At 43.7% G+C, this 288,358-nt stretch overlaps 3 long non-coding RNA genes across 3 annotated transcripts; 2 read left to right on the plus strand and 1 right to left on the minus strand.

The window, feature by feature from the left end:
• Positions 1 to 1,964: 1,964 nt before the first annotated feature.
• Positions 1,965 to 8,836, plus strand: LOC123575167 (uncharacterized). The gene is made up of 3 exons (XR_006700308.3): positions 1,965 to 2,150; positions 6,045 to 6,210; positions 8,680 to 8,836. It is a non-coding gene; the product is annotated as an uncharacterized lncRNA (long non-coding RNA).
• LOC135964688 (uncharacterized) lies at positions 6,624 to 132,007 on the minus strand. Its single transcript, XR_010577213.2, has 3 exons — positions 131,810 to 132,007; positions 115,389 to 115,454; positions 6,624 to 8,818 (listed from the first exon to the last, which is right to left on the minus strand). It is a non-coding gene; the product is annotated as an uncharacterized lncRNA (long non-coding RNA).
• LOC135964687 (uncharacterized) lies at positions 43,673 to 50,706 on the plus strand. The gene is made up of 2 exons (XR_010577212.1): positions 43,673 to 45,843; positions 50,524 to 50,706. It is a non-coding gene; the product is annotated as an uncharacterized lncRNA (long non-coding RNA).
• Positions 132,008 to 288,358: the final 156,351 nt, after the last annotated feature.

The raw sequence follows: 288,358 nt of genomic DNA on the forward strand, positions 1-288,358 counted from the left end.
GTGAGCTGTGTGTCATGCAGAGCTAGCAACACCTGACATGTCCAGGAGAAAAGCCACCCGGCCTCACCCAAGGGGACTCCGGGAGGAATGTCTGCCTGTGGATCCCAGCATCTCTGCAGCGGTGCATCATGAATCTGGTTTAAGCCCAGGAGACCCTGGGCTCCCCTTCTGATGTGCACATGCTCCTGGGAAAAGTAATGCATGGAATCGCTGTGTCTTCTTTAAGGGAGGTTGTTCAGATCTGAGAGTTCCTTGATTGGAAAAAGGGGGCCAAAGAGGAGAAAGAGAAGGCAGCACTAAGAGAAAGAGGAGGGGAGGGAGCTGGAGGCTGCTCCTCCACCCAGCCTGAGGGAAGCAGACACCAAACCTCACCCCAGAACTCCTTAGCCTGCTCAGGGGCCTGAAGCTTGCTCCAGAAGAGGCCCAAGGAAGAGAGGAAAGAGGATAAGGAGCTGGGGACAGAGAATAGAACTCCTGAGAGCTGACACCAAGAACTTGTTTGCTTTTTTCTCCCCAAGGGGTCTTCAGGCAAGTCTAATCTGGGTCACTGTCCTGGTTCTAGGGAGTAGACCTAAATGAGACGCTCATTCTCCTCCAACACCCCTCCCGTCTTCGTCAGGTGGTTTTCCTGTGTGACCTCATCCACTTGGTGTCATTCCTACAAAGGGCCTATGAAAAATAAATGTCTGGTCCATGGAATCTTCATCTGGAGGAGTCCTGGAGGGGGAAGGAATCCTAGGTGGGCCCCTTGTATGGGAGAGAAAAATCCTTAAAGTGAATGTGTCCAGCTTGGCTGCTACCCCAAATCTCCCAGGTCTAATTCAGCCAGCCCTTCCCAGACAGTAGGCTGAGTCTCATCCCCATGCAAGAATCATGAGTTACCCTGACTCCAGGCTTGTGGGAAATTCCCCATGACAACCAGGTGGAAACCTAGCCTCTCTATCGCAGCCTGAGAAAGAGGCCTCACACCCAGCACCACATCCCACAGTTCTGCACAAAGCCAGCCCAGTTTGAAGACAAAGAGAAGGAACTCTCCTTTCTTCATGTGGAAGACACATGCACACACAAGTCTAGCTGAGGACATGATAAGGAAAAGCTCATGAACGTTCCAAGATGGGCTTGGCCATGTACAGCTGTGTCATGCTGAGTCCCTGGGCACTGAGGAGGGTGGTCGGTGGGAGAGGACTCTGGTAGCTGGGAAGACCTGGGTGAAATCTGAGTTGGCGACGGGCATTGTCCCCGTCTTTCCACACTCTGTGCAGCGTCGTCCCCAGTGAGGCCCAGGATGGAGTTCCCCCATAGCAGATGGGCAGAAGAAAAGTGCGGAGGAAGCACACAGAGCCAGGGGACTCAGGAAGGAGGGCGCCTATCACTGCCTCACCCATTCCTTTCTATGTGGTTCTAGTCCAGGCTGTTGATGCTGTCCTTTGTGTTTCTGGCTGAGAGGAGGGGGTCTGTCTCCTGGTCCCGCCTTTGCTTTCTGCACCTAACTTTCCCCCAGCCTCAGCTTCCTCCTTACCTCTGCCAGCTTATTTATTCCAGGTAGTGACTGAAAGCTACAGATGTTTATTTCCTTTTTATTTTTTTGAGAAGGATCTCACTCTGTCACCCAGGCTAGAGTGCAGCGGCGTGATGTAGCTCACTGTAGCCTCTGCCTCCCGGGTTCAAGCTGTCCCTCCCGCCTCAGCCTCCCCAGTAGCTGGGATTACAGGCACGCACCACCACCCTTGGCTAAGATGTTCATTTCCTTTGGAAAGATAAGGAAACAGGCGCGGGGTTGTGGAAGACCACTCTGCCTGGGAAGTGCAGAGCCTGGATGTGCACGCAGTTTCCTGACAGGGCAGCCCCCGTTGTTCTGCTGTTACGCACACTGCACTTGTTGGTACACTCTGGAAGATCCTGCCATTGCGCCTCATCTAAATTTGTCCTTCCACCACTGCTGCCCAGGTCTCAGACTCATAATTTCACTTTCCCTTAAAGGTAAGGCTGGCGTTTAGAGTAAGAAGCAAAGTGGTCCGGATGGGCAAGTTCCACTACCCTATCTGGGAGAGGAGGATCCTTTTGTGTGTGATGTGCCCAGGAGTACTGCAGAATCAATAACCATGGACTCCTCCAGACCTCCAAGACATAAGCCATTCCTGTTGTTTGAGGTACCATGGGCCATAAGGATGGGCAGAAGGGCAACCTCTTTAAAACCATTAAGAGCAACTACGTATCATTCTAAGACTGAAAGAGCAGTATGCCTAGGATGTAAACCCTCTCAAATTCATCTGTGGATTCCACACAATCACAATCACAATCACAATCAAAATTCAAGCAGAATTTTTTTAAAAATAGAATTTGACAAGCTGGTACTAAAATGTGTATAGCAATGCAAAACATCTAAAATAGCCCAAATGATTTTGAAAAAGAACTGGGTTGGAGAACCCACCCTCGCTGATTTTAAGACCTACTGAAGAGCTATTTTACTCACGACTGCATAGCGCTGGCATAGGGTGGACTTATATATCAATGAGGCAGAATAGAGAGTCAAGAAATAGACCCATACATGTATGTCTAATTTATTCTCAGAAGAGGAGGCAAGACAGTTTGTTGAATGAAAGGAAAATCTTTTCAACAAACTGTTCTGGAACAACTAAAAGTCCATACAGAAAGGAAAAGAAAAAAAAAAAAAAAAAACATGAACCTTTATCCTTACTTTATTCTCACCATACCGAAAACGTGACTTGAAGTGGATTTTAACCTAAATATGAAAGCCAACTGTAGACTTTTAGAAAAAGCTGTAGGAGAAAACCTTCACAATCTTGAGTTAGGCAGATATTTCTTAGGACACAAAAAGCATAAACCATTAACAAAAAACAGTGATAAATTGAACTTTATCAAAATTTAGAACTTCTGCTCTTTGAAAACTACCATTAGGAAAAGACAAGCCGCAGATCAGAAGAAAATATTTATAATAAGTATATCTGACAAAGAACTTACATCTGAAATATGTACAGAACTCTTACAACTTAAGAGTTCACAGACACCTTCCAAAAGAGAATATAGAAATGCAAAATAAGCCCATGAAAAAATGCTCAGCATCATTAGTTCATCAGAAGAAGTGTCAATTAAAACTGTGGATATTATTACACACTCCCTGGAATAGTTATAAAGACTAATAATCCTTAGTATTACTTAGTATCTGGAGCAATAAGCACACAAATGATGCTGCTATGGATGTAAAATGGTACAACTACTTTTGAAAACAGTTTGGTAGTTTCTAACAAGGTTAAACATAAATTTACCATATGAGATGCCAACTGGACACTGAAGTATTTAGCAAAGTAAAAGGAAAACAAATGTCCCCACAAAGACTTACACAGGGAGTACAAAACACACAGTAGCTCCAAACTGCTGTGTCGTAATAGCTTCAAACACATGTCAATCAACAGGTGAATGAATAAAAAACCTGTAAGCTTCACAGCTTGACTTAAATACAGCCATGTCACGAATCATCTTTTTTAAATTACAAACATAGGTTTGTAATGTCATACTAGCAGTTTAAAAAGATGAGCTCATGATGCATTCAGCAATATGGATTACTCACACCACATTCTGCTGTGTGAAATAAGCCAGGCATAAAACAGTACACATCATAAGATTCTGTTCATATCAGTCTCTAGAAAAGACTGATCAACTGTTACAGCAATTATAAATAATGCTGCAATGAACATACATGTGCATGTATCTTTGTAATAGAATGATTTCTATTTCTTTGGGTATATACCCAGGAATGGGATTCCTGGATCAAATGTTATTACTGGTTTAGATGTTTGAGGAATCGCCATACTGTCTTCCACAATGGCTGAACTAATTTACATTCCCACCAATAGTGTAAAAGTGTTCTTATTTCTCTGCAGCCTCACCAGCATCTGTTGTTTCTTGACTTTTTAGTAATGGCCATTGTGTCTGGTGTGAGATGGTATCTCATTGTGGTTTTGATTTGCATTTCTCTAATGATCAGTGATGTTGAGCTTTTTTTCATGTTTGTTGGCTGCATGAATGTCTTCTTTTGAGAAATATCTGTTCATGTCTTTTGCCCGCTTTTTGATGGGACTGTTTTTTTTCTTGTAAATTTGTTTAACTTCCTTGTAGACTCTGGATATTAGACCTTTGTCTGATAGATAGATTGCAAAAATTTTCTCCCACTCTGTGGCATACATACACATGGAATACTATGCAGCCATGAAAAGGAATGAGATCATACTCTTTGCAGGGATGTGGATGGAGCTGGAAGCCATTATCCTCAGCAAACTAAACACAGGAACAGAAAACCAAACACCACATGTTCTCACTTATAAGTGGGAGCTGAACAATGAGAACACATGGACACAGGGAGGGGAACAACATACACTGAGGTCTGTTGGGGGGCAGGGTGAGGGAAGGGAGAGCATTAGGAAAAAACAGCTAATGTATGCTGGGCTTGATACCTAGGTGATGTGTCGATAAGTGCAGCAAACCACTGTGGCACACGTTTACCTGTGTAACAAACCTGCACATATACCCTGGAACTTAAAAATAAAGTCACAGCAAATAGATCAGGGTTGTCTAGAGCCAGGAGTGGAAACTGATTGTGTAAAGGCACAAGAAAACATTTTGATATGATAAAAATATCCTACACTTTTTTAAAATGTATTTTTATTTTTCACAGAGACAGAGTCTCACTGTATTGCTCAGGCTGGCCTCAAACTCCTAGGATCAGGCAATCCTCCCACCTCAACCTCCCAAAGTGTTAGGATTACAGACATGAGCCACTGTACCCAGCCCTGATATTTTATGTATCTTGATTGTAGTGGTGGCTATAAAGACATATACATTTGTGTGAGTGTATCCATGTATACATATATCTGAATATATATTTGTATTATGTACTCATCAAAATGAACATTTAAAGTGAGGGCATTTTATTGTATGTAAGCTATAACTCACTAAAGTTGCTGTAAAAAGACAACATATATCAGGTCTTTCTGACCTGCTTACTTCTAACCATTACAGTTCCCACTGCACTTAAAGCCCTGACTCCTCACCGCATTCTACAGGGCCCTGCATGCTCTGGTGCCATCTCTCACCACTGTTTCCAAGGTCATTGTCTTCTAGGCACACTGGCCTACTATTATTCCCTTCTGTGGCCCTCCGCACAGGTAGCCCCACTGCTCTACGCTCAGCTCTGTGTCCTGTGCCTATAGGGTCTCCACCCCAATAGTTCTCTACTTAGCCTTTACTGCGAGTCATCATCATTAGCTCCCCAATTTAAATGTTGTCCCTCGACTATATTTGTCTATGACACTCTCTTCCTACCTAGGCCTTATCACAATTTATACGTACATGTGAATTAATGAGGTGTCCTCTTTTTAAACGTTTTTCCTACCCTAGACTGTAAGATCAAAACAGGATCAAGTTTGCTTTGTCCCCTACTGCATCCCTAGCATCTAGCAATGTCCCTGCAGATAGTCGAGTCTCCATAAATATTTGGTAGATAAAAGGATGGGCAAATTGATAAATCAACGAATCAATATTTTTCTTTAGGAAGTTGTTAGGAATCAGTGGATCACCATGGTGAGGGCTACATGTGGTGGAATAAAGGACTCAGCCTTGGGTGTGAGGCCCTGGCTCTCTCACTAATGCACAGACCAGACTGGATTCACTAGGTCAGGGTTGGGGCCCAGGAATTCTAACATTTAACAAGGGTCCCAGGGTAATTATGATGTAAGAATGTATGATAATAACTAGGTAAGCATATATATCTATAGCATATATATACACATATATTCCTATAAACACTTGCAAATCCATATGTAGAGATTTTTGAGCCATTGTTTCAAAAAATGCAATTCCTTACTCATTTAGCTGTATCTGTATTTTCTCATTCAACAATTCCTGGTAGAATCCCTCTAAGTTGCTTGACATGTTATTATTCTTTCCTCTTTATTAATAGATAAAGATACAGTGCAGGGTATGTGGTGGTTGTTAGTGCTATTCACCAATATTGTCTTCTTTTCCAGACACATGTACATAGAATTGTACTTCCTGGCTCATCTTTGGCTGAATAGGGCCATGTGACTAGTCATAGCCAAGGAATTATGACTTCTGCATTGAAGCATTTAATCATCTGGTTCAAGGCCCTCCAGAACTCATTTCCCTGTGGCACAGCAACTGGAAATATTTAAGGTAATGTTCGTTCCATCAGCCTGGGTCCCTGAATGACCCCGGGGAACAGAGTCCTTTACTGGCTTGACTTGGACATATAGTATGAGCAATCAATCCATTGTTATTGTTTTAAGTTATTGAGCTTTTGGAGTTACTCCATATCAACACGCAGCCTAGCCTAACTGAAATATATTGTTGTACCAGAATTCATTCAATCATTCTTTGCCACTAACAACAGTACTCCAAGAACATCCTTTCACATATATCGTTAGACGCTGGTGTGAGTCTAGACAAATAGAGAAAAATATGGAAGGATACATAAAAGGCTGACATAGGTTCCATGGTTTTGTGGAGGATTTGTGGCTGAGAATTATTAGTATGGAGGAGGTTGGAGAGAGGAAGAAGACACAAAGAAAAGAAAGAAAGCAAAAAGCTATGTACAATGTAATCACATTTATGTAATTCTGTAAAAGTATAAATCTTTATGCAGTCCTACATAAACATATCTATATCTATGTTTGAATTTTTAAAAAATAAATACTTAAATTACTAATTTTTAAAAAGAAAGCCACCAGAGCATTTAAGACCCTAATGAAAATGCAAATGTTATTTTGGATGCTCAAATACTAGGGGATTATGGAGCAGTTATTTAGGCTTCTGCTCCGGTCACATTAAGGGATTAGTAACTGCGTGCTGATGGAGAAGTGAAAGCACAGCATTCAGGGCAGCCTGGTGTTGATGCTGGGGAAGAGGATGGGTGGCGTGGGGGAGGGAAAGGGCTGTGATGCCTTTCGATATTAGGTCAAAAAGGGTGCTTCAGAGGGAGAAGGAATAGCAAAAGGGCTTTGGGAAAGCAGGTGAGGATACTGATTTGAAGGAGGGAGGTGCATAAGCAGAGCTAGCAAGAAGAACCTAGTCATCAATATATACCTGTGAGATCACCTGGTCTGTCATCATTTGATAAGAAGGAGCTATTTTCTTTTCAGATTATCTCCTGTAACTAGCACAGTGCCTGACTTGTCAGAGTAAGAACCCACAAGCATTTGATGAGAGAGTGTGTGTGTGTGAGAAATAAAGAAGCAAGGAAGGGACTTGATTACATAGCTTATCGGTTGCAGAGCCAGGAGTAAAATTCAGATGCAGGCTCATTTTAGCTCCAGATTCTTCTAGGAGTACTTGAAAGAGATCCACAGAGAGATAAGAGGAAGGGAAAGAGAGAAGGGAGGGAGATAGTGCTCTCTTTCTCTCTCTCCCTCCCTCCGTCTCTGTTTTTCCCCCTTCCCCTCTCTCAGAAGTGGAGGTGCATTGTATTGAGGGGAACACCAGTAGGCCCTTCTCCAGTAATTCAGGTTGTGTAACAGAAGGACACCCCTCCCTCTGTATGTGCTCCCCAGTGTTAGGAGCCTCTTAACTCATCCATGAGCATTCGCCCCCTTTGGTTTTAACAGCCCACCAGCCATCTCTGCCTTAGTTTGTCACTTCCAATAGGCCCTGGAATCTGACCTCGTCAAGTACCCCGTGGGGTCAGGCAGTCTCCCAGTCCTCTCTGGACTCAACTATCTGAAAAGGATTGGCCTGTAATTCGAACAAAATAGACTGTGAATATGTTAATGAGGGAGTGCTTTTATTTTCTGTAGCCTTTCTGTAGCATGTGCATTTTCCTGAGAAAGAGGATCTTTGGAGCAATCCACATGTCTTTTCCCTGGAAAGAGATCCTCAGAGCTATCTTTTCTACAACTGACCACATCCTGAAGATAATATCTGCTGGTCTGGTTATGCTAACTCTTCATGAAATGTAGAGAACTGGCCAAGGATTCGAAAGTGGTTAAACAGAGGATCTGATAAACTCATCTATATCAAGGTGTTAGGGTCTGATAACCCCTTAATGTGTTATCTTTCCAAGCAGACTTGCATTATTATAGAGCACAGAAAAAGTAAATTGTTATGCATTAGCTGATAAGGCAGTAGACGCTGGCTCAATTTTCCAAACATGAATATGTTTGATGTAAGTGGATCATAGAAACTAGGTGGTTGAGTATTAGATGATTCGGGATGTGGTAAGATACGGTGGATACAGGTTATTAAGAATTGGGTTTGGATTGTGTATCAAATGGTATGCTTTTAACCAGAAATAATAGATTACTGAACTAAATGTGGCTGAAAGATTGAGGAAATTTTACTATATTATATAACAACCCCAGTTTGGTTAATTCAACAGCAGGAAATGTTTCCTCTTTCTGTTGAACCCCATATGACTGAAAGGTGCTGTAGTTGTTCTATGTACTATGTGAATATGACAATCTTAATTATAGAAAATATCTCTCCCTTCACTCCTTGGGCAACTTTTTTCAATAGAGAGAAGAGCCTTTTTCAATAGAGAGAAGAGCCTTTACAGAATCCCTTTGTATTAATCAACATAGACTTACAGCCATAACAAATATCACCAAAATTCTAATGGTCAAATACAATTAAGGCTTATTTCTTGCTCAGGTCATTCTGGTTCAAGCAGACCAGAGTGAGGAGAACGTTCTGCTCCATGAAGACATTCAGGGATCCAGCCTCCTTCTATTTAGCAGCTTCAGCATCTTCTGGGATTTCAGAATAACATGCTGGATCCTCTGCACCTGCCCTGTGGATGGAAGGAAATGTAAGACATCCTCTTAGTTCTCATTGGTGATGTATGAGTTACTGTCAAGAAAATGAAAATCATCAGACTGGTTTATGTTGTGCACAAACCCTAAGGTGGCCCCCAATATTCCCTGCCTTCTGGTATCCGTGCCCTTGTATAATCCCTTCTGCCTTGAATGTGAGTGAGATACGAGACTTTTTCCAACCAATGGAAGATGGCAAAGGTGTGTGAGTGAAAACATCCTTGAGTATGTTTTGTTAGAATGTCACGTTTGTGATTACATTATGTCACTTTATATAAGGCTCTGTCTCCCTGAGATTTCTGCTTGCTGGCTTGATGAATTAAGCCAGGTGGAAAGGTTTTAAGTGGGCAGCCTCAAGCCAACAGCCAGCAAGGAACAAAAACTCTATATTCCACAATCACCCTGTATTCCACAACCCCGAGAAAATAAGTAAGCTTGGAAGCAGATTCTTCTCCAGTCAAGCTCCCAGAAGAGAACACAGCCAGGCTGACTCTTGAGTCCAGCCTTGTGATGGCCCAGGTAAGCCATGGCCAGGCTCCTGACTGATAGAAACTGTGACATTACATGTGTTATTTTAAGCTACTAAGTTTGTGATAATTCGTTGTGCAATAATAGCTTAGTTAAATCATGATTAACCACTGGAAGAAGAAGGAAGCCAACATATCTGATGCACTGGAGAATGAACATCCATTCAAAATCAGGCTCTTCCAGAAAAGACAAGGGACACTTGGCTATAGGTAGACCACAGACAGTGTTTGGCATAGTGTCTGCATTCAAATATATATATATATATTTACATATATAAATGGAGGATCTTATATACATTATTTTGTTTTAACAGAAGTACAGAGAAGTTTTCTGTAAAATGGAAATGAGTATCATGAAGTTTTCAATGAACAGTGTGAAACAGAAAAAAACATCAGCATTCATTAGGTCCCAGACCTCTTTGAGAATCTGATGAAATTCTGGACAACCTCTCCTCCCACAAGCAAGATGTACTTGAATACCTACACATAAAATGTTGCATTCAATTTTAGAATGTGAAGAGATCACTTGAGTCCTATCCAGAGGGCTCTAAGGTAGGTACGTACTACACAGGGCTTGGAGACCTGGACTGCTCTGGTCACGTAGATGTGAGAGGGTGATATCAGCGGAGAGTTGTAGTGAGTAAGAAAATGTTCTCAGGAAACCTCAGCTTGTCGTTATATGGCAGAAACATGTTCAGATGTGTGACTCAGGGATTACTTAAAATAGTTGGGGCTGAAGACAATGAAGAGAGTATCCCAGGCGTCAGGGCTGATGGGTAAGGATGTGAGTTAAGGAAGGCACTGACACACTGCAAGGAGGGGAAGGTGAGAAAGCAGAGGAATGAGGGTGGAAGGAGCAAGAACTGCACCTTCCAGGTGCACTAGGGTATTACCACCTCCGCTTTCCCTGTGCTGGGGTGAGGAGGAGGAAAAAGAAAGGACTAGTAGAAGCTGTTTCTAACAGATCTCTGGCTTCTCCATGAGAATTGCTGAACTTTGTTTCCGATTCAATGGCAATCCAAAAAAATTAATATAAGCATTTTTCCGGACCATATAGATAACCACCTTAAAACCAGCCACTGATTTCATTGTCCCCATTTGCCTTGGCATTGTGGTCCTGTCTGTAACAATTAGCACTACAGTAATTGACGCAGTCTAGATAGAAAAGAACAGAGGGGAAATTGCAATGTAAATGGCACACTCCTGCCAAGTGAAAACCAAATGACTTCATGGATGCTGATGTGTTCGTGGGAGAACTGAGTTGTCACAAGGCACGTGGAAGCAGAGGCAAGCCAAACTCAGAGGACCTGTTGGATGTGCTCATGTCCTGGGTGGTTGACTGAGTTTTAGCAAAGCAATACTGACTGTAATAGTTTGGATTCTGTCATCTTCTTTGTATTTAATCTGTAAATTTGTTTTGGGTTTGTGGCTGCCACAGACAGCCTGTTCTTCTCTTTCTGGACATGTGGTAAAATGGCACGGTGAGCAGGACACATGATTAGTTCTGGCCGGTGAGTTATGAGTGCGAAGTGACGCTCCACAGTATTTAGCTGCAGTGTGAGTCTCTCCAGCACTGCCTTTGCCTCTCGCAGTATCTCCCTGTGTGCTGCTCCAGGTGCGTCCCAACTCCTCTGTGCCTCCTCTGGAAGCGGGTCTGTAGAAACTGGGTCCATGGTCTCCCTTCTATTCTAACTTCCAGTTGGATTTGCCCCATGGAGTGTTCTGGCAGGAGACTGCAGGGCAGGAGGTGAATGGGGTCCAAAGAGTAGGAATAAGTCCCTTGGCTCCGTGTGCCAGGTCAGTCTGGGTTGGCTGCATCCCTCTGCCAGTCACTCTCCAGGTGCTGGTAACTGCTTCCCCATCTTGTGTCTTCATGGAAAGGCTGGCTAAGCATTTCTAGCCTTCTGGTAGTAAACTGTAACTTAACCGCTTTCCCTAACGCCTCCTTTGCCTTGTAAATAGTGCAAATAAATAACAGATAAACTGCTCCTCAAAGACTTCAGTTTAGGTGTCCTTTTTGTCTCTTGCCAGGACTTGACTGGTGCAGTATTGGTGGCTGCTGGGTCAGATGAGCTCCCTGCTACTCAGAGAAACAATCAATGTTTGCAACCACTAAGAGGGACTTTTGTTATTACTGCCTATCCTGACAGATTCAGGCTATGACTATTTAAGGGGGTAAGTATAATAAATTAATAACTAGTTTTATGTTTTCAGATGTCTTAAAACTATTTAAGGGGATCCATGCAAAATGTTGTTCCCTTAAAAGAGGGCACATTTCTCTCACATGGAGAAACACTGGTAAGAGGTAAAGACTTTGAAGTCAGCCAACTTGTTGTGGTGTGCAGGTGCTGCAATTTACTTCAGACAATGCATCTATAAAAGGAAGATAAGAGCTCAGCAGGCGATGACCAAATAGGAACAGCTCCCAGTGAGATCGCTGCAGAAGGCAGGTGATTTCTGCATTTCCAACTGAGGTACCTCAGTTCATCCCACTGGGACTGGTTAGACACTGGGTGCAGCCCACAGAGGGCGAGCCAAAGCAGGGTGGGACATTGAGCATCAGGAACCATGCACTCCAGCCCAGATACTGTACTTTTCCCATGGTGTTTGCAACCGACAGACCAGGAGACCCCCTCCGGTGCCTACCCTACCAGGGCCCTGGGTTTCAAGCACAAAACTGGGAGGCCATCTGGGCAGAAAATGAACTAGTTGCAAGAGCTATTTTTTTGTTCATACACCAGTGGCGTCTGGAACACCAGCATGGCAGAACTGTTCACTCCCCTGGAAAGGGGTGCTGAAGCCAGGGAGCCAAGTGGTCTGGCTAGGCAGGTTCTACCCCCGTGGAGCCAGCAAACTAAGATCCACTGGCTTGAAATTCTCACTGCCAGCACAGCAGCAGCCTGAGATCAACCTGGGACACTCCAGCTTGGTGGAGGGAGGGGTATCTGCCATTGCTAAGGCTTGAGTAGGTGGTTTTACCTCAACAGTGTAAACAAAGCCACCGGGAAGTTCAAACTGGGCAGAGCCCACTGCAGCTCAGCAAGGCTGCTGTGGCCAGACTGCCAGATTTCTCCTCTCTGGGTAGGGCATCTTTGAAAAAAAAAAAAGGCAGCAGCCCCAGGCAACTTACAGATAAAACCCCCATTTCCCTGGGACAGAACACCTGCAGGAAGGGACAGCTGTGAGCACAGCTTCAGCAAACTTAAACCTCCCTGTCTGATGGCTCTGAAGAGAGCAGTGGACCTCCCGGCACAGCATTCGAGCTGTGCTAAGGGTCAGAATGCCTCCTCAAGTTGGGTACCTGACTGGGAGCCACCTCCCATTAGGGGCTGACAGACACCTCATACAGGAAAGCTGTGGCTGGCATCTGGCAGGTGCCCCTCTGGGATGAAGCTTCCAGAGGAAAGAAAAGGCAGCAATCTTTGCTGTTCTGCAGCCTCTGCTGGTGATCCCCAGGCAAACCGAATCTGGAGTGGACCTCCAGGAAACTCCAGCAGACCTGCAGCAGAGTGGCCTGATTATTAGAAGGAAAACTAACAAACAGAAAGGAATAGCACATCCACTCAAAGACCCCATCTGAAGGTCACCAACATCAAAGACCAAAGGTAGATAAATCCACAAAGGAGGGGAGAAACCAGAATACCTCTTCTCTGCCAAAGGATCACAACTCCTTGCCAGCAAGAGAACAAAACTGGATGGAGAATGAGTTTGATAAACTGACAGAAGTAGGCTTCAGAAGGTGGGTAATAACAAACTCCTCTGAGCTAAAGGAGCGTGTTCTAACCCAGTGCAAGGAAGCTAAGAACCTTGAAAAAACGTTAGACAAATTGCTAACTAGAATAACCAGTTTAGAGAAGAACATAATGGAGCTGAAAAAAATAACACGTGGACTTCATGAAGCATACACAAGTATCAACAGCCAAATTGATACTTGCCAATCTTCTACTTGAAGAAGTAGAAGATTGGATATCAGAAGTAGAAGAAAGGATATCAGAGATTGAAGATCAAGTTAATGAAATAAAGCAAGAAGACAAGATTAGAGAAAAAAAGAATAAAAAGGAACTAACAAAACCTCCAAGAAATATGGGACTATGTGAAAAGACCAAATCTACATTTTATTGGTGTAGCTGAATGTGACAGGGAGAATGGAACCAAGTTGGAAAACACTGAGGAGAATGTCCCCAACCTAGCAAGGCAGGCCAACATTCAAATTCAGGAAATATGCAGAACACTACAAACATATTCCTCAAGGAAAGCAACCCCAGAACACATAATCACCAAATTCACCAAGGTTGAAATGAAAAAATGTTAAGGGCAGCCAGAAAGAAACGTCAAGTTACCCACAAAGGGAAGCCTGTCAGGCTAACAGTGGATCTCTCTGAAACCCTACCAACAAGAAGACAGTGGGGGCCAATATTCAACATTCTTAAAGAAAAGAATTTTCAATCCAGAATTTCATATCCAGGCAAACTAAGCTTCAGAAGTGAAGGAGAAATAAAATCCTTTATAGACAAGCAAATGCTGAGAGATTTTTGTCACCACCAGGCCTACCTTACAAGAGCTCCTGAAGGAAGCACTAAACATGGAAAGGAACAACTGGTAACAGCTACTGCAAAAACATACCAAATTGTAGAAACCATTGACACTATGAAGAAACTGCATCAACTAACAGGCAAAATAAGCAGCTAGTATCATAATGACAGGATCAAATTCACACATAAAAATATTAACCTTAAATGTAAATGGGCTAAATGCCCCAGTGAAAAGACACAGGCTGGCAAACTGGATAAAGAGTCATGACCCATTGGTGTGCTGTATTCAGGAGACCCATCTTACATGCAAAGACACACATATAGGCTCATTTACCAAGCAAATGGAAAGCAAAAAAAAAAGCGGGAGTTGTAATCCTAATCTCTGATAAAACAGACTTTAAACCAACAAAGATCAAAAGAGACAAAGAAGGCCATTACATAATGGTAAAGTGATCTATGCACCAAGAAGAGCAAACTATCCTAAATATATATGTACCCAAAATAGGAGCACCCAGATTCACAAAGCAAGTCCTTAGAGACCTACAAAGAGACTTAGACTCTAACACCCCACTGTCAACATTAGACAGATCAATGAGACAGAAAATTAACAGGGATATTCAGGACTTGAACTTAGCTCTGGACCAAGCAGACCTAATAGACATCTACAGAACTCTCCACCCCAAATCAACAGAATATACATTCTTCTCAGCACCACATCACACTTATTCTAAAATTGGTCACTTAATTGGAAGTAAAACACTCCTGGGCAAATGTGAATGAATGGAAATCACAACAAACAGTCTCTCAGACCACAGTGCAATCAAATTAGAACTAGGATTAAGAAACTCAAAACCACACAACTACATGGAAACTGAACAACCTGCTCCTGAATGACTACTGGGTACATAACAGAATGAAGGCAGAAATAAAGATGTTCTTTGAAACCAATGAGAACAAAGACACAATGTACCAGAATCTCTGGGACACATTTAAAGCAGTGTGTAGAGGGAAATTTATAGCACTAAATGCCCACTAGAGAAAGTAGGAAAGATCTAAAATTGACACCCGAACATCACAATTAAAAGAACTAGAGAAGCAAGAGCAAACATTCAAAAGCTAGCAGAAGGCAAGAAATAAACTAAGATCAGAGCAGAACTGAAGGACATAGAGACATGAAAAACCCTTCAAAAAATCAATGAATCCAGGAGCTGGTTTTTGGAAAAGAGCAACAAAACTGATAGACCACTAGACAGACTGAAAAAGAAGACGAGAGAAGAATCAAATAGATGCAATAAAAAATGATATAGGGGATATCACTGCTGACTGATCCCCCAGAAATACATACTACCATCAGAAAATACTATAAACACCTCTACACAAATAAATTAGAAAATCTAGAAGAACTGGATAAATTCCTGGACACATATACCCTCCCAAGACTAAACCAGGAAGAAGTCAAATCCCTGAATAGACCAAAAACAAGTTCTGAAATTGAGGCAGTAATTTAATAGCCTACCAACCAAAAAAAGTCCAGGACCAGATGGATTCACAGCTGAATTCTACCAGAGGTACAAGGAGAAGCTGGTACCATTCCTTCTGAAACATTCCAATCAATAGAAAAATGAGGCCAGAGTCATCCGGATACCAAAACCTGGCAGAGAAGCAACAAAAAGAAAATTTCAGGCCAATATCCCTGATGAACATCAATGCCAAAATCCTTAATAAAATACAGGCAAACGGAATCCAGCAGCACATCAAAAAGCTTATCCACGACGATCAAGTTGGCTTCATACCTGTGATGCAAGGCTGGTTCAACATACACAAATCAATAAATGTAATCCATCACATAAACAGAACCAATGACAAAAACCACATGATTATCTCAATAGATGCAGAAAGGCCTTCAACAAAATTCAACACCCCTTCATGCTAAAAACTCTCAATAAACTAGGTATCAATGGAACATATCTCAAAATAATAAGAGCTATTTATGACAAACCCACAGCCAGTATCATACTGAATGGGCAAAAACTGGAAGCATTCCCTTTGAAAACCAGCACGAGACAAGGATACCCTCTCTTACCACTCCTGTTCAACATAGTATTGGAAGTTCTGGCCAGGGCAATCAGGCAAGAGAAAGAAATAAAGGGTATTCAAATAGGAAGAGAGGAAGTCAAATTGTATCTGTGTGCAGATGACATGATTATATATTTAGAAAACCCCATTGTCTCAGGTCAAAATCTCCTTAGGCTGATAAGCAACTTCAGCAAAGTCTCAGGATACAAAATCAATGTGCAGAAATCACAAGCATTCCCATACACGAGTAACAGACAAACAGCCAAACCATGAGTGAACTCCCATTCACAATTGCTACAAAGAGAATAAAATACCTAGGAATCAAACTTACAAGGGATGTGAAGGACTTCTTCAAGGAGAACTACAAACTACTGCTTAAGGAAATAAGAGCAGACACAAACAAACGGAAAAATTTGGTACAAAGATAATAAAATACCTAGGACTCTAACTTACAGGGGATGTGAAGGACCTCTTCAAGGAGAACTACAAACCACTGCTCAACGAAATAAAAGAGGACACAAACAAATGGAAGAACATTCCATGCTCATGGATAGGAAGAATCAATATCGTGAAAATGGCCATACTGCCCAAGGTAATTTATAGATTCAATGCTATCCTCATTACACTACCATTGACTTTATTCACAGAATTGGAAAAAAGTACTTTAAAGTTCGTATGTAACCAAAAAAGAGCCTGCATAGCCAACACAATCCTAAGCAAAAAGAACAAAGCTGGACCCATCACTCTACCTGACTTCAAACTATACTACAAGGCTACAGTAACCAAAACAGCATGGTACTGGTATCAAAACAGAGATATAGACCAATGCAACAGGACAGATGCCTCAGAAATAACACCACACATCTACAACCATCTGATCTTTGACAAACCTGAGAAAAACAAGCAATGGGGAAAAGATTCCCTATTTAATAAATGGTGTAGCAAAACTGGCTAGCCATATGAAGAAGACTGAAATTGGACCCATTCCTTACACCTTATACAAAAATCTACTCAAGATGGATTAAAGACTTAAACGTAAGACCTAAAATAATAAAAATCCTAGGAAAAAACCTAGGCAACACCCTTCAGGACATAGGCATGGGCAAAGACTTCAGGTCTAAAACACCAAAAGCAATGGCAACAAAAGCCAAAATTGACAAATGGGATCTAATCAAACTAAAGAACTTCTGCACAGCAAAAGAAACTATCAGAGTGAACAGGCAACCTACAGAATGGGAGAAAAGTTTTGCAATCTATCCATCTGACAAAGGGCTAATATCTAAAATCTACAAAGAACTTAAACAAATTTAGAAGAACAAAACAACCCCATCAAAAAGTGGGCAAAGGATACGGACAGACACTTTTCAAAAGAAGACATTTATGCAGCCCAGAAACATATGAAAAAATGCTCATTATCACTAGTCATTAGAGAAATGCAAATCAAAACCACAATGAGATACCATCTCTTGCCAGTTAGAATGGCAATATTAAGTCAGGAAAGAACAGATGCTGGAAAGGATGTGGAGAAATAGGAATGCTTTTACACTGTTGGTGGGAGTGTAAAGTAGTCCAATCATTGTGGAAGACAGTGTGGCACTTCCTTAAAATACCATTTGACCCTGCAATCCCATTACTGGGTCAAAGGATTGTAAATTATTCTACTATAAAGACACATGCACGTGTATGTTTATTGTGGCGCTATTCACAATAGCAAAAACTTGGAACCAACCCAAATGTCCATCAATGATAGACTGGATAAAGAAAATGTGGCACATATACACCATGGAAAACTACGCAGTCATAAAAAAGAATGAGTTCATGTCCTTCGCAGGGACATGGATGACTCTAGAAACCATCATTCTCAGCAAACTAACACAAGAACAGAAAACCAAACATGACATGTTCTCACTCATAAGTGGGAGTTGAACAATGAGAAGACATGGATACAGGGAGGGGAACATCACACACTGGGGCCTGGTGGGGGATGGCTAGGGGAGGGATAGCATTAGAAGAAATACTTAATGTGGGGGACAGGTTGATGGGTGCAGCAAACCACCATGACACATGTATACCTATGTAACAAACCTGCACATTCTGCACATGTACCCCAGAACTTAAAGTATAATTTAAAAATCCAACTCTTAGGAATGTTGTAAAGTTTAGATAATGCATCTAAGATGCTCAGTGGATGACGTGGCATCTAGCATTTGCTCTATAAATGATGGCTAATATTAACTCATCAGTGATAGCTACAATTAAATTGTTACTAACAATAACCTAAAGGATTATTGCCTAGAAAGTAATGTATAGAGTAATCAGGCAAGGGATGAGGAAAAAGAAAGAGTTAGCCAGCAAGGAAGGGGTTGACTATGGAGCAAGTGATCAGGAGGCAGGAAGACCTTTGGAGAAACAGGAGGAGGGACTGTGATTAGGCCAGCAATGGCAGAGTGGAGTCAGGCCAGGCCCAGAGCTGATGGCTAAGGCACTCTAGAAGCTGCTAGAGTATCTGTGGGAAAGCCTGGGATATAGAGGTGAGGTAAGACTCCCAATTTTAAAAAATGTTTTTTAGTGACAGGATCTCACTCGGGCACCCAGACTGGAGTGCAGTGGCATGAACTCCTAGACTCAGATGTCCTCCCACCTCAACCTCCTGAGTAGCTGGAATTACAAGAATGAGTCATGATGCCCAGCTAATTTTTTTTTCTTTTGTAAAGACAAGGTCTCACTATGTTGCCCCGGCTAGTCTTAAACTCATGGCCTCAAGCAATTCTCCTCCTTCAGCTTCCCAAAATGCTGGAATTACAGGCATTAGCTGCCACACCCAGCCCACGGCTCCCCATTTTTGACCTTCATCCCCGTATCTTTGATGTAAGACACCCAAAAAAAGCAGCATGGCAATTATCCCAAAAATAGGCCACCCAGGACCAGTGCACAGCCCCTGCCTTTGTTAAGATCTGATAGAAAGAGCTCAAAGGCAGGCCTCCCTGGGCACTGCCAGCTACTGGGTCCTTCTAAGCTTTGGAATCCTCACACCTGCCAAATGCAGTGTGGAGCAGCTTAAGGGCCACCTATAGGTGAACTAGCCATGCATCATGGGCCTTAGTCTTTCTCTTTGACATCTCCATTGTTCCCAGGTAAGGCATGCTCAGAGCTGGCATTTCCTCTAATAAAGCTGCATCCACTGTCATATGGTGAAAAGAATTCTGGCACCCCACAGCCACTTTTCTTATTGATGATGATGGTAATAATAATAATTTTATGGTACTTTTATACAACATAAGCTACAAACAGAAAATAGTGCCTTCGATCAGGAAATGTGTCACACTTTTTTTCTGTCAGAGCCCCACACTTGCATATATACAATACACATATAGAGCTCACATTTAGTGTTCTCAATAATGCTGTAAGATAGTTGTCATTTTCCTCATTCTCAGGCAAGGCACCTGAGCCTCGGGGTGATGAAAGAGATTACTTAGATGATCAGAGACTGAGAAAGTGCTCATGTTGGGACACCCAGGGAGGTCTTATTGGAGCAGGGCTAGGCTCGAATCAGGGAAGGAAGCTGAGAACCTGGAATCCCAGGCTGAGCCTGGCCAAGTGTCCACCTACAGGGAGTTCCAGAGGTTAGGGCACTAAGTCCAAAAAGCTGTAAGCAGGAAACCAGAGTGAGAAGAGCTGGCCAAAATTGGTGAGGTGGGGAGAATACATGAAGGCCTGATTAGAGATAAAGCTGAATTTGAAAAGCTAAGGCAAAGAGAAAGTGAGATAACCAGAGACTGAGGAGACCCAGGACTTTCAGAGACGAGTTTCAGGCAGACTTCTCCCCGAATGCCACTGGTAAGACACTCTCATTAGGATGGGTTTGGTCCCTAAAGCAGATTGACATCACTGGACACTTTGACTCTAATTCCAGGCCAGTGCTATATCCCAAGATCCTTATCCTGAGGTTCATGTGTGTACAGAATTTTGTGTCTGTGTGTTTGCAGATGTGTGTGCCCTTGGGAAGATGGTTCATAGCTTTTATTATATAGTCAATGGGATCTTTGTGCTCTCCCACATAAGCAACTCAGCTGCCTTTACCACATATGCTTGCTGCCAGCCCCTGAACAACTTTGTTCTGAAATTTAATGTCCTGCCCAATTGTTTCTATGAGCCACTCTTCTAACTCACCTTCAATGAATTGATTAATTGATTGATAAGAACTTCTTTGGTGTCTAAACCAGGACTAGACACCACAATAAATATAGCAATTACTTAAGGCACAGTCCCACTCCCAAGATTCCCCTTAAGATCTGGGCTTGGAGACAAGAGACAGCATGAGGAGCTGACTAAAAGACAGCATAAAAGTCAGACATAGAGACATTACCAGTCAGAAGAGGAGAGATGAGTGAGAGGTGGGTTACCAGATGGCCACACGTGTTGGCTGTGGTCAGGTGGGAGAAAATTGTGACCTTGGACCCAGACCATCTGGGTTTTAGTTCTCACTACCACCTGCTGCACTGTTGGGTGAAGGATTAATGTCTCTCATTTGCAAAAATAGGGATCAGAGCATTCATGCTGTAGGTGTTGTTACGAACACAATGGAGGTTTATTTAAGTTCACGTGGGTGCAAATGCCACATGGGTGCAAGTGCCTAGGTCAGGCAAATAGTCCACGATGCTCCAAGCTCATCATGAGCACCACAGGTATTTATTTTAAAAGTATATATTGTTGGATTTTCCTATCTATGAATGTCTTATACATTGAATCACATTTTGCAATCTTTTTCCATCCCAAGTATATTGTAATGGTCACCTATGTTAATAGAGGGAGTTCTGGTTAATTCTTTTGCACTTACTATACATTGCAACACTGTATTTATACCTTATGTTGGTAGATTTTCCCCCAAAATATTTATTATTATAAATATTTCTGTTATAATCATACTTGCAGATGTGCAAGAGTTTCTCCTGAAGTGGATTTGCTGGCTGGTAGAGTATTTGCATTTTATGCTTTGTCAGAAAACCACATTATTTTCCAAGTACTTGTACTAATTTACACTGTCATCTCTGGTGTATGAAAATTCCATTGCCTTGCTGATATTTGATATTGTCAGACTCACGAAATTCTGCATCTGATTTTGATGGCACTAAATAGTAGATGGTTTTCATTTCCATTCCTCTAATAACTATTGTGAATAAGTATCTTTATTATAATTGTCTTGGCTGTACCAGGGTTGTTATGTTAAATGCCTCGTGATATCTTTGTCCTGATTTCTTATTGACTCATAAAAGTTCTTTATATATTCTGAATACTAACCCTTTCTGTTTGTGTAGCAAACATCTTCTCACAGTTTTGGCTTGTTGTTTGAATTTCTTTATGGTCTCTTGATGAACACCTGTAATTCTTGAAATGAATTACTATTTAAGGCAAGGCTATGAAGACTCAACTTGTTGGTTACTTAATAGACTTTGATAATAAATGAGAACATCAAGGATGGTAGGGTGGGCTGAATACATATGACTTAGAGAAAGAAAATGACAAGCTCAGTCCTTTAAATTCTCATTCAAGGTAACGTCAAGAAACCAGATGTTTCTGTAATTGCACTAAAATATTATCTCATCGACCATAGCTATATAACCAAGGTACCTAAAAACTCATTGCAAAATTTGATCTTGTAGCTTGAGAATTGCTACACAAATTGAATTTATGACTGTCCTAAATTTCTTAAGTAAAAGTGAGGGCACTGATTAAGGAAGAATGGGATGTGAGCATTGGCAGGTGGATATTTTGGTAAATTTGGATGAACTTAAGCCAAGATGCTCACTCCTTAAAAATTTCCACTTACCAGCAGAAGCAGCCCATCTTCCTCTACCCAAAACATCAGCCTATCCTTGCTTAAAGGTCAGCTAAAAACCCCGACTGAAGCAGTAACCTTGCATAGGTGGACTGATGTCTTTTAACACCCACCTTCACCACTCCCAATTGCCTACAGGGCTCAGGGAAATGGGTATTTTACATAATGAAAGAATTGCAAGGTCTAGCTAATTCAAACGATAAAAAAAATAAAATAAAAGAGGAGTATGTGTGGCAATAGATTTCAGGAGTGCCAGATCAGAGCAAAAGAAACACTGTGTAGAATCGGGTCAAATGTATTGATATGAGTGCACTTAATGAAGATTATAGATTTGGTGTGTTAGTTAGAACAGCTGAGAAGTGCCCTTACAGTGTGCTTGGAAGGTTGATTGCAGCTTGAAATCAGTGAACTACAGTGAATGATGAAGCCACATTTCTTTGGTATAATGCAGAGGAAGAAATCCAACCTCTGCAAAGACGTGGGCAAACTGGAGTGGATGTGTTGTATGTGAGACCCACTCATTCTCACTCTAATATCTTCCTGGAGGGCTCAGAGGACACTTTCTTCACCAAAAAGCAAACAAATAAATAAAAACCAAATACCAACAATAAAACAAAACAAAACAAACACACTGGGAAATAGATTGGTGAAGGGGAAGCCAGCCTCCTTGAAAAGCTCTATAGGGCTTGTTCTCTGTAGGAAGGATGGGTCATGGTAGATGGTTCTGTAATTTTGATGGAGATGATGGTACCCAGCAGTGGTAGAAGCCAAGGGGCAGCCCTTAACCAACAAAACCACAATGGGCACTTTTGCCAGAAAAAAAAAAAATGCAATAGGGCCTAATGAGCAGCTAATATCAATGAATATTTATTAAGCATTTATAATACACTAGGCATTGTAAAAAATGCTTTCTGTGCATCTTCATTGCATTGTCACAGTGACAATGAGAGGGAAGCGCTACAGTATTTTCCCATTTTACAGATGAAGCTCTTGGGGCTCAGAGACGTTAAATAACTTGCCCTCTCTCACCAAAGAAGGTGGGAGAGGATATTTAACATCTCTAAGGTTGACTTATGGTAATCACAATGGGTAGACTTCAAAGGAGTCTTTGGTAGAACCTAATTCATTTGTGGAATGCTTAGTAATGAAATTAGTTTGTTACTAACTCAGTCTCTAGGGCTGAAAGTGATGTTTTACTTGATATAAATAATTGAAAAAGTTCCAAGACTGATGACCCAAATCTTGGCACCAAAAGATGTGGCCCTTCGCCTAATTCTAAGAACTGAGGCAGTTCACCAACCCAGAGGCTCTTGATTAAAGGAGAGACTAGGTGACTCGAAAGAAGGACTCTACATCCCCAATGCGAGTTTATGCTGCATATTTGTTTTCCTAAACTTCACCCACAGAGACCTATAGCCATTTATCATGATTCGTATGCCTGGAAGAAAGGGAATTAACCAGTCTTTGGTGAGGTAGATTACTAAATATTCGCTGAGACCTGACACTAATCCCTAATCCCCAAAGATCACAGACATTACTATGGTCTACCGATTAGAGCAAGGCCTGATGGAGATCAGAGGCCACCCCACACAGCATGGGTGTGGCCCATCTTACATTGAGGGAGAGATCACTCAATGTCTTGGCTCTGTGTGGAGGTCTCTAACTCAATTCCCCCAGCCCCTTGCATGGATCCAGATTTTGTCTCTTGCCTCTGTACAACTATGGAAATAGAGGTTCCAATCACTGGGGATTGGCAGAAGCCCAAGACTTGAGCATAGCTTCACAACTGCTGTAGGTGAGGTCTTTAGCTGGTCTTTAAGCAAGGATAAGTTGGTGTTTGGGATAGAGGAGAATGGGCTGCCTCTGCTGGCAAGTGGAATTTTTTAGGGAGGGAGCATCATTGTATTTACATTCATCCATATTGACCAAAGCGTCCTCCTTCCAATTCTCAGATTTGTGTTTTTACTTCATTTTTTACTTCTAGGGATTTCTCTTTTTCTCTTGTCAATTTAGCACATGTATTAAAAAATATGGTTACTTTTCTCAATTTTATCAGCACTTCTAGATGCTTACAAAGAGGAGGAATTATATTACCTACTCTGGGAGATTTTTTTTTAATCATAGTACCAACAGCACTTAGCACTTTTGATTTGTGCCGTAAGTAGATACATACATATGTTTTCCATTCTACCAGATGCTAAGTTCCTGGTGCAGGTCAGGGACTGACTGTCTCCTTTATTATTATTGTTATTTTATGAGCTCAGTTCAACAAACACGTAAGGAATGCTTACTCTGTGTTAGGCACCATGCTGGGTGCTGAGGAAGCAAGTTTGGGGTTCTTGTATTTAATGTTTTCTCTAAGAACAACTCTCTAGCCAGCACCCTCCATTTACTGGGATCTCTCTATGATAAGTGCTGAAACATCCCATGCGCATTCTGTGTTTTTGCCTATGCTGCTTTTTCACACCTGAAATACCTTCTTCTCCACCCTTTTCCTAGCCTACTGCTACCTGCTTTTGAAGGATACTAAGCCCCACCGTTTTCATGAATCTTACTCGATCTTGAATATTAGAGAGGCTCTGTCTCTTCTCTTTCTTTGAATATAATATTGCCATTTGTGCTGATCGATGTAAAATGTGAGTACTTATTTCTTCATGTAATTTAATATTGTCAACCTCCCCACTCCAATCCCCTGCTAGATTTCAAGCTCCCTGAAGATGAAGGCTGAATCCTACACCTCACTTGTATCCTCCATGGCTCATTGAACAAGTGCTAGCTACATGGAGACTGCTCAATAAATATTGAATAATTCACGAGGGACTCAATAAATAACGATTGCTTAATTGATTAGCTCCGTCAATAAATCTTGCTTTGAACAGAGGTACAGCCATTGAAGATACTCAAAAGGCAATCTGGGTCACTGTGCCTCCGGATAGGGGAAAGCTCCGTGAATATAAGGTCTGGTGGGAGAAGGCAAGTTATTTAACCTCTCTAAGCCCCAGGAGCTTCATCTGTGAAATGGGAAAATATTGTAGTGCTTCCCTCTCATTGTCACTGTGACACTGCAATGAGGATGATGCACAGAAGGCATTTATCACATTGCCTAGTCCATTATAAATGCTTAAAAATATTGATATTAGCTACTCATTGATCTTAAGAACTGGATTGAAAGAAACACCATGAGAAAAATTTCTTTCTGTGGCCATAGTACCCAACAGCTTCATGTTTTAGAAACATTGTACCACTTTACTCCCCTAATATTCTTGTGAGGTCACCAAGAGTGTAAGTAGTCTGTACAAGTGAGTGGGTCGTAGGGTCATTTGGAGACTGTCGTTGACTCCTGATACATGGTCCCTTCTGTGATCCTGACTGTGATGGGAAGGGTCAGGGAAGGAGTGGTAGATGCATTTACACATCTCATTGTTCCACACGCATGCCCTAAGAACTTACTAGGTACCAGGCACTGTGCTGGACACCAGGATTTCAGCTGTAAAAGTACAGTCAAAGTCCTTACAAACCATGGAAAGGGGCCATCAGGAGCAATGGATGCTCATGACCAGAGCCCGTTACTCAGTCTGTTGGAGGAGAGGCTGTCAGGAAAGACTTCCTAGAGGAAGTGACACTTGGGATGAGACCAAATAGATGAGATGGGAGTGATGTGGGACCCCCCACAGCAGCTGCCGTAGGGGTGTAAGATGGAGAAGACAGTGTGTCCATGGCTGTATTAGACCCAGCCCGGGGACTAAGCTACAGTCATGGATGTTCTGGCTGTGCCTCCTGTGCAATGGAATCAGGAGGTCAGCAGCTCAAAGAAATGCCTCCACTCAGGATCTCTGCATCCCCTCTCTCTCCTTCCTGGGCCACTCAGCCACCTCCTGGGAGAGAGAATACAGAAAGCTGATTTCTCCCCACCTGATGCTTGAAACGGGAGGAGGGAAGAAGAGAAGGTGACTGCCTGGATCTCTTACTTGGGATGGAGTGTTGTCATGGAAACAACTTTTCACCCTAGGATTTTTGGGGGCTGTCAAGAAGTGACAACCAGATCTGGGACACTGGCTGGAGAGGCCACGAAAGGCCATGAGAGGTGATTTCCCACCTGCCTTCTTCCTCCAGAGCTTACCACTTGCAGCAGTCTCTTCTACCCCACCCTCAACCCACATACATCCTCTTGTCACATAAACATCTCCTTCAGTGGTACCTACTGACTTTTAGCCTTCTAAACCAGAAAGAAAAACAGTGATGAGTTACCAGTCTACAGCATTTCACCCACATTTATCTCATTTAATACTCTTAACGACCTTGAAATTCATTCATTCATTCCTATAACAAATATGTATCAAGGACCAACTCTATACCAGGTGTAAGCTTTATTATGCTATTGTCATCTTATGAATGAGGGTATGCAGCCTCCGAAAGGTTAAGTGACCTACCTTGGGTCACACACTGAGTAAATAATAAAGTCAATGAACAGATTATAGAGATCAAGTCAGCTGAGCTAACTTCAAATACTTTTTCCGCTATAGTGGAAAACACTTTTCTAATTAATTGGTCTTTGGATTATTCCATATGGAGTTTTATGGAAAAAAAAATAAATTCTGGGCATGCCAAGCAAACAATGGCTAAGTGCTTTCATCAAAGAGTTCATTGGCAAATTACATTCATTACCTATCTACCCTATTGGGAACCAAACAAAACAAAAACGTGAAGTCAAGTCCTTTGTCTTTCCTCAATGCCTACTCCCATCACTCTTTCCAAGAAAGGCTCTGATACTTACACAGAGGTATAAGCAACAAAAATACCTTGATCAAGACCAGCCTGGCCAACATGGTGAAACTCCATCTTTACTAAAAATACAAAAATCAGCTGGGTGTGGTGACAGGTGCCTATAATCCCAGCTACTCAGGAGGCTGAGGCAGGAGAATCGCTTGAACCTGAAGGGCAGAGGTGCAGTGAGCCGAGATCACACCACTGCATTCCAGCCTGGGCGAGAGAGTGAGGCTCCATCTCAAAAAAAGAAAAAGCTTGAAATGCTACCCCATCGTGGATGAGAATTGTGAGTATTATGTCCTGCAAGGGTGAGGCTAGAACACTTGCTGCCGTTCCCACAGTGGAGGTCTGCTTTTGCAAACTCAGCAATAATGGAAAGCACCTGTTCAGTCTTAGGCATGGTAGAAATTTGTGGGGGAGGGAGAAATGCAGAACCCACAAGCCATGTTGTGTTGGAAGAGAGAGAAAGTAAAAAGTTTGAAACACTGTGGTGTCATAAAACCAGCCAGAAGAACTGATTTTGGGGATTAAGAGAGACTAAATTGTTGGCCAGACACGGTGGCTCATGCTTGTAATCCCAGCACTTTGGGAGGCTGAGGTGGGTGGATCATGAGGTCAGGAGTTCAAGACCAGCCTGACCAACATGGTGAAACCCCGTCTCTCCTAAAAATACAAAAATTAGCCGACTGTGGTGGCACATGCCTGTAGTCCCAGCTACTCAAGAGACTGAGGCAAGAGAATTGCTTGAGCCCAGGAGGCAGAGGCTGCAGTGAGCTGAGATCATGCCACTGCACTCCATCCTGGGCGACAGAGCGAGACTTTGTCTCCAAAAAAAGAGTGACTACACTGTCACATTCGCTTTTTCATTTTCTAACCCCCTCTGTGCATGTGCAAACCCATTAGAAAAGCAACAAGCAGGGCTGGTGAAGGAATCGGGGGAAGGCTTCTCTCATACTCTGTCTCCCACATAGGAGCATGGTCCCCAAGTTTTAAGTCTTACTGCTGCCACTTTCTGATTGAGTGTCTTTTAGCAATTTATACTCTGAGTCACAATTTTCTCATCTGCAGAATGAGTGTAATAATAGCAGCCTTGCAGAGTCATCATGAGGACCCAGTGTAACCATCTGCACATGAGACAGGAGCAGCCAGCACCATGGAACAAGGTAAGGTTTGGAGGGAAAGAGCCCCTGCTCAGGACATGCCTGTACACACTGAGCTATGTGACCATCAGAAACTCACCACACCTCCAGCCTCATCCACCTCACTTTTCACATGAGAAAAGTAACAAACTTATGCTTTGTTGGAATCAAAGGCGATAACAAGTAAATGTAATAATGCTGTTAAACTGTCAAGTCCTATTCAGATGAAAAGATACACCAACACCTTTCTCCTAAGCAGGGCATTGTTCCTCCGTGAATACCTACAATCAAAGTTTTCCCAGGCCCCATGTATGCACTGCCAGTGCCAGTGCTGGGGTATTACAAAGGAGCAGAAGTTGTGGGCCCCTCCTGGCTGGAGAATAACATCAAGGTAACCCTAAGCAGGAAGTGAGGACGGTTTAGACTGCACTGTCTCAGTGACATGCTGGGGTAAGGAGGAGGCACAGGATGTCAGAAAGGCCTGTAGATGAGGCCATGGAGGATCTGAGGCTGCGACGGGTCCAGGAGGATGAGCATCCTGGGTGTCCCAGCCTGAATGCCTCCAGAGGCAGACAAAGGCTGGGCAAAAGGAGTTCGCATGAGAGATGTGCAGATGTTCTTATCAAGCCCAAGGGAGAGTAAGAATGTGAGTCAGGACAGGCAGCAAGGCCCAGAAAGCGTCCATTGTTGTGCAAGCCACCCCTGTTTGCAACTGGGCTCAACCCTGCCGAGGGGCCAGGAAGCTGCGGTGTATATCTGCCCATTCCAGTGCCGCAAAGAATTGACAGTGCTTCCTGCCAGGAGCTTTCTGACATTCCCTTGGCCAGAGAATGTCCTCAGGCCAAGAGACACAGAGAGCTGAGGACTGCGGGCTGGTAGGCCGAGGGGATACGAATGGGGCACCGGTAGCATCTGCTAGCTTTGGCAGATGGGAGCTAGGGCCACTCCATGCTAAGGGACAGCATGAACAAAAGGAAGAAGATGGGTTCAGTGAGGAGCTCGCCATGCTTGGCTCCAGAGGGAGAGAGTATTTGAAATTGGGACTATCCACAGAAATCACCAAATATATGAGGGGCAGCAAGGAAACTCTAAGAGGGTAAAGTGGGCAGCAGTGTGGAACTGCTGGGCACCACTGATGGTGGGAGGTGTTACAGAGGGAAATGCCTCTTGTTCTGGGGTGATGAGCTTCTTGCAGCACTGGCTGGGGCCTGCAGTTGGACAGTGGTGACCGGATGAGTGGCCAGGCATGGTTCCACTCAATGCTGGTGAATGAGCTCTCCCCTGGCAGTTTGCAAAGCTCAGGCCCACAGCTCACTGTGGAACTGGAAGTGCCACAGCACCCACCCCTGCCGCCAAGCCATGCCCCACTTCTGCTGCTAAATGGAGAAAGGACGGAGCCTACATTAGAAACCAGAGACCTGACAAAGTGGGCGGGACAGGAGGTTCCTGGCAAGCAGACAGACAGAACTACAGAATGCCACAAGAGAAAGGAAGGTGGCTGGTCTTTCGGTCAGAAGTGCCGGCTGGACGTGGAGCACTGCTACAGTGACCGGCGCTGCCACCACTCTGAGCAGCAACTCTCCCAGACCCTCCTTCACCTGCAACTCATCCCAGTGGCTGCTCCTCTTGAATGGCCGGGGCGAGAGGGATACTGCATGCGATGGGACTGATAAACCGATTCAAATAGCAATAGACTCACTCACCGATACTGTCTCATTGAAACACATTGCTCATTTATTCCCCTTCATCAGCCTTTGAGACACAGTCATTATTTTCCAGATGAGCTAAGGGAAGCCCAGAGAGATCAAGTGACCTGCTCAAGGGTATTTGGCTGCTGGGGGCTGAACCCTCTCATTGCAACCAGGTTCATTTGGCTCCAAGTCCTGTGTGCACTTTATGAAGTCATAGCAAGGCCTGGACTAGGGTGAGAAAGGACAGGTGTCTAAGAGGCGGGACTTAAGGAGGCGCTGGCCCTCAGGGGCATGCGAGGGTAGGGTGAGCACCTGAGAGTGAGGGCCTCCTTAAAGTCTGCGGTCCAGGGTCCTTTAGTCCCCTAATCCCAGAGCAGAACAGAAAACCTTCAAAGCCAGCTGCTGCCTGAAGAGCCTCAGACTTACTCCCCTGGGGCGGCAAAGCGGTTTTCTTTACCCACAGGGCCCTGGAGTGCTGACTGGGAGATGGGGCTGTCAGGGACTCATGGGGAAGAATAGCACATTTGCTACAAACTCATTCAGCTTAGTTTTACCCTGTGGCTGCCTCTGTAGTGTCATTTGTGACACCAGGAATGTGTTCCATACACACTGAATAGCTTCTCTTCCCATTCGTGCCTGTGCCTGGAACTATACAATCATTCATTCATTAATTCATTCATTTATTTGTAGCCTTCCTCTTTATATAGCCTTAGAGAGCCACAACTCGAAGTCAAGCCTTATGTCAGGCAGCAGAGATACTGAGGTGAGGTTGAAGAAAACACACGTGTTTCTCCTCTCATGGACTCCAATGACACGGTAATTAGAAGTCATTAGCAGATTGCTCCCAGCAAGTGGAAAGCAGTGAGAATTCTGAACCAAGCCTTCTCTGGACTTCAGGGAAGTCCCTCTAAGGAAGTGGCGTCTAAACTGGAACTCCACTGCCTCTTGTATGTCTACCCTGCAGTTCCTACATTTAAGGGTTTCTGGGAACATCAAAATATCTAGTGTGAGTGGATTTGGCCCTCTCTGAGCCTGAGAGAGTAGGTGTGCAGTAAAAGTTAAGGCTTGCTAGTTTGGAGTCTTATGGCTCCTTATAGGACTGAGACTTGACCCTGTGACTCCAGCCTAGGGTTATGTAAGGATGTGGCTGACCTCAGAGGAGTCCACGGGAACTGTAGCTGTGCATCTGGAACCCATTTATTTGCTGACACTTCTCATTTCCTTTCAGAACAAACCTACATTCCTAGGCCTATACTTTTCTTGAGAAAATGGGTTTATTATAAGTCACTCGATAAAACACCCTACCATGGCTTCCCAGTACAAACCCTAGTTTCAATTAAGTCTTATTTTCTTGTTTCCTGAACTGATGATCCCCAAATCTATCTATCTGTTCATTAGGATCACCTGAAGACCTATGAAAATGTCCAACATGCAGGCCACACCCCAGACCAGTTAAATCAATCACTGAGGCTAAGATCAATATGTTTTTAAGCTTCCCAGTCGGAATTGGAATTTCAACCGCTGGTCAGTTTCTCCTACGCACACAGGTTGATATGGGCGCGATTGTGGGGCTGGTGTTGCCATCTCTCCCTCCCTATAAAACTTCTCCTACTAGAGCTACAATACTTTTAGGCCCTCGGATAGCTGTGCTTTTCGAATTCTTATCCTTCCACTGTTCTACCTCTTTTATTCAAGGCAGCCTTTCATACATGCATTTATTCTTTCATTCACTTACAAGAATATACTGAATATGGATTCTAGGAACTAGGAATGAATTGTTGACCTTGGGCTAGGGTGAGAACATTTGAATGGTTCTTCATGGTGACCCCCTCCCCTGCCCCCATAAAAGCCTCTCTCCTTCCTTCCTTCCAGTCCATTGATGCATGGGCCCAGGCAGTGCCAACCGTTTCCTTGCTTGTAGTCAGTGTCCCGCCTACCAATGCCTGCCTTCCCCTCCTGTTGGAGGGTATAGTAGTCTGTTTTCACGCTGCCAATGAAGACATATCCCAGAGTGGGTAATTTATAAAGAAAAAGAGGTTTAATGGACTCACAGTTCCACATGGCTGGGGAGGCCTCACAATCATGGTGGAAGGTGAGGAGGAGCAAAGTCATGTCTTATATGGTGGCAAGCAAGAGAGAAAGACAGCCAAGTGAAAGGGGAAATCCCTTATAAAACCATCAGACCTCATCAGACTTACTCACTACCATGAGAGCAGTATGGGGGAAATTGCCCCCATGATTCAATTATCTCCACCAGGTCCCTCCCACAGCATATGGGAATTATGAGAGCTACAATTCAAGATGAGATTTGGGTGGGGCACAGCCAAACCGTATCAGAGGGTCCAAATGCAACTCTTCTAGAGTTAACTACCAATTCCCAAAACCTCTTGACTGTTTGTTTCACAGAGATATTTTTTTGAGGTCGTAGTAAAAAATAATTTTAGAAACATGCCCTGATAAGTCTGGGTTCCTGAAATTGAGGGGGTGAATCCTTCAGCCCTAGTAGCCCTGAATGAGTCCTGTCTTCTGAACTTGACTCCAAGCCTCCCTAACAGCAGCAGTGATGTCCTCAAATGACACAGTCAAAACTCTCACTAGATGCTTGTTGAGTGAAATTTAACAGATCATGTGATGATTGGAGAAAGGGAGGGAAGAAGAAAGGAGAAGAGAACAGGAGGGAGAGGAAAAGGGAGGAGACAGGCAGTAAGCCAGAGATGAGAGAGACAAAGAGACACAGAATGGAACCGATTTTGAGATCCTACCTGTCCTGCCCATGGCCTTGTGGAGGACAGAGGAATGGGGCATCTGAGCTCACTCACACTGCCAATTTGAACTGTTCTGCCCTAGCCTCCCTCCCTACCCACCTGAGAGCATTGGGAAGCTGCCCCATGAAGGCTTTATACAAAGCAACACCATAGTAACTGTTTTCTCCACTAAAAGATGCCTATGCGGTGAAGCTCTGCATTCTTGTCTTCCCTCTCCGCAACTGGGAGAGTCCTCCACTCTCTCCAGCAAACCACTCGCCAGCCACCGAGTGACTGTATCTCATATTGTCACGACTGTCTTTACCAGCATTAGTATTTTCTTTGTTCTTTCGCATTTCCCTGGCTCTGCTGGTCTAAAATGGGCTTTCCGTGACTTTAATTGGCTATCGTCAGCCTTGAGCTCAGTGAGGCAGTCACAGAGTTCATTTGACTAAGGCACAAGCAGAGACGAAGTCTGAACAACTTGCTCAGGGTCTCCAGCTCCAGAGTCCTGCAGATGAGGGCTCACACTCCCTAAGTTTACTATCCTTTCCTCAACCCCATCTTGTCCTTCCCCAAGGGGGAAATCTCCTCTACAGTTATCACAGTAGGAGAAATTATACCTCCCTGAATTGTAACCTGGGCATCTGTGTGTCAAAGCAGAGAGGAAGTCAAGGAGGTAGCTTGTGTCTTGGAGGGGTGTGAGGGGCTGGCCTGGGTGAGCAGATGGACAGAGCTGAGCTGCCGGGTTCCATGTCAACAATGGCAAGTCCATGAGGAATTTCTGTAGAATTAGATATATTGCTGGACGTGAATAATTAAGGATTCTGATGTGGTCAGGTAGATTAATGTCCCTCTGAAAGCTCTGGATCAATGTTGGAAGGGAAAAAAATAAAAGACATGCATAATTTAAAAAAAACCATCAGAAACTTTGCTTGACATGATGACATTACTGATTTTTTTATGATCTTCTCAAATATACTCTATAACCGTTATTAATTTAGTATCGTTAATAGCTCATCCTTCAAATGTCAGGCAAGAGCCAAAGCTGAAAAACAGAACTATTTAGGGCTGGAAAACGTCCAGGGAGGAGAGGCGGAAAGCTCTAGGAACATGAGGCCCTGGGCTGCCTCCAGCTTCCCGAGAAACTCCCAGCCCAGCTCTCTGTTGCTGTGACTTCTCCCTCTTGGGCTACTTTGTTTGTGGTTCACAAAGACGGCCAACTCTAGCCCATTCGCTAGGCATCCGCCACCTTGGCTTGCCTGACCTTATGCACAGAGTAATGCCAGGGATCCAGTGTGGGAGAATGTTGAGGTGCTCCAATAAGTCTCTCCTCTGAAATAAAGACCTCTTGATGGTGCCCGATACCCAAGTGCTCATGATCAGGTGTGGCATCCTGTTGGGTTAAGTATCACCTTCTCACAACCAGATGTCTCTGAAAATGCAGGTGCTTCTGCAGAGGACAGTATACTAATACAATGTACTAGTATTATTTGTAAGGAATGTTTACAGGATGCTTACTATGTGCCACGCCCTGTTCTAAGTACTTTACATGCATTATTGCATTTAATCCTCATAGCAACCAAGAATATTATTACTTCCAATGTTATGTATAGAAAAATAGATTCAAAAATACTAAGTAACTTAACTGGGGCCACACGGCCAGTAAGTGTTGGGGCTAGAACTCAAACTGGGTCTGACACCAGCAGCTGCATCTTTAACCACTTTGTTACATCTGTCATCCTGGTAGATTCCTGATGTATTAATCAAGTGACACTGGATTTATCCACAAAGAAGAAAGCACCTTCCTCTTCCAGAAAAAAGGGGAGCGAAAAGTGGTGAAGTTGTGGGTGGGTAAGGAAGGAGTTACTGGACAGAGGTGAAAGAAACATTTTCCCCAGCAACAGTCTCATCTCCTCTAAACGACTCTGGAGGGGAGGGGCTCACATTGTCACCCCACTGAGCCCCTGAAGTGGCTCAGAAGACCCAGCCTCCTGGATGCTTCTTAGTAAGAAAGGTTGGAAGCATATGTTCTCCAAAGACTAGAGGAGACTGAAAAGTCCCCCCAAATTCCAAACCTTTCAACCTAGAGTGGACTTGACCCTAGAGAGCCAAGGTGGGGCATGCCAGGAACAGATTTCTTAAGGGACAGCAGCTTGGGAAACAGAGCTAGCTTGAAATCAGAAGCCTTAGATTGAGGTATTGATGTTGGACAAGCTTGCTTGCTCTCTCTCCCCTCAGTTTTTGCATCATAAAGTAAGAGTATGGCTCTGAAGGCTTCTACCAAGCCTGTGTTCCTGTGACATTGAGTTTTTCTTAAAAGGACAAAGCATGACCATATCCCCCAGAAGCCTGGACCCTCAGGAGCCAGGGTGCAGAGATGTCTGAGAGGGTGAAGAGACGTCTGAGAGAGAGCAGAGTAGGAAGGTAGTGTCCTCACCATCGGGCCCTCAGCATGACTTGCCTCGCACAGTGGGATACCCAGCAGATTCTCCAAGGACCTCAGAGTGCTGTGTTCTTATTTCTTTAAGGACTGTCTTTTCTTAGACAGTCTTTAAAAGAAGGGAAGGGATGGCTACTCCTACATTGAGCCAAGATACAGATTTAATTTATCTGCTCAGTTCAATGGCTCAGGAAAAGCAAATCCAGAGTTGTTTGACTGCTCTAATGAGTCTTCAACATAAATGAGCGAGCAGGGTTGCCCATGTAGACGCAGGCTGAGCCAGCAGCCAACAGTTTGCTCAGCTGCCTGCGAAGGTGGCTGGATGTCTCCACAAATCACAGTGTACCTGTGCACGTACACACACACACACAGGCACAGTTTCTTACTATTAAATTAGCCAAGTTGGATCTCAGCACTGGGAAATCTGCATTTTAATACCGAATCAGTAATTAATAGCCTAGACACTTAGTTCACTTTCCTTTGATTGGCTTTACGTCGATACAGAATGGACAGAGGTGTCCTTCCTTCCAACCAGCAAGCTGTCTCTTCCCTCGCCACCCCTGCTGCCCCCCTCCTGAGAATGAATGTGTTCCTGTCTCATTTGCATCCTATTATTACTGCATTGAAGCTATAGTCACGTACAACCTCTTTATATTCACTTGAAAATTAAATTATAAAACTTTTTCTGGGTTGCAATTTATGTTCTGGTTGGAGCCAATTGTTTTTTGTATTCCGGCAAATATCACAGTCTCCAGGACTTAATGAATTCATAAGCACTGATTCCTAGGGGGAATAGTATGCATAGTATATTGGAAAATAGAGAAGCTCAGCCTAATGTCAAAATGTTTTACTTTCTCCCACCCAAGCCTTACATACACTTGGGAAATTCTTGTGGACGCCAGGCAGCTTATGTCTGCAGGCACCTGTCAATACTGCCTGCTGTACTGAGGGGTGCCTGCAAAAAGCTATGCCTTCTGAATATAGCAAGCAATGGATGCTATAGAATCTAGATGTTTTCATGCCATCTGTTATTTTAGGAAAATCAGTAATCAGCCTCAACCCCTACCTTGGCCACTCCCCAGTTCCTAAAAGCCACAGCCACTGCCTCTGTCCATGATGGAAGTCACACACTTGTAGCCGACTGACATATTTTGTATGTATTTTATGACTTTTTTTTTTCTTAAAAGCCAACATTTAAATATTTGGAGATTTCACCTAAAAATCCAAATTTTGACCTTCTTAAAAACATCTGAAGGTCTGAGAGCATTGAGCCGACGTTCAACGTGATGGCAGTCTAGAGGTGTGGAGTAACAGCAGTCAGCTTCCTTTAAACAGTGTATGTCAGGAGACAGACTCTATAATTTGATCCTCACCACTTGTGGATAGCGGCCCAATAGGATTTGCCATTTTTTCAGAGAACGTGTATGCTTTTGTCTCCACAATCTCTATTAAAAGTGGGAAAACAAAAATAGACCTAGAAAGCAAAGATCTCAATCCAGGGGCAAGAATATATTTTTTTGAAGGAAGTGAAACAATGTTGCTGCTTAATTTCCAAATAGAGTACTCAGGAATTTTTCCTGAACCTAGCTTACTTTATGTAAGGACATCCTAGCCATTGTTTTATTACTTGCCTTGCCCCTGGAGACATTTGAATTTTAGACCCCTTGACCTTGGTGGTTTTTAGGGAAACTCTATATCAGGCAGACCCTTTCAAGCTGACATGGCTCCCCATCTAGGGGTCTCAGTGTCAGCCACCCTTCCAGACCCGGGAGCCTCTGCCCTACTCCTTTGATGCTCTCAGGCTGCTTTGGCACTTCCACTTCCCTAAGTCCAGGCGCACCAGTGCTTGACGTCAGGCTGATATCTGGGCCTCCGCTGTCTGTAACGACTTGTCTGCCTCACCCCTGAGTCCCTTGGTGTGAAATAATAAATATATGTATATATTGGTCCCTGTCCAGTTCTTGACATAGAGCTCCTAAAACTCTTATGGGTAGGGAAATTGGAAGATCTTTTATTCTCATATTTGGCCTTTGGCCCCACATCCTGACACAGAGCTCCTAAGACGTTTGTAATTTCCCGAGAGACAGGAGCGTCTAACACAGAGCCCCTGCATCCCTCGGAATTTCCTGGGTGATAGGAACATCTCTTGTTTTAATGAGGTAACTTCCGGTGGGTTCCTGGATAGCTTTGGGAACCAGCCATGTGATTAGAGGGTTGGAACTTTCGGTCCCACACCTCCAACCTCTGGGGAGGGAAGAAGGGCTGAATGTTGAATTGCTCACCAATGGCCAATGATTTACGCAATCATGCTCACATAATAAAGCCTCCATCAAAAACTAAAAGAACGAAGTTCAGATAGCTTCTGGATTGCTGAATGCATGGAAGTTCCTAGAGGGTGGCACCCTTTGGATAGCTCCAAGGTGTGCAAGGAACTATTCATGTATCCATGGAAGCTCCATGCCCCTTCTCCCCTACCTTGCCCTGCGCATCTCTTCCACCTGACAGTCCATCTGTATCCTTTGTGATATCCTTTATAATAAATGAGTACACAGAAGTAAGGTGTTTCTTTACGTCTGTGAGCCATCCTAGCAAATTAATTGAACCTAAAGAGGAGAACTCTGATTTATAGCTGGTCAACCGGGGACTCACGACAGGCATGTGAAGTGGAGACAGTCTTGTGGAATTGAGCCCTTAACTTGTGGGAACGGATGCTGACTCCTGGTAGATAGTGTTAGAATTGGGCTAACTTTTAGGACACCCAGTTGAGGTCCATTGGAGAATTGCTTGGTAAACCCTGACACATCTGGTATCAGACTTGAAGTATTGTTTCCAGTGTTGAGTGCAAGAGTAGGAAAAATAGTTTAGTTATTCCTATCTCTTTCATTTGGCGACACCCTTAGATTGGCATTCACCACTTCCTCTTGGATTCAAAACCCTGCATTCTTGTCTCCTGGGTCATTACGGAGCTAATATTGCACATCTAACCTCTTAGCCTGTCCTAGTTCACTGTGCCTCCATTCCTCTACCTGTTGGGCATTGCCAAAAAATTATGTAAGGCAGAAATTCAGTGAGGGAAAGAAGGGCAATGTCCTGGAGACGGAAGGAAGCATCAAGGTCAAACCAGAGAGGCAAAGTTACTGGTATGGAGACTCTCACAGGTAACCTGCAGAGCTCAGACTTCCTCCCTCTCTTTATGGTGCTCTCTCCATTATCTGGCATCCATCTGTGCTCATGTGGACAATATTTGTGCATAAGCATTTTTAATGAGACCATCTGCTGCCCTTGAAACTCACATCACAGGGCCCATGTTGTAGAAAAGGCTCTTTAGCTAGCAATGATGGTGTCCAGGACAATTCTATGTTTTACCATACTTGGAGCCATTGAGAGGGACTTGCAGGACTGACCCATCTCATCTTTCTTTGCATCTTTCAAGAAATTGATGGGTAATCTAAAAGGTGTATGTTTATAGACCTACAGTTATAGTATCAGAGTTTCCTCTATGTGGTGGAGATTATGGGTCTGAGACCTGAAAAGAAGTGATCCACTAAAAGGATAGGTTGTCTCAGCTCCTGGTGCTGACTCAGAGAGGAGCCTCTGGGCTGACTTAACCTCTTTGCTGTGCACTCTCATTCTGTCTCCACCCAAACAACATGGCAGACATCAGCAGTACTTCCCATAATTCCCGACGAGGAGGCTGTGTGCAACAGAGTCATCATAGGCTATTCTGAGAAATAAACCTGTCAAGGCATAATTGCTCACTCATCTTAGCCCCATGCATCGTGGAAAAGACCACGTGCCAGAATTGGTAGTCTCTTTTTCTTCCTGTCTAGCACCATCTTTTCAGGAGCAGCAATTCCAGAGACAAAACCTGGGGAGATTTCAGCACTACCGGGTGTGCCTTCTGAACAGCAGGAGTGGGCTTCCAGCTGGAGCCCAGATGAAGGTTAACTACAGGACAATTTACCAGTAAGTGGGAGTGGTATTAGCAATTACATTCTGGCTGAGAGTGACTAATTGCTTCCACCTGGGAAAGCAGATCCAGCCCCAAAGGAAGGTGAAGGTCATCGCTGCTCCAGGGTTAGAGCTACAGGAACGGCTGCTCCACAATGCCACACATGGTTCTTGCTGCAAGGTCTTTCGCAAAGAACACTGACTGCCTACATCTCTTGTCTGGGATGCAGTTCTCTTTCTCCCCATTCTCCTAGTTTTGTTTTGTTTGCTTTTCCTGATTTCTAACATCTGACCTTGTCTGTGCTACTTTCTGCATCTCTCTTTGTCTTACTGAGTCCCCTGGCATATTTCCTCCCTCCTATCTGTCATGGACATGTGAACTAGTGCTGGCCAATGAGGCAGAAGTGAGTAGCTCCGGGCTGTACTTCCTGTAAGTCTGTTGTATTATATATGTGCCTATCAATATATTTGTATATACAAATAGGTATACAACAGCTGACTCAGCTGACACATAGCTTTTGCTTTATTCTTACCCCTTCCTCCTGACCAGAATGGACAAGAGATTCCCAAGGATGCAGCATTCATATTCTGGCCTCCAAAGAGAGTCACACGAAAAGGATGCCAGGGCAGAATAATAAAAGGAGCCAGGCCCCTACAGGGCATTATGGACGATTCAACCAGTTCTGGACTTTTCACCTGAGATTTACTGTAAGGTGAAAAAAATAGCCTCTATGTTGTTAAGCTACTGCTGTTGGCTTTCTGCTATTTGCAGCTAAACTCAGTCCTAACAGATACATAAATCCTTTTCATTTTTCCAGAGGGTCTTCAGAAATACTGCCTTGGGTATCTAACTATTACTGACTGAATTGTGCCCCTCTAGAATTCATATGTTGAAGTCCTAACCCCTGATAAGGGAATGTGACCATGTTTGGAGATAGGGTCTTTAAAAAGGAAATTACATTGAAATGAGCTCATGAGGGTGGTTCCTATTCCAGTGTGATTGGTGTCCTTATGAAATGAGGAAACTGGAGCACAGACACATCCAGAAAGGGAAAATGATATAAAGAGACATAGGGAGAAGATAGTCCCTGAGAAGAAACCAACCCTGCCAACACCTTTATCTCTGACTTCCAGCCTCCAGAATCACAAGGAAGGTAAATTTCTGTTGTTTAAGCCACACCCTCCATTGTAGCTTATTTTAATGGCAGCCCTGACAAACTAACATGAAGACCTATATTTCCTGACCATGGGATCCTCCATGGTCAGGAAGGGGCTTAGCAGTTGGACCACCTGTATTAAAAATGCGTGAGATTCCTGTTAAAAAATAGGGTAGAGTTCAGGAATCTTTATTTTAACCAGTTTCTCTGGTGATTCTTAAGTGCTCTATAGTTTGAGAATCACTAGTTCAGTTCTTTAAGGTCTTACAGAACACAAATGAGATAGAGGAGAAGTTGACAGGCCAGTGACAGGCTGGGGAATAAGAAGTATTTGAGGGACAGACAAAGACTGACCTGAGACCAGGAGAGAGAGAGACACTTCAGAGGAACAGTATGAGCTAAGACTCCAAGGTGGGAAAGAAATAGGTGTGTTTGGTGGCAATGATAATAGTAATAATGATAGTAATCTCAACTAGCATCTTCATGATGTCTTATAACTTACAAAGCAATTTTAATTATATTATCTAATTTAAATCTTCAACTGTAAGGTGAGATTTATAGGTAAGGATTACAGGTGGAGATTACCAGTGAAGTTGCATGTCACCTCAACCCAGTGAGGAAGTTAATATTTTATTATCTCCATTCTGCAGGGGGAGACACCAAGTCTACATACTAGAAACAGTATATGCTAGTTGTCAAGGTCTCCATGGTTTTTTGGGGACAACCAGGAAGCCCTGATGTGAGCACGACTCCACTTCATGCTGCAAGTGGCCAGAAGCCATGATCCCCTAAAGCACTGCAGCTCTGCCTACCTTGACAATGGAGTAGGGAACAGAATAAAATAATCCTATAAAATGATCTCTTGAGAGAGTGATTGGCTAGAGAGAAGATAGGAAACAAAGGAAGAGGGTAGCTTCCTCTCTTGCACTTGTGTATTTTGGACCTACTTTTAAAGGGTCTATAGTGAAGAGAGCCCATCAAGCAGGTGGTGCTGATGAAAAGAGATGGGACTTATCACTCATTCTACCCCATTAAGGAGGTACCCTCTTTTCTTACCACCTTCAAACAAGCCCACTTGGGAATTTGGGGGTAAGGCAGGACTTCACCTTAGAGACAAGCATTCTTCCCTTCCAGGTATGTACAACAGTAAAAAGGCAACTGGGGAATGATGATTGAGCACAAGGCATCCTTGTCACTGTGCTGAGGCCATGGCATTTGGACAGAATAGACCCCAACACTGCTCAAGGGATAAGTCCACTTGTCTTTCTGTTTGTCCATCTATATATCCATTCTTGATCCTTACTATAAGTATTTGATGTTGTGTATAAATGCCCACAATATAAAAGAATGAAATAAATACTCAAGGGAGTTATTAGTTAAGGAGACTATGAGAGGAAAATATGGCAATAAAAATAAAGGAAAAACTAACATACACACCATTGAATGCAGACCATTAGATATGGTACTGTGGCAATTGAGTGCTTCAAAATGTGACTGGGTTTTCCAAGAGCCAAAACAAAGACAGGATAAAACACATGGTTACAAGAAGCAAACTGCCTATAATAGGAAGAAATTTTATTAAAGAATGCCAGTTGTAAGCAGAAAAGCAGAACTCAGCTCTTCCTGATGATGAGGCCCAAGAGGAATTTCTCCCATGAGTCCTCATGAAGAGGACCCCATGCTCTAGAGGAAAACATTCTTAGCAAAATCCCCACAATGACATTTGTTAGACTATTAATCTGAGCCTCTCAATGGCATAATGCCAAAGCATAGTACAGGAGAGGCAAAGCGGCCTGCATGGGAAGCATGGTGATGGTGTTTTGAAAAAGGGTAACATTTACAGTTCCTAGAGCTGAGAGTCTTAACTTTGAGAAGCTATATGCCCTTGGAGACTCTTGTAAAAAGTTTATAACCTGTACAGATAAACACGTATATGCACGAACTACAAAACTTTATATATAATTTCAGAGGGAGGTTACAGACAACTCACACTCCAGAAGAAGAGCATTTATGGTGCATGAGTTAAGAGGCACTGAAAAACGAGGACTGCCTAAAAAGATGATGCCAGGAAGACAATTGAAAATGTTGTTGGGTTGATAGATTTGATCCTATATTTCCTGACACTATTTTATGCATTCCTAATGAAGTTTTCCTTTGAAAATTCACTTACCTAAATGGAATTTCCCTCTGATACAACAGCAGTGATAAAATATATATCTGGGATTTCCATGGACTAGCCATACTTTTCCTTATTCCTCCCACAAAGTAACTAAAAATCCTGCATGTTATATATAAAACAGATATAAGAAAACTCTGAAAAATGAAGAAAAGAAGGGAAACTGGCTAGGGACTTCAGAACCTAAGGAAGAACATGGGGGTAAGTTTCGTGAATTTCCTTTTTGCTTTGTACACTCCTATTTGGAACTGAAAAACCAGCAACCCAGAAATACCAATAGGTAGGCGAGGATTAAACAAAAGTCTTCTTTTTCTAGCCAAACAAGTAGGAAAAGAACAACCTAGAAAGACATAAAACTTTCAGACAATAACTGCTCTACTTCAGTCAAACACTACAAAAAAGACTGTAATCCCACCTCCACCCATGCCAGCAACAGTAGAGTAGGGAGCCTAGACTTACAGTCTTGTTAGAGTGAGGAACCCCAGCTTTTCTGCTGGGGTAATAGCAGAGAAGAGCAAGTAGGGGGCCTGAACATCAACTCAGCATTACCTACCAGGGGATAGTAAGCCACACTCTGCTGCCCACTTAGTGTCAGTATAGAATATAGAAGGAATAGTAATGAATTGCTCCAACCCCTCCCAACCAGAGACTTATCAGTGGAGGCCTAGCAGGGAGCAGAACTCCCATCTCTGCGACAAGAACCACACTCCTTGGGTGTAGCAAAAGAACCCAAGTTGGAAACCTGGACTTTTATTTGTAGTCAGCAGCAGCAAGATGGCACAACCCCTTCTCTACCTGGATGGTATTAAAGAAAGCTGGCAAAAATAGGATGTTTAAACAAAATTCGTAGTCTCATAACCCAAAATATCCAGGTTTCAATAGAAAATTACTTGTCATACCAATAATCAGGAAAACCTCAAACTAAATGAAAAAAGGCAACCAATGGATGCCAACAGCAAATGTGGGAGAGATGTTAGAATTATCTGACAATGATGTTAAAGCAGCCATCATAAAAATACTCAAATAAGCAATCATGAGCCCATTGGAAATGAAATTTACATAGAATGTCTCAGTAAAGAAATAGGAGCTATCAAAGAGAACCAAATTGAAATTTCAGAAATGCAAAATACAATAATTAAAATAAGCTTAATAAATGGGCTCAGAAGAATGAAAGAGTCCAAGGAAGGAATTCATGAAATGAAAGATAAAACAATAGAAATCATCCAATCTTGACTGGGCACAGTGGCTCATGCCTGTAATTACAGCACTTTGGGAGGCCAACATGGGCAGATCACTTGAGGTCAGGAGTTCAAAACCAGACTGGCCAACATGGTGAAACCCTGTCTCTACTAAAAATACAAAACTAAAAATTAGCCAGGCATGGTGGTGTGCACCTGTAATCCCAGCTACGTGGGAGGCTGAGGCAGAATTGTTTGAACCCAGGAGGTGGAGGTTGCAGTGAGCCGAGATTGCACCACTGCACTCCAGCCTAGGTGACAGAGCAAGACTCTGTCTCAAAAAAAAAAAAAAAGAAATCACCCAATCTTAACAACAAAGAAAAAAAAGTATACTGGAAGAAAAAATCTAACAAACAAACAAAAAAACCTACAGATACTCAGGAACTTGTGGGACTATAGCAAAAATCTACATTTATGTAGGGAGGAAGAAAGAACATGGTAAACTATATATATATATATATATATATATATATATATATATATATATATATATATATATATTTATATATGGGCAAATACAATACAGTTTCATTTTCTTCTTGAGTTTTCTAAACTATATTTGATTGTTGAATGAAAAATTACAATCTGAAGTCGTTCTAAATGTAGAGAAAATATTTAAATTATATTTCAAACAAGGGAGGGTACAAGGATATAAAGAGAGATAAAGCTTTTTCATTTGGACTGATAAAGTGATTCAAGTAGACTGAGAAAAGTCTATTTAACTTATTACCTCAGACAACCTCCAAAGAGCCCATACATTTAAAAGCACCACAGATAAATGAAAAATGAATTCCATAAAATGTTCAATTAACACACAAGATGACAAGAAAAACAAAACAGGGAAATATAAACAAGGAACACAAGAAGAAAACATAGAATACAAGCAAAAATGCAGGCTTGAGCCCTAGCATATAAATAATTACATGTAAGTGATCTAAATATACCAGTTAAAAGAGATTGGTACAATATATTAAAACATGACCCAACTATAGACAACCTATAAAATTTACTTCAAAAATAACTACATAAATAAGTAGAATGTAAAAGGATGGAAAAAGACATATCGTGAAAGCATTAACCAACAGAAACAAAGGATGACTATATTAATATCCAATGAAATAGGATTCAGAGCAAAGAAAATTACTAGAGTCTAATATATATAATAATAAAAGGGTCAATCCTGCAAGAAGACATATCAATCCTACATGTGTATGTACCAACAACAGAGCTGTAAAATATGTGAAGCAACAACTTATACAATTAAAAGTTGAACTAGTAAACCCACAATTATAGTTTGAGACTTCAATGCTCCTCTTTTAACAAATGATTTAAAAACTAGACAGAAAATCAGCAAGGATATAAAAGAAGTCAGCGATATCATCAACCAACAGAATGTAATCAACATTTATAACATTCCACCCAACAACAGTAGAATATGCATTCTTTTAAAGTTCTAATGGAATACACACCAAATGTAAATCATATCCTGGGCTGTAAGACAAACTTCAACAAACTTTAAGTATTGAGATTGTAAAGAGTACCTTCTGCTACAATGGAATCAAACTAGAAATCCATAGTAAAATTATAACCAGAAAATTTCCAAACACTTGGAAACTAAACAATGCACTTAACAATTTTTATTTGTGTTTTTTGTAATTTTTTATTTTTCATTTTTGTGGGTACCTAGTAAATGTATATATTTGAAGGGTACATGAGATATTTTGATACAAGTATGTGATGCATAATAATCACATCATGGAAAATGGGGTATCCATCCTTTCAAGCATTTATCCTTTCTGTTACAAACAATCCAATTATACTTTTAGTTATTTTAAAATGTACAATTAAATTATTGACTGTAGTCACCCTGCTGAGCTATCAAATACCGGGCCTATTCATTCGTTCTATATTTTTTTGTGTGTGCCCACTAACCATTCCTACCTCCCCACCACCTCAAACTCCCCTTCCCAGCCTCTGTTAACTATCATTCTGCTCTCTATCTCTGTAAGTTCAACTGTTTTGATTTTGATTCCACAAATAAGTGAGAACATGCAATGTTTGCCTTTCTGTGCCTCGCTTATTTTACTTAACATGATGACCTCCAGTTCCATCCATGTTGTTGCAAATGATTGAATCTTATTCTTTATTATGGCTGAATAGTACTCCACTGTGTATATGTACCAGATTTTCTTTATCTGTTTATCTGCTGATGGACACTTAAGCCAGTTCCAAATCTTAGCTATTGTGAACAGTGATGCAACAAACATGGAAGTGCAGGTATCTCTTCAATATGCGTAGTTTCTTCCTTTTGAGTACAAACCCAGCACTGGGATTGCTGGATTGCATGGTAGCTCTATTTCTAGCTTTTTAAGGGACCTCCAAACTGTTCTCCATAGTGGTTATACTAATTTACATTCCCACCAACAGTGTACAAGGGGTCTTTTCTCTCCACATCCTCTCCAGCATTTGTTATTGCTTGTCTTTTGGATATAAGCCATTTTAACTAGGGTGAGATGATCTCTTATATTATAATTTTGATTTGCATTTCTCTGATGATCAGTGATGTTGAGCACCTTTTCATATGCCTGTTTGCCATCTGTATGTCTTTTTTTGAGAAATGTCCATTCAAATCTTTTGCCAATGTTTTTGATCAAATCATTTGATTTTTTCCTACAGAATTGTTTGAGCTCCTTATATATTCTGGCTATGAATCCCTCATCAGATGGGTAGGTTGCAAATAGTTTCCCTCATTCTGTAGGTTGTCTCTTCACTTTTTTGACTGTTTCCTTTGCTGTGCAGACGCTTTTTCTTGAGACAGAGTCTGTGTCGCCAGGCTGGAGTACAGTGGCACGATCTTGGCTCACTGCAACCTCTGCCTTTTGGGTTCAAGCGATTCCCCTGCCTCAGCCTCCCAAGTAGCTGGGACAACAGGCACACACCACCACACCCAACTCTTTTTTTTTTTTTTTTTTGTATTTTAGTAGAGACAGGGTCTCACCATGTTGGCCAAGTGGTCTCGATCTGCTGACCTTGTGATCCACCCGCCTGAGCCTCCCAAAGTGCTGGGATTACAGGCTTGAGCCACTGCGCCCGGCCCTGTGCAGAAGCTTTTTGATTTGATGTGATCCCATTTGTCCAGTTTTGCTTTGGTTGCCTGTGCTTATGGGGTATTACTCAAGAAATTTGTTGCCCACACTGATGTCCTAGAGAGTGTCCCCAGTGTTTTCTTGTGGTAGTTTCATTGTTTGGGGTCTTAGATTTAATTATTTAATCCATTTTGATTTAATATTTATATACGGCAAGAGATAGGCGTCTAGTTTCATTCTTCTGCATGTAGATATCCGATTTTTCCAGCACTGTTTATTAAGAGGCTATCTTTTCCCCAGAGTATGTTCTTGGCACCTAGGTGTGCGGATTTGTTTCTGGATTTTCTCTTCTGTTCCATTAGTCCAGTACCATGCTGTTTGGGTTACTACAGCTCTGTAGTACAATTTAAAGTCAGGTAATGTGATTTCTTCAGTTTTCTAAACAATGCACTTTAAAGTAACCCATGAGTCAAAGAGGAACTGTCACATGAAATTGAAAACATATATTGAGCTAAATGAAAACCAAAATACAACATACCAAAACTTTTGGTACATAACTAAAGCAGTTCTGAGAAGGAAATTTATAGTACTAAATATATATATTGGGAAAGAGGAAAGCTCTCAAATCTATCATTTAAGCTCCCACCATAAGAACTTAGAAAAGGAAAAGCAAAAGAAATCCAAAGCAAGCAGAAGAAAATGAAATAACAAAGAGTAGAAATCAATAAAAACAAAAATAAGAAAAATCAATAAAACAAAGAAGTGATTCTTTGACAAAATGAGTAATATTGACAAACCTCTAGCTAGACTGACAAAGAAAATAGAGTGAAGACTCAAAGTGTCAATGTCAGGAGTGAAACATGGGCTATCACTATAGACTCTGCAGACCTCAGAAAATAATACAGAAATACTGTGGCCAACTCTACACACATTAATTTGATAATTTAGATGAAACTGACTGACTCCTGTAAAAAACCACAAATTACCACTACTCATCTAATAGGAAATAGGAAATTTAAATATCCTGTAACTAGTAAATAAATCAAATTCATAATTGAAAAACTCATAAAAATAAAATCTCTAGGCCTAGGTGGTTTTATTAAAATGTTCTACCAAATATTTAAGAAAGAATTAACATCAATTCTACAAAATATTTTCCAGAAAACAGGAGTGAAACAGTGAGGGGGAGTCATCCCAATTAATTTTATAAGGATAGTTTTACCCTGATAGTAAAACCATGCAAAGACAGTATAAGAAAGAAAGGGAGAGAGAGAACTGTATAATAATATCTTCTAGAAATGTAGACAAAAAATTCCTAGCAAAATATTAGCATATAGAGTTCAGCAATATATGAAAATTAATGCTACACCATGGCCAAGTGGGGTTTATTTCAAGGATACAAGATTGGTTCAATACTTTGAACCAGCCTTCTAAGCCAGCTAAAAAGGAACTACATTATTAGCCAGATAAAGAAGAAAAATCATATTATCACATAACTCAATGCAGAAAAAGAATTTGATAGAATATTTTAATAAAACAATCTGATAAAATAGAAGGAGACTTTCTCAGCTTCATAATGAGTATCTACAAAAATCCACAGGTAACATTATATTAGTGGTGAAAGACTGACATCTGCAAATAAGGTCAGTTTTATTTCTTCCTTTCTAATCTGTATGTCTTGTCTTTTCTTACCTTACTGTACTGGCTAGAACATCTAGCATTATGTCAAACAAGAATGGTGAGAGAATACATTTTTATCTTGTTCCCAATCTTGGGGTAAAAGACTGACCCTATTTGCAGATGACACAACTATCTACACAGAATTCCCAACTCCCCCTTCAAAACAATAATGACAGAAAAACTTACAGAAGGTCCCAGAATATAAGATGAACACACAACATCAATTATATTTAATATACTAGCAATAAACACATGAACAACAAAATTAAAAATGCAATACCATTTACAATCTCTCAGAAAACATGAAGCCCTTAAGTGTAAATCTAGCCAATCATGTTGAAGACCTGTATGCTGAAAACAACAAAATGCTGATGAAAGAAATCAAAGAAGATCTAAATAAATAATAAGGACATACAATGTTCATGGGTCAGAAGACTTCACAATGTAAGGATATTAATCCTCTGCAAAATGATATGCAGGTTTAATTCAATTCCTATCAAAATCCTAGCAAGATTTTTGTAGTTGTAAATGAGATTATTCTAAGATTTATAAGGAAAGGCAGAAGAGCTAGAATAGCTAAAACAATTTTGAGCATGGGAAGAAATTAGTCTACTCAATTTCAAGACTTGTTATATGGCTGTAATAACTAAGACTTGTGGCAGAATAGATGTATAAATAAATGAAACAGAATACAGAATGCAGAAATAGACCTACCCAGATAAAGCCAATTGATTTTTGACAAAAGTACAAGAGCAATTCAATGGAGGAATTATAGCCTTTTCAACAAATGGTGCTAGAGCAATTGGACTTCCACAGGCAAAAAGTAATAATAATAAATTGAACATTATTAAAGTTGCTTTTGCTCTGCAATATGCCATGTTAATACAATAAAAATATGGGCTAGTGACTGGACAAGAGTATTTGCAAACCACACATCCAACAATGGTTATCTACAGTATATGAAAACATCTCAAAACCCCACGGTTAAAAAAAAAAAATCCAATTACAAAATGGGCAAAAGTCATGGGCCAGGCACCTTGGCTCACACCTGTAATCCCAGCACTTTGGGAGGCCAAGGCAGGTGGATCACCTGAGGTCAGGAGTCCAAGACCAGCCTGGCCAGCATGGTGAAACCCTGTCTCTACCAAAAATACAAAAATTAGCTGGACGTGGTAGCACGCAAGTGTAATCCTAGCTACTCAGGAGGCTGAGGCAGGAGAATCGCTTGAACCCTGGAAATGGATGTTGCAGTAAGCTGAGATTGCGCCACTGCACTCCAGCCTGGGTGACAGAGTAAGACGCAATCTCAAAAAAAAAAAAAAAAGTCATGAAGAAACATTTCACCAAAGAGAGTATACAGGTTGCAGACAAGCACATGACATGTTCAACATCATTAGGCAATGGGGAATACAAATTAAAACCACAATGAGACATCACTAGATACCTAACAGAATGGCTAAAGAGAAAAATAGAGACAACACCAAGTGTTGACCATGACACAGAGAAACTGGATTATGCACACGTTGGTAATGAGAATATAAAAAGCAACATACAACTACTCTGGGAAATATTGAGGTAGTTTCTTAAAATAAAACATGCAACTACCATACTCCTGGACATTTATCCCAAAGAAATGAAGACTTCTGTTGACACAAAAACTTGTACATGAATGTTCATAGCAGCCATAGCCGTAATAGTCAATAACTGGAAACAACACAGATGTGAAAGACATCTGCAAATGATTGCTTAAACAAACTGATACGTCCATATCATGAAATACTCCTCAGCAGTAGAAAGGAACAAACTATTAATATATGCAAAAATCTGAATGAATTTCCAAAGAATTCTGTTGAGTGAAAAAAGGCAACCTCATTATGGAACATTCTTGAAAAACATTATGAAAATGGAGAACAGATTAGTGGTTGCCAGGAGTTAAGAGAAGGTCATTAGGAGGAAGTTAGTGTTTCTGTACAAAGGCATGATGGATCCTTGCGGTGATGCAAAGACTCTGTACTCTGCCTTTACCAATGTCAATACCCTGGTTTTACTATGTACTGTAGTTACATGCAGTGTTATCATTTGAGGAAACTGAGTAAAGGGAATCTCTGTATTAGTTCTTGCAACTGCATGTCACTCTATAAGAATCCCAAAATAAAAAGTTTAAAACAGCAAAAAGATACGGCCAATTTGATGTGTAATGCATCTAATGTGATGATTACGAAAAGAACCTTGCCTGCAGGGGACAAGGCATGGGTATAAATTCCTTCTGTGTCTACAACAGGCCATGCTATCTTAAGCAGACCCCTGGCTTTTCTGGGTCTCAGTTTTCTCATCTGTTAAATGACATATTTGATCTAGATCATCTGTAAATGCTTTTCTATTTAAAGTAGAACTGTGTAGATGGGACAGAGAATAACTGATAGAGATTGATCTCAAAGTGACCAGAGTGTAAGGTGCTTTATGGCAGTGTACCACTTCCCTATGAAGCCATACACATCTCACTGAGTAAGGAAGCAAGCTACCTGTGACTGAGACCCTGAAATGAACCAGGTACAACAGTAAGCAGGCCACACATGTGATACTACTTAGACAAAGCACCAATAATAAACATGTACATATTTTTATTTCCATTTTTTTCAGGGAAGAAACTGAGTCTTGAAGAGATTGTGTAACTTTGCAGTGAATGCAAGCACTGGTAATTACAAAGTGTGAATTAAAAACCCAAAATGCTGCCTGCTAGCAGAATGGTAAATTATTTAACCTCTGTAAGCCTATGTTTCCTTACTTGTAAAACAAATAAAACAGTTCCTGTTTTTCTGCGAAGAGTAGTTGGTATTATGCATGTAAAGCTTTAACATTAAATTTACTATATGATGAGTATTCAAAATTTTTTGAGATTATCATCATCATCATCATCATCACCACCACCACCAGAGTTTCAGCCTGGATGTTCTGTTTTCAAAGTTCACATTCTGGACCTTCAGTCCTGGCAGCTGCTGCGTTCTCCCTGGGCAACTCCGTGAAGTGCTTTCTGATGAGAAAGGAGAAGGTAGAAAAGAAAGCCCAGCGCTAGCTATGTCAGTTCTCAGCAGTTGTTTTAACTTACCTCAGAGATGATGCAATCCTAGAAATCAGCAGTTTTGCATAGCTTCTCCCATATCTCCTTCACCTACATCCCTGACTCTCAGTCATCCCCCACCACAGACAAAGCTGCTTATTTCCTAGATGGGAAAACAGGACTGGTGGAGTGGAGCGCTTGATCCAGTTTACACAGCTGGTCAGAAATGATGCCCAGGACTAGAGCCCCAGCCTTCCATCTCATTTCCATGTTCCCTCCCTCAACCAGGAACTGGTGCCCAGACACATCTTTTCGTGGTGCAGAATGTCCCCGTGATATCAATGATGTTCAGGAGAGTTCAAGAGAAAGGAAGATAAATGGACACCATGTAGTTGAGGAAGGCCTTTTGGAAACAAAGACTTGAGTTAGGCCCTGAATGAACAGAGGATGTCTGTAAGGGGAGGGGAGTGGGGAAAGCCATTCAGACCAAAGAGTGACTGGAGGGAAAGTATGGAAGTGGAGATGCCTATGCTAAGGATCAGACAAAAGAATCAGCAGATATGCATCTCAAGCCTGCTCCCTGCTCTTATTCTGATGACCTGACCTGAGCAGTCTCACCCCTTGAGCTTTCCCATCTTTAGAATGAGAGACTTGAATTCCTAGCGTGACTTCTCTCATGGTGGTGCTGAAGACAGAATGAGATCAGGACTAGGGTTCTCTATAAACTGTAAGGAGATAGGTCCAGGTACAGGGTCGCTGGCGGCAGTGGGGAACCTCAGGAGGTCAGTTTAGAGAATCCTGAGGATCAGGCTGTGGAGTTTGGACAGCAACCTCTAGAGCTGGGAGAGGAAACTGCTCCCTGTAGGCATGGCCAGCTCCATTCCTACCAGCAAGAACAGGGACATCAAATACAACGACCTGCAAAGTCATCAGTGGGTCCTAGAGGCTTTGATTTCCAAGCAAGCGAAGCACCAGCAGTTCTCCTGCCAGGTCCTCATGGAGAGCAAGACATGGAGGTGAAGGCCTGTGGGGAGCCCTGGCCCCTATACTCATTGTTGTATTTCCCACAGGCTCTCCAAGGCTCCCCTACTGGCCTTCCAAATAGGAATAAAGACCTGTGCCTTTGCAGCACATTTGAATGGACTTAGGAAACTGTAAAGTGCCATCCCCACGGAAGAGCTGGCAACTTCTGGGAGCAGAGACATCTGGGCCTTTGACGGCAGGTATCTGCCCGTGCCAGCCCTCCTGGTGCTTCTCCTGGGCCCCACGCTTTCCCAAGTCTCAAAGGGGATTACACTGCAGAAGAAGGCAGAGTGCTGCTCAGGCTTAACTGAGCTCGCAGACTGGTATTCTCTCCCCATATCTTCTAATTAATAGTCAGGATTAACAGCTGCTGCTGCTGGGCCTAAGCCATCTAATCAGAGCCGCACAGGCTCCTGGGTGCTCAGACTTCCCCGCACTCTGCAGCCTCCCCCAACCCTTGGAGAAATGCGTTCAGAAATTAAAACAACAACAAAAAGTACAAGAAATCCATCCCCCCTCTCCAGCCCCAGCGCCTCCTGGAATTGGAATTGTGCCTGCCTCTCACCTCTCTGAGATGAAAGCAAAAAGTGTCACTTCCCTGGGGCCCCTCTGGGTTGGGAGGGCTTCTTGAAGCTTTGCTGAGAAGGGACAAGATGCCTGTCATTCCAGCCCACAGGCAAAACACAACCCATAAAAGCAGATCACCTGTATGATAATAATAATAACGTTATAATTTTTATGCTAACATTTGATTTCTAAGTGTTTTACATGAATTAAAATATTTCATATGTACAAAGCCTAAGTAATATATACCATTACCATTCCTTTTCTATAGACCAGTAAGGGAGGAACAAAGAGGCTATATCACTAGGCCCCAGTCACACAGCTTGTTAGAAATGGAGCTGAAATTTGAAAACCATGCAGCTCAAAGAAGAAAGCCTGTAAGCCCAGGTATACCCATGCTCTCAACCAACTCACAAAACCATACTACTGTGGAAGCAGAAGTTGGGAGTCCAGAGACCTGTCTTTCAACTTCCCTTTGTAGGGGTGACTCCAACAGCACCTGAGTCACCTCTACAAACCCTGGGGCTATGAGGCACACACACTGAAAACTCTGGTAGAAAGCCCTCTGCTAGTCATGTTGGCAGGGCCCAGAGCTGGGTCCCAGGGTCAATGACTGACATCTCTGGAGACACAGAAGACCATGAATGAGTGGCCAGGGACCCTGGGAAGCTACTCAGCCTGCACTAGTACCTGCAGAGGCCTGCCCTTGGGGAAGGATTCCTGCCCCCTCCCATGGATCTGGCCCACTAGGGCCACACCTTCAGTGTGGGTCAGACTTTGATCTGCTCCCAATGGGCTCCACCTCCTTTTCTAACATACCTACAGCCCCTTCTCATTTTATGCATTTGTGTTTGCTCCACAAACATGGAAGGACCATCTACTAGACAGTCTGCTTGGGGGCTGATGGTAAAAAGATAATGTAGTTTTCTGCCCTCAGTGGATACCCCTGTCAAAAGCTCCTCTTCCTACACTCTGCTGCCCAGAGCTCCCACTGGACCACTTCTCAGAGGAGGCTTTCATGCTTCTCATCTGGTACTTTCCATTTCTCAAGTGGCAGTGATGCTCTAGAGTCATGTGATGCTGAAGCCCTGTTTCCAACCAGAACCAAATTCCAAGTCACACTCAGCAAACAGACCTGTGCTCTGCTGGATCAATTTGATGAGTTAAATGGAACTGAAGTGTTACCTGTCAATGGTGAATCCATGAGGGTGCTGAGAGCAGTAGAAAAACACATAATTTGGTGTTAAATGGAAAAAAGTTTAAAGCCTAGTGAAGGCACTTCCTAGCTCTGGAGCTCTGACAGGCAGCCTCTAAGAGGGCCCCCACTGGTATTCATACCCATCTGTAGCCCCTTCCCCTGGAGTGTAGGCTTTCCCTTAACTTGCTTTAATGGGTGGAAGGCAGTAGAGTAATGGGGTGTTACTTCCAAGATTAGGTTATAAAAAAGCTGTGGCTTTTATCTCAGGCATTCCGTTTCCTTGTCTCTAAGAGCCCCTACGTTACAGGAAGTTAGCTGCCATGCTGTAACATTATGGCAGTGATCATGTGGCAAAGAACTGATATCTCTGGACAACAGCCAGGGAGGCTCTGACATGCATGAGTTTACAAGCTGATCCTCACAACCCCACCTGAATCTGGAGATGACTGCAGCCCATGAGAGACCCTGAACACACAACATCTAGCTAAGCTGAGCCCAGATTTCTGATCCACAGAAACAGGGAGATAATCAAAGTGCAGTGTTTTAAGCGGCTAAGTTTTGGGGTCATTTGTCATGCTGCAATAGGTAACTAATACACTAGCTGAGTGATAGTGAGCAGCTTTTTTCCTCACTTTAATATAGAACAAACTGAAACATATTTAAAAATAGTATAATAAATCCTGTGATGGTTAATATTAAGTGTCAACTTGATCGGTTGAAGGATGCAAAGGATTGTTCCTGGGTGTGTCTGAGAGGGTGCTGCCAAAGGAGATTAACTTTTCAGTTAGTGGACTGGGAGAGGTAGACCCACCCTCAATCTGGGTGGGCACCATCTAATCAGCTGCCAGCAAGGCCAGAATAAAAGCAGACAGAAGGTGGAAAGATGAGACTGGCTAAGTCTTCTGGCCTTTATCTTTTTGCCATGCTGGATGCTTCCTGCCCTCGAACATCAGACTCCAAGCTCTTCAGCTTTTGGACTCTTGAGCCTACACCAGTGTTTCGCTGGGGACTCTCAGGCCTTTGGCCACAGACTGAAGGCTACACAGTCGGCTTCTCCACTTTGGAGGTTTTGAAACTCAGCCTGGCTTCCTTGCTCCTCAGCTTGCAGATGATCTATTGTGGGACTTCACCTTGTCATCGTGTGGGTCAATACTCCTTAATAAACTCCATTTCGTATATACATCTATCTTATTAGTTCTGTACCTCTAGAGAACCCTGATTAATACAAACCCCCATGTGCCCATCACCTAGTTTCAACAATTATGCACACATAGCCAATCTTGTTTTATCTCTATCCCCAATGTCCAAATTGCTTAACCTTCCTTGGCCTCTCTTTCCTCTTCTCTAAAATAATATGGTTTAAAACATTTGCCTATCAGTGATCGCCTGAGTGAATGCATACAGAGTGACTAGTATGGTGGCTCCTACACAGTACAAGATTGATGAATGTCTACTCTTGCCTTTCCTTCCTTTCACATCTTAGAAAACCCAATTTGTACTGCAGTTTAAAGATGTGACCCATTAAATTACAGGTTGGTGAAGACAACCTTACAATGACACGATGGCAAGGGCTTGGCATGAAGATTTTGTTCAGACTCCTTATGTAGGTATCAGCAGGAAATTACCATGGAAATGCCATTCTTCTGATCTTCCCTTCATTAAGTAACAACACATTTTCTGAATGCCTGTCTTACCAGAACTAAATACAAGGGTGACCAGGGTAGGGTCCCTTGCCTTCAAAGAACACAACATTCTAGAGAGTAGAACCACACTTGAGTAACCATGATAGCACTTTTTTGTTGTTGTTGAAGTATAGAGGTGCATACAAAGTCCTATAAGATCTCCAATCACATGTATGGGTGGTGGGGGGAGAAATAGTCTTTACTGATACACTTTGAAAGCATATGGAATATTTGACCTTCTACAAATAGTGTCTGCAGGTCAACAAGCAGATACGGGCTGGCCAAACAGCCCCATGGAGGTTGAGAGGGGGCAAAGTGGATGGCATTTTAGTGACATGGCAGGGATGGAAACAGGAAAGCAGAGGCAGTAGGCAAAAACCATTCCAGCAGAGGCTGGAGGCTGTGCTGAAGATCAAATAAGAGGGAGCCAGGATGGGGTGGGGATTTATTTCTAGGACGGGTGTGTAGACAGAGAAAGACCAGAGGAGAGAGAAAAATTCAAAGATGCAGGAGAAAGAAGATAACTGACAGAGCCAAGTCCCGAGGGGATGTGACAAATTAGGATGAGGTGTGAGGTGTGGCAGAGCAGGGGTCCTCTTCTCTGAGATGGGTGGGAGGACCATTGGCAGCACTGAGATCTTTAGAGCTTCTTGTTTAAAGAATTCTGTTTCTCGATTACTGAAAGTGAGGAAGCGGTTGGGCAAGGGTGGGGATATCACAGAGAAGTATTCACCATAGACAGAGAATGTGAATCACTTCATTAGCTTCCATTCTTCTGGAAGAGAATGGGCAAAGAGAAGTGGCAGAGAGATGTGGCAGATTCAGTGGACAAGGAAAAAGAAACACGTTATGCACTGAATGTGTGTGCCCTCTCAAAATTCATATGTCAAAACCGGGGATTACCCCAGTGTGACGGTATGTGCAGGTGGGGCTTTGGGAGGTAAGAAGGCTTAGATGAGGTCGCGAGGATAGAGCTCTCCTGATTGAGATTAGTGTCCTTATAAGAGGCACAGGAGAACCTACTTCTCCTCTCTATTCTCTGTCATGTGAGCGTACTATGAAAAGTAAGCAGTCTGCAACCTGAAAGAGGACCCACCAAAGTTCTATCATGCTGGATCCTTGATCTTGGACTTTTCAGCCTCCAGAACTATAAGACATAAGTTTCTGTTGCTTATAAGCCACCCAGTCTATGGTACTTTGTTACAGCAGCACAAACTAGGACAGAAAAGGTATGTTAGGAGCCTGAGAACTCCCAAGGAAAGGTATTTAGGGGAGAGTGACAAATTGGACATTGTTGGGGATGGGTAGCAAGAATAGTACTGGGTTGAAAGGAGAAAGATGGTGCTATGGTTGAATGTTTGTTTCTCATTCCAAAATTCATATGTTGAATTTTCGTATATATGTTTATACGTTGAATATTCATATTTATATGTTGAAGCCCTAATCTTCCGTGTGAGGGTATGTGGAGGTGGGGCCTCTGGGACATCATTAGGCCATGAGGGTGGTGCCCTAATAAATAGGATTAGTGCCTTCTAAAAAAGGATTCTAGAGAGATCCTTCACCCCTTCTGCCATGTAAGGACACAGCAAGAAGGTGGCTATGTGCAAACAAGGAAGAGAACCCTCAACCAGAATCAGCTGACACTTTGATCTTAGACTTTCCAGCTTCTAGAACTGTGGGAAATGCATTCACATTGTTGAAGACACCCAGTCCCTGGTATTTTTCATAGCAGCGCCAACTGACTCATGCCCATGAGTAGAGATAAAGAGGCACTAAAGGCAAACTTTGTTTTCCCCAAAGAAAGTTGATGTGAAAACATGCTTTAAGAGTGAGCAAAAGGAAAAATATTTGACATTTCTGGAACTTATGAGCCCTGGGGAAAACAACCTATCCCAGGTGGGTAAGTTGTGTGCTACACGAGGAGGGGGTACGGGGTGCAGGACTGGGTTCATGTAGTCCCGGGCATTGACTCGTGGGTTGGAGACGGGTGCAGCCCATCTCCCACAATGCCTTTCCTCTAGCACTCTGGCACTGATGAGCCCAAGATGCTTTATAACTTTCAATCCTCTTTTTATGATCCTCGGAACTTGTCGCCATCTGCTATGCAGGGCTTTAATGCAAATCGGAGTTTGCTTTTATGGTTTCAATTAACCTAATAATAAAGCGGGGCAGGCAGGCTCCGAAGCATCTTCCCCTCCCACCCACTTCCAGGCAAGCTTCCCACCCTCCTCCCCCAAAAATAACAGACCATAATGCCTTCATCCTGCAGTTAGAAACCCTTTGCCACATTAACCATGTCCTGTCTGCACCAAATTAACCACCTCCTGATCGTACCATAGTTGCTGCTGGGAATCCCTTCAGAGGAAACAGATCTAGGGTCTTCTGTGACAGATGCTACTTGAGCACAGAGGCCACTCAGGACAGGAGGTCTTTCCCGGAGCCCAATGTAAAGGGAAGACCATGACTCTGAGAACGAGAGACACTGATTCAGATCATCCCTGTTCCACAGCCGGTCACCTTGGGCATCTGATCTGTTTGAGCCTCACTTTCCTCACCCATAATAAGAGGGCAATTGCATACAGCATGCATGGTGCTATGAGGACAATGCATCTGCCTCCTAATAAGCCCCCTTTTGCTTTTGGTAGGAACCAGGAGCAGGTTAGGAAGATAAATCTAGGATCACCGAGGGGTGTCAAGACTTTCAAGACTTTCAAAGCTAAAACTTGGAAAGTCCTGGGCAAACAGGAAGGAGCTGGTCACCCTAAATGTGTCTTCTCTCCAAGGTCTCTTTAGTGGCACTCCACAGGTGGATAGGTAAGGCAAGGTAGGTACTTCACAGATAAGGTAGGTAAGGCAAGATAGGCGCTCCACAGGTGAGGTAGAATCCCAGTTCCCAGTTTTATTCTTTTGCTCATGACTTGCTTAGAAATTTCACAAAACCTTGGGGAGTCAAGTTTCAAAAATATAAGTATCACCATTAATTTATTCTTAAACTACGATTGAAAATAACATAAAGATTATTAGCATTTGCCTAGTAATGTATAGCATACAAGCTGCACTTAATACATAGACAATCTCTGCAAGGTAAGGAAGTTATCCAAGGCCATGTAGCAACAACATCATAGGGGTCCCTGGTCTTGAGCAGGTCACTTAATCACTCTTCCTCCCTTTTCTCAACTATAAAATGGAGTTAAAATATTTAGCTTGGTGAGAGTGAAAGATAAAGCATTTAAAGTGCCTAAATTTTGTAGGTGATCCATTAAATGGTGGCACTAGCTCATTGTTGTTTTAAACCTAACAAAATTGCTGTGTGTTTCTATAAAAAAGAAATCTGGCATGTGGCCTTAGGTGCTCACCCATCCTTTCTTTGGATGTGAATGTCCTATATTTTCTGAACTTGGTTGATAAGCTGGCATCAGTCGGCATTTTTTAAGTAAACACAGACTTTGATTATAATTTTTGGATTTTCTTCTCTTGAAGCAAAGGTGAAATGTACAATCCTATTTAAACCATTCACTCATTCATTCATTAACTCTATGAATATTTTATTGGGCTTCTGGCTCCCAACTGGATTTTCCTAGGCTAGACATTCCTCTACTCACCCAGAATACATTTTAGTTTTCAAGCTGAAATCACCTTTAGGTTCAGAGGTTTCTCCTAGCTAGACGGACAACCCTTCTAGAAAAGTGAGTGGGAGTACTGTTTGGATCTGGGAGCAGAGATCAGCTTTAGGACTGTACTTCTACTATAAGCATGAAGGAAAAGGCCCACAATACTTTTGGGGCCCCCCCAAAATGTGTTAATTATTTTTAATCAGAAAAAAATAAATATACTCCATCCTGGTTTATATTTATACCATCACAGTTATAAAATATTTTACACACACACACAAACACACAGAGTTTGTAATGGATTAAAAGGGTCTATGAACATAAATGCCTATGGCCCATGAATGTCAATACAGCCCTAAGCCAGTATCTTTCAGAGCTGGAGCTTTCAACTATATTGTGGTTAGGAGAGTGGCCAGCTATAGGAACGATTCCCTAAAACTTCTAATGCGAGGCTTCCTGCAAATGAAAGGGACATGGAGGCTACAGAATGACTGGATGGATGGATGCATGGATGGATGATGGATGGACGGACAGGCAGATGGATGAAAGAACAGATAATTACGAAGGTACAAAGATGAGTAATTATCAGCACCAGAAGGAGGAGACTTAGTGACCTGCAAATTCAGAGGGAGAACTGACCTTGTGTTCTGCCTAGACCCAGCTAAAAAGGACCCCATGAGTCTTTATCCTTTTTAACCAGACTTTAAAAATCTTACTGTAAAGTTGGTATTTAAAGCACACATACAACTCCCATTGAGTGATTTAACCGGGTTTTGTATATAACTAACTCAAATGCAAAGGACTGGCCCTAAAGCTAGTAAGTGCCATATCCAAACCCAGGGCTGTGGCTCAAGTCCTATGTTTTTCCAGAACCATGGGCTGCCTTTTGGGAGATATTGCCTGCTAAAGTTTTATTTCTTTAATACTACACACTATTTCACTTGGCTTAAAGATAAGAACCAGTTTCAACTTAAAAAAAAATAAAAAAGAAAAAGAATAAAAGAAAAGCTATAACACATAAACCAAAAACACCACTGACATTTTCTGATACATATCTTAAATTTCACAGATGCTTCTTGTAAAATGATTTAGCTGAGAAACAACAATGAAGGCATTTAGTTTCCAAGCAGTGATGGCACCAAGACAACTGTCAGAAAGTGTGTTTGGCATGAAGACAAGAGTTGGTTTTCATTCCTCTTTGGATGTTTGGGGCATCTTCTCCATGCTCTCAGAGAATCCCTGAGAGACAGCCCTTGGACTTGCTTGCCCTCCACCAGTCACTGCCAGGGACCTCCTGAAACACCAAGATCCCCAAGGGACCAAGGTGTCTATTGCAAGCTTAGCTTCTTCATTTTGCCTTCTTCGTGCCCTTCTCTCCACATCCACAACCCCACTCCCACTGTCATAAACCATATTTAATAAAATGTAGACACCCAGGATGCTACAGTGAATGATTATAACATCTCTGATGGTAACTAGACATTGAAAGGGACCCATTAAAACTAATGAATAAATGGGCCAATTCGCACTGAAACGCAATTGTAAATAAGCAACCTCAGAAGTGAGAAGGGCAGGGGCTGTTCGTTCTCATTCCTAGTAAGAGGCAGAGATAAATTGGGTGCAAATGGAGATCCAATAGGTGCTGACAGTAACAGATGAAGATCTATGAAAATTGGGGATACTTTAATGAGTTATGTTGAACAGATGCAAGAGAAATTGGTCCAGGAGGGTGCCCTTGGAAAGCTCTGTAGTCCTCCATATGCTTGGGTTTGTAGTTTGTCTCTCAGTCACGTCATCTTGATAAATGAATGCTCAGCTCTCCTTTTAGGTCCTCTTACTGGGCTAGAAGCTGAGGCCAAACTTGTGGTTTTTCTCTGTTGCAGTGTGCAGTATCTTAAGCACACCATTTTCTCTCTGTGTGCCTCACTTGTGTTATCTCTACAATAGGAGTGATTATAATTGTGCGTCTTGCCTCAAAGTCTTGTAAAGGGGATGGATGTGACAATGAATGTGAAAGTGCCACACACCACACACACAGTGGGGAGGGATTCAAGAGACAGCTCTAACACAGTCTGGCCGTGTGGCCTACCATGTTTCACCTCTGGAGGCCTAAAGTTTCCTCATCTATAAAATGAGGAGCTTGGATGCGTCAGTGGTTCTCAAACCTGGCTGAACTTCAGAATCACTTGGGGAGTTTTTAAAAAAAATAGTGATGCCTGAAAACTTCCTCAAATTAATTACACTAGAACCTCTGGGGTTAGGCCCCAGACATCAGTCTATTTTAAAGCTCCTCAGGTGATGCCGTTGTTCAGCCCGAGTTGTGAACTGCTGAACGAGATGATCGCTAAGGGTTCTTTCTCTCTAACATTCTGTGACTCTCTGTAATTTGTTTTATAATTGCATGAGACATATTAGCTTTGATCCAGAGCCATTTCTACCTTAAGGGGAGACATCCCCCAAATAACAATGACAGGGTGGCACAGAAAGGCAACCCAGGTTCTGAAGCAGTGGATTCCATCTGTTTCAGAGCCATGGTTCCTATGAAAACCTGGACATGATGGTTGGCATGCTTAGAACAACATTTTTTAGTATTTCCTCCTGAAAGTGGTTGAGATTTTTTATAAATGAAATCACACTCTATGTAACCTTTTGAGGTTAGTTTTACTCACTGAGTGTAATGTTTTTTGAAATCCATCCTAGTGATGCACACATCAAAAGTCTGTTCCTTTTGATTGCTGAGTAGTAGTCCATGATAGGCATGTACACAATTTAATTAAACTTGCCCATTGAAAAAAACTGTAGTTCCAGTTTTTGACTATTATAAAGAAAGACGTTATACACATTTTTATACAGGTGTTTGCATGAAAATAAGTTTTGCATTTTGTGGGATAAATGCCCAGGAGTGCAATTTATAGGTCATATAGATAAGTACATGTTCAACTTTGTAAGAAACTGCCAAAACCATTTTCCAGAGTGGCTGTGCCATTTTAAATTCCTGCCAGAAGTGTGTGAGTAATCCACTTTCTCCGCATCACCACCAGTATTTGGTGTTAGTCACTCTGATAGGTATGTGGTGATATCTCATTGTGATTTTAATTTGCATTTTCCTCATGTTTAATGATGTTAAATATCTTTGATGATTTCAATTATTTTAGTGTTGCCAACTTTTTTTTTGGCCCAGGATATAATTTATCATGATGAATTTTCCATGGTTGCTTGAAAAAAAATTATACAGTCATCCCTCGATACACACAGGGGATTGGTTCCAGGACCTACTCCCCAGTCCCTGACTTCTACTAACAAAATTCACTCATACCGAAGTCCTGCAGTCAGGTCTGTGGAACTCACATATAAGAAAAGTCAGCCCTGCATATACACAGCTTTCATATCCCACGAATACTGTATTTTAGAAAAAACAATCCTTGTACAAGTTGACTTGTGCAATTGTTCACCACGTTGTTTGAGTCAACTGTATTCTGCTGTTGTTAGACAGAGTTCTACATACGCCAATTAGATCATGTTGATTGGTTGTATAAACTGAAAATAAAATTCTAAGTCCCACAACCATCTAAATGGACCCCTGCTCTTGGCCAAGGGCATTCCAAAATTAACCTGAAAAACTAGTTCAGGCCATGGTGGGAAGTTGGGGTTTGACATGCCTCATTATACCCTCCTTCCTTTGAAAGTCGGGCACAATGAACCAGCATTAACATTAAAACAGAGCTCTTAAGACGTTTTGTAGCAACAAGACACCAAATTCTGGTGTGACATGAGTACAGCATCATATGAGAAATAGCCGACCCTGAAAGAAATCAAAGTATTTTACCCTAAAATATATTTCTTTGACATATTTTGAAATGGCCCTGCAAAGCTGTCTCTTGTGGGAAAAATCTACATTCCATTGAGAATCCCTTTCCCTGCCCAGGTCTTGTCCATCATCTAGAAGAGGACTAACTAAGAGTCTGGCACCTTTTTAAGTCTGATAAGAAACATTTATAATCTATTCTCTCTGAAGCCTGCCACCTGGAGGCTTCATCTACATAATAAGAACCTTTGTCTCCACAATCCCTTATTTTAACCCAGACAATCCTTTTAATGGATTCCAGGTCTTTAGATGAACTCTTTCAACCAATTGCCAATTGTAAAATATTTGAATCCACATATGCACCCATGATCTGGAAGCCCAATCCCTCTCAACCCTCCACTTCAAGTTGTCCCACCTTTCTGGACCCAATCAATGTGTATCTTATATGTATTGGTTGATGTCTTAGGTCTCCCTGAAATGCATAAAACCAAGCCATTTTGGCACCTGTCATCAGGACCTCCTGAGGCTATGTCACAGGCATGTCCTTAACCTTGGCAAAATAAACATCTAAATTGATTGAGACTTGTCCTACAAACCTTCTGCATTACAAAAGGTTGTTTGCATTACAAAAGGTGTTGTTAATTTCTTCTATGTCCTTGCTAATATTCTCTCTAGTACTCTATCAATTGCTGAGAATGAGGCACAGAAGTTCTCAACTATAATTGCAGATTTTTGTATTTCTCCTGTCTTCTCTAACAAGTTTCTGCTTCATGTATCATGAGGTTCTGTTGTCTGGTGCATACACATTTAGGATTTTTATGTCTTCCTGGTGAATTGATCCTTTTATTTATTTTAAAGATATAAATTAAAAATTTGAAGTTAACAATTTATTGAAGTCAGAAATAAATTAATATGTTAACTATAAAAACCTAGAAGTCCCAGGAATTTGCTTTCAAAGGATTTGATTTCAAAGAATTCCTTATAAATAAGGATTGATTCTTTTATTAATATATAATGTCCCTCTTTGTCTCTAGTAATTGTATTTGAAGTTTACTTTTTAATATTTTATATAACATACCAATACATTTACATAATGCATATATTTACATATTAACATGTAAATTTATATAACATTCTTAAAATATTGTAATTATAGAGATGGATCATAGAGCAGTGGTTTCCAGGGATTAGGGAGGATAAAGGAGGTTGATGTGGATATAAAATGATGGTATAGGGGATCCTTGGGATAGAACTGTTCTGTATTTTGGTTCTGGTGGTGGTCACATAAATCTATGTATGTATAATTTATATGCATTATAAATTGCATAGAAGTAATATGTACACACACAAATGATCATACAAAAAACTAGTGACCTCTGAGTAAGTGTGGTGGGTTATATCTGAAACTGCCATTGCAAAATTATAGCTGAGACAATTGTTATAGTGAAAAAGATCTGACATAACCAACTTCATCCTCCTTCTAAACTCTAAGCTGTTCTTGTTCATTCCTGGGTGTCGGCTGAACTAACTTTGAGAGGAACTTAGATTACAGTTTAACTTGGAAACAGGAAAACAGTCTTCCCCAAAACAAACCTTCCTGCCTGGAGACTAGACTGCCTTTGCAGGACTAATTATGATTTAGAAGTCATGCAGCTGGAGGCTACAAGATTCTGACCCTTCCCAAATTGCTTCTGGGGTTATCATTTCTATTGTAAAAACCTAAGATCAGTGCTTGAGATATTTTGCAGGCCCTGCTGGATCAGCTGGCACCACCCAGATCCATAAACTGCCTCATCTGGTCTTGTGGCCCTCGCCCAGGTATGACTCAGTGCAAAAAGACAGCTTTGACTGCTTACTATTTCATCTGACTCAACTAATCAGTACTCTAAACTCACTGGCCCCTACCCACCAAATTGTCCTTAAAAAACCCCAATCCCTGAGTTTTCAGGGAGACTGATCTGAGTAATAATAAAACTCCAGTCTCCCATACAGACAGCTCTGTGTGAATTACTCTTCCTCTACTGCAGTTCCCCTGTCTTGATAAAACAGCTCTATCTAGGCAGCAGCCAAGGTGAACCTGCTGGGTGGTTAGATATCAATTCTAATTTCCTGATTTTGATTTTATTCTATAGCTTTGCAAGATGTTACTCTTTGGAGAAGCTGGATGAAGACTATACAGCACCTCTCTGTTTTACTTCTTACAGCTTCATGAGTCTACAATTATATCAAAATAAAAATTAGAACAATTAAGAGCATTCTTACTTTTATATATTTTTGAAATTTTCCATAGTAAAACATTTGGAACAATGTATGAGAAATTAGCATAAATTCTGCTCCTTTACACATTCCTGATTGTCTTTTCCCCGTTTGCTTGGTGTTACAGACACTGCATGAAGACAGTCAGTCTGGGACTTTGTATGTTTACCCCTTGATATCACTGACATTTTGATGTTTCAGTCTAAAATCTGACTTGATCACATATTAAATCTCAAGGCTTTCTCAGCCTGGGCAGGAGGCCCACTGCCTAAGTAAGCTGAGGTTGGAAGGGAACTTGCTTGGGGGCCTCACATGGCTATGATCACTACCATTTGGTGCTGTTCTTATGCTTGTATTCTTTCTTGGATTTGCTGTCCTTCTCTTCTCACTGATTTATCTGAGTAAGGGGGAAAGGGCCTCAGCACTTGGAGCCCAAAGGTGTGGACTCTGCACCAAGCCTCACAGCTGAGTCCAGATTTGGGCAAGTCACTGGCCCTTACAGGGCCCTCGTTCCCTCACCCATCAAATGAGGGTTACTGTACAACAATCACAGATGACTGCAATGAGAAACCAATGAGAGGGCATGTTAAGGAATTTATTAACCACATTGTGTCATGCAAATGCAAACTGTGATTGCCATTAGTTCCTTCTCCTGACTCTTCACAAAAGCTCTTTAGCACTAATTCTCTTAGGACACATAGATTGCTTGCACAGTATTTATTTAACTTTGGGTCATTTGGTGGATGTTGCATGCTTGATTCAACTTTGGCAAAGCACATCCTCCTGTAAGCCATGCTTAGAAGTTAAAAGAAGGATTTCAGACCACGCCAACCTGGAAGAAGTGAGTGCTGACCTTCCAGGGACCTCAGGACTTACGCAAGTGAACAAAGAAAGTCCAGGATGAGGTGCTCAGGCAGTGAGCAAAGCTAGGAAGAAGAAGATGCTCTCAGGAGAGAACCTGTGAGTTTGGAGTGATACTTAGAGAGTTAATTCTTAGTGGAAGTCCTGTTTGTGCCCCTGGGCTTAGGCAGTAGGAGTGAGAAAGACTCAGGAGACATTTTCTCAGATGCCTCATCCACTGTACTCATCAGGGTTCTGCAGAGTCACAGAAGCATCAGAATATGTACAGATACATAAAAAGAGATTTATTATGAGGGATTGACTCATATGCTTGAGCAGGCTGAGAAGTCCCAAGTCTGCCATCTGCAAGCTGGAGGTCCAGGAAAACAGTGGTATAGTTCTCACCCAAGCCTAGTGGGCTGAGAACCAGGGCACCGATGGTTTAAGTCCAAGTCTGAGTCTGAAGGCCAGAGAGTGAGGAACACCTACGCCCAAGGGCAAGAGAAAAGGGGTTCCCCAGGTCAAGCAGAGACAGTGAATTTTCCCTTCCCTGGCCTTTTTGTTCTAATCAGGCCCTCAATAGATTGGATGGTGCCCACCGGCATTGAGGAGGGCCACCTTCTTTACTCAGTCTGCTGATTCAAATGCCAATCTCTTCCAGACACGCCCTCACTGACACGCACAGAAATAATATTTTACCGGCCATCTGGACTCCCTTAGCTCAGTCAAGTTAACACATACAATTAACTATCACATTCCCTTCTGCTTTCCTCCACCAAAAGCAAGGTCAACTAATGCCTGTCTCCCTCCTCTTTCCTTTCTCTCTGTCATGGCCCCTTGCTTCTCTGGGTTGCGGAACTGACCACGCCGTGTGTATCTTTCTGCACTTTACTTTATAAGTGCCTTGAGGACAGACGCTCTAGCTTTCAAGGCTGCCTATCCCTTACCTGGAACATAATAGGTGCCCCATAAATGTCTGTTGAATGAGGGTATGGATGACAAAGTGAAGAAAAGGGCAGCAGAGAACAGAGAAACAAAGGCAGCAAAGAAGAGTGCGGAGAGTTGCAGGGCAGGGCTGTGGAGGGTGGACAGGCCATAGAGGGCAGTGCAGCTGGGTTCTGGCAGCTTCTGCACATCTCAGCTGTTGCTTCCTCTTCAGCTCCCCACAGGCAGGTAATGGTGTCCCTCACCTGCAGGCACAGAACTGTGGGATCGATTGGACAACCATCCTACTGCACAGACTGAGACCATCATTAACAGCTGCAACTGCTCATTTCTCACACCTGAGGTTTGAAAAACAGCCACTCACAAACCCTGAGTGTCCACTTGCTTCCACCCCACCTGCTGTTTGCTGTGCTCTTTCTTCAAGGTGCTGTGTCCTCCCTGCCTGTCCTGCTGTGGGGTCACCCTCCAGCCTGGCACCTCAAGTCTCCTCCCTTTGCACCTTGTAACTGCCACTCTATGTTCTCTTCATGCGTGAGGCTCCTGGTCCTGAAACAGAGTGGGAATTCCTGTTAAGGGCCCTCTGCTAACTCTCCCCACCCCATACACTGCTTTGCAAGCATGGAAGTGAAGTAAAATCTTAGTTCATTCAAGGGAAATTCCAGACACCTAGCTAGCCCTGGGAAGTAAATAGGCAACATAATAAGCAAGAAGGCAACAGCAGCTTAAAACAATAGCCAAGGAAGTTAGAGTCACAGGATGTTTGGTTCCTGACAGAAACTAAAGGTAACATCTTAACGTATGTTCCTGAGTTGTTTTTCAGAAACCCTAAACCCCACCCAGTGGATCTGCTGGCACACAGACCTCAGGTAGAGGAGCTGAGCCCTGAACTCTGGTCATCATTCTTTGTTCTAAATTTCTTCCAAAAGGGCCCGGGGGAAGTCACATCCACAACGCAGAGCTAACCTTCTTTTCTGCTGATCCCAATTTTGAAGCAAAACTTCTCTTCCTTAATGAATTGCAAATCAGAAAATCTTTTAATCTACCTATAACCTGTAAGGTCTTACTTCAAGATATCCCACTTGTTGAGGCCAAACCAGTGTAAAATCTCCATGTACTGATTTATGATTTTGCCTGTAATTTCTGCTTTCCTGAAATTTTCCCTGTCTTTAAGAACTCTTGCTTGTATGCCATCAGTGAGGTCGAGTCTTAAGTGTCAGCTGCTCAGTTCTCCTTGCTTGGTGCCCTGCAAAGGAATGCCCTCATTATTCCCACTGCAAACATCAGTGTGGGTGTTTGGTCTTACTGTGTGGACAAGTGGACCCCAGTTCAATTAGGACACAGAACTTCCACTGGGGATGTTCAGACCTTATCCATGTCCACTCAGATTCTTTTTTAGGGACTGGGTTAGGTTGCTCTTCCCCAAGCTATGGGTCTGTTCACATGAGTGAACATAGTGGCTAAAGGCATTGACCATACAGTTCGAGGTTCAAATCCTGGCCACAGCACTGGCCATCTTGGGACCTCAGGCAAATTAAGTAAACTCTGTGGGCCTCCTTCCCTCTTCTGTGACGTGAGGTTAACCATAATACCTTGTCATATGTAATAAGGTCAGGAGGCCATGAGGTCATGCAGGTAAAATACCTAATCTGGAACATTTGAGCTAGTAAGTATTCTACAAATACTGGCTGCATTATTTTCATTGTTATTGTTAATTGGCATATAGTGCAGAGCCATCACCACCGCCTGCCTTGACCAGAATCCTGTTGGGATGGTGATTAAACATGGCAGAGTTGACGACCCTGCTGTCACCTAGGAGGAATGAATCATGCTGGGACAACCTCCCCAGCGATGCGAACTCTGGCTCATGGGCCTCTCCACTGATGCTGTGGTTTCCAGATTCCCCAAATGTCGCTTGCTGACCCAAATGACACTGAGGTTGAAAAACTCAGACATCAGACCCAGACAAGGCATAATTCAAAATATTTAGCACACCCTTTCCCCACCCCACCCACAAACACACACAGACACCCAATTCTATGGAGCTCAAGGCCTCTGGGATGTGGATATGAGAAGATCAGATATATAAGAACAGAAAATAATGCAATGGCCATGTCAGATGGCTGATTCCCTCTTAAGGAGGCAAATCGGCAGATGGATTTTAGGTAGAGGCTACATATGCCAAGATGGTGCATACATGTGGTATGCAGAGGAGAGAGAAGCTGGGTTCACTCGCCCTGGTCAGGGTGAACTGTCACCAGAGAACAAAATGATTGGAAAGGCTGTGCACCAGGGGAGACTTCTCTTTTAGGAGGCGTATGCAGGAGGAAATTCGTCAGAGGAGTCTGCCTGCTAGACCCTTAGCAAGTGAACAGGAGTGCGGGAACAGAGACACAGCTGACCCCTTAGACATCCCGAACGCCACCTTCGGAAGGGGTGTGGAAGAGCACCTCCCTCCCTGCACCCTCTCCTTCCTCTGGATAAGGTGAGGTCCTGGGCTGGTCCCCTGACAACAGGAACTGCTTTCCACGACAACCTAAGATGCTGCTGCTGCATCCAAGGGAGAATTGCAGTCAGGCTCGCATTAGCCTCAGGCAGTGCGTAAAAGGGGAATCAGCACTGCATTAAAGGGAAATGAGTATTTGTTTTGAAATGTATTTAAAAGCTCTGGCTGGTTAATTATTTAAGGACCAGCGGGTATCTCAGCTGCCATGGAAACCTCTGGTTATGCGATTCCTTCCTGGAACCCTCAGACACCGCACACATTCACACACGCAAACACACACTCTCATGCACACTGACACACCTACACTCACCTAGGCACATTCATACACATATGGTCACACACACACACACATTCGCACACATGCATTTGCACACATACAGTCACAGAGACATTCGCTTAAACACATAAATGGCCACACACACGCACACTCACATTTGTACACATTCACATGCTTGTATACATTTTCACACTCACACATACTCAAATGGTCACATTCACACACTCGCATGCATTCACATTCACACAAATGCAAACACTTACACACTTATATACACTCACACGAACACATTCACACTCACTCTCACACACACAGGACTCTGTTGGAGCCCTCATGTTTTCCTGCTCTCACTATCCATGGGGTACTCAGAGACTGCCCCAGGACTTGTGCAAGAAGTCCTGGGTTATCCCTTCCAGCTCCTTTGACTCCAAGCAGGCTGCCGCCCTCTGCACACGGAGCCAGGCACAGCGTGTCTCCCTTTCTAAATTACAGTCAAGCTGGCGCCATTGTGAACAGGTGGGGCCACTAACTGACTTTGCTCAGAGTCCACCACCAGGCTTAGGGGAAACAGCAGGCCAGACACACAAGGGACTAGAATCATGACTGATATCACTTGCTGTCTGTGTGATCTTGGACAAGTTCTTTCGCCTCTCTGAGCCATAATTTCCTCATCTGTCAAACGGGGATCATAACAGCAGAAACACCTTTTATTTGGATGATCTTATTTGATCCTCTGGGCCACCCTTGAAACAGGGATCATTTCTATCCTCATATGCTAGATGACGAGAAACCCCTGGTTCAAAAAGAATGACAAACTTCCCCAAAGGTACATAAATGAACCCAGGTGGTTTCCCACCACAGACCACTTCTCTGCACTCTCCCCTCCTTACCAGTGAATTGCTATGAAGATGACAGGAGATGTGCATGGCATCAGAGAAGGTGAGTCTCCCCATCCACACCTCCTTTGCCCTGAAGGATCTGGATGGATGCCCTGCACTCAGGCCTGAGGCAGGTGGAGTTTCCTGCTGGCTTCGGGAGCAGGGTCCTCGCCTTGGAAGATTCAAGTCCAAGGGCTCAAGTTTCCTTTCGAAAGAACTTTTCCAGAGCTGGAGTGGCACCTCTCATCCCTCCCTACGCTGCTGTGGCGCTGCACCACTGAACTATATAATTGCATATTTGTTCCTGTTGAGTCTTGAAATATTAGGGCCCAGTGTATAATTCCAGGGCTCCTGCACTGAAGATACTGCCATGTAACTACCAAATAAAAAGACAAATAATATGGCCAGAGCTGCAAGCCCATACTGCCCTGCTTAATTAATGGAAACTTTTATTAAGAGCAGGCAGAAAAACAGACCAACCTCTGACACCAAGCCTTCTCAGAGGATCCTCAAAGGGATAATAATGGCTCCTGAATAAATCCTGCATCAGAATCTACTAAGAGTCTTTCATAATATCTTGTCTGTGTGCAGCTTTGATGACTGTGTTTGTGATGGGGCAGGGACGGGGTCACACTGGCACAACAAAGGCTAAGACTCTGTGGCCAGGAAGATGTTGAACATGCAAGCTGGTGGGTCTCCAGATGCCAGGGACCCTCACTGCAAGGGAGAAAACACGTTCGGGTTAGGACAAATAGATCAGAATCCAGAGAAATGTAAAAAGATTGTTGTACACGAGGACAGATGAGTCCAGATAAGCAATTTGTCAAGAATCACACAGGCAGAAATTTCTTTGCAGAAAAGAGACCCTGAGAGTATAAAGATCAGAGGAAGGAAAGGAGATGAGGTCTGACCAGCAGGAAAGGGCAGGTGGGCCAAGACCACACAGGTGACCAAGGGGATGGAGTGTAGGACAAACATTGTGCTGGCTGAGGAGTTCTTTGTGCATTCCCTCCCAGAGCCCCCAAAGGATTCAGCCCTTAGCTTTTCAAAGACCTGAAATAGGAAGGCACACTTTGGTTTCCTCTGACCAAACGGACTGTATACCTGGGAAGTGACAGCCAGTGCCCAGGAAAGGAAGCCCAGGCCAAGTGTGGGATGCAAGTCCTATAGGGCAAGGCATCTGGACACAGAGGGTGATGCATTTACCAGTCCTTTTCCTGGCCTGTATTACACACCAGGCACTGCGCCGAGGACCCTATGAACATCAGCTCTGTCAGCACGATGGCCCCACCGGGTGTTTCCATCTCCACTGCACAGGTGAGGAAGCTGAGCATAGAGAGGTCATGCAATTTGCCCAAGGTCATAGAAGGAGGTGGTGATGCTGCCTGGGAGCCAAACCAAGGCATCTGGCTCCAGAGCCTGGAGATCAAAGTCCAGAAAGGACCCTTTGGGAGATTCTAAAGGGGAAACAGGGAGATTGAAAACATGGTCCCTCCTGCTGACAGCAGTCTGCAAACACAGGCTGGGGGTCAGCACTGGGGCAGGGAGAAGTAACAAAGCCTCCCTCTCCTGATTTCTCTCTCTCTCTCTTCCTCATTCTGTCTCTTTGCCTCCTTCTCCCTCTCTCTCCCTTTCTCTTTCTTTCTGCTCCCAAGTCTCTGCCTTTCTCTGTCTGTCCTTCCCCCTCCGTACGTATCTCTGTCTTCCCCTCTGTCTCTCCCTTTTTCCCTTTCCCTGTCTCTCTCCCTCCCTTCCTCTCCACCCCTCCTTTGTCATTTTTTTCTTACCCTTTCTCACTGTCTCTCCTTCATTCTCTTCACCTCTGCCCCTCTCTCTCTGCCTTCCTCCCTCTTTCCCTCTCTCTCTCTCCCCCACCTCCTCACTCCCTCCTTCCATCTCTTTCTTTGTGTGCGTCTCCCCTCTCCTTATCTTCCCCTTGCTAGAAATAGGAATAAGGAGGGGGAGAAGTAGAGGAAATATATGACAAATTGGCAAATAACTGTGTCTAACTAGCATGTTTCTCAAACTCATCTGGGATCCGTCAGCGGTTCCTTCAACTGTCTATATTTTCACAGTGCCATGTAATGGTTATCTCCGTCAAACAAGTTCTTATATGCAGCTCTCCTCCCTGAGACCACCTGTGGGAAAAACAGGTTAGGCACCGGAGTTTAGATTTTGCTGCCACTTCTGCCTTGGTTGAAAATGTATTGAAAACACGAGACACTTTTGTTCTGAAGACAGTGAATTTGGTGCCAGGTAATGAGGTGTCAGGAGAGGGTTGACAGGGGCATGTATGGCACAAAGTCCTCGTCTCCTGGATCTCTCAGAAGAATCTCACCAGCCCCAGCTTTCCTTTGAGGTCCTAAACTCAGCTGCTGCAGGGCATGAGGGTTCCAGGTCACAGCTCTTTAGTGACATTAGATTTCCAATGAGCTGGCAATGCAAACAGTGGGGACCCTTGCCCAGTGACAATCACAGTTTCTCCTCCTTCCTTTGCTGGTGCGTGGATAGGCCTGAGATGCAGCTACCTGTACACCCATCCCTCTTACTGAATTATGTGTCTAGAGAAAATCTTTTGGTCTCTGAAGCTTTCATTTCCAGCAGTGTCAAAAAATAATGATGCAAGCTCTCTGCTTTGGGGATGCCTTCCAGGATCTTGCGAAAATGAATGAAGCAACTGGTTGTCAAGGGCCAGTGTCTGCCCATGACTCCCATTCTACCAGTCAGGGAGCTCCTCATGAATGAAAGCACTGAGGCCATTTTTCAGACCTTTCCTGATGTCCAGCAAATGGGCTCCCGGGGATCCCCAAACTCTCTTTCAGGCATGACGGATAAGCAGAAGGAAAACTGGATGCAATTTTTAACACCACAATCGAAAAGCAAAGCATAAGGGTTTAAAACTCCCAAAGTCCACAGCCCTCCCCACTGTCTGCCTCTGAAACCCAGGAATTGGCATGGTGCTAGCCCTAGGATCACAGTCAGAGGGCTGGGTGCAACCTCAGGCCCCTCCTAGGATCTTCTTTCTTTTCATTCATCTTATCTCCACTTAAACCTTTCAGACACCTCTGCATATGGTCTCCCTTAGGGTAATTATCTCCTTTCACCATTTCTTAACTTGTAGATTCAACTCTTCTTTCATTACTTCCAAAGTTGCCTCTTTCAGTTACCCGAGAGATGTCCTTCATTCTGTCCCTGGTGAAACTGTGTCCCAAAAAGTTAAAGAAAGCAATGACTAACAGAAATTGAGTTTGCAGGATGGCAGATAAGAAAAGAAGGAACTTTCTGAAACATGTACACTCCCTTGCTTATAAGAAAAAGGATTTGGCCGGGCGCGGTGGCTCAAGCCTGTAATCCCAGCACTTTGGGAGGCCGAGACGGGCGGATCACAAGGTCAGGAGATCGAGACCATCCTGGCTAACATGGTGAAACCCCGTCTCTACTAAAAAGTACAAAAACTAGCCAGGCGAGGTGGCGGGCGTCTGTAGTCCCAGCTACTCGGGAGGCTGAGGCAAGAGAATGGAGTAAACCCAGGAGGCGGAGCTTGCAGTGAGCTGAGATCCAGCCACTGCACTTCAGCCTGGGTGACAGAGCAAGACTCCGTCTCAAAAAAAAAAAAAAAAAAGAAAAGAAAAAGAAAAAGGATTTGCCTAAAATGAGTCAGAACCAAGATGGCTGACTGGAGTTTGCACAGAGCGAGCTTGCTGGTGTCACAGCCTGAATTTCCACTGCATGTTTCATGCTAACTCTCCGAATTTGCAGAAGCCACCCATGGGTTAGGATGAAGAAATAACTGTGCATGCCCAAGGACTTTCCAGACCTCCTCCTTCCCTCTGCAAATTACCTACTCATCTCAAAATCTACCCCTTGAATCTTTTCTGATATAAATATTGCCTTGAAGCCAGTGTGGGGAGACAGAGTTGAGCCTGACTCCTATCTCCTTGGAAATTGACATTAAACAAAAAGCTTCTTTTCTTAAAAAGCTGGTGTCATAGTACTGGCTTCTAGCACATCAGACAGGGAGCCTCCTTTGCTCTGTAACCCTGGCAGAGACCATGCTCTTATGTTTGAGAAGCTCAGATCATCTCCACCTGCAGCTGAAATCTTTAAGACTAAAAGGGGTTTCACCAAGGCCCACCCAGAGATCTCAGGACAGTTCCTGGATACCTGAGGGAAGATACCCAGAATACAATCTAAGATGGGTACAAACCACCTTGACGTGTTTCATGGACTCAGGGCCTCCTGTTCTCAGCTTTGTGTACAGATAATGTGAATAACAACAGCACCGAGACATCACAAATGTATCTGTATTCATGGGTAAACTGTGTGTGTACTTGTGTATGTACATGTGCGTGTGTATGAGAACACACACGTGTGTGTGACAGTAAAAAACAAAAACAAACAAACAAAAAACACTGGGTTCTGAATGGAAAGATGCAGATTCCAGTTCTGTGTGTTGTTTATCATCAAGAAATGATTCCTTATGCCCATTTTCCACCTTGTGAAGTTAACTCTCCTTTTATTAATACTGTAAAATGCCTCATGTAAGTTTCTGGGAGATAATTCCAGTAGAACCACGACATAATCATGGAACTGGGGCCATTTCCTTATTTTTCTTTAACTTCCGTGAACATACCTGTAAAATGGGGCTGAGACTCTACCTTGTAGGACTGTGGTGATGAATAAAGTAGACACAAATGTGCTCTGTTCATGGTGAATCATGAGAGAAAGGGCAGCCTGAACTCTGCACATGTACCCACACAGCTCTTCCATGAGGCACAATTAGGTCTCAAGAATTTCTTGCAACTTAAAATTGCAGCATCAGGAACTCAGGAGCGATTACCAATCCTTAGGTAGCTTCGTCTCTATGAGCCTTCTAGATCAGAGAGTTGGCATCTCCTAAAGCCAGTGACTTCTCATTAGGGAACAGGGATCCTGCTTTCTAAAACTGCATCAAGAAGATCCCCCTCCTCAGTTATACTCAGAGGGATCTCTCTTCTAAAGGGAGAAACAAGCAAAGAAACTAGTGAATGGGAAGCATCAGATATCTGTGCAAGTTAAGGGGAGGCACGCAAAAGGTTCCATCAGTTTTTATGGAAATTAAAAATATGGGTTCCCATTCCCCAATCTGAGGACCCAAACTATTTCCGCCCCACTTTTTAAATGGGAGTCCTACCCCTTGTATATCTCTGTTTTCATCATCTCAGATCTTGTTGGCTCCCTCTCAGAATCTGGTAGTGCTCTCCAGTGAAAAGACATGTACAGGTAACTAAACAAAAATCCAGTTAAGCTGCTAGGTGAGAAATGTAATTGCTAAGAACGAAGCATGTCTAGTGTATGAAATGCTGTATTTTAAAAAGGCCATTGCTATAGGTTTCCACGCAGAGGCTTGGCACACCACAGCTTTGAAGGGTAACAGGCACTATTCTTCCAGGAGGCTGATATTGTAAAGGTCACAGGTTGTTTCTGTTACAGGGAAGGGAGGTAGATGATTGGACGCTACAGGAAAATGCATGGCCAATAGGGCCCTGAGATGGTGGGGGTGGAATCAGCACCTCTCCTCAATCAGACATAGCCCTGCCCAATTTACACCTCAGACATCGACCTCCATGGAGCAGACACATGTGGAATGAGGGCATCCCAAATTATGTGTAAGGTCAGTTACATGAGGCCCTCAGAATTCTTCATCCCACAGACCTTTTGAAGGTAATGTGTAGATTTGAAAAATCAAATGAATAATTAAACGCTTTGTATTGAAGCTCCCTGTTCCGCATCGCTTCAAACACTTTTCATACGTGTTAATGCTCCCTTGAGTCTGCACTTCTCCTTGGAGTGGAGGTGAGACAAGAATAGATATTATTAACTCCATTTTATAGGAGAGACTGAGGCACAAAGTGGGATAGCAGAGGGCCCACAGGGAACCAACAGGGAGCTAACCAGAAAGCAGGGTCAAATGGACGGATCCTTTTCAGGTCTGAATGCATTTGGCTAGGGAGAGGGAAAAAAATGTAAATACACAATGCAAACACGGGCAAATTGGTTGTGAACCCGAAGTGAGGAGTGGAGTTGGACCCTGGCCTCTAAAAGCGATGAATGAGGGCTTCCTTCCTCCATGAGTAGGAAATGTCCCAAGGAGGCAGGCCTGCTCACTGCTGCCTCACCGCCCTTGTTTTAGCCATTTTTCCTCTTACGGTTGGCCTCCCAGGTCCTCTCTTTGCTTATTTTATTTTTGAGACATGGTTTTGCTCTGTCACCCAGGCTTGAGTACAGTGGCGCACTCTTGGCTCAATGCAAACTCTGCCTCCTGGGTTGAAGCGATTCTCATGCCTCAGCCTCCCGAAGAGCTGGAATTACAGGTGCGTGCCACCATACCCGGCTAATTTTGCATTTAGTAGAGATGGGGTTTCGCCATGTTGGCCAGGCTTATCTCAAACTCCTGACCTCAAGAGATCCACCCACCTTGGCCTCCCAAATTTCTGGGATTACAGGTGTGAGCCACCGTGCTCTGCCTGCTCTCCTTGCTTATTGGACTTCAAAACTCAATCCAAGCTTCACAGCTTCCAGGAAGCCCTCTTCAAAAGAAGTGGGGAGCATTGGCCAACTGTGTAGCTGCCTGAACAGCTGCAACTCAATCCTCTGAGCTTGTGCCATCCACCACAGAGGCCAGTAGCCACAGGTAGCTCTAAAGCAAATGAAATGAGGCAAATTTGAAATGAGATGTGCTGTAACTGTGCAAGACACACCAGACTCCAAAGAGCTTGTGTGAAAAGAAAAACGATGTAAAATTGATATTTTTTTATACTGATTACATCTTGAAATGACATTCTGAATATATCAAGTTAAATAGAATGTAATACTATTAATAAAATTAACTTCACCTGTCCCTTTTTACATTTTAAAATGTGGCATTTTGAAAATTTAAAAAGAGTAGATTTTAAGTGTTCTCACCCCACACCCAAATAAACATAGCCAGTGATGTAATGCATATGTTAGCTAGCTTGATTTAGCCGCCTCACAATATATACATGTTTCAAAATACCATGCTGTACACCATGAATGTATATATTTTTGGTCAATTAAAAGATAAATATTTAAAAAATAAATTCAAATGCACATGTGTAGCTTGCCTCTACAGCTGGCATATTTCTACTGGATGGTACTGTTTTCAGATACTTCTACCCAGTCGCTAAGAAAACAGTTGTGAGACCTCCCCAGAACGGAGTGGGCATGTCTGAGAAGTCCATTTTTAATCTATGTGACAACCTTGTGTTCTGCATGGAATAATCCCCTATATCCCATTAAAAAAGGAAACTGGGGACTGAGATGGGAGGACTGCTTGATGCCAGGAGTTCAGACCAGTCTGGACAACACAGTGAGACCCCCATTTCTATAAAAAGTTTTAAAAACTCAACCAGTCACGGTAGGGTGCACCTGTAGTTCTAGCTACTCTGGAGGCTGAGGTGGGAGGATTGTGTGAGTCCAGGAGTAAGAAGCTGCAATGAGTGGTAAGAGGCTGCCACTGAACTCCAGCCTGAGCAACAAAGGGAGATCCTGTCTCCAAAAAAATGAAATAAAATATTTTAAAAAGAGGAGACTGAGGCCCAGAGGGACTGAGAGGCTTGCTCAAGACCACAGAGTCCCTGAGAGTCAGACCTGCATTGGGGCACACATTTTCTGACTTCCAAACCTGTGCTCTTTTCCCCATAGGATTTCCTTTCTGTTAGAAACTCTGATCTTAACTTCCTCTCTACAGTGATTCCACAGCAGGACATAGCTCTAAGCTGTTTCCAGCAAGGATCAAATGTCCCCATTGCCCTGGGACTCCAGAGAAGCCTAATCTCATGCCTCAGGTTTAGTGCATCTGTCCAGAATTATAGCTCTTTCTCTCTCCTTCTACCAACATATCCACACCTTCCTCCCAAGCTCCCTTACTTAGCATGGAGTAGAGGGATAAAGCAGGCCACCTTCATGCATACACTGAGATTCTGATGTGTGTGTCAGAATCTCATGCATACACTGAGATTCTGATGTGTGGGCCTGTGTGGTGCACAGGCCACCAGCCTGCCATGGCTGAGCGGACATTCTGACAAAGGGGCAAGGAGCCAGCATCCTTTGACCTAAACCTTTGCCTGGCTCCAGGGAATCTGGATGCTCTGAAAAGAGCACAGATGATGCCCTCCACCTAACCATGGCAAGGCGTGGTGGGAGCTTAACAAACTTCTCCACAAGCTCCAGGAGCTTCTCACAAGCCACAACCGCATACATCCAAGGATTTAAATTTTAATTGGTCTCCCTTGTGATGAGTCCTATCTTAGTTCCCAAAGCAACCTTGGTTTTATGCTACCAAGACTTGATGTATCGGTTCTCTTTCTAGGACTACTGCTCCCTCGTGGACTAGGGCAGAGATGGTGTCATGCTGACTTCTGTCCTTCTTCCAAGAATACCTCTCACAGAAACCACCTGCAAACAGAAGCCTCATCTCTTATACCAGCTGTTACCTTTTCTACCATTAAAAATTACCATTCAGGACTAGACTGAAGACCTTACTCCATTCCTCCCTAACTACAGGACTGCTTTCTAGGGATCTCGTAACAGGAAGGAATCATCTCTACTCCTCAATTCCACAGGGAGCAGATGTCCAACCAGGAGTTCATAGAGAAACAAGCGCTACAGTCCTGAACTCCTTAATGATTAGAAGACCGGGAAAGTCATTGAACACCTTGGGACTTTATTTTGTCCATCTGTAATTGGCAAAATGCACTCCACGTCTACTTTGTAGCTCCTCTCCTCAGAGAGACGGTAATCAAAGAAAATGAAATGTGAAGGAGACGGACGCATATCCTGCTAGCGAGTGGAGTACCCGGGAGAAAATAAACAGGCTCTCAAGTGCCAGGCTGAATGTATCAAAGGACAAGTGAAGTATCACAGAGAGAAATGAAGTAAAAGAGGAACTGAGATATGTTAAGTCTCTGAAATTGACAGAAAGAGACAGAACAATCTTGTCGGGGAACCTGTTGAAGATCCAGGAGTTGAGAAATATGTTTAGAGATTCTCAGGGCCAAAAATGTGCTCAGAAGTCAAATACAGGAAAGAAACTTAGATGACTTCAAAGATGAACTCCTTTGTGACAGTTTTCAGGCCCCAGGAAGAGTGAGTTGCTGCTGCCTCAGTGCCCACAGGCTCTCAAAGTGCCTCTTCCTGCCTGGACTACAGTACCCAGCACACTGGTGATGAACGCCTGACCCCAGGTCTACTCCTCCACCAGAAGGTCTGGAGACACGGAAGAGTCTCCAGAGCAGAGGCCAGGGCTAATCTGTCTTCATACTCACAGTACGTGGCACATTGGAGCTGTTCAATGCATGCCTTTTAAATTGCTGAGAGAAATTTCGGGAGTGACCTCCTCGAATAGCCAAGGCTAAGAGAGCCAAGAAAAGAGTATGCGGTCTCCCAAACAGGCAAGGCTGGGAGAGGAAAGGCAGCTCAGGGGTTGATGGGTGTGTTTGGGGAAAGGTTTTCGGTGAGGGAAAATGGGGCAGGCAGTATTTCACACTGGGCATTCCTGGGAATTATCTAGACCATGAGATCATGGCTTTCAAGGAAGGTAACAATAACTAAAAGGAAAAAAAGAGGGAATCTAAAAAAAGAGGAAAGACCAAAGTCAGAGAATCTCTGACCAAACTTCTGCCTTGAAGGTTGGCAGGCAGCAGGAACATCACTCAAAGTCTGGCAAAGATGTGCTAGAAGGGAAGCGTTGATCCATTTTTTTCCATGGCTCAGGTGAGGTAGCAGCTGCCACCCAAACAGTATCATCTGAGAGAAAATACCTGTCTCAAGCATCCCTTTCTCCCGGAACATGGTCACTGCTCTCTTCTTTATGTCAAAGCATGCATATTATATTGGTCCATTCTCATGCTGCTAATAAAGACACACGTGAGACTGTGTAATTTATAAAGAAAAGAGGTTTAACTGGCTCACAGTTCTGCAGGGCTGGGGAGGCCTCATGAAACTTATAATCATGGTGGAAAGGGAGGCAAGCATGTCTTTCTTCACATGGCCACAGCTAGGAGAAATGCAGAGCAAAGGGGGGGTGGAAAAATACCCTTAAAAAATCATCAGATCTTGTGAGAACTCACTCAATATCACAAGAACTGCCCTCACGATTCAATTACCTCCCATGGCATGTGGGATTATGAGAACTGCAGGTTCAAAATGAGATTTGGGTGGGGACACAGCCAAACCATATCCAATATATATTAAATGACTCTGTGGGTACCTAGCATTATGAGGCATCATAGGGACAAAGAGAAAGAGGATGGTCCTTGCTTTAAATTGCTTACAAACCCCTTACTTAGCCATAATCCATCTATGTCAAGCAAAATAGGGCACCTTGCTATCACAATGTCACTTACAGAGGAACAAGAAGAAACGGAGTCTGCTCTCTCCTCTCACTGATATTTTCTCCATTAGTTAAACAGAGGCTGGGTCTGAGTAGGTATAATTTGTGAGAAAGAACCCGCTAATGACAATTCCTGTTTGGTAAGAATTAATAACAGACATTAGAATGGGAAGGGAAGGCCCTAAATGTTAGGGTAGACCCAGGATGGGAGACCGTGAAATCAAGATGAAGCGAGTGTTGTTTACTCACAGGTACAAAAGGGCAATCTCACATGGTACTCTGGGTCTTCCTGCTGTGATCCCATCACAGAGCAGGGAAGGAAAATGCTACAAACTGTCTCTTTATTCCAACAATTCCTGTGTATAGTCTTATGTTTACTCAGCATATGTTTCATGAACACCTGTGATGTGCCATGTATAGTAATATTCTAGAAGCTGGAAACACAGGAACGAACAGACAAAAATGCCTGCCTTCATGGAGCTTACATTCTAGCAAGAGGTGACAGACAATGAACAAATAAACAAAGGAAATACTTATAATAGGTGACAGGGTGATGGGTGCAATAGGAAAATAGCTCATGGATCATGTAGACTGGGAACAGAAAGTGTGCAAATTAAAATAGAGTGGTGAGGGCAGGATGTACTAATGGCATGACTTCTGAACAGGGACCTGCAGAGGTAAGACAGCAAGTCACAGAACATCTAGGGAAAAGAGTATTCTACAGCAAGAATAGCAAGTGTAAATGAAGTACCCAAGGAATGATCTTCTGTGAAAAGGATCTGGGTTGGAACAAGCCCTTTTTCAGGTGAAAAGTCTGTAATGAGTCCCTATGCTCTTTGGCAACAAATCTAAATTATTCAACCCAACATTCCACGTTTTCCCAAAATAATCAGCCTCGCTATCCTATCTCCCTAGCACAGCTCCTCTGACGTAACTAGACCAGGCTCACTAATATTCCCTGTGCTAAGCTCATTCCATCTCCAGGTGGCTATCAGGTCCAACCCAATGCCTGTCATGAAGCATTAGTTAACATAGAGTTGGGCTCCGATATAAGGGACAGAGATTGGGTCATCAAGAAACAATGCCATAGGAGGAATCTGTCTCAAAAATTGACATGACATCCAGTTCCTCTCTCAGTGAGTCTGTCTATGCCCCGACCCCATTCACTATATGCCCAGCTGCCTCTCACTCCCTGGCCTCCACTAGGATTTACCTGGTCTACGGAGTCATCCAGCTTCAGTGCTCTTGGCTCCTCAGCTGGGATTGAACTAGTTCCCCATTTTCTCCCCATCTCTAGGATGTAATCCTTTCTCCCCCATCCCGTACTAATCCTAAATTGTTCAACCAATTCTACACTTTGATCTTTATTTTCACTTTCATGACCCACTTTGATTCCTCTTGCTTTCAAGGCTGTCCTATCATAAACCACCTGTTAATTCTGCCTATGTACACTTGGGAAGCCACTTCCTCTTTCTGTACCTCACATTCTCCATCATCTCGGAGAATGTTGGACTTGAAAATGTACAAGGTCTCTCCTGTTCCTGGCATTCTGAGATCTTATGTCTCATTCCCACCTTCATGGCCCTACTCATGCTACTTTCTGATGTTCATTGCTCAGTCCATTTTTATGAGGTCTCTGCCCTGAACCAAGTGCTGTGTCACGTCCTGGATAGAGAAAGATGCAAAGGACATAGTTCTTGCTCTGAGGGAACTCACCAATCCAATCAGCCACCAGTGCCATGCAGTGCAATGAGGGCTCTGACAAGGGTGGGAACACCTGTTAGGAAAAGGATGGAGCAGAAGGTGTCTGGGTGGCCTTGTCCAGAGACACACAAGCTGCACCTTGAAGACTATGTCAAAGACAACTAACTAAGGCATGTGGAGAAGTTGTTCCAAGCAGAAAAAACAGTGGTACAGGACAGGCACAAGAGAACACAAAATATTTTAAGAACCTCCAGTAGAACAGAAAGGCTGAGGCACGAGGTGGGTGTAGGTGCATAGCAAATAGTGAAGTTCAGGAGATAGGGAGGAGTTAGACCATGAAGACACTTGAATGTCACTTTTAAGAGTTTGCTTATCGACTTACAGAGAATGGGAATGTTTAAGGGATTTAAAATAAGAGACTAACAAAAACACATTTACTTTCCAGAAAGATGGCTTCAATAGCAGTGAGAAGGAATCGGAGGTGTGTGAGGCAAGCATCAAAGAGAGCAGTTAGAAGATGTTTGCAGTTATCCAAGTCACCGTGATCAAAGTCTGGGCAGAGACAGGGGCCAGGGAATCAGACAGAAAGATCCACTTCTAGTGATATTTTAGAGAGAATCGATAGGACATGGTGACCACTTGACTTCGGGTGAGGTAGAAGGAGAAATTAGGTTTCTGGCTGGAGTGACTAAATAAATCGTAACTGCCTTTAACAGAGACATGGATTGTTATAGAATAATGTCTGTAAATTTGAGTGGAAAGGGTTGAGGTCAGACTCAACCATGTTACATTTCAGGTACATTTCCCTGCCTGTAAGCTTTCCTATCTGTTATTTCATAGTCTCTGACTGTCACTTTATGGGCACACTGTGGTAAATATCCTTATATCTATTCCTTTAGCATTTCAATGTGATTTTTTTTTCAGTATTTCCCGTGGTTTTGATCCCCTATGTATATGCATCTTCAATCTTTTTTTTTGTGTGAGATGGAGTCTTATTCTGCCACCCAGGCTGGAGTACAGTGGTGTAATCTCAGCTCACTGCAACCTCCACTTCCCAGATTCAAGTAATCCTCCTGCCTCAGCCTCCTGAGTAGCTGGGATTACAGGCACCCACCAGTACACCCAGCTAATTTTTGTATTTTTAGTACAGATGGGGTTTCTCCATAGTGGACAGCCTGGTCTTGAACTCCTGACCTCAGGTGAACCACCCCCCTTAGCCTCCCACAGTACTGGGATTATAGGCATGAGGCACCGCGCCCGGCCTGTGCATTTTGAATCTTATTGGAGAGTTCAATATCCATTTATGCCCCAAGCCCTCTATTTTTGGGTACCCTCTGGTGTCCAGCACTGTGCTCAGATCAGAGAAAATGCTATCCCCACCCTGTTGTCAGGGCCGTAGGAAGAGCCAGCATCAGAAGCCTAGGAGATGATATAGGCGGGAGAGACAAGACGTCCCTCTCTCCTTCACTTCAAGAACATGTGTCCCCCAGCATGGAGGGCAGGATCGAGCTGCTCATTTCATGTTCGCCCTTTTATGTTTCTGTTTTGAAATTTGATGTTCAAAAGCTCACAGGCTGTAGTAGGTAATCAATCCAAATGGAAACGTGTAAGGGCCAGCAGAGCAAGGAGAACGTGTTTCTGAAGAGGGGGGAGTATTTTTCTTAGGAATTTCTTTGTGCCACACAGAAAAATCTTTCTAATAACAAAGAGAAAACTCGTGAAGATGAATAGGGGTAATGAACTCCACTTGTTCTGTTCTCTGCAGGGGAGTGGAGCTGCTCGAATGTGAATGTCCTGGCAGGAGGGGGCAGCTGTGCCCACAGTAAGTGGGATGTAACCTTGAGGGGTTAGCGGGAGGAAAGGGAAGAAGGAGAAGGGAAAAAGAGGCTGACCCTTTTTCAAAGGAAAGAAGGAGCATTATGAACGACAAGAGAGAAGGGGAGTGTTTTGATGAAGTGTGTGCCCTCCCAGAGGGAAAGAAAGAGTGAATTAACATCTGTTGGGTAACTATTATGTGCCAAGACCCCTTTTCTCATTTTGCTTAATTCTCTCAATATCTCTGAAGTCATTTTTGTTATTATTGTCATTATTATTATCATCCTAGGGGCATTCTTAACTACTCCTTCCTGCAGAAGGTCTCCAGCAGGTTTAATTCAGGCACTACCTCACCCAATGTGAAGTCCATCGTCCCACTGACCTTTGCCATGGGCTGAGTGTGTGTCCTGCAGCGTCATGAGGCTGGGAGAAGATGTCCACATGGGTAATTCATTCAAGGACTGAACAAAATCTCGTGCTGATCTCAGATGAGTCACTCCCTTAAGCAGTCATCAAAGGAGGTTCTGGAGGCCAAGAAATGACCGGCTGGCCACACAGGATCCCAAGGGAAAGGACAGCCAAGCTCCGGGGCAGATAACAGGCTTTCCAATGGCTTGTGGGAACCTTATGGTGGTCTCTGTGACCTTTAGGTCTTGCTGGGCACTTGCAGCAGGCCAGGGGCTGTCTCTCTCTTTCTCTTTTTTCTTTCTCTTTTCTCTCTCTCTGTCTCGCTCTGGCTCCCAGTCTCACTCTGGCCCCCAGGTGCCATCTTGGCACACTGCAACCTCCACCTTCTGGTTCAAGCGATTCTCCTGCCTCAGGCTCCTAAGTAGCTGAGATTACAGGCATGTGTGCCACCACACCTGGCTAATTTTTTTGTATTTTAGTACAGATGGGTTTTCAACACACTGGCAAGGCTGGTCTTGAACTCCCAATCTCAAGTGATCTGCCCACCTCAGCTTCCCAAAGTGCTGGGATTACAGGCACAAGCCACTGTGCCTGGCCTGGCTGTCTCTATTTCTATTGATGACCTCATAGCCTGTAGACCCGAGGGTCTTACACCACATACATTTATTCCCTCTCCCATCCCTCCTGCAGCCTGGGAAGCTGTAAAAACAATGCTAGCTCTACTCTCCCTGGCACTTCTCCAGGACACTGGTTTGTACCCACCAATCCCATCTCTGTTGTCTCCTTGGCAAAACCCTCCTTCTCCCTTCTCATATGCTCTCAGTTGACCTTTGGTGAATTGTTTCACTGGCAATGGTGACTCAGCAAAGGCATGAGAAGATGAAGGCAAGAATACTCCAGAGTCTAAGTCTACATATTACACATCACAGAAGGTTTCTCATGGAGAATATTTGGTCATGATACCTGCTAGCAGAGGGTACACATCCCCAGCCTTCAGATTTCCACAAAGCCATGCTGCTGCTGTGGAAACCGTGTGCCAGTAGCACAGGGAAGAAGCTTCCTCTACCCTTTTTTCAGAGCTTTTATCCCATTGGCCTTGCCATGGCTTCTGCAGACTCTGGCTGTCTGCCTCACCGCTCACCAGGGACAAGCAACGAGAGCCCTAACCAAGAGAATGGGCAGGTCACAGGTCAGTTTTCCAAGCTCAATTTCCAGGCTACCTTCCCTACCCCGCAGACCTCAGCTCCAGCTTTCTGATGTGAAGCCCAGGGCTCTACTAAGCCTAAAGCTACTTTTCCCTTTTCTTCAAAAACAAGGAAGGATTTAACTTCCAAATCTTCTAGTGAAGAACAGAAAGGGGAGAAAAAAGCCCAATCATGTTTTTTTTTTTTTTTTTTTAATTTATTTTTAAAGCATTCTTTACATTTTTCTTTGTTCTGGCAAAATATACATAAAACGCAATTTAGCATTTTAACTAATTTTCAATGTAAACAGTTCAATGACATTCAGCCATCACTACCATCCATTTTCAGAACTTTTTGATCATCCCAAACTGAAATACCTTTTTTTTTTTTTTTTTTTTTTTTTTGAGACAGAGTCTCACTCTGTTGCCCGGTTGGAGTGCAGTGGGGCGATCTCAGCTCACTGCAACCTCCGTCTCCCAGGTTCATGCCATTCTCCCGCCTCAGCCTCCCAAGTAGCTGGGATTACAGCTGCCTGCCACCATGCCTGGCTAATTTTTTGTATTTTTAATAGAGATGGGATTTTGCCGTGTTAGCCAGGATGGTCTCAATCTCCTGACCTCCTGATCTGCCCACCTCGGCCTCCCAAAGTGCTGGGATTACAGGTGTGAGCCACCGTGCCTGGCCCCCAAACTGAAATTCTATACCCATTAAACTGGAACTCCTCATAGACCCTCCCCCAGACCCTGGTAATGACTATTCTCTTTCTGTCTCTATGAATTTGAACATTCTGGGCACCTCATGTAAGTGGAATTATGTAATACTCATCTTTTTGCGTTTAGCTTATTTCACTTAGCATAATGCTTTCAAGGTTCACCCATGTTGCAGCATGTGTCAGAATTTGTTTTTGAAGCCAAACAATATTTCATTGCATGCATATACTACATTTTGTTTATCCATTCATCTGTCCATGGGCATTTGAGTTGCTTCCACCTTTTAGCTATTGTGAATAATGCTGCTATGAATTGGTGTGCAAGTTATCTGTTTCAGTCTATGCTTTAAATTATTTTTGGTACACACTTAGAAGTAGAACTGTGGGGCGAGGGCAGTGGCTCATACCTGTAATCCTAGCACTTTGGGGGCCCAAGGCGGGCAGATCACTTGAGGTTGGGAGTTCAAGACCAGCCTGGCCAACATGGTGAAACCTTGTCTCTACTAAAAATACAAAAAATTAGCTGGTAATGGTGGAAGGTGCCTGTAATCCCAGCTACTCACGAGGCTGAGGCAGGAGAATCACCTGAACCAGGGAGACGGAGGCTGCAGTGAGCTGAGATCTCACCATTGCACTCTAGCCTGGGCAACAAGAGTGAAAGTGTCTCAATAAAATAAAAATTTCTTTTTTAATTTTAAAAGTAGAATTTCTAGGTTGTATGGTAATCTAGAGACATCATCATACTGTTTTCCACAGTGGTTGCACCATTTTACATTCTCACCAGCAATGCAGAAGGGTTCCAATTTTTCTGCATCCTCACCAACACTTGTTGTTATTTTTTTTCTTACAGCCATTGTAAGCAGTGTGATAAAGTGTTCCTAATGGTCATATTTTCCCATGTTAACATCATCTTACAAATCAGAAAAGTGAGGCTCAGCAAGGTTAACTGGCTTTCCTGCAAATGTAAAGTTGCCTAAATGACAAGAACTCCTTGTGCCCCCTCCCAGATCCCACCTGACTGGTTGATTCTCCTCTCTCCATAAGCCTTAGTTGAAAGTTTAGAGGGTCTTGGAAAGTGTTTGAAGCAGACGTTTCAATACGATATGCATATGCTGTGAATATAATATAAAGATAACATATGTATTATTAATACACCTCAAGCTGATCCTTCTTCTGAGCAATGCTACCAGTCAACAGGAAACATGACCTTTTCCAAGCCAAGGGGAGACCTAAATGTGAGTAAAGGAGAGAAAGAAAGCCCCCACCTCTCACCTAAGCACCACGGATGCCATAGGCTTATCAGGAACATCAAATATACACAGAGCTCCTCCCCAAGGAGAATGAACAGCAGCTCCAAACCACCAAGACCCAAAAACTAGAGGGCCATGGACATGATCTGCTCAGCACAACAGTGGACCCATAGTAGCTGCTGGATGACGAGGGCATGACAAGCCATAAGGAGACAACCGGAAGAGTGCCAGTTACCCAAGTCCTGTTAAGGGACAGGCGCCTCACCCGACTCTGACAAGCATGATTATCTCTGATTTACAGATATTGAGAAACTGCAGCTCTGAGACAAAGTCACAGAACTTTCTGGCAAATGGAGTCAGGATCTGAGCTCTAATCCGGCTGGTTCTAACCCACATTCTTTCAACTTCGACCATTATCACTGTGGGATACCTACGCAGAAACCCAGGAGCACCAAGCTGTGGGCCGGGAGGTAGGCCAAGCCAAAGGGTGAGCATAGCATGACTTCTAGGAGCATCTTTTTTTCCGCAAAATGTTGAGAAAAATGGCCAAAATCAAAACATTACTTTTATGTTAAAAATATACATTGTGGAGTAGAATGCAAAGTTCACAAAAATTTTCTTTTTTTTTTTTTTTTTGAGACGGAGTCTCGCTCCGTCGCCTGGGCTGGAGTGCAGTGGCCGGATCTCAGCTCACTGCAAGCTCCGCCTCCCAGGTTTACGCCATTCTCCTGCCTCAGCCTCCCGAATAGCTGGGACTACAGGCGCCGCCACCTCGCCCGGCTAGTTTTTTGTATTACTTTAGTAGAGACGGGGTTTCACCGTGTTAGCCAGGATGGTCTCGATCTCCTGACCTCGTGATCCGCCCGCCTCGGCCTCCCAGAGTGCTGGGATTACAGGCTTGAGCCACCGCGCCCGGCCAGTTCACAACAATTTTCTAAGATAAAGCACACGGCTTCAAAGAAAGTTCACACTGACAGCTAGCTGCCTTAGGCAACACTCCCAGAGCCCTGGGGTAGGTGTTCCTGCCTCTGCTGTTGGGACTCTGTCCAAGGAAAGCTCAGCTGTGCTGTCTTATATTCGGGCATGAGATCTCGGGCTTTGGAGACCTACCAGCCTAGGTCTGAATTCTGGTTCTCACTTGCCAGCCATGGGAATTTCAGCTTTTTCTTTTTCCTCAGGCAAGTGATTTAACATTTCTGGTCCTCATTTTTTCTTATCTATAAATTAGGAAAAAAAATAGCACACCTATTTTATAAAGTTACTATGAAGATCAAACAAGTAATAAACATAAAGCATTTATAGTTGTGCCAGGCACACGGTAAGAACTCTACAAGGGTTTTTTATCTGATCATTATGTACTCTGAACCTGTTTAATTCAATATAAAATTGTAAAATTTTATCTATATAATCGCATATACTATATATGCTAATACATACCTTGTAAGGGTGTCATGGGCATTACATGAAATGTTATGTATACAACACAGTGCCTGGCAGGTAGTAAGTACTCCACAAATACTACATATACTGGTAGTTATTATATCAGCATTGTGGCTATGGCATCATGACACCATTCCCAGGAGAAGCTCAAGTTATGACCTTAATCTGTTGATGCCAGTTTCATGCATTTCAACTTCCTGTATATTTTACCTATGGAGGCCAAGGGCCCTCTGAAATTTTGCTGAAAAATCAACTTGCAAAAGGCAGGTTAATTGGAGCAAAGGCATACATATTTATTTAATGGGTGTATATGGGAGCCTTCAGAAGGAAGACCCAAAGATACATGAGAAATTGTTCATTTCTATGCTTAGGTTCAAACAAAACATGGACAGGTGTGTAGAGATATGATTGAACAAAAAAGGTGTGATCTAATATTAATAGACCAAGTGTGGAAACCCAGAGAGGCCTGTTTGTCTAGATTCTTCTTCGCTTCTCTGAGCAGCATCCCTTCTTTCTGAGTGTGGGGCAGGCCCTCTCTGGAATGGAGAGGGTTTCATGACCTACGGTCAAACAGGCAGGTCAGATTATTTCTTTTTCTTTTCTTTCTTTCTTTCTTTTTTTTTTTTTTTTTTGAGACATAGTTTTTTTCTTTTGCCCAGGCTGAAGTGCAGTGGTGTGATCTCAGCTTACTGCAACCTCCGCCTCCTGAATTCAAGCGATTCTCCTGTCTCAACCTCCCCAGTAGCCGGGATTACAGGTGCCCACCACCACACCCAGCTAATTTTTGCATTTTTAGTAGAGATGGGGTTTTGCCATGTTGGCCAGACTTGTCTCAAACTCTTGACCTCAGGTGATCCACCCTCCTTGGCCTCCCAAAGTGTTGGGATTACAGGTGTGAACCACTGCGCCTGGCCAGATAATTTATTTGTGGCCAGTTTTTAAACAGAAAGGCCCAGGGAAAGTTAGAGTCATATTTTTAGGTTTTCTGGCTGGCTGTGAAAAAAAAGAGGCTCTGGTTTCTAGGAGCCACCACTGGGGAAACGGATTCTAGTTTCTGTGGGTACCCTCAGGGGAGAGTGGGACTGGGAGACAGTAGGGAAGGAGGAGGACAGAGAAAAACTTCTGCTTCAGGGGCTGCTTCTGAGGCTTCCATTGTGGGGTGTTGTTTACTGAGCCATAACACACACACCCATTTTCTTTCTTTCTTTTCTCTGTTTCTTTTTTTTTTTTTTTTTTTTTTTGAGATGAAGTCTTGGTCTGTCACCCAGGTTGGAGTACAGTGGTGCAATCTCAGCTCACAGCAACCTTCACCTCCTGGATTCAAACGGTTCTCCTGCCTCAGCCTCCCTAGTAGCTGGGACTACAGGTGCACACCACTATGCTCGGCTAATTTGGGTAATCTTAGTAGAGATGGGGTTTCACCATATTGGTCAGGCCGGTCTCAAACTCATGACCTCAGGTGATCCACTCTCCTCGGCCTCCCAAAGTGCTGGCATTACAGACGTGAGCTATTACACCCAGCCAACACACCCATTTTCTAAACAGGTATCTACAGAAGACAGAATCCTGGGCTCTTTGAGTCATATATTTGAATCAGTTTGGTATTTCTGAAATCGTTAGGAAGGCTGTTGTTTTTCACTGTGAGTCAAAGAAGGAATGTCCAGCAAGCCATATTCCTAGTCTGATATCTTTCCGTCTCAAAGCATCCATCCTCCTTCAATAAGGCCGACAGCACAGCCTCATCCCTCATCACACACAGAATCTTTGTAAGCAGCGTACAATCAAGTGTGCTTTCCTTTGTGTCCATCTTGTTTCTTCAACTAGATTGTGAGTTCCCTGTGAAAGGGACAGAATTTTCACCCGTGGTATGCAAACCATGAGGTCTGTTTCTAATTGGTCCGTCCAAATAAGGAGTCGCGTTTGTAATTGAAGGCATCATTTTGCCATTTTTTCTGGCCCAAGGGGGTACCTTGTTCTAATGTGCACCTATCCATGGCAGCCAAGACAACCTCCTGTACACCCCCCAGGGTAGAGGATGTTGGGAACCCTGGTGGTGCTTAATAAATATCTGAAGATGGATTCTATCATTTCTGAGTCTGAGTTTGGCGTCCCTTAGGAGAAACCAAGAAGCTCGTGAACTGACAGTGAGGATGCAGGCTCAGCATATCCTTCCTTAGGCATGATGTCTATGAACAGTAACAATCCATAACTGAGTGCCTGAGATAACTGGTATCACCACTTATGGGTATAAGCGACTGGGTCCTGTCAGTAACAATCCCCGAATGGCCATGGTGGTTGGATCCTGAGTGCAGGGCAGCATCAGCCCTGCTAAATGCCCCCTGAAAGTCTTCCCGGTCACATCTGAGAATTTCTAGGCACACTGCCCATGCTACAAGAAGCCAGTTTCAGGCCTCCTGGAAAAGGCACTGCTCGAGAGCCTGGGTTCCTGAGAGAGCTGCTCGAGAGGCCCGTGCAGCTCTGGCCTGGTGCCTCAGAGGGTCTCTCCATCCACAGCATCCACACTGAACCCTCAGGGTGCCAAAGCCACTTTTGATTTGAGAGGACCAGGGAGGGATGCCTCACACCAGAACCTTTGGCCCCTAAGCAGAACCATGTGGACACAGATCGACCAAGTCTAGCTGTTCCACTTCTGAATCTGCCTACTCCTTCCTCACTTGCTAGAAATGTCACTCTGCGAGGGCAGGAGGAAACTGCTGACTGCTCTTCTCATCACTTCTGATCAGTCCCCAGTTCAGCCACAATAGCAATAAGAGACGCAAACAAACAAACCTCCTGGGATCTAAAAGAGAGGGTAAAATGTATATTTTATAAAAAGGCTTAATACAGAACAGGTGTGCAAATGGCAGGCTCCCTTGGATCCTCATCTCAAGATTTACATAGAGATCAAATGAACTGGGGCTCAGCTAGGACACTTGGCTGCAAAAATTTATCTAGCCCTTTACACACCAGAAAACACACTCTCAAATACTATCTCAGTTGATCCTGATGAAAACTGCATGTTGAGCTCAGAGTTTTTATCCTATGTATGTTTCTCAAAGCATAGGAAAAAGTTTCAAACTAAGGAACCTCAAGGACAGAGGAAACATCTTAGAGGGGAAGCTGGAAAAGTCTAATGCTTAGGCAGAAATATCAGCAAGGAAACAAAGCATTTGGCTCCTGGGCCTGACAAATATGCACCTGCATGTGAATGTGTGTGCATGCACGTGTGTGTTCATATGCTTGTGTGTGTGCCCATGTGTGTGTGCCAGTATGTGTTTATGTATGCATGTGTGTGTGTGCCTGTGTGTTTGTGTATATGTGTGTGGGTGTACATGCATGTGTGTGCCTGTGTGCCTGTGTGTGGTGGGTGTACATGTGTGTGCACACAATCACAGGCATTGAGAACTGACTGCAATGCTCTCTTGGAGGTCCAGGCTGGGAATGGAGAAGGCAAACTGCCAAGAATCCAGGGCTGAGAGTGGTTTCATTGTCTCGTATCATAACAAGGGCCGTCGGAAGCTCCTGGGCGCTGTGCCACCCATCCTCTGGTCCGGGGACAAGCAATCTTGGCATGGTTTACCCACCTTCTGGTGAAGGTGCCAGGAACTGTTTCTTCACTGACCATCTTTCCAGTTTCTGTCCAAGGGACAGGCCAGATGGAAGAGGTCAGTGGAGGAGCAGCCATTCCCTGGGCTCTCCTCCAGGCTGTCAGCCCGGAATGATCAGCACATAGATAGCAGTTTAGCGAAGGTGATGTCATGTGCAGGAATAGAATGGTGACCATGGAGAGGAACTAGATGGGGAGTAGTGGTGGGTGGGTTTGCGTCCTGCTTTGACAGGGGTGCTGGTCACCATGTGAAGATGGGTCCAAGGACAGGGAGGGGCGTCCCGGAGCGGCAGGCCAGCAGTGAGGATGATACCTGCTCCTGAAATGCCCTGGAATCAGGTATCTTCTCCCACAGCATTCCCAGGATGGGTCAGAACCTTCTAGTGCCAGATTGCCGACCTTCAGGACCAGCTGTGGGGATACAAAACACAAGAGATGATTTGAGTGACAGGAAAAGGAAGGAAGTGGAGAGACAAGGAAAAACATGGGACTGAATGACTGTCTTGTACTTTCCAGCCCCATCTTATCTTCCAGCATTTGTGAGGCACTTAGTGAAGGTGGGAATAAAAGGCAGTGAATTGGATATCAGGGAAACTATAGGAAGGAGGATGCAGGATACAAAGGAAGAAAGGCAGGGAAAGGAGAGAAGAAGGAACATGTTGAAAAGGTTGAAGGAAAAGCAAGGAAGGAGTGGAGAAAGGGGAGTAAGAACATCCCCGATATGGTTGGGATCTGCTTCCCTGCCCAAATCTCCTGTTGAAATGTAATCTTCAATGCTGAAGGTGGGGACTAGTGAGAGTTGATTAGATCTTGAGTACAGTTCTTAATGGTTTAGCACCAGCCCCCTAGTGTGCTCCCTAGTGCTGTTCTCATGATAGTTCTCACGAGATCTGGTTGTTTGAAAGGGTGTGGTGTGTCCCCTCTCCCTCCTGCTCTGGCCATGTAAGGCATGCCTGTTTCCCCTTCCCCTTCCGCCATGATTGAAAGTTTCCTGTGGCCTCCCCAGAAGCCACCATGCTTCCTGTACCACCTGCAGAACTGCGAGCCAATTACACCTCTTTTCTTTATAAATTACCCAGTCTGAAGTATTTCCTTATAACAGTGCAAGAACAGGCTAATGCAATCACCCAACAGGTGAGCAGACAGCAGACCCGCAGAGCAAGTCTTGCCTTTAACCTTACAGAAAAGGGTACTCCGGCCTAACACTGTCAACAGATGAAGAGAGAAGGTCAGGTAGTAGAGGAAGGACAGATGTTTGAATTCCAAATGGAGCCTTCACAGCTGTGGACTATGGCCCACTAACCCTCCAAGCCTCAGTTTCCTTAACCATAAGATGGAAATCAAAGAACCTGGTTTTCAGAGTTGCCGTAAGGAATATGAGAAACAATGGCTATGCAAGCAGTAGCACAGGGCAACATAAAGGCAGGGGCTCAAACTCGGCCCAGCCATTGTATTAGGCTTCCAGTAGGTGCCACCTAACAAATCAATGCACACGTAGAGGATTAAAGTAACCCCTATTCCTTATGTCACAGTTCCTGTGGGTCCAAAGTCCAGGCCCTTCGCTCAGTCCCCTGCTTACAGTCTCACTGGGCCACAATCACGTGTCAGCCAGGGCAATGATCTCATCTGAAGCTAGGGGTGCTCTTCCAAGCTCTCCAGGTGTTGGCAGAATTTAGAACCCAGTGGTTGCAGGTCTGAGGCCCTCAGCTCTGGCCGCCCACAGCTCCCTGCCATGTGGCCCTTCCCATATATGCCAGGACCACACAGGACAGCATGTCTCTCTCCAGTTTGCTCAGACACAGTCTAATATAATGTAACATGACCACGGAGGGACATCTCCTCACCTTTGCTGGATATATCATTGCTTAGAAGCAAGTCAGAGGTTCCCCTGCCCTCAAGGAGAGAGGACTATACAAGGGCTTGACTCCTTCACTGTCACCCTAGGGTATGTCCCTGGGCAAATGGGTCTCCTTGGTCTTCACTTTCCGTTTGTGTAAAATGATTATTTGCAACAATGCTTCCTCCATGACAGCAGTTATGATGGTTAAATTAATCAATTAATAACTGTAAGGCACTTAGAATAATGTCTGGTCCATAGTACACATCATATGTGCTTATGACATGTGTTTTAAATGAATGAATTTGGAAAAAAAAAAATCTATCATGCAGCAAGCACTGAATAAAGGAGCAAATGTCTGGAGTTGGCTGGCTAGTGCTAAAGGCAGGCCCAGGAACTGCCACCCTGGACCTGAAGGTGCTGGGTTTGTTGTTGTTGTTGTTGTTTAAGATGGAGTCTCGCTCTGTCACCCAGGCTGGAGTGCAGTGCACAATCTCAGCTCACTGCAACCTCCACCTCCCAGGTTCAAGCAATTCTCCTGTTTCAGCCTCCCGAGTAGCTGAGATTACAGGCGCGCGCCACTACGCCAGGCTAATTTTTGCATTTTTAGTAGAGACGGGGTTTGACCACGTTGGCCAGGCTGGTCTCAAACTTCTGACCTCAAGTGATCCTCCAGCCTCGACCTCCCAAAGTACTGGGATTACAGATGTGAGCCACTGTGCCCAGCCTGGACCTGAGGGTACTCTTTCTCTCTGTGCTGTATCTCCCTTGGGGAGCAGAGAGATGGCAGTTAATGCTCCGGGCGGAGGCGTCTGCAGCAGCAGCCCCCACGCCCACTTCCTGCTCCCTGGCTCTCTCGACTTCTGGAGGAAGATGGGGTGTTCTGGGGAGCCAGGACCTGGACTCTCATTCTTGCCATCTCTCCAGCAGAAACCCAAGCCAGCTGCCATCCCCATCCATCTTTCCCTTTCGAATCTAATTTATGCATAGTTTTTCTCATATTTGCAAACCATAAGAAACCCTTAAAACTAGAAGACTGTTTTCCATTTCTGAGGTGGGTTCCGCTGGCTGCCACTCCGCTGGCTGCCACGCACACTCACACGCATATATTTGAACAAGTTTGATTCAGTGTAGCTGACACAAAAACCACTTAGTCGTTTCTCCTCCATCATCCTAAGTTAATACTCCTGACAGGCTGCAGGAGGCTTTTCAGCAATTTTTCTATTTCAGCTTTTTTCCCCCTCTGCCTCCTGCCACCTCCCACCTCCCCCTTCCTTGCTGTAAAATTTGCTTTCCGCTCAAAAGCTGACCAAACCTTTGCAATTTGTATCCATCGCATCTTAAGACCAAATTGAAAGGCAAGCAGCAGCTCTAAATGGGAATGGGCCAGCCCAGCCTTGCAGGGATGGATTCCATTTGTGCTTGATGTGGGGGAATTTAACTGTTCACGAAAGATAAGAGATGCGCTTGCTTCAGTCCCTTCATCAGGGAGCTCCGACTTGGAGGGGGCGCTGCCACCCTGGGCCGTCTCTGCCGTTCACCTGCTCAGCCTCCTGCTTCAGATGGTCTGGCTTTTGTGTCCTGTGGTGGGAACTAGGCAGGATCCCCAAAGCCACAGGCTGCCTCTCAGACCGTGGAAGCCCGCGCCCAAAGGGGAGTGGCTGGCGTGTGCCAAACAACTACAGATATTCTCTCTCTCTCACTCCCTCCCTCTCTGCTTCCATCTCTCTCTATTCCAGTTTTTCCATCTCTATCTCCCTCTCATTCTCTGCCTCTCTGTCTCTGTCTCTCTGCCTCTGTCTCGGCCTCTGTTTCTAACTCTGCCTCTCTCTGTCTCTGCTTCTTCCTCTCTGTCTACATTTGTCTCTTTCTGTCTCTGTCTCTATCTCTGTCTCTGCCTCTGTCTCTGTCTCTATTTCTGTCTTTGTCCCTGTCTCTACCTCTGTCTCTCCCTCTCTCACCTCTGTCTCTGTCTCTCTGTATCTTTTTGTCTCTATCTCTGTCTGTCTGCCTCTGCCTCTTTTTGTCTCTATCTCTGCCTCTTTTTGTCTCTGTCTCTGCCTCTGTCTCTTTATCTCTGTCTCTTTTTGTCTGTCTGTCTCTCATCTCTGTCTCTGCCTCTCCCCCTCTCTCACGCGCACACACACGCACAAGCCTGTGAGCCTGAGGCCCTGATGTAACCTTGGCCTCTCCTGCCTCCGCCCTTCACCTTGGCCTCCACGGCCCCGCCCTCTCCCCTCTCCCAGGGCACCACACTGCCCTTGGGGTTCTTTTCAGCTGGATAATATGTGGGGCGCAGGGGATCTGCAGGCCGGCCACCAGGAGCTCTGCTTCCCCACAAGCACTAGCATTACCTAGGAATGTGACCGCAGCTCTACCCACCCGCCTCGCCTCGTCCTAGATCTGCCCCCACTTCGGCCCCGGCAGGAGGCGGACCTCCAACTCCAGCCCTTCAGCCTGGAGACCGCCCAGCCAAGGCCCACAGCTTTCTAGGACCAGCTGGCCAGCAGGGGGCACGCTGTCCTCGCAGCTGGCAGCCCAGCCAGTGACAGGCAGCAGGGAGGGGAGGGGCAGGGGAGTGGCAGCGGCTAACCTTGCAGGGGAAGCAGTTATTTAAGGCCCAAACTTCTCTGCTGCTGGCATCGTATTTCCTGAGCAGGAGCCCTAAGACTCAGGGCCAGCCAGGAAGAAGGCTGAGCTGGGGGAGAACAATTAAATGGGAAGCACAAAATTCGCACAACCTGGCTCTGGGTGCAGTGGCAGGCTACAGCGTGACCCGGGCTGCTGAGGCCACCCCAGAAAAACAGCAAAGTGAAAAGGACGGTGCTGCCATTCAGTCCAATACCCCCACGTGCTTGACCTCCCACCACAAATGTCATTGGCATTGCTATCATTACTATTTTGGAGATGAGAAAATGAAGATGCAGAGAGGTTAATTAACCTGCAGAGAGTCACGTGGCAGAGGAATGATCTGATCTAGAACTGGCCGCAGACTGCCTGCTTGCCACAGCTATGCTGCCTTCGCTGTGATGACCTGAGACGTCTTCCTGGCCAATGGCCCTCAGCCAGCCCCCTAGCACCCTGCTAGTTTGCAGCACAGTCAAAGGGGTGACCCCTTCAGGCATTCTCATTTTCAGAGGAAACAGGAGGCCTGTAAAGGGTTCAAGACCTAAGCATTTAAGGAGGCCTTGGAGAAACACTGGAATGGCCGGAAGGAAACTGTCTTGTCCTAACTCTCGCTCGGCCATTACTAGACCGTGTCACACTGAGCAAGCTGCTTGTCATCTTTGTGCCTTGTCTAAGAAATGTAGAGCTAGAGACAGATCCAAGAATCTTATCCAGGGCCCATGAATGGGCTTGGAGGGCCCACAAATTCCCTAAAAATTATATGTGAGAACTCCTGTGTATGGGTATTAGTTACATGGGCATTTATCGGGGAAAAGAGTCGCAATTTTCATCAGCTTCTCAATGGGGTCTGTGAGCAGAGAAGGTCTGAGAATGGCCGTATCCGATGACCTGTAAGTCACTTCCAGCTCTGATATTCTCAGACAGATGACTGACCCTCTAATGAAAAAATTTCAGGTCTGAAACCATGAAGTTTATGCAAGTGATCTGTGGGACCAGCTGTGGAGAGAGCCATGGTCTCAGGGGGTCACTCCTATGTCTGAGTCCCCCTGCTTCTCACCTGATGACAGGTGTTCTTATGCAGGTTTGTATGGTTAAAATACCAGGAGAAAGGACAGCCTGTAGGTGACTCTGGTGAAAGGAGGCCCTGGAGGCCCCCCCAGACTCAGCCCCTGGGGCAGTACCTCACTGATCATGTCACCAGGTGTCACTTTAACTGTTTGTCAATCTCCCGTGAACCAAGCCAGGGCTTCCTCTAGGTAGGTCTCTAAGGATAGTGACAGGGTCCTCTGTAGAGGTTCTAGACAGTGCTGGAAAATTGGCCCAGGTCTTCCTGGAGAACCCGAACACCCTACTGTGCTGGGTGAGAGGGAGGAAAATCATACTCTTCTTTATCCCATTTGGTTCTTATTGCCCACACGTCTGTTTTAAGGTCAGATCAGGTTAAAATAGCCATCATCTTTATCCCTGATGAGAAAGAAGAGGAAGTTGTCATAAATTAACAATACAAGCTGTAAGAGGGTAAGAAGTGGTCATGGAAGGAAAGGACTTCTGTCTGCCTTGCACTGTGACAACAAAGATGCTCGGGGTTGGTTCCAAGTCTAAGAGTCTCAGATGTATTTGGATTGGCTGGCAAGACTACACTCTTCACCCCAGACTGCATCCCTAGTCATTGTCAGAAATCTGGTGATTCAAAGCCCCAGGAAGATAGCCCACCTTCCACCACCCCACCTCCTCTCCTCCTTCCACCACCCCGCCTCCCCCACACCATCCACCACCCCGCCTCCCCCACACCGTCCACCACTCCGCCTACCCCTACACCGTCCACCACCCTGCCTCCCCCTACACCGTCCACCACCCTGCCTCCCCCTACACCGTCCACCACCCTGCCTCCCCCACACCGTCCACCACTCCGCCTACCCCTACACCGTCCACCACCCTGCCTCCCCCACACCGTACACCACCCCGCCTCCCCCACACCGTCCACCACTCCGCCTACCCCTACACCGTCCACCACCCCGCCTCCCCCACACCGTACACCACCCCGCCTCCCCCACACCGTCCACCACTCCGCCTACCCCTACACCGTCCACCACCCCGCCTCCCCCACACCGTACACCACCCCACCTCCCCGCCACTGTCCACCACCTTGCCTACCCCCCACCGTCCACCACTCCGCCTACCCCTACACCGTCCACCACCCCGCCTCCCCCACACCGTACACCACCCCGCCTCCCCCACACCGTCCACCACTCCGCCTACCCCTACACCGTCCACCACCCCGCCTCCCCCACACCGTACACCACCCCACCTCCCCGCCACTGTCCACCACCTTGCCTACCCCCCACCGTCCACCACCCCGCCTCCCCAATACCGTCTACCACCCTGCCTCCCCCACACCGTCCATCCCCCAACCTCCTCCCCACTGTCCACCACCCCATCTCCTCCCCACCATCCACCAAAGCTACCTTCCACCATCCCACCTCCTCTTGCCTCCCGCCTGGTTGGACTCTTCAGCTGATGGTGCCTGGAACCTGTGCCAGGTCTCCTCTGCACCCCTCCAAGCACAGAGTGGGAGCTGGAGATGTATTTGGGTACCAGGTAGCGCCACCAGGCAGGCTGGGGCAATGTCTGGACCAAGAGGAATGACTTTATGCTGTGTCACTTTCATTAATGTAGGTTAATAGGATATCATTTCATAATGACTTGACTTTCTTACTTTGCAAATACTAGCAGAATATGAAATTTGCCCAAGTTTTCCTAAAATGTGTGTCTAGATCACCTGGGATTTGAAATTGAAATTCTTAATAGGTCTCCAGGTCAGCCAATGCCCAGCAGTCCAGGGAACCCGGTCTGGCTGGCTTATGCTGTTGGCTGATGTTGAGAACAGGAGATTTAGAGATCTGTAGCCATGCTCTGAAGCTTCAGGGTCCACCCAGGATTAAGCAGGCAAGGAGAGAGGGCTTGATCCTAAAGGGTATGATGAAAGGAAACAGACAGTATATGGTAACAGGCACTGCCAGGGTCAATAAGCAGTGACCCACAAAAAAGGTAGGTGAGGGGATTCAGAGACTGTGATATGGAAAGGTGAGAAGACAAGGAGGTGACCATCGCTGTGTCAGTCCATTTTTGCATTGCCATAAAGGGATACCTGAGACTGGGTAATTTACAAAGATCTTTTCTTTGTTTGGTTTATTTTGTTCGCAGTTCTGCAGGCTGTCCAAGAAGCATGGCACCAGCATCTACTTCTGGTGAGGGTCTCAGGAAACGTTTACTCATCGTGGAAAGTGAAGGGGGAGCAGGCTTGTCATATGGCAAGACAGAGAGCAAGTGAGAGAAGAGGAGCTGCCAGGCTCTTTTTAATATTCAGATCTTGTGGTAACTAATAGACTGAGAATGTACTCATTACTGTGAGGATGGCACCAAGCCATCCACGAGATCCACCCCCGTAACTCAAACTCCTCCCACCAGGCCTCACCTCCAACACTGGAAATCACATTTCAACATGAGATTTGGAGGGGACAAACATCCAAACTATGTCAACCATCAACTCCAAAGATTGGTAAAGAAAGCAAGGTGGAAACTCAGCCCAGAGGCAGTGGAGTACTGACTGGACAAATAATCCAGATAAAGCTCCAGTCCAGGTGCTGGAGCTCATGTATACCAGCGGAGGCTTGGCCTTAGAAATCAGAATGAAAAGCAGTCCTGAACCAAGGTAGAAGGTCTGAGCAATGCTGGCAGCAAGTCTACCTTGAAGCTGAATTCTCTTAGTTGACTCCAAGGGCAGGACAGTCCTGAATGTAAGTTGGGTGTTAAACTATAGGTAGGGCTCACATGGCTCCTGAGAATGGTCCTATAGCCTCAGATTGAGGATGAGGAGGGAAGTAGAGGTAAGAGCATTGTGCAAAGAAAAAGAGAACAAAGTGAACAACTGCTTGCTAAACATGGAGGTGGAATCCAGTGCAGTCCTTTTGTGGGCCATTCTGACTCCCACATGGCTAGAGCCAGATTATCAAGAACGCCTGACAAAGACGCCCTCCATGATGCCCTGCTGTGTGAAGGGTTACTGGAAGACACAGACTTTCTCTCCCCAAAGAGAGACACTACAAATGTCAAACCCCAGGGATGCTGCAGATACTGATTCCACAGGTAAGAAAGGGGAGCTCTCATTTGGTCCCTTCTGATGTCAGCCAGGTCCAGGCTGACCCAAGAGGTACCTGCTGCACAGGGGTAGAGGGGCCTGGCTGTATCTGGTTGAATGTGCTGTCTTCTTAAACAGCTCCCCAATCCATGGTGGACTTCTCAGCCAATTTGGTGATGACTTCCTAATGAAGGTGTGTATGAGTCAGAGTTCTCTAGAGGGACAGAACTAACAGGATATATGTATACATGAAAGGGAGTTTATTAAGGGGAATTGACTCACAGGATCATAAGGTAAAGTACCACGATAGGCCATCTGCATGCTGTGGAACAAGAAAGACAGTGGTGGATCAGTCTGAGTTCCAAAACCTCAAAAGTAGAGAAGCCGACAGTACAGCTTTCAGTCTGTGGCTGAAGGACTGAGAGCCCCTGTTTAATCACTCGTGTAAGTCCAAGGGTCCAAAACCTGAAGAACTTGGAATCTGATATTCAAGGGCAGGAAGCATCTAGCACAGGAGAAAGACGGAGGCTGGAAGACTCAGCAAATCTGCTTTTCCCTCTTCTCCTGCCTGCTTTATTATAGCTACACTGGCAGCTGATTAGATGGTGCCCACCAAGATTGAGGGTGGATCTGCCTCTCCCAGTCCACTGACTCAAATGTTAATCTCCTTTAGCAACACCCTCACAGACATATCAGGAACAATACTTTGCATCCTTCAATCTGATCAAGTTGACACTCAATATTAACTATCACAAATCCACCCCTTGTCAACTTGAACCCACACACATCACCTGAAACCATACATAATCTTCAAATAGACAATAATGTCATAATTATGCCTAACATAATACAGCTATCTTTCATACAACCAGAAGTGCACCAATTCTTAACCCAAATGCTGTTATAGAAGTTAACAGCACTTAAATTCTGATATGAAGTCAAGAAATCTTATGTCACATGATAAAGGAAAAATAAAGGAAATAAAATGAAGATATTTTCTTAGTGCAAGTGTATAATGCACAAACACGTTCTTAACAACATGCGGAGGAAATACTCATGACAATTACAGTCCTCATTTCTGCAACTGGTCACATGGTCATAGCTGGTTTTGATGACTACCTTCTTTGATTACCCATTCTGTATTTCCTTTGCCTTCAGCAAGCACCTTAACAGGTTGTGGTTTTTTACCTGGTGGAGGGACCCAAACCTTCATTCCTGAAGGATCTGGGCCATTTGCAGTCCTGCCTGGATTGAGTTGTTGTAGTTTCATGTTGACTTTAATCACAGGGCATGGGATTGATGCCCTAAGGGATCTCCTGTATTCCATGCATACTCTTCCTTACCTCCATTGTGGAGTAGTAGACTGATTTCATCTCGATAGTCCAAGTCAATCACCCCAGCCAACACTGTAACTCCCTTCTTAGCCTGTACACTTAGAGGTAGGAGGAGCCCAAAATGGCCAGATGACAATCTTAACTTCCAGTTTAATTGAATCATTTTTGTGTCTCCTGGTGGCAGCATTCCTCCCTCTGGAACTAGGACATCTAGGCCACCAGAACGTAATGTTGCTGGAACAGAAAGTAAGATTTCTGCTAGTGGGTCATTAGGGGTGATGGTGAGTAGTACCACTTCCACTTCCACCCCTTGATTCCAGAACCTGTGAATCCTGGCTATAAGATAAACAGTACCATATATTGGATACTGATTCAGAGCATACACAGCCTTCTGTAGAACTTTACCCCAGTCCTGCAAAGTATTGTCACCTAGTTGGTATTGTAATTGTGACTTCAAAAGGCCATTCCACCATTCTATTAGTCCAGCTGCTTCAGGATGGTGGGAAACAAGTAAGACCAGTGAATTCCATGAGCGTGATCCCACTGCCACACTCCTTTAGCCATAAAGTGAGTGCCTTGGTCAGAGGCACTGCTGTGTGGAATACCACGATGGTGGATAAGGCATTCTGTGAATCCACAGATGGTAGTCTTGGCAGAAGCATTGTGTGCAGGATAGGCAAACCCATATCTGGAGTGTCTATTCTGGTGAGGACAAACCGCTGCCCTTTCTATGATGGAAGAGGTTCAATATAATCAACCTGCCACCAAGTAGCTGGCTGATCACCCAGAGGAATGGTGCCATATCAAGGACTCAGTGTTGGTCTCTGCTGCTTGCAAATCAGGCATTCAGCCGTGGCTGTAGCCAGATCAGCCTTGGTCAGTGGAAGTCCACTTTGCATCCTTCAATCCAATCAAGTCGACACTCAATGTTAACCACCCCAAGGTGCTTACAATTAGGTTCTGATAGCAGGAGTAAGGAGTGGATGAGCAACTCCTCCCCATGCTCTCTAGTCCTGGCACCTCAAACTTTCTGATGTTTCTTGGCTATGATCCAATAACCTTTGTCCTCGCCTGGCAGCTTATCGCTCTGGCAACAGGCATGGTGGGCAAAACATTTCAGACCCAGGTCCAAATGCTAGCTCTCCACCGACTAGTTGTAAACTCTTGGAATAATAATATAACCTGTCTGAGCTTCAGTATATCATATAATGGGGATAATAAAACCTATTTCATTGAGTTTTAATAAAGATTCCATAATAATGACAATGTTTATTTAGCACTTACTGTATTCCATGCACTGTGCAAGTGACTTACATAAATTATCTAAATGGAGCTTAGGCTTCATTTCAGTTTCTTAGTTTCCTTTGCCTGTAGGGCCATAAATTGGCACCTGGGCTCACCAGTTCATAGCTACACAATTGCAGGTATTGTTTCCTTGAAGAAATGAACAGTCCCTAAATGGGCTGGTCTGGCAAATCTGGTTCTCTTCAAGAAACCCAGATATGATGTCAAGCAGGGGAAAATTATTTTTCTGAGTTTCAGAAATCTTCAAGAACTGCACTGTGCCTTAAACACGGACCCTAATCCCTCATCCAGTCACGCCAAGACCACTATGAGCTTGTTCGGATTGTCTTTTCATTCCTAGCTTCCACCACTCTCCAGAAATGAGTCATCACTGCCTTGTCCCATTTGTCACTCCATCCATATTGTTTACTAAGCCTGAAGACCCTTCCTCTTCCCTATCTGGAAGTCTTTCCCAATGTTAAGGTCTTCCTTAATTCATGTGCTTTCATGGGGCCTGTTCCTTATGTGCTTTAGTCCTTATCCAATTTGATCTCAGCCATTTGTGGATGAATCTGCCTCTTATAACCTTCATCTCATGGACAGAAAAAGTAATGCCTTATTTATCCTTTTATCTTACCCTCTTCCCTATTAAAGGAACCTATCAGAGGATACAACACATTTTGTGCAGTGAGGTAAGATCAGTCTGCACATCTCCTGACAGGTCATAGAGGCTAGAGATGGAGGAAGGAAATACTTTGTAAGGCCCCAGGACTGGAGGGGCAGGGACCTGGGAGCCTTCGCAGGTCCACTGCTTCTTCTGGGAGGTAAAGGCCAAAGATACTCTCTCCCAGGTTGGCTTTGGGCAATCAATGGAGTGGACTCATCACTGGGAGGCTCCACCCTCCTTTCTAGGTCCATGTTTCTGACTCCAGGGCCCCTGCCACCACCTGATTCTAAAACACCTCTTCCCACAATGTCTCCCACTGCACAGTTTACTGAAAACTGGTCTGTTCTGAGTTGTGTGCCCTGAGGCATTATTTCATACAGAACTGGAGCTGATAAATGAGGCCAGCCAGGTGGCATCTACTGTCTAGATGGAGCACTCTAGACATGTAACACTCCTGCAAGAAACACCTTGGAGGGACCTGGGCTCCCTCTCATGGTGTCCCCTCATCTCTAAGCTCTCCTCAACGGGTCACAGCAACTTCCACATTGGAAGAACAAGAGGGGACAGTCCCTGTATTTGGATGGCAGAGCCTCCCTACATGTTGAGGACAGGGCTTTGTCCTGCAAACTGTGACACAGACTGTTCTGTCCCCCAGTGTCCCAGAAAGCAGCTGGGGCACAGTCCTGTGCTCTCAGACACACAGGCACTCAGCCTGTGGCTTACTCCTTCCTCTCTCAGCTGGTGCACTGGCCCTCTCCCATGGATTGGGTGGAACTACCATGTCCGCTGCCATGACTGTTTTATAGAAGAGAAGAAAGTTGGTTATAAACCGCACCAACCTGTCTTCAGACAATGACAGCCTAAACATTACCCCCTAGGTAAAAAGCATATCTGCTTTACAAACCAAGTCTCAAGAAAAGTCCGTTAGCCACAGTCTTTCCCATACTTCCATGCAGACGTCTGTCCCTAAACTTCTGTTATAGGGACATTCTGTAGCTGGCCCTCAGATCATTGCAACCAAATGGCAACATCAGGCAAGTGAGTAGGGTGTATATTTCCAACTTGAGACAGACTTGGTGGGGGCATATAAGAGGGTTGCCTGAAATTGGGGACAAGGTGCTAAGGAGGGATGAAATGTGCAAAGAAAGGGAAACTTCAACAAAGGCAACAAACTCAGTCCCTCACAGCTTGCCTGGACCTGTCTTGGCATGCACAGTGTCCTTGGGGGGCCACCCAGCAGGGCTGGTCAGCCTGCAGCCCAAGCTGGAAGGATGCTCCCTGAGGTTCCATGTCAGTCTCTTTCCCTCTGCCCGTCCCCCTCTTCCCCTGGGCAGCTCGTTTGCTTGGAGCAGCCTCTCATTTCCCTGTGTTGGTTTAGTCTCAGGCCCAGACCCTGTTCAATATTTGTTTCCCCAGCTTCGCTATTTGCTCTCATTTCCATATGTTTAACATACATATTAGCTACCTCCTGCCTCATCCCATAGTTGTCACTGGTTTTTCCGGCCTCAGTCTGAGTCCCAGGGCCACTGAGCACCTGTTATCCCAGCAGGACGGTGCTGACTTGCTGTCGCCTAAGCACTGGTGCCACCCTCCCTATTCCCCTACCCGCTCAGGGGACCCAAGTCTGGACAGCAGGACCTCAGAGCTCCCTCTCCCCTTTGCTCGCCCCATCCCAAGTCACCCTTTCTTCCTTCTGGCAATGTAATATTGATTGATATTCTAGAACTATAATTTCTTCCTTAATGAGAAGTCAAGGTAAGAATACAATTAAAAGTTCTTAAAACGGACTCTGAAGCTTTCTTCATATTGTCCCTTCCCACGGCCATCATCTCCCGCTAAACTTATTTTATCTTCCTCACTCCACATTGGCCAACCTGCCTTCATCATAAGCTTCTTGATGAATCCTAGTGATCATCTAGCCCAACCATGGAGCTATGGCTTAAACGGTCCTTCGGTTATCCACCCCGCATTCCTTTCATGCACCTGGCACTGGGCTAGGCACCAGAGATTCAGACATGACAGGGATAAATAGGAAGAAGCTGGAAGGACCTCACATTTAGTGTGGGAGGTAGAGACCCAACTATAACACCGTGTGACAAATTTAAGACAGAGGTGGAAAGGGGTTACCGGAAGAGGACCCTAACTCAGCCAAAGGTATCAGCAAAGGCTTCCCGCAATCCTTTCATGATTGATTATTCCACATTTAGGGGAACTCACTACCTCCCAAAGCGTCATCCTTTCCCTTTCTGAGTTCTTGACACACATACTTCTTTCTGTGAATATGTCCCTGTTGCCTGCAATCAGCAATCTAAATTTTTTTTTTTTAGTAAAAAGCTGCATTATCCTTGAATGAACCATGTCCCTCTGCCTCAATATTTCTCCAGCTGTAGAAAGAAAAGGATAAAGCTCAGTGATTTCTAGAACCCCCTCAATCTTGTTGGTTCTACAGCAGATTGGCTCTCAGGGAGGCCTCTCCCCACGTCCTCACTGCACCTTATAAAAAGATGCCACGGGTCACCTTCCCTGTCTTCTCCACAGCCTCTGGCGACTTCTCCATTAAGCCCACCTGCTCACTCTGCTAGCTGGCTTCCTTAAAATCCTGCTCGTCATGTTATCCTGATTCCTTGCTGCCTCCAGGAGAAATCCACATATCTTGGCTTCAGATGCATTCAAGATATTTTATAATTGGCCCCAACATACCTTCTTCTTCCTGCCCTCTGCCACCATGGAACTGCTCCTGCTGTAATGCCTGTCTCACAGTTCCCAGACATGAGAGTTCATTTCAACTCTGTACCCCTGGATAGGCCTCCCCATCAACTTGAAAATCTGCTCCCTGTCTTTATCAATCAGCAAACTCCTATCTATACTCAAAGCCTGGTTCACAGCCTAGGGGTAATAAATCTATTCTTCCTCTGTCCCCATGAAGCACACTGTTCATGCTTTCATAACGCAATCCTACAAGTCTGTCCTCAGTCCTACTCATGTCCTGGAATTTCTGCTCTTGTCTGGTCCTGTCTACACTGAATAAAGATAACCTATGCAGCCAGTAGGATAGAGCTGTGACAATGTGTGACTTCCAGGACTAGGTTATAAAATGCATTGCAACTTCTGGGGAATCCAGCAGCCACGGGACCTGCAAATAGCCTAAGGGGAATACCAAGACCAAGGGGACAAAGCTGAAGCCTCCTGCCAACACTCATGTATTAGTCTGTTTTTGCACCATTATAAAAGAACACCTGAGACTGGGTAATTTGTGTGTGTGTGTGTGTGTGTGTGTGTGTGTGTGTGTGTGTGTGTGTGTGTAAAGAGGTTTAATTGGCTTGCGGTTCTGCAGGCTGTACATGATGCATAGTGACTTCTGCTTCTGGGGAGACCTCAGGAAGTTACCAATCATGATGGAAGGCAAAGGAGGAGCAAGGCATCTCACCTGCAGGGAGCAGAAGCAGGAGCAAGAGAGAGTGAGCAGGGAGGTGCTGTATACTTTTAAACAGCCAGATCTCATGAGAACTCATTCACTATCACAAGAACAGCACCGAGAGGATGAGGCTAAATCATTCATGAAAAATCCACCCCCATGATCCAAGCAGCTACCACTGGGCACCACCTCCAAAAATAGGGACTACAATTCAACATGAGAGTTGGTGAGGACACAGATCCAAACCATATTAACCACATCAACTTGCCGGCATGCAAGTGAGCCATTGTCTCAAGTGAATCCTTCAGCCACAGTCAAAACTTCAGATGACTGTATTCCCAGTCAACATCTTGACTGCAACCCACGAGAGACCCTGAGCCAGAGCCACCAAGCTAAGTGGCTCCTATTTTGGATCCATAGAAACTGTGAGAGATAATAAATGCTCATTGGTGTTTCAAGCCATTAGGTGGTGGGGCACTTTGTTACACGGCATTAGATAACATGAACAACAGCTTTTACCCTATTGCACTAAAATGTATCTTTTTACAGGCTTCTCTGTACGATCTGTCAGCATCTTTGAAAACATGGGCATATGTCTTTCTCCTCCAAATCTAGTGTCGAGCAAATTGCATGATGCAAAAAAAGCAGGCTATAAATAAATCCTTGTCTAACTTATTAATTAATTTTTTAAAGCCCTAAAGATCTGGTTTATGTTTCTCCTTGTTCAACTACTTGATTCTTTACTTTGGCTTCCTTTAGGCATCAATCTGTGCCATACCCCCACCTCCATACTCTACAGGGCTCTACATAATATTTGCAGTTTGCAAACGACTTTTTACCTGCCTGTTCATTCTTACAATGACCTTCTGAGGTTGGCAGAGCAGGTACAATTAAGCATATTTTACATTAAACAGGTTAAGCTTCTTGTCCCAGTTTGTCAAACAGTTCCAATTTTCCTAGACTTTCCCAGTTTTCCTAGGAGCTCAGTTCAGTGTCCCTTATACCACCCTTTCTTGGATAGGTGAGCTGGATATTATAGATGCTTCAGCTGCTTCTGTCTAAAGACCCATCATTGGGGGCTTCTGAAGGAGCTGAGCTTCCTATTTCAAGATAATGCAGACAATCATTCACACTTACAAGAATTTCCTACCTGGCTACCCTTCTCTCTTTCCAAGGCTGGAAGCTCAGTCGCCCTCGGCCACCCTGGACCACCCTGGGCTATGATGACACAGAGTCTGGGTGTAGTCTGTGCCTTGGTTTGGTGTTCTATCTCCTGATTACCACAAGCTAATGCCACTCACCCCTGTTAGCTGCACGCACACACTGCAGACTTCCTGCGAGAGCCATGGTGGTGTTTGCTTGGAGAGATTGTCTGAAAAATAACCTCTTTCCCTAGCATCCAGAAATAGCTCTTGATGTTATCTTAAAAAAACAATTTTGGGACCAAAATTTAGAATAAAGCTAAGTGCCAGTAAATGCCTACATGACCGCTTCCAAGGGAAATCAGAAAGGATTTCTAGAGCCACTAAAACCATATATTATTGTAAGCCTGTGGAGCTGAAAAGCTCCTGGACTGAGTGTCAGAAGACGTTTTTTTTTTTTCGAATCCCAGCTCTCATCACAGTAGCAGTATGAGGCACTGAACCTCTTTGGAGTACAGTGTTTTTGTCTGTAGAAACACAGTCATCCTACTTTCTGTATTAAAATCATGATATCAGGGGCAAGGTGAATAAACATCATACTCATCATGTACCAAACACCTAGGATGTGCCACATGCTATATTAGGCACTTTGCAGCTCTTAACTCATTGAAGTTTCACAGCAATGCTATGAAGTAGGCATTTTCCCTACTTAAGTAACAACTAAACCAAAACTTAGAATAGTTAAGTAGGATGCTCACCAGGCAGTAAATCAAGGGTAGAACTAGGATGCAAACTTCAGCTTTTTCCACTTTGCTGTGATGACAAGTAAGAGAATACATCCTAACATGCTCTAAACATTCCTTTTTAAAAATATCAAATGACATGAAAACAAAGAGGAAAGAACCCATCATTTGGAGACAGGCCCAGTGATACATGCCATTCTCCTTGGTTCTCCTTTTCTGACTTCCCAGGGCAAAGACTATACTCTGGAAGCATGGATCCTGGACAGCCCATGTTCCCAAGCTTCTGCAGATGAGGGTGAGGGAAGGGTGGGCACCCCACACCTCCTGCAGACCAACAAAAGTTCTCTCTTACCTGCCAGTCTAGACTCCACCTCATCCCTACCCTGTTCAAGGAACAACAGGGTTTCGTCGTCTCTCTGGGAAGCTGCAGATGGCTCATTTTTGCATTCTTCCCATTTCTTAAAAGTACTGCACATGAATTTTTAAATTTTTAAAAGTAAAATTGATTTAAATTGATTCTATTTAAATTTTCTTTTATTTTAAAGGTTTCACAATGCCTCCCAGGATAACTTCAGCCTTTCTGTATGTTCAAAAACAGACTTTGGAGCCTATATTGAACTCACATACAGCTCCTTCCAGGTCACAAAGGCTGCTCTTTTCAACTCTAGAATTCCACATTCTGTGAAGTCCTAGTTCTCCTCTTCTGCACTTTGTAAATGGCACCGAGGTCTCAATTGCTTAATGCTCAGGACAAAACCCAGAACTTGACATTTTTCTTGCCCAACATTTTTCTTCCGACCCAGATTCCACAGAGCTCATTTGTACCTCTATTTGCCCATGAGTCCCTAAAATAGAGCAACCTCTCTTTAATTCTATTGCCATTCAACTGCCTGACTTTGAGCACATGACTGAGCCTCCTCTGTGACTCAGTTTCCTCTTCATGATCACTGCTCTATGTCCTTCCCGCAGCTGCTGTGACAATGTTGAAGATGCCCCACAGTGACCACACCATCCTTGTCCCTTTTGGTCACTGTGCTGAGAGAGGCACTTGGGATTAGACTCTTCTTTATCCCTCAAAAGATAACCCTGGGGAGGAACTCATTTGATCACTCTAATTTTCCATGGCTAGTTACACATACCAGCCTCCAGCCCCATCCTTCACTTGGCTAACTCTAGCTCTTCGTATCCTGGTCCTCTGCAGAAGTCACTTTCTCCAGGAAACTTCCCTGGTTGCACCCAGTCTTGGTTAGGTGCCCTTCTTAGGGGGTCTCATCACATCCCATCATAACCATCACCATGTGGTGTAATTGTTTCTCTGTCAGTCTCATCCACCAACCTCTAAGCTCTGTGACAGTATCTCACCCTCCTTGTTCATCACTATATCCAGAGCCTAACAGAGTGGCTGGCACACAGTAGGTATGAAAAAGCACAGAATAAGCCTGTCTGTCCTGCTGCTTCATGGAACTACTATGGGAGTGTGTCTTTTAGCAAGCCACTTCGTGTCTCCTGGCTTCAATTTCCTCCTCTTTAAAAAGCATGGTTTGAACTAGCTGTTTTCTATCATTCTTTCCTGCACAATAATCTGTAATTCTGTGATTCTAAATAAGGTAATGCATTGAAAGAACATGGAAAACTGTAGCACTTTATCCAACATAAGGATTGTGTTTAACGTTACTATTATTATTCCACATGGTTTTCCTGATCTGTGCATCCTGGCAACTCATGCTTCAGAATAGATGCAGCCTTTCTCCCGCAGCCAAAAGACTGGCCTTGCCCAAGACCGCCCCATAGGTCAACAGCAGTATTGCCACGGGGGTATGGATGGGTCTGACCCTCCTTTTCTCTTTCTTCACAAGAGCCTTGGGAAATGTGTGAGGATCCTTTCTTTCCTGCCATCTGAATATTGCCTGGGCTGAGTGGATGGGACCTTGTTTTTGCAGACAGTCTGTGATGACCTTACTGAATTTTTTCATCTGGCCATTTGGTTTTGAGGATTTTTTTTTCTTTTTTAAAAAAGCAAGAATTGAAAAATCAATAATGAAAAAAAAATGAAACAAAAAAATAAAGGAGAAGACAAGCAGACAGTCAGTGCGCCTGAAGTTTAAATTAGAATACAACGGTTTAATGCTCCCAAAGACCAGACTATCGTTTCTTATCAGATTTCCCCTTGAATGAGCAATTGTGAAGCCAACCTGTCCAGAGGAATGAGTTGTCATTCCGCCAGATGAGCAAACACCATCGATTTTAATGTGTGTGATAGAAACAAACAGCACCGAGCTCTCCCACTCCACACCCTCCGCTGGACACTATTCAGTGAAAATAGATGCCCTGGTTTTGTTAAGTGTCCAGGCAGAAGCACTAGGAAGGAAGTGGCAATGGAAAGTTCAGGACTGGATGCAGGGAGATTCTTCCAAACAGACTGGGCCCCAAGAGCCTCCCAGTTCAGAGAAAACACTGAGTCATGAAACATGGACCCCCCAAGGGGTCCTTCCCCCCATGGGAAGGACTAGAGAAGGGGATCACAGTTCCTTGCCAGGACTGGAGAGGGAGGAGCCAACACATCACCTCCTGGAAGTCTTCAGACAGCTGCCACTGGGCCAGGGCAGGCACAGAGGACAATAAATGGGGCCAGGAGCAATGGCAAGACCTGCTACCGGGCCTTGTCATCAATGCCCAACCTAAGCTGCCTCCAAACCATGAGAACTGACTCAAAGAGAGTTTGCCTTTGAGATTTTGCTGGTGATAATCTGTTATCAGAGGCAAGAAGACTACTCAGTAGAGAGGAAAAGAGGAGGCCCCCTGGCAACCTAGGAGCTTGCCCCACAGCTCCCTAAAAAGACTCTGTGGCCTACTGTCACTTGCAATGTCTGCTAACCAAACACTCAGGGATTTTCTCTTCAAAGATCATGACTCCTGGTCTATGGCCTTCTGTGTTTATCTGGTTAATGAGTAGGCATCAAAGAAATATACAATTCACTGACTGATGTTCTGTACCAACTGAGAAGACAGTTCCTCAGTTGGAATAAACCCACCACATTAATGCTAAAAGCAATGGGCAGTTAACAGATATCAAGATATCAGCTTCATAAGAGGCCTATGTGAGACCAAACAAAATCGAGACAGAGAATATTGGACACTGATAGTCAGGCAAGTGTTCCCTGCACTTCTCTAATTAGTTTACTGTCCTTATACCCAGGAAAGAGAGTCCCCAGTCTGGAAGCTGAAATCTGAGGTCTGACTTGTTATTAACAACACAAAATGATGACACACCCCAATGTTTCAGTAACAATAACCCTTGGTTGTTCGGCTCTACTTCTACATTTGTAGTCTACAGGAAGGTAATCATGAGATAGGGAGGACCCCAAGAATTCAGTGATGGCGAATGCCATCTTCCCCTGCTAGCTAAACCTAGCAAAATCTACACATAATGAAAGTGATTTGGCAACTGAAAAAGTCAATGCAGAGATTATCTGTAATTGGGTGACCTGAGGATTTATAAATACCCAGAACTCCAGTCAAGGTGATTTGGGAGCAAACTCAGAGAGAGAATATTGGAGTGAAATTGTAATTTGGCAAGCAGAACCCTAATCAATCATATTGTGCCTTCCTAGGAGAAAGTCCTCTTCCAAGCCTTCCCCTCCAGGCTGCTGTGAGTGTCTGTTCATCTGACAGGCAGGCACCTGCCATAAAGATACATGCTTCAGTCCGACAAAGCCAGTTGCCACTGGAGTCATAGAATTCTTTTCTCCGGTTCTAATTCTATGATCCTCAAACATTGCTCTGATAAGCTTTGGACCCATATGGCTTGCTTGCAGAGAAAGAATAGACTGGACAGCCCACAGCAACTTACATACAGTCCATCTCATAATACCATTCCAACATATGCCTCTCAAGGATTTTGTTAATGTAAACGAGTGGATCTGAGTTCAACTGACAGCACAGTTCTAAGGTCCAGGACCCAGCGCTGAGGTCCAGGACCCAGAAAAGGGGGAATTTATCTAGAAAACTAGCAGTCAGATGCTTGAGACCCTGCCTTCACAGACTACCCTCCCAGGGAAAAGTAGGTATTGAATTGACCTCTTCTTCAGAAAGGTGGCATTCAGGCATTTAATCCCCACATGTATGACATAGATTTTTTTATTACCCTTCTATTTGTCGATAAGGAAGTTAAGATCCAACGGCTCAAGGTCACAGAGCATGTGGTGTTTTGACTTCACACAATCCTGAGGCTTCCTCAGCAACATAAAAAGAATCACGGAAGATTTCCAAAGATCCTCCCCTCACCCAATCTGAAAAGGCTAGGCATGTGCTCCCCTCAATCCTATGTAAAAGGGCTGGCTGGCATGGGGTCAGATTGTCTTTGGAAAGACAGAGATCAAAAGGAGGTACTTTTGATCCCATCCCGCTACACCTCCCTATTCCATTTGCTGGCTGCCATAGCCTCCGGCTTCCTTTCTGGGTCACTCATAGGACCCTCAGCATTGGATTCCTCTTGCTGAGGCCTAAGAGGCTTGGCCATAAGAGAAATGAGTCTGCTCCACCTGGGGGGGACTCCCATAAACATGCATTTTCACCTACAGACCCCGAGCCCCGAGCCCTGTGTGTAGAGAACAATACAATGGTGTGGTGCCTATGCTGTAGTGGAGGATAGGCAGGGAGGAGGAAGGCCATCCAGTGGCTCCCAGGCACTCTGTGGTCTAAGAAGCAAACTCGCCCTTCTCCTCCTCCTTGCCGCTGGCTGAGGGGCACCGCTGGGGAATCTCCCAGGGAGATACAACCACAGAGTCACATCCTTCCCCATTCCCTGTAGCTCTTCTCTTGCATAATTAGCCCATAGGGACTGTAGCCACAGTCCAGGCCTTCCAAGGGCCAGGGGACCCCGTCACAGTGTCTGTGGGGCCAATGTGGGCATAGGATTTTACACAGTAGAATAGACACAGAGCTGTGCCTTCCAACTTCTCTCTCTTGGTCACGGTCCTCTCTAGACCCTATTCTGTTCTTTATTCAGACCAAGATTCTCGTTCCCCTCCCTAAACAGCCTTTCTCTCCCCGAAGAGTCTCTGAAACCTGTATCTTCTCTCACTGTATTAGTCCGTTTTCACACTGCTGATCAAGACATATGAAAGATCGCATAATTTATAAAGAAAAAGAGGTTTAATGGACTCACAGTTCCACGTGGCTGGGGAGGCCTCACAATCATGGTGGAAGGCGAAAGGTACCTCTTACATGGCAGCTGCAAGAGAGATGAGAACTAAGTGAAAGAGGCTTCCCCTTATAAAATCATCAAATCTTGTGAGACTTATTCAATACCAGGAGAACAGTATGGAGGAAACCACCCTCATGATTCAATTATCCCCTGCTGGGTCCCTCCCACAACATGTGGGAATTATGGGAGCTACAATTCAAGAAGAGATTTGGATGGGGTCAGAGCTAAACCATGTAACTCATCTCAGCAACCTTATCCAGTCTATCACCTCCCCTCCCTCCTTCCCTCTTGGGCAGTTTTTCTCTTTTAAATGTCTCTCACCAGCTCCCATTACTTAAAGCCCCTGTTAGATCCTCAAATCAAAACTCCAACCAACGTTTCCACTCCCTGCGCTCCTCCTTTCCTCCCATCCTGGCCTCAGCATGACTCCACAACCTCTTGTAGCATTTATGCTTGACCTGCAGGAGAACTTCCCCATTATTGATTTATTTATTTGTGAAAAATAAGGTTCCAATTATGGCATATCCATATAGTGGAATGCTATGTAGCCATTTAAAATGATAGGGTAGAAGAAAATTTAATGAGGTGGAAAAATGTTCACAACAATGTACTCAGAGAGAAAAAGAGGCTACAAAACAGTGTGCAGGGAATGCTTGCATTTTTGTTAAAAAAAAACATGTGTGGATTTATTCCTATGTGACTAAGAGTATATGAGCCTAAATGTTCTCAGTGGTCAACCAGGCGTCTGGGCAGTGTGATGATTGCAAATGATATCTTCTTCCTTGTGCTTTTTATATTTTCTAATTTGTTTTACAATGAGGAAATATTACCTTTGAGATGAGAAATAAACATAGTAAGTGTGTGTGTGTGTATGTGTGTGTGTGTATGTGTGTGTGTGTGTGTGTGTGTGTGTGTGTGTGTGTGTGTGTGTTTCCTTGAGACACCAGTAAAATGCCCTTTCCATCCTCTCTCTCTCTGGCCTTTCTGTTTTTATCCACATTGGCATATGTACTTGTTATTCTGAGCAAATGAGCCAATTGAAATAAGACTCCATTTATGCAAGCAGACTGTGGCTGTTGGTAGTCCAAAAATGTTGTCAGCACTAAGCAATTGCTCCTTTACTTGTCTGAAATGCACCATATTCTCCAGTTGTGCCCTGCTCCAAACTTAGGTCAGCTCAGCTGTTCCAGAAAGCACGATGGACGCCATTGCCATCTGAATTCTTACATGCAACTAGAATCGTCTCTTTGCCATGGAGAGGCAGCGACGTACAGTGTTTAAGAGTGTGCATTATTTTATTACTAGATTGACAACTTGGGTTTGAGTTTCATCTCTGCCACTTGCTATGACTACTAACTATCCAAGCCTTGGTTTCCCCATCTGGAAATGGACAACAATAATGGCAATATCCAGTAACAGGATTGTTTTGAAGACTAAATGACTAAAAATAATCAAGTGCTTAGCATAGTGCTTGGCATATAGTATTTAACAAATAGGAGTTGTTATTAACTGTGGACAACCTTATTTCTTGGAGGAAATAACAGTTTGAGTCTTGTATTTTTAGTCTTGTATACTTGGCTTTTAATTAAAGACATAAGAACAGATTTCAGCATCTCAGAGAAGATAAAGAGGGGATGAGGTGAGGAGGGGAGGAGTTGAGGTGGAGTATTCTGTTCTGTTGCTTGCATCTCAGAAATATTTACAGACATGGGCACGACATATGAACAGGTCACAATCTTTCAAAAGCGCTCTTCTTTAAAAGGGCATCCTTCATTCTAGCTTTGCTGTGCCCTGAGCACAAGACCATATTTTAATAATGACCTGCTTAAAATCAACAGAAATACTAGCTTTCAGTTCAGTAAAACAGAATCTGAGGGCTGAAAGTAACCTCGATCCTCATCCAGTTCAATGTCCAAATGATAGATTTTGAATCTCTCCCTAAACACACACATGATGTCATCAACTGGTCTATGCTCTGCTGTCTCAAGTTACCAGGAACTCATACCTCCTCGGACAGCTCACGCCATGGTAGGGCACTCAAAAAGTTAAATCCGAATAGAGAGTCTTCCTTATGTTGAACCTAAATCTATCTCTCTGTAGGTTTCTACTTATGGTCCCATTTCTAATGCTTGCAAAGAAAGAACAAGAAAGACCTTTCCTCTGATGGCATTCTTTCAAATATTTGCAGCCAGGGACCATGTATTCCTCTCAGCTTTGTCTTCTCCAAGCTAGATACCATCAACGTCCAAAACAATTACCAATATGCAAAGTTTTATGGCCCTTCATTGTTCTAGTTCCTCTCCTCTAAATTTGGTCTGGTCAAGTGTGGGGTCTAGAATACATTTCTTCTTATGTGATTTCACTTACTCAGAATATAGCAAAATGACCACCTCTTCCACTTTAGACATTGCAGTTTTATTCATGTTGCCAAGAGTCTATTTGCTCTGGGTGGCCACCACCAATTTACTCCCAACTAAATCCCAGGAAGAAAGGTATATATTCCTTCACAAGTACTGCTTCTATTTTATAATGATCTTATTCTGTAATTGTGAGATTTTCTTAAAACCCAATACAGAATGTTATATTCTCCTTGGTTAAATTTCATCGTTTTGGATTCATTTCATTCTTTCAGCTTGTGAAGAACTTGGGGGGACCTGATTCTGTCATCTAGAGTATTTGCTAACAGTCCCAAATTCTTGTCATCCACAAATTTGATGACTCTGACTTCTGTCTTCATAAGTCATTCATTAAAACTTTAACTAGCATCCAGCTGAAGTCAAACCCTGGAGAAGTTCACTAGAAACTTCTCTCCAGTTCATCATCAATTCAGATTTTTAGATCCTTCATTAAGTTATCTGCCTAAGAGTCCTTTGATCCTTTCTGAATACATCTTAAGATATGGTGTAATATGGTATGATTTTTTTTCAGGATGAAAATCAGAAACACACTTTCCTAATCTACCAATCTAATACCTAAGAAACAAAACAGACAAGTCTGATATGGCATGCTCTTAGAGAATTCTAGGTCTTAGGATTCTCTGCTTCTTTTTCTGGATATTTTCAAACTATCTCTTCTTATAATTCATTTTGGAATTTTATTTTATTTCTTATTCCCTTGCTAAAAATGGACCTGACACTGGCCTTCTGGTCTCCTGACAATTATTGACAATCCAGGATTCCCCAAAGGTCACAACAGCAACCTGGGGAGTGAAAGAAGAATAATCGTGAAGTGTAAGGTGATTTTGCCCGTCAGGATCTGAAAGAAGTAAATATATAAACAAATAAAAGACAATATTAGAAAATAAATCTGTTTCCTTGGGTTTGGAATAATTTCTTCACTATCATTCTAAAGGCACAAAAAGCAGAAATCGAGAGGCTGATGGATAATTACTACATTAAAATTAATTTGGGACAACTCCACAGGGGCATCTCATCTCCACACTCCCTGTGGGGTTGGCTGAGGTTTTGCTGCAGATGCATTGCAGTCCAACCCCTTCTTTCAGCCCAATCAGGCACCCCTCAGTTCCTTACAGGTGTGGCTCCTGATGGTGTACCTAATAAACCTCCTCCACACAAATCTCCAAAGTCTGTTTTCAGAGAACCTGACCTAAGACAGTTGGTATCAAGAAGCAGATTTTTATATGGGATTTTGGAGCAGTATCACTCCCACTGTAGAGTAAGCTGTAAGTGAGTGCTTTATCACTGGAGTCCTGTTAGTCCCTGGCATGCTGTATTGGCACGGTTGTTAGAATGTTTATGAAATACCAGTGGAAGGGCAAGTATGGGCAGGTGAGATATTTCAAATATTTGAGAAGTATCGGTAAATAGTAAGTTTCAAATTTATGGAATTGAATGCCATTGCTGAGTGCTACTGATGCATTAGAGAAAGACAATAAAGGCTGAGGGGGATTATTCATGAAATTAAAGCTAAGCGTGAAAGTCAGAGGGTCTCCTTAGCAGCACAGAACAAGAACCCCCTCTCTTGCAGCAGGAGGCAAGAAAAACTGAGGGTCAGGCCAAAAGCTGAGTTACAAGGGGAGCAAAGCCTTAGAGGAATTTGAATTCTCAACTTGAGCAAGTCTGCTCCACCAAGGTGAGGGCTGTGACTGAGAAGGAGGGAACAGGACTATCGAGATGGGGACATCTATGTTGATAAATTCAAGGACCTTGAAAGCCCAGATGTCCACAAACTCTCTATGGAGGTGCCCCATCCTCCTTCTTAGAAGCTGATGCTCTCTCTCCTATTGCTTAAAAGTGTTGCAAAGGCATCTTATTTGAAAAACATGCATACTACCCTCTGTATGAAATGCTACCCTAACTTGTATTCTGTTTGATACAAGATCCATAGTTAGTGCAACATCAACTGGAGAAGCGCTGGGTCTACCAAGGGAGAGGGACATATGCCAGGGACTATGGGCTGTAGCTCCTGTGCAGCAGCAAGAGATGAGAGAGCAAGCACTAGACCAACTCCTGAGGGTGTTGGGTCAAGGGTGGCAGGGCACAAAGCTGGATAAGTGAGAGTTTACTGGTATGGGAACACCGTTCCAGGACACAGAATAAATACTCTGGCAAGTACTGTGAGAAAGGGTGCTAATATGCTAAAAGGGTATCTCTTGGAAGCTGGGAAAAAGGGATGGCTCTGCCAAATGAAGTAGAAATGCCAAAACTGTAGTAGCAGATGATGGAAGAACAGGTATTAAAGCTCAGGTAAGTTGCCATGCTGGAATGCACATACTGCACAGAGCCAGAAAACCTGATCAGTTGACCATGTTCTATGGGACAACCTGAACGACACTTCATTCATCAAAGCGATGAGGAATGCATGGGTGAGGCGATACTATGGACTAAACTGTATCCCTCCAAAATTCACATGTTGAAGCCATAACCCCCAGTGTGACTGTATTTGGAGCCGGGGTCTTTAGTACGTAATTGAGGTTAAATGAGGTCATAAGAAGGGGGCCTTAATCCCATAGGATTATTGTCTTATAGGAGAAAAAAATGCAAGAGAGCCCATTATCTCTGTCTGTCTCTCTCTGTCCCTTCCTGCCATGTAAACACACAGTGAGAAGGCAGGTATCCACAAGCCAGGAAGACAGCCCTCACCAGAAACTAAACTGGCAAGAGTCTTGACCTTGGACTTTCAACCTCCAAAACTATGAGAAAATAAATGTCTGTTGTTTAAGCCACCCAGTCTGTGGTATTTTGTTATGGCAGTCTGGAACTGACTAATAGATAGTATTACCAAAATTCTTGAAAAATTCAGTGGTGGCTGTCCTCTGTAGGCTAGAGTTTATAAGAGGAGAGGCTGTTCTAGTACTAAATTCCCTAGTAATAACAGAGATGACAGAGTCATGAAATAACAGAAGCCAGGTGGTGGCATTTAACCATCCAAAGCAAGGTGTATGCAATGTCATAATGATTGACAAAGTCAATGTGGCAGCCAGGTAGAAGCAGCCTGATCTGCAGAGAGTTAGGAAGATTAAGGGACTTGTAACATTAGTGAAAATGTTAGGGGTCCAAGTGTCTGGGGCATGCTAGGACATTTCCTCCAAGGTAAAGTGCAAATTATGGCTTCTCCCATATCCCAGCAATAAAAAGGAAGCACAGTGCTTAATACATTTCTTCTGATGCTAAAGGAGGCATATGTCACACTTGAGAATACTGTGCCAATCCACTGCACGGCTAAAATGGAAGGCACCAGGTTTGAATGGGGCCCAGAGCAGGAAAGGGTACTTCAACAGGTCAGTCAGGTATGCAAGGAGCCTTAATGCTTGTGCCATAGACCTGGCAGACTCTATGGTATTAGGGATATCTGTGAAGGGAAAATATACCATGTGGAGGTTACAGCAAATCCTAATAGGAGAATCAAAATGTAGACCACTAGGATTCTGTAGCAGGGCCATGCCGTGTACAGGAGAGACTAATATACCATTCAAAAAATGACTACTAGCAGCTAAACGGCACAATAGAAACTGAACATCTGACCAGAAGACATCAAGTGGCTATGCAGCCAGAATAGCCCTTCATAAACTGAGTTCTACCAGATCCACCAACTAATATATCCAGGCAGGCTCAGCAATGACCCAGTGTTCAGAGAAAGTAACCCCAGGGCCAGGCACAAGTAGACCCCAAGGGTTTAAATAAGCCACATCAGCAGGTGGCCCAGACCGTTCTGTTTGTACCACAGTTACACTGGCATCTGTCTTTCAACTCACCTCTGGACAATAACTACCCGATACAGGAGAAAGAGATTCAACATGGGCATGGATGGGTTCATTTGATGTGTGAGCAGAAACTGAAAGTGAACTTTCGCTGCACTATAGCCCCGCTCAGGGGTGATCCTCAAAGAGCAATGAAGAGAAGCCCTACCAGAAGGTGAGACATCTGGTTGTCCACATTGAGTGGAAGTAGAAGTGGCCTGAAGTAAGGCTCTATATGGTCTCCTTGGAAGTGATAAGTGTCTTCGCCAGTTCATCGGGGCCTGTAAGAAAACAGATTAGAAGATTGGGACAAGAAAGAACGGAGAAGAGGCAAATGGATTGACCTATGGGACTGGCCCAAAGTGTGAAGATCCTTACATCATATGTTAATATCCTCCAGAGAGCATCCACCCCAGAAGAGGACTAAATAAGCATTTAAAAGAGAGCAACTCAGCCAGCTGACACCAGCCAGGCTCCAATAACTGAATCTTGACTTGCACAGTGGGTTTATGAAACGGAGTGGCCACAGTGGCAGCAATGGATATGATGCACGGACTCAGGGGCATGAGCTCCTGCTTATCACGGCTGCTCTAGCTCTTAACGCTGTCAAATGTCCAACCTACCAGCAGAGACAAACGCTATGTCTCCCATATGGCAACATCCCTAGAGGAGACCAATCTGACGTTTGATGGCAAATGGGTTACATGGAACTTCTTCCACCCCAGAAGCAGCAGAGGTTCATTTTGATAAAGAAACACATATTCCAGGTATGGGCTTACCTTCCCTACCCACAGGCCTCAGTCAGCACACTATCTAAAGGCTTCATCAGTGTTTAATCCAGCCACATGGGATCCTGCACAACATCACATTAGACCAGGAAACCGACTTTACGGCAAGGGAGGGGAGATGGAGCACATGACCATGAGTTCACTCATCTTATTACATGCAATGATGCCTAAGAAAAGAACAGCCTGATGGAGCAATGGGATGGTCTTTTGAGGGTACAGGTGAGGTGCCAGTTTCGATATGATTCTCTGAAAGAATGCAGAGCTTCTCTTCTAGGATGCAAAACACTGCCACACTTCCTAAATTCAAGACCATTATACATATACTACATGTATTTATATAGAAATAAATTCAGATACTGAAGAAACGCAGTTGGGGCACTCCTCTTTAACATCATTCTTAGTGACCTCTTATATTTCCCAATGTAAATTTTCCACTGGGAACAGACCAAGAATGTCATTAAAACTTATGCTATTGTTGGCTGGACCCATTGGCTCACGCCTGTAATCCCAGCACTTTGGGAGGCTGAGGCAGGCAGATCGTCTGAGGTCAGGAGTTTGAGACCACCCTGGCCAACAAGGCGAAATTCTGTCTCTACTTAAAAAAAAAAAATAGCTGGGCATGGTGGCACACATCTGCAGTTCCAGCTACTCGGGAGGCTGAGGTAGGAGAATCACTTGAACCCAGGAGGCAGAGGTTGCAGTGAGACAAGACTGTGCCACTGCACTCCAGCCTGGGTGACAGACCAGGACTCCGTCTTAAAAAAAAAAAAAAAAAAAAAAAAGAGAGAGAGAGAGAGCAGCAGGCACAGAAAGCACTCACTCTCCTGGCAGGTTAATTTCCCTTAACAATCAGATGGAGTTTGGGCTATTCTTTATACAACGCAGGCAGAGAGAAATACACTTGTTTCTCTAGTGATCCACTGGAGTTTTTATTGGCACTGTTCTACCCAGTTTTGACAGTAGCTTGGTATATGTGTAGCAGCTATAGCCCAAGAGGAGTTTGGTGACCGGAGCTCAGACCCCTCAAGGATAAGCATATGAGTCACATCACGAGGTAAGTCACACAGGCTAGCAGAGGTGCTAGCTCAGGGAAAGGGAAATCAAAAATAGATATAAAGTAGGAAGTCAGGAGGGCATAAGGTTTTTCAGAAAATGAGAACAGCCAGAATCTTGGAGAAGCTGTTCACATATAGGGGTACTGCAGGAAGAACACAGAGCCAGGCACTATAATGTTTATAATGCAGTGGGTTCTATGCTGCTTCACCAAGACCCTGCCTCAGGACCTCCCAGCCATGTGAATGTTGGCTGCTGGTGGCTTCAAGATGAGTCACTTCCCAGGAATTACTTTTAGCCAAGGGTTCAAGGTAACTACTCCCCTTCCCAGAGGCCCATATCCTTAATCAGGGACAACTCTGAAGAGCCATGTTGGTTCCAGAGCTTCTTATGAGGTTGGCCAAAGCCTTTGTTGCAACTGTGTCATAGGTCAAATTCTCCCTCTGCTCACTCCCGCCTTTCTCCCTCTCTTTGAGATATTCCGGAGACCATTCTCCAATAATCCTCCTACACACAAATCTCCAGTTCAGAATTAGTTTCCAGGAAACTTGACCTAAGACAGTGTTCATTATTTTATAGCCATATCTATCTATCTTCCTACTTCTATGATGTTTTTCTCCTATGCGCAGCTGCTCAGGTGTGGAGAAGAGAAAGTGGGTTGTTTCTGTCAGAATTAAGATTTTTCAAGGTAAAGTGAAATGGAAAAAAAGTAAGCAAAAACTGATTTAAGTTATTTTAAAATAGATTGATTAAAGTTATGTAATAAGCAAGCAAAGATGGATAAAGTGGGAAGAGAAGACGGGGGTGACTGATGGATGGAAATGGGATTCAATGAGTTGAAAGTTTTGAGGTCAGCATATTCATGCAGTGGAAGTATTTGGACAACAGAGGTAGAAGGATAGAAGCTTTTAGTACAACCACAGAAGTTCATTATTTTGGAGGTGGAGTTGTTTCTGTGGATGATGTGGTTTAGCATCTCATCATGGAGTGAATGGCTCAGCTGAAGTAAAGAAGGTCACTGAATATGAGAAATTCAAGGAACCAGGAAGCCAGGACTTTAATGTGGGGTCCATAAGGATGTTGACTTTGCCTAGGATGAGAACTGGAGTTGAAAAGAAGAAGACAGCGAATCAGCACCGAGTCGTAATGCATAGGGACACATGGCAAGAGGCTCCTCAAATGATTATTAGGAGAAGGGGGAGAAACAGGTAGGCTGATCTGGTCTGAGCCTTAAAAGCTATAGGCTTTTACAAAAGGAAGGAAGAAGGGGCAATGGGTGGCCAAGAGAATACTCTTCGTACCTCCCAACTCTGAGATACAAGGGTAATAAGGATAAAGATCTACGTTTGATAAAAGTCAGCTAAATTTTGGCTAGAGCAGGGACAGGAAGAACTGAAACATAAAGGTTAAATGACTTGTGCGGAATCATACAGACTGTGATAGAATCAGGATTCAATCCCAGAGCATCCATCTGCCTCCAGAGCTCATACTCTAAACCTCCATGCTAGAGTGCCTCACAATAGCTGTGTCACAGAAGCGAAATATTAACAAAATATACACATTATATTCAGCTCTTGTTGATGCTCATCAGTTAAGTCCATTTTTCTAAGTGCATGATGGTCAAACATGTTTGAGACATGTTGATACAAGCTGTTGTGCCATGGATTCAGAAAAAGACACTACTGCATAGATGATAGGGGCTTGGCATCATAGAGAGGACAGATCAAATACTGTACAAAGTAAGTATACAGTTCAAGGCCTCAACCTCAAAAACACGCAACACTGTCAGCAACCTTAGACCTCCTTTTCCATTCTCAATCCCCACTCTCAGGCAGCCAAGAGCCTTCAGACTGTTTGCCCAGGGTCACCTACTCTGGTCCCCAGTACAATGATACCTCCTCTTCATAGCACGCCACAGTTTGAGTCTGTCTTTTGATCCATCCCATCAACACTGAACTAGCCAAAGTCCATATCTTGGGGTATTGCCAGTGGACTAGCCAGCTAACACTGGATTTCCTCAATTTGATGTGGCTATCTATTTAATAGCCACTTGTTTTTTAAATGGGAGAGAACCTATATTATATATGTAATATATATATAACAACTGTAAGACATCTAATTTATGACTCTTTAACATGTGCAAAGAGTACTTTGTTGGAGGAAATAAGGCATTTAGTAAATTTGATCTGTTCTTTTTTAAAATTTGAGACTCATGTTAATATTTCTTAGGACTGTTTTAATATTAAAACTTATGTATATGCAAAGGGTAATGTGGATGTTAAGTGACATTATTAACTAATAGCAGACCAGAAAAAAATATGTATATAGGATAATTTAAAAGACTTAATGTGTTATCCCACCTGGAGGAACTTGAAAAGACGCCACTTGTCACCTAGTGACCAAAAATGCAATTTCTCAGAGCAATGGACGTGTGCTAGTGGGAATTTTAGGTCCACTTAAGAACAGAGAGGATTTACGTTTGGGCAGGTCAGACATTTATTGTTGCCTTGAAATCTTCGCATGTCCATCTGCATTTGAGACCCGCTCTGCTCTTTGCTTCCCCACAGTCACTGTATCCCTTGAGATGACAAAAGAAGCTTCTTAGGGCTGCAGAAGTTAGGTTCCACCTGGGGTCACTTTCATTGTATGCTTATTTATGTTTATGACATGGCCACTGCCATATCCTATCATGGGGTGAGGCCCAGGGTCTCAGCATCCCTCATTCTGCACCATATCTGTGATGAGCAGGACAGATGAGCATCCCTCGTGCACAGCCAGCTGCAGCCTTCATCCACCGTCTCACCAAGGAGGCTGCAGCTGGGGGAAAGGGGCTGTGCAGTGTGGCTGTAGGGATTGATGGGTTGTTAATGCAGTGAGGCAGTTACATTGTCTCATCCTGACAATGCTGCCATTTAACATCCTCATGGGCGGGCACCATGACCCAACCACAAAGCTAATGAGGCTTGGCACACCCCAGCTCAGTCTTGCCCTCTGAATATTAGTTAACTTCAACATCTGCAACATAAATGCTCAGTCAGTCCATGGTGGTGCAGAATGGAGCACAGTGCCTCTTGCACATGGAAGTCAGGTCGCTGGAGCATCTGTCCTTTTGGAGATTAACCCATGCTAGGCATGGGGATAAGAAGGGATCAGAGAGATGCGTATTTCTCAGGCCTTTGTCACACAAAATTCTATATGAAGATGCCGGAAGAGACTTTTCCGAAGTGCATTTTGCCAACTGTCTTTGCCTTACATAGAAAGAACATGAAGCCTGTAGGTGGGAAGGTGACTTGGCTAAAACTAAAACAGAGGTAAGGCTTCAGCCCAAGGCTTCTGGACCTCCCAAACAAGACATCCCTTCACATGGAGCCTGGTCCCAAGTGAGAATAACTTTGACTCTATCCAAGCTTAATCCATGATATCTCCCTTGATACTTCCCTCTCCCTTCCCTCCATAGAAAGTCCCTGGGCCTGCTGTTAATATTTCCTGAGTTGGGCCTTGCCCATCCCTTTTTTTTTCCCCCACCTTCACCTTGGTTAAGTGCTCATGACTTCACTCCTAAATCATACCAATGCCTTCCTAAATGATCTCCTTTGTCTTAGTGTTGCTCCACTGCTTCCTCTGCTTGCCATTTGTAGATTCAGTTTCTGAAAACTCCTTTTCTTACAGGCTTTCTTTGCTCAAGAACCTGCTGTGGCTTTGCATAGCTATTGGACTAAGGTCTACACCCTAGTTAGCATTCAAGGTCTCATTGCCTTTTCTATCATATCTTCAACTGTTTCCTGCGTGGTTCCAGCAAAAATGGGCTTCTCCTCATCCCCTCAACACACTAGTAGCATTCTTACCTCCACGTTTAAGTAGTTCCGCCTCCTCTCATTTAGAAAATCTCTACTTCTTTCTTCCCAAGAGCAATTCTATGCATTTTCAAGCTCACCTCAAGCTTCCCTCTTGCATCAAATGTTTCCTGAATACCACAGCTGATTCATCACTCACACCTCTGACATCCTATAGCTTTCATTGTCTCCAGGACTCACTTGAGCCTTTGTTATAACTTACCTGCATTGCTCTGTGTATCCATAGAGCTGAATCCTATGTCCTTTCAAGCAATTTGTAAATTGCTTAATGAAAGAGATTATGTCTGTACTTTGGTCTCCCATCATAGATGACTAGACCACAATGTCTGCCTAATACATTCCCATTCAACTGAGTTGAAAGCAAAGTTTAAGTCCACTTTGCCTCCAGGCTAGTATTTATTGACACCTTCTCCATGACACACCCTCCAAAAGATAGTACTGACTCCACAGAAAAACATCCTATAACTCCTAAAACAAATTATAGGTACCAAATCCCTATTAACCCACTTATTGCAAACAGTGCAACATACAATCAAAATCCGGAGAAGAATCAAGATACTTCTCTAGAATTTATCACAAAATTTGACGTATGTAGGGGAAACACTTTATATTTTAATCTAGGACTAAACAACCTTAAATCATAAACCTTAAATCAACCAAAGCTCAGCCCTTTACTAAGTAAGTTATACAACATTTCTAAACTTTGATTGCCTTATCTTGGAGATTTAGTAATATCTTGCTTTTCACAAGGAGGAGGATTAAATGTACTAGCATATGTGAAAGTATTTAGCACGGTACCTGGGCTACAGCACTTGTTCAGGACATGTTTTAGTTTCTTCCCTGTGATTCATCACCCAGTAAGAAGCACCAAAAGCATGGCGCCAGGCACCATCAGTGGCCGCTCCATATTGTGTGGTGGGGTCAAGAGTGAATACTAAATACCGAGGTCTTTTCAGAGGCACAGAAGGGTTTGTCAGCCTAGAAATGTCTTCACTAAGGTAGCACAGAATAGGCTTAAATGGAAATGTTCCTTCTACATTTTCATGACCGTACATCTTACCCTGTCCTCTACTTTGCAAACTCAGGTGGAACATCCTTTTGCCACCGGCAGCCCAGCTACCTATAGCTCTCCCTGTCAGTGTTGGCTTCTGGGCTGTAACGTCCGGTGCATGGCTGTGGGAGAGGCAAGGGAGCAACCAGCCGGGCAGAGCATTTGAATTTCTCCCCTGGCCTGGTGTCCCCTTCGAAGGCAGAACTTCATGCCCAAAATGGACATGGCTTGAACATTATGTTCTGTTAATTCATGGCTTATTCATTGAGCTGTTCTAAGGGAGAAAAAAAATTATAATGGGTAGAAACAATTTAGAGATTCCAGGAAGAAAAAGGGAGAGAAAATATGCCCCCACTTTTTTTTTTTTTTTTTTTTTTTACCTCAGTGCAGCAATGGGTCTTTCTGGGGATACCTGGGGCCCAGAGTGGTAGTGCACTTTTGGGGAGCTCTATCTATACAATGGCTTTTTCTTGTCTACTCTGTGACAAGGCAGGAATAACACATGCCAGGTCCAGACCATTCACCACCATTGCCCCTGGCACCTCACAGATCTTCTTTCTGCAAGAAAGATGGCATTTCAGTGTTGACAGCTTCTCTTTCAAGCTATGTGTCACTTTGATAAGTGAGAAAGTCAGGGTTCCCCCAAGGACGGGGCATTACAAGCAAGGAGTACTCAAGGTAAATCAGAGAAGTCTGGTGGGAAGAGAGGGGGCAGTAAGGGAGCCTCTTGACCCACCATCTTCCCGACAAGCATTGCTAGGAGAATCGTGGCAGAGCAGGCCCATGCGGATGAAGGAAACCGAGGTGTCCAAGTTATAGGACACTGGGGTAGAAACAGAGCTTACACCAAATCTAGTCTTCCTCTGCCTACTCAGAAGGTCAAAAGCATTACAGCCAAGAGTTCTGAAAAGCAGAGACCCCCTCGGCCGTTGTCTGTTCTTTCTTACTACCACATGAGCTTATGAGCTAGTAGAAAGAAGTATTCTGCTCGTCTCCACTGAAGCTACTTAGGATGAATCACTCAGAAAGTTCAAAAGCCTGACTTTCACAGCAGGTGTGACCACATCACTACAGCCAGTTGGGGGGGGCGGGGGGTGGGTAAAAAAAAAAAAAAAGCAGGTTTCAGCAATGTTTTAGGAAAAACCCTAACGATTGTAGCTGCCTAATAATAGAGCCAATTGTCCAATAAGGCAGTGAGATCCCCATCAATGGAGGTGTTTAACAGGAGTCTGGCAGAGTCATTCCTGAGAGCACTCTCCCCTGGGTGGGAAATCGGACTAAGTGGTCTCTATTTCACGCATCTTCTGACTCTTATCTTCTACAGGAGGAGATATAGAGGATAGAACAGACTGGACTCAGTTCCTGTACTAAACTTAGGTCTACGTGCAGATGGCACAGAGCTTAGTCTTGGAGGATCTGTGTCAGACCTCCCTCCTCATCTCCTATCTCCTTCTCAGATCTTCTTAGTTGGTTCTAGACCATGTCCCTATCTCTTCGACTATCGGAGGGTAACATTAAATGCTAATGACATCCTTGAGGGAGGCTTTTCCTTTGGACTTCTCTTTTGGAGCTACTTGGAATCCGGCATTTAGACAGAAAGAGGGAAAAGGTGACAAATTGTCCTGACTCTAGCCCTTCTAAGTCCCGTTTCACTTGTGACCCTTGCAGGAATCTGCAGGATCTTTGATGACATACCCAGTTATTCTCCCAGAGACCCCAGCCTAAGGGACCACAGGCTCATCCCCCACGGAAGCCACAGAGAGCAATGGTCACTATTATGGGTTCTGGAGTAGGAAAAATGTGGGCTTGGATTCTAGCATTTACCAGTTGCCAGCCATGGTGTGACCTGGGGCAAGTTATTTTCATTCTCTTAGCCTCAGTTTCCTTATAGGTAAAACACGGAGGATAATTACCACCTCATTGGGATTTTTGATATTAAGTGCTTAGCACATTCTATTTATGTAATAAAAAATGGTGGTTCTCATACCACAACATTCTACTCACCAGCAGCAAGCATCTGTCTCCACATACTGTCTTCCTGCCTCCTACCAAGATCTCTGCACCACCTCAAGCCAGCCTCTCTGCACTCCTTCCCATTTCCCTCTTGCATATCCAAGGACATTACTTTAGCAATATGGCCCTTCTTTATCCTCCCTTGCATCATCAATTTTTTTTTCATTTTCTACTAGAACAGTTTCATCAGCATACAAAATATCCCTGTATTGCTATTTCTCTCATCTTAAAAAAAAACAAAAACAGCTTCTTATGATTCTCACTTCCCTCCCAGTGACTAATCTATTTCTTTGCTCCTCTTTGCAGCAAAATCCTTGCAAGAGTTACCTTCATTCACTGTCTTCAATTCCCCTTTTAGCATTCTCTCCTAAACTCACTCCAGTAAATCCTTTGGCCACATCAATCCACTGAAACTGTTCATATCAAAGTCACCAACAACTTCAGCATTGTTAAATCAATTCTCTGTCCTCTAAATTGACCCTACAGTGAACTCCGACCCGGTTGATAACGCCCTTCTCATTCATACATTTTCTTTACTTGGTTTTCAGGATATCACCCTCTCCTGAATTTCTTTCTGCTCCACTGGCCACCCTTCTCAGGCTCCCTTGCCGATCCTTTCCCTTTACCTATACCTGTTCCTGACAGAAGGTCAGAGTTCCATCCTTGGTCCTCTTCACCTCTCTACCAGCTCTCATCATGTGTGATCTACAGTCTTAGGGCTTTAAATAACATCTATATTCCAATAGATTCCAAGTTTACATTCCCATTCCGGACTTCTTTCCAACTAGTATTCCACTAGCACACTAGTATATCCAATCTTCACGTGGATGTCTACAGATGTGTAAAAATTAGCATGTCCGAAATTAACCCCTTATTTTCGCTTCCACATCTGTACCTCCCAGAGTCTTCTTCAGCTCTGGAAACATCAATTCTGTCCTTTCATTTATTCAGGCCAAAGACCTTGGAGTCATCCTGGACTCCATTCTCTCACATCTTCCATCCAAACCCGGGAAATACTGTATCTTCCAGCTTCAAAAAGTATTTCCAGAATCTGGCTACAGGTCATAGCACCTACAGCTGTTCTGTATTTGCAATTGCAATGCCCTGTCTACATGTAGCACTTTCAATCTCCGATTCTCATGTCTACCTTTTTAAATTTTTCTATAACTCTTACCTCTTTCTAACATGCTATATGATTTACCTATTTTATATCTCATGCTTAACATCTGACTCCTGCATTCCCATGCTGCCTGCACGTAAACACCATCAGTGCAGGGGTCTTTGTTTTGTGTACTGACCTATTACAAAAGCATAACACAGCGTCCGGCACAGGGTAAGCAAGCAAACAGCAAATCTCCGCTGAATGCAATAATAATTATTAAACCATTTCAGTTCCCCTTACAGTAACACATTTAGACACAAACCTGACATACAGAGCTATACATAGCATCCATTTCTTCAGAGACCCCAGCAACCCAGCAAGGACGGATCAGGCAGTCAACGTCATTGTCTGACTAGTGGGTCTAAGAATGTCTCCGCAGCAGTCTCTGTCTTCCAAGGGGCATAGATCCTCCTCCTGGTAAGGATGGCTTCTCGATCAATCAATCCACTGAGCAACTGCACTATTCACTATGGGAAGACAGGAGAAGTTAACACAAGGTCCCTGCCCAAAAGGCAACACTTAGCCACATAAAACAATAAGCAGACAGTACCAGGCAGTATATCATCAAGTGCTAAATTGGGTGTTATTGACTCTAAGTGCTGTTAGAGTTCAGAGAGGGGAGAAATCAATGAGTAATGTAGCCGTGGAGAGCTCTGGGCCATCACTCCCCAAGTTTCTTGAGGGCAGGGACTGTGCCATCTTTTTCTTTTCATTTATTTTTCTTTTCTCCTTGCCTCTCTTCTTCTTCTTCCTTTCCATAGATCCAGTAGAGTAATGCACCCAAAAGAGATATATAAGAACTGCTCTCTTTACATTTTCCCTAACTTCTTTCATAAAGGATTTGAAGTAGCTTAAAGGGATATAAAATAAATAAATGAACACACTTTAAACAAAGGTGGCAAGGAAAAAAGCAAAACAAGGGTAGAGACAGAAAATGGAGCTAGGAATGAGGAAAACAGTATAAAATACAAGCCAGAAAAGACCATGCCTTCACAAGTGATGAACCACACATTTGGCTCTAAGCTTTTGAATGGACTATTTGAAAAGAAAAACCTGATTAATTATGCAATTCGTACTCTCTGTATGACAAAAACAGACCAATCGTTTGGCAGATACAAAACTATTCCAGACACTTATGCCTTCCATGAACTTCTCCCCAGGGTCCCCATAAGGCAGACACGTTGGGATGTAATGAGAAACACCCGGGAGGAGACTTGGAGAGCAGACTCAGCCCTGAGTTTCATGGGTCTGTTAGTTCCACACACACTCTCCACCGTCTGGGACTACTCCTATTTTGTTAGTCTTGGGGGTTATGGGACAACCGCACCATTTAACTGCAGCGTGAATCTATAAATTTACAAGGTATGAGAGAGCAGGACAAATTTAGGAGGGAAACTGCTCCTAAAACATTATAGGATATAAACAAATACTCGGCACGCACACACACACACACACACACACACACACACACACACACACACACAGATGAAGCTAGAAAGAATCTTGCCATCTACTGCATATGCCACATTTCTCAGGTAAATAATCTTATCTCCTGAACATGCCACATTTCATATGTAAATAATCTTAACATATCCTGAACACATTTCCCATGTAAACCTTACCATCTCCTGAGCATGCCACATTTCATATGTAAACAATGTTAACATATCCTGAACATACGTTTCCCATGTAAATAATCTTACCATCTCCTGAACATGCCACATTTCATATGTAAATAATCTTAACATATCCTGAACATGTTTCCCATGTAAATAATCTTAACATGTCGCGAACATATGTTTCCCACATAAATAATCTTACCATCTTCTGAACATGCCACATTTCATATGTAAATAATCTTACCATCCCCTGAACATGCCATATTTCATATGTAAATAATCTTACTGTCTCCTGCACATACCACATTTCCCATATAAATAATCTTACCATCCCCTGAACATGCCACATTTCATATGTAACATTATAGCGATGTCTGTATTTCATTATTTCTCTTGCTAGATTTTAAGTTCATCCATACCAAGTACAAAATGGCATTTTGTGGATCTTTGTAGCTCTCATAGTGCCCAACACCGGATCTTGCTCTAAATGTTTTTTCACTCTATAAATATTTATTGAATGCCTACTAGCTGCTAGACACTCTTACGGCAATCAACAAAACATTTGAATTTTTACCCTTAATGGGATTTACAATCAGGACAGAGATGGATATGAGACAGACAATGTCTGGAATAAACAAGTAAATTATATAACACATAAGAAGGTAAAACTTACTGTGGAAAAAATGAAATACAGTGTAAGAGGGATGTGAAATGTGTGTGTGTGGGGGAGATGGGTGTGTGTGGGTGTGTGGGTGTGTCTGTGTGTGTAGTGCAGGTGGTAGTATTAACCAGGATAGTCAGTATAGATTTCATTGAGAAGTTGAGACGTAAACAAAGAGTTAAAGATGGTAAGGGAGTTAACCAAGCAGATATCTAGGGAAAGAATATTTTAGGCAGAGGAAATAACTCAGGCTTCAAGACAAGATATATATACATTCATTGAACATTCCCTAGCCCCCAAATAATTGTGATTTATTGGGACTAGTGTTAGAGATGACAGTATAGAAAGAAGTACAAGGACTAAAAAATGTGGAATAATAAACATTTCTACATTCTTAGTAAAACAATGAGTTGTTCAAAATGTGGAGCTGTATATTTTCAATGAAGAATAATATTGACTGTGATGCCCAGCTTGGAAGGAAAAGCTCTTAGTCAGAATAGGCTAGGCGAGGCTGCAGTAATAAACAAATCCAGAAATCTCAGTAGCTTCGTGTGAAAAGAAATATTTCTTCTTCATGCAAAGCAGATGCTTCCATCTCTCCAGGACAGCTCCCTTTAAATACTGGCTCAGGGACCCAGGCTCTTTCCATCTGTGGCTCTCCGATCTTGATATAGGTGCTTCCATAATAAAGCAGAACATCAGAAGAGAGAAAACGTAGAAAACTTAATACTGTTCCTTTATCCTTTGGCCCAAAGTGACTCATGTCACTTATACTAAAGTTCATTGGCCAGAACTAGTCACATGTCTCAATCTAGCTGCAAGAGATGCTGAGAAATGCAGTATTTCTGTGTACTCAGGAAAAGGAATGAAACTTAGGAAGAGGGTAAGTCAGATTACATTTGAGTTTGTGGAACTGCCAGACAGGTGAACACTGATTTAGGTCCCATTCTGAAATAAGTCTATATTATGATTGAAATTCTCAGGCGGTGGGTAAACCCTGTCAAGATTATAATCAATAACAATATCTGGAGGGCTTTGTTTTATTCTTTAGATCTTAAAATGTTAATAAAATGATTAGAGAATGATTTAACCCATATTTTCCAATAAGATAGAGGCATACATTCCCCTACCCCACTATTTATCTAATAAAATCAGATAAAACAAAGCACATATCTCCCACAGAAGATATCTCTATGTTCTGAAGTTGCAAATGTTCTGAAATAGATTTTAAATGGTTTATATCTAAGGAGTCACAAAATTTTTTTTAGCATCCAGGTGTAGTGGCTCACGCCTGTAATCCCAGCACTTTGGGAAGCTGAGGCAGGAGGATTGTTTGAGCCCAGGAGTTCAAGACCAGCCTGGAGAATATAGTGAGACCCCATTTCTACAAAAAAAGAAAAAATAAAATTTTTATCGATATACACTGGAATGAAAAATCTCTAACGTGTAAAACTTTTTCTCCTTCTTATTCTTCTAATGTTTCTGTGACCTGTCTGTTGTCTTACATTGGTCTGAGCCTCTATATTTCATTTTTTTCAGATCCCTTTTTGCTAATTTCAGATATTTCTCAGCCTCTGTTCCTAATTGCTCAATGTTTGGATATTAAAAAATCAGGCCAGGCGCGATGGCTCATGCCTTTAATCCCAGCAGTTTGGGAGACCAAGGAGGCTGGATCACCTGAGATCAGGAGTTCGAGAACAGCCTGGCCAACATGGTGAAACCCCGTCTCTACTAAGAATGCAAAAATTAGCCAGGCATAGTAGTGGACATCTGCAATCACACCTACTCAGGAGACTGGTGTGGAAGAATCGCTTGAACCCAGGAGGCAGAGGCTGCTGTGAGCTGAGATCATGTTACTGCACTCCAGCCTTGGCAACAGGGTGAGACCCCACTTCAAGGGGGAAAAAAAATCAAGTAAAATTATGTATTTGGAATAGTTCTACAAAGATGCTTTCCACCTGTTTCATTTGTTTTGCATATTAACCAATGGTGACTTTACTTCCTGCTCATATGTTTTTCTACCTTTCCATATTTGTGCATCCTCTGTTTCTTCTGGTTCCTAATCATGAATAATGGTTTTAACCCTATACATCAGGGATAGAAAGAGCCTTATAAACTTGAATAGAAAGAAGTCTAGACTGGGAATCAGACTTGCCCTCTGAATAAAAGCATGATTTTGGACAAGGCATGGTGGCTCATGCCTGTAATCCCAGCACTGTGGAAGGGTGAAGTGGGTAAATCATCTGAGGTCAGAAGTTTGAGACCACCCTGACCAACATGGAGAGACCCCATCTCTACTAAAAGTACAAAATTTAGCCAGGCTTGGTGGCACGTGCCTGTGGTCCCAGCCACTTGGGAGGCTGAGCCAGGAGATTCGCTTGAACCTGGGAGGTGGAAGTTGCAGTGAGCAGAGATCTCCACTGCACCCCAGCCTGGGTGATGGAGTGAGACTCTGTCAAAAAAAGAAAAAAAAAAAAAAAACACCAAACAAACAAAAAAACACCATGATTTTGGTTTCTGGTAAAGTCCCTGACCCTTCTGCAGCTGTATCTTTTAAATACTCGGGAGTTTTATGTCGCAATGACTCTAAAACTCGGACAGACGGAGCACATTCAAGACTTTGTTTTCGAATAATCTAGCTTTGGAAATGCTGAAAGAGCTATGATAGTTCCAGCACAAGATTGACCTGGCTTCAGCTGCTGGAGAATAGGCTCAACCAGGGCAGCCGAGATGGAGACACATAAAAAGAAACAAAAGCAATGAGAAGATTTGGTTCATGTATGAGATGATAAGATAATTTCAGAAAGTAAGTTAAATTTTCTCCATTCCTTTGAATCAGACTATGAAGGTTGTCTTTTCGAGTTCATTTTGATCAGTGTTTCTTACTTGAAAGTCATTCAGTTCATTGAAATTTTCTAATGAAATAAAGTAGGTTGAAAATTATATCTTTTTGAGTTTCAAGAATTACTCTTAGAATTTCATGATACATCTTGAGTGTGTTTATGTTTAATCTCATTTTTTCTTGTTCTTTATTATAATTGCCAGATATTTTTCAGACATTTTTAAAATGGCTCTTGGATTTTTATTTCCAATTTCCAATACTTCTTCATTTTTCTAACTCATTAATTCCCATGCTACCACTATGATGTATAACTTCTTGTTTTTCTACTGATTTTTTTATTTTTTTTCTATTCTCTTAATTCTTGGATTCTTAATTTTTTATTTTTACTCTTTCTTATTTTATAAAAGCAATTGAGATTCGAGTTTACTTTACTACTTGGCAATTCAAAGATAAAATGATAGAAATCTACTTTTAAGAATTTATTATAGATTTTGTGACCTTGACTATGAATTATTTTTTATAAACATGTCATGACTATTTGAAATAAGTGTATTTCCTCAGGTGACACATTTTGATACACAATATGTAAAATTAATCTTGCTTGTTGTATTTTTCAATCATTACTATCCCCATTTATTTGAGTCATTTTGATCTATTAAAAGACTGAGAGTGCTATGTTAAAGCTTCCCTTTCTCTGTGATGGTATTATTCATGTGTTCCAAAGTCATTTTAAAATTTTCAATACTATGATATTTACAACAGAAACATTAATGACTATTATATCTTTATCATGATGAACGATCTCATTAACCTAACTGCTTTCGTCTTGAATTCTCCTCTGCCTGTTATTAATAATGACTTTTTCTCATCTGTATTTACTTGATGTATCATTTTACATAATTTTGTTTTTAAATTTTATATGTAATTTTGTCATACATAAGATATGTATCTGTATATAAAACATATACATGAGATATAAGATATACATATACAAATATAAAGATATAAATAAGATATATATCTGTATATAACATATATACATGAGATATAAGATATACACATATAAAGATATATAAAAGATATAAATAAGATATATCTGTATATTTTTTATATATATATAAGATATAGGTGGACTCTACAATTTCATGGGTTTGATTTTTCAATGTATCTAAGAATCCTTATATTTTGATGTATTTCCTCGTCACTTTTTTATAAAAACTTTTTATTTTAAAAGTTTTAGATTTACAGAAAATTTGCAAAATACTGATTTCCTTTCCCCTCACCCTCATTTTCCATTAACAACATCTAACATTATTCTGTATCAGTTGTGTATTTGTCACAACTGAGCCGATATTGATATATTATTAGCAGCTAAAGTTAAACATTTTTTTTTCAGATTTATTTAGTTTTTACCTAATATCCATTTTCTATTCCAGTCCCCATTCAGGAACCACATCACGTTCAACTGTTCCATCTTCTTAGGCTCATCTTGGCTGTGACAGTGACCTTGATGATTCTGAGGAGTACTAGTCAGGTTTTTTGTACAGTGTGCCTCAAGAGGAATTTGTTTGATGTTTTTTCTTAAACTTAGATTATGGGTTTGAGGGAGGAAGACCACAGAAGGAAAATGCCATTCTCATCACATCACGTCAAGGGTGGGAACCACCACCATGACTCGTCACTGTTGATACTGACCTGGATCACCCGGCTGAGGTAGTGTTTCCCAAGTTTCTCCACTGTGAAGTTACTCTTCTGCTCCTCTTTCCATACTGCTCGCTTTGGAAATAAGTCTCTATGGGCAGCCTCCACTTAAAGATTGGGTAGATATGCTTTACCTCCTTGAGGGTGGAGCATCTACTCAGATTATTTGGAATTCTATGCCAGTGATTTGTCTATTCTTCTCCACTTATTTCTTCAGTTATTTCTTTCTACCAGGATAAACTCATGGTTATTTATTTTATACTTTGGGCTAAATACAATACCAATTTACTTATGTTTTTGCTCTGGTTTTTGCAGTTTTGCCCATTTAGAGCTCTTTCAGTTGGCCCCGTGTCCCCCGACATCATCTTTCCACTGTTTTGTGTGTTAGTTTAGTACTTCCTTACTTTCTGGCATAAGATGCTACAGACTCATTTTGTATATTTCCTATCTCAGTCCTAAAGCCAACCATTTCTCCAAGGAGCTTTAGTTCTTTTAACTGAAGAATGGCGTTAGAACAGAACATCTGCACAATTGTTGCTAGTGGGGTGTCATTGCTTCTTGAACCTCTTAGCTGAAGGAGCAAGGAAATACATGTCATTTATTTATTTTTAATTTTTTCAATAATTCTGAAATAATTATAGAATCACAGGAAATCTTTTCAATGTTTATCTGGCTTGCTCCAACGGTGACAACTTCTACAACAGTATGACAACAAAACCCAGGAAATTTGTATTGGCACACTACTACTAACTAGACCACAAACCTTATTTAAATGTTACCCATTTTTGCATGCATTCACCTGTGCATGTGTGTGTGAGAAAGAGACACGGCGAGAGGAGAGACATCTATGCAAACTGACCTCAAGGATAGATTGGTGAAACCACCACCACAATCAGGAAGCAGAACTGTCCCATCACCACAAAGGAACTCCTTTGTACCACCCTTGATAATCACATTCATACCTCCCAACTCCATCCTTATCCCTGGCAACCACTAACTGGTTCTTCATCTCTAGAGTTTTGTCAATGTGAGGATGTCATATGGAAGGAATCACATATTCTGTAACCTTTAGAGATTGCCTTTTTCTTTCTTTCTTTTTTTTGCTAAGAATACCTTTAAGATTCATTCAAGTGATTGCATATATCAATAGTTTGTTCCTTTTTATTGCTGAGTCGTATTCCACGGTATGGATGTACCAAACTTTGTTCACCCACTTACTCATTGAAGGACGTTTATATCATTTCCAGCTTTTTGGGTATTGCCAATAAAGCTGCTATGCACATTCATGTGCCACTTTTGTGCGAGCATAAGTCTTCACTTCTCTGGGATAAACGTCCAGGAGTGCAATTGCTGGGTTGTATTGTAAGCGCATGTTTAGTTTTATAAGCGACTCCTACACTATACTCCAGAGTGGCTGTAGCATTTTACATCCCCACTAGATCCTCCTTTTCTGCATCCTTTACAGTATTTCATCATATCTTTTTTACTTTTTTTAACTCTAGCCATTCTAATAGGTATGTAGTGATATTTTGTGGCTTTAATTTGTATTTCCCTAGAGATTGATGATGTTGAACAGCTTTTCGTGTGCCATCTGTATCTCTTCTTTAGTATTTGTGGTTTTTATGGTTGAGTTGTGAGTCTCCTTAGTATATTCTAGTCCACTGTAAGATGAGTGGTTTAGTAATATCACCAACATCTATAGCTTTTCTTTTCATCCCCTTCATAGGACATTTCACAGAGCGAAAGTTTCTAATGTGAAGAAGTCCAATTTATCAATTTTTTATGCATCATTCTTTTGGCATTTTATCTAAGAACTCTTTGTATCCAAGAATTATGATTGTATGCTTTACATGTAAATCCACTATTGCTAACAATTATTATGAAGACTAATATATTTTATCTTTCTTCTGTTATCTTGCTTTATACTTCATTGTATTTACTTCCTTTAAGTTCCTTTTATTTTTTTCTCCTCTTTTCTCCCTCCTATGATTTGGCTTATATACACTTTACATTTGGGCTATATAGTTGTAATGTTTAAAATAATTCAATGAATTTTCTTAATTATCAAGATTAATAATGAAACTAAAACTACTGACTTTGTTCTGTATAAAACTTAACCTGCTCTGATTTTTTCTCTCCCCACTAAATTATTATTCATATTTTGCATCTTATTTTATAAGAATAGACTTTTTGACATTCATATATTTCACAGCTATAATGATAACAATTATATAATTCTATATTTACTTGGTTTTGTTGCTCATTGGTAATTCTATTGTAAAACTATCATTTTTAATCATTTCATTTATTATTCATTATTTCCTCAATTCATTGAATAATTTTAATTCATAAGAGATAAATTGTTGGTAACATTTCTGAACCACATCTAAAAATAACTTTTTGTGACTCTCACATATGAATGCTAACCCTTCAACATATGGGATTCTTAGGTCTCTGTTTTCTGTCTTGGTTTGCTCTTGGTTTTAATATTCTGCAGGCACTCTATGATATTCTGATATTTGGTGATGTGGAAGAGAAAACTGAGGATATGGAAAGATTATCAGATGAGAATTCTTAAGTAAGTGAGAGAATCAAGTGCCAAGAAATGAAAGGAAGCAAAGAGTTTCAAGAAGAAAAATTAAATCAATAATTAAATGTTGCCCCAAAGGTCAAGTAGGTTGATCATTGAGAAAAGTTATTGGATTTGCAATTAGAAAATAATTGTAACCTTTGAAAGAGCAATTTCAGGAAGACAGTGAAGGTAAGAGCCTGTTTCTCCGAGCTGGGAAGGGCCTTAGAGAATATGAAATCTAAAGTCTTCAACTTCCTGTCCAGAACATAACAGAATTGACATGTCCAAGGTCATAAAGTTAGTTAACGACACCAGTAATAGACACTAAGAATACAGAGTAATAGACTCTCCTGGATCAGTGCTCTTTTTATCTGTGACAATACCAGAAATGGAGAATAGAGGCAAAATGATCTGGTCGAGGGAAGGAAGTTGTGATGAAGAGTAGCTGAAAGAGGTAAGTCCAGTAGATGTGGATCTTTGAAGGAAATGGGTGGGCAAAAATGAGAGAGATGGAGGTGAGGGAAGAGAGAGAGGAAAGAGAAAGAAAGGGAAAAATCTGGAAAGGTAAGCATGTCTTGCAGACGTTAGCTCAGAGGTACACACACACTAGTCTGAAAAGAGTCTACCAAAATGGACATGGCCTCACTCTGCCAGAGTCAAATGGAGTCTATCAATTGCTTTCCTGGAAAGCAGAAAAGAAACATGAAAACAGGCTGTACCTGGAAAAGGCTACTTTATACTTTAAATATGTGCCCTTACCTGTGGAAGCATTGGTAACACTGAAAAGTTTCAGCCAGTACTGAGCTGTTTCTGATCTACGCACTGCATCCTCCACTGGATAAGACACACATTCTGAAAAGTCCTCTCCTGCCATCCAAACCAAGCAGTGCACCTAAACTGTGGATTGGACCACAGTGGGACATATGAAGAAAAAGGAGTGCTACTGAAGACTCAGAGTGAAAGTAGGGTCAGAACACAGAGAAGAGAAGCAACTTTCAGTGAACAATATATTATACACATACACACACACACACACACACACACACACACACACACTAGATGCAATGGAACACAGAGCTAAACTCACTTCCAGCTAGAGTAGGTAACTTAAGTGCTTGGCAATGTCTATTTCAACATTCTTTTTGATATTTTACTATTTAATTTTCTCATTTTACATCATACTTAATTTTATATGACACTTTAAGTCTCATGGAAAGTAGTAAAGCTTTAATCTCTTCCCCATCCCCACCCCAACACTCCCACACCTGTAAAAGCAGAAGTTAGAAAGTATGTCAAACCAAGGGAGCTTGACTATTTCCATTGCAGGGCCCTTGACAGTGATGGATCTGGTGCTATCCTGCAGGCCACAGAGGGCCTGGGGTCGGTGATCTTCTCTGCTGACTTTCCAATCGCTCCAGCTTTGAGCAGCTCTAAGCCAGCTAGTAAGCAAACTGGGACTGCCATCCATTAACATTTTTCAGTCTTTTGCACTGTACTGTAATTTATCCCTGTCATTTCGACTCAGGCAGTGGTCTTTAGCTTATTTCTGAGATCTTATTACATTTTTTATTCATAGAGAAGTAAGATTTAGGTATCGAAGATCAATAGTAGCCTCCATCATGCTTACATTATTAATAAGAAAGACGTTGTATGAAGACAGACTGGTGTCTTGGATTTGCTCAGCAGCTGGGCTCATTTCAGACAGGCCAGACACACTGCTGCATTTCACTCTGTTCTCTCCTTCAGGCCATGTGCTATCTTCACCCCTTCTAGGATTGTGGTCTCTGGCACTGGCACACCTTTTAACACCTTGGTTTGGTACAGCCAGACTCAAAGAGAGGAAGAAGTCTAATTATCAGAAGTCCTGAGAAACAAGAAGTCTGTACTTTTTCTGGTGCCTTGGATTCCTGTTGTGGTACAGGCTGTCTTGGCTCAGTCAGAAACAACATTAACAGGAGTAATAACACTAGTTGAGTGCTTTTCCATGGACAAAGTTCTTTTTCATGTATATTCAAGGTCAGGATTTCCTTTTCCAAACTTCAGTTGTTATCTAGCACCAACAGCTATAGCTTGATAGCCATGCTTCTCTCATACCCTGAGTTATATTAATACATGAAGCACTCCAGTGTTCTGTCCAATGGAAGCAAAAGTTTATTATCCCTCTTCCTCCAGCACTTGCCAGAGGAAGGAAATGGAAACCTCAGAAGCTGAGAGCAGTCTGTGCTTCATGGGTAAGAAGGGTAAGGGTCAGGGACCATGTGAGTTCTGTGTTCCCAAATTTGCTGTCAAGCAGCAGGACTGACTCCGTTATTGAGCCGTAATGACCTGACTGTACAGTTGAGGTAAATTTTTCAGAGTCATTTACAATTCTCTCACTGGCCTGGGACCTAGACCAGGACAATGGACAACTTTCTCAGTCCTCCTGTTACATTATTTATGTGGCATTTGACACCAATGACCACATCCTTCTTGACACCAACTTCTAGCTTCTGAAATCCATTCTCTGTTGGATCTTCTTTCACTTCTCTAACCCACTTTTCTTTCTTGGTCTTGTTTTCACACATCTTCTCCACTGCTTAACAGTTGGCCTCTCCAATTTTCTATTCTTGGCCTTTTATAAAAATCAATCCAACATGCTCTTCCTATGCAATTTCATTCTTTCTTCAGTTTCCACTACTCCTATAGGGCATTGACTCCCAAAGCATTACTTTAAATAACTCAGACCAGTCTGGAGCTCCAGATGGAATATGTCACTCTACTTGACATTGTCACTGAGATCTCATAGTCATTTCAAACCTATTATGTCCAGAACAACTCAGATTTCTCCCTAAAACCTCTACTCTTCCCCGTTTCTAAATGATTGGCAGCACCCAGACACACTCTCTTCCACAATCCCCACTTTTAGTCTTTACCCTCTGATACGGTTTGGCCGTGTCCCCTCCCAAATCTCATCTTGAATTATAGCTCCCACAATTCTTACGTGTCATGGGAGGGACGCAGTGGGAGGTAATTTAATCATGGAAGTGGGTCTTTCCTGTGCTGTTCTTGTGATAGTGAATAAGTCTCATGAAATCTGATGGTTTTATAAGGGGGAACCCCTTTCGCTTGGTTCTCATTCTCTCTTGTCTGCCTTCATGTAAGATGTGCCTTTTACCTTCTGCCATGATTGTGAGGCCTCCCCAGCCACATGAAACTGTGAGTCCATTAAACTTCTTTTCCTTTATAAATTACCCATGCTTGGATATGTCTTTATCAGCAACATGAAAACAGACTAATACACCTTCCTTCTGTCATACTTGCACTGCTCTTTTCCAGGTTAACCCCCAGCTTTGTCTTGTCTGCCCTGCTTTAAGAGCCTCATACCTTATTTGTCTCCCTACTTTCCAACTGACCTTCCCAGAGTGATTGCACCAGAACACAAACAGGATCCTGGTATTGCCCACAGCTGGAACCCTTTAGTGGCTTCCTGATACTGTGAAGCAAAACTCAAATCCCCCATTTCAGTTTCAGGGCTCTCCCCAATTTCTGCAGATCTCCCCACCCCCACCAGCATCATATTTTAAGCTCCTGTCACACCAACCAGCTTGCAATATCCAAGCCTCCTTGAAGTTTTGTGCCTTTAAGCCTTTATTTTTACTTTTCCTGCTTCCTTGGCTGACCCCATCCTCCAACTGGCCATCACTCCCTTCCTGTGCCTCCCTCTTGAATCTTTTCCTCATTACCTCACTCCCTCCAGGTGCAATAATATATTTCTCCTTTGTAAGCCCAGCATATCCTATGTAGGCCTCTGCCGTAGCACTTACATTTTATTACACACTTTTGTTTATAGAATCACATCTTAATTTTCTTTGCATCCTTAGAAATAACGATGGTAATAATCGTAAACATTTATCAATAGTATGTCCCAGGAGCTGTTTAAACCATTTTACAGGTATTAACTCAATCCTCACAGCAACCCTATGAGGTAGCCTGATTTTAAAGTTGAGGAAACTGAGGCACAAAGTGTTTGTATCACTTGGTGATATGTTATATCACTCAAGGTCACACAATCAGTAAATGGAAGAGACAGGCTTCGGACCCATTTGCCCTGACTCCAAAGCCTGTGATTTAAACCACTATATTTTACTACCAGTGCCAAGTCTATAGTAGGCACTTAGTGAGTGCTTACTGGATGAATTAATGGGAATAGATGCTTGGGAAAGGGAGAGCTAGATGTAAAACCCCGTAAAGGGGAAGCAAATCTATGGGCTGAGCAGGGTCAAATAATCCATCAGGACGATCAACCTAGGTTGGGCAATTGCAAGAATCAAAGTCTGTGGGTACATTTTTTTTTTTTTTTTTTTTTTTTAAGATGGAGTCTTACTCTGTCACCCAGGCTGGAATGCAATGGCACGATCTCGGCTCACTGCAACCTCCGCTTCCTGAGTTCAAGCGATTCTCCTACCCCAGCTCCCCGAGTGGCTGGGACTACAGGCACCGTTCACCACACCCAGCTACTTTTTGTATTTTTAGTACAGACAGGGTTTCGCCAGCATGTTGGACAGGCTGGTCTCGAACTCCTGACCTCAGGTTGTCCACCCGCCTCGGCCTCCCAACATGCTGGGATTAGAGACATGAGCCACTGTACCCAACCACTGTGGGCATATTCTAAGACCCAAGAAGTGATTGCCAGAAAAGTGTGGGGGTCCTGGAGCAAGGCCGCAACAGACCACATGACCTCATGGGGTCCCGAGCCACCAGGACAGAGGCTCCTTTGGAGATCTGGGACCTGCCTCTGACAGCCTCAGGGGCAAAGCCACCTGACCACATGCCTAAGCAGGGTAGCAAGCCACAGAAGAGACTGCCCCCTACCTGTGCACACCCTATTATGTAAGCTCAAGTTCTCTCCAGACTGTGAGCCCATGAGGGTAAGACGATTTCCTATGAGACTTTGAACTTTCAAGCCTGGCAGACAACACATGGTAGGTACCCATTAAATGTTTATCAAATGAATCAAAAGAAAGCCACAAAAAAAAAAATCCAAGACAGAGTCCAGCCACCCTGTTCTTCTCTTGCTTCCTTCACAAAACCTGTCACAAGGCTAGTCATATAGATGTTCAATAAATTATAATTCCTAAACATCATCCTTTTAGTGATTATCCCCCTCTTCCACCATAATCTATAATTAAGTTTCTATTCCTTTACTATCCCTTTCTCTCTAATTATGAACTCAGAGTCCAAAGAAACAGCAAGAATCCAGCAGCTTAGTGGTTACGAGAGGCCAACCTTGAGTAAGACCTTCTTGTCCCAGCATAAATGATCCTAACTTCTGGACCACTCTTTTCTCCTGTGTGGATATTGACAATAAAAATCATAGAGAAAACACAACTGCAGAATATCCTAATAGCAAAGATAATAGCAATTCCCATCTTGCATTGCCTATGTATTTTTTTTCTATCTCAACTCTTCTCATATCTAACCTTATTTTTTCCAAAAGTTCCTTACAGTTAGGTACCGAAATCTCTGTTGTTTGATCAATCTCCAAGGACTTATTAAACATAATCTATGTTCTTAGCATTGAGAAAAGTTGGATAGAAGAAACTTCAGACATGAGTCCTGCTCACAACTTCACTTGCAGAGAATATTACTATTTCATGATTATAAAGACAAGAAAACAGGCTTTTAAAATTCAGTAACTGGTCCAAGGTCAAACAGCTAGCAGGAGCAGAATAGGAACTTGAATGCAGGTTTTACTAACTTAAATCCTGTCTGTGTTCTTAATGAAGCTACTCCACTGTAGTAACAATAGAATCCCACTAGAAAGACTAGTTGAAATTACGGTAGTTAAGAAAGGCTTCCCGGAGGAAGTGGGGTCATGAGCTGGACTCTGGAGATCCTTGGGTTTGGGCTTGATAGAAAGGCAGGAAGAGGGCATTTCAAAGGGAGGATATCCCGTGAACAAATGCACAGACTTCTTCTCTTGCCTCCTCCAGAAAATCTATCATGGGGCTAGTCATATAGATGTTCAATAAATTACATTTCCTAAATCATCCTTTCAGTGATTATCTCCCTCTTCCACCATAATCTATAAGTTTCTATTCCTCTTACTGTCCCTTTCTGTCTTTCCAATTATGAACTCAGAGTCCAAAGAAATGGCAAGAATCCAACAGCTTAGAGCTGGCAAGAGGCCAACCTTGAGTAAGCCTTTCTTGTCCCATCACAACTGTGTACAGGGTGTAGGGGAAAATGAGGGGAGAGGAGTAAACTGTAAGCAAAGTTAGGACGGATGCAGATTGGCAGCCCAGGGAAAGATGGTCATTGCCAGGAATCTTCCTTCCTTCTGTGGCTGAGCTAGTGCAGCTCTCACCACTGTGTCTGCCTAGTCTGGACAGATGAAGCCTGGCACTTCCCCCACTTCCCCCCCACTCACTTCTCCCCTTCTGAATGCCAACCAATGAGCAGCCCAAACACGTTTCTCAAAGTCTAATCAACAATAGTTCAAGCTAATCGCCATAATTAATGGAGAGACAAGGCTGTGACTGGAAAAATTATAAATGGGAATAATCGAATGCAGTTGAATCTGGAGCAGCCTCTATTCAGGAAAGCTGGAGGGGGAACAAGTCCACTCACCCTCTATTCCTTTCATTTTTCCTAATGGGCTCCCCACCACCCTGGCCCCCGACAGACAGCATGAATACAAGAAGAGACAGTCTCATCAAATCAGATTCCATCCATAAGGCAGGCAATGACCTCTCCCAGAGAATTACTGTTATTAGACTTAATTATATAATAATAGTTGCACAATGGCCTGGACCCCCTCCTCTTCTCTGACAACACCCTCACGCCTGCAGTGACAATATTGTTAGAATGGAACCATGTTTTCTCTCCCCCTACTTTTCTTTTTGTCCTTGATTTCCCCATATGTCTTTTCTCTTACCACCTATCTCTTCTTCAACATCCCTTTCTTCATCTTCCTTTTCTTTTCATCTCCTCATTCTCTATTTCTTTTAGTTTCTCTCTCCTTTCTCTTCATTTTCCTTTTCAACCTTTGCATTTCTTATGTAAAGACCAGGCAGACATCTGCACCAATCTTCTGCACCAATCTCCTCTCCAAAGGGCTTTTCTTGTCCCTGGTCCCCTTTTAGCATTTGTGCTTTAAAAAAAAAAAAAAAATGTGATATGCCGTCCTCCTCTGTAAGGCTTTCTTTTCTTTGGGCACTACTTTAGCAGATCTCCTAATGTTCTTACTCTAACATGACATCTCTAAGTCTTCATGAAATGACCTTCCCTTCCTTCCTTTCCTCCCTTCCTCCCTCCCTTTTTTCCTTCCTCCCTCCCTCTGTCCCTTCTACCTTCCCTCCCTTCCTTCTTTTCTTCCTGTTTTAACTTTCAACATTTACTGAATCCCTAAGGTATACCAGGCACATGTAAATATGAAAATGGAAGACCATGAAGCTAAATCAGGTCCTGCCAGATGATTAAGATAAGTGGTTCAGATACCCCAATGGGCTTTACACATTGAAGTCTTCTCATTTCCTAGGTAGAAACTGTCAACAAGTTAGACTACAATACTTCATTTTTCATTTGAAATCTTTCTAATATTCCCATTCTCTCCAGCCTCATGTCCACTAACCAATCCTGTCTCATCCACTCCAGACCTGTATTCTACCAACACGTTCCTGGAGACTAGGGACCCAAATCCCAGCATTGACCCCACAGCCAGAGTGGCCAGCCAAGTTCTGAGAAATCCATAGGGTGGGACTTTGTGCTCAATGCAGGTGAGATGATTGATAGTTGTTGGGTTTTTTTTCTGCTCACTCTGAAGAAAATTCCAGAAAAGTGTCATTGTTATTATACAAAGCCAAATGGCATACTTTTAAATGCAGTCTATTCCAGTTTGCCCCCACAACAGTGACATGGATTATAATCTTCGTAATCTGGCCCCATCTCCAGACTCATACCCAGACATGCCCTGAGAATAATTCTATTAGGTGTGTAAGGGTAGCAATTGGTGGGACAGAAAGGAATCCAATCAAAAGAAACAAAGAAAAAAACCAGCCAGGGTGACACAGACTCTGTTTCAAAAAGGAAGGAAAGAAGGAAGGAAGGAAGGAAGGAAGGAAGGAAGGAAGGAAGGAAGGAAGGAAGGAAGGAAGGAGGGAAGGAAGGTGAAAGGAGAGAAGAGGGGAGGGGAGAAAGAAATCAAGAAGAGAGAAAGAGAGAGAGAGAAAGGGAAGGAAGGAAGGAAGGAGGGAGGGAAGGAAGGAAGGAGGGAGAGAAGGAGGGAAAGAAGGAAGGAAAGAGGGACAGAGAAAGGAAGAAATCAAGAAGAAAGAAAAAGAAAGAAGAGAAAGAGAGAGAAAAGAAAAGAAAAAGAAAAGGAAAGAAAAAAGAAAAGGAAGGAAGGAAGGAAGGAAGGAAGGAAGGGAGGGAGGGAGGGAGGGAGGGAGGGAGGGAGGGAGGGAGAGAGGAAGGCGAAAGGAGAGGAGAGGGGAGGGAAGAAAGAAATCAAGAAGAGAGAAAGGGAAGGAAGGAGGGAGGGAAGGAAGGAGGGAGGAAAGGAGGGAGGGAGGGAAGGAAGGAGGGAGGGAGGGAAGGAAGGAAGGAAAGAAGGACAGAGAAAGGAAGAAATCAAGAAGAAAGAAAAAGAAAGAAAGGAGAAAGAGAGAGAAAAGAAAAGAAAAAGAAAAGGAAAGAAAAAAGAAAAGGAAGGAAGGAAGGAAGGAAGGAAGGAAGGAAGGAAGGAAGGAAGGAAGGAAGGAAGGAAGGAAGGGAGGGAAAGAATCAGAGAGAGAGGGAGGCAGAGAGGGAGGGAGGGAGGGAGAGAGGGAGGGAGGGAAGGAAGGAAGGAAAGAATCAAAGATAAGGGGCCAAGTTTAACTCTTACGTAACTCTGTAACAAACAATGGAGGAAAAGAAGGAACAGAGAAAAAGAGGGGTAAAGTTTGGCCAATAAGAAGGTTAACCTACAAGACTGTGCTGGCACTTCATTAAGATGAGTAAATATTTGGAGTTTGGTGCTTTCATAGCAGAAAGGATGATTTATTTCCTCTTTCATTTATACATGCAACCCAGGGGTCAGCAAGACTTTTTGAATTCACATTACATACCGTTTTAGATATTTCAGCAATAATCTTCAAACAGCACACCTCTGCTCGCATGTATTTGTAAGAGGCAGAATAGAATTGTGCAAAAAGCACAGGAATTAGAATCCAAAGACCTGGCTTCAGGACATTACCAGTTAATGTGGCTCATGGATTATTCTGTAAAATGAAGGTTATAGTAAGGAAGATTAAAATAATATGTAAGATTATATTCATATTAATATCTAGATTTTGCCTGACCTTATGGGTTATGAGGATTGCATAATAAACTATGAACTAAAATGTTCCGAAAACTGTTAATTACTGGACCTGTCAGTAATCGTGTTGGATCCCCTACAGAGCTCAGCCCTCCAGGCACTGGGCACATATAAAGTGCATAGTGAATAAGTGTGCACTGATTGATACCTGCTTCTCTCACATAATACAGAAAAGAGTCATTATGGATCAAGCAACTTTCTACTCTCATTAAGCTTACATCCCATAGAGAATGATGAAAAGATCTGGATCCCCCCTAAAGTGTGGCCCTGAGAAAATCAGTGTAAAGTACAGCATGATAATTAGGGCTAGGCACACCTCTGCCTGTAGCAACCCCACACTGACCTAACTCATTCAGCTGAAATGTCCCCACTCCACATCAAGTCTTGTCCTATTTAATCTGCACCTTATTCATATAATGTCAAAGTTATTAGCCTGTTTTAAAAGTGAGGAGACTGAGTCTCAGTAAGATTAACTTGGCAAAGTCACAGAACTAATAACTGGCCAGGCCAACATCGTGTCTCCAGATGCCATGTTACCTCCACCGGAAAGCTGAGTTCGGTGGAGAGGGAAAGATGAAGAAAGGTCTCTAGCTAAGCAGAAAAACAGAAAGCTTGGAATCAGAGGCACAGGAGCTCCTGCTTTTGCCCCGTGTCTCAGTTTACCTCCAGCTCTCTGAGGGCACACGCCTTCCTCTGCAGTGTTTGAAACTCCTGCACATTTTCTGGTATGTGCACTCCACAAAGGAAAGGTAGAGTCCTGTTCTTCTTTGCATTGACTTTGTGTCTGGCCTGAGGTGTGCTACGGCAGCACAGGGCCCTGGTCCGTAAGTGTGGCATTGAGAGAAATAAAGGTTATCTTGGCAATGAAGTGCGCTAAACAAGCTATGAAGAGGGGTGAAACTCCTCCCTTCCTTGAGGCCTGGAATGACACGTTGTCCTTGTGACGTGTGCTGGGAGGAGTGGAGTTCAGATGTGACTGTCTGTAACTTACACACACAGACCACACATTGCCACCTTTGGGAGCCAGGGGGCCGGTGACTCCTTCCTTGGTGCCCTCACTGCAGTCTGTTCTGCCCTCTCAGTTAAGGCTGACCCACCATACTGCTTATACACCTAACACTCCTACTGGTTGTAGCCCCATAGGTTGGGGGGTGCAACTTTTCCATTCCAGAGGCCACTCAATCTAATCTCCTGCTTCCAGGTGGAGTCAGGTGTCCATATACCTCCAGGCTGAAGAGTGCCTTCAAGGTACAGGGGCTGTTGAAAGTTGCCTAAGAGATCCTCTTGTCCCTAAGGTCCTCCCAGAGGTACCTGGCAGCCCCTTTTCATGGCCCATTCCTCTGGGAAAGGCGTTGCCTCTCCATTTACTTTAGAAGGGAAGAGAGTGGAAAACAGGAAGGCATTAAAAAGTGACTAAGCACCTGTTATACGCTATGCACTTGACTAGCTATTTTATGAAATCTCTTCAAATTCTCATAGCAACTCTGAGGTGGCTAGTGTTATGCTCATTCTACAGATGAGATAACAGAGGGCCACTGTGGTCCCAGGGTTAGTGAGAAGTAGAATCAGGACTGGACCAGCACCAGAGCTCCTGTTGTTTGTGTCATCCCTATTGACTCCCTCACACAGAGGAGGCCTGAGAGTGTGGGGGGACTGACAGCATGAGCTCCTGCTTCGTGACCTGGAAGTTGGAGGTCAGGACCCAGGAAGTGTGCGGCTCTGTCTTTCTGAGGGTCAGAGCTCTCTCAGGGCAAGGACATGGTGCCCAGGTCTCTGCTGACTGAGCACTGGTGAGTTATTCCATCTGGTTGGAAACTGCCCAATATTCATCCTGGAATATTCTCCTCTAAAAGCCCCCATTTGGCTCTAATTGTCTCTCAGAATTTAAAAGTGTTGATACATATATATATGTTTTTTTTCCCTCCACTAGAAATAAACTGAGTTCCTGATGGGAATGAAATAGAGAATTGAGAAATGTTAAGTACTTTAAAATACACTATTTATTATGCCATGAATTGTATTTTGTTACTGAGATTCTTCTGTCATTATGTGATTTTGGAGAGGGTTGGGTTCTTTTCACATGTGTGTGTGTGTGTGTGTTTTTTTTCTCCTCCTGTTCTCCGGGGAACTTGCAGTACTTAAAATTGTGTTGTATAATAGATAGTATAATCACTGTAAATTAAATGTGCCTCTGCCGAGTTGTGTTTTATGTTAATTCCATTGTGTGGTGGCAGCTGCTTGGGAAGAAAGCTATGGATTGGCAGGGATGTGGGTTTCCAGCTTAGCCAAGAACCCACAGCTACAGGTTCTGTGCTACAAGTGGTACATTATCCTAGGAATAAGCTAGTGCTTCAGAAGAAGGCATAGAGGTTAGGAATGGGATAGGTGCCATAATCTGGGCTGGGAAAGACTAACATCGATTCCCAGGACAATGGCCACAGAGATCTTTCCTAAAGGCCACAGAAAAAAAAAAGGGTCAGGTAAGGATCTCGATCTAGTCAAGCCCAGACCCATGTCTTTAAAAGCAAAATGTCCCCCTTGGTGTGGGACACTATTGTCACCTACTTCCAGCTACCCTACAACAATTGGCAGTGAACTGTCAAGATCCAAAGGTCCTGTGAATTTGTTTAAGGAACTGTAAGAAATATGTAAAAACAGGGTCTCTGTCTGTTCAATAGCCTTGGAGGCTGAAGAGCTCTGGAGGGCAGCAAGGACAGCAGTGGCCAGGGAAAAACAAGCCCAGGGGACAAAGGAAGGTGCACTGCAAACATATTGGGGAAGGAGGAATGGGCCAGACCAGGTCTTAGCCAGCCAGGGACCCCAGATGAGGCCCAGCATGGTGGGTCACAGGATGCTAAAGACACCAGTGCAGAGAGGACATTCTGGAGGCCAGAAAGTCACCATTTTAAAAAAACTGAACTTCTGTTTCCTAGCCACTGTGCTGGTAAGTCTTGTCCTATTTAATCTGCACCTTATTCATATAATGTCAAAATTATTAGCCTGTTTCAAAAGTGAGGAGACTGAGTCTCAGTAAAATTAACTTGGCAAAGTCACAGAACTAATAACTGGCCAGGCCAATATCGTGTCTGCAGATTCCACGTCACCTCCAGTGGAGAGCTGAGTTAGGTGGAGAGGGAAAGATGAAGTAAGGCCTCTAGCTAAGCAGAGAAGCAGAAAGCTCAGAGTCAGAGATTTGTGAGTACAGAAACAGCATGATGAAGTATGCATGCTAGAGAGACATGTATGATACATGAAAGTAGAAATGGTAGCAAAAGTAGAATTCTATGTAGAATGTGTATTAGTCAGCTTGGGCTGCCTGCAACAGACACCATAGCCTGGGGGGCTTAAACTATAGATGTTCATTTCTCACCATTTAGAAGGCATAGAGGTCCCAGATCAAGGGGCCAGCTATTCAGTTGCTGGTAAGGGCTTTCTTCCTAGCTTATAGATGGTCCCCTTCTCGTTGGTTTCTCCACATGGTGGAGACAGAAAGTGAGAAAGAGAGAGAGAGGGCCAGGTGCAGTGGCTCACACCTATAATCCCAGCACCTTGGGAGGCAGAGGTGGGTAAATCACCTGAAGTCAGGAGTTTGGGACCAGCTGGCCAACATGTTGAAACCCCATTTCTACTAAAAATAAAAAATTAGCTGGGTGTGGTGGCGCACGCAGGCAATCCTAGCTAATCAGGAGGCTGAGGCAAGAGAAAAGAGAATTGCTTGAACCCAGGAGGCAGAGGCTGTAGTGAGCCGAGATTGTACCACTGCATTTTAACCTGATCAACAAAGTGAGACTCTGTATCAAAAGGAGAGAGAGAGAGAGAGAGAGAGAGAGAGAGATCTGGTGTCTCCTCCTAACAGGACACCAATCCTATCACATCAGAGCTCCATCCTTGTGACCTCATATAACCTTGATTACACTCATAAAGGCCCTGTCTCCAAACTCAGTCACACTGGGGGTTGCAGAATTCAACTTAGGAATTTGGAGGGACGCAAACGTTCAGTCCCTAACAGTACAATTTTATTTTCATTGAAAATGTATATGATGCCAGGCACAGTGTCTCATGCCTGTAATCCCAGCATTTTGGGAGGCTAAGGCAGGAGGATTGCTTGAGCCCAGGTGTTCAAGACCAGCCTGGGCAACAAAGTGAGATCTCATCTCTACAAAAAATTTTTAAAAATTAGCCAGGCATGGTGGCACACACCTGTAGTCACGGTTACATGGGAAACTGAGGCAGGAGGATTGCTTGATCCCAGGAAGTGGAGGTGGCCGTGAGCCGTATTTGTACCACTGCACTCCAGCCTGGGTGATCTGTCTCAAAAAATGTGTATGTCTCTATATATTATATCTATTTGCCCTGGGAAGGATAGACAAAGCTACAAGCAGTTCTTATGTCCTCTTTGCTTATCGGTGTTATCTAACTCATCTGCAGTGAGTATATTTTAATGGTCGATTAAAGAACAAACTTGAAAATCAGCCCATTTGCCTCGGGCCCTGGTGCCTGGCAAAGGCTGTGTGTACAGTGGCTGTACTGAGTCCCATCTGCTCAGCTATGCCGGCTGACTCCAACACACTCCTGCTCGAAGGGGCGCCCAGAGGAGGATCCCTGCGACAGACTTACACCTTAACTCCATCCAATGCCTGCCTGCTCCCGTTAGTGGTCCCTTACCTTTTGGTATCCCTCCTTCCCTGTAGTTTTCAGACATTGATGCCACATTGAGACCAGGGGCAACTGCTTAAAGGGCGGGACTGAGAAAAGCAACAGGCTACCAAGCAATTGATATGCAAGAGACTGCCGCGGCAGCCTTTGTATCAGAGCCTCACAAAAGCAATTCTCTGCAGTTGATATAAAAAGGTGTCAGTTCTGGTTTAAGTACTGTATTACCAGCAAAGATTTATCTGCCTCAAAGCCGAGCCTCACGCCACCGAGGGAATAAACAGCTCTTCTGCTTATCTGTTTCACAGAGCACAATATTTCTCCAGTTGTTTCTGCTTCCAAAAGGACTTTTTCTTTGCCTTTCCCAGTTGTCTCCAGCAATTTGCAAGCACAAATTACTCATGCCCAGTGATGATGGCAGATGCTCCTATCCACACCCCTGCCTCACCTGGTCTCTGGGGAGGCTGCACAAAGAGGGCAAAGGCAGTAAGAGGGTCTTTTAAACTGGAGGCAAGTGAGAATATCGAATTCTGATGTTGAAAAGCCAAAGGATATAAAGGGGCAAGAGAAACTCCTTTACCCTAAAAGGTTAAGAGATTGGCTGGTTTAGTGAGAAAAAAATCATTTAGAACTGTCTGGCCACCGCGATTAGTAGTATCTTTGTGAGATACCAGACCTGGCACAGAGGAGGATAAGGTCATATGCAGATTTGTCACTTGGAGGATCCTGGCTTCAGGTTGAAGAGGTGGAGACATCTACCATCCCCTGGCTATAGGACTGTCTTCCCAGTAGGGTCATCCCCACTCAAAGTTGCAAAATTATGAAATGCCAAGTCTGGAATTGTAGAAATCTTGGCTGGATTCCCTCTGTGACTCATACAGATTACTTGGCCTTTCTGAACCCCGGTTTCTTTTCTTGTAAAATGAGGATGCCAAGAATATTGCTTCTGTCTTAGGGCAGTGTTGTGAGGATCAAATACTGTACAACTCCCAAGTTTAAATGTTGCAGGTGTGTACGTGTGCGCGCATGTATGCGCATGTGCGTATAGAGTATGTCTACGCACTGAGGCTTGAAACCCGAACAGGGAACAAGGTCTTTCATACCACTAGTAGTAGCGGGTTTAATTGGCAAGTATTTATTCCTGGGAGATGTAATGGGGGGCTTCAATTCACATTCAGGCGTGATGACAAAGATCAGGTCCTGCACTGACGGCAATGTGCTGGCTGGGTGAGACAGGAGAGTATCTGTCTCGGTGGGGAGGAGAGACGGCGTTTCAGGAGAGATAAAGAGTACAGAAATGGCAGGTGTGGGAAGGCTGTCTGAAGACAAAATTCCCTGCCTATAGACTTGTTTGGTTGCCGCCTGACTGGTTCTCAGATTTTCTGACCCATATTAGCCAAACAGTGTGCTGGAAAGCTGGGGGAGGCAGTATGGTGTAAACCTTCAAGTACCTACCAAGGGGGCAGCCGACTTTAAAGACAAAGTGGTCCCAGCAGTTTTTTCTTATATAAGCTGCTGCAATTGCTTTATTAGTACTAACAGCCCTGTCACAGCAGCCATGGCTGGCTGGACTGGGGACAGTGTGCAAACCGAAGGTAGCCACACCAGGGCAGGGCTTCCAGCCTGGCCTGAAAGAGCTCTGATCAATCTCACTGAATAAATAAAGGCAGACTGCTCCCCAAGGTACCTGCTGGGCTACCGAGGGACTTCTACCCTGCTTCACATTCCAACCTATCCCTGCCAGGAGCCCAAGAGCCCGCGTTCCACTTAGGGGTTCAGCCTTAGGCAGTAATGAGCCACAGAGACACGTGCATTCTGCAGGTACCTTTCCCAGACACTTGGACGGAGTCCAGCCCTACATCAAGGCACTGCTCTTCTGAAGCACCCAAAATTGTATCATTAATGTTAATGCTGCTTGGGAAAAAATCCACTCATTCTTATAGGTTCCCTTTGTGCTTAAGATACTCTGTGGCTTATGTCATGGACTGTAGCAGTTGGTAGAGTTTTCTTAAGGATTCTGACCTCAGAGAATATGATGAGTGTGAACTTTGTGGAGGATAAATATAACCTTACCAGGGTACCTTCTGGTCTGTATTTCACTTATAAGCTTCTTTCCAAATATATCTTGTCCAAATACTATTCTGTTCCTAAGACGGACTTTGGAAAACCCAGGCATCTTCCCTGGGCCCAGTGATTTCAATGGCCTTTGAAGCATCAGGGAAGAACTCTGTATCTGTATTGGGGATGGGGAGTGGGCTGACTACAATCACAGAGGCATAATTTCATCAGGTATAACTATCTCTATTAAACAGTTTACTCATTCTTTGATCTGACCTGCACTCATTGAAACCTATTACACGCTGCCACTATGCGAAGCACCGGGCATATAGAAGTTAATCAGCAGGTTTTCTGCCCTCAAAGGAAACACAGTCCAACAGTAACAATCGCACAGAGTGCAATGGAGTGAGGCTTGAAAGATGCCCAGTGTACAGTGGAGATACAAAAGAGGTTGCCCCAGCTGTGATGCCTGCCTCCCACTCCCTCCCCTGCCAGCTTAAGTCTCTGATAAAATGTTGGCACATAGCAAAATAAAGTACCAGATTCCAGGTTTAAAGGACAGTATGAGAATAGAGGCACAGTACTTTGTGTTGAGATCAGAAAATGGAAGTATCATTGCACGATTAGAATAAAGAGAGAGAAAGGTGGTAGGTGTGGGTTGGGATGGGGTTTATGGAACCCCAATACTAGGGATGGGGAAACTGGGAGGGCTTGTTGTTTAAGGGGGTGGTGAGGATGGGCAGTTGACTTGGTTGACTATTCAGCGTCATCTCACTCCTCCATTTCTTTTTCATGAACATTCTAGAGCTGCCAAGTGCTTGATTTGAGGCCTAGGCAATCAAGGTCTTTCCAGTCTCCTTCCCAATGAGCAGTTTAGACCGGGCATAAGATGAGATTCTATCCAATGACACATGAGTTATCCTGGAAGTCAACTGGAATGGATTTTCCCAGCTCTCGAAAAGAACTGTTTGAAAAACAGTCCCTTTTCCTGCCTTTTGATGCTGCACCTTCACATATCATCTGGAAATATTACAGTGGTCTTGGGATCCAAAGAAGAACCAGTCCAAAAAATGAACTTAATACCCTCAGGATGGAAAAGTAAGCAGATGGAAACAACCCGGTCCTTTGATGCCACTGAATCAACCGGACCCCAAACTAGTATGTTCCCACACTTATTGGGATGTGAGAGCATGCAATTTTATTATCATTAAAGCTATGTTTAGTTCGGCCTTCCATTACCTGCAGTCGGAAGCATCCCAACCAATACACAAAAGGAGGAGAAGAGGGTGAATAGCTCCAGCCAAGCATGTTGAGTGGGAAGTTGCCTCATGGTAAATAAATGGGTAGACACACAGAGTGAGCAGTGATTCATACAGAACTGGAACTCCACATACATAGACCTGAGAGCATCTGTATAGAGGTGTCATCTGAAACCACAGGTGGTGAAAAGGTGACGCAGACCACACGTCGTACTGGATGAACACCTCTAGGAAGATGGAGCAATGGTGCTTAACACCGCAGGGAGTCTGCAGGAGGCCTGTCAGTTAGCCAATGGTAGGTGGCCATTGGTTACCTTTTGGGGAGTAGCTTTAGTGCAAGGTACAGACAGCATGTTGCAATCATTAAGGAGTTGGGATGAAGGGATAGAGATAAAATGGCGTAGGAAAGAAATCCTATATTTTCAAAAGTCTGTTGAAGAAGGAAAGGAGAGAAGTAAAATGATAGCTTAAGAGAACAGTGGTTCTGAGGAAAGAGATCTTAAGGATGACATGATCTACACATGTGTGGAGACAGGAAAAGGAGCTGGTGGAGTCCCTGAGTATAAAGGGGATGGGGACTTCTGCCCAGTGGTAAGAGCATAACAGACGGAAGGACAGGTCCTCCTCAGAGCTTGAGGGAAAGAGAAGCAGTTGGTAGCCCTGAAGAAAGATTTTGAGCTGGAGAGGAGGGAAGGCACAGGCACAGCCCCGTGTAGTTTAGAAAGCATGTTGGCATACACAATCATATTTGGTCCCACCCAAATTTTAGAAGTTGGGTGCTATCATCATCTCCACTTCAGAGGTAACGAACTCGAATTTTTTGAAGGTTCACACCAGAAAATCATAGCACTCTCGTGAAACCAAGCTCTGCCTGCTCTCAAATCCTGTGCCCTTTCATTGTCAGGGTTGGGGCAGCTGACTGCTTTCTGGGAAAATAGAAGTGGAGAAGGGCGGTGGTTCCTACCATGGCTTACTGTGAGGATCCCTGTGCGACTTTTAAAAATATAGAGTCCTCGACCCCATCCTTTGATGTTCTGATGCTGTGGACCGGGGCAGGCACTGTAAACTTGGATTGCTAAAAACCTCCACTTTGGTTTAGAGAACTGGAGAATCAATGAACACTGATTCTTGGGAGACTCTAACTCTGCTGCCTTTAAACCTTAGCATGGTACCCCACACATATGAAATTCTCAGAATTACTTGTGAAAGGGCTAGAAAGAAACAGAAAGGAAGAGGAGAGGGAGGAAGAAGCATAAATAATCTCATCCACCTTCAACACACTATTCTGTTTTGACTCAAGAACCCAGATGTCCTCATCCCTAGGCTATTTTATTTTATTTTTGAGACACAGTCTCCCTCTGTTGCCCAGGATAGAGTACAGTAGCATGATCACAGCTCACTGTAGCCTTGACCTCAGGGCTCAAGCCAGCCTCCAATCCCAGCTCCGCCTCCGCCCCTACCCCCCAACCAAGTAGCTGGGACCACAGGTATGTGCCACCATGCCTATTAGTTTGTTAACTTTTTATAGAAACAGAGCCTCACTATATTGCTCACGCTAGTCTCAGGCTCCTAGACTCAAGCAATCCTCCTGGCTTGGCTTCCCAAAGTTCTAGGATTATAGAACTGAGCCACTGTGCCCAGCATTCCTGAACTTTAGAACTAAGAACAGATTACATTCCAGGCCCAAATCTAAATGGTCTTCTCTTCAGAGAACAGATGCTGTCTGTCCTCCAACCCTCATTCCATGACCTGCTTCACAGCTAGTTCTTAGGAACAGTTTGATATGCGTTGCTATTTAAGCTTCCTGAATTCCCTTTGACCAAAGAGTAGAGGACATGGTGGGAGATTTTCTAAGGACGATGTACCTCACATAGGGACCAGGTGCCTGCAGTATGCCCCAGTCCTCCCTCCTAGAAGAAGGCTGTGAACTTGGAATACATTTTCATGAGGCCACCTCCAGCAACAGCACTCACAGCAAGTTTTGGAGGGCTGGGGCTGGGATGACACTATACATGTGTGTGTGCATATGCAAATTAGCATACGTGACTTGGGCTAAATATTGTGAGGAGATACGCAGCCAGACAGACCAAACACTACAAGACTCTAAGGGAGACGTGACCCCATCTCCCGTACCCTCACCCACATTGGAAGCTGGATCCCAGCAAGCCGAAAGCCCAGTCATGGATCCACAAAGTGAAAAAAGCAGCATTTTTAATATGACTATTTCTCCTTTTTATTTATTTATTTATTTAGAGATGGAGTTTCGCTCTCGTTGCCCAGGCTGGAGTGCAGTGGTGTGATCTCGGCTTACTACAGCCTCTGCCTCCCAGGTTCAAGTGACTCTTCTGCCTCAACCTAGTAGCTGGAATTACAGGCACCCGCTCCCAAGCCTGGCTGATTTTTTTTTCTTGTATTTTTAGTAGAAACGAGATTTCACCATGTTGGCCAGGCTGGTCTCGAACTCCTGACCTCAGGTGATCCACCCACCTCAGCTTCCCAAAGTACTGGATTACAGACGTGATCCACCGTGCCCAGCGTATTTCTCCATATTATTATTACTACTACTCTTCACACCCATGTGCTCAACTACCATGAAATGTCCAAGCAAGTGCTACACGTGCAGGCTTCTCTGTTGCCATCATCCTTGTTCTCACAAAAAGGACAATTTAAAAAAATCCCTCCACTTTGCTGTCTGCCAGCCCAACAAGCACAAGTAGCCAGGGTTGTACCTTTCTCTGCCTCGTATGTCTGCCCAGTCCCGTATATTTTACATGCCTGCACAGTGCATTTTATGAGACATATAAAAGCCAGATGGGAATTATCTCCTTCCCTTGTACGGGCTGTCTCTTTTTGGGGGAGAGATAACAGAGACCTATTTCATTTTCCTGCTTGCTACTGGATGCTCTGCCATAAATTGAGAAAAGAAGCTCTTTTTGAAAAATGCTTTCTTTGACCCCATTGTCACCGGGAAACTGCAGTGAGAGAAATACCATTCTCTGTAGGATCTCAGTTTAGAGCAGGGAAAATGCGGGAAGAAGCGGTTCTTTTTGGCTCTTGTGTTCTCTCCTCGTGCTCCCTTCACATTTGTTCAGGGAGGAGGGGTGGAGAGGGGTGAAGGTCTCTCACTGCTAAGCAGACATGAAGAATGCAAGCAACCAAGTCCTGGCTTTTCTGAACTCTCCCCACCTCCAGGCAGACAGGGGTGCAGACCCCCATAGGAATGCATTCACCCCGTCCAAGCTGCATGGCAGACATGCTTGGCACGTTATCAAATATACACCACCAATATTTCATTATCGGGTCCTATGCAGCCCAGTCCACGCCTGGGTGAGCCCAGAAATTAAACTGTACTTTCACCTCTGAAGAATGTTGTCCCTGCCAGTGTGCTGAAGGTGAGAGACTGCCAGGCCACTGGGTTATTGAGTGCGGAGAGTGGAGATGCAGAAGCCTCTGTGGGTCCTGGTGGGGAGGTCTGGCCATCGTCCACCTTCCAGGTACACAGCAGGCTCATGTGCAGAGTCCATGGCCACCCTCACCTTTCCACCACAGCAGAGGTAGACCTGCGTCTCCTCACCCCACTGCTGCTTGGAATTTGTTCTTATAAGATACATTTCTTTGTACTCCTCTCTGACCTTTTCAGCCATCCTCTGTTAAAACCCGAACACCGCATTCTTTCCTCCATCTACGCAGTTGGCTATCCATGCTGTCGCCAATAACGTAGCGTACATGACTTTATCGAGAGCTTCCCTTTCTAAAGGACATCATCTACAACTGTTCAAGGACCCCATATATTTGAAGGGGATCAGTGAATGCTAACAACAACAACAACAACAACAATCCACAGACAAACCACACATGAGATAGAAAACACACTGGGTTAACATCACAGTTTTACAGGGACTGATTGTACCCACTGAGAGTCGCTTTTGTGCCTGACAGACCCCTGCAGCATGGGGAGAAGAATGCAAAGGTTGGGGATATGGGGTGAAGTGGCTGCTACCCACCATGGGCAGCCAGAGTCAGAGAGGGCTGAGAAGGAGCAGGGGGAACAGAACCTGAGATTTCCAAAATCTAAGTTTGATCATATCACTCCTCTGCTTAGTCTTCCAACGGCTTTCAACCACTTAGAATCTGATCCCAAGCCCGTGGTGGCTTGGTTCCTGGTAACTGTCTGACCTCATCTTCCACTATCCTTCCCCCAGTTGACTGCACTCCAGCCTTCCTGACCTTTCTGATATGACTCTAAGCCTCCCAGCAAGAGCCTATCTCAGGGACTGTAGTAAAGACATGAATCTGTCTTAGGACAAACACATCTATTTTTAATGCCATCTTCCATGATGACTTCTGGGCACATCAGGAAGTTCCAGGGCTGTCATGAGAACAATGGGGCCTGGTTGACAAAAGTTAGTTATCTAACAGTCTGGAAAGAGTTTTCAGGATCAGTGCTCATCAACATATGTTTCTATAGCCCTCATTTATTCCACTGCCACCTCTAATTTAGGATCCCCAGAAGACCCCAAGATATGTATATGTGACAAAGGGTCTGCTCAAAACTTTTCTGGAATATTGAGACTTAAACATGTGAAATTTTAAGAGAAATATATATCTATAGATATAGATATGATGTGTTCTAGAACAGATCATGAGAGATCTAGGCACTCTTCTTGAGTTTTGTTTTCCCTGACAGATCAGGGAGAGATAAACAAGTGAAAATGACCCATTAAATATGGGTAGGATTTAGGTAAAGGGATATTTACAATGTTATTATAAGATCAGGTATGGTTGGGTGTGGTGGCTTCCGCCTGTAATCCCAGCACTTTGGGAGGCTGAGGTGGGTGGAACACCTAAGGTCAGGAGTTCAAGATCAGCCTGGCCAACATAGTGAAACCCCATTTGTCTCTACTAAAAATACAAAAATTAGGCAGGTGGCATGTGCATGTGGCCCCAGCTACTCAGAAGGCTGAGGTAAGAGAATCGCTTGAACCTGGGAGGCAGAGATTACAGTGAGCCGAGATTGTGAAACTGCACACCAGCCTCAGTGACAGAGTGAGACTCCGTCTCAAAAAAGAAAAAAAAAAAATCAGGTATATGTTGCTTGATTTTTCCCCATTTCCCAGATGGGAAAGAGGATATCAAGTAGCCAGGCAGACCTGACACTGTGTTTTGACCTAAAATTCTGAGGATTTGTCCATCTTGTTTTATGCAGCGGATCAGGTCCTCTTTCACTTCCTCCCTGGGCAAGAACCTCTCACACTGAAGCCACACACATTTTCTGCTCCAGGGCTAATCTCAAAGCTGAGAACAGGATAAGCTTCCTCCTTCCCCAGCTCTGGGTAATACCAGTAACAGAATTAGCAGTGATTTGCCAGCTTTCTGGGATTGAGAAGAAGAGGCAATAGAATGGCTGACCCTCGGGCCAGGACAAGGTCTTAGAATCAGCTCTTCTCCACTCATACATCAGAAAACAAGATCTGCCCTCCTTTCCAGATGGGTCATGATTGCCTGACTGATGATTGAGAGCACTGAGATCAGGCACTCAGTGTCATTCAAACCACCTCTCATTCTTGCACTCAAAAGCCTTGGTAGCTCACGCCTGTAATCCTAGCACTTTGGGAGGCTGAGGCAGGCCGACTGCCTGAGTTTGAGACCAGCATGGGCAACACGATGAAACCCCATCTCTACTAAAAAAAATTAGCCGGGTGTGGCAGCGTGAGCCTGTAGTCCCAGCTACTCAGGAAGCTGAGCAAGAGAATCACTTGAACCCGGGAAGCAGAGGTTGCAGTGAGCCCAAACTGCACCACTGCACGCCAGCCTGGGCGACGGAGCGAGACTCCATTCCCCCACCTCCCAGCACCACCCCCCCGGCAAAAAAAAAGCCTTGGGGCCACAAGTGGAAAATGGAGGGAAATGTTTTCAATCCTTTACTTTGGAAATGCCGATGGAAGGCTTTAGTAGGCCAATATCACAGTGAGCTAAAAGAGGTGTCTCAAATAGTTTCCATATGTATCACATTCATTCCTGCAGTGAAGACTGCTACAACAGGTTATTTTAAGAAAGAAAAGAATGTAGTTAATCATAAAGTGTCCATTGGGTCAGGTTTCCTAATAAGATTTTGGTCATGGACCCTGTATTACTTTGTACGTTAATAGACAAATACAAAGTTAGACAATAGCTATTGGTATTCAGATAGATAACTTCTAGCCATGCTTATGCCGTCAGCATCCCAACTCTGTTAATAGAGCCAGCTTGTGCTTTCTGAACAATTATACATGCCAACACAAACCACTGCAGTAGATGCCGAAAAGATGTTGCATCCCACCTGAATGCAGATAAGGTCTGTAGTCCAAGGAAGCCCCAGTTGTCTGTGTCCACAGAGGACAGTCACTGTTGTGTCCTTGGGTGCAGAACTCTTGGCCCAAGATCTGAGTATGCTGAGCTTCTTAGAAGCCATGGCTGCTGGAGGCCAGGATCTCATTAACAGTTCCTACCAACAGTCTTAAAAGGAAGGACTCTGTGGACTCCCGCCCGTGGGGATGCTGTGATTCTCTGTGTTTATTGACAGAAGCCAGGTATCTCTGCTGACACCTACTCTGGCTTTCTCAGATCTCTTAGCCAGTGTCCACCAGCCCGTGGGGAAACAGCTCCGTTTCTAGGCTCTGCAAACCTGCATGGGGTGATGAAAACTCAAGGATTTCTCAAAGCTGGCTGGGTGTATGGCTCCCTCCCTCTCATCTCCTGTGAAGATCATTACAGGGAAGGAAAGGAGGAGAAAAGGAGGCCGAGCAAATTTCCAAGCCAGCTGAAAAATTTGGCCAGTGGCTAGCGAAGAGAAGAGAATGCTTTAGAATAATGGGGATTTATTCATGGACACCTGTCAGGGACTGTCATTCCTCTAGCTGAACTATAGTCTGAATTTTACTATGAAATAAATCAGTCCCTCCTGGACTTAATAACTCTTCTTTATAGGTTTCTTCCCTCTCATAAATAAACCTCATTCCATATGTATATGTTGCAAAAGGCCTAGTTGATTTGCAGCTCTGTGCATCAGGACAGGTATGTGCCAGCCCCGTATTACAAAGGGGCTTTTCTGTGGTCATCTCTTTCAGAGAGCGCCTTCCCTTCCCTGGGGCAATGTGAACCTCAAAGAAGAAGGTTTCTTTTTAAAATGTCCTCTGCCGGGCGTAGTGGCTCATGCCTGTGATCCCAGCATTAATGGGAAGCCAAGGTGGGTGGGTGGGTCACCTGAGGTCAGGAGTTCAAGACCAGTCTGGCCAACATGGTGAAACTCTGTCTCTACTAAAAAATACAAAAATTAGCCAGGCGTGGTGGCACGTGTCTGTAATCCCAGCTACTTGGGAGGCTAAGGCAGGGAGAATTGCTGGAACCCAAGAGGCGGAGGTTGCAATCAGCTGAGATCTCACCACTGCACTCCAGCCCAGGCAACAGAGCAAGACTGTCTCAAAAATATGATACGATACGATACGATACGATACGATACGATACGATACGATACGATACGATACGATACAAACGTCCTCAATGGGGACATAGGATAAATCTGTCTGTCAAAGGTAGAGAAGATGAGATAGAGAGATGGAAAGGGGCATTTCCTTTCCAAGACCCAGGAGTGACTTTCATGATGGGTCCAAGTGCAGCCAAGCTGGAGGCTCAGATACAAGAGGTTTATGCCTCTCCTTGCTGGGGGAATGTTGGGCCTGGGTTCCATGCATCTGGCCAATTTTGCAGATTTATGAAATTGCAGATTCTGAGGAAATGGGCCAGCTAAGCACAGCCAGAGCCCAGGGCTGCACTGGAGTGCTGCTGCCAATCTGGGGAGTCAAACTAGGCGAGCCGCTTACCTGTTCCACCCTCGGGCTCTCCACATGAGGCAGGAGAATAGGTTCTGGAGACAGAAAACCTGTGGCTGATTCACACTGACTTCTTAGAACTAAATCATAAGGAAAACCCCAACTTTCCACAACTAAGTAAAAACAGGACCAGAGGCTATTCCCTTTGCAAACCGCCCCCACTTTTTCTACATGGCAGATGGAAAATTGAAAGTACCTCTGATTGGTTGCCTTCTGCAACCTACCAGACTGGGGCCAAGTCTTTGTTTGCATGGAAGCGTAACTTTGTAACTTCACTTTAGACTCTGACTGGTTGCTCTGGCAACCAATCAAACTAACTGCAGTCTACTACTTCTTTTGCAGGAAGCCTACACCAAGTGGCCACTGGGAAACCTTTAGAGAGTATTCAAACCAGAAAATTCTGTAACTAGGCTCTTGACCCCCTATGCTCAGGCCTGCTCCCACCCTGTGGAGTGTACTTTCATTTCAATAAATCTCTGCTTTTGTTGCTTCATTCTTTGTTTTGTTTGTGCGTTTTGTCCAGTTCTTTGTTCAAGATGCCAAGAACCTGGACGGCCTCCACTGGTAACACACAGAGCAGTGACCCTCAACCTTCTGACTTGTAATACCCCATCTTGGTTGGATTTGGGGACATCAGTTCCCATTCTTCTCTATGTAACAAGATAGCAGAATCTATATGCATTACAATATTCTCAGGGCTTTGTACTTTCTCAGAAAGGCCTCCATAAATATTCAAATTCTAATTTTAAAAACATAGTTGGAAAGGACGTTAGCAACCATCTTGCCCAACATCCTACCCAAGGAAGTAAACACCTCCACATCAACCCTCGCAGATGGGCACTCCAGCCTTCCTATTTCTCCTAGATTGAGAATTATAAAGAGATTCAGCTGTTATTTCAACTGCGATTCTTAAACTCGAAAATGAATTACAACTAACTTTGTTTAAACAATATTTTGAAATTTTATTGTTATTAAGATCTGTGAGCACTTCATGAGAATTTATACTTTCTGGAGAAAATGTATCAATAAAGCATTTAATGTTATGAGTTATGTGCCCTGAAATATGCCAGGTATTATAATTACAAAAAAAAAATTACAAGTGGAAAATGTAAGACAAATCCTATAACCTCCTAAGATAAGAACACTGAAAGTCAAAATCTGTGTTCATAAAACAAAACAAAACGCCAGAAAATAAGAAGTGTTAGCAAGGATGTGGCAAAATTGGAAAACTTGCACATGAATATAAAATGGTTCAGCCTCTGTGGAAAAGTTTGGCAGTTCCTCAAGAAGCTAAACATATAATTACCATATGGTTCAACAATTCCACACCTCGAATATACCCCAAAGAATTGAAAACAGGGACTAAACAAATACATCTACATATACCTTCATAGCAGCACCATTTGAAAAAGCAAAAAGGTGGAAACAGCCCAAATGTCCGTCAACAGACGAATAAATAAACTGTGGTATATACATAGCATGAAATATTTTCAGCCATAAAGAGAATGAAGTACTAATACATGCAACAATGTGGATGGACTTCAAAAGTATTATGCTAAGTGAATGAAGCCAGACATAAAACAGTATGTATTGAAATAATTCCATTTGTATAAAATATCTAGAATTGTCACATCCATAGAATCAGAAAGCAGACTGGTGATTGCCAGGGGCTGGGGTGAGGGGAAAATAAAGAGTGATTGCTTTATGGGGCATAGCTTCTTTTGGAGGCAATAAAAATGTTTTTGAGCTAAATAGATGTGATGGTCAGACACTGTAGATGTACAAACCACCACTTAATTGTTCTTTTTAAAATACTTGATGTTACGTTTTGTGAACTTCGCCTCAGTTAAAATTTTTTTTTTAAATTATCTATGTTCAGCGGGGTGCAGTGGCTCACATTTGTAATCCCAGCACTTTCAGAGGCCGAGGCTGGTGAAACACCTGAGGTCAGGTGTTTGACACCAGCCTGACCAACATGGTGAAACCCCGTCTCTACTAAAAATACAAAATTAGCCAGGTGTGGCGGCACATGCCTGTAATCCCAGCTACTTGGGAGGCCAAGGCAGGAGAATCATTTGAACCTGGGAGGCGGAGTTTGCAGTGAACCGAGATCACGCCACGGCACTCCAGTCTGGGCAACAAGAGTGAAACTCCATCTCAAAAAAAAAAAAAAATCTATGTTCAAGTCTCACCTTTAAGACTGATCTCACATGTGTTTTGAGCAAGTTCCTGTACTTCTCTGGGCCTCACTTTTTCCATCTAAATGGAACCCAAGTAGCACTGCTCTACCAGTGGCCAATCTCAGCACCGTCTCAGCCATGACCACAAGACTCATGTTCCAAAAAACAATTAGAAGAAAAAAAAAAAAAAAAAAAACTTCAGTATTTTTGGGTTAAAGCAATCACTTGAAACTACATCTAACATTTTCTATCTCCTGTCCTACAACAAACATTTTTAAAGAGAAATATTCTTGTCTTAGTCCATTTGTGTTGCTATAAAAGAATACCTGAGGCTGAGTAATGTGTAAAGAATAGAGGTTTATTTGGCTTATAGTTCTGCAGGCTGTACAAAAGGAATGCACCAGCATCTGCTTCTGGTGAGGGCCTCTGGTTGTTTCCACTCACAGAGGAAGGGGTAGGGGACTTGGTGTGTGCAGTGCAGAGAACACATGGTGAGACAGGAAGCAAGAAGAGGGAGTGATAGCACAGGTGTCAGGCTCTTTTTGACAACCAGATTTCATGGGAACCAATAGAGCAAGAATTCACTCATTACTGTGGAAACGGCACCACACCATTCATGAGGGATATTCCCCCATGACCCAAACACCTCCTATTAAACCCAATGCCAAAATGGGGTATCCAATTTCAATATGAGGTTTTAGGGAGACAAAGATCCAAACTATAGCAATCCCCTTCCCACATACACAAAATCATGGGCAGATGGTAAACAAGGGAAACATACATAAATGGTTCACCATCCATTTTTGTAAATAAAGCTTTATTGGAACACAGCCACACTCATTGGTTGATGTATTCTCTGCCACTGCTTTAAGGCTATAATGGCAGAATTGAATAGTTACAGCTATGGCACACAAGCCCTAAAATATTTGACTATCTAGCCATCTACATAAATCATTTATCAACCCTTGATATAAAATAACCTAAGAAATTGTCAGTAAAATGAGAATTCAAGGAAAAGATGATAAAACAGCAAAATGACATAAAACGTGAGATTGAAATTCTAAAAGGGAAAAAAAAACCAAACCGGGAACCAAAACATCATTTGTCACCAATAAATAAAGTTGAAAAGCAAGGAACACAACAGACATCTCTGGAAACCAAATTACTGCCATAGAAAAGTAGCCTAGATAATAACTGTCAATGGAGAGGACCAAAAAATTAAATTAAATTAAATTTTAAAAAGAGAGACGGAGAGATTAAAAGGGCAAACACCACTTAAGAAAAACAACTCTCACCTCTTAATGTGTTTTAATCTCTCTTTTTAAATGGAAAGTGATCTTTTAAGAAAAGCTCTCCCCTGTGGTGACAATACAATTATTTGAAGTTCAGAGATTCTTAAAGTTTAATATGAGTTTTCTCCCTTCTGTTAAATTATAATAAAATTATGTTAAATTTAAAATAGGGACCTATTATGTAACTGTTTCCCTAAAAGTGCAGCTTCATCTACCCCTTTTATCTTTATATTTGTACAGAAAGACATTCAAAAAGATGTTTACCTAGTTAAAATCATGATCACTATTGGGTGGTGTGATTTGAGGGTGATTTTTAGTCATCTCTGTGTTTTCCCATATTGTTTAAAACATAAATCATTTACTTTTTTTTTTTTTAAAGAAGATAATTTTTCTTAAAAACGAAGACTCAGATATTAATTTTTGAATGGTGCCATATGGACGGTGGCTACCCTTTTCCTCTGTATATTTTAAATGTCTCCTAAACAATACTTTGAATAATATACTTATTGATTTGTTTTTTGAAATTGCCCACAGTATCTAGCATAAGCAAGGCACATAATCCATGTTCATTAAAATTTTATTGATTTCTTTTTTTCTAAAATGTCCCAGGGATTGTTCACTATTCTCAATGATGGTAAGAGTTTAGAATATTCTTGACACAAAGTTACTTGTAATTTATTTTATACTTTATTAATTACAGCAGAAATACAATTGAACATCTTTGTAATATTAATAGCAATAAAAGAAAAAAAAACAGTTTAAATAGTTCTAAAATGCCCCAAAGCTTTGCATGTCATGACAAACTGCAAAAACCAAGTCATCACCACCCATCTGTCACCTCTGTTCTCCTCGTTGAAGGAGAGCGGCTATTCTAAAACTTGTGCCCCGGATTCTCAAAACCTCTGATCCACTGCAGCTCTCTGCCAGTCCTGGTTTCTCCCACCCCATTCTCCAGTTTTTCTCGAGCTATTACTTCTTCTCACTCTTTCCTGAGCAGCACTTTGCCTTTTCTAAAGAACAGGTCATGAACTTTCTAGAACTTGTCATTCTGCATTCTGCCAATTACCTAGATCCCCACAACAGAGGAAAAAGGAGAAAATAAGGGCCGGGGGGGGGTGGGGCTCCAAGTGTTCTTCCAGCTTGACAGTTTTGTGATGGCTGTGCTCTCCCATGAAGGAGAGGGCAACCGATTAAAATCGTTAAGAAACAGGAGATACAGAATTCAGTGATAAAATGGGCACGCTCTTTGTTTAGCGCAGGAGGTGAATTTCCCTACTGGGCTGGATTAATTGGGGAAGGTGGCCTGGAGAAGCTGGGGCTTATGCTGAATCCAAAAGAAGGTAAGATTTACTCTTAATGAGGAGAGAAAGGAGGAAGAGCCTTCCTTGTGACAGAAATACCATTAGCGAACTGCAGAGGTGGACATGGCTTGCCACACTCTAGATCCAGGGACAGAAACCACATCCCTGCCGGGGAGATCAGAAAAGGTGTGCTGAATTGGGTAAATCAAGAGAAGCTCATCGATTAGTATACATGGTCTTAGGTGGTAGCATGATCTCAGTAAATATGCAGAAACATGTGCTAATGATAGGGTCCCCCCCTCCATGTGGCAGTGGGGGACCATCCTTTCCTTGTCAACTCCAGCCTTAGGGCTCTACCCATCTTGTGACCGCTGCATCAGTCCGTGGCATCCTGTCATTTACCCCATGAGGATACAAAGATGCTAGAGTGGAGGCCAAGGGGGACAGATCACCTGAGGTCAGGAGTTCAAGACCAGCCTGGTCAACATGGTATAACCCCGTCTCTACTAAAAATACAAAAATTAGCTGGGTACGGTGGCAGATGCCTGTAGTCCCAGCTACTCAGGGGGGCTGAGGCAGGAGAATTGCTTGAACCTGGGAGGCAGAAGTTGCAGTGAGCCAAGATAGAGCCACTCCACTCCAGCCTGGGTGAAAGAGTGAGACTCTGTCCAAAAAAAAAAAAAAAAAAGGAAGAAGAAAATAAATAAAAGAACGGGAAGGGAAGGGAAGGGAAGAAAAGGAAGGGAAGGGAGACAGACAGAGAAAGAAAGAGAGAGAGACAAAGAGACAAAGAGAAAGAAAGAGAAAGAGAGAACAAGAGAGAGAGGAAGAGAGAAAGAGAGCGACAAAGACAGAAAGGATAGACAGACAGATGCTGGAGTGGAGAGGGCAACATAAGCTTGTCTGTCCACGTAATGAAACACTGTGGAGCAGAAAGGAAAAGCCATGTAGGAAAAGGAGAAGAAAGGAGAGGGAAGAAATCAGCTCTCCTCTTTTCCCCAACCTTTTCCCTGCAGCTTGGAGCTTCTAATGGTCGACAGAAGGCTCCAGCGTCACCAAACAGTGCCGCGTACAGACACAGCCACCTATCCTGAAGCCGCTGGCTCTCCGGGGCTCCAGGCTTGCCTCTCCAAATGCCTGCTTTGGAGCTTCCCTTGAACGTCTCATAGGATTTTGCGTCAAGCTCAGCGTGGCCAAAACAGAGTCCATCTTCCCACTCACCACCTGCTTCTGCTCTTGGGTATGTTTTCTTATCATCCTCCTCTGGTCTTTCCAGCTGGTCCCCTCCTTCCCCCTCACATCCCACATCCAGGCAGCTGCCTTGTTATGGCAGAGCCTCCTCCGGAGCATCTCTTCATGCTATTCCCGCTTTTTAATTCCACTGTCACTGTCCATGCCTGCCCCTTGTGGCCTCCCTGGCAGCCGTCTTCTAACTGTTCTCCCTGCCTTGATCCTCTTCCCTGCCTCCTGCACCACTCCCTTGATGATGGGGCTGAGGTTGCCTTTCTAATGCCACAGGCCTGATGATATCCTGTCTCAGCGTTCAAAATACAGATGGAAGGGCCAGGCATGGTGGCTCACGTCTATAATCCCAGCATTCTGGGAGGCCGAGGTGGGCAGATCACTTGATGTCAGGAGTTCAAGACCAGCCTGGCCAACATGGTGATGCTCCATCTCTACTAAAAATACAGAAACTAGCCAGGTGTGGTGGTGCATGCCTGTAATGCAGCTACTCAGGAGGCTGAGGAAGGAGAATCACTTGAACATAGGAGTTGGAGATTGCAGTGAGCCAAGATTGTGACACTCAACTCCAAGCTGGGTGACAGAATGACACTCCATCTCAAAAAAACAAACCAAAAAAAAAAAAAAATACAGATAGATCCCCACTGCCTATAGCAAAGTGTTTAGACCCCTTAGTCTGCTCCATCAAGCCCTCTGAATTCCCACTCTATCCATATGTTTCGCCCCACCTCTCACTCCTTCTCCTCATTTTCCCTGTTTAATAACTAACACACCACTTCATCTACTTCCTTAGCCTTTACCGATGGTGTTCCTTTAGCCAGCATGCACATTCTATTACTCTCCTGTATCTCTTCCTAAGATATTTATTTTTCCTTCCAGGCTCAGTTCAAACATTTCATCCTTCTCCTCGAAACCCTGCTGGAGTGTGCCTAGAACACAGTAAACCACAATGCATTTCGGTGAAGAGATGAATGATTCAACCAATCAATGAATAAAGCGATTAATAAAAGATGGATTTCTTGCCTGGTCTTTGAGGTATTCACTTACATTCCAAGCCATTTCTTCTTGCCTGGGCTGAGCTTCCCCAGAGCCTGCCTGTTCTGATCGATCTGCAACATCTTCTAAAGTATGAATGATGCACCGAGTTAAATATAGGATTTGACTAGTTTTTGTTGCAGGCACTTTGGCTCAGGGCATGTAAGATCAACTACAGCTTGGGGTACAGCATGGTGCTCTGAGCCCTTAGTTTGAAATTCTAGGGATGGGGAAACACTAGCAAGTTCAAAGGCAGACCAAACCTGAATGTAATATTTAGAAGGCTGCTCCGAGACTATACTCCTGGACCAAAATGCTTAATGCACACGTCAGCGTCCTTGGCTCTCCAGAGTGGGTAGGTGCTGGGAGACAGGCTCTAGAAAAAACTAAGCTCTGTGATTCCAGGGCTTTATGTTCACCCCACCTAACCCAACCTGCAGGCACGGAGGACTTCAGGGGCTCTGACCTTCGTCCTCCTGCCCCAAATTCCCACAATGACAGCTCCATTTCTTCATAGGAACACACGCTATGAAGTAGCATGTACCCTGAAGTGAAGATTATGTCGTGACTGCCTGATTCTGAAGGAGCTCTTCACCCTGGTTGGGGGAGAACCCACCACCTCTAGAAAAAGGACTAGGATAAACATGTTTGAGGTGAGGCATGGAAAATAGAAGCAGAATACAGAGGACTCCTCTACAGACACCCATGAGCCACGTAGGTTGATGTAAAGCAGGCCTGAGGAAGGGAGAGAGGAGAGAGGAAAACAGAAGAGAAGGGAAGGAGACTGACACAGACACCGACAGTGTCTCATGTTTATAAAAAGGTTTCACAGCTTGGAAACAAATTTCAAATGTATTATGTCTTTTGATCCCAACACCACCACTGTGGGTTAGAGCAAGCAGGCATATATATATATATATATTTTTTTTTTTTCATTTCATAGGTGGGGAAACTGAGGCTGGGGAGGTCTGACTCCCTTAGAGTCAAAGAGCTAGTCAGAGGCTAATCCTGGATTTCAAACCTGTCTTCTGACCTCCAGTTGGGCAATCTTAGTACCACAACATCATGTCTCTGAAGGTGGCTTTTCAGAAGCAAGCCTCTCTGTAAATCTAGCAAATATCCTATAAACCTAGCATACAACTGGCTTTTCACAATGGGTACAAAGTATGGGGATGTAAGGGAGCCCCCCCTTCAGGGGCCTGAGGACCCGGGGGCCTACTTTATGGTTCACTCTCTGGCCTCTCAATTGCTAAGATCTCAAACATGCTCAAGGTATGATTAATTTCACTAATCCTTGTGGACTTCTGGCATCCAGGTAAAAAATAACAACAATAATTGTCCTCTGGTGTCTATACGCCAGCAAGCACCCCAGGCCAAAATCAGCCCTGGGTGATTATGAAAGTGGCTGTGGTGAGCTCCTGCCTGCGCCTCCTGCAGCCATATGGAACTATTCAAAATGATAATCTGGCATGTGGTAATAACTCAGACTGGATGGGTCCATCCCTCACAGAGCGGTGGGCGCAGCCTCCAGGGTTCTTACGTCTTTTGCCAGGGCCAGCATTTCTTCTCCAAGCTCTCACTCATCTTCTGCACAATTTATTTCTGCAGTGCGCCCTTCATACACATCAGCACTGCTTACTTTACCCTGAGAATCAATCACCAGGTGCCAAGAGAAAGGGAAGGTTCCTTCAGGGAGATTTAAAGGGAGGCTTAGACTCAAGGTGAGGGGGGCGAGAGCAGAAGAAAAGAGGGACAGCCCTGGTGCAAGAGAAGACCCTGACTGGACCCTGAGATGAGACCCGGGAGGCCACGGGATGGGGAAGGAGGATGAAGTTGGGCCTGGGGAAGAGAGATCAGAGAACTGAACTATTCCAGCCCCTCCCCACTGCACCCAGCAGCTGTTTGCCCTTGATACTGAGTTTCTAGAGACTTTAATTCAAGTTCTGTTGCCCAGGAGTGGGAACTAATTAATACCACTCCTAGGAATTCTGAATACAAGGAATTCTGGGAAGATTCTTAATAATTACAATAAAAAAATGACAGGCCAGTCATGGTGGCTCATGCCTGTAATCCCAGCCAGAGGCTGAGGAGGGTGGATTACCTGAGGTCAGGAGTTCAAGACCAGCCTGGTCAACATAGTGAAACCCCATCTCTACTAAAAATAGAAAAATTAGCCAGACATGGTGGGTGCCTGTAATCCCAGCTACTTGGAAGGCTGAGGCAGGAGAATAAGAATTGCTGGAACCTGGGAGGCAGAAGTTGCAGTGAGCTGAAATTGTGGCACTGTACTCCAGCCTGGGTGACAGAGTGAGACTCCATCTCAAAAAAAAAAAAAAAAAAGTTGGGATTGAATAGAATCAACTAATGGTATCTCTTTCTTCCACCTGAGTTCAGAACTGAGCGAGAGGCTCAGGAATTGGACAGATGAAGACGTGTGAAAACAATGTTGTTATTGCCAGTAAAGGCAGGGGCTAGAGACTGTATCATAAACAGGTTTGTCCAGGTGGCTTAATTTCACTCTACCCTTGTTGTTGGTTGTCCACCCATCCTCAGACCCCTCTGGAAATCAAGCCTGCCTCCAGGAAACACACTAAGAGAAGGAGAGAAAGGAGCTGAAGTAGCTGCAGGTAGGCTGGCTCGAGAAAGGTGAGAGGAGGGAGCAGATCCACACAAGCTCTACTTCTCCTCTCAAACGTGCCCATCGGAGAAGTAATGAAAGCCCAAGAGCTCCCTTTGTGGACGTTTCCCCACCTGGAAGAGGACAAATGGAGAATAAGTGTCCTGGGCCCCTACACCTGACGTCTGTGTGGTCCTTTACAGATTACAAAACACTGTCGTGCATTCGCAAAAGGAGTCTTTGAAGTGACCCTCTAAGTGACTCAAATTATGATTTTCATGCTCACTCTATCGATAAGAAAAATGAGGACCCCCACTCCCCAGTCAGCCCATGGCAGAGCTGGAAATCAAACCAGATTTCCAGCAAGTGTTTGAAATCAGGTTTAAAAAAATACACCCAACAGGTCAGGGGAGACACTGTTGTAGTCATAGCCCTTAATGACTCCAGGAAAGGTGAATGGGCAGATGGACTGAGGAGTACAGCAGCGGAAGCTCAGGGACACTTCTTACTCTAACAAGCACTTACTGAGCACCTACTGCATACTGTATGCTGTGTTGCACACTGGGGATAGAACTGTGAACAGACATGACCCCTGCCTCGTAAAGCTGGGGCAAACTGGGAAGTGTCTAGGAGTCAAGAGATTCTTTAGAGAGGGAAGCAGCTGCAGAGGTGATGTGTGTGCACCCCTGGGACGTGCAGGGATATGTCTGGGCTCACCAAGAGGTGATTCAAGATGCAGAATCAGCCCCAACTCAGATTGGCCTTGGGTGCTCATTAAACGGCTCATGACAGGCGCGGTGGCTCACATCTGTAATCCCAGCACTTTGGGAGGCCGAGGTGGGTGGATCACCTGAGGTCAGGAGCTCAAGACCAGGCTGCCCAACACGTGAAACCCTGTCTTTACTAAAAATACAAAAAATTAGCCGGGCATGGTGGAAGGTGCCTGTAATTCCAGCAATTTAGGAGGCTGAGGCAGGAGAATTGCTTGAACCCAGGAGGCAGAGGTTGCAGTGAGCCAAGATCAGTGTCACTACACTCCAGCCTGGGTGACAAGAGCGAAAGTCAGTCTCAAAAAAAGAAAAGAAAAGAAAAAAAAAGGTGGTAGCCAACATGGCCTGACTATAAAAAGGTAAAGCTCCCTGCTCTGTTATTACATCATTTTTTCGTGCTTGCATTTTTACTTTCTGCTTTTGACTTGTTTTTTCTCTGGGTTCTCTAATAAAATTCTTTCTCAAAAACCCCAAACTCTTGTAAGATGAACCAAAATAAGGAGAACTTGCATATGCCCAGGCAGGGACTGAGAAGTGAACCATGACGGTGACCAGAGCCAAGCCCTACAGATGCCAGGAAGGACCAGGAAAGGGTCAGGAAAACAATGTGATAAAAATGCACAGCGGGGAGATCTAGACAACTCCCATGTTTTGAATCTCCTTAGTTTGGTTTGAAAACCCATCTAAATCCAAAACACTGGAAAACATATTCTTCTTTACTAGGTAGCCCAGGTCTTCCACTTTCAGGTTTGCAGAGAAGGAAACAGTATCCAAGGGCTGGGAACTGTCCTTGTATGTTCACACTATAAAGTGGTCTCCAGCAGCATCTACCATTCTCATGCCATTTTAGGGATCTGCTCTCCCATGGTAGAGCCTCAACCCTCAGTCATGTTTTTCTAGGATATACGCAGTTTCCACATAGAGCAGGAAAGAGCCTAAGTAGGATGATGTTCTTCTAGTACAGCTGCATAGCCCTTTTATTATATATGGCTTTCTGCATCTGTCCTATGGATAAAAGGCTAGCCAGAGAGGGCAGGGCAACATTTAGCCCACACTCAATACAGAGGATTATTTGTAACAAGTATTTAACGTCTTTTCAAGGCTGAATAATCAGTGACCTTTTCAAGATTTCTCAGTTTGCTGGAATCTACCTCAGTCTTGATAATGATCATCTGTGGCTTCTGTTATCCTGGAATCTCACATCTGGTTGGGCTTTTTCTCTCACAAGAGGTTTAATTTATGTGCAATAAACGCATCCAGTCTAAGAGTATAGATAAATGAATGTTTTAAAGCATCAGTTTATTATTTAAATATCAGGTGGAGTGAATCAAGCAATGATTTTGCTGAATAGAGTATCTCTCTAGATGCTTATTATAATAAGCCTCCTGTCTTCGCTATCAATTAATCAGAACCTATCAATCGGCCACATGCAGTGGCTCACACTTGTAATCTCAGTACTGTGGGAGGCCAAGGCAGGCAGATCACTTGAGGTCAGGAGTTCAAGACCAGCCTGGCCAAAGTGGAGAAATTCCGTCTCTACTAAAAACACAAAAATTAGCCAGGCTTAGTGGCAGGCACCTGTAATCCCAGCTACTTAGGAGGCTGAGGCATGAGAATCACTTGAACCCAGGAGGTGGAGGGTGCAGTGAACTGAGATTGCACCACTGGACTCCATCCTGGGCAACAGAGCAAGAGTCTGTCTCAAAAAATAATAATAATACAAATTTATATATTTTTAAAACCTGTCATTTTATTTTTAATTTCTTCAATAGCTTTATTGAAGTATAACTGACGTAAGATTTATATGCAGTACATCCATGAAACTGAGACCACAGTCAAGATAATGAACATAAGTATTGCCCACTCCAGATTTTTCTCACAACACTTTTCTTCCTTCTTGCTCCTCCTCACTACCTTCATCCCACTAACCCCAAGGAATACATGCTTTCTATTGCTATAGATTACATTGCATATTCTATAATTGTACATAGATGACAGCACACATTATGTAGTTTTTTGGTTCTGATTTTTTTTTCACACAGCATAATTATTCTCAGAATCATTCATTTTTGGATCAGGCTTTTGATGTCACACCTAAGAAATTATTGATTAACCCTAAGTCACAAAGACTTTCCTTAGGCCTTCTGTAGAACAGTTTTAGGGCTTACATTTAGGTTTATGATCCATTTTTATTTAACTTTTTAATACAGTGAGAGGTATGGGTCAATGTTTTCTTTTTTTTCTTTTTTTCTTTTTTTTTTTTTTTGAGACAGAGTCTTGCTCTGTCACCCAGGTTGGAGTGCAGTGATGCGATCTTGGCTCACTGCAACCTCTGCCTTCCAGCTTCAAGCGATTTTCCTGCCTCAGCCTCCCTAGTAGCTGGGATTACAGGTGTGCACCACCATCCCAATTTTTTTTTTTTTTTTTTTAGTAGAGATGGGGTTTTACCATGCTAGTCAGGCTGGTCTCAAACTCCTGACCTTGTGATCCGCCCACCTCGGCCTCCCAAAGTGCTGGGATTACAGGTGTGAGTCACTGTGCCCAGCTCCAGTGTTTATTTTCTCACACATAGATATCCAAACGTTCTAGCACTATTTGTTGACAAGGCTGAATAATGTGTGACTACATTATCTCATTTGGACTTTACAACAAAATGTTTTAATTCCTATGCTACGTAAGTGGCTGAAGTGTAACAAGGTTAAGTTACTGACCCAAGCTAGTACAGAAAGCTGTGGCTTTTTTACTATAACTCCCTCTCAATATTTCAAGTCTGAGCTTTTTCTGTGTACCAAAATCTTATTGAGAGCTCCAGGCGATCTGGAGAGATTGAGGTAGAGGAGGAAAAAGTACCATGTCTCCAGAGCTGGAGGGCCCAAGATCAAAAGCAATGCCTTCAGTTTCCTTCATATTGCCTCTTTGCTCCCTGGGGTGAGCAATGCTTTGCTCGTCTTCACCCCTCTGCCCTTTCTTTTCTGCACTGAGGGTACCACATCTGCTCATGCATGCCCACAAAGATTCCTGGGTGAGCTGACATCCTCCCAGACCTACTTACCAAGCTATGCTTCCTGGTCCAGGACCGGGTGCACTTGGAGAACAGACGGCACCCTCTTTATTTACCCCCAAATGTCTTATGGGCTAGCAATGGCTTTTCCTGTTCCCCTGGTCTGTTCCTTGACTGGGAATATTTTTAAAGCAAGAGGTACTGTACTCTTTGGGGTACTCTCACAGGAGATTCTCCCTCAGGCCTGGCTCATGGTCCCTGATCCTTATTGAATACCCCGAGCTGTATCCTAGCTAGTGAGAAATCTGGTCATTCTCTTTCCTACCTCCACGTGTCTGCATGAGGGGCTGTCACTTCACTTCTGGTCTTTCTGCCTCTAGGACACTGATTGATTTTATCATTCGCTGGCTTCTCTTTCCTTTAACTTCCTTCCTTTCTCCCCAGGGGCTAGGGGGTACATCTGTTTTCATGATCTCCCATCTTGAATGGTAATCAGTGTTTCACCAGACGTGGCTTCCCATATCCTTGACTTTATCTTAATAAGTAACCCATCATATTTAGCAGAAATCATTGCGTCTTTGTTTAGGGATTAGGACTGGAGATATATTTAAACTGCATTGAGCACTGGCAATCCTGAAACGGCTGAAGCAATTCTGACAGCACGATGGGGCCACAGCAGTTAATGCATTCACTCAGTTGCAGATGTTATTAAAGCAGCTGTCTGTTCTCAGCACAGAAGAGATAAGCAGAGATTGGTATGCACATGCACATATATACACAGGTTTGCTCTGGCATGCATGGGTGCATGCAAACACACATGCCTGCACACTCCAATGCATGAACTCATGTAATAATGCTTATAAGCCTAAGCAAATCATATGAGCCTGCACATGCACAGTCATGTGCAGGACGTATCTCTTCATGCACATGTAAACATATACACCCATTTTCATAATGTTGCAAATAATATGAAGACATGTGTATGTACATATACACAAGTAACCACATCCCTACAATTTTGGTGGTTAAAATATGCAAACAAACAGCTACTCTGTAGCCCTCTGGTACAGTGTACAATGTTCAGGATGTGAGCCTCTGGGTTCCAGATATAGAGTCTGCAAGAAGCTCCAGGTGTCTTATGACTGCTTCTTCCTGCTTGTGTGCACAGCAGTCTCTATCTCCTGGGTGTCTTAGCAGAGCCTTCCTTGGCTACCTTCTAATGCCAGGTATTACTTGAAAACCCTTCTAAATCCTGATCAATTCAGCTTCCCTTTGCCCTAGGAGCTGGGACACCACTAATAGCATTAAAGCATCTCAACTACCTGCCCACAGTCTGCCACATGGCCACTGTCCCACCTACTAGTGGCCTTAATGTTTCATTCAGTCATTCATTCATTCTGTCAATAGGTATTTCTTGAATTCCTGTGGAACACACGTATTTCTAGACCTGTGCAACGAGTTGAATAGGATACAAATGCATTTCAGAGTTATCTGTCTTTCAGGATCTTGTGGGAATATAAGGCCTTCATACACAAATCAGTTATATAATAGTAAAAGACAGTTACATAATGGTACAACAATGCTAAGTGCTCAAATGAGCATGCATTGGGGTCCCTGAGACTATGTCTGGATATTCACTGGAGGCACTCCTGAGACTCAGGATATAATTGTCCTCACACCTAATATTCATTACAATGATGTGGTGAGGATGCTTAGTTAAATCATAAGGGGAAAAGGGACAGGCATAATGTGGTGGAATCCACATGCAAGATTCCTCACACTCTCTTCAACCTTCAGAAACAAAAATGCAGCAACATGTGTGTGATACTTCTGCCCACGGTAGCCCAGTAAGGACTCAGTGCCGAGGATTTTGTTGGGGGTGATTGCATAGGCACAATCTGCCTAGCACGTACCAACACTCCAGCTTCCCAGAATGGAAGCAGGTGTTCAGCATAAACACCACCTAGGCACTGTGAACCACGCTTATCAATTAGGAAATGTATTATATGAGCATAGGAAACTGGTTACATTCCCAGATGCCAACAAAGGGCAACCTTGCCATCAGGCCTTTATAAAGAGAGTGTTGTCAGGCTTGTTCCATTAACTCTTCTCCGCACAGAGCCGCAAGGAGAGGCGAGCAGTTCTAGAAAGAGAAATATGAGCCTGAGCTGGGAAGAGGGCTTTTGAACGGAGTCTTGAAGGATGACTGGCATTTGAGAAGGCACAGGGGGCTAGAAGTGGAGAGAAAGACAGAAGCTTAGCTCAAAGCAGGGTAGCAAGGAGGGACAAAGAAGGAGAACAGGATTCTCCACCTATTCATCAAACATAAATGCGATATTTGCTGTAAGTTGGAAACTCTGCTAGGCAGTGAGAACTTAGATCCAGTTCTTAAAGAATTAGAAACCAAGAAGGGAAATAGACAAATATCTCAACAATTTCAGTAGTAGGGTCAAAGAAGAACAATCCAGCCACATCTCAGGAAGCTCTGGAACATTGAAATTGTGCTGAGACCTGAGATATGAGAATTTGCTGGGTGAAGATGGAAAAGAGGGAGAATAGTTCTCTAAGACTGCACATGCAGAGGCCGAGAGAGAGAACATGGTGAGTCCAACCATCTATACCAAATGATTGCTGCTGGGCAGGCTAGGGCAGTATGTATGTGTCTTTTGCATGTTTGTTCTGTTTTGCTCCTAAATGAGATTCAGATCAGCAGTGCAGGTTCACATTCAATTATGTAGCTGCTTGTGTTGTTGAATATCCATCAAATATGCAACTACAGCAGGTCCTTGAATAACATTGTTTCATTCAATCTCATTTTGTTACAGTGTTGATGAAAAAGAATCCATTTGCAGCCAGGGGCTACTGTCTGTGTAGAGTTGGCATGTTCTCCCCATGTCTGCATGAGTTTTCTCCTGGTACTCTTGTTTTCATCCCACATCCAAAAGCTGAGCATGTTAGACAAACTGACCTATTCGATTCTCTGAGACTGGGCTAGTGTGGGTGTACATGTGAGTGTGCCTTGTAGGGGGATGACATCCTGTCCAGGGCAGGCTCTCACCTGGCACCCTGAGCTGCTGGGATAGGCTCTGATTGCTCATGATCCTGAACTGGAATAAGCAGTTTGGAAAGTGAATGAATTATTGGAAAATAAAAGTTTGTAAAGTATATGATAATGCTATAAATGTATTACAATAAACAATGCAGCATGAAAATGCTCAGTGAGCCCACCAGATTTGTGATGGTTTCAAACTGTGTGGTGGGAGGAGGTGCTCCTAAAAATTCTCACTTTGCAAACATTTATTCCTTGATGTAACCCACCACCACTATGACTGCTGTCATTCACCAATTCACCAAAAACTGGATGAGTAATTATCCTTTTATGACTCTTTCTTAAGTGTATGTTTGGCTCACATTTATTTCAGTGTTTAATATTAGAGGTGTTCGGGTCTTCATTTAGAAGTTTAGTGATGTTTTCACAACAAGAAATACGCCGTAGGACCTTAACACTCATTTATACCAATGAGCCTATGGGAAAATTGGTTTTGTTGTCTCTTGCTTCACCTAAAGTTGCAGCTTCCAAGGACCTTTGGATGATGTTAAGTGAGGGCTTACTCTATTTTATAGCAGAGACACCAGAGTTCATAAATGTTAAGAGATGTTCTCATTCCCGTGGTTATCTTTGATTCTCTAACTCACATCTAACGTGTTGGCAAGTCCTGCTATCTGTACCTCCAAACCTATCCCCTATTAGACTCCTCTCACCATCTTCACTGCTATCCTAGGAGCCCTAGAGACCAGCATCTCCCTCCTAAGCAGCAGCAAGAGTAAATTAAACCAGGTAATATCTCTGTCCTGTAAAGCCTTACAAATACTGACCATTGCATCTGCTAAAAAGTCCACACTGCTTACCAATGCCTAATGCCCCAGTCATCTGTCCCCTGCCTACCTTTCCATCCTTGGCATATCTCTCTTCCTTTCACTCAGTGGGCTAGGTGCCCTGGTCTTCTTTCTGTCCCTGGAACACACCAAGCTCATTCTTACCCCAGGGCCTCTGCACTGGCCATTCCCTTTGCCTGGAACTTTCTTTTCCCAGGTCACCAGCTCACTGGCTCCTTCTGATGCTGCAGATCTCTGCTGAGAAGCATCTCCACAGAAAGAACTCTCTCAGCTTCTGTATCTCAAGCTCTCCCTTCATCCCCCCACCCTCCTCTATGACTCACTGTTATTTTCTTTATGTAACTATTTATCCCCATCTGGATTTTTCTCCCTATTTGAATTTTATTGTCTGTCTCCAATCAATGGTGAAGTAAATTTCCTGATGCCAGAGGTCTTACCTAGCTTGCCTGGCATCTTGTTCAACAAGCATATGATCAAATGAATGAAATGTTTCTTGGCTAGTAGGTGGTTGGACTGGGGCATTAACAGAAAACCCCAGACCTTCTCTTCTGCCTGTCTTGGGACAGAGAGCATTCAAATCCCTCCAGCAGGGAGATGAAGAAGAAATATGTGGGGGACATGACATAGCGAGGAGACCTGGGCAGCCAGTGGACAGAAGGACAGTGAACCCTGAGGAGACCCACCAGCATGCTTGCTGGGGCAGAAGAGGGGACTGTGGCCAGTCTATCTACAGGCAGTGCAGGGGGCAAGCTGAGCCAGCAGCCTTAAGAGGAAAGAGAGAGGTGGCACATGAATTCCAAGCAAGTGCAGAAACATTATCCAGACACACAGTGTGTTCCGATTGACAGCAGAAAAGCAAAGCAATGAAGGAAACAGAGGCAGGCAGACAATGTCAGGTGTGGTAGCCAGGTACTAGTTGCTAACCTGGGCTTTAAGGTCACAACTCTCTCCCTTGGGAGAACTGGCAAGAGTAAGGCTGGCCTAACCCTGGAAGAACTGGGGCACCTACCAGAGTGGCAGTTCAGAACCTCCCCATCTGCATGGGGTGCATTTGGTGGAATTCTGGACATGATCAAAGATGGGGTGCCTGAGCTGGGGTGTGAGGAGCACGGATGGACTTGATAGAGAGCCGCTTCTTTCATCCAGCAGGAAGTTTGTGGTTGATGTCAGAGGCCCAGGCAGCAGGAGTTGGCAGCTGCTGTCAAGTGGCCACAGCTGTAGCTGTTAGAAGGTAGAGTAGCAGGAACAGGGAGCCAGGAGGCCATTAAACCACAGAGCCAAGCATGAACTTGCCTCATTCACACTTTTCCTATGGACCAGACCTGAATGGGCTTCTCTGGAACCAGCAAGAAAAGAGGCTGGAATAGGTCTTTGGGAGCAGATCTCTTTAGCAGGAGAGAGAATGGTGCCAGCAGCCCCTCCCACCAACATCCAGCCAGGTTGGCTGCACTGAAACACAGAGCTCAGGAACCACAGCAGCTTAAAATGCATTCTGTTCCATCTCTGCTCCCAGAGTCTGCAGAAGCTAAGATGATATTCTTTAAGGGCAAACCATAGACACCTTCCATCTCTGGAGGGTTAAACATGGGGAAGGAGGAACAGAGGAAAGGTCCCTGCACCTGTGAATGCAGCCCCTTTCCCCCATGGAGTGAAACTTGACGAAAGATCCCTTCCTGTTGGCACCTCTGGGTCCCGGGTGGGCCTCGGTCCATGCCACTCACTGATGGGGAATACCATGGCTCTGTTTGCATGGATGCAACTCCCCCAGCAGATGGTGAATCAGACCTCGATGTCTCTGTGTGCGCTTTACACATTTTACTTGTTGGTAATGAATTTACAAATCCTTTAAGTATGGAAAACAGAGCCTTCCCACAAGCTGAACAGATGGGAGAGAAGGCTTTCTAAAGGCTCTTCAAAGTGGCCTTTTTTTCCACCCCCTCCTGGCTTAATATCTCTCTCTGTCTACAAATACTTTATTAGCTGGGGGTGAGAGAGAACCTTCCCTGACTCTTTCTCTGGTTCCCTAGAAAATACCAGGCGGGCCTGCCCCGGCTAGGAACGCATTAGCAAGACGGCACTGGGCCCTGGCCAAGAATCTTCATTCAACATTGTATTCCTGGAGTGCAGCATAATTCATGGAGAGAAAAAAGGAGGGAGAGCCTCTTGCAAAGCTGCCCTTGACTTCTCTGGCAGGGCAAGTGGTTCTCTTCTTTCTGCTGAGAGCTTCCTTCTGAGCTGCCAGAGTCGGGGGGATGGAATGGGTTCAAGTTGCAAGCCCTGCAGCAGACTGCACTATGTTTTACCTTTTCCTGATCCATACCCTTTGCCATATCACTTTTCAGTGCACCTTGACGCTGAACTTGGCCATGTGACTTGCTTTGGCCAATGGGATATTAACATACATAAAGCAGGCAAGAATTTGTGATGGTTAATTTCATGTGTCCATTTGACTGGGCTAAAGGATACCCTGATAGCTGCAATACCTTATATTTGAGTGTGGCTGCGAGGGTGTTTCTGGAAGACATTAACATCTGAATTGGTGGGGGAGTAAAGCAGGTGGCCCTCCCCATATAGGTGGGCATCAACCAATCCACTGAGGGCCCACATAAAAAAAAAGATGGGGGTAGGAGGTAATTGAATCATGGGGGTAGGTACCTCCATGTTGTTCTCGTGATAGTGAGTTCTCACAAAATCTGACGGTTTTATAAGGGGCTTTCCCCACCTTCATTCTGAACTTCTCCTTGCTGTCACCATGTGAAGATGGATGTGTTTGCTTTCCCTTCCACCATGATTTAATAAAGGGCACTCTTGGAAATCAAGTCCAGTGAAAAAATGTTAATTGGGCGGAGCAAGATGGCCGAATAGGAGCAGCTCCAGTCTCCAACTCCCAGCGCCAGCGACACAGAAGACCGGTGATTTCTGCATTTTCAACTGAGGTACTGGGTTCATCTCACTGGGGAGTGCCGGACGATCAGTGCTGGTAAGCTGCTGCAGCCCGACCAGCGAGAGCTGAAGCAGGGCGAGGCATTGCCTCACCTGGGAAGCACAAGGGGGAAGGGAGTCCCTTTTCCTAGCCAGGGGAACTGAGACACACAACACCTGGAAAATCTGGTAACTCCCACCCCAATACTGCGCTTTAAGCAAACAGGCACACCAGGAGATCATATCCCACACCTGGCCGGGAGGGTCCCACACCCACGGAGCCTCCCTCATTGCTAGGGCAGCAGTCTGTGATCTACCAGCAAGGCAGCAGCGAGGCTGGGGGAGGGGCGTCCGCCATTGCTGAGGCTTAAGTAGGTAAACAAAGCTGCTGGGAAGCTCGAACTGGGTGGAGCTCACAGCAGCTCAAGGAAACCTGCCTGTCTCTGTAGACTCCACCTCTGGGGACAGGGCACAGTAAACTAAACAAACGCAGCAGACACCTCTGCAGACGCAAACGACTCTGTCTGACAGCTTTGAAGAGAGCAGTGGATCTCCCAACACGGAGGTTGAGATCTGAGAAGGGACAGACTCCCTGCTCAAGTGGGTCCCTGACCCCTGAGTAGCCTAACTGGGAGACATCCCCACTAGGGGCAGTCTGACACCCCACACCTCACAGAGAGGAGTACACCCCTGAGAGGAAGCTTCCAAAGCAAGAATCAGACAGGTACACTCGCTGTTCAGAAATATTCTATCTTCTGCAGCCTCTGCTGCTGATACCCAGGCAAACAGGGTCTGGAGTGGACCTCAAGCAATCTCCAACAGACCTACAGCTGAGGGTCCTGACTGTTAGAAGGAAAACTATCAAACAGGAAGGACACCTACACCAAAACCCCATCAGTACATCACCATCATCAAAGACCAGAGGCAGATAAAACCACAAAGATGGGGAAAAAGCAGGGCAGAAAAGCTGGAAATTCAAAAAATAAGAGCGCATCTCCCCCGGCAAAGGAGCGCAGCTCATCGCCAGCAACGGATCAAAGCTGGACAGCGAATGACTTTGACGAGATGAGAGAAGAAGGCTTCAGTCCATCAAATTTCTCAGAGCTAAAGGAGGAATTACGTACCCAGCACAAAGAAACTAAAAATCTTAAAAAAAAAAGTGGAAGAATTGATGGCTAGAGTAATTAATGCAGAGAAGGTCCTAAACGAAATGAAAGAGATGAAAACCATGACACGAGAAATACGTGACAAATGCACAAGCTTCAGTAACCGACTCGATCAACTGGAAGAGAGTATCAGCGATTGAGGATCAAATGAATGAAATGAAGCGAGAAGAGAAACCAAAAGAAAAAAGAAGAAAAAGAAATGAACAAAGCCTGCAAGAAGTATGGGATTATGTAAAAAGACCAAATCTACGTCTGATTGGGGTGCCTGAAAGTGAGGGGGAAAATGGAACCAAGTTGGAAAACACTCTTCAGGATATCATCCAGGAGAACTTCCCCAACCTAGTAGGGCAGGCCAACATTCAAATCCGGGAAATACAGAGAACGCCACAAAGATACTCCTCGAGAAGAGCAACTCCAAGACACATAATTGCCAGATTCACCAAAGTTGAAATGAAGGAAAAAATCTTAAGGGCAGCCAGAGAGAAAGGTCGGGTTACCCACAAAGGGAAGCCCATCAGACTAACAGCAGATCTCTCGGCAGAAACTCTCCAAGCCAGAAGAGAGTGGGGGCCAATATTCAACATTCTTAAAGAAAAGAATTTTCAACCCAGAATTTCATATCCAGCCAAACTAAGTTTCATAAGTGAAGGAGAAATAAAATCCTTTACAGATAAGCAAATGCTTAGAGATTTTGTCACCACTAGGCCTGCCTTACAAGAGACCCTGAAGGAAGCACTAAACATGGAAAGGAACAACCGGTACCAGCCATTGCAAAAACATGCCAAAATGTAAAGACCATCGAGGCTAGGAAGAAACTGCATCAACTAACGAGCAAAATAACCAGTTAATATCATAATGGCAGGATCAAGTTCACACATAACAATCTTAACCTTAAATGTAAATGGACTAAATGCTCCAATTAAAAGACACAGACTGGCAAACTGGATAAAGAGTCAAGACCCATCAGTCTGCTGTATTCAGGAGACCCATCTCACACACAGAGACATACATAGGCTCAAAATAAAGGGATGGAGGAAGATTTACCAAGCAAATGGAGAACAAAAAAAAGCGGGGGTTGCAATGCTAGTCTCTGATAAAACAGACTTTAAACCATCAAAGATCAAAAGAGACAAAGAAGGCCATTACATAATGGTAAAGGGATCAATTCAACAGGAAGAGCTAACTATCCTAAATATATATGCACCCAATACAGGAGCACCCAGATTCATAAAGCAAGTCCTTAGAGACTTACAAAGAGACTTAGACTCCCATACAATAATAATGGGAGACTTCAACACTCCACTGTCAACATTAGACAGATCAACGAGACAGAAAGTTAACAAGGATATCCAGGAATTGAACTCATCTCTGCAGCAAGCAGACCTAATAGACATCTATAGAACTCTCCACCCCAAATCAACAGAATATACATTCTTCTCAGCACCACATCGTACTTACTCCAAAATCGACCACGTAATTGGAAGTAAAGCACTCCTCAGCAAATGTACAAGAAGAGAAATTATAACAAACTGTCTCTCAGACCACAGTGCAATCAAACTAGAACTCAGGACTAAGAAACTCAATCAAAACCGCTCAACTACATGGAAACTGAACAACCTGCTCCTGAATGACTACTGGCTACATAACGAAATGAAGGCAGAAATAAAGATGTTCTTTGAAACCAATGAGAACAAAGATACAACATACCAGAATCTCTGGGACACATTTAAAGCAGTGTGTAGAGGGAAATTTATAGCACTAAATGCCCACAAGAGAAAGCAGGAAAGATCTAAAATTGACACTCTAACATCGCAATTAAAAGAACTAGAGAAGCAAGAGCAAACACATTCGAAAGCTAGCAGAAGGCTAGAAATAACTAAGATCAGAGCAGAACTGAAGGAGATAGAGACACAAAAAACCCTCCAAAAAATCAATGAATCCAGGAGTTGGTTTTTTGAAAAGATCAACAAAATTGACAGACCACTAGCCAGACTAATAAAGAAGAAAAGAGAGAAGAATCAAATCGACGCAATTAAAAATGATAAAGGGGATATCACCACCGACCCCACAGAAATACAAACTACCATCAGAGAATACTATAAACACCTCTACACAAATAAACTGGAAAATCTAGAAGAAATGGATAATTTCCTGGACACTTACACTCTTCCAAGACTAAACCAGGAAGAAGTTGAATCCCTGAATAGACCAATAGCAGGCTCTGAAATTGAGGCAATAATTAATAGCCTACCAACCAAAAAAAGTCCAGGACCAGATGGATTCAGAGCTGAATTCTACCAGAGGTACAAGGAGGAGTTGGTACCATTCCTTCTGAAAGTATTCCAATCAATAGAAAAAGAGGGAATCCTCCCTAACTCATTTTATGAGGCCAACATCATCCTGATACCAAAGCCTGGCAGAGACACAACAAAAAAAGAGAATTTTAGACCAATATCCCTGATGAACATTGATGCAAAAATCCTCAATAAAATACTGGCAAACCGGATTCAGCAACACATCAAAAAGCTTATCCACCATGATCAAGTGGGCTTCATCCCTGGGATGCAAGGCTGGTTCAACTTTCGCAAATCAATAAACATAATCCAGCATATAAACAGAACCAAAGACAAGAACCACATGATTATCTCAATTGATGCAGAAAACGCTTTTGACAAAATTCAACAGCCCTTCATGCTAAAAACGCTCAATAAATTCGGTATTGATGGAACGTACCTCAAAATCATAAGAGCTATTTATGACAAACCCACAGCCAATATCATACTGAATGGGCAAAAACGGGAAAAATTCCCTTTGAAAACTGGCACAAGACAGGGATGCCCTCTCTCACCACTCCTATTCAACATAGTGTTGGAAGTTCTGGCTAGGGCAATCAGGCAAGAGAAAGAAATCAAGGGTATTCAGTTAGGAAAAGAAGAAGTCAAATTGTCCCTGTTTGCAGATGACATGATTGTATATTTAGAAAACCCCATTGTCTCAGCCCAAAATCTCCTTAAGCTGATAAGCAACTTCAGCAAAGTCTCAGGATACAAAATTAATGTGCAAAAATCACAAGCATTCTTATACACCAGTAACAGACAGAGAGCCAAATCAGGAATGAACTTCCATTCACAATTGCTTCAAAGAGAATCAAATACCTAGGAATCCAGCTTACAAAGGATGTAAAGGACCTCTTCAAGGAGAACTACAAACCACTGCTCAGTGAAATAAAAGAGGACACAAACAAATGGAAGAACATACCATGCTCATGGATAGGAAGAATCAATATCGTGAAAATGGCCATACTGCCTAAGGTAATTTATAGATTCAATGCCATCCCAATCAAGCTACCAATTACTTTCTTCACAGAATTGGAAAAAACTGCTTTAAAGTTCATATGGAACCAAAAAAGAGCCCGCATCTCCAAGACAATCCTAAGTCAAAAGAACAAAGCTGGAGGCGCAGCAAAAGCCAAAATTGACAAATGGGATCTGATTAAACTAAAGAGCTTCTGCACAGCAAAAGAAACTACCATCAGAGTGAACAGGCAACCTACAGAATGGGAGAAAATTTTTGCAATCTACTCATCTGACAAAGGGCTAATATCCAGAACCTACAAAGAACTCAAACAAATTTACAAGAAAAAAACAAACAACCCCATCAAAAAGTGGGCAAAGGATATGAACAGACATTTCTCAAAAGAAGACATTCATACAGCCAACAGACATATGAAAAAATGCTCATCATCACTGGCCATCAGAGAAATGCAAATCAAAACCACAATGAGATACCATCTCACACCAGTTAGAATGGCAATCATTAAAAAGTCAGGAAACAACAGGTGCAGGAGAGGATGTGGAGAAATAGGAACACTTTTACACTGTTGGTGGGATTGTAAACTAGTTCAACCATTATGGAAAACAGTATGGCGATTCCTCAAGGATCTAGAACTAGATGTACCATATGACCCAGCCATCCCATTACTGGGTATATACCCAAAGGATTATAAATTATGCTGCTATAAAGACACATGCACACGTATGTTTATTGCAGCACTATTCACAATAGCAAAGACTTGGAATCAACCCAAATGTCCATCAGTGACAGATTGGATTAAGAAAATGTGGCACATATACACCATGGAATACTATGCAGCCATAAAAAAGGATGAGTTTGTGTCCTTTGTAGGGACATGGATGCAGCTGGAAACCATCATTCTTAGCAAACTATCACAAGAACAGAAAACCAAACACCGCACGTTCTCACTCATAGGTGGGAACTGAACAATGAGATCACTCGGACTCAGGAAGGGGAACATCACACACTGGGGCCTATCATGGGGAGGGGGAAGGGGGGAGGGATTGCATTGGGAGTTATACCTGATGTAAATGACGAGTTGATGGGTGCAGCACAGCAACATGGCACAAGTATACATATGTAACAAACTTGCACGTTATGCACATGTACCCTACAACTTAAAGTATAATAATAATAAATAAATAAATAAATAAATAAATAAATAAATAAATAAAAAGAGAAAAAAAAGGAAAAAAAAAAAAAAAGATGGGAGGAGGGCATTCTGCTCTCTGCTTGAGCTGGGACATCCGTCTCCTCCTGCTCTCAAGGCTTGAGTTCTCTGGGTTTCGGGCGTTTGGACTTGGACTGGAACTTGCACTATTGATTCCCCCTAGTTCTCAGGCCTTTGGGTTTGGCCTGGAACTACACCACCAGTTTTCCTGGGTCTGCAGCTTGCAGATGTCAGATCACGGAACTTCTCAGCCTCTATAACCATGTGAACCAATCCCTAATAAGAAGTCTCTTTCTATATATCTATGTGTATCTTACTGGTTTTGTTTCTCTGGAGAACGCTGACGAATACAGGCTTTAAATGAACTTGCTCAATGAAGCATGTTTTCTTGCTCCATGAGAAGGATGTCCCCGGATAAGCTTGCTGGTCCCAGAAAGAGGAGGACACACACAGGGCTGAGCCATCTCCATGCCCTCTAGACATGGACACAGGATCCAAACAGGCAGATTAGATGCCCATGGTCCAGAGCCTGGATCACGTACTTCCTCTCACTCTAGCATCTCCAACACAGAGCACCCATGTAGAAGAAACAATAAATAAGAAACATAAATGGCTATGATTTACTGAATTTATGCTAAACAAATGGGTAATGATTATATTCATCTTATAGAGTTGTTTTGAAGATTAACTGAGATAATAAAGTTTATTTCTTTTTTAAAGATTTAAGTTTATTATCCCACTTAATCTTTGGCCCACAATCTTTGGCCCATGACAGGCACTAAATAAATGTCATTTTTTTGCATTATTTACATGCATTAATTTTAATCATTAAAACAACGCTTAAGTTAAATATCATTATCTAATTTTACAGATGGAATACTGAAGCACAGACTACTTAAGTGAAGTGGCCAAAATTACATAGCCAGATACGTGGAAGAGCTAGAATGGAAACTCACATCTGTTTAACCCTGGAAATAATTAAACAATACAAAACAAGATGCAGGATAAGTGCATATTCCGATTTTGGACACACAGTAAATGCTGAAAATACCATAAAACAGTAAACCTATACTGATATGGAGCAGAGTTTTGCCAACTTGACACTCCTGACATTCTGGACTGGATAATTCTTTGTCATACAAGGACCAGCCTGTGCACTCTAAGACGTTTAGCAGCATCCCAGGCCTCTCGCCCACTAGATGCCAGTAGCACCTCCCCTGCAAGTGGTGACCACCAAAAGCCGTCTCCAGACATTGTCAAATGTTTCCTGAGACCCAATGTTCTGGAAGTATCAAGGAAGACTTCAAGCAGAAGGCAAGCTTTGAGAGGTCCTGGTAAGAGCTTACATAGCAGTTTCCAGCCTTAAACTTCAAGAACCATTTAAAAATCTTAAAAATAAATTAAGGGAGAACATTTTATTTCCGGGGGGAAAAAAAAAAAAAAACAACGGGATACATGTGCAGAACATGTAGGTTTATTACCTAGGTATACATGTGCCATAGTCGTTTGCCGCACCTGTTGACCAGTCCTCTAAGTAGTTCCCTCCCCTCAACCCTCACCTCACAACAGGCCCTGGTGTGTGCTGCTCCCCTCTCTGTGTCCATATGGTCTCAATGTTCAACTCCCACTTATTAGTGGGAACATGCGGTGTTTGGTTTTCTGTTCCTGTGTTAGTTTGTTGACGATGATGGCTTTCAGCTTCATCTATATCCTTGCAAAGGACATGATCTCATTCTTTTTTATGACTGCATAGTATTCTATGGTATATTTGTACAATATTTTCTTTTTCCAGTCTATCATTGATGGGCATTTGGGTTGCTTCCATGTCTTTGCTATTGTAAATAGTGCTGCAATAAGCATATGTGTGCATGTGTCCTTATAGTAGAATTATTTATAATCATTTGGATAAATACCCAGGAATGGGATTCCTGGGTCAAATGGTATTTCTGGTTCTAGATCTTTGAAGAATCGCCATACTATCTTCCACAATGGTTTAACTAATTTACATTCCTACCAACAGTGTAAAGGCATTCCTATATATCCACAGCCTCACCAGCATCTATTGTTTCCTGACTTTTTAATAATCGCCATGCTGATTGGCAAGAGATGGTATCTCATTGTGGTTTCGATTTGCATTTATCTGATGATCAACAACATTGAGCTTTTTTTCATGTGTTTTTTTTTTTGGCCACATAAATGTCTTCTTTTGTGAAGTGGCTGTTCATATCCTTTGCCCAGTTTTTGATAGAGTTATTTTTCTTGTAAATATGGTTAAGTTCCTTCTAAATTCTGGATATCAGACCTTTGTTAGATTGGTAGATTGCAAAAATTTTCTCCCATTCTGTAGGTTGCCTATTCATGCTGATAGTAGGTTCTTTTGCTGTACAGAAATTCTTTAATTAGATCTAATTTGTCAATTTTGTTTTTTGTGGCAATTGCTTTTGGCATTTTTGTCATGAAGTATTTGCCCATGGTTATGTCCTGAATGGTATTGCCTAGGTTTTCTTCTAGGGTTTTTATGGTTTTGGTTTTTACATTTAAGTCTTTAATCCATCTTGAGTTAATTTTTGCATAAGGTGTAAGGAAGGGGTCCAGTTTCAGTTTTCTGCATATGGTTAGCCTGTTTTCCCAGCACCATTAATTGAATAGGAGATTCTTTCCCCATTACTTGTTTTTGTCAGGTTGGTGGAAGATCAAATGGTTGTAGATGTGGGTAGATGTGTTATTTCTCAGGTCTCTGTTCTGCTCCGTTGGTCTATATGTCTGTTTAGTACCAGTATCATGCTGTTTTAGTTACTGTAGCCTTGTAGTATAGTTTTAAGTCAGGTAGTATGATGCCTCCAGCTTTGTTCTTTTAGTTTAGGATTGTCTTAGCTATATGGGGTCTTCTTTGATTCCATATGAAGTTTAAAATACTTTTCTCTAATTCTGTGAAGAATGTCAATGGTAGTTTGATGGGAATAGCATTGAATCTATAAATTACTTTGTGCAGTATGGCCATTTTCATGATATTGATTCTTCCTATCCATGAGGATGGAATGTTTTTCCATTTTTTTGTGTCCTCTCTTATTTCTTTGAGCAGTGGTTTGTAGTTCTCTTTGAAGAGGTCCTTCACATCCTTTGTTAGCTGTATTATGTGGTATTTTGTTCTCTTTGTAGCAATTGTGAATGGGAGTTCATTCATGATTTGGCTCTTTGCTTGCCTATTGTTGGTGTAAAGGAATGCTTGTGATTTTTTTCAAATTGATTTTGTGTCCTGAGACTTTGCTGAAGTTGTTTATCAGTTCAAGGAGTTTTGGGGATGAGATGATGGGTTTTCTAAATATAAAATCATGTCATCTGCAAACAGAGACAATATGGCTTGCTGTCTTCCTAACTGAATGCCCTTTCTTTCTTTCTCTTGCCTGATTGCTCTGGGCAGAACTTCCAATATGATGTTGAATAGGAGTGGTGAGAGTGAGCATCCTTGCCTTGCACTGATTTTCAAAGGGAATGCTTCCAGCTTTTGCCCATTCAATATGATATTGGCTGTGGGTTTGTCATAAATAGTTTTTATTATTTTGAGATAAGTTCCATCAATACCTACTTTATTGAGAGTTTTTAACATGAAGGGATGTTGAATTTTATCAAAGGTCTTTTCTGCATCTATTGACATTATCATGTGGTTTTAGTCTTCGGTTCCGTTTATGTGATGGATTATATTTATTGATTTCCATATGTTGAACCAGCCTTGCATCCCAGGGATAAAGCCAACTTGAGCGTGGTGGGTAAGTTTTTCGATGTGCTGCTGGATTTGGTTTGCCACTATCTTCTTGAGGATTTTCGCATTGATGTTCATGAGGGATATTGGCCTGAGATTTTCTTTTTCTGTTGTGCCTCCTCCCAGTTTTGGTATCAGAATGATGCTGGCTTTGTAAAAATGAGTTAGGGAGTAGTCTCTCCTTTTCAATTGTTTGGAATAGTTTCAGAAGGAAAGGTACAAGCTCCTCTTTGTATTTCTGCTAGAATTCAGCTGTGAATCTGTCTGGTCCTGGGCTTTTTTTTTTTTTTTGGTTGGTAGGCTATTAATTACTGCCTCAATTTCAGAATTTGTTTTGGTCTATTCAGGGATTTGACTTCTTCCTGGTTTAGTCTTGGTAGGGTGTATGTGTCCAGGAATTCATCCATTTTTTTCTAGATGTTCTAGTTTATTTGGATAGAGATATTTATTGTATTCTCTGATGCTAGTTTGTATTTCTGTGAGGTCAGTGGTAATATCCCCTTTGTAATATTTTATTGTGCCTATTTGATTCCTTCCCTATTTTCTTCATTAGTCTAGCTAGCAGTCTATCTATTTTGGTAATTTTTTCAAAAAACCAGTTCCCGGATTCATTGATTTTTTTTTTTGGAGGGTGTTTTTTGTCTCTATCTCCTTCAATTCTTCTCTGATCTTAGTTATTTCTTGTTTTCTGCTAGCTTTTGGGTTAGTTTGTTCTTGCCTCTCTAGCTCTTTTAATTGTGATGTTAGGGTACTGATTTGAGATCTTTCTAGCTTTTTGGTGTGGGCATTTAGTGCTATAAATTTCCCTCTTAACACTGCTTTAGCTTTGTCCCAGAGATTCTGGTCCATTGTCTCTGTTCTCATTGGTTTCAAAGAACTTCTTGATTTCTGCCTTAATTTCAATATTTACCCATGAGTCATTCAGGAGCAAGAAACAATGTGTTTCTTAATCCTGAGTTCTAATTTGATTGCACTGTGGTCTGAGAGACTATTTGTTATGATTTCAGTTCTTTTGCATTTTTTGAGGAGTGTTTTACTTCCATTTAGTATTATTTGCATATACCCTATGCACATTCCCCATGTGCTTTATTTTTTTAAGAAATTTTTATTTCCATAGGTTATTGGGGAGCAGGTGGTGTTACATGAGTACATTCTACCCGTATACTTTAAATCATCTCTAGATTATTTATAATATCTCATAAAAGGTAAATAATATGAGTAGTTATTATTTTGTGCTTTTTTTCCTATTATATTTATTGCTGTGTTATTTTTATTTATTTTTTTCCAAATATCTTTGATTTGTGGCTAGTCAGATACGGTTTATGAAGCCACAGATGTGCAGGGCTGACTGTATTAGTTTCCCAGGGCTGCCATAGTGAAGTGGGTGGCTTACAACAACTGGGTGGCTTAAAACAACAAACATATTCTCTCTTGGTTCTGGAGGCCAGAAACCCAAAACAGAGGCACCAGCAGGGTTGGTTCTCTCCAAGGGCTCTGAAGGAGAACCTGATGGAAGAGCCACACCACCCTCCTCCCCTCTGTTGGTTGCTGGCAATCCTCAGCAGGCGTTGACTTGCAGCTGCATGACCCCAATCCCTGCCTTTGCTGTCACATGGCGTTCTCCTTGTGTCTCTTCTCCTCTTCTTAAAAGGACAATGGTCATATTGGATTAAAGGCTCACCCTCTTCCATTATAACCCCATCTTGACTAATTCCATCTGCAATGACCCTATTTCCAACTAAGGTCTCTTTCTGAGGTACTGAGTGTGAAGGCTTCATCATATCTTTTTGTGAGACACAATTCAACTCACAACAATAACCTCTCTGTGAGATCTCATGGATCTTCTGGATGATCTTCTTCCAAACCTGTCCTCTTCAGGAATACCACTCCCTGCTAATCCCAGAAGGAATGGAGCCAACAGAGATCACCCCTCTGTAACCCAAGAACCCTGTATGTTCCACCATGCCTTCCATCAATTTGTACCCATGGGATAGTACTTCTGTCCCACCATATGCACTGGAGTTGTTTTTCTGCAGCAGGTGCAGTGCTTTTCACGGCTCTATCCATCCTCTCCTCCCCAGATCCCCTGGAACCACCCATGGCTTCCATCTGTAGAATGAGAGCCAGTGAGCTAGGCTCCATCTGACACTATGAAGGAGTTTTGTTTGGTTTGATGATAAAAACCTACAAGAAAATGCAACCCTTGTTCCAGCAGGACAATGTGTCAGATTTTTTTTTTTTTTTTTGGCCTTCTAGGACCCTCAGACTCACTTAAATGAGAAAGGGACCCTAGTTTTACCATGCAAGTTAGAGTTAGTATATTATGCCAAACTTCTAACTGCCCTGAAGTAGACAATGTGTAAATGATGGGATAAAGGGAGGAGGGGAAGGAATTGAAGGAGGTCCCAGAAGGTATGCTGGGGCAGTGAGGAAGGTTGACCTTGTCAAAGAAACAAATAATCCCCCTAGGAAAAATCAGTGGGATAACCTCTTAAGAGGCTGATTTTGAGAGAACAAGGATGAAGGAGAGTCAATGACAACCATCTACATTGGGGGATACCCATGAAGAAGCGGGGGATAAAATCCACCAGCTTCTGCACCATGAGCCTCACCAGCTGGGAAACAACTTTGCTCCATGGTCTCTGAATGGAAACACCATGGTAAGAGCAGCTAAGTGCTCGGTTCTAAAAATGTTGAAGACTGTGGAACATCAAAATGGCCCTGTAGCCAGGCAGATAGTTACCAGGGAAATTCTAGTAATAGCGACCAAGAGACCCATCCAGGAAGAGTCACCTTTCACACAGATCAGAGGAAATAGCATTAGCTAGGGGCTGTATGGTTCTGGGCCTATACCACTAGCTTGAGCCTCCACGGCCTCATCTGTAAAACAAGGACATGTGAAAACCTCAAAAGTCCTCTCCCAAACTTAGAGACCCTGCGTGTGGTCCCAAGAACGGAAACTGAGGGGAAATTTTCTTCTAGCACTTTTTTCCAACCTGCTCTCTCATTTGTTTTCTCTTAGCAAGCCTCCCGCCCTGTCGCACCAGCTGCATGTTTCTTGTTAGAGCTCCAACCTCATAAATACCTCCATGGACAGAAATTGTTTTTCTAAAAATGTAATATGCATGCCAACTCAGCATGTGAAACCTCACAACAATTGAATTCTTCTCTAACCAAAATCAATTGTCAAAGTGCATGTAAAATTACAATAGTGCTAAGCTTTCCATAATACGGTGATTGTGCTAAGGGGGCATCTGATTTAAGAAATGGCTCAGCGGTACAGAGTTGTGTGGCATCATCTCATCAGGCTGCAGCAGGAAACATGCCAGCTTCCAAGTGAGCAGACAGCAGTGGAGGGGTGAGAAGGCATGCCAGTCTGGAGGTGTGGTGGGGAGGAGCGGGGCTCATGAGTGAGGAGGCACTCCCTGATTCAGGCCCCCTCAGTCTTCAACCTCTTTCCTGCCCCAAGAAAAATGGAAATTAAAGCTTTGAGGACAGAGAGGGAGCAAGAGAGGGGAGGCATAAATAAAAAAAGGGCAAGCAGGACGAGAGAGCTGCAGAGATGAACACAGAGAGATGGGCAGGAGTGAAGGTCTGCTCTGTGGACAGAGACCAGCTGCTCTGACACCTGAGTTTGTCACTGGATAGACCTTGGCTAGAGGCACAGCTCAGCCCTGGAGGGTCAGAGCTTGCCCTTTGCCCTCCTTTGCAGGAAAGGAGATAGACCCAGAGCGACGGGATGGGTGTTAGCCATGAAGGAGCTGGGAGTCACCCTAAGTCTCTTCACATCCAGACACAATTTCCCGCCTGCTTGTCATTTTCTAAAATGCTGCTATTACGTTAGCTTTTCCACTGCAACTTTTAGGTCACACTGGGTTCTCTCCCTCTGTTTCCTCCTTTAGAGAGCAAATATTCCCTAGAGAAGTTAACTCTTCATACTTTGGTAGCACTAGCATGTGGGAGAAGAGGGGTAGACATCCTGGAGGTAAACATGCATCCTCAGGCATGGATGTTTATCTACATTGCAAGGACCAGACACTGAGCAAGGGGTGAGCGCAATGCAGGGATGGTGGCATGATGCCTCCTGATCTAGTGTGGAAGAGGGTGACAACCCCACACACGTAGCACTGAGTATGTGTGTATGTGTCAGTGGGGAGTGCTCAAGGTGAAGGGCAGGAGGGAGGAACAGAGCAGGGCCCATTTCTGAGGGCAAAAGGGCCTCTGAGCAGTCTTGAAAGAATGACAAGATTTAGCGAAGGGAAGAAAGGAAGAGAAAAAGTATCTGCAAATGTACAGAGGCCAAGAAACAGTGACCTGTTTGAAGACAGACCAGCAGTTCTGAATGGCTGGAATAGAATTTGGCATCTTGGAGAAGCAGCAAGAATTGAGGTGGGAAGGGTTGAGACAGAGCTGACACCACCTGACTCGACGACTGAATGTTCAGGTGGAATGGAAAGGCTTTTCCCGGCCCAGTTAGATTCCAAGTTCCTTCTTCCCTGGGATTCATTAAAATCTCAAAACAACTACTGCCTGTTAGCTTTGAGCCAGCCACCTCAGTGATCAGAGCCTTTCCAGAGCGTCTTTCTCTTTCGAGAGTGTCTTTTGGGGATAATCAATGAGATCACTTCTGGGCAATCCACCCAGAAAGGGCTGGTGACTCACCACACTAGATAGTTTGGGAAGCCTGTGGTAAGGAAGATGCTGGAGTGAGTGGTAATGGTCATGGGTCCTCACTCTCTTGCCTGGAATCATGATTAGTGTACCAGTAGTTGAGTCTGAGGGAGCGTAAACATATACAGATGCTCTTTGACTTACAGTGGGATTGCATCTGGATTAGTCCATTGTAAGCTGAACATATTTACATCAAAAAGGCATTTAATATGCCTAACAAACTGAGCATCGTAACTTAGCCTAGCCCACCTTAAACGTGCTTGTAACACTGACACTCACCAACAGTTAGGCAAAATCAGCTAACGCAAAGCCTATTTTATAATAAAGTATTCAGTAGTTCATGTAATTTATGAATGCCGTACCAAATGTGAAAAACAGAAAGGTTGTGGGGCAGATGAATGTGGGTTAGAACCTTAACTTCTCCAGTTATTATGGGTGTGGCTTCAGTTTCTTTATCTGTAAAATCGGGATAATAACAAAACCTCACCTCACAGGATACCAGGAGGAAGAAATAAAATAATAAATGCTAAGATCTTAGCACAGTGCCTGGCAAAGAAAGATGCTGAATAAATATTAGCCTAAAATACAAAACAAAAAAATTACAAGCGAATTCACTTACCTAAAATGATTCTCAGGTCTCCTTTGAGATAAGCACAAGAATCGAGAACTTCAGGATTTTACTGACTTCCAAAAAGAGGATGACCCTGTCCCTTGGGAAGTTTTCCTTCTTGCTCAGTAGTGGCTGCTGGTGGAAGAGACTTTCCCCTAATGAGGTCTGAATCGGGAAGGGAGATAAGTCCAGAACCTGCCAGAGGCCAGAGCAGGATTTAGAAAGGAGACCATTGCTTTGCCAAGCATCCTCGTAAAAACCCAGCAATATTAAGCCCTTACCCCAAATAGCAATTGACTACCAAAAAAATTTCAGACATTACAAACAACTGCCACAAGTTGCCTGGTTGGCCAGGCATGGTGGCCCACATCTGTAATTCCAGCACTCTGGGAGGCCAAAAGAGGCGGATCACCTGAGGTCAGGAGTTTGAGACCAGCCTGGCCAACAAGGTGAAACCCCATCTCTATTCAAAATACAAAATTAGCTGGACATGATAGCACATGCCTGTAATACAAGCTACTTAGGAGGCTGAGGCAAGAGAATCTCTTGAACCCAGGAGGTGGAGGTTGCAGTGAGCCAGGATCACACCACTGCCCTCCAGGCTGGGTGACAAGAGTGTAACTCAGTCTCAAAAAAAAAAAAAAAGAAAAAAAAAAAAAAACTTGCCTGTCCAGCAGCATTATCTCCTGTTATTTACAGTGACAAAACTGAGGAACATAGGAAGTAAGTGACCTTTCCTAACAACGCAAGGTCAATGAGGGACAGAACGCCAGGCTTCTAACTGTTGCTATAGTTTCTCTTAGACTTCCATCTGGTTTCTGAAGTGTAAGTGTAGATCCCAGCAGGAGATGGAGGGGTATATGGGGGAATGGGAAGCATTTGCCAATGCTTCTGTTTGTGGCTCAGTGAGGCTCTCTCAGGGGCCTGCCTTGGCCCTTGACTGGGCAGAGCCTGCAGGTGAGCACAGTTGGCATATCCCATGCCCAGATGTCACCAAGTCAGAGTATAACCATCTCTGGGGCAGATGCCTTTGGCCCAGAGACAGAAAGATAGGTTTGAGAACCTCTGGCAGTCACTTGGGTTCTGATGGAATCATCCTTGAAATTTTGAAGGAGTTGTTGCTACATCTTTAGCTCAACGGGGTACTGACGGTCACTGCTGCAGTCCAAGGCTGAATACTTTTCCAGGAGAATTTCTGTCAAAGACTAATACGACTTACCCTCCATTTCCTCCTCCACTCTGTTGTAGGTGGGGGGCACATTTAACTAATCTTCTAAATAAGAATACTTTTAAGAGAGAATGGAGGTGTCGCCTGGACCATCCAGGCAAGGGGCCCTCATCGTCAATCCCAATTCTACCAACCCTTAAGTGGAGACCCCTATCTTGGTGGGGGAAGCTGTCTTTGTGCTCAGATGCAATCACAGAGGAGCCGATTCCAGATGAGAAGCAGACAGCAGGAGAAACATTCTCATGGGCTACATGTCCTCTTGGGAAGGAAAGAATCAAAGAATCTGTTTCAGAGATGGTGCTAGTGGGTAGAGGGGGAAGAACGATACTTCTGAAAAGCATGAGAACCTCCAAAATACAAAACACTCAAATGAATGCCTCCCACCTGCTCTCCAAATAGACAGATTTTGCCCATCCTTCAAAACCTAGCTTATGCTCCTCCTCTGTGATGCCTCCAAAATCACCCAGGCACCAGGGAACCTCCTCCTCAGATCCTAGTGGTTCTCACTTTTTAGACCGTGGGATTTTATGGTTTCCCTTGTCATTTACCTTATCCAGTTATCTAATAATTTATCCTTGAGTGTACCTTTTAACCTTTCTACTAGGAGGGCAGGGCAGTTTTATGGCTACATTTCTGTAATAGGATATATGTGGGTGTATGTAAAATATAGACATATAATACTGAATTATATATAGAGTCCACTAAATTTATATATATTCTACTAAATATATATATACATGTAAGCATGTACATATACATATATACACAGAGACACGCTTATATATTCATATGCATAAATGAAAGTAAGAATTAATGTTTAGATAAAGAGACGAACCTACTGGATATGTTTATCTCAAAAGAATCAGGGAGATATTCCCAGAGAACAAGAAGTAATTTACCTAGTAATGGGTGATGGAATTTTTACTGTGGGAGTTTATAGGTTGAGCAGGGGCCTCATGTCTGTGCTTTTCACACCTAGATCTTTGGTTTGGTGACTGAGGATCTAACTAGGTGGCTTCATGAAGTCATTCCCATCTTGGGAGATGAGTAAATATAGCGGAAAAAGTAAAACCAAGGGAAATAACTCGCTACCAAGTGGGCAGCATTTCCAGGAATGAGTTGCTCACCCCTTTACTGGGATGAGTAATGGTCTTGGCGGTTGAGTCATTAGTGCCCGCTTTGGAAGCTTTTCCTTATTGATTTCTGCTAGGCTTCAGCCCCTTGACAGTCAACGGCTTGGAGACAGAAGACTGGACCCAGAGACTGGTTAACACTCCTTTTCAGATTTTTAAGATTCAGGGGATCATTTTCTAGGGATCTCCTGTTCATTTAGGCAGAGACGAGTGGTTTTTTTTAAACCTCCTGCCTCTCCTAGCCTCTATCCACAGAAAGTAATGCCCATGCTTGCAGTCCTATCTTCAAAGCCACAGAAAGTAATGCCCAAGCTTGCAGTCCCAACTTGAAAGCTTTCTTCCGAAGCTTAGTTACTAAGTAGACATTATTTATAACCCAAAACACATGCACGTGTCCTGCTGCTCAGCATGCTGTTCTCATGAGCGCCCTGGTACACCCGCTGCTCTTAAATGTCCCCATCACTCCAACTCTATGCGCTGACTTTGACAGGCACCCCACCCTGTGAATCCTCTGTCTGAACAACTCTCCTAATTAATGTATGCCAGAACCCAGTTACTCCAGCTCCATCCATCTTCCCAATGGTCTTTTGTCACTGGTCGGTGGTGTGCTGGGGAAAGTCATGATTGAGATGCTTTCCTTCTCTCCTTCACTGAGGGAAGAGCCAGGTCATTGAACACAGAAGGACAGAGCTCTCTGTGAGCCATGTGAGGAGCCTCAGGAAGCTGAGACCTCAAGATAACACCCACCCACCTAACCCTACCTCATCTACACACGCAGCCTCTTCAGAATAATCCAGTACAAATTTTAAAAATCTACGGGATGATCTTTATGAGTCTAGTGTCTGGTAAGGGAGTAGCCATAGATTATAATGCCTGTGGCTCTAGCCTCAACTGTGTCTTTCAGGCATGACTTCTCATTTAAAAGAACACCTTTAACCAGCTGCAAAACAAAAGCCAAGGAGGTGTGCCCAGAGCTTGGAGAAAAAGACAAAGTCTGACCAAGAAGGTTGGAACAATTAAATACAATGCTGCTCTTCCAAATTACAAATTGGAATCACCTGCTCAGGGTGTGCCTGGCTGACTCCATCCCTCCCTGCTACAGCCTGATTAAGGATTCCAGGCAACTGACTGGTGCTCCCAGACAAGCAAAAGTAAACTCCCTCATCTGCAAGGCGATTCACATAACAGATTCCCTAATAAGGCATGAGGCAAAGCTGCCCGGGCACATCTGTGTTGTCATGCATCTCCAGCAAATCCCGGGACAATAGGAGAGGCAGAGGCAACACTGGTCCCAAATATACCCATCATATTTCTGTGAATGGACTCAGTGTTTAAGGCTTGGCCTCAACCATGCAGACAGTGTTGAGGACACAGTTAGGGTCAGGTGTAGAATTCATTACGAAGTTATTTTATTAATTCATTAAGTAAACATTTGCTGAATGTCTACACTGTGCCAAGCACTGGGTTAGGCACTGAGGATGTGGGGGAAGAGAAAGTCATAGAAAGAGGTCATTGCCACACATTGTGGTGGGTGCTATTGTAGAGGTTATTTGCCAATTTCTATAGGAATATACAGAGGTCAGGACCATCACTATCTAAGAAAGAAGGAAAAGATGAGGAGTCAAAGAAAGAGCCGTAAGAAAGCAGTCTTGAAGGATAGAATCTGGGGAGCCATTATGAAACCTGAGTGGAAAAACTGGCTTGCAATAAATGAAAGCATCATGCCTTCCCCTACACACTAGAAATACATAGTGATACGCTGGGGGTGGTGGTGCCTCATGGCAGCAGAGCACTCTTGCCCCCTTTCTCTCAATACCATTTACCAGCTACTCACACTCTGTCCCTGGCTCCTCAAGGGTTTTAGAAACACTGCTTTGCTCTAGTCAGTGAAGATGGGCCAACCAAAAGGATGCAGAGTGCAGCCGTGGGCGTGACGCCTTGTCAACATCTCATACCCTTTGCCGGTGTGCCTCAGTCTGGGGCCCACCTCCAGCTTCCTGAAAACCTTCTGACATCTCATTTCTATTTCTCTCTAAAAGAAGGGTCTCTTAATACGCTTTGCACCTTTTTAGGTCAGAGACACCTAGCAATAAGTAGCAAAGCACCCAGCACAATGTCTAGCGTGTATTAGGGGCTCCATGTTTTAGTTAAACTTATTTAAATAATGAAGTTTTAGTTGAATTTTACTTAAAATTGTTGATTATAGTCATTGGCTTATATTTATAGGTAAGAGAGGGGTACCTTTCTCTGGAAACCATCAGCTTTTGTCACACACACACGCGTACCCTTACACATACAAATTATATTTACATATAGGACTGTTCAGATATTAGAATAAATACAGTTAATTTCAACGCACTAAGCCACACAGATAAAAATCCTGGTCCCGTCTCTCTCTGAGAGCTTAAAGACAAAATTCTACTTGAATTCAAGATAGCATTCTGTGCATTCTCCCTGATAGAGTGAGAAGATGAATCTGCTGGGGAAGGAAACACCTCCCCACTCAGCAAATCAAGAGCAAGAACCATCTGTGTTTTCCAGAAGGTTCCAGCAAATTCTAAGAACAAGAGAATTTTTTTTTTAACATTTCACATTTCTCTTCCCTGGGAGAAGGCTGAATGGAAGTTCTTGGATACATATCTGTTTAGCTATCTTAGATCACAGGGAAGTTATGGGGAGAGAAAAAGAAGCAGATGAGGGGGATCTTCATACTTGTACCTTGGTTGGTTTGAAGGATCAAAAAAAGACCAGCCTGAGACTGTAGAGGACCAAGTGAGACTCTAGACTGGGCATGGGAGTAAGTGGCTTTCTGGAAAGAGATCATGTCAGTGGGAGAAATTAGGTGAGACTCTGTTAGCCTGTTCACTGACCATCATCAAGATGGGAATGATGAAATCTGCAAATGAGGTAAGGATTCTTCTAAAACAGCAAAACAGACCACTATCTATCCCTGATCTTTAATACTTAAATGATGAGATCTCAAAAACCTGTCAAGGTAGTAGTATTGAACCACCTCTGTATCCTTCATTTTATAATCATGAAGTCTGCCATTTGCAAATATCTCACATTTTAACTTGGTTGTCTTTTGCATAAAACATCTAATTAATCATATTAAAATATTTCATAAGGTTACTTTTAAGAAAAGCCTACCAAACTGATATAGAGGAAATTAAAGAATCATATAATCTTATCCAATTATATGTGTATAGATTTGAAAACCTGAAAAAAATGGCTCATTTTCTAGAAAAAACAAATTACCAAAGTAGATCACAGAGGAGATACACAACTTAAATACGTAATTTACCAAAGAAGAAATTTGATTTTTTTTTTTTTTAAGAGATAGGGGTCTTGCTGGATGCAGTGGCTCACACCTGTAATCCCAACAGTTTGGGAGATCGAGACAGGCAGATTACCTGAGGTAAGGAGTTTGAGAACAGCCTGACCAATATGGTAGAACCCCATCTCTACTACAAATACAAAAATCAGCCAGGTGTGGTGGCACACACCTGTAGTCCCAGCTACTCAGGAGGCTAAGGCAGGAGAATGGCTTGAACCTGGAGGGAGAGGATGCAATGAGCCAAGATTACGCCACTGCACTACAACCTGGGTGACAGAGTGAGACTCTGTCTCAAAAAAAATAAGACAGAGAGAGAGAGGGGTTTTACTATGTTTCCCAGGCTTGAGCGAGGTGGCTATTCATGGGTCTGATCATAATGCACTGCAGCCTTGAACTCCTGGTCTCAAGTGATCCTGAGTAGCTAGGAGGGCAGGCCTGGCAGAAATTGGCTTTTTTTTTTAATGTCAAGAAGCTCTTGCAAGAAAAAAAATAATGCCAAAGGGTTTCACAAAATCACTGTCTAACATGTAACTAACACCTATCTCCAGTAATATTTTAAATTGCTCAATATCCTAAGAACAAAAGATCACTTCCAAATTACTTTTATAAAGTTAGAATAGCATTGATAGTAAAACCTGACAAATCAAATACAAAATAAACCTGCAAACTACTTTCATTTGATAAACATCAATGTGTACGTTCTACATGAAAAAGTAAGGTAGAGAATCAGGCAAAAGACCAAAAGAATAATTATCCATGAATAAATGATGTATATTCCAAAAATGCAAAGATAGTTTGACTCTGTTAATATAATTGGCCATATTAGATCAAAGAAGAACCTCCATAAACGCTGGAGAATTCAGCATCCTTTCTTAATGAAAAAAGTAGTTTTATAAATACATAGCTCCTCATTATGATAAAACTTCATATATCTTAAGTCAAGCTTCACAATTAATGGAAAAATATAAGCATTACTATTAATGCTGGGAACTAAATAATGATGTTCACTTAATATTGTTTGAGGTACTATTCAAATGCAACATAAAAATAAGACTATAAATAGAAAAGGAAGAGGTAAACTTTACATTTGTAGAATATATGATTGAACAACAGGAAAGTTCTAAAAATCAAAAATTTATTATGAAAACATAAAAGAATTCAATTTGCTGTCTGAGGGGAAGAAAATAACATAATAGGTTTGTAGTCCTCTCATTCAATTGGAAGCTATAGTGGTCAGACAGATCTTACTCACAATAGCTCTCCAAAAGATAATTTGTAGTAATAGATTTAACAAATGTATAGCATCTATATGAAGAAAAAAAAAATCTTTAAACATTACATCTGAACCAAAAGCAGACAAGAACAATGAAAAGACATACCTATTCTCTGTTAGGAAGGCTCAGTGTGATGACACAATCAATTCTCTCTAAATTATTCTATAACTTTAAGGTTACCCCACCAAGTACACCAAATTTTAGACAGGCTTAAGTTTACAGACAAGATAAATTCAATACATTCACAAGAAAAAGTAAGAAAACTCTGCCATAAAAAATACCCACAAAAAATGTGACAGACTACCTCTATCAGATGTTAAAACATATTACAAAGCTATGGCAATTAATATAGTAAGGTACTGAATCAAAAACAAGCATATCAGTCTGGACACAGCGGCTCATGCCTGTAATCTCATCAATTTGGGAGGCCAAGGTGGGCAGATCAACTGAGGTCAGGAGTTCCAGTCCAGCCTGGCCAACATGATGAAACCCAGTCTGCACCAAAAATACAAAAATTAGCTGGGGGTGGTGGCACATGCCCTATAATCCCAAGTATTTGGGAGGCTGAGGCAGAAGAATTGCTTGAGCCCAGGAGGTGGAGGTTGCAGTGAGCCGAGCTTGTGTCATGGCACTCCAGCCTGGGCAAGAGTGAGACTCTGTCTCAAACAAACAAAAAAGAATAAGCATATCAATAAAACAGAGTATAGAATCCAGAAATATATCCAAATACACTTAAAAATGTAATATGTAATAAATGTAGTTTCACATATTAGTAGAGAAAAGATGGATTATTCAACAAATTGTATTCACAAAACAGCTATCCAATAAAAAATTAAAGTTAGAATCCCTACCCTATACCCTATAGATTAATCAGCACATTAAATGCAAAATATGGAATCACAAATGTACCAGAAGAAAACATGAGTTTTTAAAAAATAATCTCAACTAGTCAAAGCCATTAAAAAAAGACTCTAGTACAATTATAATATATCAAGATAAATTTTGCTACATTAATTTCAACTTTTTCTCAGTGACAAAAGTACCATAAAAAGTCGAAAGAAAAATGACATGAAAATGTTGGAAATATTTATCCAAACAAATATATAATGAATTCCCACAAATCAGGAAAACACCAAAAACTCAATATGAAAATATGCAAAGATCGATGTATAGAAAAAATTACAAATAGCTCCTAAATATATAAAAAGTATTTAGCCCCACTCCTAATAAGGTTAGTACAATGGAATCTTAATAATATACCATGTTTACATATATCATATTGGCCACAAATAAAACATATAATAACACTATTTGGCAAGATTAGGACAAACCAGCTGTTTTCATGGATTGTAAGTCATTGTGCAACTTAATATAACATTTTGAAGGGCAATTTTATGATTTTTATAAATGTTAAAATGTATTTATCTTTTGAGCCAGTGATTCATTACTAAGCCTGCTCTGAAAAGTAACATGTTCATGCAAAATTAATGAATATGTAGGATGATTAATTATAGCATCTTTTGCAACAGGCAAAGATTGAAAAAAAATCTAAACACCCACCAGAAGGGCGCTGGTTAAATAAATAGTACAGTATTACAATGAAATATTATGTAGTCATTAAAATAACAAGATGGTTTTATAATTAACTATATGATAAAAACTTAAGGTACATTTTTAGCTTTAAAAAACAAGGTGCAACTTTTTCATTATTGTCCTATAAATCCTAGCTAACGCCATAACACAAGAAAAGGAATAAAAGAGATACAGATTGGGAGGAGAGGCTTCAAGATGCCTGACTAGACATCTGGTACTCACCTCCTCCATAAAGAACTAAAATAGCAAATAGATACTCAGACTTCAACTAGATCATATAAAGCATGGTCTATTCAACAGATAACTCCCAGAGAAGTAACAGAAAACACCTTAGGTGAGAAAGGAGAGGAAAGTGAGATGGCCACTCTGCCAGGATCTGCTGGGAGCCTACAGAGGCTCCCCAGGGCAGAAAAAGAAGAAATGAATGACCTCCAGTACTCTACATTTCCACCATGGATTCCTGCAGTCCTAGCCACAGGGGAGGCTCAACACATGTGGCTCTAAGACTAACATAGGCAGCTGCCTGGAGACAACACAACAGCATTTAAGGGAGCTTAAACTGGGTCCTACATTCCCCCACGTCCAAAGCAGCTACAGCACAGCACCATTTTGAGAGCTTAGCACTCACCAAACTGCATCTGCCCTAGGGCCCAATAGTCTGCATCTTCAAATCCCTGGAGACTCATTGACATCCCCTGTCCCCAGCTGGGCACCACTGCTGGTTGCTGCTACCAGGGCTGAAGAGTGAGTCATTGGTAGCAACCCCACCACTCACAGTAGCAGGACTACTATGCATTTAAAAGTATTCTGAGGAAATATTAACCAGCTTGTAGACACCACTGGAGGCTGAAGTGTGCACTCCCAAGCCTATTTATGGTTGTTGGCAAAGAAAGCAACCCTGCCCTCCCAGCAACGGGCCTTTGTATAGCCGCTGCTGCTCCCACCCAGGCATTCTGTCAGGGGCTTGGGGATCACCCTGCTCCTGCCTACCACAGCACAGCCAGTGTCCACACATACCACTGGGGGACCTAGGGACAGAGGAAATGAATACATTCTTGGACACATACCTCCTATGAAGATTGAATCAGGAAGAAACAGAGAACCTGAACAGAACAATGACAACTAATGAGATTTAATCAGTAATTTAAAAACCTCCCAACAAAGAAAAGTCCAGAAATGGATGGCTTCATTGCCAAATTATACCAAAGTTACAAAGAAGAATTAACACTGAGTCTCCTCAAACTATTTCCAAAAATTGAAAATGAAGAAATTCTCCCTAATTCATTCCATGAGGTGAGCATTACCCAAATGCCAAAACCATACAACAACAACAAAAGATACCTACGGACCAATGTCCCTGATGAACACGGACACAAAATCAGTTTATCAGAAAGATAATACACCACGAAAAAGTGGGATTTATCCCACGGATGCAAAGATGGTTCAACATATGCAAATCCATAAACACAATACATCGCATCAACAGAATGAAAGACAAAGACCATAGGATCATCTCAATAGATGCAGAAAAAAAGCATTTGATAAAATTCAACATCCCTTCATGATAAAAACTCTCAACAAATGGCATAGAATGAACATACCTTAACATAATAAGGGCCATATATAATAAGCCCACCTCTAACATCATACTAAAGGGACAAAAGCCAAAAGTCTTGCTTCTGAAAACTGGAACAAGATAAGAATGCCCACTTTTACCACTTCTATTCAACATAATACTGGAAGTCCTAGCCAGAGCAATCAAATAAGAGAAAGAAATAAGTGGCATCCAAATTGGAAAAGAGGATGTCAATGTGTCCCTCTTTGCAGATGACATGATCTTTTATCTAGAAAAACCTAAAGACTCCACCAAAAAAAACCTCTTACATCTGATAAATAAATCCAGTAAACTTGCAGGATACCAAAACAACATACAAAAATTAGTAGCATGGCTGTACACTAAAAATGAACTATCTAAGAAAGAAATCAAGAAGGAATTCTGTTTACAATTGCTACAAAAAAATGCCTAGGAATAAATTTAACCAAGAAGGTGAAAGAAAAGCTACAACACTCTGATAAAGGAAATTTTAGATGTCACAAATTGAAGAACATCTCATGCCCATAAATTAGAAGAATTAATGTCATTAAAATGACCATACTATCCAAAGTAATCTACAGATTCTATGCAATCCCTATCAAAATACCAATGTCATTTTTCACAGGAATAGAAAGAATATATAAAAGTTACATGGAACCAAAAAAGAGCCTGAGTAGCCAAGGCAACCCTAAACAAACAAAGAAACAAAATAAAGCTGGAGGCATAGCACTGTCTAACTTCAAAATATATTGCAAAGCTATAGTAACCAAAGCAGCAGGGTATTTGGCATAAAAACAGACACACAGCCCAATGGAACAGAATAGAGACTGGAAAATAAATCCACATACTTACAACCAACTAATTTTCAACAAAGGTGCCAAGAATATATATTCAGAAAAGAATAGTCTCTTCAATAACCAGTGCTAGGAAAACTGGATATCCATATGCAGGGAGTGAACCTGGACCCTTATCTCCCACCATATGCAAAAGTAAAGTCAAGATGGATTAAAGAACTAAACATAAGCCCCCAAACTACAAACTACTAGAAGAAAACACAGAAGAAACACTCAGGACATTGATCTAGGTAAAGATGTTATAGCTAAGACCTCAAAGGCACAGGCAACAAAACAAAAATAGACAAAAGTATATTAAACTAAAAAGCTTCTCCATGGTAAAGGAAACAATCAACAGAGTGAAGAGACAATTTGTTGAATAAGAGAACTGTTTATCTGAGAAGGGACATTATAACACCCAGAAGATACAAGGAATTCAAATGTCTCAACAGTCAAAAAAACAAATAATCTCATTAAAAATAAAGCAAAGGACATAAATAGACATTTCTCAAAAGAAGACACACAAATGGTCAACAGATATATGAAAAAATGTTCACTATCACTATTCATCAGAGAATGCAAGTGAGAACAACAGTGAGATACCATCTTACCCCAGTTAAATGGCTATTACTAAAAAGACAAAAATTAACAGATGCTGGCAAGAATATGGAGAAAAAGGAACTCTTACACACCCCTGGTGGAAATGTAAATTAGTATAGCAACTATGGAAAACAGTATGGCAATTTCTCCAAAAACCAAAAGTAAAACTACCATATAATCCAGTAATCTCAATAGTGGTTATTTATCCAAAGAAAAAGAAATCAGCCTGTTCAGAAAGATAACTACACCCTCATATTTATTGCAGGACTATTCATAATACCAAAGATATGAACCCAGACTAAGTGTTCATCAACAAATAAATATGATAATACACTAATGGAATACTATTCAGCCATAAAAAAGAATAAAGCCATGTCATTTGCAGAAAAATGACGGGAACTGGAGGCCATCATAAGTGAAATAAACCAGGCACAGAAAGACAAATGTCACATAGTCTCACTTATATGTGGGTGCTAGTAAAGTGAATCTCATTGAAGTAGAGAGTAGAATGATAGATACCAGAGCATGGGAAGTGCGTGTAGGTGGGGACAGAAAGGGATGAAAACAGATTGGTTAATGGGTACAAATATACAGCTAAATAGAAGGGACACACTGTAATGTTTGGTAGCAGAGTCAAGTGACTACAGTTAACAACGCCTTGTATATTTCCAAAAAGTCAGAAGAGAGGTCTTGAAATGGCCCCAACACATAGAAATGGTAAGTACGTGAGGAGATGAATACCCTAAACACACCAACTTGAACACTGTATGTTCCAGGCATGTAACAAAATATCACATGTATCCCGTAAGTATGTAAACATATTATGTATAAATTAAAGAAACAAAAATAAAGATATACACATTGGTAGAAAGAAATAAAACTTTCTGATCTCAGATGACAGGGTTCCTATGTAGAAAATCAGAAAGAATCAACAACAAAAATATTTGAAACTAATAAGTGACTATGGCAACATTACAAGATGCAAGGTTAATTTACAAAATCAATCGCTTCCCTATGTATCAGCAATGACTAAGCAGAATTTTAAATTAAAAACACAATGCCATTTGGCACTCCAAAAAATTAAATACTTAGGTATAAATCTGACAAAATATGTACTAGATCTATATTTTTAAAAACTACAAAACTCTAATGAAAGAAATAAAAGAACTAAGTAAATAAAAGAACTAAGTAAATTCCATTGATAGGAATACTCAATACAGTCAAGATGTCAGTTCTTTCCAACTTTACATATAGATTCATTGCAATCCTAATCAAAATATGGCAAGTTGTTTTATAGATATTAAAAAGTTGATTTAAAATTTTAGAGAGAGAGAGAGGCAAAAGACCCAGAATAGCACCTGCACTCCTATGTTTATTATAGTACTATTTGCAACAGCAAAGATATGGAATCAATATGAATGCCCATTGATGAACAATTAGATTTTCTAAAATATGGTATGTGTGTATATATGCATATGTGTATGTGTGTGTATGTATGTATGTATATATGATGGAAAATTCAGACATAAAAAGTAAAATCATGCCTTGTGCAACAACATAGATGAAACTGAAAGCCATTATCATAAGTGAAATGGCTCAGAAACAGAAAGTCAAATACTGCATGTTCTCACGTATAAGTAGGAGCTAAATAATGTGTACACATGGACACACAAAGTGGAATAATAAACATTGGACACTCGGAAGTGTGGGAGGGTGGGAGGCGGATGAACGGTAAGAAATTACTTAATGGGTACAATGCACACCATTGGGGTGAAGGCTACACTAAAAGCCCAAATTTTACAACTATGCGATATATCCATTTAACAAAGCTACACTTTTACCCTCCTAAACCTATAAAAATTTAAAAAGAAAAAAAATATTGAAGGAGAACAAGTTGAAGGATTGACACTACCAGACTTTGAGACTTACTATAAAACTACAGGAATGAAGGCAGCATAGTATTGGTAAAAGAACAGAGAAACTGATTAATGGAACGGAATAGAGAATCCAGAAACAGACACACATAAATACAGTCAAGTGATTTTTGACAAAGCAGCAAAGGCAATACAATGAAGAAAAATGTCTTTTCAACAAATGGTGCTGGAACAACTGAACATCCACATGCAAATAATTGAATCTAGGCACGGATCTTATATCCTTCACAAAAATTAACTCAAAATGGATCATAAGCTTAAATGTAGATTTAAAACCTTTAAAACTCCTACAAGGTAACAGGACAAAACATACGCGACCTTGGATATGGTCATAATTTTTTGGATACAATGCCAAAGGCATGATCCATGAAAGAAATATTGATAAGCTGGACTTTATTAAAATTATAAACTTCTGCTCTGCAAAAGACAATGTCAGGAGAATGAGAAGACAAGCTACAGACTGGGAGAAAATATTTGCAAAAGATACATATGATAATGGATTATTGTCAAAATATACAAATAGCTCTCAAAACCCAACAATAAGATAATAAACACTTTTTAAAAAGAGCCAGGGCCTTAACAAATACTTCACCTCACCAAAGAAGATATACAGGTGGTAAATAAGCATAGCAAAAGATGTTGCACATCATATGTCATTGGGGAAATGCAAATTAAAACAACAATGAGATACCACTTCACACCTATCAGAGTGGCCAAAATCCAGAACACTGACAACACCAAATGATGATGAGAATTTGGAACAAAAGTAACTTTCATTCCTTGCTGGTGAGAATGCAAAATGGGACAGCCATTTGGAAGACAGGTTGGCAGTTTCTCATAAAGCTAAACATACTTTTACCATATGATCAGCAATCGCACTCCTTGGTATACACCCAAAGGAGGTGAAGTCTTACATCCACACAAAAACCTGCACACAGATGTTAATAGCAGCTTTTTTTCATAATTGCCAAACTTGGAAGCAAGCAAGAGTTCTTTCAGTAGGTGAATGGATAAGCTGTGATACATTCACACAATAGAATTCAGTGCTAAAAAGAAATGGCTATCAAGTCATGAAAAGATATTGAGAAAACTTAAATGCATATTATGAAGTGAAAGAAGTCAATCTGAAAAAACTACATACTGTATGGTTCCAACTATATGATATCCTGGATAAGGCAAAACTTATGGAGACAGTGAAAAGATCAATGGTCGCCAAGGGTTAGGGGTGGGGAAGGAATGAATAGAAGGAGCATGGAGAATTTTTACAGAACTGAAAATGCTCTGTGTGATGATGTATCATAATGTTCGATATGATAAAATGGCAGATATATGTCATTATACATTTGTCTAAACCCATAAAGCATACAATACCGAGAGTGAACCCTAATGTAATATAATCTATGGACTGTGGGTGATAATGGTGTGTCAACGGAGATTCATTGATTATAACAAATGTGCTATTCTACTGGGGGATGCTGATAGTGGGGAAGGCTGTGTATGTGTGGGGGCAGGGATTATATGGGAACTCTCTGTACCTTCCTCTCAATCTTGCAGTGAACTTGAATTTTCTCTTTAAAAATAGAGTCTTTAAAGTCATTATAAGAAAAAGATACTTGCACACACATGTTTATAGCAGCACAATTTGCAATTGCAAAAATATAGAACCAGCCCTAATACCCCTTAATCAATGAATGGATAAAGAAATTTTGGAGTATATATAATGAAAATTTCTCAATACAATATGTGTGTGAGCGCATATGTATACACACACATATATATATGTGCACACACACATACACACACACACACACAACCATGGAATACTACTGGCCATACAAAGGAATGAAATAATGGCATTTGCGGCAACCTGAATGGAATTGTAGACCATTATTCTAAGTGAAGTAACTCAGGAATGGAAAACCAAACATCTTACGTTCTCACTCATAAGTGGGAGCTCAGCTTTGAAGATGGAAAGACCTAAGAATGACACAATGGACTTTGGGGACTTTCAGGGAAAGGGAGGGTGAGGAATAAAGACTACCAATTGGGTACAGTGTATACTGCTCAGGTGATGGGTGCACCAAAATCTCAGAAATCATCATTAAAGAACTTATTCATGGAGGCTGAGGTGGGCAGATCACTTGAGGTCAGGAGTTCGAGACCAGCCTGGCCAACATGATGAAACCCTATCTCTACTAAAAAGACAAAAATTCCTGGGTGTGATGGCACATGCCTGTAATCCCAGCTACTCGGGAGGTTGAGGCAGGAGTATCACTTAAACCTAAGAGGCAGAGGTTGCAGTGAGCCAAGATCATGCCACTGCACTCCAGCCTAGGTGACAGAGTGAGACTCCAACTCAAAAAAAAAAAAAAAAAAACTTATTTATGTACCCAAATACCACCTGTTCCCCAAAAACCTATGGAAATAAAAAATAAAAAGAGTCTTAATATTAAAAAAAGAATGATGCAAAGCAGTGTGTTTAATACCCATTTATATCCACAAATAAATTAATCCATAGTGTTCATAAGTTATTGGACATACAACGAATTGCTCTGAGACATGCAAGAAGCATAAAGCAGTTTACCATTAAAGAGAACTGAGCAGCTGAGAGACAGGGTACACATGAGACTCACCAACTTCCACATACCATTTTCTACTATTTGAGTGTCATACCATGTACAAAACACTAAATGCCCATTGATCTTTGACAAAGCGGCAAAGGCAATACAATGGAGAAAAATGTATTTTCAACAAATGGTGCTGGAACAACTGAACATCCACATGCAAATTGAATCTAGGCACAGATCTTATATCCTCCACAAAAATTAACTCAAAATAGACCAAAAGACTAAATGTAGAATGAAAAACTATAAAACTCCTGGAAGGAAACAGGACAAAACCTATATGATCTTGGAAATGATCTTTATTCAAAAGTCCATTGATTTCCAATACCCAGAGTGATATTTATTTGTGGGATGCTCAGTTGCCTGTGCCAGAATCAGCCATTTGGTTCCTAACTCCTCTGCAAGGAATCCACTCCAGTGGAGTCTTTTACTATACCTTGTTTTCTTCTCAACTCAGGCCTTTTTTTTTTTTTTTTTTGAGACAGAGTCTCGCTCTGTCGCCCAGGCTGGAGTGCAGTGGCCGGATCTCAGCTCACTGCAAGCTCCGCCTCCCGGGTTTATGCCATTCTCCTGCCTCAGCCTCCCAAGTAGCTGGGACTACAGGCACCCGCCAGCTTCCTGCCAACTCTCTGCCTACCCATGCACCTTCACATCCTGCCAGGTCTTCAACATCAGGTGCAGACACAACCTCCCTGGGGCTTTCCCTGTCCATTACCTCCAAGATCCCACTGCTTCTGGATCCACAGTCCCTTCCTGGCTTGTTTCCTCCTGCCAATCTCAAGTTTTCAGCTAAAACACACATGCCCAAATGGCATAGACCAATTGCTGTGGTCTTAATGTTGCTGTATGATGTGTTGACACTTTATCATGACTGTGATAATATCAAGAGAAAGGATCATTGGGAGGTGATGAGATCATGACGGTTTATGAATGGGATTAGTTCCCTTATAAAAGAGGCTTGTCTCCCTTACCCTGCTGCCATGTGGGACACATAGAAGGAGCCATCTATGAAGTCCAGGCCGTCACCAGACACTGAATCTGCTGGTGCCTTAATTTTGGACTTCCAAGCCTCCAGAGCTGTGAGCAATAAATTTCTGTGGTTTATAAATTACCTAGTCTAAAGTATTTTGTTATGGCAGCTCGAAAGGACTAAGACACTGGTCATACACATTTCTGTAATTCTATGGTGACTTTTTTATTTATTTATTTATTTTTTTGGAGACAGAGTCTCACTCTGTCACCCAGGCTAGAGCGCAGCGGTGCTATCTCAGTTCACTGCAACCTCCACCTCCTGGGCTCAAGGAATTCTCCTGCCTTAGCCTCCCAAGTAGTTGGGATTACAGGCTCATATCACCACACACAGCTAATTTTTTTTTTTTTTTTTTTTTTTTGAGACCAAGTTTCACTCTTGTTGCCCAGTCTGGAGCCCGATGACACAATCTCAGCTCACCGCAACCTCTGCCTACTGGGTGCAAGGGATTCTCCTGCTTCAGCCTCCCAAGTAGCTGGGATTATAGGCACGCACCACCACACCTGGCTAATTCTGTATTTTTTGTAGAGATGGGGTTTCTCCATGTTGGTCAGGCTGGTCTCGAACTCCTGACCTCAGGTGATCCGCCCACCTTGGTCTCCCAAAGTGCTAGGATTACAGGCATGAGTCACCATGCTCAGCCTAATTTTTGTATTTTTAGTAGAGATAGGGTTTCACCATGTTGGCCAGGCTGGTCTCGAATTCCTGACCTCAGGTGATCCACTAGCTTCAGCCTCCCAAAGTGCTGGGATTACAGGCATGAGCCACCGTGCCCAGCCTCTATGGTGACTTAAAAGTATCAAGTGCTCAGTAAAAGAAAGAATATTGATGATTTACTTCTGCCTTCATTGCTCGGCTCACTCATCTGATAATCTTTGGGATCTGGTGTAAATTTCGACCCCACAGGGAACTACAGAGCCGCTCCTGCTGTGCTGAGCAGAGGCCTGGCTGGGCAGGGCCAGGTGCCTTTGAGCCTGCCTGGTAATCTGACTCTCACTACCCAGGCCCATCTCATCTGTGCTCACTTGCCAGGAATCCCATGGGTCCTAGAATCCCAGACTCTACATCCTACAAGAGTTGGAAATTACTCTTTCTGCTGAATTTACTCTGCAACCTAGACACACCACACTTGGAGCCTGAAGGACACAAGGGAATTCAGGGAGAATGCAAGAGAAAAGAATACGTGCCAGCAATATAACCAGACCTGACAGGTTAGTTTAAAAAACAAAATGCAATTCTGTCTGGATCAGAGTGTGTGAATACAGCAGGGTCTAGAGGCTGGGGGCTCAAGCCTGGCAAAGACCAGTTAGGCGGGATGCCTTTTCCTTCCCTAATCACCACTCCCTCACCCACAAACAGGGCAGCCAAAAATTACAGGCAAGAGTAAGAGGAGAGGCAGAATTAGAAAGTGTCAGTAAAATAGCAGTAGATGGTGTTGGGATGCCGAGAGATCCTCACTGGCTCCTCCAGACCACCGCACGGGGAGAACCAAGGGGGGCTGAAGTCTCTGTACCCTTTCCTCTCCTGAAGCCCCCTTTCCCAGGTTGGAGAGGGTGAAATAATTCATTTGGGGGGTGGATTCTTTTTTCTTTTTTCCCCGCCCCTCGTTTGATCTCTTTTGGTGCAGTGCCGCTGTTAACAAAAAATACAGCATGTTTGAAACAAAGTGTGCACAATTCCTCCTCCAGAAAGGAGGCCTTTGAAGAAAAGGCGAGTGATCAGAATAAAGAGAGGGAGCTGGCGGGGAGGGGGTGGGAGGTGAGTGGGAAGCCCAGGCTAGGAGGGCAGGCTTTGATCTCCCCACACAGGCCTGTGCCTTTTGTGTTTTATTTCGTTGTTGGGATGAGGAGAGCTTTCTGCAAGGGTTTGAAGTAAGTGCTTAAGGAAGGGAGGCAGGGTGCAAGCCCTCAAAATTATAGATGCAGACACAGATGCCAGGGACGCCTCCTACCTGTTCCCATGGGGCATCACCTGGAGCAGGTTAGTAAAGGGCTGTCCTGGGAGGAACCTCTTCCCATGTCCACCCCTCCTTCCTCAAACATCCATGCTTTCACATCCCTACCACATTCACTCACACTATCTCACACACAGTCATACACACAGTCATCATTCTCACACACACACACAGAATTCACTTACATGCTATCACATGCAGTTATCATGTACCCTCAGAATTCAGCCACACACTAGCTCACACACACCATTCACACGCAATCTCACAGTCGTACATACATTCAGAATTCAGACTCACACACACTAACACACAGGCAGCCACACACTCAGAATTCACACACACTTGCTCACATTCAGTCGTACACACTCAGAATTCGTAGTCTCACACATACACACACACTCACCATTAACATACACATACTATCTCACACTCATACACACTCATTTCACACACCACTGTATCTCACAGTTGTACACATATTCGACATTCACAATCACTGTCAAACACACACTCAGAATTCATACTTACACATTATCTCAGTCATACACACTAACACACTCAACATTTACAATCTCACACTGAATTCACACTCCAAATTCACACTCAGTCATACACACTCATCATTCACACTCAGTCTCACACACAGGCATACACACACCCACCGTTCACATTCACAGTCTCACAGTCATATACACACACCATTCACACACACTATCTTGATAGTCATACCCACACTCACTCAGAATTCACATTCATACACATTATATCAGTGAAACACATACATGTTCACATCCCTTGCATGCTATTATCTCACACTGTCATACCCACCCATGTACCCACTCACACATTCATACACACTCGCATTATCTCAGTTATTCACACACTAATAAGTTCACATGCCCACACTCATCCCCACTATCTCGCACACACTCACACTATCACACAGTCCTACACAAACATGTTTACAGACCCCCCCACTCTTCCACACTCTCTCACACACACACAAACAGAGTCAATCTCACATCCATACTCACATATTCACACCCACACAATCTGACATATGTTTGCACACACACTACCCACATTCACACACTAACACACGCACAGGGGATCAGCTCTGACAAGGTTGTCTGTGCAACACGATCCATATGACTCCTTCACTAGGTTCTCTGACATGTTCCTCCTTCCAACTCCCAGGACCCTGCCCCACAGCATCTCTGCTCAGCCTGCCCATGTCCTGCAGGCCCTAAGCCTCAATTCAGGTCAAGTTTCCTCACTGCCCCTGCTCTGGAATTTCTCCCCACCTCCCCTCACATGCTTGCCCACAGCTGGCTACAATAATCCCTTAAGCCTAGACAATAACAGCTTCGCAAGCAGCAGATCTCGGTAAGATCTTAACTCAAAGTGAGACAGGCCTTAGTGCCTGGCATTGCAGCCACAATGGTGGAGCACCAGTCCTCAGGAGCAAAGTGATGCAGAGATGGCTGCAGGAAAAGGATTGTGGGCGAGTTTCTGCCTTTCAAATCAGGTCAAGCATTCCATCAATCATGACCTTGGCCATGGAGGGGTGACCCCACTGGATGCCCCCTTGGGAATTTTCAGACTTCTGAAAGAAAGATCCCAACCACCAGACCTAGGAGGGATCTCATCCATGTTCGCTCAAGCAGAAGAGGTTTCAGGATGTGCCCAGAAGGTCTCCTAGCTCCAGAGACTCCACACAACAGAAAGGCATTCCCCTGATCCCCTGCCCCTTCAGGAAATAAGTGTTTCCTAAGATGGTGCATGTACTAGGGCAGAGCCAGGCATATAGGTCACTTTGCATTCTCCTGTTGGACCTAAAACTATGCTGGATAGGTAGTACATATCCTCAGCACATGGGGCGTGCAAGACCAAAAAAATAATACTCTCCCATCCTTTTGCTGTAACCTTCTCACACAGACCAAACTTAGACCAATGGGGCTCTGTGCCCCCATCCAGTTAGCACTACTGGAGTGCTGTTAGGACAGTGCCTTGTTTTTAGCCTGCCAAGTTCTAGGTGAGCCTCTCTCACCTGCTCTCATCCTACATGCACAGCCTCTGAGTCACATTTACTCTTTCCTCCCCACCCTTAAGAAGATGCACAGCCCTTGTCCTTCGGATGCCTCAGAGTAGAAAATAAACCTGAGTGGATATGGACTCCAGTTTCACTCCCCACCACACTTACTAGCCCTTGGCAAGTTATTTACCTGCTGTCATGTTCAGTTTTGTTTATTGTGAAGCGAGTGTGTAACTTTCAAATTTACAACTCCAGCATATACCTTCCTCTTGGATGGCAGAAAGCTATATCCAGTGCTACTTGACCTCTCCCCTTGAATATCAAATAGGAGTCTCAAACTTAGCAGGTTGAAGCTCAGCTTCTGATTTCCCACTCCAAACCAGACCTCTCCCGGTCTCCCCATCTCAGTAAACATCAGCTCCATCCTCCTGCTTGCTCAAGCCAGATTTGTCCTTCCTGCCAATAATCCAGTCTCCCAGGATTATCTTCAAAATATATGAAGGAAACCACTACTTCCTACCCAAATCTCCCCCACCTTGCTCCAAGCTACCAACCCCTCTCCTGCCTCAGCTCCTGGCTTATCTCTAAGCTTCCCTAGCTCCCAGTATATAGCTGCAGGAAGGTTGTGGGGTGATCCTACCATAATGTAAGTCATGTGTACCCCTCAAATCCTGTAAAGAGTCTCCGTCTCACTCAGAGCAAAAGCCAAAACCTTCCCCAGAGCCTACAAGGCCTCACAGGCTCTGTGCTCACAGTTTGGCCCCCATTCAAGCCTCATCTCACTGGTCCTCTCTGCCCAGACCACACCAGCCTAACCCTATTCTTTGAACTGACCACGCACCCTCTAGATTGAAGCCCTTTGCCCTCGTAGTGCCTTCTACCTGGAAAGCCTTTACCCCAGATATACACATGAGGACACATCCCTCACCTGCTCCACGACTTTGCTCAAATGTTACCTTCTCAGTCAGACTTTCTCTAACCCCAGCCCTGGCACTTCCTCTCTGACCTCCCTATTTCATCTTTCTCCATGGTCCTTATTGCCATCTAGCATATTATCTTCCTTTTGCTTATTTATTGTCTGTCTCCTTTTGCTTGCACTGATCCTTATGAGGGCACAGTGTTTAGTTTCAGACAGATCCCCAGAGACGAGGACAGTGCCCAACACAGAGCACACAGTGAGCCTTTGTTGAATGAATTATTGAATGAATGCATGAATGTGTGGGTGGGTGAATAAGTGAGTGATACTGATTACATACTCCCTGGGTATCAGGCATTGTGAAAGTACGTTCCAGGTATTAACCCCTTCTGTCTTCATCCTGACTGAGAGGCAGGTGTTTTTGTGATCCCCATGACAGAAGAGCAGGAGCCTGTCATGACTTGCTGGGAAGAACAAATGAGGTCATGTATCCAAAGTGCAAGGTTCATAGTAAACTCTAAATAAATGCTGACAATTGCTACTATGATCAACATCATCCAAGTCATTCACACCCCTATACTGAGCCCTTCCCTCATGGCCATCCCTGTTCTGGGCATGAGGAGTCGATGCTGGGGCTGGTTGGAGAAGCAAGGCCTGCCTGAAGAAGGCCCCCAGGTCAGCTCAGGTGAGGGCCTCTAACTCAGGGAGGAGCACAGCCCCACACCACTGCAGGTGTTTAAGACAGTTGCTCTGTGCCTAGATGGGCAAGCATTCAGGCTAAGTCCCCATTGGGATGGGCAAACCCACCAGCATGGGCCTAGGGGAAGCAGGCCACTTAAGCTGCCGAGATAGGGAGGATCACGTTCACTTGTGTGTGCTAGCCGGCCCTTCCACTACCCTCACCCCGTCAGCCTCCCCTCCTCATGTGACTCCCAAGGAAGAGTCCCTTCTCCTGGCCTGGCCTCTGGTTCCTCACGTGAAAAGGTGAAGGGAACTGTACTGCAGCATCCCAGCCATCTCCTTCAGCATGGAGTGGCTGCCTGACTCCTCTGGTCAGAGGTATCAGAACAAGCTAAATATCCCTAGCGGCTGCTATCCCAGTGGGTAGGATGAGAGCGAGGCTGAGCACTGCTCCCTTGATCTCCTCTGTGCCTCCGCTGGCTGGCAGGGGTGAGCTGGAGCTTCCCTGGAGGCTGCCACGTGCCGGACTCCCCCAAAGTGCTGACTCCTGAGCCTCTCTGCTCATTTTCTATGCATTGAACTTCAAACACCAGAGAGGCACTCAGGCAGCAAGACGGGTGGATTTGGCCATTATGTTCTCTCTCTCCTTTTTCCCTTCATCTCCCTCAAGACAGGATTATGGGTTGCACCTATTAATTCTTGTCTGGAAGCAACCAGCCAACCTTTTCTCTTTGTGGAGTTTTATAACCTTCTCCGCTGCAATGGAGGAGGCTAGAAGCCATTCCTCTCACCCAAGCAGCATCTGGCAGAAGGAGTGTCCTCTGAGTTAACTAGCTAAGGACACAGCTGTATGAGGCCCCAGGCCTTCTCCCCAAGGAGAGGAGGGGAAGGTGTATGTGTCTGGCATGTAGGAGCCTCTGAGGGGAAGACACCTGGAAATCTCCTTTCCCTGATCTGTTTCCCAAGGACAAACACAGAAATCAAAATAAAATTGGGCCTGATGAACTCATTTATTCATTCATCTGCTTTTGATTTAATGCCTCCCAAGTGCCAGGCACTGTGCTAGGTTCCAGGGTGCAGAGATAAACGGCACAGCCTGGTAGCATACAACTGGACAACAAGCAGTGAAATTAGTGCATTTAATGCTCTGACAGTGGAAAGCACAGAGGACACCAAGCTCTGCTTGGGGAGTGGAGCAGGCAGGGCCGGTTTCTCCCAGCCTTGGGGGAGAAGGCTGGTGGCGATGGTACCACACCCTGCTTAGAGCCAAGGAACGCTGATCAATAGAAGCGATGCCTGGGTGGACTTTTGAAGGTTAAGTAGAGGGAATAAAATATACACACGTTAGGCCACTTAAACGACAAAGTACATTTCTCCAATCACATGTACTTCCATATGGCTAAAAAGAACTGTTTCTATGGGGAAGAAGTGAGAGATGATTAAAGAGAGGAATGGGACCTTGTGCATCACGCTCAGGAGTCTGGATTTTCTCCCAGAGAGCCTGGGATGCCACTGAAGGATGTGATGCAAGGGTTTGACATGATCAGGTTTAGTGCTTTAGAAAGAGGACTCCCATTGCAAGGAGGAGAGACAGAATTGTGGTTGGGAAGTCATCCGAGACTGACGATGAGAGAAGAATCCTTGCAGAAGGTTGTTACAGTAATGATCCAGGGTAGCGGGGAGGTCTAGGAGTAGAGCATGTTTAGAACATGGAATTTGCAGGTCTTGGAAATGATTCCATGATAGAGGTAAGGAGGAGGAAAGAGGAATGGAAGATGAAAGAAAAGGAGGGGGGTAATCCTGAATTACTCATTTTGGTGACTGGGTGGATGACAATGACATTTGCTGAATAAAAATATTCAGTGTGAGAAGCAGATTTGCAAGGGGGAAATGACAGGCTCACTTTCAGAGTGGTTGAGTCTCCAGTGCTTGGGAGCTGCAAAAGAGGGGAAGCTGAGAAAGCAGCTCCAGGAGGTGGCTCAACGGCACCGGAGTGAGGCCTGGCATGTGGTTGGCAGGGGCCATCCAAAGCCCTGGGAGTAGATGCAATCTCCCTTAGAACTTCTGTAGAGTAGAAAGAGAAGCAGGCAAGGATTCAAGCAGGAAATATCCATAATGAATTAGAAAGATATTAGAAAGGTCCACAACTGGACCATAACTTTCTTAAGAGCAAGGACTGAGCCAGGGACCCTCATTTAAATAGCCATGTTCCTGGATCAGAGTGCTGGAGTCACAGCCTGATGACAACACAGGGTCTAAGAACACATTTAATACAGAAAAAGAGGAGAGAGAATAGGGGCCTCCTTTCTCATTAATTATGGACATTTCCTGCATAAATCCTTGTGGGCCACCCACAAGGTTATCTGGGTTTCATCCCTCCTGGAATTGTGTTCCTAAGCTTCATCCTTTTGTGAGAATGCTTTGATGCAGTCTGCACACTGGGCTTGCCAGTGAGGTTGAAACCCTGTTCCCACCAAGAGAATCCAGGGTCCAATGGCCAGGCTTTTTTCTGTCTACCCCAATTGTAATTGATCTGTCCCACCTCTGCCCTGGCTCCAATACTTGGCTATGATATTAGATATCCTTCTGTCTCTCATACCTACATACTTTTGCTTCTGTTCATCCAGAGCTGACCAGTTCCCACTGCACTTTCTTGATACACAGCAGTTATTTAATAATGACTGCTTGGTGGCAATGAAGGATACCATGGTGGGGGGCCAGTGACCTTGCTGAGGGACTGGCTCAGTTGACGGCAGGACTGTGAAACTGGGCTTTCCTGCCCCACTTTCTTTCTTCCTTGATTCCTGCCTTCTGCCAATCCTCTTAAAACAGCAAAAACCCTGGTCTCTCTTCTCTTTTTCTCTACTAATGTGTTCTGAGACCCTGTATTGTTAAGCTGTGACTCAAGCGCTCTCTAATCCAGGAACATGGCTATTTAAGTGGGGATCCCCAACTCAGTGCTTGCTCTTGGGAAAGTTGTGGTCCAGTTGGGAGAAGGGTTCCCAGGTCAACCAAGCAGCTGGCAGAAGAGCCAATGCCTATTTCTAAGCCATGTGTGTTTGGCTCCCTCTCTGAAGGGAAGGGAGCTCTCAAGGGAAGGAAAGCAAACAGTCATTCATCGAGCATTTATTGTGAGCACCAGGCCCTGCACAGGAGTTTGAACTAGGAGTGGCTCTCAGTTAACCTTCATCAAAGTCCAAACACCCATTTCACAGGTGAGGAAAGAACAAGAGAAGAGACAAAGACACAGGAAACGGGGGTAGGGACAGGGGGAATAGAAACAGCTCAGTCTGACAATGGTGTTGGTGGGGGTATCCCTGGATATTGGGAACATGCCTCCCTCTTTCGTCCTTGACTTTCTCATCTGAGTATGACAGAGTTGGACTTAACGACCTCTGAATTCTATTCCAGTTCTTTTTCACTCTCAGAATAATGCATGGTCCCTAGGAAAGCCCCATCCACTGGAGAAGGATATCCAAAACATTCCTCTTGGACGACAAGAGGAAGCTCTTGGGGGGAAATGTTCATCATATGCATTCTTTTGGGGCCTCTGCAGCTATCATCCTCCTCTTAGCAGAGCTACTGCTGGCTCATTGCTACCCCAGGGTTCCATGACCAACCGTGATGGATCTCTCTGGGGAAGCAACCAGGGCTTCACTTTCCCATAGCGGCCCAGTCTCACCCACAATATGAAAGCACCGAGATTTTAAGACAGGGTCCTGTGGGACTTGCAACATTATTAAGCACTGGATGAGAGATTCAGGCTGCACGCATCCTAGATTTGCCTGGGCTGCATGCTCCAGGCTTGGGGCTAGGACGGGGGAGAAGGTGAAACCAAGGGCAGGTTTGGAAGAAGGAGCCAAACCACAGAGACAATTCTACAGGATTTCTTCTGGGAATGTTCTCTGTGGTCTGGGAGTACAGGCAGTTCTAGAGTCTTCCCAAGAGAAAACATACTTGCTATCCCCTTTTCAAGAAAGCAGACACCCACCTTTAGAAAGCCACAGATTTTGTCTTTTTGCTCCCCAGTGGAATCCAGGCGATCCCCTGTGATGATTCGCAAGTTCTAGTTTGAGCAGCGGGACCTTTTGAACTCTGGTATGTGGAAATGGAGGTGCTCGCCAGCCCTTTAGAGAAGGGTCCAGCAGAGATTCGCCTTCTCTCAGTTCACATGCGCTTCTTCCCAGGGTGGGGCATCCATTGCAAACAACAAAACCAACCACAAAACAAAACACAATCATGGGCCGTACACCTCAACTCGCTCAAACAACCAGAAATTTTACAATCCCACAGCATGGAAAATCCAAAGACAGGTGGCTCCGTTGGCTTCACGTCCTCACAGGACCAGGTTCTTTGTTTCTGATGCTCTGCCACCTTCAGGATGTTAAAGATGAGGGTATCTTCTCCAGGTCTCTCCCGTCAGGGTCACAAGACAGCTGCCATTCATTGAGACAGACATGGAATCGTCCATTCTTGCCAACTTTTTAAAAAACAGACCTTCCCTAGGAGCTCTCCAATCCCTGCAGCTCTCATCAGCCTGGGATGCTTGACACACACAAGTTGTGCCTTGCCAAAACCCATCGTCTGCACTCAAGACAGGGTATGGCTGTGCAGACCTGAATTAGATAACTGAGTGGAGAATAGTGGATCCCTAAACTCAGTCCAGGCTCTGTTAGGAAAGGGGAAGGCAGGGTGGGAATTGCATAGACAATCGGCGGCATGCACTAAAGAGGGCCTAGCTTTCCTAGGGTGGCAGACTTGGCTTCTCACCTGGCTCTCTGACTAACTGGTGCTCATCTGCTGGGCTGTCCACCAGCCAATTGCCTTTTTTCTCTTTCATCCAGCCAGCTTTGGGACAAAATCCAAATGTTGGTCGAAGTCCTTTTTCTCCCAGGTAGGGAGATTGTGAACCTGGGCTCCAGCCAGAGAGGATGTGCTGCGGTGCAGGGCCCACAGGAAGGCACCAGGGTTCGTGCATCCTGGTGTCCCCATGACAATGCATCTCGTTGCCCAGGTGCCCAAGGCTGCCAGGCTGGAGGGGTGCACACAATGGTGAAGATGACCTTTTTGGTCAATGGAGCTTTCCACTTGTGGACACCATGCATATAGTATCATGCATTCTCCCGTTCTAGCTGTGTAATTTTGGGCAAGTAATTCAATATCTCCACTGCCTCAATTTCCTTATAAATACAATGTGTATATATACATATATATGTGTGTGTGTGTATGTGAGCATAATTTATATAACTATGTATACAACAGTAGCAACCTCATAGGAGCATGTAAGAATTATCTGGGTTCCTTCATGTAAAACTGTCAGCACAGGGTAAGTTCTCAAGAAATGAGAGTTTGTCACCATCATCGCCCTTGTCATCATCATCAGTTATATAGAAGACACGCATCACAGTCTCACAATGCCAAAGCAGGCGGCCTTTAAGTGAAGAGTCTAGAATGGCAGACTCCCAGTAGGTTTCATCACTGAGGCCTCAGACACTGCTGACCTCCTGGGGATGGGAGGGGATGGACTCAGGCTCTGACCCTCCTCACCCCAGAAGCTCCAATGGTGGAAGCAGGAACACCCCTGGAGCTGATAAACTGGGTGACTCCTCAGAGCCTTGCATCTCCTGGGCTCATGACGTTAATCATGTTGCCCCACCCATAGCCCTACCTCCCTCCCCACACCTAACATGCGTACAGTCACTCCTCACGACCCTCCCATCTGCCCTTTGCACCCTTCCATTGCTCTGCCCTCCCCCCAGGCTGACTGCCTGCAGCTATGCTGGAAGCAACCACAGGGAGGTACCTCTAGACCATTTGCCTCCAGCTCTAGGAATGGCCCTGGAAAGACAAGCGAGGGGGTGAGAGTGGGGAAGAGCTGATTCTTTGTACTTCCTCACACGGGAACATCAGGAAGCCCATATGGTGCTGCCGTCTGGCTGGGTTTAGGGGCGGGAGAGCCAGGAGGACAGTGCAATGCCCCCTGCAATGGCTCAGAAGGAGGAAGTCAGTGATGTGTGCAGGTTTGATAGGATGGCACCACGTGTGTTCAACACACAGTCTGGGGCCACGGCCAACACATTCTCCCTTAAAAACACCCTGCTCAGCTAAATTACCTCTGCTTTCTGAAAATGCAGTACTCCAGCTGGGCTTTCCCTCTGTCCCTCCCTCTCTGCACACCCCGCTACCCTGTGTTCTCTGTACTCTTCCCTCTGTTTCCACACACATCCATCCTCCCCAGCTGCCTCCTTCCCTTTTCCTTCCGTGTCTAGATTTCCCTCCCTCTGGGCGCTCCCACCCACATTTTCTCTCCCAGACACCTCTTCTTTCTCTCCATGGGGCCTCTTCTCCTTAGTGAAGTTCCTGCCAGCCCTGGTATCTGGGTTCACTCCAGCCCAGCCCAGTCTAGTTAAGGCCCACTGGACCCAGCCCCCACTGCCCTCTTCAACTTCCCACCCAGGAGGTTGCCCTCTAGAAATCAAGTCCACCAGCATCCCATAGCCCATTGACTGTCACCAAACACTCAGTGAAAGGAGTGATTGATAAGAGGTGCTTCATAGGGAGGCGAGGGCAACAAGGCTCAGCTCAGAGCCCAGAGGACCCCTCCCCCCTGCAGGATGTCCACGGGGCCAGGCAGAGAGCAGAGGCACGGACATTCGCATAGGCACGGACATTCGCATAGGCACGGACATTCGCATAGGCACGGCAGCAAGGAGGCTGGGAAAAAATGGGGAGGGGGCACCCATAAGACCACACGGGAGCCCCAGAGCAGACAGCAGCTCCTCAGGTGCTTCAGAGCAACCTGCTCACAAGGACAAGCACACAGAACACGGAGCCAGCCTGGCAGGTGAAGAGGCTATGAGCGGTGCTGGTTCTGGCCCGACAGCAGTGGTGGTGGCAGTGAGAAGGTAGGGAGAGCACAGGCCAAGGGGAGATAAATGGCCCAAGTGTTCGATTGAGGGTGGCACCAACAGGCAGAGGAGGCATGGCCACATTCTCCAGTCCAGGATTGGGAGGAAGCATCTGTGAGCTTCATATTTTTAGCACTTAAGCCTTGAATAAGTTAAATTCAGGGCAAAATGGTCAAGTCAGCCATGTGTGCCCTTAACAACCTCTTGTCCATCTTCTGTAGCTTCAGCCTTGCCCTGAGGGAAGTGTGGGTCCTCTCACCTGGGAAAGGGAAATACAGGGAGCCTTAAAGGGCCCCCAGTCCTGCAAGACAAAAGAGCTACATGCCATCCACTGCAGGAACAGGGACTTAAGAGAAAATGGCATCTTCCAGGGAGGTCACAAGGGCTACAAAAGCAGCGTCCTGTTGCAGGAGAGGGTAGCCAGCCAGCCAGCCCTGGGGGCCATGACTAGGAAACAGTTTTGTTTTCCTAACAAATGTTCCTCCACACTTATCTCTCAGAGCCCTGACTCTCTCACTGGGCAGCAGCTTCCTGAATGGCATCTTGGCCCAATTCCATCACCTACCAGTCACTTTCATTTATTAGAACAGTATCACAGTGGTCCTTAAGACTCGGTCTTGTTCATTTTAAAACTTCAATCTCAAACTCAGATCAAAGCTCCCCTCCTGTGGCTATAGCAGCCTGGGGTGTGTGTGTGTGTGTGTGTGTGTGTGTGTGTGTGTGTGTGTGTGTGTGAGAGAGAGAGAGAGAGAGAGAGAAAGAGAGAGAGAGAGAGAGAGATAGGGATGGAGAGGATTGTGTTGCTAGATTTTGCAAATAAAAATATAGGGTGCCCTGTGAAATTTGAATTTCCGATGAATATTGAATATTGAATGAAAATATCCAAATGCCTTTCCCAGGCAATATTTAGGACATATTTATGCTAAATAATACTGTTTTCTGAAATTCAACTTGAACTGGGCATCCTGTATTTTACCTGGGGACCCTGGGATGAGGTAGTGCTTTTTTGACTCCTGGGCATCCCTGCCCCTTCTCAGCCCCAGGGAGAAGGACAGCCTCAACAGAGACACACCCAGCTGGCAGGCCTCCTTCAGGGGCTGCCCTTGAGTCTCCGGCTATCACCCACCGCCCCCTGTGCAATGGGCATCACCATGTCAGCTCCCAGGGGTACACACTGTGGTGCCGTGGGTCCAGTTCCACTGCCCCATTTCCTCCAGGGGAGTCTCCAGTTCTGCTCAAGCTCTGCCATCCCCTCTCACCTCCTGCCGCCAGATCTCTGCTGCTGACCCCACCTGTCTAGGATGGGGAACTCCAGAGACCCTGTCATCCTTATCAGATGGGGAAACCACAGGCCATCTCTCCCTCATTCTGTTTCTGCCTATTTGTGTCACAAAGGGACCGATCAGCCAGCCTGCAGGATAGGCAGATGCCGGCTGAGCACACGACGCCTGTCTTGCCTCTTCGTAGGAACTGTGGTCTATATGAGTAATTCTCTCACAGCTTCCGTCTCTCATCACGGAGGAAAAAAATCATTTTCCTCTTCCCCGGAGTCAACTTCCCCTCTCACCGTCTTCCTCTTGCATGCACTAGGGAGGCAGAGGTCAGTATGGTGGAGGCATCAGATCCAGCTCCTCGGTAAGCCCTGCAGGATTCTACTGGCCCACCTGCAGGGACTCCCTGCACTTGTCAGGTGGGGAACTTAGTGTCCTTTGTGCTGAGATTTGGGCCTTAGTCCCCATTCCCAGACAAAAGGAGAATCCCACTTGACATCTTGTTGCCATCAATGTCATTCCTGTCTAAAGCCAGGAAGAGGAAAGAGGTGTGGCTCAGAGGAGAAGTTGCAGGGCAGGGGGTTGGAGGGCCAGGGCTCTGGTGCTCATCAGCTATTTGACCAGGAGCAGGATGCTCTCCCTTTCAGCCCTCAGTGTTACCTTCTGTTAGATGAAGGACTGGCTTGGGTTTTCTCTTCCAGCACATGTCCTGTTACTGTAATTGCAGGAGTGGGGCAGGAAGAGAAGGCCAAGGGGACCCTTCTCAGTCAGAACATGGAAATTAAAGAGTCAAAAGTCATATCCTCACTTCCAGTAACCATCCTTCCCCGAGAAGAGACCATCATGACCCTCTCCACACATCACCCTTCTAACTTTTGTGCACCCAGGAAATAGAAACAGAGAGGAGTGGACTCAAAGGAGAGAGAGCAGAGGGCTGAGCCCCTAGGAGGGGGAGGCAGAGACCAAAGTGCCCTAAGAGGGGACAGCAGACTTCACCCCACCAGCAAAACTGAGCACCTACCGTGTGGTAGACTTTTCACTTACATTCTATGAAGTAGGAAAATCATTTGCAAACTCCTGGTTAATCCTCACCATTGCCATTTGATGTGCTATTATCCATTTCTACAGCAAAGAAACTGGTATGTGTTTACCTCAAAGTGCATATCATTTTGGTTCCAAGGCACACTTTTTCACCTTTTGTAACATTTTTTCCTCCTACTCCATCCTTTAGGGAAGAAACCAGGCATGCTTTAATCAATGATCTATGTTACAGTGAAGCTCCACACTATCTGCATGCCTTCAAAGACTGTACTATTTCGATATCACTATGTGGTATTGCCATTCCCTCCATCAGCACAGAGTAAAGGTGAAGGTGGGTGTGCCCCCTCAGCTCAGGGCTCCTCCTGTGAACTGAATGTCTGTCCCTACAAAATTCATATGTTGAAATCCCAGCCCCCACGGAGGTGGTATTAGGAGAGAGGGCCTGTGGGAGGTCATTAGGCCATGAGGGTGGAGCCCTCATAAATGATATTAGTGCCCTTATTAAAAAGATCCCAGAGAGCTCCCTTGCCCTTTTGGCCACATGAGAACTCACCAAGAAAGCATTGACTATGAAGCAGAAAGTGGATCCTCACAAGACATGGAATCTGCTGGTGCCTTGACCTTGGACTTCCCAACCTTTGGAATTGTGAGAAATATATTCTTATTGTTTGTAAGCCATCCAGTCTATGGCATGTGTTACAGCAGCACAGAAAGACTCAACAGCTCCTGAACGGACAGCCTCAGATGACCAAGGCCTGGCATTTAGCCAGCAGCCGCCAGAACTTCTCCATCTTTTCTTTTTAAAGACTAGTGTTTATTCTGATGGGTGGATATCCATGCTGAGCCAATTGTTAAATACTGTCAACATAATCCCTGGCCCTATCATCTGTGCCAAGGTCTCACCAGCAGGTTAATGCATAAAATGAGCCCTGATACACACATAGAACTGTACTAAGCCCTGATTTGAAGGCTGGGGAGTCCAAGATTAAAGCACCAGCTTATCCTGGGGCTGCAGAGGGCTCATTTCTCATAGACGGCACCTTCTGACAGCTTCCACACATGACAGAAGGGGTCAACAGGATCCCTGGGTTCTCTTTTAGAAGGGCTCTAATCCCATTCCTGAGAGTTCCACCTTCATTACTTAATTACCTCCTAAAGTCTCCACCTATTAATGCCATACCACTAAAAATTAGGTTTCATTTTAAGAATGTTGGAAAGACACAAACATTGAGGGTGTAGCAATAGGAAGCTGATCTGAGACCAAGCGCCTCAATATGAGATGATGCCTCCAAGCTCATTTCCATTTCTTTAGAATAAATAAAAACCAACAAGCCTTTTTCCCCCTGAGGGCTTGCAATGTACTAGGTATTTTTAATACATTTCATCTAATGTAATCATCAGTATTAACTCAGCATGGATTAAGTGTCCAATAATGTAGGAGAATCGGAGAACTGGGAAAAGTCCAGGGCGGGGATTTTGCTGTCAAGGAACACCCAGCTGTAACGATTCAAAACTAGATGTGCCTTGCAGACGTGGGAAAAGGCTTAGTTTTACAATCATACAGACCTGAGCTCACATCTCAGCCTTGCCACTCACCACCTGAGCTCAGACAAGTCACAACTTCTTTGAGTCTCAGCTACCCTATCTATTAAAAAACAAAATTTAAAAAAAAAAAAAAACAGACCCTGAGATCTATCTTGGAGGGTGGTTGAGGGTTGAGTAATTTAAGATGCGTTAAAGTACCCAGCACAGCATCTGACACAGCAGATGTGTCATCATCGTTAGCTGGGTTGCAGTTTTCTTTTCTTCCTATAGGCATTTATTTCATTTGATGGGACTTTTATCCCATCTATGGTGACAAATATTTGTACATAACCTTTTACCGTATCTTTTAATTTAATTAATTTTAGAGACAAGGTCTTGCTCTATTGCCCAAGCTGGAGTGCAGTGGCATGATCACGGCTCACTGCAGCCTTGACCTCCTGGGCTCAAGCAATCCTCCCACCTCAGCCTCCCAAGGAGCTAGGACAAGAGGTGCATGTGACCATGTCTGGTTTTTTTTTTTGGTTTTTTTTTTTTTGTTTGTTTGTTTGTTTTTGAGACGGAGTCTCGCTCTGTCTCCCAGGCTGGAGTGCAGTGGCGCAAACTCAGCTCACTGCAAGCTCCGCCTCCCGGGTTCATACCATTCTTCTGCCTCAGCCTCCCGAGTAGCTGGGACTACAGGCGCCTGCCAGCATGCCCAGCTAATTTTTTGTATTTTTCGTAGAGACAGGGTTTCACAGTGCTAGCCAGAATGGTCTCAATCTCCTGACCTTGTGATCCATCCGCCTCGGCCTTCCAAAGTGCTGGGATCACAGGCTTGAGCCACTGCGCCCGGCCATGTTTTCTCTAGAGACATGGTCTCACTCTTTTGCTCAGGCTGGTCTTGAACTCCTGGACTCAAGCGATTCTCCCACCTCAGACTCCCAAAGCTCTGGGATCACAGGTGTGCTGTATGCTTTTAAAATAAACATTTTATTTTACAACAGTTTTAGATTTACAAAAATATTGGAAAAACAATACAGAACTCCCATTTACTCCACACCCAGTTTCCCCTATTATTAAAATCTTATAGCCCATTAATCACAACTAGTGAACCAATACTGATACATTATTACTAACCAAAGTCTACCATTTATTCAGATTTCATTAGTTTTTACCTAATGTCCTAGTTTTTCTGGTATTACCCCATCCAGGACACTACATTACAGTTAATCATCGTATCTTCTTAGGCCTTTCTTGACTGTGACAATTTCTCAGACTTTCTTCATTTTTGATGACCTGGACAGTTTTGAGAAATACTAGTCAGGTATTTTACAGAATGTTCCACAACTGAAATTTGTCTAATGTTTTCTTCATGATCAGACTGAGGGTTTGAGTTTAGGGGTGGTAGATCACAGGTGAAGAGCCATTCTTGGCACGTCATATCAAGGGTACACACAATTGACATGTGTAGCTTATCCCTGTCAATGTTGACCTGGACGCAAGGCTGAGGGAGTGTGGCCCAGGTTTCTCCACTGTCAAGCTACTCTTTTTCCTCCTTTGTTATTAGCTGCACAACCCCATTTGCCAAAGACAGGGCTTACCCAGATGAAACCAACAGCCAATACTATACAATAATACATTTGGAAGTCTGAAGCAAGCAATAGGGAGCCACTAAATTCAAGGAGGAAAAGATGGACAGAGTTAGTGGGCTCAGACAAAGCCCCACTGGAGAAGAAAGCCTTAAACGGGGGTGGTCATGGAGAGGCCAGTAGTATTTGGACCGGAGGTGGGGAATGGGGAAAGCACCCTAGGTGAGGGGAATGGCAGGTGCGAAGGCAGGAGCATGAACGAGTATGCGCGTCTTCGGCCAGTCGGTGGCGGCGCCACCTCACTGTGGCTGGAGAAAGTGATCTGGGAATAGTCAAGGCCGGGTGGAGGCACTGCGTGATTCAGAAAAATGAAGATACATCCTCATAAGCAGTGGTCTCCAGCCTTTTTGGCACCAGGGACCCATTTTGTGAAAGGCGATTTTTCCACAGACAGGGTGGGAATAGAGGGGATGGTTTCAGGATGATTCTAGCATATTACATTTATTGTGCATTTTATTTCTATTATTACATTGTAATATATGATGAAATAATTACACAACTGGCCATAATGTAAAATCAGTGGGAGCCCTGCACTTGTTTTCCTGCAACTAGACAGTCCCATCTGCGGGTGATGGGAGGCAGCGACAGATCATCAGGCATTCAATTCTCATAAGGAACGTGCAGCCTACATCCCTCGTACGCACAGCTCACAATAGGGTTTGTGCTCTTATGAGAATCTAATGCTGCTGCTGACCTGACAGGAGGCAGAGTTCAGGCGGTGATGCCAGCAATGGGAAGCAACTGTAAATACAGATGAAGCTTCACTCACATGCCCATGGCTCACCTCCTGCTGTGCGACCCAGTTCCTAAAAGGCCACAGACCTGCACCCACCTTCTGCTGTGTGGTCCAGTTCCTAGCAGACCACAGACCGGCACCACTCTGTGGCCCTAGGGTTGGGGACCCCTGCTCTTAAATACTGTTTGAGCCTATTCATTCCACAAGAGCGCAGAGTTAAAAACGGGTTCAATAAGCAGGAGAACAAAGGGAGCTGCAGGACTCAGCCCCTCTGACCACCTCCCTAAGAGATTCTAGCCCAGTCCCTCTACCTAGATCTCAGCCCTACCCAAAGCCACAGGAGGTTCCTTGTGCCAAGATCTTGTAGCAGCAAAGAAAGATGAAGAGGTCAAGTCCTTGCATACTCAGCCACCTGCCTCCTCCTATGCATGTACATGTTTGCAGTTACAGAGGTCTGTGCCCTCACCCAGTATTCCCCATGGGTTTACAGACATGTAACCCAGTATTCCCCATGGGTTTATAGACATGTTCACACGTGGGTGCAAGCTGATCTCCATTGTCAGTACACAGATGCCCATGAACATATGCCATAGACATATACATGTGTGCTGCACAAGCTACACAAGCTAAAGCTAAAGCTTCTACACAAGCTGAAGACCCTCAAAAGCTGCTGTGAGGGACCTTGGCACCCACCCTTCCTTGCCAGCCAGGCCCTCACTGCTGGAGCAGGCAAGCTTAATCATCTTAGTTTCCTACATCTTCACCTCCATCAGCTGCTTCGCTACCCTGGATGGGCCAAACATGGGGATTGGACTACAGTGCAAGCTTTTTTTGAGGGAAGTTGCAGAAGAGAATGCCAGTAAATAATCTCTGACCGGCTCAAAGTGCTGATAACCAGTTTATGGGGAGAAAATGTGCTGCTTGTAGTCTCTGGGAACTGAGTTTCTAGTTCATTTCCATCTGCGTGGGAGGGGAACGCGGGGACTACTGGAGGATGGGAGATGTTGGTTTAAAAAATGAAAATCCATTTCTTTTTCCTTTGTCCTGTGGTCCAGCAAGGCAGAGCCTTGCAGTCTCCAAGGAGGGGGTGTGAGTGGCCCTTGGCCTCATGGCAGGGCAGGGAAAAGCAAGAGGTCAGGACTGAAGGCTCCCCACTGTGCGCTAGGATGGGTACAGCACACGATGGAAGGGACTTGCTGAGGCCAGGCACAGCCAAGCTTTGGAATCACACAGAGGGCTGAATTAAAACCCTAGCTCTTTCACCATTTCCTTGTTGAGCTTGGGCATGTGAAATGATCTCTCTCAGCCTGGGAGTCTTTAATGTATGGTAGGCGGTACAGAAGAATGGTTAAGAGCATCAATGCTGGAGTTACCTGCCTGGGTTTGATTACAAGCTCTGCCTCTTTCTCAATTGGTTGTCTGGAGAAAGTTGCACACCCTTTCTTCATTTTTGTCATCTGGAAAAGGTCTCGTATATAATTACTCAATACATGTTAACTGTTTATTTTCTATAAAATAATTAAACGTATACTCTGCAATAAAAAATCTTTAAGAAAAAAACTGTTAAAAACTATTTACTGTCAGAATATGGGTACTCCAAGGATCACCTTTCTTTAGGAGAGGAGGGTCAACAATAAAATGGTTGGCCTGGGTGACCTCATGAAGTCAGTTTGTCCATGTGTTTAAATAATGGACACAACTTGGTAAAAGAAATGTTCTAGACACTTTAATTCACACCACCATCCTGCCAGGGTAGTATGCATTGAGCTTTGAGAGATACTGACTCTTGCCTTCTAGACACTGGCCACTTAAGAAATAGAGCCACAGAGGATCACAATATCAGCCTTATTAATGGTCAGGCTGTGTTGGACTTGGACCTGGGACCACAATGGAGTCTCTTGTTAGTTCTTCCTATCCAACAAAACTACGTCTTCCCTGAAGACTGTTGGCCAGTCTCTTAGGTCACCACAGCAGCAGGAAAAGGGTCCCCAGACCTGTACAAGCAGGGAGACGCTGGGCAGGGGACCAGGTGGCCCATTGCATGGGAACAGGGGTCAAAAAAAGAGAATGGGTTTCTTTATTGAGAAGGCTGAACTCAAAAGGGGGAGGTTGGTCATACACTGAGCATGAATCTTTCTCCTAATCTCTCTATCCAGGGGAACAGTAAGTGTACATAGAAAAATCAACACTGTATTTCCAACCCTGTATCCTTCTGAGAAACTATGCAAGAGGACAGTCAACGTCTGCCCTAAAAATGTGGATATTCTCTCAAGGATGTGGAGAGTGATATTCAGAGAGGTCAAAGGACTTGTCTAGGACATTAAACTAGCAGAGCTAATGTTGAAACCCAAACACGAGTGCCCTGCTCTTCTCCTTACCCCACTGCATATCCTGGATCATGCTGGGTCTGCATGCTAATCCGGGCTCTTTCCAGCGGTCCCAAGCTACTTGTCAGAATAGCCTGAGTCCCTTCCTCCCAGGCCAAATGGTTGCTGCTTGGCTTGTCTGCACTTCACACTGTCAGGAGGCGACACTCATAGACAGTGATGACTAACCATCCTAACAAGTGGTACAGAGAGTAAGTGCTATAAGCGTTCAAAAATAGCCCAGAAATCCCTGGGCACACACCAAAAGGGGAGAATGACACTTTGAGTACTTCAAAGGGGAACACAAAAGGAATGCCAGTGCTGAGCCAGAGTGACCCTTTCCCACACCACAAGGCTTGCAGGAGCTGCTGAGGCCGTGTGGAGTGCAAGGCCACAGACGAGCCCTCTGACTACGTGTGTGTGTGTGTGTGTGTGTGTGTGTGTGTGTGTGTGTGTGTGTAACAAGCAGCCTTTGGCAGGAAGGTGTTGCCCAGATAGGGGTCTTCCTGGATTCAAATACAATGAAGGGACTGACCCTGCTCATCTCTGAGCTCATGAAGGAAATCCTGTTGGTGTGAGATTGGACAGCTATGTGATGGTGAAAGCAAGGGAGGACAGAGGGAGAGCAGGCAACCAGGGGAACGAAGCCAAGGCAGGAATGACTAAAGAGGTGACCCTTCATTTCAATTCCCTTACTGAGCGGGGGCTCATAGGGCCTTTGTACAGCTCAGACAACCCCAGCTGACAGTGGGGTCTCCTTCAGAGCTGTGGGTACCCTGGAGCGCAGATACAGAGTCAAGACTCCAGAGCGGAGAGCAGCCCAAGTGAGATAGACCTAAGGGAATCAGAAACCAAGGGTCAGGTTTAAGGCAGATATTGGAAACCAGAGCAAAACTGAGGAGTGGAAGAGCCCAAGAGAGAGGAATGGGAAGAGCTGTTCTAGGAAAAAAGCTAAGTAAGGCATACAATTTTTTTGTTGCATAGAATAGTCCTAGGCATTGCAGTCTGGGCCCCATGTTGAGAGAACCAAAGTCCTCTCACAAATTTACCAGTATTGCCTCCCCTGAGGATCAATAGTCTGATCCAAGGGAATTCTGATAACACAATTACCAAACTTCACCACGATGGGTGCAACACCACTGTCAAAGACGGTGCCCTGGAGCTGGCATTTTCCCTATGAACATAGCCTAATATATGGGGAATGTGCTAGGCTCAGCTAATTAGGCTTTGGTTTTTTATTAACTTCAATTGTACAGAGGGGATCTTGCTGTGTACAGTGTTGTGACCATAACTCTCTGCAGTCTTGAACTCCTGGCCTCAAGAGATTGTTCTGCCTCAACCTCCCAACAAGATGAGACTACAGGCGCACACCACCAGGCCCAACCTAACTGTACTTTGATGCTAACTGGCTCTCCATACTCATACCTTCTAGCTTCCCCATCCTTCCTGATCTTGGACACATAAACTTTCGCAGGTGGAAATGTCCTCCCGACTTTCCTGTGAACTAAAGGTTTTCACTGCCACTGCTGCTCACCATGCTAGGGGCACCTGCCTCACTCTTTGAGAAAGAAACCTGAGATCCAATGGTTCGTCCTCATTCCTGCCTCTTCGATCCTCGAGATTTCAAAGGTGAGAAATCTTCTTTTAGCTCTCTATAAGCAGACTTCTGATTAAACTGGAGAAGTTAGGCGATGAACACCAATACAAAGATTTTAATATTTTCATTATAAATAGCCCAAATATTTGGTCCCATTTCCAGTTTAAATGGGTAAACCATAATATTGATGGTTTGCAACAGATGGAAGATGAATTGAGCTTCTCTACCAGCTAGCTGAACCACTTTTAATGGGGAATATATCGAAGCTATAAATTCCTGCAGACAGTATTGCTATGCAATAGCATAATATATCTTCTATTCAATCTTTTATACATTATGTTTTGTCCTGCATTCCAGTGGATATATTTATGGATCTGAAGCTTTGCCATGAAGAGGCACCATGCACCTCCTCATTCCCACCTCTTAACATTTCCACGGCTTTTGGAGACAGTCCTCTCTTGTTCTTGTTCCATGTAAAAGACCTGGAGTGTGACCTCGTTGTCCCCATGGGTAAGTTTTATCTCTTGGAATGAAGCTTTGTGGCCCCAAATGTTTCTGGGATCTTAGTGCCCACTGAGAGGCACAGGCACCAGGGAAAATGAATGGATGCTTATAAGTAGGAGAGTTGACCGTTACCCTCTCTCCTGGTACAGCAGTTGGGGACCTCTGGCTCTAGACACATTTTTATATCATAGGTAGAGAAGGCAAGAATGCGATTGCCACAGTCTTTTTTTTTTTTTTTTTTTTTTTTTTATGGGTGGTGGTGGTTTCTCCCACGAGACAAATCAAGACCTAGCAGTAGTTCCTGTAAACTAAGTCTCTCAGTCACCAGCCCCATCCCTGAGAACTGGATGGGACCAAAATGTGGCAGACAGCACAGTCAGGGGGAAGAGCAGCCAACTCAAGCCAGAGTCTAAGAGACAGCTTGACCCAGGTCTGCCTTTGCTACTTCCCAGCTGTGTGACATGGGCGTTATCCAAAACCTCACTTCCTTTATTCACAACAAGGATAATAGTACTTCCAGTGGTGTGCTGGTAAATATTTAATGCCCCTATTGTGTTTATTACCTTTGTTTTTACTGTAATCTATTTCATTGTAAGTTTATATAATTTTTATTTTTAGCAACAGGTTTGTTTAACAAGTGACTCACAGCATTTCTGACATTTAACAGTCAGCTCTCCCGAGCTGGCCCCAGCACAGGTCTGCATCCCACAGAGTGTGGCTGTGATGGACCAGTCACTGAGGGCTTACATGTATGCACTAAGGCCTGGCAACCTTAGTGACCATGAGAATAATGTTGTCAGCCTTAATAATGATATTGTCAACCTTAACAATGAGAACAAGAGTGGGGAGAAGGCCGGGCACGGTGGCTCACACTTGTAATCCCAGCACTTTGGGAGGACGAAGCAGGTTAATCACCTGAGGTTGGGAGTTCAAGACCAGTCTGACCAACATGGAGAAACCCTATCTCTACTAAAAATACAAAATTAGTGGGGCGTGGTGGCCCATGCCTGTAATCTCAGCTACCTGGGAGGCTAAGGCAGGAGAACTGCTTGAACCTGGGAGGTGGAAGTTGCAGTGAGTTGAGATCACGCCATTGCACTCCAACTTGGGCAACAAGAGTGAAACTCCATCACACACACACACACACAAATAGTGGGGAGAAGGGGAAGGGAGAAAGAGGGGAAGTGGGTACTGGAAGGTGATTTAGAACACTGTCAGCACAGAGGGAAGCCTGGCTGAGGAAACCCAGTGACCTCATCCTTTTCCGGTCAGAGCGTCACCAGATAGCTTCCTCGTTTGGCTTCTGCTTACTGCACTAGGAATTCTCCAAACGTCATACACAGCTATTTTCAAATGCCAGGGTGAGGCATATGTCCCATTGCTAAATTGAAGTGCTGTTTGCATTTTTCATCAATACTTGATCCACTGTTCCCTTCTCTCCGCATAAAACAGGAGTTGACTGTGAGCAGAGCTGCACAACCAGCTTCATTGTTTCTGGGTAGACCCCGAGTGATTACAGACTGGATGACAAGGACGAATGAATGGAGCTTTTCTCCTCTGGTACAGTATGACTGATAGGAACACCTACCTTGTAGGGTTGTTGTGAGGATTAATTGAGATAATCCATGTAAAGTGATTAACCCAATGAATGTTTGCTGTTGCTCTTCTCCTTGGGCCTGAGGAAATCTAATCTAATGGTATAGGTGTGGGGCAGCCATTCTGACATGGTGATTAGGTGTCTGGCAAGCTTTTATCTTCCCTGCACTGTGAACCCGAGAGATTCCACCGGGCCCTTTCTGGACTTCCTCCTCCTACTCCTTCTCTTCTTTCTCCAGAGATTAAGAGGAAAAGCACAAGGTCTGGAGTGAGAGGCCCTTGTCTGACAACAGCTCAGCAAACTCTTGGCCAGGGGAGCTGGAGAAACCACCTCAGCCCTTCTGAGCCTCAATGCCCTCAATTGCAAAATGCGAACAGTCATTCCTAACTCAGAGGGTTGCTTTAAGGACTGATTTAAAAGACTTTGTAAACTGACCCTGCTCTACCTGGGTTTGTGGCTATTGTTAGTGTACCAACCTGTGGCTTAGGAAGCAGTTCAAATCCATTATATCCTTCCAAGTTTATATCCCTAAAGGTGGGGCAGAAAATGGTGGTTTTGAAGGAGTTGTGTGGAGCTGCTGGATTGGAGTGAAAGCTTCACCCTGGGCTGAAGCAGGAAGTACTTGGGAACAATAGGGTGAAGCCAGCCTAGAGTTTAGACTCCACAGTGCTGGTAATGGCATATGTAGGAGACTGGAGCAGAGCAGTGACAGGTCACTGAATTTGCTGAATGTTGTCAAGTTGACTTGTTCTTCTGTCTCCATTCCCTCAAGTAAACAGAGCCAGTTCTTGGGGTTTAACATCCATCTGTCTCTCTCCCACGCAGATATAACAGGATACTGGAAGAGACTTTTCCTGGTACCCCAGAATTAACAACCAGAACCCCTATCTGGCAACAAAAAGGCATTGAGAATGCCATGTTCTAAAGAGAGCTTCCACAGAAAGACAAATGCCGCATATCCTGATTCATAAGTGGGAGCTAAATAACGTGAACACATGGATATAGAGAGTGGGATGATGGACAACGGAGACTCGCTCAGAAGGGTGAGGAGGTGAAGGAATGGGTTATGAGAAATTACTTCATAGGTACGGTGTATATTATTCAGGTGATGGATACCCTAACAGCAGTGGCTTGACAACTATACAATCTATGCCTGCCACAAAGTTACATGTGTACCCCTATAAAATGATACAAATAAATACATAAAGAAAGCTTTCAAAGTTAGACTGGACCCCACTTCTAACCAGATCTAGTGCAAGGTGGCAGAGCAGGCTCTATTGCCACTAGGCCCTCCCAACTCCCCGCGTCCCTTCCCTTCCCCCAGTCTCTATACGATAACCATGGCTGGAGGGAGAGTATCTGGAGCTCTGAGTTACCGAGGTGCACAGTTATACAGTAGCCTTTTTATCCCCTTCAGTGAGGGGTTAGGATCCAAGGGGAGCACTGGCTGAGACTGACTATGATTAAAGACACAGCACCTGCTGCTGAGACAGCATAGCACAGATATTTCCAGCAAAACCGAGGGATGCTAGCCTGTCCATGTCCAAATCCCAGTTCTGCTGCCCCAGCTGTGTAACCTTGACCAAGTTACTTAACATTCCCATACTTCATTTTCCCACCTGTAAAACTGAGCTAATAGTAGATACTTTGTGTGGTTGTTGTGAGGACTACATGTTGCTATGGAATGAATATTTGTTATCTCCCCAAATTCGTATGTTGAAGCCCTAACACCCAATGTAATGGTAATTAGAGAAAGGCCTTTGGAGGGTAATTAGGGTTAGGTGAGGTCTATTTCTGCTTTTAAGCTACTCAGCCCATGGTATTCTACTATGGCAGCCCGAGCAGTGTAACACACATGGATGGTAATTTTGAGCACAGCCTGGCACATAGTAAGGGCACTGTAAATGTTTGCTTTGATCTATTACTACTCAATTCCAGGATGGATGTTTATTTCTGCAAAGAACTTTGTTAAACTACTGCATCTGCTCCTGAGCAGAAGACACAATATTTCCATGAAAGAGAGGAGAGCCAGAGAAGAGTGGTAGTAGGGTAGCTGGCACCCCAACACACAGCATGTCAAGTAGGCAGAAGCTACTACGGACCCAGGTGGGCCCTGAGAGACACTGCCTTGCCATTGTCCAATACAGCAAAGGGCCACCAGGTGAGAGGACCCAACAACAGGAAGCCATGGGCTGGACACCAATTCAGGGAGCAAGAGAAGCCCCTCAGAATTCCCAAGATGCACACCTGTGGCCCACAGGGAACAGTATCTGGACTCCTGCAGAGGAGGGCACGATGGCCAGGCAGTCACAGCCAACAACAGGCTCAATTAATGAAGAAAATGCTTGCCTCTTTCCCTGTGCTTCCATGTCCTTACATTTCAACCCTGGAGGAGCTAAAAGAGGACGAAGCGAAATATCAGGCTGGGCATTCATCTCCCACCCAAACATACCCAGCTTCCTCAATCCACAGGAAAAGCCTACTTAAGGGTAAGCAAAAGAAATGAGGTTGAACTTGGATATGAAACTAGAATTTCACTACAACCACTAGAGTTTAGTTTTGACTTCATTTTTGTGACTTCATTTTAATTGGCAATACAGTCACCTGGTATAAGAGGTACCTGGTATAAGAGGTACACCTAGTATAAGAGGTACCTGGTATAAGAGGTACAGACCATGTGGTAGCCAGATGAACACAGAGGACCCTATTTGGATATGATCAACTCCAGCCTGCTGCTGGGACAGGAAGGGCCTTGGTGTGTCACAGGATCCCTAAGCACAGGAAACAGAGGCTGCATTTCCAGGTGCGGGCTTTCCCATTATTGGACTGACTGCATGACCACATCCTTTCAGACTAAGATCCCTGAGATTGGGCCCATTCAGGCAGGAGCTAGCTGCTAAAAGTGGGGTCTGCAAGCCTTCTTTATCAGCAGACAAGGAAAGGAAAATCATCCAAGAGAGGAAGCAGGAGTCCTTCAGACAATGAGACGGTGTCCCTCTTTTGGCGGGGGAAACACATCCCTTCTTGGATTGACTTTCTGTCACAGCCTTTCAAACTAGGCACCCCCTTTCTCAAACAGGGCCTATTCAGGAGGCCCCTCCTCCAGGTGTGCCCCCTGGACCCAGTGTCTGCTGCTCAGAGACCCCAGCCCAGGGTTCAGGTGGAGGCTGGATGTGCCCTGTGGGTTGGGGTAACCCAGCTCCCTCATCTCCCTCTGCTTACATCCTCCCATTTCAAATGCACTCACACTCCAGCAAGAACAAACCCATCCTCCGTGCCTCTGTTTCCCTCCCTCCATGGTCCTCTTCTTTTTGTCCCAACCCTTGGGCCTTTATAAGGCAGAGGTGGGTGTGGAAAAGCAGAATACACAGACATCCTCCAAGGCCAGTCCTGACAAGCACACCTCCTGGTCTACAGAAGGAGCCTCTAAGGAAGGACGGGAGAAACATGGAAGCCGATTTGAGCATCTCAGACATAGAGCAAGCAGCTGGTTCTTACTAGGGTGCTTTTGGAAATTGATGGGGTGTCTTCAGCTGCCACAATTGAGAATTGCCACTGGGCTACTGGCATTTGGAGGGCAGGGCAAGGCATGACAGACACTCTGCAGTGAGGGGACAGTCCTACACAACACAGAGCATTACCCCATACCTTGTATGATCTTCTAATGCCATGCAGACATTTATGTAGGACCCACTGCTCATCTATAAAAATAAACACTTTCTCTTTTTTCCACTGGGATAACCTAAACTTTGTCTTAGACTACAATCTCTATTTTACCCAAGGTCATGTTTTTGCTATTTCTTATCCTGTACAAAGGTCTGTTCATTCTTATCCAAATGGTGGTTTTCATTTTAGCATTTACCCATATCTGTGATCTTTCATTTTCTTTTCGTTTCTGTACATAATTCCCTCTGATCAGTTCTTAAATCCAAACTTATTCATTCTCAGTAGAAGTAAGCATCTGACTACTTCATGAGGACTCATAGCATGGTCATTGCCAAGCATTTATATATAGAAATAAGTGCCATTTTATATCAGCTTTATAGATTCCAATGGTACAAAATATGAAAGTGAGTGTCTCTCCTATTCCAGTCCCTCAGTTTTCTGACATGAAGGCTTCTGACATCTGAATATTACTTTCTACCAGCTTTCTTATGAAACTCAGAGTTTAAAACTGTTTTAAGCCTTTCCAGATATAAGTACATGCAACCAGTGATTACTAATAACTTCACCTCCTTCTTTCCAATACTTACGCCACCTAGTTCTTTCTCCTATTTAATTACATTGTCAAGGACCTCAAGCAATTAACATTTTTATCTTATTCCTGACTTCAACATGAAGGTTTTAAGTGTTACACCATTAGGCATAATCGTGGTTTGAGTGTACAGATATAGTCTATCAAATTAAGTAAATATCTGTCTATTCTACTAGATTAACACTTTTATCATGAAATTTGCTTTTTCTGTTTTGGGGGGTTTTGTTTTTTTTTTTTGTTGTTTTTGTTTTTGTTTTGTTTTTTAAGAGTCTGGCTACGTCACCCATGCTGGAGTACAGTGGCACAATCTCTTCTCACTGCAACCTCCGCCTTCTGGGTTCAAGCAATTCTCCTGCCTCAGCCTCTCTAGTAACTGAGATTACATGCACATGCCAACACACCTGCCTAATTTTTGTATTTTTAGTAAAGACAGGGTTTCACCATGCTGGCCAGGATGGTCTCAAACTCCTGACCTCAGGTGATCTGCCCACCTTGGCCTTCCAAAGTGCTGGGATTATAGGCATGAGCCACCATGCCTGGCCATGAAGTTTGAATTCTATCCTAAATGTTTTTCATGGTACTTTTTTTCTATTTCTATCATTAAATGTTGTGAATTATATTCATTATTCCATATTACAACTAGGTTTTGAGTGTCTATTATATGCTAGGTACTCTTCTAAATGCTTGGAATTTAAGAGTAAATACTTAAAAATTGGTCTGTGCCCTCACAAAACTTACTTTTTACCCAGGAAGACTTTTAATGTTCAAAGAGTTGTATTATATAATGTGAAGTATTATGTCAGTGCAATTATAGTAACAGACCATTTAACATTACATTCCTGGATGGACTAGGTTTTTATAACATAAAATGACCAGAAAGTTTTTGGATCTTTCCAAAATGTGATAAAGGGATCAGAAAGGGAATTTCACCAAACATTCTTAAAGACAATGAGTGAAAAAGAAAAATCGTGTGCCTTAATAAAGTCAGATAATTCAATAAACAGACTACACAGATTTTTTTCATGGCATTCCATTAGAAACACTGAACAAATCTGGATTCCGGAGTGGCTAAATGGTCGTTTGAAAAGACATAGTTTCTATGAAAACAAGGAGAACATGCAGTCATTTGATGGGAAAGGGCTAGAAAAGGCGGAATGAGAATGGAGCCCCCAGACTGTCTGTACCTACCTTCCTCTAGGAGACACGTCATCCACGTGCTCCATGCCCCAACTTCTACTCTACATTTGGCAAACTCTTTGTCATCCACCAGACAGGAAGTTGCCTCTGCTGAGAATCTTGTCCTAATTTCCCCTGTGTTAGCCCCTCTTGCCTCTTTGGTCCCCTGTGGTCTCCCCATGCTTACATCTCTCTACCTTCATCACATGCTTTAATTCAGGTGGCAGTGGTAGATCACAGCATTATGGTGCACAATATGTTCACGCTTCTCTGTATCCACATTCTGGGATATTCCCCCCTTCTCCCGACTCCGGGCTTGGCCATCAGACTTGCTTTGCCAAGTGTGTAGAATACAAATGCTATGCAAGCAGAGACAAAAAGTGTGCGCATGTATTGGGGCTTACAGCGTCTTTTTTTCTTTTTTTCTTGAGATGGAGTCTCCCTCTGTTGCCCAAGCTAGAGTGCAGTGGCGCCAATCTCGGCTCATTGCAAGCTCCGCCTCACGGGTTCACGCCATTCTCCTGCCTCAGCCTCCCAAGTAGCTGGGACTACAGGTGCCTGCCACCATGCCTGGCTAAGTTGTTGTATTTTTAGTAGAGACGGGGTTTCACCATGTTAGCCAGGATGGTCTCGATCACCTGACCTCATGATCCACCCACCTCGGCTTCCCAAAGTGCTGGGATTACAGGCGTGACCTACCGCTTGCAGCCCAGTGTCTTTTTTTCTTTAGAACCCTGACATGACCACAAGAAGAGCCCACCTACTGGAAGTTGAGAAGACCAGGTGGCACAGAGACAAGCCACCTGGCTGAGGCCGTGCACCAGCCAGTCTGTCACTGCCTGCCTGCCTTGAAAGTGAGGTCATGCTAGACCATCCAGTCCCAGCCAAGCTACCAGCTGACCACAGACATCAGCCAACCCAACCCAGACCAGAAGAACCACCTGGTTCTGACCCAAAGAATTATGAGATATTTAAGAAATGTTTGTATTAAGCTACAAAGTTTCGGAATGATATGTGACATAGCAAAAGTTGACTGACAGACCACCACCTGCCCCTCTTACTCAATTGTCAGCACCTTGAAGTCAAGATCACGTTTTATTCACTGTCAGAGTCTAGCACAGTGCTAGGCACAGTGACTGTCTGAAGAATACTTTTAAAATGGAAACCCTGATCTCAGAAGGAAACGTTCTGCTTGTACCCTCCCTTGTGTCACATCACTCAACCTACTTCCGTCAGCCACATCTGTCCCAGAGATGACACTCGTGAGGCTGTTTTGTTTAAATGTAAACAGACTGTAAACTCCGTGAAAGTGGGGACCTCCTTAGTGTTTGCTCATGGCTGTATCATTCAGCACCTATCACAGCAATGTGACAGGGCTTTGGCAAATACCTGAATCAATGAACCAACACAGCTTGGCATTTGCAGCAGCCAATGATGTGGCCTGGTGGGAGGGGGTGTTAGTCATCTCTTTCCAGCACACAGAGCCTCACAGCCCTGTGCCCTCCTGATGGCATGACCAATGAGCATGCTTCCCCAAAAGGGACAATGTGGCTCACAGAGCCGAGCAGCAGGAGTAGTGGCCTGAGGGACCTTAGAGGTCAGGCACAGCAGGTCGCCTTCTGCTGAACCTAGACAGGTAGTTTCATACACAATGCACAGTCCTCTCCAGTGGGCACTCATTTAGAAAGTCTTCTGGTTGAGGAAAGGGCAGTGGCCTGAGAGACCAGAGACTGGAAGGCTCAGCTCTGCTGTGTGACTCATTTCCACTGACCTAACTTCTCCAAGTCACAGGGTCCTGCCATCCCAGCCTAATACACCAGGCTCAAAGAAACAAAGTAAATCCTGTAAAATTGCTTTCAGGAAGTAAAAGATAAGAGACCACCTTCAACTTATAAGTGTTCTGTATTCTACATAGTCATGTTTCAGAAGGTTGTTTTAAAGTGGGCAGTATATTTTCCCATAAAAAACCATATTGAAAATGATGGTTAGGTTCTCTGGCTCTGACTCAAAAGCCTTTTTAAACTGAAATAACTTATATTTGTGAAGAAAAATGGCAGGAAAAATACTGTTGCAGCACTAGTCATTAAACCAAAAAAAAGGGTCGGGCGCGGTGGCTCACGTCTGTAACCCCAGCACTTTGGGAGACTAAGGTGGGCTGATCACGAGGTTAGGAGATTGAGACAATCCTGGCTAACATGGTGAAACCCTGTCTCTACTAAAAATCCAAAAAAATTAGCTGGGCATTTTGGTGGGCGCCTGTAGTCCCAGCTACTCAGGAGGCTGAGGCAGGAGAATGGCGTGACCCTGGGAGGCGGAGCTTGCAGTGAGCCGAGATCACACCGCTGCACTCCAGCCTGGGCAACAGAGCAAGACTCTGTCTCAAAAATAAATAAATAAATAAGTAAAAAAAAAAAAAAAAAAAAAAAAAAAAAAGAAAAAGAAAAAAGAAATACCATGGAATAAGGAACTGTGTTTCTGATTCATCACAAGTGCCAGCGTTTGAAGAAAAGTGGATTTAACTGGAAAAGGAGGAAGCAGTAAAAAGCTTTTATGAAGATTTAAAGACAACTTTTGGCCACAGCTTCAGGTGCCCAAATGTGGGCACTGTTTCCCCCAAAATCACAGGTTGTCCTATTCTTAGTGCTGCATCCTAGGTATGTTCCTTTTGCTGTGATTCTGTCCATATTTTGAGTCACACATGGAACGAGAAAAGGGAGAGAAGATCCAGCTGGTGAAGAGCTGAAAGAGAAGGAGGAAGGTGAAAGGAAGAGATGACTAAGCCTGGGAGCAGCCAAGCAACATTTTCCACGCTTACTGTGCATCACACTGGATGATTTTTCTATGTTCTCTCATGTCTTCTCCTAATCTTAACCTGCAAAAAGGCATTTCCCCATTTTGTAAATAAATAATAGACTGGGAATGGACAGGAAAGTGACTTTGTCAACAGGTTTAGTGAACAGGCAAGAGGTCAGTCTTAGGGCTGCTTAACTCTGAAGTCCATTTTCTCTGCTCTCTACTTGGCTGTGGAGGAGGAGGACAGAGGAAAAGGAAGCACTCCTTCTGTGGAGATGGTGAGGAGGCCATCTGAAGCTTCCTACAAGGTGACAGGGGGTACCACGCCCCCAGGACATTTGGTTGTCAACTGGAGTAAAGGGTTGAGGAGGTTGCACCCTTGGAGTGGGGAAGAAAAATGTGCAGACAACCCTCTGAAACATATAAGGTGTTGAAAGTCAGGGTTCACTCACAACTCCAGGGAAAGTCAGTGCAAATGCAAGGTTCTTATCATCGTCCATTCAGGCTTCCCTAACATAATAGACTGAACTAGGTATCTTATAAACAACAGAAACTTCTTTCTGACAGTTCTGGTGGCTGGGAAGTCCAATATCAAGGCATCGCTAGAGTTGCTGTCTGATGAAAGCTTGCTCTTCTGGTTCACAGATGACACTTTCTTGCTGCATTCTCACATGGTAGAAAGGGCAAACAAGCTCCCCCTGGGGCCACTTTTATAAAGGCACTAATCCCATTGATAACACTTCTGCACCCATGACCTAGTCACCTCCCAAAGACCCCACTTCTTAGTATCATCACCTTGGGGTGTTAAGATTGCAACATGTGAATTTGGGAAGGACAGAAACATTTAGCCCTAGCAGCACTATTAACAAAATAGATACAATCCTTAACCTTAAGAAGCTGTATCTCAAATGCATGATCCACAATGAGATTAAATTCATAAAGAGGGAAGAGAATGATCTCAAAACAAAGCACAAAACACTAAAGAAGAGAAGTTAATAAATAAATAAAGCAAAATTAATCACAGAAGAATATGTGCTGAGTGGAAAATGCACCTTGCAAGGAAGACACTGTATCCTCGGGTAAACAACCAGGAAGAGTGCGCAGGGAAGAAGAGAAACTTTGCAAATTACCATTTTCTTTCATGTTGATCAACCCAGGGGTTCTTGCTCATAAAATTAAAAGAAATAAAATTAAACTGTAACCAGCTCCCTTGGGCTCCTTGGAAGCGCTCACGCGGCATGGAGGGGGCTGTGAGGAGGGAAGCACATCAGGATCCTTCCGTCATATTGCTTTACTTCCACATCTATCTTGTGATGCCAAAGCTAGATGATCAGCAAGAATAGCAATGTCTCCCAAAGGGGTGCCCATTTCCTCAGGACCACCCACCTTGACCCCAGACAAAGCCTCCAAGACTAGGGCAGCTCTCACTTCCTTCTGTGTCCACGTCCCTTCCACTCAGCCCATCAAGCATGCACATTGCCCATTTGCTCTGTGTCAGTGGCACAAAAATGCCACTGGGCATGCAGATGTCCCAGGCATGGTATCTCCCCCTCAAGGAATCTATGACCCAGTTGCAGAGAAAAGGCCAACATGAGGAACAACCAGAGAACAATGTTAAGATGAATTCTGTGCTCTTTCCACAGACCTCTACCACCTGCACCATCCCCTTCCTCTTTTTTCCCCCAATTTCCTTGATTTTCATCAGGAGCTCCATATTTTCAAGGTGTTACATTAACCTCTGACATTGGTTTTCCCATCTGGAAGATAGAATTGATGTAAAAAAAAAAAAAAAAGATGAAAGATGAAAGTTAAACCTTTAGCTCTTAACGTTGCAAATTAACTGTGTAAGTAAATCATTTGTTTTAAAAAGTGATGGATTAAACGTAAATAGTACCTGTTATCATTGACAGGTCAAAGGTGATGACATGAGTGGAGCACAAATTAGACTATATGGCCATTCCTGGAATATATGCTGAACACTAAGTGAAGTATACTCTTTGAGGGTGAAACCTTTGACTTAACAACTAGATCATGAGCATGAACCCCCAACAAGGGAAACCACTTCCATCTTAAACCGCAATGGATCCTGCAGGTCTGCAACAGAATGTTGGAATGCCTGCTTTACCTTTGCTACTCCTCCTCCTCATTCTTTCCTTGCACCTCCCCCCTCCCAAGTGTGTGTGTATGTGTGTCTATGTGTGACTGCATGTGTGATCAACTTGGTTTTAGAAGAGCAAATAGAGATTGCTTACTCAGGTACCATTAATTGCCAGGAACTGAAGCATTTTACAAGCATCATCTAATTGAGTTCTCATAATCACTCTGCTCATCTGACATTATTTCCCCTCATGTATTGAAGAAACCAAGCCTCTGAAACTTCAGATGATCCACCCTGCATCACACAAAAAGTGAATGGCAGAAATGAGATCTGCACCAAATCTGTTTGCCTTCAAAGTTCATCCTGTCTTCAACACAAACTACCCTCCAAGTTCTTGCTTTGCTTCACAGGTCACAACTCTCTGGGTAAGACTCTCTGACTATTCCACTCTAGCATCTCTTCTCTCATTCTTTCTGGAATCCCTTGTTTTAGTTCTGTATTCATCAGTTCTCAGGGTTCTCCAGAGAAACAGAACCAATAGGGTATATACATAGATGTACATATGCATATATAATATGTAATATATATTACATATACATGTATGTATATATACACACATCCTAATATATATCATATATATCATATCATATATATGATATACATATATATTCTGATTGGCCCTGATATATGTGTGTGTGTGTGTGTGTGTGTGTGTGTGTATACATCTAATTGGCTCTGAGAATGAGAAAGAGCAAGAGAGAGAGAAGTTTATTATGGGAGTTGGGTCATGTGATTATGGAGACCAAAAAGTCTCTCATTCTGCTCTCTGTAGGCTAGATAAATGGGAGAGTCAGTGGTATAATTCAGTCCAATTCCAAAGGTCTGAGAACCAAGAGTGTCAATGTCCATGTCCAAGGGCAGGAGAAGACAAATGTCCCAGGTCAAACAGAATGAATTTGCTCTTCCTCTGCCTTTGTATTCTATTCAGGACCTCAGTGGATTGAATGATGCTCACCCACATTGGTAAGAGGGGATCTTCTTTACTCAGTCCACCAAATCACGTGCCAATCACCTCCAGAAACGCCGTGACTGACGCACCCAGAATAATGTGCTACCAGCCATCTGGGAATCCTTTAGCCCAGTCAAGTAAACAGATAAAATTAACCATCAAAAGTCCCAAGCTCAGCCTCTTTTATTAACTTAATAGGAGGATCCGGGGGTGAATGGCAGAGAGGGGTGGCTCTCTCTCCCACATCTGTCTCAGTGTTTCTATAAACCAAAGAGCAGGGGAAGCCCTTTGGGGCACCCCTTAAACATCTCTCATCCCTCCCTCCCCCGCTCCCATTCCTCCAGGACGGCTCCCCTACAAGGGTGTCCCCTCTCCTCCTGTTTCTGGATTCTTAAGCACAAAGGTCATTAAAGATGATGGGATTCTGGAGACCCTCTAGTGCAGAAGGCCCCACACATGACCAGGCATGCCATCACCTGGGGACCTCTTGAAATAGGCATATCCCAGGGTTCCATTTCTCTCTCTAAGGCACTAGATTCTAAATTCGGAAAAATGTTATTGTTAAAGCCTCCTGAGTAATTCTGATGATCAATCCAATGTAGGCACTGTTGTGGCCTGAATTCTGTTTACCCCAAATTCATATATTGAGGTTCTAACCCTCAGTACCTCAAAATACAACTATATTTGAAAACAGGGCCCCCAAAGAGGCAATTAAGTTAAAATGAGGTTATTCTGATGCGCCTTGATTTAATATGACTGGTGTCCTTTTAGGAAGAGAGAATTTGGGCACAGATGGATACATAGGAAAGACTATACAAAAACATAGAGAAGAGGGTCATCGACAAGCCAAGGAGAGAGGCCTCAGGAGAAACTGACCTTGCTGACACTTTGAATTTAGACTTCTAGCCTCCAGAGCTGTGAAAAAAAGAAATTGATCTCCAGTGTTTAAGCCACCAGATATGTGATATTTATTTTGGCAGCCCAAATGAACTAATACAGGCCCTCCAAAGCTAGTCCAACCTGCTCATGGTAAAGATGCAGAAACTAAGGTCTAAGGAGGTCAAGTGATTTACTTAAGGCCACTGAGAGGGTTAGTGGGAAGGCTGAGGCTCAAACTATGTGTACGGGCATACAGTTCAGAGCACATTCCACGATCCTATACTGACTCTAGGGACCCAAGAGCCAGACCATCCCCGAGCCTCCACAAAGCCTTCCCTGAGGACTCGTGGTATCGCACTGTTACTTCGTTCCTTTGAGCTTTCATAGTACGAAAGCCTCACTTCTGCACTGGACACGGACATCTTTGTATTGGTCATCATCTAGCCTTCCCTACTGAACCATGCCCCTGTAGTACTCGAAAGAATGCTGGACACAAGGTATGAGAGAAACAGGTGTTTCTTTTTTCTTTTTTTTTTTTTTTTTTTTTTTTTTTTTTGAGACGGAGTCTCGCTCTGTCGTCCAGGCTGGAGTGCAGTGGCCAGATCTCAGCTCACTGCAAGCTCCACCTCCCGGGTTAACGCCATTCTCCTGCCTCAGCCTCCAGAGTAGCTGGGACTACAGGCGCCCGCCACCTCACCCGGCTAGTTTTTTGAATTTTTTAGTAGAAACGGGGTTTCACCGTGTTAGCCAGGATGGTTTCAATCTCCTGACCTCATGATCCGCCCGTCTCAGCCTCCCAAAGTGCTGGGATTACAGGCTTGAGCCACCGCGCCCGGCCGAAACTGGTGTTTCAATAGGTTGAAGGTATGATTGACCTGAGAATGGTAAGGAAGAGGGAGGAGGAGCTGTCTTCTCCTACAGAACCTCAAAGAGAGAATGTGCATCCCTGATTCACTTACATGTGTTCTGACCTGGTATTCACTATAGAATCAGGTCTAGGTAATCAAAGCGGACTACTTTCCATATCAATCCTTTGAAATAGTAATTCTCCAATCAGAAGACACAGTCCCAATTCTGTCACTAATTTTCCCTGTGATCTTGAGCCCATCATTTAGATTACTCAGACACTCATTTCCTCATATGCAGAATGGGAGAAAAATAAGTGCCTGCCTTACCTATTTCATAGACATACAGTGAATATCAAATAAGATAATGTACAAGAAAGCACTTGCAAAGGTATAAAAATGTTATTGAAATATAAAATGTGACAAATCCTTCATCCTCAAAAAATAAATGTGGATCAGAATGAATCTCTGTCTGGAGAAGGCAGCAGCAATCATGATAGAAACGTGAGACCTGATTGATAGGCAGCGTGCATGAGTGGTTTTCAAATTTGGGGAGGAAATTTTGGTGCATAATGAAAGGAACATAAAACTGGAAATCTGAGGATGAGCTTCTGGACCCAGCCCCATGAGGAACAACCTGTGTGCTCTTGTGTGAGGCTCTAACTCCTCCTCCCAGGCTGTCTCTCCTCATGCCAAAGGTGAGGACAATAGTGCCCACCTCCTTTTCCAAGCAAGGTGATTGCAAAGATCAAATGAAATTATATGTAAACACAAAGCAGAACACTATGCAAACAGATCATATGCCTGAATTTAAAAAATATATATATATATATTAAATAAACTGAGTGAGACAGGACAGATGCCAGAGAGAAACAGAAAGTAAAAAGGATTCCAGCTGCAGCAGCTGCAAGTTTAGCCTAAAAGATGTTCTGACTAGAAAGTCAGTCAGAGAGTGTCAGAAAGGGCTTGAAAGTAGGGAATTACGCGGCTAAGCCGAAGGAGACCAACCAAGAGAGAAAATAAAAATTCCGAGAAATGTCTCCAAGTAAAGATTGTGTGACTTGAAGAATTCCATTATCACGAAGTTGAGTGGAGCAAAGCTAAGCTTTTTTACAGGTGTAATACCTGACAAAAACATGCAGTATGGCCCATATTTCCTTAGTAAACAGGGCAACTGAAAAAGAGCTACGGCTTACACTGTGAATAGAAGCTAAAAACATTGGAGAGAGACAGAAACTCAAAGATTGGTCAGTTCTTTCACCTACATCAAACAGAATTGAGCAATGACACTCTGTATTTCTGATTTGGCCACCTATCTATATGGTTCACCTCTTGATGGTGCTAAACATTCTTGTTACACAGATTTTATAGCCAGCTATTGAAACTTAGAGCACCCTGAAAATATTAAGGGAGAGAAAGTAGCAGGAACAGAGCCATGCATTGCATCTACTCGGCATTTATTAAATGTTTGACTCTCTGAACAACTCAGAAAATGCTAAAAGTAGAAACCTGTAAGTCTAGTAAGCAAGGAAATTGAAGCTCAGCATGATGAAAGACAAGTTTGCATGTTTATAGGAGCACAATTCACAACTGCAAAAATATAGAACCAGCCTAAATGCCCAGCAACCAATGAGTGGATAAAGAAAATGTGATATACATATGTTTATCTCATATATATCTATATATATGATATCTATAATGATCTATGTATATCACATTTTCTTTATATATATATAGATATATGTGTATCACATTTTCTTTTCCACACACACACATATATATATACTATGGAATACCATTCGGCTGTAAAAAGGAATTAAATAATGGTATTTGCAGCAACCTTCATGGAGTTAGAGACCATTATTCTAAGTGAAGTAACTCAGGAATGGAAAACAAAACATCGTATGTTACTACTTACAAGTGGAAGCTGAGCTATGAGAATGCAAAGGCTTAAGAATGATAAATGGACTTTGGGGACTTGGGGGATGGGTAGAAGGTGGAAGAGGAGTGAGGGATAAAAGACTACACACTGGGTACAGTGTACATTGCTTGGGTGACAGGTACACCAAAATCTCAGAAATCACCACTAGAGAACTTTTCCATGCAACAAAACACCACCTGTTCCCCCAAAAACTATTGGAAAAAAAAGACAAATGTGAACCCAAGATCAGACTCAGCTGAGATTAACAAACACTTGAAAAATAGTGGCATCGCATGATACAGTTTCATTTCTCTCTTAAATAAAAGAAATTCAGAGGTAGCAGTCAGTGGGTATCATGGCACATCTCCAGTCATCAGAGATGAAGCTCTTTCTAGCTTTCTCAAACTATCTCTAAGATGTGCTCCTCGTCGTTATGGTTCTGGAAAGTTGATAGAGCTCCAGTTATCACCTTTACGATCCAAGCATCCAAATGGCAAAAAAAGAGACTTTTGTCAAAACTTCCTTTTTACAAGACTTCTTGGAATCCTCATTTGACACTTTCCCTTACACATCATTGGCTAAAACTTAACCATATGGCCTTAGTCACAAAAGATTGCTAGAAATCCCTTTTATCTGGAGAACAAAGTATTCAATGGATCACGAGGTCAGGAGATCAAGACCATCCTGGCTAACACGGTGAAACCCCGTCTCTACTAAAAAGTACAAAAAACTAGCCGGGCGAGGTGGCGGGCGCCTGTAGTCCCAGCTACTCGGGAGGCTGAGGCAGGAGAATGGCGGGAACCCGGGAGGCGGAGCTTGCAGTGAGCTGAGATCTGGCCACTGCACCCCAGCCTGGGCGACAGAGCGAGACTCCGTCTCAAAAAAAAAAAAAAAAAAAAAAAAAAAATTGCACTCTGTTACTATACAAAAGGAAGTGTGAATTTCAGAAGTAACCAGGAGTCTCTGCCACACCAGTTTACGAATTCCTAAGTCTATGTTCTTTTTCAGTAGCAGAAAATCCCTAAAAAATCATCTGTTCGAGGATTCCTCAGACCTATTTGGACACATGTGGTGTCAGCTCAATCTAGTCCTGCTGCTAAATGGGAAAATAAAAACAAAGTATTTTAATCACTGTTCCTACTGCTATTATTCAGGGATCAATTGGGCTCGATGGAACAAAGGTTGCCATGAACATTGAAGAGAAGCCCAGGAAGTTTTCCTGTGTCTGCTCAACCAAGAGATGACTTTTATGTATTGTCATGAAAATTATAGACAGAAATGTTTTTGATGTAAATGTAATTTGGAAGGAGAAATTTCAAGACTGGGAAAAGAATGGCAGAAATCAGAGTTAAATTTTGTTCTCTTCATTGGCCTTTGATCTTGCTGAACTGAAAATTTCTAAAAGGAAACAGAGCAGAGACAAATTTTACAGCTTGTGAAAACAGCTCTAGATGTATTCTACGACTGTAAATGATCATGAGGAAATACCACAATTGTAAAAAGGCAACTTACAATCACCTATAGACCTAGCATTCTGGAATCTAGGGGGAGTAAACCAAATGCCCATTGTGTTCACTCCCTGAACACAAAGCTGTAGTATTGGGTCAGGTCTGGGCTGGCTGTGTTTTCCTCCAGCCCAGAGCCCACAGCATCCCTCAGCATGGCTCCGGAAGCTCGTCCTGGCCTGATTCTGCACTATTCGAAGCCAGCCTAGATGAATTCTTTCTAGACTATACATAGGGACCCAGAAAACTGGGGAAGATTCCAACCCTAGGTCTGCCCCAAACTGAGTCGCCCTGTGCATGTCACTTGCCTAGCCTCCGTATACTCATATATAAAATGAGCAGGCAGACCAGTTAATCAGAGATCCTTTCAGTTTCAAATTTCATGAACATTAAAGAGATGACAATGTATATTTGGGTGAATAGAGGCAGTGGAGTGGGAGAAGCAGGAAGTAACTAAACCATTCTAGTTCTTCAAATTCCCACACTAAGTACAGGAAAATTCTCAAACAAATTTGTCTAATCTTCCATTCAAGCCCACAAGAGCGGCCAGAAATCAACTGTCATTTGAACTGACCACCCTGGAGCCCTGGACAAGAAGCCTTATGCTGTCCTCAGAGATGCAGAAGGTATCAAAATGCAGCATAGTGCCATGAGCCTATCAAAAGCTTCAGAAACCTGGACTCTTGACTCAGACAGACCTGAGTTCAATTTCTAGATCAACAGCTTCCTGTGTGTGGTCCCTGGGCAAGTTTCCTGAGCTCTCTCTCTCTTAGTTTCCTAATTTTTAACAAGTAAATAGTAACAGTACCTATCATAGAACTACACATAGACATAGTACACATAAAGGGCTTAGCAGAGTGTCTGATACATACTAGGCATTCAAGAACTATTAACTATTATTATAAGCCTTATTTACAACACTCAGAGACAGAACAAATTCTGTTTCCTGGGATTTTGGAGTTTGTGAGCCTGTTTTGAGCCTCCTATGCCTTAAACCTCAGAATGATCCAAATGCATGCAAAGGTTTTGTCCTAAATATGGAAGTTGTCCACTGTTCCACCAAATAATTCAAAACCCGGAACAGAAGCTGTGTTTGTCTCTATGTGCATGCATGCACGTGTGCATGTATGAAATTCAATGAATGAGGTAAAGGAAAGCAATTCTGTTCTCTATGAAAGGGGGTGGGGTGTGGAGAGGGCAGCTTTCCAATCACAGTATGACCCCTCATTCCATATCTTTTGGAATTTTCAGTTTTTCTGAACTGACTACTTCCAAGAAGAACCAGGTACTGACAGACATTACCTGGACACATACCATAAAGCTCTTCTTAATCAATGGAGGCAACACTGCTGAAAATCTGGTGATTTTTATCTGGAGCTGACAACATGGTAATTTATATTCTGCACAGTGTAACCAAAGAGCTTGTTATGCAAACACAGGCCACTGATTTGACAAATCTCCTGGAAACAGAATTAATGTCTGTATTCTGTGCAAAGATGTAATTTATTTTAATATTTTAAAGAGATAATATATATCTATCTATCTCTATATATTCAGGGAGTGAGATATATACACACAGAGAGATATGTATATTTAAATAGAGCCGAGCCAGGGGGTTGGGGCTGGCGTGTTGCTGCATTAAGAGGTTCAAGAACTACAGTAGAAATGGCATTGCTCATTATTCCCAGCATCTTTCATTTGGTGTGTTTCTTTTTCTATTCCTGGTGATAATATAAATATTATTCTTTTGTGGAAATGCTTTATTTACGGTGCCAGAGCAAGGAATGCATTTCATGATAATTGAGGGTTTTTTTTGACGGAGAACAAGTTGAGCTCTACCCAGCTACAGGAAAAGTTTTAATTGGGTGGAAGTCTCTGGTGGGTATTTCCTAGCCATCATATTTTATTTTCTTAAAGTTTTAGTTACCAAAGAAAAAGATCAGTGCTCCCTGGTTATAAGGAACCAGTTCTATCCTGATGCCTGCGCCAAAGCATGAGACCAACAGAGTCTGGGGAGCAATTCCAGAGGGAAGTATTTTAATGGTCTTTTTCTTGGCCGGGTGCAGTGGCTCCCACCTGTAACCCCAGCACGTCAGGAGGCCAAGGAGAGAATATCACTTGAGGCCAGGAGTTCAGGGCCAGCCTGGGCAACATAGCAAGATCCTGTCTCTACAAAAACTTAAAGAAATTAGCCAGGCCTAGTGGCAGGCACCTGCAGTCCCAGCAACTCAGGAGGTTGAGGCAGGGAGATCATTTGAGCCCAGGAGTTTGACACCAGCCTGGGTAACATACTGAGACCCTGCTCTGTATAATTTTCTAAACTAGTTAACAAATAAATAAAGGTTTCACTCAAAAACAGTTATAATCCTTCTTTTGGGAACAAGCACTCTAGATCCCAGCATCCTGAGCTTTGACAGATATTTGACTTTGGAAGGAGGCCATAATGCATTGTTCTTTCTCAATGGGAAAAAGACATAAAGAAGTGCCTCCTCACCCAGTCCTCGCAGCTCTGCCCCCTTTATACTCACCACCCACTTCCATTTCAACGCCATGGTTTAAGGAACTAAGACCACTCTATCCTGATTCCCCAATTCTTTTGAGCCTGATCACTCCCTCCTGCCTAGCCTGAAGCCCTTGTGGAAAAACCTAATCAAACCTGCCACATCTGTTGTTGATGCTTAGTGAAGGGGTCTAAACAAAAAATCAATGTTCCTTGGCCCAAGAGATGCATTTTGCCATTTTCTCTGTTAATGTCATGTCAGGAATGTCACCAGGAAGCCAGGCTGCTTAGGAGAGCATCGGTTCACATTTGGAAAGGTTCCTGACAGCAGAGAGGCAGGTGAAGTCAGAGGACAGTCCCAAAGAGAAGGAGGTGCTGAGGAGAACAGTGGGGGTCCTGAGCTCTGCCATGGACCCCCCAATCTCCCAGTGTTTGTGCTCTGAGCTTTTCTTCCCCTTACCCCAAGACCCTTATCCTCTCACTGCTAACTGGCTTCTGGTCCCCCAGTGGAGTTGTGGCCTCTTGCTAGCCACAGAGTGGCCATGACACATAACTGAGACTCAGAGTTAACCAACAGCTCTCCACCAGCTTCTGATATCCAACAATGTGCTTTAATTAAAGAATCAGAAGACCTTGGTGCCAAGGCCTGGTTCTGTGGCTACTGAGGTGAGGAACAAGCAGAACTAAATATATCTTAGCTAAAGGGAGCAGCAGAGGAGATTTTTCTTAAGCAGGTCAGTTATTGGCTTGGGGCAAATTTCATCTCATCCTTTAAGCATTTCCAGACAATGCAATATTAGATGTTCTCATAGACAAGGCAGTATTAGGTGTTCTCATAGACAAGGTGATATTAGGTGTTCTTTCATCTCTGCTCTGTCAACACTCATGACTTCCATACATAAGCAGGGCCTCCTACCACTCTGTCTAGTAACTGCCTCTTTATTCATCTCTCCATCATGTTTATGAGCTCCTTGAGAGCAGTGATTGGTCAATTTAGAGTTGTGTATCCAACACACAGCTCAGCACTTGGCTACAGTTGAAACTCAGTAAGCATTGGTTAAATACATGGATGAATTCAAGGAAGAAAGGAGATAGAGGCAGACACTCATCTGGCTTTTCACTGGCTTTTAAAAATAAATTCCCTAGGCCTGCTAGAGTGGGGAGGGAGGTAAAGATGCAGAAATCACCCCACTTGGGTTTTGAACTTAGTGCTCAAGTTTCCAGTGCGTGGCTCATGGAGGAGATGTGAGAGCTTAGCCATACTAACTAATCCCCTGTACTAGAGCAAACCAGGAACGAATATAGACCCTGATTCTAAAGCAACTTGAACCAAATCACTTAAAACTACACAGAAATGTTTACACCATGGAGCACTTTCCTGCTAAGAGATGGCTGTGAAAATAGTAGCCTACAGCTTCCTATCGGTGGAGATGGTCATTCATTACACCTCACCGAAAATAAGCCTAATTTACATGGTTGTGATTGTTGTTCAAATTCTCAGTCAGGGTTGGTGGGGTCTCTGGCCATTGTAGGTGGACAAAGTCATACCTGTGGAGTCTTATCCATGGGCCTTTCTATGATTTCAGTGTTCCAGGTCCTAGTGGATGGAAGGGAGCTCACCCTCAGAAAGCAAGCATGAGAAAAGCCTGCAGAGACCAGTTCAGCACTGTCTTTGGGGGTAGGATTAATGACTAAATGGATCTCTGTCCGCTAGGGTGTCGCTGCTTCAATAGCACCCACACTTTTCATCGGAACGGTCTGAGAGGCTCCTGCATTTCACCAAGTCATGCAGCAACAGAAGTTGAATTTTTGCTCAACTAGGTCATCTTCTTTCCTACTCCCCCTGCCCTTCACTTCACCCAGCCCCAGAGAAATCAGAATTTTCTCCCAAACCTCTCCAGACCATACTAGAGCTTTAAGTCTCACCTGCAAGGAGTTTGACGCTAGGGACGTTTACCCCAGAAAAGAGGCAGAGCTCCAAATTGGACCAGCAAGGTGCATGACCAAGGTGGGAGGCAGAGGAGGTAAGGAAGAAGCAGAACTAAATACATTTTAGCTAGAGGGAGCAGCAGAGGAGATTTATCTCAAGGCAACAATGAAAAAAAAAATTATTTCAGGTTGAAAAGATGAAGGTGGAATTTGCGATGCAAGAGGGCTTTCTAATAGACAGTTTTTATCTTGACAGTGGTGTCCTCTTAACATGTATTTACTTTCTCATTACCCAGAACTGTGTAATTAACCTGTCACTAGACAGTGCTTGCCACACTAATGAATGGATAAGAATTCTGAGTATTAATAACCAGCCCTGTGGCGGGAAGGTGATCCAGCCTCTTATGACTCAGTTGACATGTTTTTCTTGCCTGGTTTTATCTCCTCACCCCCTTCTCTATTGGGGTATCAGCCCACAGGAAAATGTTTTTAACATGAAAGTGTCCTAGGACCTGAGCTCACCCTGGCAAGAGTTAGGTGCTTTAAATACTACAGGTCTCAAGATGAGAAGGGTCATAGAACTGTTACCAGCAAAGTGTCCCAATCCAGACCCCAAGAGAGGGTTCTTGGAATTCACACAAGAAAGAATTCGGGGCAAATCCATAGAGTAAAGTGGAAGATATCCCAGGATCTCCACCTCATCCTGATGCCAGTGTCCTGTAAACATGGGTCAGAGTGTGGCAGAGATTGAATTCAGCCAGAAGCAGCCTTTCCTTTTCTTTCTCCTTCCACTTTGCTCTTCTTGCATTGATTTCCTCCCCTCTGGAGTCAGACCGCCCTGGCTTGGGAACCAGAGACCCCATTTACCAGCTGGGGCCAGTCACTGAATCTGAGTCATATGCAGGACTGGAGTGATTGTGCCTGTGACATCTCATGCCTGGGGCAGGAGAGAACTAGGTGTGTGTGAAATGCCTACCACAGTCTGGGGACATAACAGAAAGTCCTGAAATACCATTCTCCTCCTTCCTCCTCTTCCTCAACCTCGTTCTCAGCCTTCTCTTCCTACTTAAAAAAAAAAAAGAAAAAGAAAAAAAAAGGACTATTCTTTAAACAAGAGACCTGGCTCTCTCCAGTCCCTTGGATGATCTCTGTGTAATTCCACAAAGGCGCTGCCTCAGATTTGTGTCGCTAATGCCCCCAAGGAAGGGCCAAGGCTAAAGACAGCTCAGACTCCAACCTCTTTGTTTCTGTTTTTGAAAAATCTCTCACCCTGTGGGAACAGCTGGGGATTGGGCAACGCTTAGGAAGGTGAGAGAGAAGCTATGCTAAAGTCCCCATGGAGATCAGCCTGTAAAAATGAGGGTGCACAAAGCATTTCACAGATCAGAGAGAAAACCCTGAACAAATGGGGGCGGGAACAGAACGGCTGCTTGCTGCCTCTAGGGAGTCGCTGCCAGCAGTCAACTTTCGTACTCCTGAGGCTGTCCTGGCTTCTGGGCCCCAAGACACCAGGAAGGAGGATCTGTGCTGCCGGAGCATGAGGGCTGCCCTCGCACAGCTGTGGGCCAGGCCAGCCCCTGAAGCCCTTGCCAGCTTTCTCCATCCTCTGTCCTCACCAGCTGTGCACTTCACTTACCTTCCCTCCCAGCACTACCACCACCACCCACCCTCTACCCCCACCCCCACAGCCAGCTTCCCCTCTGAGGGCTCCTCCTGTCTGTCTGTCCCTCTTTTCCCTGCCACCATACTCCTTCACTCCTAAATCCAAATCCCTCTCAACTAGGTGTCACATCTGAAAGAGGCCTGATAAATTAATCCCCGCCAAAACATCCTGGCTAAACTGACAGCAGTTTAATGTGCTTTTAGCTTAATGCAGTTTAGACCCTCCCCAGGGTGCTTGCATTTTAGCAGGGGATTCCTGAAGACATAGTGGAAACGTCCTCAAGGATGGAAACGGCGCAGCCTCGTGGGCGCAAGTTAGGGCAGGAGAAAGGGCTTGGGGGAATGGAGAGCTTCAGGAATCATCCCACCTGGCCAGAGACCCACTTCTGAGCATTCCAGGCATGCCTCAAATATGGAGAGAAGGACAGGGAAACTGAGATTGAGAGGGGAAGCTATAAAGCCTTGGTAGTGTTTTATTTAATATTCAACATTGGTTTAGGTTTATATGGCATACCGGGGGTTGACAATACGCTTCACACAAAAGATGGAAAGCAAGTCAATTTCCATGACCCTCTCTGAAGTGATTGCAAGACACACACACCCTCCAGAACAGAACCATGTGATAAATACCTCCTTTAAAAGAGAGGTGAGCAATCATTTCCATCACTACTGTGTCCCACACCCAAGCCTAACTGCCATCAGCACCAATGCCAGGCAGGCAACCCTTCCCTAGATGGAGGGTGCACAGGACCAGACAGGCACAAGTGCATGTGGCATTGACATAGAAGTCAAGAACAAAGTATTTAGGCAAGTAGTGAGGGTAAGAAGTCCTCAGGAAGGTTTTCCTTTTAATGAAAAAGCAGCCCCCAAATCATTTTCTTTTCTAATGAAGAGCAGTCTACAAAATCAAGCTGCAGACATAAACAAACAAGCTAGAAACTTGCACAGGTTAATGCTGGCAAGTGTGCCAGTAGGAAAAGTCTACCTGGGGCTAGGCATGTCCAACATGGCAGCTCCATCTTCCCCTTTCCTTGTCAACCACGTGCACAGTAAGGAGCAGGCAACATGGGGTCGGCCAAGCAGAGACTCCATTTGCATAATAAGATCAGGATGTGGCGGTCAGTTTCTTCATGTACTATGTAAACATCACACCTGGTCCAAATAATCTTTGGGCCCTATGTGAATCAGATACCACCTCCTCAAACCGGTCTATAAAATCCGGCATACTCCACTGAGGCCCAGAAGTCCCGTTTGGGTACCCCTCTCTCTCACAATAGAGAAAGCTGTCCTCCTTTGTCCATTAAACCTCTACTCCTCAATTCATTCTGTGTCTGTGTGTGCCCTTAATTTTCTTGGCATGAGGCAACAAACCTCGGGTATTACCCTAGACAACGATGTTGCTTCAGCATGGTGGGGAAGATGCAACTCTTGGGGTCATTGTTGGGGTGTAGAGGGAAAGGGAATGGCAAAGGCATAGAAAGCCCAGAATCCAAGAGGAAAGGAGAGGCTAATGAGCAGATTAGAGCTGGCAGGGCTGGCAGGAGGGCACGTGTTCCCCACTGTCCTCATTATCAAAGAGCTCTCTGAACACAGGATCAATGCATCACCCTTTTGATTCTCCCCTCCCCCCCGCCAACCGACAGTGGTGCTCTAGTCCCAATCACCTGTTTACACGGGTTCCAAGTGTCTCCTATTTTCTAAGGCAGTCTTGATTTCAAATAGGATGTCCATGAACTCTCCCCTACATGATGGAGTGTTGGCTAGTCAGATTTTATGACACGTGTCCTAATTGTTGGTTCAGAAAAAAAATGCTCAGTGAACCTCTCTAGCCATATGGTGAACTTGTCCCTCAGGCAGGATAAAGGATTTCTAAGGAAGGACCCAGAGGTCATTTCTTCATGCATTTTCCATCAACCTTTTCCTCCCAGCTATACTTCTTAGAGGACACAAACTCCAGGACCTGCTTATGCCCACACCAGGGTAGATTACTCACACTAGCTCAAAGCCCCCATTCTTCCCAGACCTGAGTGGATCCTCCCACTCTTCCTGGGCATGGCTCCCCTCCTGAGTTTCTCCCACAAGTCATGCTAGGGAAAGCCCTTCCCAGTGCACTCTTCTCTGTTGCAACCTCCTAGCTTCTTGCCCAAGCTCATTAGATTCAACCCAAGTCCACATTCTCTGCTGTACCTTCCCTCCCTGTTTCCCCGGCAGGAGGATCAGAGGTGACCTTTAAATGTCACTTGCAAATGCCAGCTGATGCTAACTGGCTCGAAACCGCTGCACAGGCGCGGTGCTCCCGAAAGCCAGCCGGATGGCAGAGCTCAGGCACCAGAGTGGGAGGCTGGCTTCTAGGACAGGTCTATGCCTTAAGCAAAAACCCAGCTTCCACAGCCAGACTCTTGCTGAGCTGGGAGGGTGATTGTCTGTATTATTAAATGTTAGAGTGGATGAGTCCCTTGAGACCATCACTGCATGGGTCCTGGGAGAAAACCAAGGTCCCAAGCAAAAAGGCAAATGTATCATTCTCAGAACCTAGTATCTGCCAGCAACTCTGAAACTCTGATAAGCACTTACTTCCCTAGCCCCCATTGATTGATTGATTGATCCGACTGATGTATCAATCGATCTATCTCTATCTCTCTCTATAGAGATTAGATATAGATATCTACATATAGATCTATCTAGATCTATCTATATCTAATCTCTATAGAGATTAGATTTTTATTGAATAAATGAATGAATGAATGTTGGGTTGTCTTGGGTAATTCCCCCAACAGCCCTGTAGGGCAGGCACCATTCCTATAATAAAGATAATGAAACACATACCCATTGAAGCTGACTAAGTTGTCTAAAGGCCACAGCCAATAAAAAGTGAAGCCAGGATTCAAATCTGGGGTCACAAGACCTTAGAACAGTTTCCAGGGATCCATTCTGTGCCCCATACTTTGCTCCTTTCCTTCCTCATCATAAGGGATAGGTCTGAAGCTTTCCTTTACCCCGTGTCTCCTGATGCTTCTGAATCTCTGGTTTAATTCAAAAATTATTTATTTATCAATTCACATCCTCCTGTTCTGCTGCCCGAAGGCTTCATTCCCCATTACCCAGCTTCTATGTGTTTGTCAGAACAAACTGCCTGCAGGAAGAGGCAGAGGGAAGAGTAAGAGTGAGACCTCCTCTCATGGGAAATCCCATTACCAAGCTGGGATAACCAAAGGCTGTGGAGGATGTTGCATTTGTCCCTTGCTCTTAGACAGTGGAGGCCCAAGACCCAACACAGGGCCTTAAAAAAGGCTCTGCAAGAGTCAGAAAGGGAAAAACACTGAGGGGCTGGGGGATACCTCTGGGCCCGAGAAGTAGGATCCCTGGGCCTGATTCCAGTGTTTCCCCGGCTGAAAACAAATCAATGTCCTTTCCTAGGTTTCTTATGAATTCATTGAGGAACACACTGGCTCATAAGTGTGTTATAATGGTGGATATCTTCCACCTCCACCAGGCGTCTCTGTCAATAGGCTTGGGAGAACTCCTGAACAGCACAAGCAGAAGCAGCGCTAGGCTGATGACGTCTTTGCCACTGAATCAGGACAGTGTCATCATATACAAAAGAGTCCCAGCACCTGGTTTCACTTTCCTGCCTTCTTGGGAAGCTGGAAGAGTCACATACAAAGACCCCTAAGAGAAAGAAATGATTTCATAAGGAAAAACAAATAAGTTAATTATTTCAAGCTTATCTTACCTCAGTAATAGTTGTCACATCTGACTGCTTTTAGGTATGAAGCTATCAAGGTTTATGGTATCATTAGGTCCCTAATATCCCTAATTTATCAATAAAACAGGTGTTGAATTGGACTCAGTGACATATCAAACTAAGCAGACTTTTACAAGTGGCTCTTTTCATACTGATTCATTCATTCATTTGTTCTTGCATGCATTTATTAGGTTGGTGCAAAAGTAACGGCGATTTTTGCCACTGAAAACAATGGCAAAACCACAATCACTTTTGCACCAACCTGATAGTAAGTCACTCTTTCATTAATCAGTACCCACTGAGCTAACAGCTATGTAAAGCCCTTTGGGACGATAAGATGAAGATGTGTTCCCCACCATCTAGAAATGTGCCATTCTAGACTGTAAGTCCAAGAAAGTCAACACAGAATGTCATCCACCAAGACAATATGAAGAGCTGTGCATGCAATTCCTGTCCAGTCAACCTGCATTGAGGAAGCTGCTGGCCCCAGAGGCTCCTGGGCTTTGCCAAAGACCTCTCTTGATCACATCTGAGGATCCACCACTGTCTTGTCTTCACTCTTGGCCTTTGCCACCTCACTTTCACTTTTCTTTCAAAAATATCAAGATGCTTTGTAAAAACAAACAAACAAAAAAAAAAACCCCAACGTTCTCCAAGCCCATGCACACTGCACACTGACATCCTCCCCTACTACTGGAGGATCTCTTGAATTGGGGACAAATTCATCAAAATCATGACGAAAAAACAAAAAATTTGGGAGAATAAATCTTAGAGGTTTGAATGGAGTACTTGAGTAAACAGTTGAGAGAACTCTTATCTCCTTGCTTATTAAAAGCCTACAGGGATGAGTGTTTAGAAGTCTGTCCTCATTAGAGTAGGTCTATTAGGATTCCAGTATCCCTATAATCCAGCCACTGGCAAAAAACAAACAAATGAACAAACAAGCAAGCAAGCAAACAAAATGGATAGACAAGGAAAGTAGCATCATCTCCCAGGAAGTCTTAAGCATGCTTATGATTTTCTGATTTCCTGAAATATGATGAGAAGATTGAGGCTCCTGCTTATTTTATTGGAAGTATTTGGCAAAGCCCCAATAATAATGATTGCATGTATTCATATTGGTTCGGTGGGTGACATGCTGTGTTTACTTTCCATTTCCTTAGAGAGGGACATGTAGAGAAGCTGAAAAAGTTTTATTCTAATTTCCCCAGGATGTGTATTTCCAAGAGTGCATACATGGATGGAGCCACGGGGAGAGAAAGGAAAAATGGACTCTGGGGAAAAAAATAAGACCAAAAGATGTCCACCTGATAAAGGAGTCTTCCCAAGAAAGTAGGAGTCAGTTAGGACAGGCTGGAAGAAACTAAGTTTCAGCTAGTGATGCTAAGTTAAGTAAACAGTGGGAGGGGAGAGTTCAAATTGTAAATAAACAAGGTTCTTACAGAAACTTGGGTTCAAATGAAGCGAGAGGAGTGTTATCTTACCTGAAGAATTTAGAAGCCCTGATCCAAGAGGTGTGAAAAGTGGAAGTTCAGAAAGATTCTGAGGGAGGAATCCAAGAAGGACATTCACATGAGGTATCTAAAACCCAGCTGTGGGCTAAGGACTCAGAAAAGATTTTGCTTCCTTGGTTATTAAGGGAGATGGATGTAATTATTCCAGTCACTTTCACTTCAAAGTAAAAATGAGAAAAGGAAGCAGAACATACTCTACTTTGTGGGGTTGCAGGGGGCTGTCTACCCAGCATCTGTCCCTCCTCTGCTGATAATTTTATTGTGATTTTTCCTGGGGAACCCTCTTCCCATTCTTACTCCACCAGCTGTTGGGTGGGATTGACTCTGTCCCCAGCATCAGGTGTGAAGTACATGGCCTTGGCCCAACCAATCAGCTCATTGTAGATTGAGCCAATCAGAGTGATCCTCAGTGAACACATAACTTCACCAAACCAATCAGAGTGATCCTAAGGGTTTCTGTGGGACTACCAGGAGAAGCTTTTCTTCCTTTTCAAAAATTTGAAGTTGAAAGAAGACAAGACCTGGAATCACTGTGGTCATCTTTCAACCACAAGAAGAGAGCTTGCTTGCCCGAGAATGGACACAGTAGGAAGCAGAGCCAAGAGATGAAAATTTGAATCACAGAGACATTGCTTGAGCTCCCGCCTCAAACCACATCTGATACCAGACTTAGAACTGGACTTTTTGTAGCCAATTGGGTTGGATTTTCCATTACTTTAAGCCAAAAGAGAGCTAGCTCATATAGGACTATTGTAAAAGGTACCTTAAGCTGGGACTCTTGCCAAGATATGGAGCTATTCCTTTTTTTTTTTTTTTCCAAGACAGGATCTCACACTGTCACCCAGGTTGGAGTGCAGTGATGTGATCATAGCTCCACTGCAACCTCAAACTCTGGGCTCTAGGAATCCTCCTGCCTCACCCTCCCAAGTAGCCAGGACCACAGGAACCCACCACCATACCCAGCTATTTTTTAAAAATTTTTGCAGGGTCTCGCTTTGTTGCCCAGGCTGGTCTCAAATTACTGGGCTCAAGTAATCCTCCCACCTCAGCCTCCCGAAGTGCTAGGATTACAGCGGTGAGCCACTGCATCCAGCCAAGAATGTGGAATTATTTACCTATGACTTACTTACTGGTGTTTCTTGCACTCTAAGGGTCTCTTGCATTTTAGTCAAATGATGTGTGCCCTCTTACTGTGCAGTGGAGCTGGATGGACTGGAGAGGGCCAGGTGATATCATGAAGAACTGTGACACAGGTCTCATGCCTTAGCACCCTGAACTTCAATCAGTGTGGCAGCAGTGAATATTTCCCAAATAGCAAAATACCCCTCCACTTGAAGGTGACCAAAAGCCAGCTTTCTAACTGGCCCTCCTGGCAGTGGTTTGCACAGTATCTCACTGGAATTCTCACAGGAAGAAAAATCAGTTATGCAATGAATCCTGATTTACAAACTCGTCAGTTTTGGTGCACACCTCGCCTGCCCTAAATGAATGACTGTGCACAAATCACCAAACCGCTCTGAATCTCAGTTTCCTCCTCTCTACGTGGGGGATGGTGCTTTCCCTCCCTGTCTCACGGGGTCCCTGCCAAGATGCTACTGTGAGAACACCATGAAAGGCCTACAGTGCTGCTTAACTGGGACGCATTATTAGGAAAACTACAGATCCCTTCCTGAGGACGCACACATCAGCATTAGCTTCACTTTTAGGTAATAAACAAACAAACAAACGAGTTGGTGGCATAATCACAGCTAAATTGGAAACGCTAGCATTATCCAGAACAAGCTATCTATCGAGAGAAGCTGAGAGGCCTCGGATGCACAAAATCATATTTCCCCAGGCATAGGATTAATTAAAACTATCAAGTGTTCCCAGCTTTTTGAAATTAACTTTGAAAGTGTTTGGTGTGAAGGGATAAAGAGAGAGGCTATGGGGAGGGGGGAGGACAAGGGTGGGGCTGCTGGAGGGAGACACATGCAAAAGCTGTGTGTTTGTGTTCTTCTTAGGAGAAAAGGGAGAAAAAAATGAAATTTTAAAGATTTTTTAGGAAGGGACAGAAAAATAGGAACAGTACGGTATTCACCCCCTACCCCTCGCATGCATTGCAGTTTCTTTCTTCTCTGTTGGCTATGGGCTCAAGACTCACAACCCCAACATCAAGGCCAGGTGGTGTGGAGGTAGGTAGGCGATGCAGAGACTGATCATCTACACTTTCATTGCCCACCTCTGGGCTTTGTTCTTATGTGGTCTTTTTCTCCTTTGCAAATAAAACTATTTCTGGCATTTTTCTGAGCTACTGGACAATGGTCATGTTATGAACAGAGGCATACAGAAGTGCACCAGTCCTCCATTTACTAGGTGTGTGACCTCAGCTATGTCACTTGCTTCTTCCCAAGACTCAATTTCCTTACCTGTAAAATAGGGTAAGAGGGGAAAGAAGTTTATTTGTCAAGAAGCCCAAGTGGGACTTCGGGAGTAAATCACATGACGCACAAAGGAGTGCCATACAGCAGAATAAATTCTTCCACATTTCACATTTACTAGAACTACTTTAAGCCAGGAAGAGAGCATTGCTAAGCCGTGGAGGTGATGGTACAAATGACATCTCTCCTGTTGGGATTCTGTTTCTACATGGCAGGGAAATGCATTTTCCTTTTTGCTGTCACTGCAATTCAAACTCCCAAAAGCATATTGTTTCCTTTTACTCTCCCTGTGGTGAGCTTGAGTTTTCCTCCCAAGCACCACTCACCAGCTGCTTGCTCCTCAGGACCCATAGATCTTAGAAGGAAGCATTATGAGTCCCTAGAACTATATGTGTCACCATCTCCTATCTCCTACCTCTGGATCTGTACCTCCAAACCTCAGAGGTTAGGAAGCTTGTAGAGTCCACCCTCTGGAATGAAGGAATCTGCTTCCTTGTGTACTAAATTCCTACTTACCTTCCCAGTCATATCAGATATCTTCCCCTCTCCTTCCTAACAGAGATCAGATTATGATTAGGTTTGCTATTCTTTATTCAGCCATGCACTTCAAGGAAGAAGAATCCTGCAACCTTTCCAGTACAGGGAGTTTGTCTTGATTAGTCTAACCCAATCATGGAAGTCCTATCCCCCTAGCCAGTGGTTGAACAATGGACATATTAAGTTCTGGCTAGTAAGAGATGAGGGAATGTTTGCGAGGGTTCTGGAACCCTCCTTTTGGAAAAGAGACTGCAGGACAGAGGGCATTCTTTTCCAAAATTCTCCTCCTTTTGGAAAAGAGATCAGGAGAGAAGGTATTGTTTGCCTTTGGGCATCTTCAGGTATGACTATAACACCTAATGAGAAGGACAGCTAGACAAGAACAAATGCTCAGGCTGAAGACAGCAGCACAGAATGGGAAAGTAACTCTGAGCCCTTGACATTACTGAGCTGCTGATTAGCCAGCCTGTGGGTCACCCTACCTCTGGATTACATGTCACACGGGATACTTCTATTATTGTTTGAGTCCATTTGAGTTGGAAGATCTTCTTACTTGCACCCTAAAGCACTCAACAGATCTACCAACTCCCATTTTTCCCAGTGGGTTTCATTGGTGCTTGGTTGTGGTCTCATCATTCTGAGGGTGGAGCTTGCTGGTCCCATGTCTACAGGCTGCATAAGATGTGCTGGTGCTGCTGAGGAGGGGATGCCATTGAGGTCCACATCTCAACAACATCCCACAGATTGCCAAAGCCAATTAAGTCTCTCAAAATGTTTCAAATCTCTTCCTTTCAAGCTGACTCATTTCTTACTCAAATAATTACAACTACATTTCTAAATAATTCTCCTCCTACCAATCTTGTCCCAACTCACCTTCATTATTTTCATGGCTATGTATTGTGAGATAGGAAAAATCCATAATGTCCTACTCTCCACTCAGTCACCTCTGGTCCCCAAAATCTGTGGGGATTTCTCCCCACCAGCAACCAATCAATTGCACAGCAGACACCAGCTGGGTGTCCTACAATCCAATTCAATTCAGACACAATCTACCTGAAGGAAATGTCAGATCCTACAGTTGGAAGACTCAGTCCTACAAAACTGCCTCCCACTTGAAATGCAATTGCAAGTCACAAGTTGTGGCCCATACTTCTGATCAAACTGCTATAAATTGGAGGTTCCCACAACCCCCTCCTCAGGTTTGATTAATTTGCTAGAGTGGCTCACAGAACTCTGGGAAACACTTTACTTACATTTACTAGCTTAATATAAAGGAAATGAAAAGGATACAGATGAACAGCCAGATGGAAGTGGTGCACAGGGCAAGGTATAGGGCAGGATGCATGGAGCTTTCAAGTGGTTACTGGGCATGCCCCACTCCAGGAACCTCCACGTGTTCACCTGTTCGAAGCTCTCCAAACCCAGTCTTTTGGGTTTTAATGGAAACTAGCTTCATTACATAGGCATGGTCAGTTACATCATGGGTTATTAGTGATCAACTCAACCTTCAGCCTCCTCCCCTCTCCAGGAGGTTAGGGGATGGGGCTGAAAGCCTCAACATATGGTTGGCTCTCCTGGCAACCAGGCCCACCCTGAGGCTATCCAGGAGCCCACCGAAAGTTGCCTCATTGAAACAAACAAGTCTCCTATCCCCTAAGAAATTACAAAGGTCTTGGGAGCTCTGTGTCAGGAATTGGGGATCAAAGATCAAATATTAGAACAAAAGAGTCTCCTAGTACCCCCATTTGCCAGGATTTTAGGAAACATGTTCAGGAAATGGGGATATTTATCTTTATATCATATATTTTACAAACATATATTTTACAATATCACACCATGACAGTCCACATCTCACCATGGTCCATCTCCTGTGGAATAGGTGCCATTGTATACAGGATAAATTTCAAGATTCTTTGCATGATAAAGAGGATTGTCATGACTGGTTCAGGTCTCATTTCATGTCTCGTCTTCCACAAGACTACGTCTTCTCCTTTGTATTCTAATCTTGCCAAAATGGACCTTGCAGGGCCTTTGCTCCCCTGCCTCTCTGCTTTTTCCCATACACCCTTGTGTGCCAAGACTGTTGTTTCTTCCTTCTGCAGCTGGCTAATCCTAATGACTCTCCAAGATTCAGCTCAGGCTTTGTTTTCTCCTAGAAGACTTACTTGAACCGCCAGGATGTTCTATATCTCATCCTCTGGCCTCCCAGAGAGTCACGTGCATCTCTAGATCTTTGCATTTACCACATCCTATTAAATATTTCTGCTTGAGTCCATCTCCCCCACTAGACTCCAAACTCCTCAGATAGGGCAGGAACTGCTATTTATTCTTTTCTGTCTATCTAGAACCTAGCATAGTATCAGGAACACAGTGTGTCCTCAAAAAGATACGATTAAACTGAAATTTAGAATTTCACATTTGCCAAGCACAGAAAATTATTTAACATGAAGAGACAAAACAACCAGAACAAAGTATGTCTCCTGGGGGAATGTCCAGGTAAAGGAGAACTACATCATTCACTGTCCCAGAAAAGAGATTATTGACTGGAAAGGGAACCTGACCTAAGACTTTCATACAGGACAAGTTACACATATGTGTTATTTCAAAGTTTATTTCAAAACTAATCCTTTGTGATATTAAAATTGGAAATAGAATGACTCTATTGTTAAAATATATATATATACACACACACATATATGTATATATATGCATATATGTGTATATATACATATATATATATATAAATTTTCATGGCTTTGTTAATAAATGGCAAGGCCCAGACCAAACGAAGCAGAAAGAGGTAGAAACAAAGATAATTAACTTGCTCAGCTTAAAAAAGAGGTTTGTGTTTTGGGCTGACATGCCCTGAGAAAGAGGTAGGTAGGCCCTTAAGAAGTAGAGGTAGGTTACAAAAAAAGTGGCAGGAAAGGCCAAAGGACTTTTGGAAGGGATGTCTAATATTCAATCTGGAGTATGCTATAGTCTGAATGAAATTTTGTGTCTACTCCCTTCACCCCAAAAAATTCTTTGTTGAAATCTAACCGCCAATGCCATAATATTAAAGGTGGGACCTTTGAGAGGTGATTAAAAACTGACCTTTGGGGTTATAAAACGTATCCAACATAAGTTATGAAAGCTCCAACCTCACGAGTGAAATTAGTGCCCTTATAGAAGAGGCTTCAGGAAGGATGCTTGCCTTTCCGCCATATGAGGACGCACGGAAGATGTTTTGTATAAGAAACAACCCTTCACCAGATGCCTAATCTGCTGACACTTTGATCCTGAGCCTCCCAGCCTCCCAGACTGTGAGAAGGACATTTCTATTGTTTATAAATTACCCAACTTAAGGTATTTTGTTATAGCACCCCAAACAGATCAAGACAAATTGGTACCAAGAGTGGGGTCCTACTGTAACAAATACCTAAAAATGTGTAAGCAGTTTCAGAGCTGGGTAATAGGGCGAGGCTGGAAGAATTTGGAGGTGCATACTAGAAAAAGCCTGCATTACTGTGAATTAAACATGCCTAGTGTTCCATTATTGGAACGCTAAGCATGTGGGAATTATTTATGTCCTATTGCTCAAGGCCATCACCAAAGTCTGACTGCGAAAATTCAAAAAATTGCAACCTCAGGCATAAATGGGTTAAGGATGGTTCTGGTGAAGACTCAGAAGAGGATCACTGTAGATAAAGTTTCAGTCTTCTTAGAGATTACCTAAAAGGTCATGAGCAGAAGGCACAAATACGAATGATAAAGGCCGTTCTTTATCATCCATAAAGAGGTTTAGATGGGAATGAGAAACATGTTCCTAGAAACCAAATGAAAGCTAACCCTTATTATAAGGTGGCAAAGAATTTCACAGAATTCTGTTCATGTCCTAGTGTTTTGTGGCAGGAGGGACTTACAAGCAATGAAATAGGATATTTGCTGGAAGAATTATCTAAGCAAAGCATTGAGGGTGCGGCATGGCTTCTCTTGACTGCTTATAGTATAGTGCAAGTCAGGAAAAATGAATTAAAGACAGAATTTATCATCCAAATGGAGGCAGAACTTAAAGATTTGGAAACCTTTCAGCCCACAAAAAAAAAAAAAAAAAAAAGGGAAAAATGTTCAGGAGAGAACAATAAGGGTGTATTCAAGTGAATGTCTGATAAGGTGATTAATATGGGTGGAGAGAAGCTACATGCTATACAAAAAGACAGTGAAAGACCTCCAGGGCTACTTCGGTGGTCACAGGCTGTGTGTAAATCACAGGTTGTGTGTCAAATGGACACAGCCTCAAGCCTGGCTATAAAATCCGGTATACTCTCATTCTGGGCCAGAATTCCCATTCGGGAGCCCCTCTCTCTTACAGGAGAGAGCTATTCTCCTTTCTCCTTCTACTATTAAACCTCCACTCCTAAACCCACCTCTTGCGTGTCTGCCTACTTGATTTCCTTGGTGTGAGATGATGAACCTTGGGTGTTTACCCCAGACAATGATGCTGCTTCACAACCACATGAGGCAGGACAAGTAGGCACTGAGACTGCAGCAGAAAGTGAACCAGAGAAACATATCTCCATTTCCCTCATACATATACTCACTCCAGCCTGAAACAATGGGTTTGACACACAAACTTCAATAGTACAAAAGAGCCTAATATCAGTTTATTTACATAAAAAAGGGAGGGATGACCCAAGACTGGAGGACTTGGAAATACTTCTGTTGAAGATTTAAATATACAAGCAATATGTTTATACTATATCTGTCAATCTATGTATGTATTTATGCATATAGGTACATATGTGTGTATGTACATAGATATAGATATCTTTTAAATTTTAAAAAAAATTTGTAGTTAATTTCTTAACTGCTAATTAACTACTACTATGTTAAAAGAAAGTGTAGTTTATACAATTTGCAACCATAAGTGAAATGCTAAATCTTCAGTAAAGATAATTAAAACACAAATGCCCTGTTTTTTTCTTGACTTGTAAACCCTGAACTTGGTGCCTTACTTAGCAATTTTTTTTCTTACTGCTGTCAGCTTTTTTAAGCAGTTAAATTCTGAGTGATCATTCCTGCCAGTACTGCCTGAACTTTACTCCAGCAAAGAGTCACAAGCTCTCACCTCCCCTTACTGGGTGTTTTCCTTGGCCTTGGACTTTTTGTTTTGTTTTGTTTTCCTGGAAAACCTTCAAGAAATGTTGTTCAGACACCACTCTTTCTCCTTACCTTTATGTGTCCCAGTTCCCCACAGTCCAGTAGGACCGCTGATGCCCTCTGCCTGCAGCTCTTTTTCTGCTCAGCCCTGCCAAGGATAGGAAGCCCTTGTAATTCAAATCAACAGTCCCTTACTGAACTGAGAATGCATCCCTGAGGCCTCAGCCCTTATCCCAGTGCTCTGGAATCTGTCTTACCGCCTATGAGCCTATATGCCAAGTGACAGGGGAGAACCTTGGCTTCTCAAATCCACAGAATCCTCAATGCACATGATTCTCTACTCTTCCATTGCATGTGGCTTACTTCTGCCTCTCTTACCCTAGTCAGGAATTTAATTCCCACCACAACCAGTTATGTACCCAGATCCTCAACTTGCTTGCGTCCCCCCGGTGCCCTCAATTCTCGTGAGCCTTTGCAGTTGTGTGTTGGTTCCTGCATACCACAACAATGACTGGAATTATGCTATTGCCAAACATCCCAGGTATTTGATGAGCTGAACTCTCCTCTCTGCCTGCTCAGTACACAGAGCCCACTAAGTTGAGCCAGAACTTGGCAGGCTGGTGAGAACAGCACTGAGCCTCCCCTGCCCAGTCACTGTGATGGTTAATACTGAGTGTCAACTTGATTGGATCAAAGGATGCAAAGTATTGTTCCTGGGTGTGTCTGTGAGGATGTTGCCAAAGGAGATTAACATTTGAATCAGTGGACTGGGAAAGGCAGACCCACCTTTAATCTGGGTGGAGACAATTCTACCAGCTTGACCAGAATAAAAAGTAGGCAGAAGGATGCGAAAAGGCTAGTCTGGCTTAGCCTCCCAGCCTACATCTTTCTCCCATGCTGGATGCTTCCTGCCCTCGAACATCTGACTCCAAAGTTCTTCAGCTTTGGGACTCAGATTGCCTTACTTGCACCTCAGCTTGCAGACAGACAGCCTGTTGTGGAAACTTGTGATTATGTGACTTAATACTCCTTGATAAACTCATTAAACACATATATACACATGTATGTGTATGTATATATGTGTGTATATATGTGTGTGTGTGTACATATATATACATATATATATATGCTATTAGTTCTGTCCCTCTAGAGAACCCCAGTACAGCCACACTCTGTAGCTGCAGGCCACCTGCTCCTACTCCACCTCACCCAGCCAGCCCTGCCCAGCATGGATGAGCTCTTCCTGAACTTTCCCTCTGGGACTCACAGTCTTCCTCCTCTGCTGATTCCATCAACAACCTCAGACTGACGCTGGGGAAGTAATTTAGCAGACAGTTTAGCAATTTAGCGTTTTTCTGTCCTTTCTTTTTACAACCAGGCTGTTATTCAAAAGCAAAGTTTAGCCCATATGCATAGCATACATGCACTGTATTTATGTGTTAAATAGATTTCTTCTCCACCCATTCCTTGTTGCTTCACTTATCCAAATATTATCCAGGCTTTAAGGCTCTAATCATGAGTTGCCTCCCTTTTAAAGACTTTTTCTCCATTTTAAACTCCATTGATCTCTTCATTTCTTAGGACTACTACTCGTAACATAATTTAAATCTTGATTTTGCTGTAAGTCCTGCTTCCTTTTCCTCGGATCTTTAAGTGTGTGTGTGTATGCTTGTGTGTGCTTCCAACCATATATAGAGACTATAAGCTCTCAGAATGCAGAGGTTATGCCTTACTTTCTTGTTTTCTCTCACAATGTAAGTTTTAATAAGCTTATTGCCAGAAAAGGAAGCCCTGTGCCTCAAAAGCAGCAGTGATGAGTCCAGGTGCAGTGGCTCACACCTGTAATCCCAGCACTTCGGGAAGCCAAGGCAGGAGGATCACTGAATGCCAGGAGTTCAAGACTAGCCTAGGCAACACAGCGAGACTGCATCTCTACAAAAAATTAGCCAGGTGTGGTGGCTCACACCTATAGTCTCAGCTACTTGGGAGGCTCAGATGAGAGGATCTCCTGAGCCCAGCAGTTGGAGGCTACACTCCAGCCTGGGTGAAAGAGTAAAACAACATGTATTAAAAAAATAAAGAAAGAAATAGGTGTGGCCAGGTGCAGTGGCTCTCTCCTGTAATCCTAGCACTTTGGGAGGCTGAGGTGGGTGGATATCCCGAGGTTAGGAGTTTGAGACCAGCCTGGCCAACATGGCAAAACCCAGTCTCTACTAAAAATACAAAGGTTTGCAGGGCGTGGTGGCGGGAGCCTGTAGTCCCAGCTACTGGGGAGGCTGAGGCAGGAGAATTGCTTGACCTTGGGAGATGGAGGGTGCAGTGAGGTGAAATTGTGCCACTACACTCTATCCTGGGCAACAGAGTGAGACACTGTCTCAAAAAAGAAAAAAAAAAAAAAGACAAAAAAAAAATATATAGGTGTAAGTTAGGTGTGACTTTGTTCCAGTGGGCAGACTTCACAATCACCTGGAAGATGAGGAATGGAGGGGAAAGAGCTGGTCAGTGGACTTAATGAAGAGGCAGTAAACTTCCTGACAGCAGGTCAAGGAGTATCATCAGGTGCTCCAGATTACCTCTGCTAACTTTTCCTGAGTCTCAGACAACAAAACCCAAAGCCCTAGGAGTCGTTACAGCCCAAGATGGCCACATTCTCTCAGCGAAGATTCTGTGCCAAAAACAAATCACTGCCAAGCCCCCAGTTTAAGCCCCCAACCCACCATTATGTCATCTCTGCTGCAAATCAGGCAAGGACCGGAGCCAACGTGCCTCTTGTTGGGTAGAAAACAGATGGCTGGACCCGAGAAAGCTGACGGAAGGAATCGCAAAACAAGTATCAATCAATTCAAGCAACTCGGCATTAGCAAACAGGCGGCTTCGCAGCTCTGGGCAGGGCTCTCCGGTGGCGTTTTTAGCGGCTTTCCTAATTAAGGATGAGCTGTGGAACTCATCAGCCACCCTACGTCCCTGTTAAATGTGGCAGGTGGCATCCAGAGCCCCTCCTACTATGACTTCCCAGTTGTGCTCAAGAAGGGCACATCAGTGCCAGCCAAGGATCTGTGAACAGAAACAGAATGGAGGAGGAATTTAAAGGGACATCATCCCCCAGAATAAAGACCCGTTGGCCTTCTAGGCTGTGTCTCCCAGTCCAGCACTTCCGTTGGTGGGTCGAGGTGAATTCTGGCTCTCTCACGAGATGCAGATTCCAATGGCAGTGCAGATTCTTCCAGGAGAAGGGCCCCCTGTTACAGCTTTGGTGATTCCAAAAGCACTCAGCATAGTGCTTGAAACACTGACAAATGTTTTGTTGAAATGTGGCCACTTTGATCCATTGGGTTTTATTTAGAATCCTAAATGTTCCATTTTGTCTGTCCCACTTACCTGGGTCTTTATCCTCTGTCCACTTTTAATACTTTTTGCATATTTCCACTGTGTTGGCTATGTCTCTGAAGTCCTTAAGAAAGACAGCCAGGACTTATGTTTTCCTCTGGATCCTTCTATCTCTCTAGTACCTGAATCAAGAATGAGCAAATCATGGGCTGGTCATTCACGCTTGCTGACCACTTGATGTTAAGGACTGACTGTGGATGTGAGTTGCGCCCATGAGTCTCTGAGGCCTGGGTCCCCTCTTGCCACTTGCTCTATTGTTCACCTATGCCACTGTATGAGGAATGCTATCACCCTACTAAACTCCATTACCACATCGGGGGATGTGGAGTCTTTGTGTTCCCCACTGAGTGATCAGAAGGAGTCAAGACCTTACATTAAGCTCAAAATAGTCATTTTATCCAGAGTACAGAATACTGACTCTGACCGTTTCCCATTTGTGTAATCCTCACATGATCAATTTTACATTATTAAACTAGATGAAACCTGTAGCACGCCCAACATGGTTTCTGACACGTGGAAGATGCTCCATTTGTGATTGCAAATTTAAGATTTTTTAATCATAAGAATTAAAAGACTTTATTCATTGTATTGTAAGATTTGTATTTCCTTGAGGTCCTTAGCTTAGGTTCCCATTGGTGAAAAGGAAAAGAACACAAAATAAAGAACGTTTTCAAAAATAGATGAAACATGGCTATGACCTCACAGATTTTCTTCTAAGTATTTGGATTTTAGACTTCAAGAGTGATGAGAGTAGATTCTCTGATCACCGATGGAGCCAAGTTTATTGCTTTCAAGGTCATTCTGGTTTATTGGTGTTGTTGCTATCTCTTGCAAACCGTAGTGATCCCGATGTGTGGACAGCAAGGAAAGACTGGACAAGCACGTGTGATGAAACCCAAGAGGCAGGTGGGGGCAGGACCCCAGAGCAATAAGCTTGGGGTAAAACATGGATGGCCCGGGAAAGCAAAGCACACAATGGTGTGGAAGCCCTAAACTTAGTGAGAATGGGAGTGAGAAGGTCAAGAAAAGTCAAGCTCCGATTCTGCCAACCAGATCTCCACCCAGAAGATGTGGCCCTATGTAAGGATTGTGTGTACTATTGGACTTTTCACCTTTCTAACTAGAAGCAGAAACCCGAGTACACTCAGGAAAATTATGGGACTGTTGAAAAAGGTAGAACACCAACTATGGATGTATTCTGACTCTACTTGAGTCAAAGATAGGGACCCAATGGGGTGGTGGCACAAATGGCAGTTGGTTCTCATTGCTCTAGTCTTTCAGATATGCATTTCAATGGCAGTGCTGGGAGAGAGGACTGGAAGACTTGCATGGAGTGACCTCTCAGATCCTTCTCTCCGTTTCTCACCCAGACTCCCCTCCTGCCCACCTGCATTGATTCTGGAGTTCCATGTTGGTTCTCCATGACAGTCTGTGGGTGAACAGCCTTTATTAGAAGGGGATGATATATGATATAAAAATAATACACATGAAATCAATTTTGCAAGGGCCTAGAAAAAGCCATAAATGACAGGCCCACGATAGTTATTTTTTAAAAATCCAGGTTAAATATTCAACAAGCTGAGTGGGTCAGTTGTCTCAAAACCTGCTCCCGTCTGATTCTATGAGGCTATCTCACTATTTAACAAATATATACCTGATTGAAATTCTCAATAGACCAGGAATCAAGGATTTAATGAGGAGAACACCAAAGCCATCTGAAGGCATCAAAAAAGACAGAGATGTTCTTAGAGTCTGATTGGGCTGGTGTTCCCTGCCTCCGCCTGACAGGCTTGCCTTCAAATTAATTAAAAAGTCAAATTTGACTGTCATCCCAGTATCTGGTGAAGAAGCAAGCTGTCCATAAATCACCTTGAGTTTGCATAATAATTTTATGCTTTTCTAAGTGTTTTATCATCCATTGGCTCATTTGAACTTCATGGTAACTCTGCAAAGTAGGCAGGGAAAGAATTGGTGGAACAGCCTTAGGGAATGCTGGAGCCAGACTGAGTTCAAACCCTAGCCCAGCCTCTTCCCAGCTGATGATCTTGGGCAAGTGACTAACCTCTCAGTACCTCTACCTCCTTCTTCATAAAATGGGCATAATCATAGTATCTGCATCGTAGTGTTTTGGGAGGAAAAATAAATGAGTTGATATGTGTAAAACAGTTACAATAATGCCTGGTAGATTTTTTTAAAGCTGGAAAAAATATTTTTCTTCAATATTATTCGTCCTACTTTATAGTTGTATCCTGAGCTTTAGACCCAGAATTACCACTAACTAGAAATTCACTTAAACTCTACCTCAGTTTCCTCACATACAAAATGAACGCTCATCCCTACCTACCTAATAGACCTCCTAACAGATACAGAGGATAATGCATCAGAAAACGCCTTGCAAGCTGCAACACCTTATAGACTTCAATGTCCTTCTAATAGGGATGGATCTGATATCACCAACCTGGCTAGGTTCCACTCTTAGACCTTCAAAGAGGACAAGCAGATATTGAGAAATATCAGAAAGGGAGCTGTTATCGATGCTTTACCCCAAATCCTTTGTTCCTTCCAGCTCCCACCAGGACCAGCCCAGCATCAGAAAAGCAGAGAGGAGCAGAAGCTCACAGGTAACACCTGCCTGGAGGGGTGAGGTGTCTCCACAGCCCCCAGCAGATGTGCCAAAACCCAGCAAAGGTTCTGAGAGGCAGGCCCATCTGCCACTCCTCCCTGAGAGCTGAAAAATTCTTCCTGTACCGGAGTGTGTCACAACCTGTCAAGGATCAGTTTGATGTTTACATTCCAGGGTGAGGAAGAGGGGTGATGTGAAAAAAGGAAGCCACAAGGTTGCCTGAACCCTGCTGACACACGATTCAGGGCTCCGAGAGGGTGACAGAGGGGAGGGTAGCACAGGCTGGACCCTCCGTGGTTTGTCCTAAGTCCTCACCACATTATTTTTTTAGGAAGAGATGCTGAAAGGAAAATCAAACACAATTTGGCAACATCACATTTCAACCAAACTGTCAAGCAAACACAGAGAGAGAGAGCATTCCAGGGATGCCGAGAAGTGGGTCCCCAAACATGATGAGGTGGGAGGCAGGTGGCATCTCATGAGGGAGCGTTAACCCTCTTCTGTAGGGCCTTCTTGGGGACAGGGGTCAGGGTGAACAGGATGTGACCCCTCCTCACGTGTCTCGCTAGCAGTTGAGCTGGTAACCTGCTCAGCACATTAAGGTACTTTTATTTGAAAATGAGTTTCTTCAGCTAGAAGCACAGACATAAAAAAATAATATTGTGAGTCACTGTGTTCTGAGCAAGATGGCCCAGCTAGAAGGAGCAGGTCACCTCCCTAATACTACTAGGATGCCCTCCATGGGACCCCCTGGTCTTTTTATTATTTCACCACCAAATATTTGTGCACCAAACACTCTGGACAGGTACCAGAAATGCTAAAGGTTTTGCATCCAGTTCCTTCCCTTAATAAGTTTACAAGGATGCTGAGGAGGAGACATAGTCTTCATCGGAAGACACACCCAGGAAATGGGCCAGGTCTGTGTGTGCCAGAGCCAGGGTAGCCAGCACAGGCTTCCTAGGGGTAGTGAGGCCAGAGCAGTGCCTGTGAGACAGGAAGTCATGAAGGAAGCAGAAATAGAGAAGAGGCAGGAAGGGATGGCGTCTGCAGAGGAATGCAGGCTCAGATGGACAGCAGGGATCTGGAGGCAATGAGTAGATGACCTAAAAGCGGAGGATTCCTGTAAGGGAGTAACAGGGATGGTGGGAGGAAAAGCAAAGAATAATTCTCAGTCTATTCAAAGATACAAATGGTCAAAAGAACCCAAAAGCAGGATATATGTGACCTATCTGTATATTAGAGGTTGAATTGTATTGTTCAAGTTCCTCACCCACTTCCACTTGGGATGGAAACAAGAGAAGGGAACTGGGAAAGGGAGAGAAAAGTAAAGAGGGCCAAGTGTGAGATCTGCATGAAGAGGCTCACTGATGTCCTTGCCTTTCCCTGCTCCAGCCCCATCCCATACAGGGCACATAGTCCAAGGCTGGACCCCACACCAAGACAGGAGATGGAAGTGAGATAGAATCAGAGGCCAGAGTGCATCATGGTGGGAGGCAGGGCTTTGACTTGCATGGAGTGACTGTAGGAGAGCTGGGTGGAGTGGGAGAGGGAAGCAGGGTCCCACAATGTTCCTGAGCCACAGCCCCTCCCCACACCCTGACTACACCCTGCTGAGGCTGAAGCCTTGCCAGTCATGTCCACTCCTAGGGAAAAAAGCAATGCAGTCAAACCATCAATCAACCAACAAAAGCAAGCAAGACATTTCCTCTGTTCCTTTTTGGGACTTCAAAGTGATGGGACCTGGGACACAGAGACACAGGTTCACTGGCAGGATCCCAGAAAGGAACCCACAAGGATGGCATTGTGGCCCCTGTCCACACTACTAATCCAGACTTGGATTTATCCACATCTACACAGACCTCTGCATCCCGTCTACTCACCCGCACCTTCTCGCATGAGCAGACATGCAGAAATACGAGAAGATCCCCAACACCTATCCCCTAAACCTCAAGCACATACCCTCTGGCCTGGCACCTGATCTTCAAGCCTAACAACGGCAAGTAAGGAGGGTACGGTTGCCAGATAAGACACAAGACACCCAGTCAAATTAGAGTAATATAGATAAGCCACAAGTTATGTTTTAGTCTAAGTATGTCCCAAATAATGCATGGGATATACTTATCCTTTAAAAAAAATAGATATTTTTAAAATCTATTTTTTTAAAATCAGAAACTGCTAAGGGGTGATAGCGCAGTGGTCCCACAAAACACTCCTTTGCATATTTACTTTAATATGCAACATAATGACACTCAAATCATTTAACACTCAGAATACGCTACGAGATGATATTATGATTTCCATCGTGCAAAGGTTCAGAAGAGTTAAGTGGTTTGCCCAAAGGATTGTAAGCCTGACCAGACCCCAAACCTGCCTTCCCTGCACCACCCCATACCATCCTCAGCATCAGCCGGGGGAACATTCTGCAAGAATAGAACTGCTCTGAATCTGCACTCTCCAATATGGGAACCTCAAACTCATGCAGCTACTGGGCACTGGAAGTGTGTTTGTCTAGGGAGATGGAGTAATGGAAGTCTGCATTTAATTTTCATTTCATTTCATTTTAAATAGCGAAAAACTTTAAAAGCCACATGTAGCTTGTGGCTCCCGTAATGGAAAGCACAGATAACAGCTCCTCCCTGACCAGGGAGTCAAGCTTCCCCAACCAACCCACTGGTCCTGTCCCTTTGGTTGCCCTGAAGCCTGAGCCTGGCATCCCATATATGGGGAAAGGGTCCCAAGAAACACAAGATGCAGTTGTAGTGTCCTTGGAAATCACCCTTCCCACCTCCTCACCTCCAAGATGGGGAATCAGAGAACCAAGGAGCCAGAGGCCCCAGGATCATTTCAGGGACAGAGCTAGTACTGATGAGTAGGCTACTCACTCCCACACCCCTGTTCTTTTCTGGCTTAGGATGAGAAAAGCAAAACTCGTGGTTCCCAGCACAGGCCGGGCAGTCCTAGAAGTCCCCTCTGGGATCTCAACCCCACCTCCAAACACCCACTGTTGTCTGAAAGGATATGAAAGGAGACTCATCCCAGAGACCAGAAGAGATAAGTCTATCTGATTAATGCAGAGAATTTGAGAGACGAAGGAATAAATGACAACCTTAGCACAAAACCTTGCTGAGTGTGCTCCCCCCATTACCTCAGAATCATAATTACATCAGTCTTTCATATTACACACCCTAGTAATTATAGTCAGCTAATAGCTTCCTGCTGAAATCAGATATTAACTTTTTATTATGCCCTCTGAGAGCAGGTTGGAGATAATCACAGCATCAAGGAAGCCTGGGGTAGTCCCTAGAAGGTCAGCAGCCCCACTGACCTCCTTCAGGGGCAACCCAGCCCAG

Source organism: Macaca fascicularis, chromosome 8 (genome assembly GCF_037993035.2).
Source record: "Macaca fascicularis isolate 582-1 chromosome 8, T2T-MFA8v1.1".
NCBI classification, from domain to species: Eukaryota; Metazoa; Chordata; class Mammalia; order Primates; family Cercopithecidae; genus Macaca; species Macaca fascicularis.